The sequence below is a fragment of the Callorhinchus milii genome, unplaced genomic scaffold (genome assembly GCF_018977255.1).
Source record: "Callorhinchus milii isolate IMCB2004 unplaced genomic scaffold, IMCB_Cmil_1.0 Scaffold2, whole genome shotgun sequence".
Lineage (NCBI taxonomy): Eukaryota > Metazoa > Chordata > Chondrichthyes > Chimaeriformes > Callorhinchidae > Callorhinchus > Callorhinchus milii.
The window spans coordinates 96905036-97150603 of record NW_024704743.1 but is presented as its reverse complement, the minus strand read 5'-3'; the positions used below and the strand labels follow the sequence as shown (position 1 = coordinate 97150603).

The window sequence follows — 245568 nt, the reverse complement described above, 5'->3', positions numbered from 1 at the left end:
CCTATACGTAAGCCAGAATCACTGTAGATCTCGACACTGTAGACAGTGTCTAGATTCAGTTAAGGTGTAGAAAATGTAGCTTTATTTTCTGGATTCCTATCAAAAGAGGCTCCAGGTGTTTGGCAAGAGATCAGCATCTTTTTGTGAATATTGCAAAATTGGTCCTAATTATTCAAAAATTAAAAGGAGAATTTGGATTACAACAACAACAACAAAATTACATTTACTGAGCGCCTTTCACGTTGGGAGGACGTCCCAAAGCATTACAGCACTAGTGTGAGGTGACCGTTCAATAGTAAAATTATATCAAAGAATGAACAATATCTCATGTAGTACTAGATTTTTATCTCCCTAAATCATTCTTCGTTTCTGTTGGAAGTTGTGCTCCTACTGATGCACCTCTGACAAGGGGGTCCCATAGCTATTGAATGGAGATTATACAGCTGCAAAAGGAAAACAGCCATTTTTGTTTGGTGCTGACTCTGATCAGAGATGCCACTTAAAGACTCTTACTTTTATTTATATACTGTGTCCCAATTAAGTGGATTTGTTTACTTGCATCAGTAGTTTAGATTTAAGAGGACTCTATGAAAATGAAACACAGGACTATTTGTATAAAATAAGTGGGCAGTTCTGGGCTGCCTAAAGAATAAATATTGGTACCAGTTAGACACCTGCAGATACAATGCAGTACAGATTTGAATTTATATATGCCTTTCACACTATATTACCGAGATGATGTTGAATAGTGAAACTGGTGGTGTGGACGACACAATAATGTATGCCTCACACTATAATCACATACAGCATAGTACAGCTTCCAAAGACCGGGGGCTAGTGAACCAGAAGGACATTGAAAAGAGACTGATTTAGAAGCATTCAGCAGTTGTATCGTTTAGTGAATTTGAACATAATTATGTGTGTCCAAATTTAAAAAAGAGGAACATTTACATTTTGTAAGTAAGTTCTCCCGATTGTTTAAAAAAAAACACATGAAGTGTTCCTTTTTTTTTGCTGAATTTAAAGACTTGGTTTCAAACAACAAGCTAAATATTTTTGCGTTTCACTTTTTTTTATATAAATCTTCAAATCAGGTAGAACTGGCTGTGCCTATTCCAGTGTTTCTCACATACGGCCACCATCTTCACTGCTCTTTGATCTGCATTTTCCCTGCTCCTTTAAACAGAATCCAATACTGCCACTTTGTGTGGGGAGTAAGTAGTAAAGATTGAATAGCAGAAGTTTTTACAATAATTGAAAGATCCCAACCCTATACCTATTGAACCAGATTAAGTTTGAAGTTAAGATGATAATAATTTTTGTTTTTGATACACGGCTTATAGCATTAAACACCTTAAAACACTTAACAGGAAATTGCTGTAAACTCTGCAATTCACAGCATCATAGAATCATAGAATTGTACAGTACAGAAGGAGGCCATTCGGCCAATCATATCTGTGTCAGCTCTTTTAAAAGAGCTATCCAAATCAATCCCACTCCCCCGCTCTATCCCCGTAGCCCTGGAAACTTGTCCTCCGCAAATAATTATTTACTTAAAAGTTGTTATCATATCGGCGTCTACCACTGTTTCAGGCATTTGTACATAATGATTTGCAAATGCTCTGTATTTGCAGGCAAAGGCAGCCAAAGCTAAGGTGAATAGAGCATTGTTAGTTAGGATCCTGGGGGAGATCCTTTTTCTATTTGAATTGTATAATTTTTTTAATGAAGAACAAGCTAATGCGACCTCAGTTTAACATTTAATTTGAAAGATGACACACCCGATAATGCAACACTCCACCAATAGCAGAGTATCAGTTTAGACTTTGAGCTCAGGTCCCAAGATGGGACTTGAACCTACAACCTTCCGACCTAGAGGTGAGAGTGCTACTGACTGAGCCAAACTAGTAGAATAACTGTATGAGAACATAACATATAATGCTGAATCCATAGCATTGTATGCAAGAGATGTCAACTTGGATAAAATAGGTTGTGCCGCACAAATCTACAGGAAATCTACACTGTTTGCAAAGTGAACAAAGCAAATTGCAACATATTGTATCACGTTCATATGAAAGAAATCATTTTATTTTTCAATTACCTTATGTTCTTTCTGGTTATTGATTTTCACACTTTATATTATTGTCTGATTGAAGTTAATTATATCTGTGTATAAATTGGCCACTGATGAGAGCACACCCTGATACAGCATTAATTGCATACATTGTGTTCAGATGTGGCTATTGCCCTTTTGTATAGCAATAGTAGTTTGCACTTATACAGTGTCAATTCATGTAAAATGACATCTTGGAGTGTGTTACAGAAATGGTGCCAGACCAAGCAGAGAGGTGGGGTTGACAGAGGTGAATATAAGCACAGTCAAAGAGATCATTTTTGGCGGCGTTTGAAGAGTGATAGGAGGTGAGTGGAGGAGTTGGGGAAAGGTGTTCCAGAGGGTGGGTTCATGGAGGCTGAAGGCCATCGATGGTGGGGGTGCAAGGAATGTGAAGCCAACTGAGGTTGCCAAGCAAAGCAGATGAACAGTAGAAGGAGACTAGAGACTGGAGAAGATCAAAAATGCTTAAGAATATCCAAACCAGACAGAGAGAACCGCATATATATGCCTCCTACACAAAGACATTTCCCTTCTGTCCATTGGCACCAAAACCCTTTACTTATATGAATGCCTTAATCAGAGGCATACGCAGAAGTAAAGAGTTTTGATGCCAAGAGAGTGTGTGATTGTACATTTTCTTTAAACTGAATGAGTTTGGGATTCTGAATGAGTGTAGGCCAATCCGTAATTTACTTCACAAAACATATCTTAGAATTTACCCAGATTTTGAGGGTAATCTAATGAGGTACTATAAGCGCAAAGTGGTCTAACATTTACTGAGCTCCATATTTTGGCTCAGTAAGTGTCTGGAATGGAATGTCCACACTCTCCCTGGAGGGATGCACCTTGCTTACACCAAAGTGATTATTTCAATGCTTTAAACAGTGTCAATTCATGTAAAATAACAACTTTGAGTGCTTTACAGAAATGGTGCCAGACACTAAGCAGAGAGGTAGGTTTGATAGAGGTGAATATAATGATGTGAAAGGCGCTGTACAAATGTAATTTATTGTAGTTATTCTGGAGAGTACTAGGCACATGTTGGCAAGAACCAAGGCATGGGAACCCCAGAGTCTGCTTTGGGCTACTGATGGAGTTTAACCAGCGAAAACCTGCATAGCGTTCCATTGAAAGAACTATCAGGCAAGCTTTCCCGCTTCTTGTTCAGCTAGGACCACACAAACCATTAGGGTTTTGGCTGTAGGGTAGCCGATGAGCCAGACAGGCTGGTCTGTCTGCAGCAGTGCCCTGGAGTATTGTGGACTGGCGTGGTTGAGAACACAGATTACCAAGACCACCACAGAGGGTTGACTCGATTCCAATGTTCCTTTGCCTAGCAGGTCAGCTTAGTCAGCTCAGCTCCAAGGAGAACCGCTTTCCTCCCCCACAAGATGGAGAGTCATTGTCACAAGATTCAAGACCGTGCAGAATTTTAGAGAGTTCTTAAATTCAGTCTTGGTTTGGAAGTTGGTTTCCACAGCTCTTTGTAGGTTGGATTAATCAGAGGAACACATATAGGTAAATGATTTTGATGCTAAGAGAGTGAGTGATTGTACATTTTCTATCTCCTGAATCAGGTTGGGATTCTGAATGTTATCTTTCAGGGTAATCTAAATGAGGTACTATAAGCACAAAGTGTTTGAACACTTACTAAGCTCTATCTTTTAGCTCAGTAAGTGTTTTCCTCATTCTAGCATTAAAGATGTGTTAAACCAACATTGAAATAATCTCTTTGATTTTAACATTACCTAAACTACCCTAAACATCTGAACTGTTAACTTCTGCATGGTGCTAAGTGATAAGAAAAAAATGTAGGCGGTTGTTAAATAAACCTCTCTATTACTGCAAAACATGATTCATTATAAGCTAGGAAGTCATTTCATACTTAATGCACTTGAAGGGATGTGTAGAAGGAAGCAAAGTGTTCCTGCTGTCTAAATAATGTTAATCAAGATCTTAGCTCTCCTGTCTGTTTATGACTCTGGATACCAATACACAGTTGTTCAAGTGCATGAATGAGTAACCTTGGTCCAAGTCCGAGAAGCAAAATATGTAGGGCTTCCGGTTGAGCCCTTTGCGAGTACATTCATAGCTGCTGCCAAATGAGCAGCTGCCTGTTAAACAAGTACAGGGGAAGTTAATCCGATGGCTCTTCTTACAAGTTAAGGAACTTTTTTTTCTTTCTCTCATAACATCACATTAGAATACATTAGAATATACAGCACAGAAACAGGCCATTCGGTCCAACTGGTCTATGCCGGTGTTTATGCTCCACATGAGCCTCCTCCTGCCCTTCCTCAACTAAGTCTTCAAGCATAACCTTCTATTCCTTTCTTTCTCATGTACCTATCTAACTTTCCCTTAAATATATCTATGCTATCCCATTGTGGGAGTACAAATTCATGCTGTGAGTTCACCTACAAAATTCAGTTACTATACTTTACCATAAATCCTGTAAATTTACTTTGAGATATCCTCTGGAATCAAAAGGTTATTTATCAAATAAATGTAAGGATTATTATTAATTTTTAGTATGATAATACGTTACATTACTTTACACAATACTTTACAGTATTCTCCCCTTTGCCTTTCTGTTCCTTTTAATAATTTCACCCACAAATATACAGTCAATTGACTTTACAGCATATTCTGTGAAGTGCTTTGAGACGTCTAGAAGATGTGAAAAGCTTGATATCAAATGCAAGGATTATTATTATATATTATTATGATAACAAAAACAAATTGCATTTATTTTAGCCTTTCACATTGGGAGGATGCCCCAAGGCGCAAAACAGCTGGGGGTTGTAATCGAGAGGGGTGGGGACCAAGGGGTTAGGGGAAGATGAACAAAAGTGCAGTCAAAGAGAAAGGTCTTGAGACAAACCTTGAAGGAGGCCAGGGAAGGGTGAAATGAAGGAACTCTGGAATGGAGTTCCAGAGAGTAGAGCAGGAAGACTGATGGCTGGACTGCTGCAGGGTGGGGGATGTGAACCACAAATAATGACGTTCCAAAGGCTAATTGTCTGCCTGTGTAAATAGAAAACCTCTTTCAACCACTGAACAATTCCTGCCTCAATAGTCAACCCTTGGAAACTGGTAATTGATAAAGTAATGCAGATTTCTATTATGTTTAACTTTAATTGAGAAAAAGAGCTTTTTGTGCATTGATTAGCATCTGATTTCAGGATCCTATTCCATTCAACATAGATACAATCTACAGCAGGATTTGAATTTTAACATTGCAAGGTTGGCCTCTAGGCTTACCTTTACCATTAAAGATAAGGGTACTTTCTTTGTTGTATATTCTTGTGAAGATCAATTGACAAAATTATTAACTTAGAATTACATGATTGCTGTGAGGGCGCTTTGAATCTCGCCAATTGCCTGCAGATTTGGCTCAGGAGCATTATCTTTATGATTATTAATAAAATTCGTAGCAATTAATATAGGGCCTAGAATGTTGAACAGTCTCAATGTGTTTCGCAGGTAATTGCTGACCATGTATTTGTAGTGCATTAATGTTTTACGGCAATCAGCTCAAGTGATCCTAACAGAGCGAGCTGGATTGTTAGAGGGTAAATGCTGGGGTTTGCTAAAAATGCAGTGGAAAGGTGAAGGGTTCTGGTGGTTGATGCTGCTGGCTTTTACGCTATTCATTTCAGTTCCTGTAAAGCACTGCTTTTGCTGCACATTTCCTCAAGGTGGCACAACTGAGATAGAAAACCAATAGGCCAGAGAATGATGCTGAACTTACATGCTTTTCGTCTGTGGTATTCAACAAGACTGTGCTTATAACCTATTCAGTTCCGAAGTAACTTTTCTTGCCCTGAAGCCAGAAGTGATCCGGTGAGAATGAATTGTGCACAAAAGATCCAGAACTATGTTGATGTCCTGTAGCTCAGTGGTTAGAGCATTGTCCTCTCAAGCGAGAGACCTGGGTTCAATTCCCAGCAGGGCGAAACTTGGGCAAGTTTCCTTACTCCATACGCCTAATAATAATCCATCAAGAAAAAAAAGAATAAATTGGTCACTTCGATCCACGACTGTTTGTGGGATACTGCTGTACTCAATTGGCTGCCGCGTTTCGCCCACAAATATACAGTCAATTCACTTTACAGTATATTCTGTGAAGCGCTTTGAGACACCTAGAAGGCATGAAAAGTGATATATCAAATGAAAGGATTATTATTATAACTAAGGTTACTATTTTATCATGTCTTTTTTAGGTATTATTCTCAAGTTTCAAGCAGTAAAAATAAGTCAATTTTATAGCTTTTTCACAGATCCAATTTATGAGTTGAATTCTCTTCCTGTTACCATGCCTCCCCAGTGGCAAACATGAAACGACTATTACATTAAATGTTTTCAAGCTATATTTACTTTGGAATTCATACAAGTATTTTCTGTTTCATTTTAAGCATATTTATGCTCTAAAAATAAACCAAAGGCACTTACTTTTTGTGCTCTGATTGAATCAGCTCCTCTTTCAAACAGTCCGATGGAGCTTGTGGCTAAGTTTTACAACAACAACAACAAAATTACATTTACTGAGCGCCTTTCATGTCGGGAAGATATCCCAAGGCGCTGGACAGTCAGGGATCAGGATCCGAGCATGGGGGAGGGGTGGGGTAGGAGCGAGGGAAGGCAGAGAAGTTGGAGGGCGACCGAAGGCACAATCGAAGAGGAGGGTCTTGAGACTGGCCTTGAAAGAGGCAAAGGAGGAAGCAAGATAAAGGGACTGTGGGATGGCGTTCCAGAGTGTGGGGGCAAAGAAGCTGAAATATCGGCCACCGTTGATAGGGTAGGTCGGGAGGGAGACATGGAGTAGGCCGGAGCCTGCTGAATGGTGGGAGCAGGCAGGCTGGTAGGGAGTCAGCAGGTCAGAGAGGTAGGAGGGGTGGCCTTGAAAGTGAGGATGAGGATCTTGAATTCGATCTTCTGAGGGATGGGGAGCCATTGGAGTCGGGCGAGGGTGGGAGTGATGGGGTCACGGAGCCTGGTGCGTGAGAGTACACGAGCTGCAGAGTTTTGGATGATCTGCAGCTTGCTAAGGGAAGAGTTGGGAAGGCCGATGAGGTGGGAATTTCCATAATCGAGCCTTGATGTGACGAATGCAAGGGTAAGGGTTTTGGCAGCCTGAGGGGTGAGGCAGTGGCGGAGTCTGGCAATGTTGTGGAGGGGGTAGTAGGCAGTGCCGTTCATGGCTCAGATGTGGGAGAGAAAGGACACTTCAGGGTCAAACAAGATACCCAGATTCCTGACTGGCTTAGTGAGTTTGAGTGTGCAGCCATGGATGCTGATACTGGTAGCCAATCAGGAAGGCCTTAGTCTTGCTGACGTTCAGCTGGAGAAAGTTGTCTCTCATCCAGGACTTGATGTCGGACAGGCAGTCGGTCAGGATACCAATAATCCTGGAGTTGAGGGTGGAGGCAGAGAGATAGAGTTGGGTGTCATCCGCATACATGTGAAAATTTATCCCATGTCTGCGGATGTTGTCACCAAGGGGATATTTCACTTAAACCTGGGCCAGGCGGGAGTGCTTGGCGATTGATTTCACCTTAAAGATACCGTTGTCGATGGCGAGAATGGACATGTCAAAGGAGCCTGGCGATCACAATGGCGATCTTTGGTTGCTATTTTGCCCTGACCTCCCACTTCACTCTCTCCATCGTAAAACTTTTCTGCCACCAAAGTATAATACAATACACATTTAAAATTATATTGCGCTTTTCAGGGACGGAAAACGTCCCAAAGTGCTTGACACAACTGTCTGGGTACCCGAGTTGGGGGTGGAAGTGAAGTGTCAGGGTGGGGAGGGGCGGGGGAAGATGACTGAAGGTGCGGGCAAAGAAGTATGTTTTGGACAGTTCAAAATAAAAGGCTACACCACATTATTTAACAAAAACAACTTGGATTTATATAGCATGCAGATTAGCATCTCAGTTGTTTATTATTCAATTGGTCCCATTGATTCAACATGGAAATTCTGCCACAGAATCAGAAGCTATCAAAATATTCCCATGAAATGAATTCTGATCAACTTCACAGCTGCTGCTGACTGTAAGGGGATAGATAAAAACTGCTCAATACAAACATTCATATTTTCATCAAAACCCAAGTTGAAGATTAGTGCTGAGGTCAGATTTAAACATCGTTGTTTAATAGGGTTTTAAAGTAAAATTCATGAATTTCATGAAAATTTTATTTGCAAACTAAAAATGAGCACAAATAAAGAAGCAAATTTAATCCAATTAGTAAAATATATATTTTAAAAAGGTAAAAAGTGTGAAATAATCCCTTTTTGGCTTGAATACTATTTTCTGGTTTTAATCACAGGATGATGTTAGGCAGTTTTATCTGGTAGAAATTAAATCTCAGAGCTAGACTTAGATACATTCAAATGAAAATGCTACAAATAGAATTACATGGCGTGTGCCATCTTCAGATTTCTTTCCATGTTTTAAAGTGAATAGGCGCCTATCACTATGTACATAGTGGTCATAATTTGAATGAGGATGGCAGATCATCTTAAAGCTGGGAGACTACAGCAATTCTTTTCTTCCAATCAATGGTATTAACAAGCATTCAACTGATCCTTCTATATCTGCGTCAGTGATGCTGAGGCCAGATGCCACATACAGAAGTGCTGATGTTGGATTAGTTGAGCTGTTCTGGTTATGTTCAATGCTTTCAGCTGGGCCAAGTCAAACTAAGCCTTTATTGAGTTTTTTTTTGCTCATGTGCAGACACTTTGTTTATTTGAAAAAAATTTAACATTTGGTTGGGAGCCATTTGGTTGAGGATTCATGCGATGTTCCCGAGGTCTGAAATTCTTCCAAGTCTTAGCCTGGAAAGTCAATTGTCATAACGTTTAAGATTATATAACATTGTGGAAAAATCTTCAGCTCTTTCTTAATTCGGAAGCCAGTTCCTTTTAGGAAGTACAGAAAACTAACTTACTGGTTAGATTAAATTTATGAATTTGTTACAATGCTACACGTTTTTAAATCTTAAAACAAAATGTTCTTATAGGCCAAGACAAGACAAAGTGGAATATTGAGTGTCTGATGAGTACAGGGATGCAGCAATCAGAAGACGGTTTGGTCTGACACGTCATCTATGCTTTAAAAAAAACAGACAGATTTGCACATTTACACAATACCTAAGCATGCAAACTTCCCTGTGTCTGGAATACAATGTACACTCTCTCGCTCTCTCTGAATGGAAGCACCTACTTATTTAATTCCAGCGAACATAGCAGCCAATTTACAACCAGGAAAGCTCCACAAACAACCATGAAGTGAATGACAAATTTACCTGGAGGATTTTTGGGCAGGGTAGCTTGGAATTGAGAGCATTGCCTTGCAAACTTCTCGATAGTCAATTTGCATCTGGCAAATGGTTATTTGATTCGTCACTAGGTGGACGGCAGCTATCAGGAACTCTCTACAAGAAGGGTGGTCGCGAGGGTTAGAATGGGAGCATTTGGGTTTGGAGCTCACCTTCAGCTTATCACACGTTGGAAACAATACAAACATGAATCCATCATTGGAGATAGGCCTGGTCTGCACTAGCTCCAGCACGCTTGTCTCCCAGTAGTCAATGGGTTCAAGTCCTTCGTTGGACTTTGAGCTTCTAGTACAGAATGAGAATGACACTCCAGTGCAGGGCTGGGGGAATGCTGCATTGTCAGAGGTGCCTTCTTTTAGATGAGGCATTAAACCAAGATGCCATCTACCAGTTTAGTGGCAGATAAAAAGCCCTTGACACTATATTCATTACATTCAGAAAGAGAAAGGAGTTTCCTTTTTTGTGGACGTGGCTGTGTTGATGTGTTTGACTCCAAAATATACTTGATATCTGGTTGACATTTTCAAATATCAATTGTAAAATATGTTTAAAATATAACAGATCTGTTGGCAAAGTGGTGATTGAAGACACCGTTTCCCCGACAATGCGAGACACTTCTGGGACTGTGCCAATTGGACATGAACACTGAACTGACATAATTTTTTAAAAAACTATTTGTATTAACGTTCCTATAAGGTGGACAAAAATAATAGGTAATTCCTAGAATCATAGAATGGTAGAATCTGACAGCACAGAAGGAGGCCATTTGGCCCATCGTGCCAGTTCCGGCTCTTTGAAAAAGCTATCCAATTAGTCCTACTCTCCTACTCTTTTTCCGTAACCTGGCAAATTTCTTTCTTTTCAAGTAAATATCCTATTCCCTTTTGTTTCTGTTTCCACCACCCTTTCAGGCAGTGCCATCCAGATCGTAACAACTTACTGCAAAAAAAATTCTCCTCAATTCCCTCTGGTTCTTTTGCCATTTATGTTGAATTATCTTGTGTCCTCTGGTTACCGACCTTCCCGCTAGTGGAAACAGTTTCTCCTTATTTACTCTATCAAAACCCTTCATAATTTTGAACACCTCTATTAAATCTCCCCTTAACTTTCTCTGCTATAAGGAGAACAATCCCAGCTTCTCTAGTCTTTTCACATAACTGAAGTCCCTCATCCTTAGTAATTACCCCCCACCCCCTTGTTCTTTTGCCTTAAATTGCCAGATATGTGCTACTACAAGCTGATCATGAGGAATGTTCCCAGCCGTATTTCTGACTGAGCTGGGGTTACATCTGTGTGTTATTAACATCATCTTGCGGAGGAGATCTCAGCGAATAAGACGGCTTCATGGGTTTAGGCCACCGCCCACTGTCTGCAGCAATCAATCTGTTTGCCTTCCTCTGCAGTTCCTTTATAACACCAGAATGAGATGTGACATAATGTTCTGAGGTATTTGAAGTCTCTGGGGATGTATTTTTCCATTTAGGAGCTCTTACAGTACATTGCCGGCTCTTGGGCAGTTTAGGTAAGAGCTCATGTAGACGTAGAAAACTTCCAGAGGTTTTATAAAAGGCTCTCCCAATGTATCCAGAAAGCTATATTAAAAAACGATACCGATTTAAGATACAATATACCTTATAAATTCTTCTAATTCACCACTAAAAGACAAGCTTATATTACTATAGTACCTGTAGTGTCATATCAACTCCAAGCCATATAGCATTGTCTGCTATATTTCCTTTTCATTTACACCACTCCACCTTCACCTTATTCGACACACTCCCTGCTAATTAATACAACTAAAAGTTGAATCTTTAAAATTCACAAACCAGATTTGATGCTTTAATTGCAACCATTGTTTTTGAGATGTTTGAGAAAAGAAACAAGGAAAAGCACTGGGAAAGGTCTGGCTATTTTGCTGGTCAGCCTTTATTCAGGCTTTGCTGATTTGGAATTTCGCTGTGAACGTCACCATGAATTTCTCGAACTGGATACTCCAAATCGTATTCAATTTAAAGTTAGAGCAAATTAGAGTCCAATATCAGTTTAAGTTTCAATTTACCTCTGTTCACTCTGGTTGTCTTAAGAAGCAAACCTGGCAGTCATTTGTAAACAATTCTGATTAACTTGTCTGGACAAAGCAGCGCAATGTATCCTGCACAGCATTCATTGCAGACAAAGGGAACCATGCACATCTTTATGTTGTGTATTTCTATGAACTTGGCACAGATCATATTTCACTTGTAGAATGTAAATGAATTTGGATGCATTGGCATAATAATAATCCTTGCATTTGCTATAGTGCCTTATTACGACATTGAGACGTCTCAAAAACACCTAAAAAAATGAGTCTTAATCAGTTATATCCACGAAGGCAACATTAAAAGGCAACATTAAAATTGCTATGATGTCAGCTGAACTCAGTTGGTAGCACTCTCGCCTCTAAAGTACAAATATTGAGGGTTCAAATCCATGTTGGGGCTTTGAGCTCAGACAGTCTTGTCTGACACTCCAATATAGGCTGGAGAAGCACTACATTGTCGGAGGTGCCAGCCTTCAGATGAGAAGTTAAACTTAATTCTGCCAAACAATTCCATATTTGAAATGAACAGAAAGTAAGCTTTCTTGAATGAAATGTCCAAACACATCTCCTGAATAACCGAGAGCAGTCGTTAAACAAAGCTCTAATGTCTTCATGTTTCCATTTCAGATTCCTTTAAAGAGAATTATACCTTATGATGCAACATTTTTTATCATTCTTCAGAACAGCCACCCATTTAAATCAAAATGTTTTGGAAATATTTGATTTAATCCTCAATAAATGACATAAACGAGAAGGAAGCTAGTCTAACCATCATTTGCATTGTGGTGAGAAATGCAATATTTCATTACTATTGACCTGTCATCAAAAAAACACAGTCACTACTCTTTACCACATATCCCGTGAAGTGTTTTGAGATGTCATCCTGATGTGAAAGATGCTGTATCAAATGTAAGGATTATTATTATTTTTATTACCAGATTTAATGTGATACATTTGAAACAGAGCTCATCTGGGTTGTACTGTAATCAGAATGGTAAACACGCAGTTTCTTATAGGAAGGATTATGATGTGCAACAAATTCATTTTCTAGGCCAACACGTGTTCCTCACCAAGCTGTGTGTGCTCAGAATCCTCATGACTGTCCAGACCATTTCTTAATTACATTTTCTAAATAATTACTGTACGCACCTGGAAGCCAATTCACTTCTGTTGGTAAAAGCATTAATGCATCAATTCCCTCTTGTCAGTGCATGCAATTTATGCACTCATTACAATGTCAATTATGCATTTACCTGGCTGGTCTGCAGCAATGTGTTCAATGACAAGAGATTTCTCCAAATCTTTGTTTTAGGTTATCAATCACACCATTTTAGCATCCTCTGTTCAACTAATATATGAATAACATCCTTGGTACTTTCATCAAAATAAGTCTACATCAAAATAATTCAATATAATTTGAAGGCACAAAGATTCACCTGGTTTTTGCCTTAAGATCATTATTTTAAATTTACAAAATCAACAACAAATTTGGGATTGGTCAGAATTTTAGAAAATCCATAAATGCAATCTTAGTTTTCAAGTCATTTTCCTCAGGTGCTAAAAAGACCGGCTTTCAAATACAAGCCTGTATTTAAGTATTTTCTAAAAGTCTGCACAATCTGTAGAGTCCTGCAGCATATTGTGTAGAGCATTTGCCTCCCAAGCATGCGGCCCAGGTTCGATTCCAGGGCAGGACGAAACCTTCGGTAAGTTTCCTTACTCTACATGCCTCTGTTTACCAAGCAGTCAGTAGGAACCCGGTTGAACCCAAACTCTCTCACTCAGTCCCTTCGCCTTGCACCCCCTCTCCCCTTTTTCAAGTTCTGCCTGAAAACCTTCCTCTTCGACCGTGCTTATTGTTATGGCCACCTCCCGCCACCACCTCCCCTCCCCCCCCAAACACCACCGAACTCGGAATCAAGCTCCACCACTGTTAAGCAGAGGGTGCTACATAAGTGCAAGTTGTTGTTGTTGATCACTAATCCCTTCACAAAAAACAGAATATTTGATCACTCAATCCACAACTGTTTGTGGGACACTGCTGTGTGAAAATTGGCTACAATGTTTCACCCACAAATTATATACAGTCAACTCACTTTACAGTATATTCTGTGAAGCGTTTTGACACATCTGAACAACGTGATAAGGCACTATATCAAATGCAAGGATTATATAATTATTATTACATGTTAAATTTTAAAACAATCGTTTGCGGGGCATTGCTATGCGCAATTTGCCTAACCCATTTGCCTACAAATTCACAGTCACTCAACTCCACTTCACAGTGAAGTGCTTTGGGACATTTTCCAGATGTGAAAATCGCCATAGCAAATACAAGGATTATTGTAATTATTATTATTTATTTTATTAACAAGGCAAATTCCCAATGGGCTGAGGAAGGGTTTAGGCAGGGCAGTTATCAGCCCCTATTTCTGTACCTCTGACTGTCTGCTTGGCCGGCAAACACATTACTGCTCTATTGCTGGAATTTAAAATATTTATATCCAATGATACTTGGCACTCCCCACACGTTATAACTTTATTTTCTTTGTAATTTAAATGCAGCGCATAATAATATAATTATATTGAGTGGGTGGCAGAAGTGAAGGAATGAAGCAAAACATACACTGTTGTTTGAATCCCTGACAGGATAAGCAGCAGGGCGTTGTTTTCAAAAGGAAATACAGTTATTGGGAAATATTAGAGAGTCCAATTGGGCTAAATGTGGGCAAACTGAATGACCTCATCTGTATTTCATCCATACTGGAGGGTCTTTGCAGTAAGATGTATCACGGGTGGTTTGCACAAAAATGGTATACTGTGAGACATTTCCACACATGACAGTGTATAAAACATCTCAGGGTTGTGAGGTAAACAATGCTCTTACTTCCTAGGCTCCTGGTTTCCACTCTTGTAAGCCCAAATAACAGCTGCATCACACAGAATGGTATTTGTCAGGCTTTTGTTGGATGATTCTTGTGTGGCCTGCATGCACCTGTGAAGCCAACTCTAAAATATTTACTCCCATATACCATTCATTCAGGCACAAAAAGCACTCTTTTGTTGGTGTGTTTCTGCAATGGCTGGTTGAGTGTGCCATCTGGTCTGGTTTGGAGAAAAACAGTCCACACTGCAGCTGTTTGAAAAAATTAAATCAAAGAGAGGTTCACAGTTGCCTTACAGTTAAGTGTGGTTTGGTACAACGATGTCAGGATATTAGTTCAGCATTGAATTCTTCTGCAGGTTTGTGGAACACTTGAAAAAGAATCATTTCATGCTGTGCCTCTTCATTGCTTATGTAAAAATATACTGGAAAAAGTAATAATTTTTTCCCATCTATTATGTTTAAGGTGTGGGTATGATTTCATTCTATATAGTGCGATAGAAATATACCAAGGAAAAAATGCAACCCAAATCTGTATCCGAAAACAATGATGTATTTCACTCCAGTGAAGCCATTTTAGTCCTTTATTTGACTTTCAAATATCTTCCGTTAAGATATTATTTACAGAATTGGCTTTATTGAAGGACAGACAGACTATCAGCTGGAAAGGCAGAATGTGCAACAAAGGAAATAAAAAGAATATCGTATCAGAAACATCTGTCAGGTTCTGTCCTCAGATGGATGGGCTTTTGAAGCCATTACATATTGGTCCCATCTGAAGCTGTGGCCTGAGGCTTTGACCTGTTTCATCCTTTGGATCCAACCTTATGCATCATTGTCAGCCAGCTCGCTCGCAATCTGCCACACAGTTTCCACTCTCAGTTTAACCCCTTCAGCAACACAGATCTAGATTTAGGTGTGAATACAAGGTACACAATGTAACTTTAGTTCCAGTATTCAACATTCTTTAAATGCCAATCTTTAACATGCCTTGGGCATGTTTGAGACATTACCCAGGTAAATCACAGAGGGTCGCCTATCCTTTGAAGGATTTTAATGAAGCCCCATATAACTTCCCACTCAGTGGTCTCAGTCCAAGTTCATCTTCAGGACAAGAAGTGAGGCATACTAAAATTAGTCAGGAGGTTATGGGTTCAAGCACCACTGTAAAAGTGAATAAGAAACTTGTTAGACAACAGTAATTTATTATTTTAAGACAATTGTTTTAAAACAATACATGAAAGTATTGTACATTGAACTGTATTTACCACATCAGAAACATAGCTGGTAAGTAGCGTGTGATGCCAGAAATGTAAGCTCAGGTGCATAGGTAATAGAAGACTAAAATCTTCAGGAGCAGAGAAGCAAAATTCAATTTGTGGAGGTTAATGTAAAGGGGAAAGGAAATCTAAGGGAAATTCCTTCTGCTCAAATAAGCCACTCAGCTGTCTCAGAAAATGGCATGATTAAATCAATCTTTTACCTTTAACAAGAACATTTTGCATTTTAAGAATTCCTGGGTCCTATTTCTTCCTCAAACTGTTAACACTGTCAATGTGCAGTGCATTGATCATAGTATTATTATTGTCAGGGTGATATCATTGTCAAGTCCTGGATGAGAGGTAACTTTCTCCAGTTGAATGTCAATCAGACAGAGGCCCTTCTGGTTGGTTCCTTTCAGCGCTTTCTCATATCATCAGTCCTGTAGCTCAGTGGTTAGAGCACTCGCTTTGCAAGTGAGAGACCTGAGTTCAATTCCAGGCAGGGCGAAACCTTGGGCAAGTTTCCTTACTCCACACAGAGCCTAATAATAATCCCTCCAAAACCAAAAACAATAATAAATTGGTCATTTTCAATCTACGACTGTTTGTGGGACATTGCTGTGCGCAATTGGCTGCCGCGTTCGCCCACAAATATACAGTCAATTCACTTTACAGTGTGTTCTGTGAAGCGCTTTGGGACGTCCTACCGACGTGAAAAGCGCTATATCAAATGCAAGGAATATTATTATTATTACTATTATTATCATCGCTGACAGCATCAATCTACACAGATGTAACCTCCACTTTACAGAGCCAGTACGAAAGCTCAGTGTCTTGTTTGACTCTCAATTGGCCTTAAAACCCACATCCATCCCTTGATCCGCTCAGCTTTCCTTCATCTCCGCAACATTGCCCACCTCTGCCACTACCTCTCTCCGAGGGCCGTCGACTGTCTAGCATCTTGGGACATCCTCCTGACATGAAAGACGCTGTATAAATTCAATTTGTTTTTGTTGTCAATGTTAGAGCATTGTCAGTGTCAGGGTGTTGTCACTGACATTCCAGACACCGGGACATTTCCAGTGTAAGTGCCATACATGCCTGGAACTCAGTCTGATTTGGATATTCATAAGCATAATGATACTTAAGACACACAACTAACTAATACAAAGGAGCAAAGAGCCCAGCAGCGTGAGGAGGGAACTGAGTGAGGTGGAACAGAGTGAGAATTCTGTTAAGGAATTTGGTGAGAGCGTGAATTTGGTGCAGAGAGGGAAAGAGCTGCATAGTTATAAAATATGTTATATTAAAATAATATAAAACATGTCTGGGAATATGGCGGGCAGCTGAGACTGGTTGCATGCACAATGTGTGCAATGTGGGAACTCCAGGATGTTTTGTGTGCCCTGGACAGACGTGTAGAAAGTGCCTCTGGCTGCTCAAGCATACGGGAGGATGAAGAGTTCATGGATTGAACATTTAGGAGGTGGTCACCCCACAGCCACAGAGGTTCAGAAGGAGAATGAGTGGGTGACCACTCAGCAGTGTAGGAAGAGAGGTCGGGCAGTACAGAAATCCCCTGAGAGTGTGGCACTCACAAATCGTTTCTCTGCACTGAGTACTGGTCAGGGTGATGATACCTCTGGGGAGGGGAGTCAAAAGCAAATGGATGCACAGGGGGACACAGGGAAGAGAGTTAATGCAATTGTCATTGGGGACACAATGGTGAAAGGAGTAGACAGACGTTTTTGCAACCAAAGACGTGACTCTCGCATGGTGTGTTGCCTCCCTGGTGCCAGGGTTGAAGACATCATGGAACGGGTGCAAAACGTTCTACAGGGGGAAGGGAAATATCCAGAAGTCGTGGTCCATGTTGGGATCCATGACCTAGGGAAAAAAAGGCTGAGATCCTACAGGGAGAGTATCAGAAGCTAGAGAAAAAGCTAAAGAGTAGGACCTCAAAGGTGATGATCTCTGGATTACTCCCAGTGCCTGTGGAAGTGAGTATCAAAACAGCAGGATGAAACACATGAATGCATGGCCAGAGAAATGATGCAGAAAGGAGGGCTTTAGGTTCCTGGATCATTGGGACCAGTTCTGGGGCAGATGAGACCTGTACAAGGTGGATGGGTTACACCTGAACAGGGCTGAGATCATTGTCCTCGCATGGAGGTTAACTAGTAGGGAGGAAGGGTTTAAACTAATTTTGAGGGGGGAAGGGAATCAGGATGTAGCATTAGAGAGGACAAACAAGTTACAGAGAAGGCTGGGAGAGACAAATAGCAATGTAATAAGGAGTAATCCAGTAAAAGGAGGGATTAGACAGGGGAGAAATGCAAAACAGACTAAGTCGGTCTTGGAGTGCATGTGTATAAATGTACGGAGTGTGACAAATAAGATTGGTGAGCTGCAGGCTCAAGTTGCCACATGGGGTTATGATGTAGTGGCAATAATGGAGATCTGGCTCAAACAAGGGCAGGAATGGGAGCTGAATATTCCTGACTACAATGTATTCAGAAGGGATAGGGAAGGAAAAAAAGGAGTGCGGTGGCAATATTGATTAAAGACACAGTTATGGCCTTGGAAATGGACAATGTGCTTGAGGGTGCAAAAACAGAATCTATTTGGTTAGAGTTAAGGAGTAAAAAAGTTGCTGTTACTATGTTAGGTGTGTACTACAGATTATCAAATAGTGGGAAGGAGATAGACGAGCAAATCTGCAAGCAGATTTCAGAAAGATGCAAAACCAATAGAGTAGTGATAATTATCCTAACATAGACTGGCAAAATAACACTGTAAAGGGAAGGAGGGGGAAGGATTCCTGAAATGTGTGCAGGATAACTTTCTTGATCAGCATGTTTCCAGCCCAACGAGGAAGGAAGCAGGGCTGGATCTAGTTCTAGGGAACGAAGTGGGGGCAAATGGAACAGATTTCAGTAGGAGAGCATCTGGACAACAGTGATCACAACATCATTAGGTTTAGAGTAATTATGGAAAGAGACAAGGAGCAATCAAAGGTGAAGATACTCAACTGGAAGAGGACTAATTTCAGTGAGTTAAAAAGGGACCTAGCTAAGGTGCACTGGAAGTAAAGATTGGCAGGTAAAACAGCTAACGAGCAATAAGAAGTCTTCAAGGAGTTTGGGGACAGAACAATACATTCCCACAAAGGAGAAAGGCATGGTATCCAAACTTCCCTGGTTGAATAAGGAAATTGGGATTAAAATAAAACAGAAGGAGGCTTATGATAAATGTCAGGTCCAAAATACAGAAGATAATCAAATAGAATATAGAAAGTACAGAGGAGAACTGAAAAAGGAAATAAGAGGGGCAAAGAGATTGTATGAGAAAAGATTAGTGGGTAACATAAAAGGGAGCCCTAAGGTATTTTATAAGCATATAAGGAATAAAAGGTTAGTCAAAGGTAGGGTGGGTCCAATTAGGGGACCAAAGAGGAAATCTTCTTGTGGAGGCAGAGGGCATGGCTGACGTACTGAATAAGTACTTTGCATCTGTCTTCACAAAAGAAGAGGATGCAGCCAATGCCTCAGTATCGAAGGAGAGGGTAAAGAAATTGGATAAGATAAGAATAAACTGAGAGGAGGTACTAAGAAGGTTGTTGGTGCTCAAGTTAGATAAGTCACTCGGTCCAGACAGGATGCATCCTAGGTTACTGAGGGAAGTAAGGGTGGATATAACGGAGGCTCTGGCCACAATCTTTCAATCCTCCTTGGACACCAGGATAGTGCCAGAGGACTGGGGGGTTGCAAATGTACTCCCCTGTACAAGAAGGGGCAGAAGGATAAACCCAGGAACTACAAGTCCATCAGCCTCACGTCAGTAGAGGGGAAACTTCTAGAGACTATAATCCAGGACAAAATAAATTTTCACTTAACACGCCAAAATAAATTTTCACCAATACGGATTTATGAAAGGCAAATCATGTCAAATAAACCTGATAGAGCTTTTTGATTAAGTAGCGGAGAGGGTGGATGAAGGTAATGCAGTTGATGTAGTTTATATGGATTTTCAAAAGGCTTTTGATAAAGTGCCACATAAGAGACTTGTAAGCAAAATAGAAGCTCACGGTATTAAAGGGGCAGTGGCAGCATGAATACAGAACTGGCTGGGAGACAGAAAGCAGAGAGTAGTGGTGAACGGTTGTTTTTCTGACTGGAGGCAAGTGTGCAGTGGTGTCCCCCAGGGGTTAGTATTGGGACCACTGCTGTTTTTGGTCCATATAAATGATCTGAACTTGGGTATAGGGGGTACAATTTCCTAGTTTGCAGATGATACTAAGCTAGGAAATGTAGTAAATGGTGAGGAGGATATTAGCAGACTGAAAATGGACATAGACAGTCTGGTAAAATGGGCAGACACATGGCAGATGAAGTTTAATGTGGAGAAATACGAAGTGATGCATTTTTGGAGGAAGAATGAGGAGAGCCAATATAAGCTGATGGTACTGTGGAGTCCTGTAGCTCAGTGGTTAGAGCACTCGCTTTGCAAGTGAGAGACCTGAGTTCAATTCCAGGCAGGGCAAAACCTTGGGCAAGTTTCCTTACTCCACACTCCTAATAATAATCCCTCCAAAAAACAAAAACAATAATTAAATTGGTCATTTTCAATCTACGACTGTTTGTGGGACATTGCTGTGCGCAATTGGCTGCCGCGTTCGCCCACAAATATACAGTCAATTCACTTTACAGTGTGTTCTGTGAAGCGCTTTGGGACGTCTTCCTGACGTGAAAAGCGCTATATCAAATGCAAGGATTATTATATTATTATTACAGTCTTAAAGTGGGTGAAGGAACAGAGAGATCTGGGGGTTCATATAAGTAAATCTTTGAAGGTGGCAGGACAGGTAGATAAAGCTTTTAAAAAAGCATATGGGATACTAGGCTTTATAAATATGGGCATAGAATACAAAGTCAAGTAGCTATGATGAACCTTTGTAAAACACTGGTTAGGCCTCAACAGGAGTACTGTGTTCAGTTCTGGGCACCACACTTTAGGAAGGATGTGAAGGCATTGGAGTGGGTGCAAAGGAGATTTACCAGGATGGTACCAGGAATGAGGGAATTCAGTTATGAGAAGAGGCTAGAGAAGCTAGGATTATTTTCCTTGGAGCAGAGAAGGTTAAGAGGTGAGTTAACAGAAGTTTTCAAAATGATGAGGGAATTGGATAGGGTGAACAAGGAAAAATTACTTCCACTGGTGGGTGTATCGGTAACCCAAGGACACCGATTTAAGATAGTTGTTAAAAGAAACAAAGGGGAGGTGAGGAGAAATGTTTTTACACAGCGAGTTGTTCGGATCTGGAATGCATTGTCTAAAAGGGTGGTGGAAGCCGATTTGATAATAACTTTTAAGAGAGAAGTAGATAATTATTTGGGGAGGACAAATTTGCAGGGCTATGGGGAGAGAGCGGAGGAGTGGAATTGAATTGGATAGCTCTTTACAAACAACTGGCACAAACATGATGGGCCGAATGGCCTCCTTCTGTGCTGTATAATTTTATGATTCTATGAAATCACAGGGCGGGCCAGGATACTACATACTCCTCATGGCAGAGGGTGGGGAAGAGAGAGAGAGAAATGAACAGGACAGCATCGTTCCCAGATTGTTGTCAAGTGCATTCCAGTAACTGGCTCAGAGCAGTGTTCATGGGGGTCTGGGAATAGTTTGCTCAGTGACAGATTGTGCAAAACCAAGGAAGCCACTGACAAAACACAGGAATTTCATACTTGTGCAAAAAATAACCGAGAACAATACTCCATCTCATTAACATTCCCAAATAAGAGTCTTGGGGATGGACCTGTTTGGTTAAGATCCAGGGCAGAAACCAGTATAATTATACTTAAATGTGTACTATTCTCTGAATGTTTGGGGAGAATGTTCTGAAATGCAAAACACAGAGGCCATTGCCCTATCAGAATTGCCTTTTACTTTTGCCAAGACATGTCTCTGCCAAGTTGGCAGCATTGTATGATTTAGTCTACTAACATGGATTACCTTTTGTTCAGTAACATTTTTAATTCTATAAAACACAAAGAGCAGAGTGGATTTTCAAGCAGTCTTTCAAGCACTCGCAGTTTGTGATAGAATCCCAGAATGTTACAGCAGGGAAAGAAACCATTCGGTCCATTCTGAATGTTTGTGATGGGATTCGTTTTGTCCCACTTTCCCCTTTTTTTCCTTATTCCTTTTATATTTTTCCTCTTCAGCTATTTGTCCAGTTCCCTTTTAAAAAATGATTTCGGATTTTGTTTCAACCATCGTCTTTGGTAAGGATTCCGTGTCCTTAGGACTTTTGTGTAAAAAAATCCCTACTCTCTGACTTTATTTTCTTGAAAATTATCTTAAATTTATGTCCTCATATCACTGACACACAGACCAGTGGAAATACTATAGTTTCTTCTCTCAACCTTCTCTGTTGTAGTAAAAACAGCCCCAATTCCTTCATTCATGTGTAGTGGTCACTCTCACATCTGAATGAGATAGTTGTGGTTTCAAGCCCTACATCGGGACATGGACTTGCATTGTCTAAGATGACACTCCAATGCAGTGTTGGGGGTGTGCTGCATTATCGAAGGACCTCGTACTTTGACCTTCTGAGGCGTTGGTGCACTCACAACTGAAATAGGTCGATGCAGACACTTCTTTGACAAAAATATATAGAACTAAGGTGGAGATCATGATTTTTTTTGGTCAACACCTCAAAATTCAACCTCCTTTCCTTGTCTCTTCATGCTCTCTATTGTCTTTGTGAAGTGCTTCATCTTGCTTACATCCTGGAAAATAAAAACCTAATTGGGGTATAGGAGCAAAGGGATCTAGGGGTACACATACGAAATTCACTAAAAGTAGCAACGCAGGTTAATAAGGCCATAAAAAAGGCAAACCAGGCATTGTGGTTCATTTCTAGAGGGATAGAAATGAAAAGCAGGGAAGTTATGGTAAACTTCTATAGAACCTTGGTTAGACCACACTTAGAATACTCTGTGCAGTTCTGGTCCCCGTATTATAGAAGGGATATAGAGGCACTGGAGAGGGTGCAAAGGAGATTCACAAGGATGATCCTAGAACTGAGAGGTTATACCTATCAGGAAAGGCTGAACATGCTTGGACTTTTTTCTCTTGAAAAGAGGAGGGTAAGGGGTGACCTGATAGAGGTCTTTAAAATGATGAAAGGTTTTGATAGCGTAGACATAGGGAAGATGTTTCCACTTGTAGGGGAGACCAAAACCAGGGGCCATCAATATAAAATAGTCACAAATAGATCAAATAGGGAAGTTAGAAGAAATTTCTTCACACAGAGAGTAGTGGGAATGTGGAACATGCTACCACAAGGAGTTGTTGAGGCAAATAACATAGATGTATTTAAGGGAAAGCTAGATAGGTACATGAGGGAGAAAGGAATAGAAGGTTATGCTTGAAGGCTTAGTTGAGGAAGGGCAGGAGGAGGCTCATGTGGAACATAAACACCGGCATAGATCAGTTGGGCCGAATGGCCTGTTTCTGTGCTGTATATTCTAATGTATTCTAATGTAATTGAAAGGTGTGTTCTAAGTGCGTGTTATTATTGTTGTTTTTATTAGCTTCTCAAGACAGTCCATGTTTTACTTGCCTGAAATTGTCTGAAATTGAATTGCTGCAATCTGGCTCATTTTCTTCAGTATTTTTACTGAACGAATGTTGAAGACTTAGGGTTAAGACACTAAGCACATTGCTGCTTTATCAAGCTTAGATTCCACAATGGCTGTAAACCCAGTAAAGCCAGCTCTTTTTCAACTTTTCCTGGAATTGGAAAGTATTTACATAATACATAATACAGCAGCAAGGCCTGACAGGCCTGAGTGTGCCCGTGAAACCCTTACAAATTTCCAAGTCTTTAAGTCTGTCCAAGTCTGAAGTCCAGACATCAGAACCATTTAAAGCTGTTCACCAGAAGCTAATACACAAGTAACTAGAACCTGTTACGTCTTATGCACAGACTGGTTGAAAATGGATGCAGCATTGTTCAGGAAAATACGATACAAATGGAGTCAATTTGATGGGACAGTTCATGTTTGTCACATCAAATGTTCTAGAGACGGGAGACTCTCCCCCCGCCACCGACACCTAACTCCATTCTCGATTGTAGTCTCCATGAAGTCGTGCCCATAACATTGGTCTTACAGTTCAGCAATCGCAGCTCTCCTTTACTGTTTATATAAATAATCCTTGCATTTAGGATAGCGCCTTTCACGTCAGAAAGACGTCTCAAAGCACTTCACAGGATATACTGTAAAGTGTAGTGACTGTGTGTTGGAAGGCGAAAATGGTATAGTGTTTAATGGGATGCTGGCTTTTTATTAAAAAAAAGGATGAGGCCTCAGCTCCGACCTGAGATGGCCTCGGAGCTGACGTGCTGTGATTCTGGTGGTACATAGATATGATCTCCTTTAGTTCAAGCAGTTTACACGACAAGGTGCTGTCCCTGTTCATTAGCACAACCAGTTTTGTAAAGTGCACGTTTTGGCCCAAAATCACTTAAACAGAGTTAACTGTACCTGTTAAAACGGTTATGGATACCTAAATCTTGAGTTACACAATATGTAACGTAGCAGCGTTCAGATAGTCTAAAGTTCTGAGGACTGTAATTACGTTGCTGTCATCACAATTGCAATCCCAGAGGCATGGCAAAGCTAACAGTTTCCAGCTGTGCACTCTTTGGATAAATTTTCCACACCAGCTTCTTACATAACCTGTGATCAGTATAGCTGAAAGTCCCAGATGTGCTATTCATTTAACCATCAGAGACCTCAGCTTGGCCCAGCCCTGTCACTGCAATGTGGCAAACTGGTTAAAAGTCAGACGAGCAGCCTCGTAACAGACTGGAAGTATTGGCAACATCAAGCATCGTTCACAGGCAAACTGTCAAGACTGAGCACATGACATGTTTTCTTACACAATATTTTATATTGTTTCAAGTTTCGCTGGCGGTGTGTCAGGGTTAGATACCAGGGGGATTCTGTGCTTTATAAATAGACCTGGTGAAACATTTAATGCGGACAAACAGATCGGATGTCTGTGTCATTTGCAGCATGTGACCGGGTGAGTGAGGAAGAGCAGGAGAATTTTTCTGGAACTATTCAGAGCAAAGTGGAAAAACTGAGCCAGTTGGTTTGTGGATTGATATTTTTTGTATCAAATTCAATGCGTTTCCTTGTGGAAAACCTATTAAAGTGTGTAAAAAGGAAATTGGGCATTTTTAATGAATATTTTAGATGCTAACAGGGTTGATCATGGACATGGGATCGGTAAATGTATAAAATAGTCTTTCCCGCAGCAGTTTTAGGAAGAGAGCAACTTTATGTGAGCAGACCGACCGTTGGTAATATTCCAGAAGGTGAGCAATTGTTTTTAAATATGGAAATGAAATCATGTTTGTTATGTGAATTAAAAATGCCATATTTAGTGAATTGTAAAACATCTTGTCTGTGCTTAGTCCTTCCCAAATTCTCACAGGAACAGCAACTAGCAGCATGTGTTCATTCTGTGGAGCAAACACCAAAGTATGTGCATGGAGTAATAAAATGAGGCTTTTTTATTAAATAAAAGAAGAAAAACACACACAGAGCGATGTTATTTCTTTTGGGTTTTGAGGACTTTTGTTGAAATGAGAGCATTTCCTTTTGCAGAATTGGATGCTGCGTTTCATCCGCAAAATATACAGTCAACTCACTTGACAGTATAATATTCCTTGCATTTGTTATAGCGCTTTTCATGCCTACTAGACGTCTCAAAGCACTTCACAGAATATATTGTTAAGTGAATTGACTGTATAGTTGTGGACAAAACGCAGCAGCCAATGGTGTACAGCAGTGTCCCACAAATAATCGTGGATTGAAGTGACCAATTTATTATTGTTTCTTTTTCTTGAAGGATTATTATCAGGCGTATGGAGTAAAGAAACTTTCTCAAGGTTTCACCCTGCTGGGAATCGAACCCAGGTCTCTCGCTTGCGAGGCGAGTTCTCTAACTACTGAGCTACAGGACTCCACGGTATTCTGCGAAGCACTTTAAGACATCTCAACAATGTGATGAGACTCTATACCAAATGCAATGATTATTATTATTATTTTTAAAACAAAAGTTGGCCTAGCAAATGGCATTTTTTAAATATCTTTCAGACCTCCTTTTTGAAAGTTTTGAAAAAAGTAAAAAAGTGGTGACTGAAGTCATTCGCCCACAAAACACACAGTCACTGCACTTTACAGTAAATCCTGTGAAGCATTTTCGGATATCCTACCAATGTGAAAGGTGCTATACTATACTAAGCTATACTATTATCATTTTATTTCTGGCAGAGATCTTATTTTGGAAAATGTATGGACGGTGACATTGATCTTCAGAAAAAAGGTCAGAGTCAAAACAAGTTTTAACAACATTTAGGTTTGGGTTGATGCTTATCAGACATGAAAACAAACAGGAATAAAACATTCAAAATTAATACCACCATATTCATTGAGGTGTCAGCCTGGCTCAGTTGGTAGCACTCTCACCCATGTGTCAAAAGATTGGGGGGTCTCAAGCCCTATATCAGGAATTTCAATTCATGGATAAAATAGAAAATACTGCAGATGCTGGAAATCTGAAACAAAAACAGAAGTCACTGGGAACACTCAGCAGGTCAGGCAACATCTATGGAAAAAGGAATGTGAGTCAACGTTTCGGGTCTGTGACCCTTCATCAGAACATCAGTTATAAAGAATAAACAAAGGCACACTGTTCTATCTCTAACTTGATTTATTTAACAAATATCAATCTAATTCCCTCTTGAAATTACTCACACAATTTGTCTATACTGTCTTCCCACACAGTCTATTCTACATTTCACCATTATCTGAGTAAAGTAATTATCTAATCTGTATGTTCACCTTCTCTCTTTGAGTTTAACTTGGTATTCTTGTGCTTGTAATTTTAGTATTAATAATAATCCTTGCATTTGATATAACGACTTTCACGTCAGGAGGATCTCAAAACGCTTCACATGGTCCAATGTAAAGTATAGTGCATTTCGTAGGTGGACTTTCTGATAATATTAAATATACAATAATATTTGATATAGCACTTTATCATGTCATTGTGACGTCTCAAAGCACTTCACAGAATATACTGTAACGTGAATTGACTGTATATCTTGTGGGCAAAACAAAGCAGCCAATTGCACAACAGCACACAAACAGGTGTGGGTTGAGTGATTAAATCATTATTCATTTTTTTTAAAGGGATTGTTACTTCTGGAGAGCGATCTGCCAATTGACTAACAACCAGGTTCCTACTTACTGCTAGGTAAACAGAGGCATGTGGACTAAAGAAACTTGCCCGCGAATTGAACCCGGGTCCTCTTGCTTGCGAGGCGAGTGCTTTAACCAATTCGCTACAGGACTTACCACTGGTCTCTTTACTCTGAATAAGTCCACACTGAATGTCATTCTCCATGTGAGCCAAAGTACAAATCTATCCAGATCCCTTTCTATTTGATTAGTGTGTTTCCTGGTATTTGAACTTTCCACCTGGTTTGGTATCATCAAAAATAGATAGTTTGGCTTCCACCTCCTCTTCCACATAATTTATGTACAGTGTGTATAGTATTAGCTAATGCATGAATCCCTGATGGACCTCAATAGTTACCTTCCTCCATGCTGATGCAGCACCATGAACAACCGCCCACTGCTTCTTATGATCTAGGCAATTTCTGATCCACTTCAGAAGCTCCTTCATGATCAACTCCAGATGCATATGTAGACATTACAAAGAGCAACTGTGATTGTGTCTGGGAGTAATTAATACAAGCAATTTTGCACCTTCAACATGAGTTACAACAAAGCAAAAGCTGTGTATTATACAGTATATATATGAAATGCACTAAAAAAAAACTTTTTTTCATGATGTCATTCATTTTCCAGGCTTGCAGGTCCAGTAATAATATATGAGCAAGCGTTTAAAAGCATTGTATGTTCATTGGAGTTTGATTTGTATTGCACTTTGAGAAAATAATTCAGTCAACCAACTACAAAAGGGAACGTTTACAATATATTAGTGTTTACTGTTAAAACGTAGCTGGCTAAATAAGTTTCTATAGCCAGTTTTTAGGTTTAATTTGCATCTATGTACACCAAAAAGATAAAGAGAAAGCTACATGGGCTGAATGGCTTATATGTGAACCACTTCGAAAGGACTGAAGAGAAAACTGTGATAAAATACATATAATTACATTAGTTAGAAATGTCAGCATGGCTCAGTTAATAATGCTCTTACCTTTGTATCAATAATCTACAGATTTAAGTACAATGTTTGGATGTTGACTTCACAGACTGGGGGAGTACTGTGGGAGTCCTGCAGTGTTGGAGGTGCCGTCACTTAAAATGCGATGCCAAACAGAGTCTTGCCTGCCTGTTCAGGTGAACCGGTAAAGATCCTGTAGCACTATTTGAAGTGAGAAAGGAGTATCTCATTGTTCTGACCAACAATCCTCCAGATTGATAGGTCATTCACTTCATTGATGTTTGTGGAACATTGGCTGCTGTGTATGCCTACAATTTCACAGTCACTACACCTATTTAGCGTTTTTTTACATTATATTCGCTATATCAAATGCAGGTATTATTATTATAAAAATACTTTTTGCTAACAAAATGTGCACATGACACAAATGGTCCAGTAGCAAAACAAATGCAAAGGTTACTGACTCAATCTTTCAAGTAGTTTTAAAAAAGCGTTGAAAAAAATGTCACGTTACGATCAAGGCAATAAGCTTTATTCCATTTAATTTTATTGCACATCCACAGGACTCTACGAACTACGAACTAAAGAGAATCACTCCACAAACAGGTTTTAAAATGACAGTTTTATGAAAATTACATTAGAGAATTATAAACAGGTTACAGACCATTTGAACTTTGCCAGATGTTTTGAATGAAGACAATGGATAGTGAACAAAATCTGCTTTTTCAAACAAAAATCTTTTTTGGCAAAGAAAATGGGTTCATCTGCTAGCCACATGTGGGAATCTTTATATTATCGACAGTGAGAAAGAGAGATCCTGTTGGCTCAGGCCTAGCGTGGCAAGATTTCATCCATGTCAGCGACAACATAAGAGACAACAGTCCAAACTGCTGCACACAGCTTCATCTGAACAGGATCCTGAACTGTCATTGTATCTGCATCCGTGTGGTGAAACCAAAAGTACTTGCTTGTGTCAACAAGCAGAGCAGCCCCTGTGAACAGCAGCAGAATTAGCATTAGGTATGTAAGCATTCCCTGGTCCTACTTAGAAAGAGCGCACTCGCCTCTGTTCTGGCATGTAACATTTCAAGCTGAATCTAATGCCGCTTTTTAGCTGAGTCTAATGCTGCTTCTTCACTTCACCATCTGTGCTGCTCAAAATCTGAACCCTAATCCTAATGAATTTCCAGCATGGACTCAGTCACATTTCACATTCAGCTGAGACATGATTTTGGATCACGTGAGCGTGATAACCCCAGCATTTGATTTAACTCTTTCATTGTATAAATTTGCCTTTTTTTAATATAAAAAAGGACAATTCTTTGCACAGTAGCAGTTCAATATGATAAGGAGAATGTAGGGACAATGTGTTGAAATTATTCTAACCTGATAGTTTCAGTCCAGTCTAAATATACATGAGTTAACTATATCACTTTAGGAGTGACTCAAATCTGGCAAGCCTGCTTTGAATATCCAATACAAAATTACATTTGTAGAGCGCCTTTCACATTGACAAGACATCGCAAGGTGTTGGACAGTCAGGGCTTTGGACTCAAGCTGGGGGTCAGGATTATGGTGATATAGTTAACTATATCACTTTAGGAGTGACTCAAATCTGGCAAGCCTGCTTTGAATATCCAATACAAAATTATATTTGTAGAGCGCCTTTCACATTGACAAGACATCGCAAGGTGTTGGACAGTCAGGGCTTTGGACTCAAGCTGGGGGTCAGGATTATGGAGGGTGGAGGGCAGCCGAAGGCTCGGTCGAAGAGGAGGGTTTTGAGACGCTTCTTGAAGGAGGCAAGGGAGGGAACGAGACAAAGGAAATGTGGGATGGAGTTCCATAGGGTGGAGGCAAAAAGGCTGAAGGTCCAACGTCGGGCGGGGGACGTGGAGCAGGCCACAGCCTGTTGAGCAGAGGGAGTGGACAGGTTGTATATGGGGTCAGCAGGTCACAGAGGCAGGGAGGAGCAAGGCCGTGGAGGGCCTTGAAGGCGAGGACAAGGATTTGAATTCTATCCTCTGAGGGAATATGATGGATAACTCACCATGACACTTTGTCAAGATTTGGAATGTAGCATCTGATTTGGTATTATTGATACAGGGGTACAACCCTACACTTTTATTATCATGCAGCCTACTGCTGTTGAAGAACCATGTAACAGCTGCATCAGCGCAAGAACAATATATTCAAAAACAACAATAAGTGTTCATATAAGAGCTCTTTATAAGGACGGTTGGCATGCCGAGCAGGTGAGAGGGGAAATAGGGAAGGGAGAGGTGACCATAAGCAAGTTTGAAGAGGTATGTTTTAAGGCCAAATTTAAAGGCTGATAGAAAGCAACAAATGCAATGACACATTGCCTTGGGATGCCTTGGGACGTCCTCCCGATGTGAAAGGTGCTCTATAAATGTAATTTTGTTGTTGTTGCATATCATTAGTATTCAGTGAAACATTATCTTCGAAAGACTATTGTCCCACAGAGCCAACCTGCACAGTCGACCTCCACTTCTGTTCTTAAACAAAGATGGACCTTTGATCAGGTGATCAATGATGCCACATACTATACATGCCACAGAAAGTGACACCATCAGTGACCCGACGACCTGGACGTTGGACAATTTTCTGTTAGCCGGAATACAAAATGGGTGACTTCCTGATCATCAGGTTGCTGGTGACATCACTTCCAGTGTGTTGCACATCACAGTGCACGGGAAGCGACAGCGCCAGCAACCTGATGCCATGGAGGGCAGACTTTTTTTTTAGCACAGCAGCTGGTGGGGTTCACACCCAAGCATTATAGTGTTCAAATCCATTTACTCCCTGGCACCTCTCTACCTCTCCGACCTCCTCTCTCCTCAATCTGCTTGACTGGCACTGGTCTCCTGCTCGTACCTCGCACCCACCGCCCCACCATCGGAGGTCGCGCTTTTAGCCACTATGTCCCAAAACTCTGGAATACTTGCCCTCAATCCCTCCGCCTTGCCTCCTCCCTCCCCTTTTTCAAGTCCTGCATAAAAAGATTTCCTCTTCGACTGTGCTTACGGTCTCCTTCCCCCTGGCTTGGAGTCAGGCTCCACCACTGTTAAGCACTCTGAGGCGCTACCCTGTGTGGAGCTCGCTATGTAAGTGGAAGTTGTTGTTATTGTACAAGAAAATCCATTGTAAACAACTTGATTTTACTGTCATATGATCTGCATTGATGTTTGGATCGAAGGAGTTAACATTGTGCACAAACAAAGCAGCAGTATGACATTTGATGGTATCTTTCACTGTGAAAGAGCTGCCAAAAATAATTGATTCCTTGGATAAGCTTTCCCGAGAAGGTTTTATCAAATCGCCTTTTTTTTAATCGGACTGTATTATGCAAAATGTTCCAATCCTTCAGGAACTAATCCCAAAGATTAAAAGCAAACAAATCTCCTCTATCTTGGCATTATATATACATATCAAAGCATTTTTCAATGACATTTTATTCTGCTGGAATAAATGTTTTGATGGTCAAGGAGAATAGCATAGTGCTAGTTTAATACTATCACATCCATTTGAATACACAGCCCACTGGAGACAAAGGCAGAAAACCCAAATAAATGGTTCCAGACACACAGACTGTAACCTGTTCATTAGCTTCACTAGGTAAATTGCTCCTCTCATGATGTGCAGTAGGCATGAAAGTTTATCTGGGAATGAAGATCTGTAGGAGCAAGCTGTTGGGAGCGAGTGTAACTATACTTGTGAATGAGTCCCAGTTTTCTGTTTGTCGCAATGTTTCTTTCTGCATTTCCATTTATCACTTCCCGTCTCCACTCCCCTCTCAATGCCTATCCCATTTCCATGTGGGTTTATTCTGTCTGTGTGTTCCAATCTCCCTTTGTATCTGTCATTTCTGTTTTGTTTTTCTCTTGCCAGTCTTTCTCTATGAGTTTTTGCATGTCTGTTTCCTGGAAGCTGTTTCACATTCGGTTGACCTTTCCCATCTCTTTTTCCCTCACAATCTCATTTTTCCCTCTTTAGCACTCAGTCGCTCACACTACATGTCTTGTGTGTCATATTCTCTCTTTTGTTTTTTTAGCTCTGTTACCTCTCACTATCAAACACATCCACACTTGTTTCCCCCACTTTCTCCCTCTCTTCCCTCACTCACACTTGTTCCTTGTCATACGGCCTCCTGATATAGCAACGGTGGGGGAATGGGGGGATGTGACATCCTTCTGCAGGAGTGGATGTGTCTATCCCCAGCCAGATACTTATTTGATTCTTTTTTGAAGGATTTAATCAGCACAGCATTCGCTATATTTGTTGGGAATCTGTTCCACAAATCCACTACTCTGTAGGGAAATAAAATCTTTTAATCTTCAGTCTCACTACAGGTAGCTAAAGCTATTTTTAAATCTGAAACATCACTGTAATGCTTAACCAAAATATTAATCTTTGCATTTGATATAACACCTTATCATGTCACTGAAAAGTCTCAAAGCGCTTCACAGGATGTACTATTAAGTGGTGTCACTGCATAATGTGGGTGAACACAGCAGCCAATTTGTGTACAGCAATGTCCCACATCAGCCATGGAGTGAATGATCAGTTATATTTGCGGGATTTGGGGCTAGGACAACTGGAGAAATTATTTCATTCCATTTAACTTTCTCCTATCAGGCTCTCCGCACCCTGAACTAGCACTGAGTGAGATTGCAGCCTCTACCTAGACATGGCTAGTGCTACTCTGTAATTCAACAATTTTCATTTATATAGCATCCTTCATGCAGGGAGGCATCTCCAGATTGCTACACAGTGGAGAGGTTGGTCGCTGAGCAAGGGAGAAGCAGATGGGGAATTAATTTTAAGGGGAGGGTGTGAGCAAGAGTTCAATTCTCCCTTGTGATTTTTCTCCCTCCATTAGCGGAAGTGTCTCCAACAGCTCCATCTGGAATCAGGAACTCACTGAATGAGAAATCAAAAGTTAGAATGGCAGATTTGATTCTAAGAAGCATAAGCATACCTTCTTACAACAACAACAACAACAACAAGATTCCATTTATAAAGCGCCTTTCACGTCAGGAGGATGTCCCAAGGCGCTGCACAGTTGGGTCATGACCCGAGCAGGGGGGAAATGGTCAGCGTGAGGGGAGGGAAGGGAGGGAGCGAGGAGGGGGGAAATGGTCAGGGTGAGGGGAGGGAAGGGAGGGAGCGAGGAGGGGGAAGAGAGTCGAGAGGGGAGCTGAAGGCACGGTCGGCGTTTTGTTCGACCCTGAGCTGTCCTTTCTCCCTCACATCCGCACCACAACTGGCACCGCCTTCCATCACCTCCGGAACATCGCCAGACTACGGCATTACCTCACCCCTCACGCTGCTGAAACCCTAGTTCACGCCTTTGTCACCTCAAGGCTGGACTATGGGAACTCTCTTCTCGCCGGCCTTCCCGCCACCTCCCTCCACAAGCTGCAGGTCATTCAGAACTCTGCAGCTCGGGTACTGTCCCGCACCAGGCTTCGGGACCACATCACTCCCACTCTCGCTCGCCTCCACTGGCTCCCCATCCCCCAGAGGATTGATTTCAAGATCCTCATCCTCACCTACAAGGCCATTCACGGCCTTGCTCCTTTCTACCTCTCCAACCTACTATCCCCCTACCTACCTGCCCGTACCCTCCGTTCCTCTGGCTCCGGTCTGCTCCACGTCCCCCACCCCAACCGCCCTACCATCGGTGGTCGGGCCTTCAGCCTCTCAGCCCCCAGGCTCTGGAACTCCATCCCCCAGTGCCTTCGCCTTGCTTCCTCCCTCTCCTCCTTCAAGGCCGGTCTCAAAACCTTTCTCTTTGACCGTGCCTTCAGCTCCCCTCTCGACTCTCTTTCCCCTCCTCGCTCCCTCCCTTCCCTCCCCTCACCCTGACCATTTCCCCCCTCCTCGCTCCCTCCCTTCCCTCCCCTCACCCTGACCATTTCCCCCCTGCTCGGGTCATGACCCAACTGTGCAGCGCCTTGGGACGTCCTCCTGACGTGAAAGGCGCTTTATAAATGGAATCTTGTTGTTGTTGTTGTTGTTGTTGTTGTAAGAAGGTATGCTTTGCGTTCAACAGTATAAGTGCTCTGCCCTGTTCCTCTATCACGCTAGCTTTCTGAATAAGAAAAATACTAAAGATCAAGCAAAGTCCTTTGACAATAAGAGAGGATGAAACAGTGGGAGAGAGACACAAGAAGGTGGAAATGTACAGCCATCTCCACTATAGAAAATAATAACACAGGCTTTGCTCTTTGTTGGTAGTTCGGCCGATACAAGGTGCATCTGATCTCAGAAGAAACTTGTAATGAAATAAAAAATATATTTCTATAGTGGAGGCAGTCAAAAGAACCTGATGGAATGTACTAAACCCTATTCAAGGAAACGAGGGTAGAAGTTGGAGGAGTTGTTTCAGAATCTTTACACAGCTGATTAAACATGTGCTTGTGCCACAAAGACTAGAAAATAACAATTTTTTTTCCAATTTTGAACAAAGATCAAAGACTTGTTAAATTATAGGCTTTCAGGATCTTGCGATGCCCTCCCGACATGAAAGATGCTATACAAATGCAATTTGTTGTTGTTATTTGGTTATTGTGAGTTCAATAAATACGGTTGAAAAGATGCTAGTTCGTGACAAAGGAAAAAAATTAAAATATATTTAACTAGACTATCATGTGAAGCTAAGGCAGGTTTATGAAGGGAAGTTATGCCTAGTATATTTATTGGTATTTACAGATGTAAAACGGATTTGGTGGATGAAGGTATTGTGCTGGATTTCATGCATCATTTCAAGATATTTGATCATCTGCCTCATAAGAGATGGCTGTCAAGTAAAATCTCTCAGGATAAAGAAGCAAATATTACAATGGAAAATAATCAGAAGCAAAGGACAGTGATGAGGTTATTATTTTCTCTTTTCCCTCGATTCCTGAAAGCCCTAACCTGTGGCACGGTACAGTTCCCCAAACATGAATCACTCTCCTCATGTGTGATCATTGGCCATTCAGTTATTGGAATGTTACAGCAAAGCCTCATCTCCAATTTCTAGTAGATATTACTAATGACAATTGGCAGCAGGAAGTTTGCTGATATCTTACCATCCTAACCCAGGAAGAACAACAACTTGCATTTATATAGAGCTCTCCACGCAGTTTAGTGTCTCAGAGCACTTAACAGTGACGGAGGCTGATTCCGAGCCGGGGGGGGGAGAGCTGATCGTAAGCACGGTCGATAAGCACGGCGGGACTTGAAAAAGGGGAGAGCGGGGGCAAGGCGGAGGGATTGAGGGAGAGTGTTCCAGAGTTTCGAGGAGTAGTGGCTGAAAGTGCGACCTCTAATGGTAGAGCGGATGGTGTGAGAGATGAGCAGGGTGCCAGTGCCAGTCGAGTGGAAGCGCTGGGTGGTGAATTAGGGAATGAGGAGGTCAAAGAGATAGGGAAGTGCCAGGGAGTGAATGGATTTGAACACAAGTGTGAGGAGCTTGAAGTGGATCCGTTTGGTGATGGGGAGTCAGTGGAGCCTGGCCAGAACTGGTGAGATGGGAAGATAAGATTGATTATGTTGCTTTCACAGCAATGTGGCTATTTTAGGCAGGGCGAAACCTTGGGCAAGTTTCCTTGCTCCACACGCCTAATAATAATCCCTCCAAAACCAAAATCAATAATAAATTGGTCATTTTCAATCTACGACTGTTTGTGGGACATTGCTGTGCGCAATTGGCTGCCGCGTTCGCCCACAAATATACAGTCAATTCACTTTACAGTATATTCTGTGAAGCGCTTTGGGACGTCCTCCCGACGTGAAAAGCGCTATAACAAATGCAAGGATTATTATTATTATTTATTTGAGGTCTCTATTGCTAAGGTTCGGTGATTCTGAGGGAGAGCCCAGGGAGGTTGAGGAGTTCAGATCTGCAGGAGTGAAGATGTTGATGGGAGCCAAGGACTATGGCTTCCATCTTGTCCACATTTAGCTGCAGGAAGTTTGCACTCATCCAGGCTCTGATGTCTGCCAGACAAGCTGATAGAATATCGGCGGGTCTGGAGTCGATACTGGAGGAGGCAAAGTAGATTTGTGTGTCATCCGCATACATGTGGAAGTTTACACCGTGTCTGCAGATGCCATCGCCTAGAGGGAGCATATAGATGAGGAAAAGAAAAGACCAAGGATGCAGCCCTGGGGTACCCCGCAGGTGACCGGGCGGGAGGAGAATCCATTTGTCGAGATGAAGTGAAGGAGGTTGGTTAAGTAGCACCATGTGAGTGCGATCCCACTAAGGTGGATGACGGAGGAGAGGCAGTGGAGGAAAATGGCATCTTCGACCGTGTTGAACACAGCAGAAGATCCAGGAGGACGTGAAGGCAGGGGGAGAGAATACATTTGTGACTTTGCCAAGCGCTGTCTCTGTGCTGTGGGCAGGGCGGAAAACAGACAGCAGGGGCTCAAGGAGGGAGTGGAGGGAGTGGTGTGACTGAAGTTGACCTGCAACATTGCATTCCAGGACTTTGGCAAGGAAGGGTAGGTTCGAGATGGGATGGTAGTGTAAGAAATTAGAGGGATCGAGGGTGGGTTTTTTGAGGAGGGGTGTGATAACAGCGATTTTAAAGGAGAGTGAAACAGAGCCTGAGGAGAGAGACTGGTTGACTGTGTCAGCCAGCAGGGGGAGAGAAGGGGGAGTTGAGTGACCAGCAGCTGGATGGGGAGAGGATCAAGGTCGTAGGTGGTGAACTTCATCCGGGTAATTGTGGTTGAGAGGGAGGAGGGAGAAATGGGGGCAAATGAATGTAAGGAGTGGGGAGTGGCAGGAACCGTGGCGGAGGGAGTAGGCAGTGTGGATGGTGTGGGTGGAGTGGAAGGGGATAAGGGGGGAGGACGATGCAGCCAAGTGGATGTTTTCAATCTTTGAGGCGAAGAAGTCGAGGATCTCTTCCCACTTGGTGTTTGATGTGAGAATAGAGGGAGCTTGAGGGGTGCACAGAGAAGGTGATGGACAGGGGAAAACAGTGTCTTTGGGTTGCTTTTGGACTCCAGTATGATTTGGGAGTGAAAATCAGTTTTAGGCTTTGAACGGGAGAGGCAGTAGGTGTGTAGATTCTCAAGCCACAGCTGCCAGTGATCATGAGGCCGGATTTCTGTCATTTGCTCTCGAGCGGCCGGGTTTGGGTTTTAAGTGAGTGGAGATGACTGTTGTACCAGGGGGTGTGGGTGGATTTGGAAACAGCCCTGGATTTAAGGGGAGCCAGGGAATTAGAACAGCTAATTCATCTTAGATTTCAAATCCAATCTGGAGCCTAACACATCTGCATGATTGTTTCACACTGGACAGTGGCCATCTAAGTTGATGCACCACAAATTTACATTTCTATAGCAGCTTTTACATCAGGTGGGCCTCCCAAGACACTGGACAGTCTAAGGCTTGCACCCTAGCTTGGGATCAATTATGAAACAGCAACTTCTTCTTCCACCCCCTTATTAATGTAATTTCTTCAGAGCAGTGTCTCTCTTGTTCTGTTTTCTCTCCACCCACCTCTGCCACTACCTCTCAAAGCCAGTCAGGAACCTCGGTGTTCTGTTCGACCCTGAGCTGTCCTTTCTCCCTCATATCCGCGCCACAACTGGCAGCACCTTCCATCACCTCCGGAACATCACCAGACTATGGCACTACCTCACCCCTCACGCTGCTGAAACCCTGGTCCACGCCTTTGTCACCTCAAGGCTGGACTATGGGAACTCTCTCCTCGCCGGCCTTCCCGCCACCTCCCTCCACAAGCTGCAGGTCATTCAGAACTCTGCAGCTCGTGTACTGTCCCGCACCAGGCTTCGTGACCACATCACTCCCACCCTCGCTCTCCTCCACTGGCTCCCCATCCCCCAGAGGATCGATTTCAAGATCCTCAGCCTCACCTACAAGGCCATTCACGGCCTTGCTCCATCCTACCTCTCTGACCTACTGTCCCCCTACCTACCTGCCCGTACCCTCCGTTCCTCTGGCTCCGGTCTACTCCACATCCCCCGCCCCAACCGCCCTACCATCGGTGGCCGGGCCTTCAGCCTCTCAGCCCCTAGGCTTTGGAACTCTATCCCCCAGTGCCTTCGCCGCTTCCACCCTTTTCTCCTTCAAGGCCGGTCTCAAGACCTTTCTCTTTGACTGAGCCTTCGGCTCCCCTCCCCTCCTCGCTCCCTCCCTTCCGTCACCTCACCCTGACCATTTCACCCCTGCTCGGGTCCTGACCCAACTGTACAGCGCCTTGGGACGTCCTCCTGATGTGAAAGACGCTCTATAAATGGAATCTTGTTGTTGTTGTTGTTATCTCTCACTAAGGTTGTTAAGACCTTCATCGCCTATTACAATGATTTCTCGCCAGATTCCCCATATCCTCCATACACAAGCTATTGTCCATCCTGAACTCTGCAGCTCATGTCCTCTCACACCAGGCTCTGTGAACCCATCACAAACATTCTCTCTTGGTTCCCATTTCCCAGCAGATCAAAATTCTAATTCTCACTTTCAAATGCCTCTAAGGCTTCACCCCTTATATCTGCCAACAGAGAGCAATGCCCATGTTATTATTATTTTCTATAGTGACTGGGATGCCTTAGCTGGAGAGCTGATGAGTGGAAGGGGGACATGGCATTTTCACATTGCACATTTCCACCTTGCTGTGTTTCTCTCCCAATGTTTCACCCATCTTATTGTCAAGGGACCTCGCTTGATCTTTAGTTTTTTTTTATTTAGAAAGAAAACCCTACACCTGTGACCTCCTCCAACCCTGCTGCCCCAGCTGCTACCTCCATCTCAGCAAACACAGGCCTGCTTTGTCTCCCATTCAGTGCTGTCAGCCATCCTGCCCGTGCTCTCTCCATCCCGGAGTCCTTGTGCTTTGTCCAATCTCTGCCTTCAAAACCCATGTTTTTAGCCAGTTTTTCCCACCCCTCATTAGCTCCAGCAGCTAAGACATCCCAGTCAGTTACATGAAGACTTTTTAAACATCCCCTGGGACACTGCTGTTCACCATGGGCTCGAGGGGGTACCATAAACTGTTCACTAGATTCACAGAATGTTGCGATATGCACTTATCATGTAGAAACGAGTCCTATTACAGGGGCTGATTAAAACATTCATTGTATTTCCAAGTTTATTGTTGTAGGCGAAATGTTATCCTGCTCCATTTGATGTATGGTGAATCTTTCACTGTGTTTATAAATCCTCAGAATGCAATTTTAAATTACAAATATAATTATGTTATTAATGTTAATTTAAATTGAAATAATAATTGTACATATATCCTCTGTAGTTCCAATCAAGATCTTCTGCGGTATAAAGAGCAAAATAGCTACCATAGTGTAATCACTCCAGGTATTTGATTAGATGGAGTCTGAGCTGATTATGTGCCTTCAATGTTCTGAGGTTGGTGTCCAGTCTGGTTCTATATTTTTTAATCTCAACAAGGGTAGTTTGGATTGACCTCTAATGTTACACCATTCTGTTCTTTCACATGATCTAGCCATATCCATCTTTGTCTGCCTTGTGATCTCTTTTGCCCACAAAATATACAGTCAATCCACTTTACAGTATATTCTGTGAAGTGTTTTGAGATGGCTCAATGACAAGGCGCTATATCAAATATAAGGATTATTATTATTACTATTATTATCAAAGTCTTCAAACTGTAACAACCCCAGCAACTATCCCACTAATTCCTGAATAATGTGTTCACACACTATGTAATTTTGCTCATGAAGATAAGCCTCAGCATTTCTCCCTTGTCCCTTGATAGCTGAAGAACCCTCTCATTAGCCATTCTTTTTGTTCACATATCAATATCAGTTATAGCATCAATGTTTGGGAGTCTTCAATACTCTTATTTCAATGTTCAAGATCCAGTCCTCCCATTAGTGCAATGCTTGAGCACTCTGTTTTCCATTGACTGATTAACTTCATGGATAAATGGAGGTAGAGAGTATAAATAGATATTGAGCTGTGCACAGTTTTTTCAAATTCATACTTGACAAATACAAAAGCACTGAGTACTGGCAACTGCACAATACAGACAGGCATTCTGAGTTTTTGTGCTTTAAACTACTCAGAATTTTGCTGTCAAGAGCCATTAACCTGATTGAGGAATTTGATTTCTGAAGCACAATGGACAACAAAAGTAAAAGACCATTTCACATGATCTAGCCATATCCATCTTTGTCTGCCTTAGGGGAAGAAACTCTGTTCTATTCAATGACATTGCCACGTGATTAATGTACATTAAAAAAAAGTCCTTAGTAATATCCTTCCTAAATCACAAGCTCCTTATATGTTCAAAAATCAAGTCACAGTTTTACACCAGCATGAACACTCTTAAGCATAATGATGTGTTTCTGCATGGTCAAACACCGAGCAGATCAAAACAAAACCCAACAGGAGAAACTTTCTTCCTTGCCTTTAATGTTTTTTTGGTTTCCTGACAGGAGTATTTCAGACAAATAGGTTCAATCATCTGCTGGACATTTCGCTTTGGATCTCTCATGCTGCAATATTGCCAAGGAAGAAATGTTTGAATATTTCTGAACAACTTGCATTTATGTAGCACCCCTTCCTCACGCAGGGTAGTGTATCAGAGCGCTTGTGAACAAGCTTCACTGTGATTGTTCTCAGGACCTCTTTTCTTCACTTCAACACTCAATGGGGCTGAAAAAATGTGGAATATGATATGCAATTATCCCATCAAATATCATGTGTTTCACCCCATTATTTGAACAAGGATAAGTGCTTTCAAACAAAACACTAGAAAATACAAACATTATTTACGCGGTGATCTAGCAAAATGAAATTTATCCTAGGGGGAAAAAAATCACAAATCAGAAACCACTGAAAGTTTACACAGAAAGAACCAGGGAGCTGATTACTAGGTAACCATGTCTAAAGTGTATACCTTAGAGTGAGCCATGGTTAACGTGCGTAATAGATCAAACCGTGACCAATATGCATAACACAGAGCAAGCCACGGCTAATAATATTAATAATAATCCTTGCATTTGATATAGCGCCTTATCACGTCTTCAAGACATCTCAAAGCGCTTGACAGAATATACTGTAAAGTGAATTGACTGTAAATTTTGTGGGCAAAACGCGACAGCCATTTGTGCACAGCAGTGTCCCACAAACAGTTGTGGATTGAGTGACCAATTTATTTATTTATTTTGAAAGAATTATTACCCCTAGAAAAGCGATCCCTCAATCGATTAACAACCAGGTTCCTACTTACTGCTAGGTAAACAGAGGCATGTGGAGTAAGGAAACTTGCCATTGTTTGGAAGATAGCAAATGTAACACCACTATTTAAGAAGGGTGTTCGAGAGATGGGGAACTATAGACCAGTCAGTCTGACATCGGTGGTAGGGAAAATTCTAGAATCCTTAATTAGGGACATCGTAGTGGGGTACTTAGAAGACCATAATATGATTAGGCAGAGTCAACATGGCTTTACAAAAGGGAAGTCATGCTTAACAAATCTTTTAGAGTTTTTTGAGGATGTAACTAGCAGGTTAGATGGAGCATATTTAGATTTTCAGAAGGCATTCGACATTGTGCCACATAAAAGGCTGCTACACAAGATTAGGGCCCATGGAATTAAAGGCAATATATTAGCATGGATTGGAGAGCGGCTAACGGGAAGAAAACAGAGAGTAGGGATAAACGGGCCCTTCTCAGATTGGCAAGATGTGACTAGTGGAATTCCACAAGGATCAGTGCTTGGGCCTCAACTATTTACAATCTATATCAATGAACAAGATGAGGACATAGAACTTAAAAAATCTGAATTCACAGATGATACTAAGCTAGGTGGGAGAGTAAGCTCTGAGGATAACACAAAAAGATTGCAAAGGGCAATAGACAGGCTAGGCGAGTGGGCAAGAACAACAACAACAACAACAACAAGATTCCATTTATAAAGCGCCTTTCACGTCAGGAGGACGTCCCAAGGCGCTGCACAGTTGGGTCATGACCCGAGCAGGGGGGAAATGGTCAGGGTGAGGGGAGGGAAGGGAGGGAGCGAGGAGGGGGGAAATGGTCAGGGTGAGGGAAGGGAGGGAGCAAGGAGGGGGAAATGGTCAGGGTGAGGGGAGGGAAGGGAGGGAGCGAGGAGGGGGAAGAGAGTCGAGAGGGGAGCTGAAGGCACGGTCAAAGAGAAAGGTTTTGAGACCGGCCTTGAAGGAGGAAAGGGAGGAAGCAAGGCGAAGGCACTGGGGGATGGAGTTCCAGAGCTTGGGGGCTGAGAGGTTGAAGGCCCGACCACCGATGGTAGGGCGGTTGGGGCGGGGGACGTGGAGCAGACCAGAGCCAGAGGAACGGAGGGTACGGGCAGGTAGGTAGGGGATAGTAGGTTGGAGAGGTAGGAGGGAGCAAGGCCGTGAATGGCCTTGTAGGTGAGGATGAGGATCTTGAAATCAATCCTCTGGGGGATGGGGAGCCAGTGGAGGCGAGCGAGGGTGGGAGTGATGTGGTCGCGAAGCCTGGTGCGGGACAGTACACGAGCTGCAGAGTTCTGAATGACCTGCAGCTTGTGGAGGGAGGTGGCGGGAAGGCCGGCGAGGAGAGAGTTCCCATAGTCCAGCCTTGAGGTGACAAAGGCGTGGACCAGGGTTTCAGCAGCGTGAGGGGTGAGGTAGTGCCGTAGTCTGGCGATGTTCCGAAGGTGATGGAAGGCGGTGCCAGTTGTAGTGCGGATGTGAGGGAGAAAGGACAGCTCAGGGTCGAACAAAACGCCAAGGTTCCTGACTGGCTTTGAGAGGTGGAGAGTGCAGCCTTGGATGCTGATGATGCTGAAGGTGGTATATGGAATATAATGTGGGGAATTGTGAAGTTATTCACCTAGGCAGTAAAACAGAAAAGCAGATTATTTTCTAGAGGGGCAGAGACTAAGTAGTGTTAGTGTTTAGAGAGATTTGGGTGTCCTTGTACACCAGTCACAAAAAGTTAGTATGCAGGTACAGCAAGCAACTAGGAAGGCTAATGGCATGTTGGCATTTATTGCAAAAGGGTTAGAATACAACAGTAGGGAAGTCTTGCTGCAACTGTATAGGGCCTTGGTGAGACCGCACCTAGAATATTGTGTGCAGTTTTGGTATCCTTATTTAGGAAAGGACATACTCACCTTAGAGGGGCTGCAGCGTAGATTCACTAGGTTAGTTCCTGGCATGACGGAGTTTACCTATGAGGATAGGTTGAGTAAACTAGGCCTATATTCTCTAGAATATAGAAGAATTAGGGGTGATCTTATAGAAATATATAAGATTCTTATGGGGCTTGACAGAGTAGACAGTGTGAGACTGTTTCCCCTGGTAGGAGAATCTATAACTAGGGGTCACAGTCTTCAGATTAAGGGACAGCCCTTTCGAACAGAGTTGAGGAAACACTTCTTCACTCAGAAAGTAGTGAATTTATGGAATTCTCTACCCCAGAAGGCTATAGATGCTCAGTCCTCGGACATATTCAAGACTGAGATTGATAGATTTCTAAAGGATAGAGGGATTAAGGAATATGGGGATAAGGCGGGCAGATGGAGTTAGGTTAGAAGATCAGCCATGATCTTATTCAATGGCGGGGCAGGCTCAAGGGGCCGAATGGTCTAATCCTGCTCCTAATTCCTATGTTTCTATGTTGCCCAATGTTTTGCTCTGCCCAGGAAAGTGCTCTAACCACTGAGCTACAGGACTCCACATGTGTCTGAGATAACACAGAGTGAGCTATGATTGATGTGTATAACACAGAGCAAATATTACAAAAGTTTATTGCACAGTGAGAGAAATCTAATAACTCTCAAAGTGACAGAACATGTGAGAAATGTAATAAGTGAATACAGGTATACAGGAAGACAAGCTTTTTCCACTTGTTGGTGAATCCATAACCAGGGATTATAAAGATAAGATAGCCAGGGGCAGATTTAAAAGGGAATCCAGGAGGAACGTCTTTTTACATAGGATGGTGAGAATGTGGAACTCACAATCAGAAGCTGTAGTTAAAACAGAAAACATCAAAACATTTAAGAAGAAAGAAGGGACTCGGGGGTATGGGAGGGGGTTAGGGAAAGGGTAAAGGAATCATGGAAGTTCATGAGGAACATAAACACTGGCAGTTGGGTCAAGTAACTTATTTTGGTGTTACACACAATTCTATGTAAATATGTTCAATAGCTTCTATTTGTCTACGTAAACTACATTCTTTAAAGTTATCTGGAAACCACCACTATTTCTCTTTTGTTTTATACAATTGCCATTCCATTTCCTCTCCAGTGTTTGTTATTTCCATGTTATACTGGGTATTATTATAGCATCAAAGGTCACTACTATGACTACTGGAACTCAAGTGTGAGACAATGAGAAATACAGTGTTGCAATTCAATCCGGTAAACTTGTTAATACAGCTTCTGTACACCTAATTTAACACCCTGCTTCACAAGCTGTCTGAGATAAACTATCACTGATAAGCACCATGAAATCCTCACTTTAATTCTCCTTTAAAGTTGGGAAGGTGTCTCATGCCTATGAAACTATACCCCAAACAAAGTGAATGCCTTCAAGAGAGGAGGAAGGGAGTGGGAATTAGAGAGTGATACATCTCAATAACCTGTTCTTTCATTGTTAGTATCTATTTCACTGCATTTCTTAATCTCCGCAGATCCACAGGAGCTCTTCTCCAATAGTAGATGCTCTTCTCCAAAAGCAGAGTTGCTACAAGTCATTGTGGCCACATGTTACCAACTCCGAAAAGTTACTACAAGGCAACCCCATTATAACACCTGGTCCAGTATCTCACAGACTGTTACAATGAAGCATGAAAAAATGTCTGATATCGAAGTGCAATATAATTCAAATTTACATTTATACAGCACCTTTCACATCGGGAGGATGTCCCAGAGCGCTGAATACCACTTCATTAAGACATTAAGTACAATTTTATTATCACATTTAGATTCCTTCTGGCTTTTCTTATCTTCTATGAAGCCAACTTGAGCTTGTGATCAACGGTAGCTGTCAATTAATACTTTACGTGTTCTATAATATTACGGCAATTACTCCAGGTCATTGCTGATGACGGAACAGCCAGGCTGCCTCATCAGAAGGACTTGGAGCAGCAGAACAGTCACTGTGAGCAGCGACTCTACCCACTCAGCTCCTGTTAACCCTATAAGCCAGACAGTTCATGGAATATTGCTTCCTTGACAGGGAATCACAGATCATGTAGCTCAATAACCTTGTCCAACCCATCTTCAAAACAATACATAATGGATTGCCAAGTATACTATTGTTCATCCCATGGAAAATAAAAAAGATGGATACATCGAACTATAATTATGGAAAATTGCCATAAAGCTTCTGAATAAGTGAGATTTAAGGTAATAAGTGAAGGCGGCCATAATTCTAGTTTTAAGGTTATCACACAGTAAAGATAAAGAGATGTTATTTAAGACTCCTATTTAATAAGTGATCTTCACTGTGTGACTGGGAAAAGGCTTTTAGTTGATTTACGTTGCTGGAAGATGATTCCAATTACCTGACTACCATGAAGCAGTTATTGTATTGTTTGCTATACACTACTGATTACAGTTTTCTTCTTCACTAAAACACAACATTGAATAAATAATGGGGTTTAAATTACAGCATATTTATAAAATTTCCTTGTTAAGGAAATTGTGCAAGTGGGTACTTTGCCAGGTGCTGGAATAATGTTAATAACAACTTGCATTTATATAGTGCCCTTCACGCAGGGTAGTGTCCCGGAGTGCTTGAATGTCACTCTGAATCGCAGGGACTCAGCACCAACCTGATATACTTTTTAGCGATGCTTCTAAGGGAATTTGAATGAGATTGCTTATAGAAAATTCCACATTAAAATAAAAAACAAATTAGACCTCACCGGATTTTGTGCACTATTTATTGCATTCCTTTCTCGTATCTCACCTGGCACACCAGCATTTATCCAGTAATCGATGTCGGTACCTCCCCCATTTTCGTACAAAGCTGTGGCGTTAATCGGCTGTAGCAGCTTCATAATCTCCTTCATGATGGCCCGGGATTGGTTGGTGCCGGTAAACCTCAGGCCAAATGGGGTAAACGTTCCACTATCCGATTCCATCACCAGATTAAAGTTTGGCAGGTCTGCCTAACGGAGGAAAGAAAAAAACAAATTAGCTCTTATCTTGAGCAATTAACTTTTCTAGTCAAAGATGACAAGCTCATTCTTCATCATCAGAACAAATAAATTACTTGACTCAAAGCACACATATTTTGCTATGCTGGCATTAACTTCGAGTCCTGTAGCTCAGTGGTTAGAGCGCTCGCCTCGCAAGCGAGAGATCTGGGTTTGATTCCCGGCAGGGCAAAACCTTGGGCGAGTTTCCTTACTCCATATGCCTAATTATAATCCTTCAAAAAAAATAATAAAATTGGTACTTCAAACCACGACTGTTGTGGGACACTTCTGTGTGGAATTGGCTTCCACATTTCACCCACAAACATACAGTCAATTCACTTTACAGTATATTCTGTGAAGCGCTTTGAGACATCTAGAAGATGTGATAAAGCGCTATATCAAATGCAAGGATTATTATTATATTGTAATTTTAATATTTCAAATTGATTATTCGCTTTGATTTGTATGGATGAGATTTTACTTTTGTTTTTGGTTACTGTCAGTTCTACAATTATTGAATCTAATGTAATACATGCTATGGAATACACTAAACTCCTAATAACTAGACACGTGTCCCAGATGAAGCCAATGGAGAGCTCAGCATCCGGTAGCCATGGCTGAGAAGCTGTTGTCTCATCAGGAAGGATTCTGCTCCAAGCTGGGTGACTGGACCATTGTACCTCCTCTCCCCCGTTCCCCCCCACCCCCCCATACACATACACAAACACACAGGCCGAGGTTGTTGTCAGACACTTGGTGTGTAATTCTCTCTTTCTGACGCTCTCGATGGAATGCACTGTGATTAAATGGCCTGTCTTACTGTGTTACTTGACAAGTCGATATTATTCTTTCTGAAATTGTCAAGTCGACACTGGTACACACAGGAGTCCGTCTGTGTCGCATTCATGGGTGAAGTAAATAGCTTCAATGTACAGTATTTAGCAGAAAACTTGCTGTGTATGCGAGTGAGGGGGTAGTGGGGGCTTGTGTGGGGTATGAACACCAAAGTGGCCTGGTATCCCTCTCTAAATGTGGAGTCCTGTAGCTCAGTGGTTAGAGCACTCGCTTTGCAAGCGAGAGACCGGAGTTCAATTCCAGGCAGGGCGAAACCTTGGGCAAGTTTCCTTACTCCACACACCTAATAATAATCCCTCCAAAACAAAATAATGATAAATTGGTCACTTCAATCCACAACTGTTTATGGGACACTGCTGTGCGCAATTGGTTGCCGAGTTTCGCTCACAAATATACAGTCAATTCACTTTTCAGTCTATTCGGTGAAGCGCTTTGAGATGTCTAGAAGACATGAAAAGCGCTACATCGAATGCAAGGATTATTATTATTATTACTTGTTTGACTTGTCACTACCACTTAAGTCATCATACTGTCAATATTTCAGCTACATTTATTTATGTATTTATGCATATGCCTAACTTGCCACTCTGGATAACTCATCACTGACCTCTTTTCCTTGGAATGACGAGTTATCAGAAATTTATTCTACATACAATACAATAAAAATTTACATTTATAGAGCGCCTTTCACGTCGGGAGGAGTTTAAAAAGTTTAACGCTGCCTCTGGGCACCTGAGCTGGGATGTGAGCCAAGAAGCGTGGAGAGGAGAAAGATGAACGAAAGCATGGTCAAAGAGGTACATCTTGGATGTAAATATGTAATAGTTGTATTACATAGCACACAGTAAACTCTTGATATATCGTCACTCCAAGTAAAAAGAGCTCAGTGACTATAACCAGAGTGACAATATGGGCATGAATCTTCCGGGGTCACTCGGGTGAGTATGGGACGTACACCAACAACACTGTGTCTGACCAGTGAAGAGTGCAAAATGCATGGACGGAACTTCAGTGCAGGTGTCAGTGAGTGACTGGCCACAGATATGTCTGCACAATTCCTTGATTGCAGATGTGCCACTATGGCATCAAGCCACAGGCCCCAAATTTCTCTGAGTTTTAACCTTAAGATCATTGTCTTAAAATGTAAGATTGCACAGAATTTTTAAATTAAGTCTGGAAGCCATTTTTAAAAGCATATACACAGTCACTGACTTTACAGTAAATCCTGTGAGGCACTTTGAGACACTGACAACATGATAAGGTGTTACAGCAAATACAAGGACCATTGTTATTATGCTCAGTAACATTTACTTGCAAGCATTTTGTTTAATGTGGGCAGTTAAAGAGTGTGGTGGCCACGCCATCACTGAGTGCGATATAAACAGCATTTCCTCCAAAGAATCCCTTGGATGTCATACAGCATTGTGAGACTTTGACTTTAATGAGAGCTCAGGTCCTTGCTGAAAGTCCTGCAACTCCATGTGCGCCACAGGGGAATGCCGTGTAGAATGCCATGTCCAGGCTTCAGCAGTGTTGCCTCCATAGAACTCTTTAGATGCTTTAATCATTTAGCTTTGGAATGAGTTCATTTAAGTCAACCACACACAGTCAATTGCTGTCAGGGGACCTGCCTGAATTGTGTTCTGCTGACCACAAATGACTTTTTTAAAAAAACAGATGATGAAAGGCATTCAGATTCTCACTCCCATGACACTAGTTAAGCATCATTCAATCATCAGACAACATGCTGTGGGAAAACACAGTGCTGCTTAAATCAAGTCTGGTGTCCCCCATGCTTGTGGGCAAATGATGCCAGTGTAAAGCAGCACTTGAATTTAATTATCTTTTGAAGGTGATCAGTTTTGCTTCTGGCGACATTCCATTGCAAATTGCTTCTTCTGCGAGCAAAACCTATCCTGAATCTTGTTTTCCTTATTGCTTGCTTCGTAACATTAATCACTCCACCATGTGAGCAATCACAATGATGCCTTCATGACTGGAATGTGGTTGAAGTGGGGAAAGAAATAATAAGGATAAAAAAAACCATATATTTAATTGCAAAATTGTCTGTGTTGCTATAATTAATTTTATTCCTTTTTTTATATAGGTTTCTGTTATTTTCCCCAAGTGGTGATTGAGTACTGTAATAAGAAGGCATTAATCTTGATCAATGGCCTTGGTTTTGTGGTGGTAGAGTGTTAGGTGCAATGACTAAAATGTAATTCAATGCTCCTTTATTTTACATGTATCAAAGGGCCTGAGTTTGAATCTAACCATGGCACAGGTGTTGAAAGCAATCTCTTAGTGATTATTGTTGTTGTTGTTTACAGCTGAAATTCAGTGTTGGCAACTTTACTGCAGTCCTTTACTAAACTTGTAGGTTATTCCTGAACTCGGAAACGGTTATTTTTCAAGATTTGATTGAAATGAAACCTATTAAGTAGTAAATAGGTGATTCGTCCATCCAGTTATTTTGAAGTAACCAGTTAAAATTTGTAGATCATCTAGATAGAAAAACTCGTGATATCGTACAAATAGTTGGAAAGGGAAGCCAAGCATTGCCTCTGCAAAATTATGGTAAAATTAAGTCTTTTGAAATCCAGACCCTTCAGGGCAATTGCAGAAGATTGCATTTCCCAGCTGCCTCACAGTCCTGATTCTGTAAAATGTTTAATGTCAGACTTATATTAAATAAAATCAATTGCATTTCACTTGTTCCTAAATACTCTACAAGCTCTGGGAAATGTTCCGACCCATTTGCACTTGATGTGAAATACTTCATCCCTGTAAGATTTCTCCTAATGCAACTAAACATATTTCATGCATCTGCAAATCTCTGACACCCCAAAATAGAAATTCTCTTATTAAAATGTAAGTGTAATGACCGTTCTCTGGTCAGGAGGTGGCCTTCAATTACAAATGATGAAACACGAGTCAATTGACAATATTGATATTCTGGTGTCTGTTACCGACCAGTATCCAAGGCAGCCAGATGGTCTACCTTTACAATTATCTTTATTGTTCTTTGAATGCAACCTTGTGAAACTACAACAACTTGCATTTATATAGCACGCCACACACAGGAAAGAGTTCCAGAGTACTTGACAGTGGTGGAGCACGACGACAAGCCAGTGTAAGGGGAGGTGACCTTAGGTATGGTCAATTAGGAAGGTCTTTAGGTACGATCTGAAGATGGGGAAGGAAGGGGCAAAGTGGAGGGATAGACGAAGGGTGTTCCAGAGTTTCGGGGCACAGTGGCTGAAAGTGCGGACACCAATGGTGGAACGGAGGGCATGAGGGACATGCAGGAGGCTGGAGCCAGTCGAACAGAGGCAGTTTTGGGTTGTGGGCTAAGTAGGTCAGAGAGTTAGGGTGATGCCAGGGCATGAAGCGATTTGAAAACAAGTGTGAGGATCTTGAAATCCAATCTGTTGTGCTAGACCCATTGTCCATGAGGCTGAAACCACCGGGTCAGTGGAGTCTTTGAAGTGCCAATCAAACAAAAGCAGTGAAAATATGGAAATTCCAGTATAAGCACACATTTCAAATATTGCTGTTTTTAATGGTCAGCATCTGCATATTGTCAATTATAGATCCCAGTGCATTAAATTTTGAAGTACATTCAATATTTATCGTATTGAACATATCCTGATATATGGAGACGGGCCACTCACTCTGCGTTTCTCAGTAGGAATTAGTTGACAGTCAAGAGAGTCCAATACTGTGGATCTGGTTTCACAAATGTCACCAATGGAGAAGGATATCAGGGTTCACTTCCTACATGTTCTGGTACATTCAGGAGTCCTGTAGCTCAATGGTTAGAGCACTCGACTTTGCAAGCGAGAGACCTGAGTTCAATTCCAGGCAGGGCGAAACCTTGGGCAAGTTTCCTTACTCCACACGCCTAATAATAATCCCTCCAAAACCAAAACCAATAATAAATTGGTCATTTTCAATCTACGACTGTTTGTGGGACATTGCTGTGCGCAATTGACTGCCGCGTTCGCCCACAAATATACAGTCAATTCACTTTAGTGTTCTGTGAAGCGCTTTGGGATGTCCTCCTGACATGAAAAGCGCTATATCAAATGCAAGGATTATTATTATTATTATTATTATTACATTTGATGTCCCATATGATAAATGTATTACTAAATTGACTCCAATAACTGTCCTGGAATTTTACACTGTCTGATGTGTTCTCCATGTCATGTGATCTTCCCCTATTATCATATTACCCCCACCCCCTGCACATACACAAACACAATCATACACACACACTGACAAATACAGTGGAAGTCAGTTAAACCGGACACATCAGAGATGGACGCAAACCCCATATAATAATAGGTAATAATGTTGTTTCACTTGAAGCAATGATAACTAAGCAGTTAAACTTCAAACACTTGCACACAATTCAGTAAAATATATTTATCTTTGTTTGGCTGCAACTGAGAGTGCAGCAGTGTCCGCCCAGCAGAGGAGCAGCGGTGCCGCCTCCCTCCCATTGCCCTTCCATTTGGACGGGAAGGGGACCAATTAGCGGTGGCGCTGAGGTGATTGACAGCCGGCAGTCACTTGTGAATGTTTGGGCTCCAGCCAATGACAAGAGGCTCAGCTGTCAATCAATCGCAATTTCACTTCCTTGTTCTTCCCTGTTCCTCCGCCCCCTCACTGATTGACAGCCCAACTCCAGCTGGTTGTGAATGGCTGGAGTCCACTGTCAATCGCAATTTGACTCCTCCCTTTTACTTGCGGGAGCCCCTCATGGCTGAATGGAGCCACTGGACACACAGAATGCCTGAGTGAGTAAGTGCAGCGCGGCATTTTGACTGGACTAACCAGATTCTTGTCCAAATGAACCGGAATATTTAAAACAGGTAAGAATACAAATCAATCGGGGCCGGGCATTTCGTTTGATTTACATGTTAATCCAATTCATCAAAATTCTTTAATTTCTGACTACTTAGTGTGAAACTGAGCCACACCAGTCTCAGATCTAAACGATGGTTTGTGCTGAGCAAACTATGGTAATAGAGGCACTACAATAGGCCTCAGGACTCCTGTATTAGGGAAGCAAGACATGAGCCAGGGTTCCTGTTTGGATCGCATGTAAATTAGATCTTGACTGCTATCCAATAACCCTTACTGGAAAATGCATGTGTGTGCGACTGGTTAAGGAAAGCAACAAGTTTAGTTCTAATGCCCCCAAAGGTTGAATGGTGTTCTGACACTCACTGCCTGGGTTCACACAGTGAATCATGGCCACAGAGCAAATAATGCTTGTGGAATTGTTCCGCAGTAATGAGTTAGCAGTGGGAGAAAATTGAAGGGGAAAATGAAAGAAGACAATAGTGTTTAGTAAAGGTGTGAGGATTGCTCCAGATGGTCACTTCACAACAAGAGCCTAAAGCAAGTCTTTTGATGTTGCCAATGAAGGGGCTATAAATTCAAAGGGAAGAAGCTTTCACTTTATCTTGTGGATGAACTGTCAGTAAGTACCACAAAGACATTCATTCCCCCATCCACTCAGAAATACATTGCTGGATGACAGGTACCAAAGCTTTTGTCACTGAATGAAACAAATGACTGTCTGGATTCACATATTTTTAGCCAATTGGTGCAGTATTCCAGATCTCTGGAGATATATAATCATCCAAGTCTATCTTTAATCTCTTATGGCCATAGTGGCGGTAAAGAAATCACTTCAATTTCTCAAACAAGATGAAACGTTAAGAGAATTTTAGGTTGAAATCCTGGAGATCCAATCCAGTTAAATATAAGATTGGAGCAGGAGAGTCACAGACACACACGGAAACATTTAAAGACACGCACACGCACTCACACACACAGAGGCAGAAAGGCAAACAGATAGAGCCACAGACCTTTTATCCACAATGGGCCTCTACAAATTCATGTAGATATTGGTCACTCTACTGTACTTCCATAAATCCGGAATCTGGTGACAGAACCTCATCATTAGATTACAATGTTTCTCAGAACAGTTTGCTTGCTTGCTGTCCAGGCTGAAGAATGGTACATAATAGCAGTTGCATTGATATGTCTAATACCATCAAAACATCTCAAACATTCAGGCAAGCGGGTTACTTTGGAGTGCTGTAACTGGATGTAGGCATCATGACAGCTAATCTGAGCAGCAACATCCCACAAACAGCGATATTGGAAATAAGCACATTTTATCTGAGATTTTTTTTGTGAGCTATCATAGAGGAACAACAACAACAACTTGGATTTATATTGCGCCCTCCACGCCGAACGATATCTCAGAACGCTTTACACAGCTAATCTGTCTGAAGCCTAAACAATGGTCAGGACAGCAGGAGAGCTTCCTATACTGGTCTCCAAAATAGTACAATGTGAATTTTACATCCATCACCAGATTAGAGAGATAGAACCTCAAATTAACATCTGATTCAAAGCATAGTACCTCCAACAATCCAACTCATTCTCATTATAACACCAGAGCATCTGCCTAGATTACGATCTTATAAAACCCAAAAACTTCTGACCCAGAAACAAAAACATGATCAAGTGAACCACACCAACAAATAGGGAAAAAAACTCCAGATAAAGGGAGCTTTCTTTATAATCATAATAATAATTACCATCCATTACCTTATGAGACTCATAATACTGGCTTGCTCCAACACCACCTGGTTCCTCGGCAGTCCAGAGGACCAAACGTATAGTGCGTTTGGGACGAAGACCTTGAAAAAACATTCAGAAGTTATGGAATCTGCTACAAAGCAACATAAGATAATTCAAAATATCATGTTACCATAGCTGCTTCACACTTACTAGCTTTCAATTATAAGGTAGAATCTTATTATATTTACATTGGATTAATTGCAAATTCCCACTTAATTTGTTCACAGTCAAAGTCCCATGCCCAAACCAAACTTTGTCATGTTGTATACTGCCTTTAGAGAGTGATTTTCTGGACATCTCTGCTGGCTGGTAAATTTATTGACCTTGACCATAATCATTTATAGTCTGCATCTTGGGACATTTCCTCACTTTGGTTATGTACAATTTGGTTCACGTTCTAGGTTGGCACTCCAGTGCAGTTCTGGGGGAGTGCTGCACAGTTGGATGAAAAGTTAAATTCGGGACCTGTCTTCCAATTCAGATTGATGTTAAAGATCCCACAACACTATTTGAAAGACAAAGGAGTTTCTCCCCGTGTTCTGGCCAACATTCTTCCAGATTAATTGATTATTTGCCTCATGGCTGTTGGTGAGACATTGGTGGTGCAAATAGCTGTTGTGTTTGCTCACAAAAATAGTTACTCCACTCCATAGGATTTACTTATGAAATGTTTTGAGGTGATACAGCCAGCAAATAATATGGGCGTACTACAAAGGTCAGTAAATTTACATGTGTGAAGGTGCAAACATTTGTCGTAACTTTTGGGAGAGCCAGAGTATTACTGTTCCTAAGAGAAAAGGGAGGTAATGAGCAATGCCAGTTCAGCATCTTTAATTTACAAAATTTACACTGGAATTTACCATCCTCTTATTTCTAATTTTCTCCATTTATTCCATCTATCCTCACCGAAGTGGAAATTCTCCATGTTCTGGCCTAGACTATGAGTGTCAGTGGACCATTAAACTGGGCTAGAGAAGGAGATTATTGGAGAGTAACCATTATACTCTTTGATCTGGATTATTAACATCTTTTGTACAGCTCCTTTTTGAACAGCACATAGAGGATATAACAAGAGCCAAGATAGTTGTACTTTTTCTTTTGGTCCAGCGAGTGTCTGACACTGGCAGAAACCCATACGTGTTTAAGAATATCCAAAGCAACCCAAGAATTCCATGCATCCCACCAACGTATGGAAATTCCCATTTTGGAATGCAAAGAACACTCTCTCCCCAAGGGACATAAACTGCTTACCTAATTCCGGAGAATATAAAGCACAGGTTGGCAAGAGCAAAGGCCTGGGGACCCCAGAGTGTGTGTTGGGATACTGCTGGAGTTTAACCAGCTAAAACCGCATAGCTTGCAGTTGGTGAGCGCAAATGAGATGTTTTGCTTTTCCCACAAGTGCTGTGTTTTGTTGACTAGAAAACTACATTCACACAATGTGGAAGTTATTCCAAATTTACTCAACCTGCAATTTTTATAATGGAAAACAGAAGATTGAACCTTACTTTCTGAACAAGTTATAAGTCAGGCCAATGCAGCAAGCTCACTGAGAAATAAATCCACATTTTGCATTTAGTGAAAGGCTGCAGAGATAATTCCACTGTCCATTTAGAGTGAGTTGAAAACACTGCCTCTGGTTAAACTGCAGATAAGCCGATTAGCAAAAGGCATTCAGATGTTCACTTGAATATGTTCTGTAAAGACTGTGAACCAAGGGAATTCCGAAATGGCTTGTTTTAATCCAGTTGCATCATTTTAATCATATGAGCTGTTTCAACTGAGTTTCATTTGCAAATTGTATTTGCCCTTCAGGCTCAAACGCTTTAAAACAATTGAGGAAATAATGATAATCTTGAAAAAGACAGAATTAATCTTTCTTTTAAAAAAAACTCTTCAACCATTCCCCATGCCCATTCAAGCATCTTTGCATGCCTCATGATACTTAGTTAACTGGAAGTGACATGAAGATGACAATCTAAATGTAGACTGACAGTAACAGAGTAACCTCATCCTACCAAAATGAATAAAATTCCATTAAAAAACAATGGGACCCTGTTTCATTCTCATTTTACGTAGGATTAAAAGTACTTTGCACTGGTTACTGCCACAGACAGAGTTTTGTGCAGCCTGCAACTACATGCAGTCTGATATATGGTACAGGGGTTTGTCGACAGAGATGCCGGCAAAATTGCAACAATGGCATTTCAAAGTCTGTATCAAATGTTTTCATCAACAGCATGCTGCAAATGTGATGCATAGATCTGACTTTAAGCCTCAATTTTAAATATAATTTTGTTCTTTAAAGAGCTCATATCCCCGAAGGGGCAAAACTCTTTGACAAAATAGAAGATTGATGCATGAAAGTAAGAAAAAAGCAGATGGAATCTCTCTCTTATTAAGTGTAGTAACAATGAAATTGATGCATTCTGTGTTGGTGAGCATCAAAAAGAGTACTCTGCACTGAGCTATGCTATCGCTAAACAATGGCTTTAAGGGCACTAGAAGAGAGTACAGAGGTGAGCAATGCCGATGATTCCCATGATTAAAGGGATGAGCTATCAGGAATGAATAATAGAGCTATCAGGAATGACTAATTGGAACACTAGAGCAGGGTGACTAATCTTTATGGCAAAAATCAAGAAATATTTAATCAAGAAAAAAATGAAAACACTACATGGATTTACCTAGACTAGTGAGAATTTTGGGGGAAGTCTTGACAGCTCCACAGGCCACTTCAGCCCACAGGCCACAAGTTGTCCACTACTGATTAAAGGATTGCAAAGAAGTGAAATTGCATTACACTGGAGGGAAGCCTTACACAGGAACATTATAAGAATGTACAAGACCAGAAAATGCCATTTGGCCAATCCCAAAGTAAGAACAAATATTATACACTATTCTGCCCTCTGTTTCGTTCCAATAAATTCCCTCTGGAATATGATTGCCCATGTCATTTCTTTGATCAGGAAGAGTTTTAGCAGTTTAGTGCTGTAATCCCACCCAGGCCACCTGCCCCAATCCCACCCAGATGTCGTTGACATCGGTGGCTTCTCATTTCAGCCACTAGAGGGAGTGCCTCACAATGCTGGAGCATCCATCTCAGGGCACTAGTCAAGAGGACCAGCCATCCCCACGTGTAGCCCTGCTGTTTGCTGACACAGAGCAGCATTGACAGCAGCCATTCCAGGGAGAAGGCTGTAAAATGGTTGAATAAGAATTAAAAACTAGTAAAAAGCTGGAAAAATAGAGTTCCAATGTATAGGTATCCAACCGGCCACATTCCTGCAAGGAGACTTCAGAAGGTTTCAGATAACTGCCAATTGAACTGTTTCTCTTTCCACACAGATATCACAATGTGCACTCCAGAGACTGCCTTTTTTGGTTTCACATTACTTTTCTTTTTCGATCTGAATTCCAAGCAGTGCAAATTGTTATTACCTTCTGACCCTTGCGATATAAATGTGTTTTCAATCTCAGTGCTTGCAGCTATCACAGCGGCAGCTGAGCGCTTGTGTATTATACCTGCAATAGTGAAGCGCGATAACCCTATCACACTGTGGGTCATGCGATCAAAGAAACAATCACAGCTAACAATCAATAACAACTCAAATCTGGCTGGATAGTCACAGCAACCAACCCAAGAGCAGAATTCCAATATACCATTTCCTGTCTTGCAGAAATCATGGTTCCAGAGCTTTTCTTCGCAAACAGCTTCACTCATTCAAACGAATTCTGACACCAAAAATGTGAAGGAAAACAAAGCTAAGCCAATGACAACAAATGTTAAGAACAACAGCTTCTTGCTGCCTGTCCTGCCAAATCAGTTGCATTCAGATCCCCACATGTCATAATAAAGTGCTCTGGACAGGCCACACCTAGAGTAATTTATTGATTTGGAATCCGGGCTGTTGGTGGCATTTACTTCGATATATAAGAAGGGCAAATCCCCACAAAGTACAGGGCAACAATACCATTTGAGTTAAATTAAACCTAGACAGATCCCTGATTGTGTATGCAACTGCTTGATCGAATCTTCATTGGCACAGAAGCACCTGAACTAATTGAAGGTGAGCTCAGCACAGGTGCGATTAAACCTGACATTGATGGGAAATCAAAGAGGTTTCAACTCCAGTGCTGCATTGTTTAAATACAGCACAACCCCATTATCACACTACCGCGCTATTGTGCAAGTCCTCCCATAACATGTATGTACCGTGGACATGCAAGAGCAGTTGCCAGCTTTCTTTGCTGCACACACAACACACAGGATGTGTGCTCGCTGGCAGCCATTTTCACAGGAAGTAACATGAATGATGCATTTTTATGGGTTTCTCGGCCCTATGCTTCATTCTTTAGTTGCTCTTCTGGCCTCAAAGGCTGAGTGAGTTTGACTCAGTAAGTTTGACACCTGGAATACAAGAACCTATACTCTTTTTTTGCGGTGATCAAATATAACATAAAACACAATGACTCTTGTCCTGTAATTCAAGGAGGTAATATGTGGGTGGGGTTCAGGGTACAGACTTAGTATCAACATCAAAGAAAGATGGAATGGTTGCATATTGGATAATTACATGATGAGCCTTGTTAATCAGATGTTAATCAGAACATCAGGTTCTGAGGTAGAACCTGCCTTGGGGAAATTGAATGGATGCATGAGCATCCATGAAATGGTATGAATTGTACATATCAATTCCCTTTCTAATGCCATGCTTTCCTAAGTTCTTACCATTCTAAATTCTACGAGGTGCAGTATATTTGAGCATCTGAATTCCCGAAATGATTTACTTTGTTGTGGTTCCCCTGCCCTCAACCACCGCCCCACACCCACCACCACCAGATTTCTAACCGGTGGGACTATACATTGTTACTTCAAAGCCTGAAATTAAAGATAAGGAAACATTCTGAGTTGCCTGCTACCTGTATTGGCTTACTCAGTGTAACAGTTTTCTGTCAGATGTTCAATTATGTTTCAGCACGGCAGGCGACACTGTGATTACTACTGTGCAGTGTGTTCAAACTGGATATATATTTACTTGAAGTGATAATTGGAGTGGATTCTACCCTTGATGGAGTGTGGAGACAGCTCTGTGCTCATTGACCCAGGGTCACTCCGGAACCTGTCTTTGATCTGAAGCAGATATAGCAGTTTCCAGGCAACGGTTGCTGGGCAAAAGGATAAGAAAAAGCGGGTTGTATGTGAAAGGATAAAGCCTACTACTGTACCCCTGCAAATGGAAGTAATGGAAAAGGAAATGGGCAGCATCGCAAAGGGAAGCATAGCACACTTTTACCTATTTTCAATAATACCTTTCACTGCGCTTACATTATTCGTTGTTTAAAACTTTTTTTTGCAAAGACAAAATAATTTACAGATACAGTAAATCTTGCATAAATCTGATCTGAATAAATTGTATAATTGCCCAAGTCGTACACCTATCCAAGTCCCGTTCAAGAGTTTATATTCTATGCAAAAAAAATTGATCACTTCAATCCATAACTGTTTGTGGGACACTGTTGTGCACAATTGGCTGCTGCATTTCACCCACAAATATACAGTCAATTTACTTAACAGTATATTCTATGAAGCGCTTTGAAACGACTAGAAGTTGTGAAAAGTGCTATATCAAATGCAAGGATTATTTATTATTATATTATAAGTTAGACATAACTCATTATTCGCATAAGTCACATTAAATGTATGGTCCCAACTGATAATGGCTTATGTGAGGTTTACTGTATAAAATCAGATATAAACTGGTAAGGATATTATATGTAGTTTTTAAAAGGTTTTTGGTAAAAGCAATATGTCATCTAACAGGCTACAGCTGCATTTGAGATGGACAGAAGGATGGTTTCAGTCCTGCCATTTACATTCATCCTGTGTGTTTGGATCATTGGAGATTCTTCGACCAAAATTTGGGAAAAACTGAAGGTTTGTTTTTAAATAAAGAATTTAACAAAACATGTTTTGTGTTTGCATTCAGACTAAAAACTAAGTTTATGGTTTAAAGTGGATGTTTTAAATGGAAAACCTACTGTGAAGAAATTCTGAATACGTTTCTTCCCCCGGTTGACAAACCTATCCGTGTCTCGGGTCTCATAGTGTGATATTGGTGATCAGGATCAGAGTGAAGGATTTACATTGTGATTTCCACTTAGCGAGTACCAATTTACAAAACGACTAATTGCGAATCATGAGCAAAAGAGACAGTGTTCTCACTTTCTCTAGTGAGACACCTCTCTGTTTCTAGAAGGCGCCAATCTAAAAACGCTCTTCAACTTCTAGGCTGGAAAAGAATCTGTTTCGCCTGGTGCCCTGATCAATAATCCCTGGAGATAAAATTGGGCATTCAATTCATGGCTGTTTGTGGGCCAATATACAATAACAACAACAACAAGATTCCATTTATAAAGCGCCTTTCACGTCAGGAGGACGTCCCAAGGCGCTGCACAGTTGGGTCATGACCCGAGCAGGGGGGAAATGGTCAGGGTGAGGGAAGGGAGGGAGCAAGGAGGGGGGAAATGGTCAGGGTGAGGGGAGGGAAGGGAGGGAGCGAGGAGGGGGAAGAGAGTCGAGAGGGGAGCTGAAGGCACGGTCAAAGAGAAAGGTTTTGAGACCGGCCTTGAAGGAGGAAAGGGAGGAAGCAAGGCGAAGGCACTGGGGGATGGAGTTCCAGAGCCTGGGGGCTGAGAGGCTGAAGGCCCGACCACCGATGGTAGGGCGGTTGGGGCGGGGGACGTGGTTTGCCTGCAAAATATATTTACATATGTAAATATACATACGTAAAGTCACAGAAAAGTCTGATTGATGTGATCAGGTGCTACAGTATACCAAATGCAAGGATTATTATATTCTTATTATATTATCAATATGATCTTTCCAATGAAAAATCTACTGACATCAGCAGGAGTTGGTACTGAACCCTATATAGTATACTGTAGTATGCAGGAGCTAATTAACATCAATTGATGCAATCATTCACTCAGGGTGATTCAGACATTTTTCCTTTTGACTGTGAATGTTAATTCAGCAACTAGCTCAGTTAACCCTCTCAGTGGAGTATTTCTCACTCTTTAAAACGAAAGGTGTGAATATGTGGTTCAGCAACAAAGTTGACGTTAACTCATTTGATAATTAAAATTATCACATCAAGTTGGTTGAAACATCGCATCATAGTTTCCAATAATTAATAGGAATCCATGAAAAAGTTGTTTGACATCATTCTCTGAGTTGAATTTTAAAAAGTACATTACCGATGACAAGTTTCTTTCTTTGTTACTGATAGGCGTAGGGAAATTCTGATTGCTTAAGATCAGTCTGTTTTGCACTTTTTCTGGTTTTGAATTGACGCACTGTGATGGTGAAATAAATACCAATGTTACAGCGATGACAAGAAGGAAATGCAAAGAGCAGGTCCATTGCTTCCATTCAAACCTTATTAAAGCAAAGCAAGCATTTACACACTGTTTTAAATCAAAACATTTTAAAGACTTTATTTTTTACTTTCTCTGTTATCTCTATTTTTAAAGTAAATCCAGGATTCCACAACAACAATTTACGTTTATATAATGCTTTTCATCTTGTGAGGATGTCTCATAGCAATGCTGATGCTGAAACACCGCATTCTGCTGATGGAAAAGTTCAATGGCTTCTGCAAGTAACATCAATCCAAATACATTCACAAACATCAGAGATCAGGCAGGGCGAAACCTTGGGCAAGTTTCCTTACTCTACACATCTAATAATAATCCCTCCAAAAACAAAAACAATAATAAATTGGTCATTTTCAATCTACGACTGTTTGTGGGACATTGCTGTGCACAATTGGCTGTCACATTCCCCCATAAATATACAGTCAATTCACTTTACAGTGTGTTCTGTGAAGCGCTTTGGGACATCCTCCCGACGTGAAAAGCGCTATATCAAATGCAAGGATTATTATTATTAGATGTTTCCACAAAGACAGTCACTGACTGCGACATCATCAGATATGGACATTCTAGCGATATGGTAATTAATACATTTAAGGTTACATGTTCACCCCATTTTGAGGCCTCAATCTAACAAATGAAGTGAACAATATTCTGGAATCCACTACATTTCAGGAACTGCTCCGCATCTAAGGAGAATCATTGGATGAAACAGCCATCAGTAAATCTATAGTATATCTGGCCAGTATGTCAGAGACAATGTTTGCTAGCACACCTCATTTGTGCCAGTAGGGAATAACATGTTCAGGAACAATATCATATGTCAGCAAGTTGCATTGTTCCAATATCATCCGTGCGGATCCAGCACTGGATGGAAAGAGTCAATTATCACAATATAAAAATATCTTGTCGTGATGTGCACTTGGCAGTGAAGGGCTCCTTGAAAGATCTGCTCTTAGTGTAATTCCATGTATGGAAACAGAATCCCAGCTATTCAAATTCGTTCTTTGATCTGAAGAGAATGGAATTCAGGTTTTCTGCTGTTGCGCACTGCACTAGTTTTTAAGCCATGTTATTTATAGCACACCTACACATAAAAGGAAATCTATCATTATCTTTATCCAAGTGAAGCTTGTCTTTTGATGTATGTTTCAACACTTGAGGTGGTCACAAAGTCAGTAACTGGATTACAGTATAAATTAGTAACATTTTAACTTTTAGATTTAGATTTATTCACCTTTTCTAGCTTGGTTTGTAATCTTAGGGCAGAAGTAGCTTTTTTAAATTTTGCCAATTTACAAACCGGCATTGGAAGCAAATATAGGCTATCAAACGAGTTAATATCTGTCACTTGCATTTGTAAAAGGTGTCCAGTGCTTTGACCCTGTATTTAGGAAGGGGGTTGAAACTAATAACACCTTGAAACTAAGAGCATATGTGAGAAAACAGCCTTCATCTAATCTCATTTAAGTTCTCAAACTAATTGCTTAATGCACTAACATTAACATGCTGTTGCATCCACTGTATTTAAATACTCCTCAAAAGTCATGTTGAAAAACCTGTCCTGGGAGTTCAGTGCTCTAGAAATATATATATCACAATTTATAGTAACCTCCTGATAACTTGACCCTAGCTTAACTTGTCACTACCACTTAAATCATCATGCCGTCAATATCCCGACCACATTTATTTATGTATTTATTATACATGTGCCTAACTCGCCACTTGGGATAATTCGTAACTGAGCCCTTTTCCTGGAGTGACGAGTTATCAGGGGTTTACTGTATACCCAAGATTATTTCACATTCAGGACTCAGATGTGAGCATGACTCCTGGAAGAGTGGTTCAGTCCAAAACACTAGACTGATTTAAAAAGCAGCTTGATGCTATGATGGGAAGACAGTAGGGTGTACTGGGGGAATGCGATCAGTCATCGAAACCGAACTTCTGACTCACTGGGTGACTTCATTCTCCCGCTGAGGTGTGTACAGAGTAAGCTTCCTGAACAGACTTAAAAGAACCCCCCCACCCCCAGAAAATTATACTTTGATTCTTTATTTCCACAATTCAGGACAACTGATATCGCACATCTGACAGAGACCCCGCAAATGAATTCAGAAGCTGAAGTCTTTGGGATGGAGTGTAAGCTTCTTAATAATAATAATAATCCTTGCATTTGATATAGTGCTTTTCACGTCTTCTAGACGTCTCAAAGCGCTTCACAGAATATACTGTAAAGTGAATTGACTGTATATTTGTGGGCGAAACCCGGCAGCCAATTGCGCACAGCAGTGTCCCACAAACAGTCATGGATTGAGTGACCAAATTATTATTGTTTTTTTCTTGAGGGATTATTATCAGGCGTATGGAGTAAGGAAACTTGCCCAAGGTTTTGCCCTGCCGGGAATCGAACGTAGGTCTCTCGCTTGCAAGGCGAGAGCTCTACAACCCCTGAGCTACAGGACTCCACAAAGGTCTTTCAAATAATACTCAGTTTTTGATATGATTGTGAAGTGAATTGGCAGTGTTAGACACAGAGTGCTGGAGAATGCTACAAAGAAACTTCCAACACACTATGAAGAAAAATATGTGAAGAAAATATCTCCTATGTCTAGGATTTGAATGGGAGCTTTGTCACCACATAGATGTGGCTGTACGTCAGCTCAATTTCTATCTCTAAGTAAACTAGTTCAAGAGTTCAACAAAACAAGTATGAAAATGCTGATCTTGCATCCTCAGCTTCTCGTCCTTGTGCACATCGACTTGTTAAACCAGGACTCTTCAGCTTTGAGTAAAGATATGACAGAAGAAAATTCCCAGAAGCATACAAGATACTAAATAGGGTAAAGAAAGTAAACCTAGATCATTTTCAGATATGCCAAGGCAGCAGAAGAAGAAGGTTCAGGTTCAGGGAAGTGAAGGGCAATTTTAGGGCAGACTTCAGATAAGTATTTCTTTACACTGAGGTTCCATGACTGGAAAAGGTTACCACGATGGCTGGTAGCGGCCACAACACTGAACTTGTGTAAGAAACAGTTTGTTGTGGGAAGACGGTGGAGTGTCTATTCTGGAATGATTACTGCAAATGGGCCACTGTGGGCAAAATTTCCACATCCATGGTGCCGCATGTTGGAACTCCAATGCACAAACACATACGTATGGATGGATTATTCTACTCCATCCAACACAATACAAAATTACATTTGTATAGTGGCTTTCACATTGGGAGGACGTCCCAAGGTGCTGGACAGCCAGGGACGTGGACCCAAGCATGGGATTAGGATCAGGGAGGGTGGAGAGCAGGGAGGGTACAACGGTGGCTGAAGGTGCGGTCGAAGAGGAGGGTCTTGAGATGCGCCTTGAAGGAGGCAAGGGAGAGAGCAAGGCAAAGGGAATGTGGATGGAGTTCCAAAGGGTGGGGCAGAGAGGCTGAAGGTCCGACCGCCGATAGTGGGCGAGCCACGTGGGGAACATGAAGCAGGCCAGAGCCTGCTGAGCGGAGGGAGCGGACGGGTTGCTATGGATGTGAACTTCTCTGCTCAGACCTTGTACCAGGAGAAAAAATAGCTGGAAGCTGTGCTGCTTTCCATCACTAACTTACGTTTCCTTTTTGTTCTTATCATCCACTGAAGCCCTGGATTTGGCACAGCGTAACAATGCAAAGAGCAACACTGCTGCTGCCTCCTCAGCATCAAATACCTTCCGTATAGCAAGTTCCTTGATGTGACCTGATAAGTTTCACAAATTTGTTCATGTGCTTATGAATAACTCCAATGCAATTTTGAAAGTATTAATATGAACTGAAATTATAATCTTAAAACTGTTTTCGAGCTGCTTAAATGTAAAAAGCTTACCAAAAGGAGAATAGCATTCAGCCCACATCAACAACTGCACTGCACAATAGGATGCATGATTACCCCCTTGCTTTTTAAGGTGAGATACCCTGTTTGAAGCATCTTCATTTCTTTCTTGAGTCTGCCTGAAGCGGATATCACTTCATCACAAAGACAGGCAGGCAGGCATGATTCTCTGAAACTGACTGCTGGCAACTTGAGTGCTTTATGATTGAATTCCGTATTGCTGGTGGAGAGGGGACGTGTTGAATGTTATGTAAGGGGGAAAGCAGGCCAGGATTGAATGCAGGAGATGTAGAATTGATCAATACCTTACAGCTTTCGTTTGATTACTTTTGTGGCTTGGGAATGTCTTTGAGATACATTCTCTCAAGAGACAGAAATGGATAGGTGAGGTTATTGATACGTACTATTATACACTTTGGTTGTTATGGTGGGAATCATCATTGATGCAGGGTGACACTTATACTCTTTGTGGGTAAATAGCAACAACTTGAAACTCCAACCGTTCTGTTCACACGAACGTGGTTATTTGCAGATCAGCAAAGTTTACCAAATAGCTCAGGGTGCTAATTTATGAGACTGCCTCTCATTTAACTTAAAAGCATTTTTTTTAACAAAAACCTTAAACTTAATCATTAACGTTGAAAAAGAACAGAAATACATATAACATCTGCAGAGACAATTGTCCATTACTCCTGTCTTATTGTATATGAGCACAAGCTTTCTGAATTGGAGTCTATAATAAAAAAAACAGACTTAATAATATTACTTAGTATTATAATACTTAGTAATAATAATATCAGAAGCGGATGGGCCTTCTGCACTCTGCCCCACCCTCTGGAACTCCACTCCACAGTCCCTCCGCCTCGCCCCCTCACTTGCCTCCTTCAAGACCCATCTAAAGACCCTCCTCTTCGACCATGCTTTCGATCACCCTGCTTCCGCCCTTGCCCTCCACCCTCCCCAATCCCGATCCCCAGCTCGGGTCCGAAATATTGACTATCAAGCGCCTTGGGAAGTCCTCCTGATGTGAAAGGCACTATAGAAATGTAATTTTGTTGTTGTTGTATTGCTTACAAATACAGTCAGCACATTTTACAGAAAAACTGCCATGTGCTTTGAGACATTTGGATATGATAAGGTGCTATATCAAAATAGATAGTCACTGCACCTTACAGTTAATCCTGTAAAATGCTTTGAGACCTCCTCCCAAAGTGAATGGCCCTGTATCAAATGTAAGGATGATTATTATCATATCAAATGAGAGAATGTCCCTTAGCCTATTGGATCTCACTCTTCTAAACTACCAATTCTATTGCCTTCATTTACAGCATGAAACTGCTTCTTGACTGAATCCGGTGTCTTGGTCTCAACCACACTCATAGGAAGCCCATTACAATCTTACAAAGCAATACACTTTAGGTAGATGTTCATTCGTCTAAAAAACACACAATCACTGCATTGTATAGAAGATTATGTGAAGAGCATTGTTTTATTTTCTATATTATAGAGGTGAAAATTGTGATTTGTGATGTGTTAATTAACACTGATGATGTTAATACAAGCATCACAATTAGTGACCTGATGATAAGTAACACTGGAACTTAATGAGCTGGTTCCCTGGGAATACTGAGATTCATCCCCACCCCTCAACACCCTTCTCATTAGTTGCATCAAAAAAGTTGATCAAGATGCATATTGGACAGTCTTCTGTCACTTTTGTTGAATTTATCTGTTGATATGCTACTAATTACCAGTCAATGCTGTGACCTATGAGTCTCATAAGTGTAATGTGTGGTGCTTTAGGCTTTTTCGTTGGGCTATTAAGAAAGATGTTGGGCAGGGCTCCATTTCCAAAGATATGCTGATTATCAAGATCTTTAAATTCAATGTGTTATAAATTTGAAGGAGAAAGCAATAGAGGGGGTCGGGGGGGGAGGGGGGGGGGGTTGGGGAAGGCTCACGTGGAACATAAACACAAGGGGGGACTATTTGGACTGCATGGCCTGTTTCCATACTGTAATGTTCTATATAATTCCATGCAACATCATGATTTTACATTTCACAACATCGTGATAGTCATAATACACGATGGGGCTGTTAGTCTACGGTAGATATTGTGGGGAAAGTAATATTAAACAACAGTGATCAGCTGTTATTTTAACTTTATTAATGCAGCTGGAATCCTAGATGTGGAGTTAATAGACCAGACCGTATATGGAGGAAGTCTGAAGTGAGGAATGGTGTTTTGATGCCAGACAATCCAAAAATTCCTCTCGTCTCCAATGCTCACTGATATTCTGATTGAAGTCTTTGAGAAATATATTGTAAGGATTTTGGAACCAGAACACATTCCACCATTGTCACAAACACAGAGCAAACAACGTGGTTTCTGTTTGAATAGCAGCAACTATTCCAGTGAAAAATTGGAAAGGAAAATACAACAAACATTATATGATATAAGGATAAAACTTCAGTTTAAGCTCCTTGTGTAGATTAACTCATTGTATCATTACTGATATACATTGACAGTAGGTTACAAATATGAATGCTCTGTTTGTACTTTACCATCACAGAATACTTCATGTGGAAAACAGTTTGTCATTATTTGCATTAATCCGTTGCAGAGTTTGGTTTCATGACAATACAATCACTGGTATGGTGCAAATTTATACAAAGTTATTATTACTATTACACTGTTTTCTAGTGCAGTCCTGTAGATGGGGGTGGGGGTGGGGTGGGGGGGTGGGAAGGTGGGGGTGCTGCATTGTCAGAGGTGTCATCTTTCGAATGAGATGTTAAACCAGGGACCTCCTATCTGTCTGTTTAGGTAAATGTAAGAGATCCAGTGACATTATGTAAAAAGTAAATGGTATTTGTCCTAAGCGACCCGGCTAACAAGCCTCAAGATTACTTGATAATTCAATTTATGGCTGTTTTTTAAGACTTTGCTGGCACAAATAAATGCCTATATAAATAAAGTCTACACTTGACAGGAATTGTGAAGCATTTGACGCTTGTCAAGTTGTGAACCTCGGAAGCATTTCAAGACATATTTATGTGACAAGGCACTATGTTCAGTGCAAGGATTATTTGATTGTAAATGGACTATTCTATCCTCATATGAAGCAAAGCAAGTGTAACTCAAATCCAAACCAGTCCTTATTGTTTCTTAAAAGACTCATAGAATTAAACTCAAGGAAAAAAGTGTAAGAAGGAAAAATAATTAAAGTCTGTAAAATATTGAAAGGCATGGATAATGTGCTATTTATTCAGGCAGCAATCTTGAATCCTCTTTTCTCTTACACTGACAAACCTCCGCTGTAAGAACACAATAAAATAATCTTATCCTGAACAGATGAATGGTACCCCACTGCCCCCACCTACCAGCTATTTTAACAATTTTATGCTAAAAATCACCAAGTTCCAGTTAAATGAAAAACTACCATTCGATATACTGATACCTTTTTACATCAAAATGTCCCATTGAGCTTTACACAAATATGAAATGTATTAATGTTTGTTATGTTATGTGAACTCAGCAGCCAGGGCCCCTATAACAGCAATGAGAAGAATGACAACAACTTGTATATATATAGCGCTCTTCGTGCGAGTATCATCTCGGAGCACTTAAATGACCAATTAATCTGTTATTTCATGAATTCGGACAAAGGAGGAATATTGATTAGAACAACAGGAGGATTCGGACAACCTGCTATTCAAATAGTACCATGGGATCTCTACCATCCACCCCAACAAATCTCCAGCTAATACTGCATTCTGAAAATACACCTCCAACTGTGAGATCAAATATTGCTCTAAGACTTGAACTCACAACTTTCTAAAACACAGTTAATGCTGCCAGCTAAACCAAACTGACACTTAACTGATAAACAGGTACTTAAAGAAAAAGCAGCAATGAGCACGCTTAATGAAAAAATAACACAGATGCTTGTGGTAAAATTAACCTCCTCAATAAGACAAATGTAATTTATGTACTACTTGTTCACAGGATAAATTAAGTTTGCCCAACACAATTGTTAGCATTGGGCTCCAGAACAGTATTTGATTTTACAACAAAAGAAACACTATCACCAAAAATGATCCCATTCTTTCTAATTATCTGGAATTTTCCAAATGATATGAATCACATCGGGTGGGAAATTATTATGTGATTTTAACCCAGAGGTTAGAAAAGGTTGTGGGTAATGCATTGTTGCAGAGTCTGCAATAAACAGTGTGGCTCTTGTAAAGGTTAGAGGCATAATAAGCCATAAAATGATTTGCTCTGTGCCAACTTTTGACAACAATTACAGAAGTGCCCGCAGCAGATTTCAATAATAGTTAGTTTATCATTGCTAATGCTACAAATACAGAAAAATCTTATTTGAAATTGTTAGGTCTTATTATTCACTAGAACAGTTACTGTCACATAGATGGGGATAAAAACCATACAAATCAAGTTTTCTGTTATCTGTACGATCTTTGCAATCCATTGTTATTGAGTTAATCTAGTTATTGACCTTGATGCATTATGGTTTAAGCTCTGCCTCATGTTGGATGTTGAAAAGTCATCAAATACAAGAACTCTATTGCGTACTTTTGCAAACACAGCCACGGGCTCCATGTTCAGCAAGCTACTTTGCCGTGGCTGTAAATAATATACATTTTTTGTTTATAAATGGGTGACTTTAAGTCAGTTGTAAAAGTGGAAAATGCTGGATGTGCACAGCATGTGATCATCATCTGAAGGAGAAAGTTTTCGGTGTGGGAAAGGGCATGAGCTGCAGAGTTCTGGATGATCTGCAGCTTGTGGAGGGAAGAGTGGGAAGACTGATAAGCAGGGAGTTAGCGTAGTCAAGCCTGGATGTGATGAATGCATGGATGAAAGTCTCGGCAGCCTGAGGGGAGAGGCAGTAGCAGACCCAGGCAATTTCTGCTGCTGGGGGAAGGCAGAGCAGGTCATAGCATGATGTGCGTTATAAAGATTTTCCAGTTGTGAAAAATGGGGGTAAAATCTGTAGTATTTCACGAGGAACGTATTGTAAAACACAGTATCTTTCCCTACATGATAATAGTGCAGGTGTTTTCTCACATTGGACAGTTAGAGATTTGGACCAGGGGAGGGGGGCATGGGGGGGGGAAGGGGTGTTGGGAGGGAAGTGGGGGTAGGAGGGTGGCTGAAGGCACGGTTGAAGAGGTGGGTCTTGAGACGTGCCTTGAAGGAGGCAAGAGAGGGAACGAGGAGAAAGGACTCTGGGATGGAGATCCAAACGGTAGGGGCAGAGAGACTGAAGTCCTGACTGGGAAGGGCTGAGCAGGGTACGTGGAGCAGGCCGCAGCCTGCTTCCAGATAAATTGGTCATTCTTCCTGCCAGCACAAAATGGATGCCGTGTTTGCCTGCAGAAAAAGTCACTACACTTGACATACTTATTTGGGAAGCACTTTGAGATGCTTTAGTGTCAGAAGGCTATTATATAAATGCAAGTTTGTTCCTTTCTTCTTTATTGATCCCAACAACCAATGAGAAAAAGTGCCCCAGGGGCTTCTCTTTGAGTGTGGATGATAAATCAGAGATTGCTCATTCGTTTGTCATGGATTTTTGTGTTTGATAAAACTGATAGTGCAGTGAATTGCTTTGAGGCAGCATCACACTGTGTCAGGGCATGATAAAGATATGAACTTATGCCCCAAATCTCCCACACAATCAGGTTATGGCTGGGATATCAAGAAAGCATGTCAAGCCATAGTTTTTCACAGGAAGGAAAAGAAAAAAAGACATAAATTGAATCACCCATTACAACTCTTGTACCCTTCCTACTGGTGAGAACAAGTGTAAATTTGGCATTAATAATAATCCTTGCATTTAATATAGCACTTTTCACGTCTTTGAGACGTGAACAAATTCGAAAGCGCTTCATAGAATATAATAATAATAATAATAATAATAATAATCCTTGCATTTGATATAGCGCTTTTCAGGTCGGGAGGACGTCCCAAAGTGCTTCACAGACGACACTGTAAAGTGAATTGACTGTATATTTGTGGGCGAACGCGGCAGCCAATTGCGCACAGCAATGTCCCACAAACAGTCGTAGATTGAAAATGACCAATTTATTATTGTTTTTGGTTTTGGAGGGATTATTATTAGGCTCTGTGTGGAGTAAGGAAACTTGCCCAAGGTTTCGCCCTCTGCCTGGAATACTGTAAAGTGAATTGACTGTATATTTGTGGGCAAAACGCAGCAGGCAATTGTGCACAGCAGTGTCCCACAAACAGTTGTGGATTGAGTGACCACATTATTATTTATTTATTTGTTTTATTTTTTTCTCTTGAGGGATTATTATTATCAGGTGTGTGGAGTAAGGAAATTTGCCCAAGGTTTCGCCCTGCCGGGAATCGAACCCAGGTCTCTCGTTTGTGAGGTGAGTGCTCTAAACACTGAGCTAATTAAATCCTATCAGCCAGGGAACAACCTCTCCCAAAAATCATGAGAACAGAATGCTGATGCAGATGTGAGATGTACAAGGGAAAATCTTATTGCAAACACTATTTAAAGTAGCTTCGTACAGTGGAAACAGGAATTTCTCATCCAAAACCTTTCAAATTGGAGATTATGTTTATTACTTAAAACTTAAATCTTAAATCCTGTGACTCATAGTGTCAAATCAGACGTTGAGCTCAATTTTATTAGTGCAATTTGTTTCAGGGCTTATACTAGTCAGAAAGGCAATATATGGAGCCATAATGTTAATCCCTGTTGTCCAGCAGCAGTTATTTTCAGCTGTTACAGAATCTGTTACCTTTTCTTCCATCAGTGACTCCAAGAGCCCTTTAATTGGCGGCATCAGCTATTTTACCAATAAAATCAATGTGCTTTTTTTAACCTTTCCCCTTAATTTGCATCACAAAACATTGTTATTAAATATGGCTGGCAAGTATTTGTTTAGTAACAAATAACAGTAAATTGTCAAATATAAAAATATATATATGATAAATCATGGTTCACCCACAAACTACACAGTCAAATCACTTTACAATATATTCCGTGAAGCACTTTAATATGTCTCAATGATGTGATAAGGCTCTATATCAAATGCAAGGATTATTATTATTATAAATCTACCTAAAACAGTCAGGTCCGCCAGGAAGAGTCTCCTCTTTGGATTGTGCTTATGACACTTATTGGGTGATGTACCATCAGCTTAAGTAATAAAGAGAGTTCCACACCTTGACCAAAAATAGAATTAATGTTCACAAAACACTAAACAAAAAAACTATTAGAAACGATAGGCTTGATCCGCAAACAGCTCTAGTGGTCATTTAGCTCTTAGGAATTAATACAAGACCCACAGTGTAATAAAGTATAGCTTATTCAAATCTAATTTCCAAATGTTAAGTCAATAATAAGTGCATTTGAACATCATTAGAATCCTTAGTGCATTGGTTTAGCAGCGTGCCTCACCACTGAAAGTGTAGCTATTTTCAACACATAGACCTTAGAAGAACACCACAGGGTATCGGTAAAGTGATCCTTTGAATCTTTTCCTTCTTCAACTATCTATTCTCCACTGCACTTCTGCAAAGGTGTTTGACTCTTTATTCCTTCTACTGGAATACTGTCTCACAGATGCTGCTTCCATGGATACCTTTTCTATTATTTCTTGTTTGAGGCTTGGCAGTGACTTTTTGGAAAAAATTGCAGTGCTAAGGGGTAAGAGCGGGGGAATGGGACTGATTGGACAGCTCTTTCAAATAGCCGGCACAGGCATGATGGACCAAATGGCCTCCTTCTGTGCTGTAAGATTCTATGATTCTATAGCTGGTGGTAGACTTCTCTCTCCTATTCCCACCCCCCCACCCCACCCGCTTTCCAGTGCCATTCTTACTATTTCTTTGATTTCCAGTTAGCAGGATATCAAGTGAGTGTTTAGCAAACAGAAAGTCATGGAGTCTGTATCCTATTACCAGTGGTACAAGGCTGTGACCCATCAACTGGACATTTAAAGCTATGGACCCAGTTTCTCAAACTTCAACATTGAGAATCATGTTGTTGGAGTTCTGCCTCCAGCACATTCATAAATATCACATGGACCCAATTATGTGCTAATGCAATATGTCTATTTCTAGTATATGCGATCTATTGTGTGTGTATGTATCAAGACTTTCTGTATGTCATTAGCTAGGAGTTTGACACTGTAATGTTGATTTATAAGGTCAACATCAAGTTGTTCCAGAGGAGGCTATTTATCCATCAACAATTTACTGGTTATGTTTCGAATCAACCCATGACCGTGTAGTTCTTAAGTACTTTACTCAACAAAGGATAGAAACTTTCAATCAAAGTTAATTTGTTCTGACTGACTCACTTTCTAAAATAAATCTTTCCTTTGTCATCTCAATCATAAATACAATTCAATAAAGCTGAAATGTAGGGATCATAATGTGAGTGCCTCTCATGCTACATATTTTTCCCTCATCGTAACAATTCCCCAAGCACAATAGTGGACAGAGCTACTCTTAGGCCACTCTCAATATTGTTCTTGAGACAGCCACTGAGGAAACCCCCAAAAGCTGCTTGAGTTACTCTCCTTTGTTATACCCTATGTATAGAGGCCCTGTTCATATCCCATCGTGGAGTCCTGTAGCTCAGTGGTTGAGCACTCGCTTTGCAAGCGAGAGACCTGAGTTCAATTCCAGGCAGGGCGAAACCTTGGGCAAGTTTCCTTACTCCACACGCCTAATAATAATCCCTCCAAAACCCAAAACAATAATAAATTAGTCATTTTCAATCCACGACTGTTTGTGGGACATTGCTGTGCACAATTGGCTGCCGCGTTCGCCCACAAATATACAGTCAATTCACTTTACAGTGTGTTCTGTGAAGCGCTTTGGGACGTCCTCCCGACGTGAAAAGCGCTATATCAAATGCAAGGATTATTATTATTATTATTATTATTATTATTATCATGTGGCTATAATCACAAACTATCCATGGGAAAACTGGGGGAGGTGAACAAGACAGAAACAAACAAGGAAAACAGAATCCAGGGCTGTATTGTCAAATCAGTTGAGTTCAGATCCCAAATGTCTTAGTCAGAGTATTGCATATAATTCTGGTTATTGTGATACTAATAATGATGTAGACTCTTATCATGTCTTCGAGATGTCTCAAAGCGCTTTGCAGAATATACTGTAAAGTGAATTGACTGTATATCTTGTGGGGGAAACGCGACAGACAGTTGCGCACAGCAGTGTCCCACAAACAGTCGCGGATTGAAGTGAACAATTTGTTTTTCATAATAATTGATATAAGGGAGCTGCCCAGACCCAAAAGGCAGTGCAGAGGAGAGCAACAGGGATGATCCTTAATGTTAAAGTAATGATCTATGCTCAACAATTAGGCAACCTAGGGTATTTAATTCTTGCAAGAAGTGGTCTCAGAGAGAACTTTATACAGGTATTCAAGAATTTAAATGGGATTGGGAAAGTGAACCCAGAACAATACTTTTGGTTGCAATGAGACTGCAGAGCAAGAGGACACAGCTTTAGGGTTACAAAGTGCAATTTCAGGACAGACAACAGGAAGTGTTTCTTTACTTGAATAAATTACCAGGATAGGGTGGTTGAGGCCAGGACACTTCTTAAGTCCAAAACAATCCATTCACATCAATAAGAGAATGTTTAGGGAAGAAATTTGAATCTTATAAATTGAAAGGAGGGAAAGCAATGGGGAGACAGAGGAAACACTTTCATTGAAGTAGACATGGATATCCATCAATCAATTAATATGAATAGACCAATAATTGAATATGGAGTCTAGCAAAAGTGTACACCTCCGGCGTTAAGTGACTTGAAATAATTTAACCAAAGTTGGGGTCTTTTACTATGCTACAAAATAAGTAATTCATTAGTGTAAATCCTGCAATTGTCTGCCACATGTAAAAGTCAGAATAGCTTGTGCAGTATTTTCATTCCATTTTGCCAACAAAATATACAGTATACAGTATATTCTGTGAAGCATTTTGAGACATCTCGAAGGTGCTATATCAAATGCAAGGATTATTATTATTATTCATTGCGTTAACACTGTGTGCCCCCATGTCGGGATTTGGAATCACGTAGTCTAAGCTGAACTTCCAATGCGGACGAGTGTTGCATTGTCGGATGAGATGATAAATCAAGGTCTTGTCTGTCTGTACAGGTGGATGTTAAAGATCCCATGGCACTATTCAAAAAGAGAAGACTGTCCTGGCCAACAAATCCCCTCAAATGAAATTGGTCACTCACTCCATAACTATCTGTGGGACATTGCTGTGCGCAAACTGGCTGCTTTGTTTTGCCCACAAAATGTGCTCACTGTAGTTTATGGTATATCCTGTGAAGCTCTTTGAGACATTTTGACAATGTAATAAGGCACTATATCAAATGCAAGGCTTATTATTATAATGCTACCCAGCAATGACAAAGGTAGCGTGTCCTATTGGACAAAATGATGTTTTTTGACACATAACATGGAAAGATAAAGGGTCTGCAAACTGCAATTCACCTGTAATTAACTCCAAAATATCATAGGTCAAACTGGCCACTGTAAATATCTCTTGTTTTACCTGCACCAACGCAGAATCAAGAGCCAGGCTACACTGTGGTATGATTGAAAAGTAAACAGTTTACTGAATGGAGTGNTTTTTTTCAGGTAACTTTCCACACATCTGTAATCCGTTTTCCATTGCAATGTAGCAGTCTGCTGATAGATGAGCAAACCTGAGGCTTTGAAGCCATTTCATCGCATGGAGACATGTGTGTTGCTGAATTAGAAACAACAGCTCAATCATCTGATACCTGACTTTGGAGAAAACCCACGTTTTCTTTGAGCAACCGCATGTTTCCTGAGACTGATACGATTTATGCAGACAAACAGGAAAGACAGTGTGAAGCACTCAATGGGATGCAATGGAAGGTTAATGAAATTATTAAGTGCAAGGAGTTTGAAGGTTTATACAACAGAGAGATGTATTTTGGCCCATTGTGCCTATGCTGGTGATAGCTTCCCCACTGTAGCCATTTAATAATATTAATCTTAAATGTTTACTTTCGGCCACAAAATATGCAGTCAATTAACTTTGCAGTCTATTCTATGAAGTGCTTTGAGACATCTCAAAGACATGATAAAGTGCTATATCAAATACAATGATTAATAATAATAATGCTTTATAGAAACTTACTATGTCAAAATCTCTCAAAGTGCTTCAGAAAGTTTTCTATAAAGTACAGTAACTGTATTTGTAGGCAAACATGGCAGCAAGTTTGCATATAGCAATGAGTCACAAACAGCCAATAAGAAATAAAGGACCAGTTTTGTAGCTGGGTTATTGCTGGCCAGGACATCAGTTGTTTTGGTCAACCAGATATCTGACACTTGCAGAAATCCATTACCATGCTGAAGAATATCCAAACCAGATTGAGAGTTCCACATGTGTATATTATCAACTCATGGAAATGTCCCTGGGTCTGCAATGGAATGTGTACCTTGTTTGCATAATTTATGAGAGAATTTGGTGCAGGTTGGCTAGAGCTAAGGCCTGGGGACCCCAGAGTATATATTGGGATACTACTGGAGTTTAACCAGCTAAAAGCATATAGTTGCAATTGAAAGCACTGTGTACAAGTTTGTTGTTGCTTTTTTAGCTAATACCACCCTACCCATCAAAGCTTTGGTTTGCAGGGTTAACAGGTGCTGAGTGGGAAGAATCCCTGCCATCCAAGTCCTGAAAATGCTGGCTGGTTAGTCATCAGCAGTACTTTGCAATAAGGACCTGTCTGGCTTAGCAACTGTATTACCGGGACTGTCACGAGGATCAACTCAATTCCAACATTCCATTTCCAAGACCTCACTAGATAATTAACAAATACCAGGAGCTCGTTGTGAACATCCTGGTGAGCAATACAGTCCAGCAAGAAATGTATGAGATCATTACCATCCTCGCGTCCACAACTCAAACACACATCTCTACCAATTGAGTGATGGTTCCATCAAACTGGATTCATAAATAGCCACTCCAAGTCACAAATAGTGAGCCCTACAGGATGTCTGTTCTTAAGTATCTGCCAGAAGTCAACCCTGAACAGAGGTCCTCAGAACAGAGATCCTATTGATCATTGTTGCATATGTCGTGTTATTGTCAGGAATCGCTTTTTCAACTTGGAGTTGTTATTTGTGAATCCAGGTTGCGAGTGCCACATTTTCAACCTCATTAAGTGTACTGGTCAAAGGTTCTTCCTCATGATTTGCCACACGGCGAGGCACTGATTGAAACTGAGCAGCTAGAGGTGGAAGCTATTCCCTTCACCACAGGAGATGAGGAAAAATCAAAGATTTTGAATCAACCTGATCTGTAGTTTTTGCAGAGACCTGAGAGCATGTTGTCTATTCAAAGTCTTTATCACCAAATGATACTTGCAAGAGACAGACTCTACAGAAAGCAATAATAATCCTTACATTTGTGCCTTTCATTTTATGAGGATGTCTCAAAACTCTTAACAGGATATATAGTAACGTGTAGTGGCTGTATATTTTGTAGGCAAATGCAGCAGCCAATTTGCACACAACAATGACCTGCCTAACTGACCAATTTTATTTACATAGATACAAAAGTTCTTCTTTTACCCGGTTCTTTCAATACACTTGCTTCTGTTATTCTGATCTTGCTTAATAGCTAAAACAAGCAACACATTAATAGGACACAAGGGCATTCAAGTAAAGCTTAGTGCATCACAGCTTCTTTTGGTAACATCACTGAAGAATCATAAAAAGTAAACATTTCACAAGAGCTCAATGTGGAATACTGTGAAAACCTTCTCTCAATCCTGAGTACTTAATCAAACTGCTTCCTTTTACCGTCTGGTGTATTTTTTGCCAGTGATCACTATCCCTGCTTCTCAATGTGTCATCATGATGACTTTAGGTATCAATATCTCTGCCATTAATGCATAAGATCACTATCAGACTGAGGAACACCAGGTTTGGGGCAGTTCAGGTAGGACTCCCTGCACTTGTACATGGTCATGTGGAAAGAGTCCTCTGCTCGTGGCCCTTTAATTTCCTTGCATCTCTCTTCTCGAATAATACAACAGGAGCTTGGATTGCAGCAAATTTCCTACTAGATCATTAACAATCTCACCAAAGTTTCAGCTTTCTCCAGCCAAATCTCAGAAATTCTGTAGTACCTTCCTGAATAGGCATGGTCAAGCAAGTCTTCAGTAACCACTTTTTATGTTGAAACTGTTAACAACTGGAACCTGATACCAGGAAGGGTGGTTGAAGCCAGGACACTGGATTCATTAAAGAAACAACCTAATGTTGGAGCAACATCATCTTGGAGGCTAAAACAACCCAAAAATTATTTTTTCCACCATCCACTACCTCCTCCGTGCCCCACCTCAGGCCTGCTCAATCTTCATATCAAATGCCAAGTGCGAATAGGTCATGGACTTCTTTTCTTCTAAAATACTTAACATCCGCACCTTATCACCCACCACCACATCCTCTCTGTCCCCCTCACCTTCCGCATCATCTGCTCCTACCACTACCTCCATTCTACATTCCTTCCTCCCCATCTCTCCCTCCTCCCTCTCACCCACCATCACCTCCATGAAACCCACCACCTGCTGCCTCGACCCCCTCCCCACCAACTTACTGGTCACTCAGCTCCCCCTCCTCTGCCCACAACTGGGTGACATCATCAACCAATCCCTCTCCTCCGGATCATTCCCTGCCTCCTTCAAAACTGCTGTCACTAACCCCCTCCTGAAAAAACCCTCCCTAGATCCCTCAAACCCCAGCCACTATCGCCCTATATCTAACCTGCCCTTCCTCTCAAAAGTTCTAGAACGCATCGTTGCCAATCAACTTTGCGCACACCTCTCCTCTCACTCCCTCTTTGAACCCCTCCAGTCCGGTTTCCACCCTGCCCACAGCACAGAGACTGCGCTTGTGGAAGTCACAAACAACATCCTCTCTATCTGTGACCAGGGCTCCCTCTGCCTCTTTGTCCTCCTGGACCTCTCCGCGGCGTTTGACACAGTCGATCACGCCATCTCCTTCACCGCCTTTCCTCCATCATCCACCTCATGGGACCGTACTCGCCTGGTTCGAGTCCTACCTCACAAAACACCATCAGTACATCTGTACAAATGGCTTCTCCTCTCGCTCTCATCCGGTTACCTGCAGGGTACCCCAAAGATCCATCCTTGGCCCCCTCCTCTTTCTGACCTACATGCTCCCTCTTGGGGGTGTCATCCGCAGACATGGGGTACATTTCCACATGTATGCAGATGACACCCAACTCTATTTTGCCACCTCTCTTTGCGACCCCCAGTCCCCTGATGTTCTGTCAGCCTGCCTGTCAGATCTCAGGGGCTGGATGAGCACAAACTTCCTTCAGCTGAACGATGACAAGACGGAACCCATACTCTTTGGCTCTCATCAACGTCTAAAATCTCATGGCTCTCATCTCCTCCACCTACCCGACCTTGCCCTAAAACTCTCCAAACCCGTATGCAACCTAGGTGTCAGGTTTGACCCCCAATTACCCTTCCTCCCCCACATCTGATCCCTCACCAGCACCGCCTTCTTCCACCTCCAACGCATTGCCCATCTCCGCAAATACCTCTCCCCAAAAGCCGCTGAAACCCTGGTCCATGCCTTTGTCACCTCTCAGCTGGACAACTCCGATGCCCTCCCCCGCCGGTCTCCCATCCACTACCATCCATTAAATCAAAATAATTCAAAACTCTGCTGCCCGCATTCTCACCTGCACCAAACTCCACTCCCTGATCACCCCAGTCCTTGCCAGACTGCACTGGCTGCCTATCTCAGAGAGGATCGACTTCAAGATCCTCACCCTTGTATTCCAGTCCCTCCACTCCTCTGCACCCCCCTACCTCTCTGACCTCCTCTCTCCTCAAAACAGTATCCGTTACCTTCATTCCTCCAGGTCTGGCCTCCTCCTCGTCCCCCGAGTCCTCCGCTCCACCTTCAGCCCCTATGCCCCAAAGCTCTGAAACTGCCTTCCTCACTCCCTTCGTCTCGCTCCCTCCCTTCCCATTTTCAGGTCTCTGCTGAAGACCTTTCTTTTCGACCGCGCCTTTGGTCACCTTCCTCCCCCTCCCCCTGGCTCGGTCCCGGGATCCGTTACTGTAAAGCGCTCTGAGACTCCGTCCGATGTGGAGGGCACTATATAAATCCATGTTGTTGTTGTAATGTTGTGATGGGAGGGTGGAGGCCAAGTATCAGATGGGCCGAATGGTCTTTTTCATCTGTTGTGAATTTTTTTTTAAAAACTGTCAAGGAGATTAAAACAAAGTGTGGGACTAAGAACTAAGAAAAGTTACAGCACAAGGCTGTAAAATCCAATATATTGCAGAGCATTCATTGCACAGAATCCACTGGGTGTTGTAATACAAAATAATCTGTGCTAACAAATCAACTGATGTCTAAAACAGAGTATATTGTATTCTGCTTGATGTTATAAATGACTGCAATATTTCAGTTGCCCTGGGTAAACATTGTCCTGTATCATTATTTTGTTGCAGGGGGAAACAGACTATTGAGATGTTTTGGTCACATATTCAATTTTAATTGATTCCATTTTGGAAATAATCTTCTAGACTGATAAACAGGTTATAACAGGTTGGAAAAATAAGCACAGGCTCCACCAGCAAATCCAGGAAAGGACTCAGAAAGAAATCTGTATCCTGATGCTTATTTACTACTTTCATATATAATGCTGCTTTCACCAACAGGCCACAGATATAGTATTGACCCAGTGTCAGAGGAAAGTGCTTTACGTTATTTATTTTTACAAAACTCCACTTTACAGTACATCCAATGAAATGCTTTGAGAAGTTCTCCAGATGTGAGAGGAGCTATTCCAAATGTAACAATTATTATTTTATTATTTTATCATCCAAGTCCTCGTCAAGCTCCACTGGTTCGCTTGCTCTGAACGGAATAATTCAGAGTTCCCATCCTCACGTATAAATCTCTGCACGGCCTACTATTCTCTAACTCTCTGATCTTCTCCTACCACACTAGTCTGCATGTCCCCTCCGCTTGGCTAGCTGAAGCTTGCTGCCCACTCCCTGCTATCAGTAATCAGAGTTCAGAATGTACGCTCCTAACCTCAGGAATTCCCTCCCCCTCATCTTGCTCCCCACTCTCTATTTCACTTTAAATCCTGCATCTTCAACCATGCCAATGGTCCCCTCTGTCTTCCCTTCCCCCCTGTTTTGCATCTGTCTCTGTCAATCATTCTGAGACATTATGCCATGGTGCTAAACAAATGCAAGCTGCTGTTGCAGGTGTTACTTAATCACAATATACATACAAACACCAGTGATCAGTCCTTTGAAATGCAAACCTTACAGAAATATTAGGCCAGGTAATAACAAGAGAAATCAAGTGACACATCTTGGAAAAGCAAGATAACATTGAGGGGAAAAAAATGACAAGCAGTGTAAAACTTTGTGAGTGATGGCCTTATTAAAACCGAGGAGAAAGTATTACATTGCCTCACAATGAAAAGCCACTGCCGAGAAAGACAGCAGCTGTTTCCTGAGAAAACCTTCAAAATGATTACAGCCATGATTTGTGGATGGCAATCAGACCATGACACTGACTTGAAATCCTAATACATACCAAGTCTGGTAACGGGCACTGAGTAGAAATGAAATAGTTTGTTTATAAGGATCCGTCTACAAAGTAAAAAGCATCTGCAGAAAATTTCCACAAGATCACAAGATTGATTTGGATGAAGAAAATCCTTCTGAGCTCACCATTCCAGAATGCCCACCGTACCATCAACCCATTACACCATCAAGCTGTTTCTTGAATGAGTTCAGCATCCTGACCTCAATCACCTACAGCATTTGCCTATAAATATACAGTCACTACACTTTACAGCAATTTCCTGTGATGTGGTTTGAACCATTTCGAAGTCAGAAGTGCCATATCAAATGCAAAGATTATTATTATCAGCTAATTTGCTGTGCAGTTTCAGAATAAAATTTCACTTTAGGTTTCCATTACTTCACAAAACTTGGTGGCAGATGTCTTAAAACCATAGAAACGCCCTAAAACAGAAAAACAAACAGTGCTTCCTTTGAGAATACTCATACATAAAGAAAATGTATCTTTGCCAATCCAAACAATCAAGACAAGAATAATTATTGTTAAACATGAACAAGCAGGAAATGGAGATCTCATCCCACTTTATGTCATTTTCTCGAAGCTAGAAGCAATTTCATTCAGCGCAAAAAATCTGGAAGTCTAGCTTTAGTAAACAATTTCACCAACCAGAGCAACCTAAGAAGAGGTCACTTGATCATGTGTTACATTGCCGTCCTTCATTTCTGAGGTAACGGCTATCTCTTTAGGAGGATGTTAAAGATCCCATGGTACTACTCAAAAAAAGAGGAGAGTTTCTCCCAGTGTCCTATCCAACAATCTCCCAAATAAATTTGGTCACTCACTTCATGGCTGTTTGTGGGACATTGCTGAGTGCAGCTTTGCTGCCAAGTTCGCCTACAAAATACACAGTCACTACAATTAATAATAAATTCTGTGAAGCTCTTAGAAGCTCAATGGCATGATAAGGGACTATACCAAATCCAAGGATTATTATTATTACTTGATGGTTAAACACAATCATCCAGAAATAAGAGAAGTTGGCATGGCATTCAGTAGAGATTTAATGGTATCGAGACTACCAGCAAGTAGAAGAATGTGTGCTATGACCAACATCAAATGGAGTTGAATCCAGAGCAGTGATGCAGTAGAAGCTCATAGAAAGATAGAAACAGAAATGTTCAGTACTTAGGGAGGCCATTCAGCTCATCGAATCTGTGCTGTTATTATCTGTATTACTAAATTATCCCTCCTCTTCGGGTCTTTCCTCATAAACCCTCAGGTTTACTGTCCAGTGTTTATCCAGATGTTTTCTATGGTTTCATTGATCTAACTTCAACAGCCAGTTAAATGCCAAAACCCCAGCAACCCTCTGAGTGAAGAAATTATTTCTAAACTCTCCCCTAATGAACTGATGACCTCCATGTTAGCCATTTGTTATGCCTAGTTTATAAGACAGCTAATGAGGCATTGCATCCAGCTGGTCGTGCTACAGTGGAGTTTTCATAGATTTTATGGGATCACATCACAATACTGCATTTCCCCCCTATAATCTTCATTATGCCATAAATTAGTGAAGGTGTTGAAAGTAAATCTAACAAAACCTGATGCAATTCGTGACCTTTAGGGTGGATTGTATTATTAATATTCAGATCAATGATGCATAGACATTCGAATTTCTCTAGAAATAGGTAATGTTCCAAGATCTAATATCAATTTATCAAGTAAATTGTGCACGGTTGCATGTTAAAGATGACAATCCACATCAATAGGGTAGTTTGGAGGATCATTCAGTGTAATTGACTTAAATAATTGGTCATCAACAGAGAAGACAATAGTGCCCTATTCGGTGAAGTAGTTACAATGAGTCAGGTACTTTGTATATAATACATATGTATGTTGTAATGAATGTACTGAAGCATCAAGTACATCTCAAACAAGCCATAAACCCAGGATGGTGCTACAACTGAGAGCTTTATTAAGCGTGCTCAGTATCACTAATAGTTTTAAATCATGAAACAATATCTTTATTCTTTTGTTTGAACTGTTATTAACTGTACAGCATCTGAGGACATCCGTCCGAGATGAAATAAATAAATGTAATTTGTTGTTTTTGTTTTTGACAAAGAGTAGTACAAATGATTTTGCAGCAATGCACCTTAAATATTGAAAGCAATGGTGGCCAACCTCTATGTGAATGTTCAGGGCTATTGCTGCTTGATGACCCTGTGGGCCACAGGTTGGCTACCACTGGTTTAAAGGAAAGTACATTCTATACAAAATTCAGACATAAATCACGAACAAACCTTTCAGACCTCATTTACCAAGTATTAGTTATTTTTCACAGATTCGGTGCCAATTGGAAAATAGTAGAGTTTGAAATCTGCTTAACTGGTGTTAACACCAAACTGTATTTTCTGGCATATCTTAGCTCAGTGATAAATGCTCACTGCTAATATGCTGCAAAATATCAATGGAATCAATTATTAGATAATAATAATTCTTGCATTTGATATAGCGCTTATCATGTCGTTGAGATGTCTCAAAGCGCTTCACAGAATATACTGTAAAGTGAATTAACTGTGAATTTTGTAGTAGAAACACAGCAGCTAATTGCACACAGCAGTATCCCATAAACTATCGGGGATTGAGTGACCAAATTATTATTATTATTATTTTTTTGAAGGGATTATTACTCTTGGAAAGCTATCCGCCCATTAACTAACAACCGGGCTCCTACTTACTGCTAAGTAAACAGAGGCGAGTGGAGTAAGGAAACTTGCCAAATATTTCAGGAATCGAACCCGGGTCCTCTCGTTTGCGAGACAAGTGCTCTAGCCACTATGCTATTGAATTTTGAATTGAATAGATGAAATAATCAATTAAAAAGAAGTAATAGTATAACAGCTTAACCCACCACATCTTAGTGTTGCATTGGATAAGTTTTAATACACTCTGGATGGGTCTAATGCATTGTATAAAAAGTGCTGCCAATGCCATTCAGTACTCAAGGAGGACAAGGAAACGGGTGGCATTCCAGGCAATTTCCCTCACAGAGGATTTCAATTTCAAATCCGTGTTTAACACAATAATTCTTAGATATAGAATGCTAGAAATGTTCAGTTCATTCTGACACAATATACTGCAGATACCTGCTGCTGTTCACATACATATGCCTTCAGGTCATGTCACCCATCTTACAGCCAAGTGTGTGACAAGACTTGCAGAATCACAACAGGGGAAAATAAACCAATTTTCTTTGACAGGAAGAAGCAACAGGACCTGACTGTTGCATTGGTATAATGTAATATTTGTATTCACTTGATGTTTTGTGTTGCCTTCAGGTTTATAATTAGAGATATTGGGAGATATCAATCTTTGGGAGATTCTTCTTGAATGTTTTTTCTACTGATGCAGAGGAGGTTGAGGGGATACGATAGAGGTGAGTTGAATAGAGAAAAGCTATAATTGGGGAATCAATGACAAGAGGGACTACTCTAAGGATTATTGGAAAAAAAATAGGGGCGGGTTTAGAAGGAATTTATTAAATCCCTTTGCCTAACACTACATAACATTACACAGCCTGTACCAAAACAGGCCATTCAGCCCAACTGCTCTGTGCCCATTATAATCACCTCTCCCTATCCCCCTCTCATATCCCTCTATTTCCTTCTCCCATATCTACTACTTTTTATATCTTTACTTAACTACGTACAAGTAGTTTAGCAGCTTTCACATTGAGAGAAATGTTTCAATTTTTTTCATAGCATTTACTGTAAAGTATAGTAACAGTATTCTGAGGCGAATGTGGCAGACAGCCAATTTGTGAACAGCAATGTTCCACAAACAGCTATGAAGTGAATGATTATTGGCCAGCACACCGAGAAGAATTCCCTTCTCTTTTTGATGTGAGAATGCAAGGATTATTATCATTTATCTTTAACATCCACCTGAACAGGCCCAAAGAACCCCAGTTTAAAATCTCATTTGAAGAATGGCACCTCCAAAAATGGATTGAAAGCCCTGACTATGGTGAACTCTCATCTTCTAACGCAGATGAGAGAGAGCTACCAACTGAGCCAGGCTGACACCTATAAGCTCTATGCCCTGTATTTTAATTTCATGTTCAATGTCCTAGTTTAACCAAGGCTTCATTAATTCAAATTACATCAACAGCAACACAACAACAAAATTACATTTATAGAGCGCCTTTCACATCAGGAGGACGTCCCAAAGCGCTTTCAGTTTTCCTTCAACATATATCTTTCTTGTGCTCCAAGCATTACTTTAAAACACCTGTTTCCACATCTGTTTTATTATTTCTCCTCTCTCGTCTTTTCCTCTTTTGCTTGTTTTCTTTCTATCAACAATTACTTGTAGGTATTTTCTTCTGGGCATCTTTTTCTAACACTGCACTTACTGTTGCACTTAAACTTACTTATGCTTCATCACAGACATTCCCTAACCACAGTGCAATAGATGGCTGTGGAGGAATTGTGTAAGGTTGAGCAGACCTCATGCTCAGAGTTAATATTTTCTGCACCGAGGGCCCTTTCTGCAGAGCCTAGCTCTCACTCTCTGGTTTAATTCCACGTGTGATTTCCTACTGCACTCAGATTAGTTGAAGGCAGAATAAGATTCATAAGCGGGTTGTGTGGTTGGTATGAACACTGAAGAATTGGATTGCCTCTCCAACATGGTCTACTTAAATCATCCCTATGGTGATGAAATTGGGACTAGGTTGGATCAGGCTGTCTGGTTAGAAGCAGCACAATCATAGGATTCTCCTGACCAGGAAGGTAAACCGCACCTGAGAAGTAATACAGGATCTGAGAGAATCGCACAAAAGGAGGGAGAGATGGACTGACATCCCTAAGGAGTGACAGGACTGGTTGAAGGAAGCCACAGAGACCAGAGGATGGGTAACCATTGGAGTGCTCCTGAATAGGGTATGAGGGCAAGATTAACTGAGAGTAGCCAAAGGTAATGAAGGTTATAGGCCGAGCTTATGCACAAGGAGAAAAAAGGAAGAGTGGCTATAAAGCTATAATAAGCAAAGGAACAGAGGTTTATGTAAACAAGAAATGGAAAGCACAGCAGCAGATGAAGGTAGCAGAAGATATACGGTTTGCAGGAGAATCAGGCTGGAGTGAGCAATGGAAAGGGTACGATAAATCAATAAGATTGAGTGATTAAAAGTAATTGCTGGACAAGAGGAAATGTAACCATGGTGTTCAGCTGAACAATCATTAGAATCTTCAATTAAAGATTGTGTGATATGTATTGATTTGCCTTGCTTCTCCCTTACTCTTTTTTATTTCAGCATCACTCTAAACCTTACACTTTGTCCCTCAGCTAGGTTTCTGAATAAAATAATAATAATAATAATAATCCTTGCATTGGCTATAGCGCTTTTCACGTCTTCTCGACATCTCAAAGCGCTTCACAGAACACACTGTAAAGTGAATTGACTGTATATTTGTGGGCGAAACGTGGCAGCCAATTGCACACAGCAGTGTCCCACAAACAGTCGCCAAAATAAACAATCTAACATTTTCTCTCACTGAAAAGATAATCTATCCTTCTCTTCTAGAAGTTGCACATTTGCAGCATCTACTGTTTTCATTCCATAACCTACTATCTCTTGAATTGGGAAAACGTTCAATTCTTGTTTTGAGAACAGTTGAATCTTCTAGTTTAGAAATGCACAATTACATTGTGCTGAGGACCAACTCTTCACAACAATGTCTTAACTGCATCTACGTGGCTTGGCTTAATGAATTGTTTAAATAGCATGAAGAGAATACACAGCTTAGCAATGGAGGAGAAGTTCTAGGCACAATTTTGTACACTTCTAATATACAGTATGACGCCAACAATGCTTTATAAAATCCTCGTATATGAATCAAGTTTGAAGTGCAGGTATTTGTGCTGAAGTCAGGCTTTTGAGTCCATTTGGGAAGGTAATTTTATTTGTGTGTTGACTTGCATCACTGCATTGTAAATGCGGGTGATGCAAATCAATTTCCATATGTGTGGGATGACACCCAATTCTATCTTTCTGCCTCCACCCTCAACTCCAGGACCACTGCTGTCCGACATCAAGTCCTGGGTGAGGGCAAATTTTCTACAGTTGAATGTGAACAAGACTGAGACCCTCCTGATAGGCTCATACCAGCAACTCTGCACCTCAGGCTCTGGCAGCATCAACTTCCATGGTTGCACACTACAACTCACCAAGCCAGTCAGGAACCCAGGTGTCTTGTTCGACTCTCAATTGTCTTTTCTTCCCCACATCCAAGCCTTCCCTCACCTCCATAACATCGCTCGACTCCGCCACTACCTCACCCCTCAGGTCACTGAAACTCTTGTTCATGCCTTCATCACCTCCAGGCTCGACAATGCAAACGCCCTGCTTGTCGGCCTTCCCAACTCCTCCCTCCACAGGCTGCAGATAATCCAGAACTCTGCAGCCCGTGTCCTCTCCCGCACCAAACTCTGTGACTCCATCTCCCCCATTCTCGCCCAAATCCATTGGCTCCCTGTCCTTCAGAGGATCCAGTTCAAGATCCTGGTCCTCACCTACAAAGCCCTCCATGGCCTCGCCCCACTCTACCTCTGCGACCTCCTAACCCCCTACCAACCCGCCCACTCCCTCCGCTCAGCTGGCTCTGGCCTGCTCCACATCCCCCGCCCCACCCCCTCCACCATTGGTGGGAGAGCCTTCAGCCACTCTGACCCCAACCTTTGGAATTCCATCCCCCAATCACTCCGCCTCAACCCCTCCTTAGCCTCCTTCAAGTTCCGCCTCAAAACCCTCTTCTTCGACTATGCCATTGGTCACCTCCCTTCCCCTTCCCTCCCTTCTCCCTACCTGACCCCAGCTCGGGACTGAAATGCTGTACACTCCAGCATTGGGTCTTCCTCCCGACATGAAAGGCGCTATACAAATGTAATCTTGTTGTTGTTGTTCTCCCCTCAAATATTATTGCTCTTAGAGAGGAAGGATCTTTAGACCCCCCTCTGAAAATGTTCTGAGTGACCATTTTAATATTATTAAAAGTTGTTCCAATTCCCAGCTCTTTATCAACGTTAAAGATTCCTGGCAGGGTGAAACCTTGGAAAAGTTTCCTTACTCTCCATGCCTGATAGTAATCACTCAAAAAAGAATTTAAAAAAATAATAAATTGGTAATTTCTATCCATGACTGTTTGTGGGACACTGCTAAGCATAATTGGCTGTGCATTTCGCCCACAAATATACAGTCAGTTCACTTTACAGTCTATTCTGTGAAGCGCTTTGAGATGTCTAGAAGGCGTGAAAAGCGTTAAATCAAATGCAAGGATTAATACTATTATTAAAACTAAACTGGTGTTTGCTGTTCATTACTAGAGAGCTATATATTCACTATTCAGGCGCTCACAGTCTGCACTGGAGCTGTGGCTCCAGTACAGCGTTGGTTGAAATCTTGTTGAAGTCAAGTAAGAAAGAGCTATGTTGTTATTTTATGTTTTGTTGATCATATCCCTGTCCATGTCTACAAATCAAAGATCTGCTACAAACCATCATTTGTCTGCCAAATTTTGTATTGCTACAAAGAGGACAAAAGATATTCTGCCCTCTGAAAGAGACAAGTTCTCAGCTCATACTGTGCCAAAATTCACATGAGGAATTGACACAGGTATGGAGACTTATTAAACATGCAGGACAAGTAGGCTACATCATGTGGAAGTCAGTATAGATCTGCCCAGCAGAGATGAGATTGTAACATCCATTCGCCCACAAAATATAGTCAATTCACTCTACACTATATTCTGTAAAGCGCTTTGAGACGTCTCAAAGACGTAATAAGGCACCATATCAATCAAGAATTATTATTATTAATCATTCACAAGATATTATTAGTTTTAAGAATTTTCTCAAAACATTCCTGATTACACTGAAATTTTCACGTGTGTGATTTCCTTCTCTGCATTCAATAAAAGAAACTCAAGTGTGACAATAGTTGTGGTTCATTTCCCTTGTCTCTCTGAAATCATTTCAAAATGTTTGCTCTGAGAGTGGGAGTGGTGGCCAGTACTAACATGATTCATCACATAGAATCGGGTTGATGCCTCTGATTTTCCACACACTGAATTCCCAATCCACAAGGAGGGAACAAAACCTATGCCAAGGCATTTGGGACCATTTCCATCTACACGGTCTGTGAAAGAACAGCATTTGCAAAGGGGTGGAAGTGGTGGGTGGCCCCAAGAGATCAAGAGAGTGTGGAAAAATGTTTTGTTTGATTGGGAAAACAAACTAAAATTGTTTGGTCCTGAATAAAGATTGGGTTTATGCAATTGCCTGAGGGCCCTGAACTGCTACTTATGTACAAAACCAAAGTAATGGAAGTGTCTCATACAACAAAGAAACATTGGCTGAAATACAAAGGACGAAATGGAATAACTTAGCTATGTGGTACAGTATTGAAAGCTTTCCAGAATAACATTGGCCTCGCTCATTAAAGTGATGGGTGACGATGCATGTATCAATGGAATTTCCTCATTATAAGCATATATTGTCAATGTGTCTTAAAATACTGGATTGTGAAGCATCATCTCCAGATGTTAGCCTGACTCATTCAGTCACATTCACACATCTGGATATGAAGGCCATGAGTTCATGCCCTTGACATTGCCACAGGTGCCATCTTTTAGATTTGTTTAACCAACTTGTCTGTTTAGATGGTTGCTAAAGATTCCATGGCTTTATTTAATAACAAAAGTGAGTTTTCCAAGTGTTGCGGTCAAAATATTTTCTTTCAGGCTATTTGTGACTTCATCTCTCGGTGGTTTGAAATCTTGCCAATGCTAAAAGCTGCCTAGCTTTCCTTTCAATGGCAGAACTGAGACCCACCTCCACACACCCGTGCTCTGCCACCTCATCACAGCCCCATCCTCTCACGCACCTCCACACACTTCCACCCTCCAACCCAGCTCCACACACCGCCACCTTCCTACCCACCTCCACACACCTCTAACCTCCCATCTACACACAGCCCCCACCTTCCCACCGCCACCCCACATACCCTCCCACACACACCTGCCACCCTCCCACCGCCACACTCCCCACTCTCCCACCCACCTACAACCTTTGTGTCGTACCTTAATGAAAAAGTTGAGGAAGTGCACTGAAAAAGTGCACATTAGGACCGAGAGTCAGTCAGTAAGAGAAGTAGAGTAAGCACCCACTCATCAAATATTACAGATGAGTCAGTGAGCTACGTCTGCCGCAGGTCTTTGTAGATCAATGAGTTCCTGTTGCAACCTGCACAGTGGAATGACACATCAATAGGTCTTTTGTGATGTTTCAATCTACATTGCCGTATCTAACCCTTCTGCATCAGTTTCTGATAAAATGATTTTCTAAAACTCTGAAGTAAATTCCAGTCAGGATGATACAAACTGACATCGAGCTGTTTACTTTCCAACCGTGGGATGATCCTGTGATTGCAGTTCCACAGAATACGTCCAGCGTCTAATCTGCTCATCTTGAGAAGTTATAATACTACAATAACAACAAAATTACATTTGTAAAGCACCTTTCACGTCGGGAGGATGTTCCAAAGCGAATAACAGTCTGTGTTTCGGACCCGAGCTGGGTGTAGGGATTGGGGAGGGTGGGAGGGAAGCAGGGTGATCAGAAGCACTGTTGAATTCTTTAGATGGGTCTTGAAGTAGGCAAGGGAGGGTGGCAAAGAGACTGTGGGATGGAGTTCCAGAGGTTGGGGGCAGAGTGGCTGAAGGCCCACCTGCCAATGGTAGGGCAGGCGAGGTGGGGGCATGAAGCAGGCCGGAGCCCACTGAGCGTAGGAAGTCGGCAAGATGTTAGGGCGTTAGGAGATTGCAGAGGTAGGAGGGAGCAAAGCCATGGAGGGCTTTGAAGGTGATCTTGAATTGTATCCTCTGTGTGATGGGAAGCCAATGGCATCGAGGGAGGATGGGGGTGATAGAGTCATGGAACCTGGTGTGGGAGAGGACATGGGCTGCAGTGTTCTGGATGATCTACAGCCTATGGAGGAAGGAGTTGGAGAGACCGACAAGCAAGGAATTTGCGTACTAAATGAAGCCTGGATTTTATGAATGTGTGTATAAGGGTTTTGGCGGCCTGCGGTGTGAAACAATGGCAGAGCCACCCAATGTTGTGGAGGTGGGGAAGGCAGAGCAGGTCACGGCATGTATGTGGGGTAGAAAGGATAGTTGAGGGTCAAACAAGACACCAAGGTTCCTGACTGACTTAGTAATGTGGAGTGTGCATCCATGGATGTTGATGCTGTCAGCGCCTGAGGTGAGGAGGCGCTGACGGGAGCCAATCAGGAGGGCCTCGGTCTTGTTGACATTCAACTATAGAAAGTTAACTCTCATCCAGGACTCGATGTCTGACAGACATTCTGTCAGGACAGCAGTGGTCCTGGAGTCAAGGGTGGAAGCAGAGAGATAGACATGGGTGTCATCCGCATATATGTGGAAGTTGACCCCATGTCTGCGGATGATGTCACCAAGAGGGAGCATATAGATATTGAAGAGGAGGGGACCAAGGACAGAGCCCTAAGGAATGCCGCATGAGATGGTGCGGGGACTAGAGGAGAAGCCGTTTGTGGAGATGAAGTGGAGGAGGTTAAGTTAAATAACAGCAGCCCTGTTGCAAGGCATGTCTATTTGTGTAACGGCATGAGGAGATAACATAGGTTACAGCAATATTTAAACATTAATTCTAACTATTGTGAAACTTTGTTGAACGCTTCCCGGAATTCCACTTTTTTTATGATTCAGTTCCAAACTTTTTTTGGCTAAATTTATGAGCGGAGGGAGTGTTAGGGTCACCCCATCAATCCACACTGTTGCTATTTGCAAAGTTGAACACTGTCAAACAAGCACTGCTCTTTATTTTAATCTAATATCTGAATTAAGTGTGGATCATATGGCAAAATACTGTAACAAACAAGGATTCTTCAACATGAACAAATTTTCTGACTGGATTATTTTAGGATTTATTTTTGCTACTGTACAAGTTATGCAGAATAACACCTTTCCAATTACAGTATGAACCTCTGATATGCATTCTATATGTAGAGGTCATTCAGAACTCTGCAGCTCGTGTACTGTCCCGCACCAGGCTTCGCGACCACATCACTCCCACCCCTCGCTCGCCTCCACTGGCTCCCCATCCCCCAGAGGATCGAATTCAAGATCCTCATCCTCACCTACAAGGCCATTCACGGCCTTGCTTCCTCCTACCTCTTCGACCTACTATCCCCCTACTTACCTTCCCATAACCTCCGTTCCTCTGGCTCCGGTCTGCTCCACATCCCCCGTCCCAACTGCCCTACCATCGGTGGCCGGGCCTTCAGCCGCTCAGTCCCTAGACTCTGGAACTCCATCCCCCGGTGCCTTCGCCTTGCTTCCTCCCTTTCCTCCTTCAAGGCCGGTCTCAAGACCTTTCTCTTCAGCCGTGCCATCAGCTCTCCTCTCGACTCTCTACCCCTCCTCGCTGCCTCCCTTCCCTCCCCTCACCCTGACCATTTCCCCCCTGCTCGGGTCCTGACCCAACTGTCCAGCGTCTTGGGACGTCCTCCCAACGTGAAAGGCACTCTATGAATGAAATCTTGTTGTTGTTGTTCTAAGTCAATTATATCAGCTGTTCAAAGTAAATTAACTGCCCATTTTAAGCAACTGTGCTTCAAAGAATTTTATTGCTGCCTTCGATCACTTTCAGGAAATGCATCAAGAACTCTGTAATATAATGCTAAAAAGTCTTGGGCTGTAGCTTTCTCTACAATAGCTGTAATTGGCTTTACGTGTATATGTGATCTTCAAAAGACTATTCCATTTTATTATTAATAATAAGAATCCTTGCATTAAATACAGTGCCTTTTCAGGTCATCAAAACCTCTCAAAGCACTTCAGAATTTACGGTAAAGTGCAGTGACTTTATTTTGTAGACAAACACAGCATTCAATTTCCACACTGCAATGTTCCACAAAACAGACATGAGGAATTGCCACAAAAGCATCCATAAAGTGAGTGACCAATTTTACCTGTGGGGTTCTTGGCCAAGACACTGTGAGAAACTCCCTTCTCTTTTTGAATTGGGCCATGGGATTTTCAACATACACCTGGACAGGGAGGCAGGAACTGAGTTTAACATCTCATTCGAAGAACAGCACCTCCAACAATACAGAATTTGAGTGTCAACTTATGTCCACTTTCTTCTTGTACATTTCCTCAAAGTCAGCAATATTTGCACTAATAGTTCTAAAAGCATTTGTCTCACACTGAAGTAACACTTCAAGCCATGGCCTGATCTCCAACACCTCACCTAAGTGGCACGTCTTTAAGTCTGAACCTAAAATGAGAATGGGCGATGTAAATCTGGGGGCAATCACTGACCAGCCTGATCCTATCCTTACCTGCCGCATCTCAAAATATAAGATTTAAACTTAGACTATTGGAATCTTCTTATATTCAATCTTAATTTTTCTCACCAGTTTTCAGCAGTTTCTTTTAACGTTCTTTTAAAAGCTTCAACTCTGCATTTAAGACTTTCAGAAATCTAGGACAGTTGTCATAAAGTTAAGACTATGGGGAATTTCCGACCTCAGAGAAGGATAATATTTTGGTTAGCTTCTCATATTTCTCCATAGCTGAACAGCCTGCACAATTTTTGCTCACGTATTAGCAATGGCCACTTGAATAAGGTACTAGAGATTCCAGCCACCCAACTATGCCTTAGGTCAAGTCAGTGCATCAAGGCAGGAAGAGGGAAAAGAAGAAAAAATGTACGCTATTATCGCGGGTCTCTTAATATGTTGCTGGATATTTTAGTCAGAGGCTGTAAATACTATAAAAGCTCTCAGCCAGCTAAAAGAATACACTTCGAGTCTGAACACAACTCATGTAACTCATGTTTATCACTGATTTTAAAATAATAATAATCTTTACATTTGATATAAAGCCTTTCACATCAGAGGATGCCCCAAAGTGCTTCACTGGATATAGTACAAAATATAGTGACTGTGTGTTTTGTGGGTGAATGTGACAGCCAATTTATCCACACCAATGTCCCACAAACAGCCATGAAGTGAATGACCAATTTAATCTGGGGGATTGTTGGCCAGGACACTGGGAGAAACTCCTGTCTCCTTTTGAATAATGCCTTGGGATCTTTATCTTGAACAGGCAGATGCTTGGTTTAACATCTCATGCGAAGCACAGAACTTCAATGCAGCGAAATCCTAGCACTGCACTGGAGTGATGATATTAATTCCAAGTCCTGATGTGGGGTTTGAAGCCACAACCTTCTGATTCAGAGGATTTGTACAGATGTTTTCATTCTATATGGATACTCACGAAGGTCTCTGATAATGGATAGTACCTCCCATGATACAAACGCTCCACCGCCATCATCCATCGCTCCACTCCCAACATCCCAGCTGTCTAAGTGACCACTAACCAACACAACCTGGAGACAAAAGGGTTTTGTTAGCAATGTAATAAACAAACAAAGTGAAGGCAATTTAATAAACAATCCAAAGTGACCACATTTTCTTAAATTAGATATTATTGTGTAACATGCAATGATTTCTAACATGATTCTTAAACAAGGAGTTTGAACCTGGCCTCCAGCCAGTAAGACACCTGCAAGGCCATCAACTACAATTTACGTTTAAATAGCATGTTTTACATTGAGAGAATGTCCGTTTGAGACTTCACACAACTCCACTTCGATAGTAGATTGTGCCAGAGCAGAACTCTCATGGCTCAGTGTGATGTATATCTGGTTTATTTATTATTATTAATAAAGTCGCTACATTGGGACTCGAAACTCTTCATCCAGACTGACACTCCAGTGCAGTGCTGAAAGTGCACTGGATTGTTAAATGTGCTGTCCTTCGAATTAGACGTTAAACTGAAGTTCAAGTGGATTTTAATGATCCCATGGCACTATTCGAAAAGAGAAGAAGTTTCCCTCAGTGTCCTTCAGATAAACATGGTTACTTATTCATGGCTGTTTATGAGGCAATGCTATGCATAAATTGGCTGCCATGTTCACCTACATCTACACAGTCACTACACTTTACAAGTGTTGTCTCTAAAGCTTTTTGATACCCTTCAACTTTCTAAGTGCCATATCAAATGCAAGGACTATTTTTACCAACACCTCTATTCTTTCATATTTCTTTAACAGTATTCTTTAACAGTTTCTTTAACAGTATTCACCTTTCCATCGCTCTCTGTACTACAATCTTGTAATAAGGCCTCTGAGTTCTGAGCTATTTCTGCCTCAACGGTGCTTGAAGCATCTATGCAGCTGACACTATCAGAGCACTGTGAGTGATATGATAATACCAGCTAAGAGATCAGTTTGCTTATATTTATCTAGATGTCACAGCTCTGCTGTCAGCATCTTTGCAGAAGTATAGACATAGCTATCTGTTTTCTACATGCTTGGATACCAGTTTTTCAGACTAACTAACTATTGTGCAGTGGGTCACAAGAATGCAGTAGTGTAGAAGTCCTTTGTTGGCACTTCTCAAAGACAAACTGACCTCAGCTGGAATGATTGGGAGAGATGTTATCTGGCATAAGAGGATTGGCATAGTTCCTAAAAGTACTTACATATGAATAGGAAGAACATAATGAAATGAATAGAATAGATAGGACCAAATGCACTGGGAGAAACTCTCCTCTTTTATAACAATTTCATGGTTTCTTTCATGTCCACTTGAAATGGTGACTGACCCTCGGTTTATCATCGAAAGCAAAGGCCGGCATCTCCAACAGTCAGGCGTCGCCTCTGAGTTTGAAGTTTTGAGCCTCACGTGGAGACTTGAAACTCACAGTTTAGCTTCACACCAGTACAGTTCTAGGGATGCGCTGCCTTGTTAGAAGTGCCATCTTTGAATGACACGTGAAACCAATTGTTCAGTGGATGTCTAAGATCAAATGACACTACTCGAAAAGAGAAGGCAGTTTCCTGTATCCTGGCCAACAATCCTCCAAATTCACTGACGCATTCGGCAAATGTTAGTCACAATAAAATCCTGTGAAGCGTTTTGAGACATCTTGATCACATGATATATCAAATGCAAGGATTATTATAATGCAGTGCTACCTCAGCACTGAACTTGATAGTCTGACACATGTAGAAAACAATCGCCATGATGAAGATTGTCCAAACCAGAACAAATTTTGAAGGGTAATGATTCCTTCAAAAAAAATAAGAAGAATTTGGTGACTCATGAAATCACACTACACACAATAACATGTGTATCTTACGCAGTGCTTTGAGATGTCAATGATGTGATAAGGTGCTATATCAAATTATTAATAATAATTATGTTCCGATATCTTAGCCAATGATCCTCCAAATGGATTGATCATTCATTGATGTCCGTGGGATGTTGTTATTGCAAAGGATTGTTGTTTTTGCCTACAATAAACAGTCACAACGCCTGATATTAAATGCCTATGAAAAGTTATAAGTCAAGTCAATTTGCAATAAAATTCAACCTCTTTCTTATCTGATCCTGTAACTTGAGGGGAAATGGGAGCGTGAGATTGGGTGTGGTAATTATCATCGTTTGAAGCCAGTATATGTAGCAATAATAATCTTTGCATTTGAGATAGCACTTTATCACATCAGGAGCACATCTGCAAGTACTTTAAAATGTAGTGATTGTGCATTTTGTAGGAAGAACAATATCTGGTGAACCAGACAATTAGAACTCGGGAACTCGATAGATATCTAAACAGCAGCAAATTGGAGCAGTTTGGAGAACGGGCAGGTAAATGGAACTAAAGGATTCCCCTTTAAAAAACCAGGACAGACACAATGGGCCAAATAGTCTTCTTCTGTGCTGTAGATTTTCATGGTATTGTGGTGAAGCAGGATTAAAAAGCTATTCCCGTAGCCAGGAATAAGGAAGCCCCCTCTCCCATAATACACACATTCCATGCATCCTAAAAAAAGATGCTGACATTTAATATTTAGCCAAAACCATTCTACCACAGTTGTGTGGGGAGGGGGCTAATCCTGCACCTGTTATTACAGACAGATTAAGTACGCATTTGTACTTTGTTTTTGTCCATGTGATAATTATTCCCCGACCTTCCACAAAACATTTATAAATGTTATGGCCAGTTACGAATGTGACTTTTTGTTTTCTCTCTACCCTGGACACACACTCACAACACAAACCAATACTATTGTCATGTTATAATTTTCTTGCCTCTCAACACCAGCTTTTATTTCCTATCTGATTTCATAAATCTCTGTCTGTCCTTGTGTAACAAAGAGCACAATTCTCACAATGAAGGTCTGGTACACTCAAGGACAGATCACAGAACTATTACAATTGCAATTTACAGTTATATAAAGACTGTTACCTTGAGAGGGCATCTCAAAGTTCTTCACACAGGGAGATAGGCAAAGGCATGGTCAAAGAAAAATGGGTCTTAATAATAATAATAATAAGTTTTGCATTTGATATGGCTCCTTATTATGCCTTCTTATTGTTGTTGATCCATTTCAAACCTCTTCACAGAATATATTGTAAAGGGATTGGCTGTGTATATTGTGGACGAAACCTCGCAGCCAATTGCACACAGCAGCGTCCCACAAACAGTCAGGGATTGAGTGACCACATTTTGTTTTAAGGCATGCTTTGAAGATGCGGATGGAGAAGTCTAGGATGGAGTTCCAGCACGCGCGGTCAGAATGTCTGAAAGCTCATCCACATATAGCAGGCTAGTGTTGTCAGGGAGTAACCAGGGCAGTACGGTTAGCGGAGGTCACAGAGGTAGTGAAGGGTGAGGCCTGGGGGCATAAGAAATCTGAGACACGAGATCTCACTCCAGTTTATTTGGATCAGGTCAGTGTTTACACTGCTCTACTTCAGTCATTTATTCTTCTGGCACATTTCAGCTCCTTCCTGGTGCTCATTGTTGTATAATGCTCAGTTGAAGAAGTATCATTCAGTCTTTGTTAGAATTAATCTAACCCATTAGAAACAATAGGATTGTTTGCAGTTTATAGCAAGCGGAGGCAGCTGCTCTCGGTTTTCAACAAATACATTTATCATCCTGAAACCAGTCAAAGCAAAACTTTGTTTGTTTCAAAAGAACAAATTCTCACAAAGGAGCTAAACGAAAGATCACAGATGCATAGATACCCTCACAGGAAGGAGGGGGAGAGGTCATGCAGTTATCAAATTTCCAGAAGAAACCCTCACTCATATTACAATAAACTCCTGATAATAATAAAAATAATAATAATACTTCTATTTGATATAGCGTCTTATCACGTCTTCGAGACGTCTCAAAGGGCTTTATATTGTAAAGTGATACTGAGCACAGCAGTGTCCACAAACAGTCGTAGATTGAGTGATCAAATTATTACTTAACATTTTTTTAAAGGGATTATTACCCCCGGAAAAGCGATCCGCCAATCGACTAACAACCAGGTTTCTGCTTATTGCTTGGTAAACAGAGGCATGTGGAGTAAGGAAATTTGCCTAACATTTCACCCTACCCGGGAATCAAACCCAGGTCCTCTCTCTTGTGAGGAGAGCGCTCTAACCACTAAGCTACAGGAATCCACAAAAACCCAACCATCATCAATACAAGAGCTTTGCTCAACACCCATTTTTACTGTGCTGCACATTGTCGATTAGACTCCTGGTCTGTCACTGCTGATCCTCTCTTCCTTAATAAATTTGCCTAGATTTCTCTTGAGTGAATAGAATCTATTTGCATGAGCAGTATCTGATAAGTTGACTGCATGTTGACTGACTCGGCTACTTTACCCAGTTCTCTGGAACTGTATTCCAAAATCCTTCCTCTTCGTCTCCTCCTCAGCTTTCAAAAGCAGTCTAAAATAGGATCTCTTCAATTGCACTTTCAGCCACCATCCCTAAACCCTCCCGTCTCCCTTCCAGCTCAAGCAAGCGCAGAGTCTTTGTAAAGTCCTTGATTTGTTCTCCCTATCATAATAATAATCCTTGTATTTGATATAGCGCTGTTCGCATCTTCTAGACGTTTCAAAGTGCTTCACAGAATATACTGTAAAGTGAATTGACTCTATATTTTGTGGGCAAAACCCTATGTAAAAGGTGCTATATTGGGACAAATTGTTGTTGTAACTACTAAAAGTTACATCTGGGTAGAATTTTGTGCTCATCATGATGCTTGAAGGAGCTATAACTTTAAAGTGTCAGCTTGCCTCAGTTAGATGGTAGAATTCTCGCCTCTGAGTCAGAAGGAGTCATGGATTCAAACCCCACATTGGGATTTTGAACTCACATAGTCTAGACTAATGTGGGGCAGTTGTTATTAATGCTGGAAACCGAAATGTTTCTTTATTCAGGAGATACTCTGTATCACAAGTTGGATAACATATTTAGCGTTACAGTTGCCTGGCTCAGTGGTTGCACTCTTGCCTGAGTCAGAAGGTTGTGGGTTTCAAGTCCCACATTGGGACTTGGAATCACATAGTCTAAGCTGACAGTCCAATGCAATAATAGGAGGTGTTGCATTGTCGGAGGTGCTGTCCTTTGGATGAAACGTTAAACTGAGGTCCCACCTAGCTTTAGAGATCCCATGGCACTATTTGAAACAAGGAGGGAGTTTCTCCCAGTGTCCTGGCCAACAACTCCCACAAAATACAATCACTTTATAATAATATAATAATAATTATGGTATATCCATTTTGAGATATCTCGATAATGTGATGAGGTACTATATCAAATGCAAGATTACTTATTTTTATTTATACAATCACAGCATGTTATAATATAGAAAGAGGCCACTTGGCCATCAAATCTGCTCTGTGTTTTTCTCCATATGAACCTTCTGTTTTCCTGCTCTCTCCTGATTCCCTTTAATATTCCTGTTATTCGATTGGAGGAATTCTGTGCTGTGAGCCTACACCCTTGAGGAAATGGGCTGCGTCTCTGATATTCATTTCAAATAAAAACGTTTACAGCAAACAGAGAAACGAGCCTTTCATTCCATCAGTCTGACTGGATTTGAGCCCAGATCACAAAGGTGGTCATAATGTCTAAATAACTGCTGTACGAGGTCCAAGGTTGTTTCATTTTAAATATTAACAAAATGAGCAACAAAATGAATTAAGCTGCATGAGAGATAGAGCAATGAAGAATTTATTTTTACTTTGGTACATACCAGTTGGACCGCACTTTTCTTTCCCAGTCCTTTGCATTCCTATCTTGCTATGTCAATGTTGTAAAATCCTCTGTATAGGTTTTCATAGTATGGAGCAATGGGAGTGCCACATATGCATCAATACAATTGTGAGACTATGAGAGCAACTCTTACACCAATCCGCCCACTGGACTTTACTATTTAAAGTTTTTTTTTAAAGAAAATAAAACCTTCAGGGCAACGTATGCCGCAACCCACTCTCCTACTTTCCTAATCCTGCTCTGTAACCGGCTGCTGAGAGTCACACACAAATCACGGGATGGCTCAGCTTTCAATCTTTTCTTCTTTGTAAGGAAAATAGTTCACCTTTAAATGCATAGTCACAACTTTAAAACGTTTTGAAGTTATATGCACAAGATCACTTGCAAGAATTATTATTTAGATTTCATTCTAGGGTCTTCCTTCCAAACCAATTATTATCACAAGGGAACGTTTTATTGAATGTTATTTTTTTTAACTGGAACCTGAACTCTGAAATGATTGAACATGCTCAGCAACGTATGTATAGTTCGGACAACTGGAACAACAATACCACCTAGCCTTTTTGTCTTAAATGTAAGACCATTTTGTCTTAAAATAAAATTTTGCGCAGAATTTTGGAAAATTCTTTAATACAGTCTTGACTCATAAGGCAGTTTTCCCATAGTTCTTAATCAGAAACGGCTTTCAAATTAATGTTAAATTAAGACTTTGCCACAATTCTGAACAATTTTACATTTTAAGACAAAATAGTTTGCATGCTAATACTGGGTGGAATCTCAGACCTATAGGGAATTGTCTGAAGAATTAAATTACCACAGCATAAAGTAATTGCTGATTTTTTTGGATACAGTAGTATAGTTTTTAAATTGAGACTAGCAATTTGCTTAATCATGGGAAAAGCAGATTTTAAGCTTCACTGTAAGACTTTTTGCCAAGATGAATAGCAATCCCATAAAGTCTTAATTAGAAACATATTATGTGAACATTTTGAAAGGATTGGACATAATCAAAATCTTAGACATAAATTCAGATTTTTAGGTAAATTGGGTATTTTCATTAGAGAGAGAGGGGTTATGATACAATCTGTGACATACATAATATGAAAATATTTGTAAATGTTATAAACTAATTGATGCTCTGAAAATCAAGCCAAAGAAAGTAGGAAGATGGGCAAAACTAACCCAGCAACTCTCTTGCACGTCATTACAGGAGCATGTTTAAATCATGGTGGATTTAATTTGTGAAATGTATCTAAATTAATCTATGATGGAATAAATATAGTGATTTCCTCCTCACCTTTTTTACTTTCAATCATTAAAATATGGTTCAAATCACTTGTGAAATTATTTGCGTTTTGATGGTATTTACTCCCCAGTAATGATACATCACCAGACACGTGGCACTTTGAGGGGTCCCCCTGATATGAAAGGCATTATACCAAATGTAAGGATTATTATTATGACATCAGGAAGTCATTCTTCTGTTCTCCCCTAGCTGCGTAATGCAAAAGCAAATGCAAGGATTATTTATCTTCTGGTGCAACTTGAATAATGGTGCATTCTTCTTTGCAACTGTCAGGAAGAATGTTCACAGTAGCAGCAGCAAATGTGGAAAAAGCCAAACCTATACAATCTGCAAAAGCTCTTCATGCTACTGTTATGGTGACAGCTGGCTCATTTTGTAGCACTCTCACCTCTGAGGCAGAAAGGCATGTGTTCCAGCCCCACCTTGGGTCTTTAAACACATAATCTAAGGCGACACTCCATTACAACGTGTGTGGAGGGTGGGCACTGCAATGTTGGCAGTAAATAAACAAAATAAAGGCAATAGAATAAGAGAACATAGGTTTAGAGTTGTAAAGGGCAATTTCAGGAGAGATACCAACAACATCAACAAATTAAACTTGCATAGCACCCTTCACATTGGAAAGACGTCCCAGAGCACTGGACAATCAGGGGTTTTGGGCCCAAGCTGGGAGTTGGGGTCTGAAGGGGAGGAGGGCAGTGGGGGGTGGGGATGTTAGGGTGGCCAAAGGCACGGTCGAAGAGGAAGGTCTTCAGAAACAACTTGAAGAGAGGGGCTGAGGCGGAGGGATTGTGGGATAGAGTTCCAGAGTGTAGGGGCAGAAATGCTGAATGCCCAACCACCAATGGTGGGGTGGAAGTGCGGGGGAACTTGAAGTAGGCCAGTGTTGACCAAACGGACGTATATGGCTGATATAGGGTTATGAGATTGGAAAGGTAGGGTGGAGCAAGATGATGGAGGGCCTTGAAGGTAAGAACAAGGGTTTTGTACTCGATTCTCTGAGAAATGGGGAGCCAGTGAAGCTGGGCAAGAATGGGGGTGATAGGTTCCCAGAGCCTGGTGGGGGAGAGGACATGAGCTACAGAGTTCTGAATAATCTGCAGCTTGTGGAGGAAGGAGTTGGGAAGTGCAGTGAGGAGGCAGTTGGCATAGTCAAATCGGGACATAATGATAGCATGGATCAGGGTCTCAGCGGCCTGTGGTGAGAGACAGTGGTGGAGGCGGGCAATGTTGCAGAGGTGTGGAAAGGCGGAACGGGTCATGGCACGAATGTGGGGTTTGAAGGATAGCTCAGGGTCGAAAAGGACACTGAGGTTTCGGATTGGTGAGGTGAAGAGTACAGCCATGCATGTGATAGTGTCAGTGGCTGAGGTGAGGAGGCGCTGCCGGGAGCCAAGCAGGAGGGCCTCTGTCTTGCCAACTAGGAAGTGTTTCTTTATTCAGAGGGTAATTAACAACTGGAACAGGTTGTCAGGAAAGGTGCTTGAGGCTAGAACATTGGACATCAAAAAGCAGCTTGATGCTGTAATGGGAGGAGCATGGGAGGATGAGATCAGATGGGATGACGGGCCTTTTTCATCTGAAATAATATTGTAATCATATGATCTTGTGAAGTTATGTTTACAAATAAAGTACAGAAATAGCTCTGGTCAAAGTGACAAATGACATTCTATCCATCTGCAACCAGGACTCCTTCTGCCTCCTTGTCCTCGTTGACCTCTCTGCTGCCCGACAATGTTGACCACTCTATCCTCATCCACTGCAGTTCAAGATCCTGGTCCTCACCTTCAAAGCCCTCCTTGGATTTGCTCCCCCTATCTCTGTGACCTCCTAACACCCTACCATCCTTCCCGCTCCCTCCACTAAGTGGGCTCCGGCCTGCTTCACGTTCCCGCCTCGCTCGCCCACCATTGGCATGCGGGCCTTCTGCCATCCTGCCTCCACTCTCTGGAACTCCATCCCGCAGTCCCTCCGCCTCACCCCCTCCCTTGCCTCCTTCAAGACCCATCTCAAGACCCTCCTCTTCAACTGTGCTTTCGATCACCCTGCTTCACCCCCTGCCCTCCACCCTCCCCAATCTCGACCCCCAGCTCAGGCCTGAAACACTGACTGTCCAGCACCTTGGGACATCCTCCCAACGTGAAAGGTGCTGTACAAATGTAATTTTGTTGTATATAAATGTAAAAGGCTCTATGTTTTAGAATTGTTAACATTCAGGCTTCTCTCTTCAGACTGCTAAAGGCTGCTACTGGCTTCTAAACCCCAAGCATGGATTCCACTAAACATTACTTTTGATTGATCTCATCTTCTCGCCTACTTTTTTAAACCTTTGTGGTCTCCTGCACTAGGAGCCTTACCTCATTTTCTGAATAAACACTATAATGAAGCTTGCTCACTTTTAGGAGTCCAGAATCTGATATGAAGACATTATTTATCAAAATGTTTCATGAATACAATTGAGACATGTTTATCCTTCATATTCGGTAAAGATATATTGATGTGGCATTAACTGATATGACAAATCGACCTTTATGGAAACAGGAATAGTTCACACAAGATCCCTGTTTTTCTTGCTAACCCCAAGTGATAGGCATTTGATGGATGCAATTTGATACCCACAGGCAGTCATACATAATGTGTCTCGACAGCAGAAGAGCCTCTTAAAAGTAAAACTGCTATAAAAAAAATTATGATTATCAAATTTTATCACCGTGGTTTCTCGCTGTGTGTTTTTTTACTGCTTAAAAGCAAGCACTTATCACATCGTTGGGGAATTTGTTTGCATATTTAATGATTCCAATAGAATTAACATGAATTAATGCCTTTGCTCCTGGGTCTTCAGCTTTGCCTTATTCCCGTTTCTTTTTTGATTCAAATAAAATGTACCTTTAATGTTTTCTCCGAGCTATCCTCCGCAAATGCAAGATGCATCTAAAAAGCTTATTTACTCTCTGGTAGTTTGCCATTCTTCGATGATTCAATATTTTAGAGATTTGACAACAAGTTGGATTTATATAGCACCCTCCGTGTTAAATAACATCTCAGAACATTAATTATAACACTTCTTAATGAGACATTTAACAAATGAAAGGCATTTATGAAATCTCACAAATAAAACATTAAAAATGAGTCCCCAATTGGGAAGTTTCAGACTTTATAATTGGGTCTAATTTTGCAGTTGTGTAAACCTTGTGCGCTCTTTCTTTCAAAGGATTTTTTTCTGCTGATCTGACTTCAAACTTACTGAAACCAAGGTCACAATGATTATCCTGAACCTATGGGCAAGCTTACTACTGCTTAATGTTTTTTTTACCTGGAGGCACAGATACCAGTAGCACACAAGTTAGCACAAGGCTCAATGTTGTTTATTTATACAATCCAATAGATGAATGAACCACCAACATAGATCATCTGTCCCTGTTGCTTCCATTTTAGTCCCAAGATTAAAGAATTACTGGCATGTAAAGCAAATATTCTTGAATATAAATAGACTGAGCCATAAAGACCTGGAGGGCTCCAAGGATGCTAAAGTTCTCATGATCTTAAGCCTTCAAATCTTGAAATTTAAGAATCTTAAATGGTACATTTAAGAATGTTAGAACATTTTTAAATTTGGTATTAATTTGGAAGCTATTATTGCAATTCTTAAAAAAAAACTTCTAAATTAAGACAGAATTTTTTTGACAGCGTCATTTTTGACAATGTTATTTTTATTATTCAATCCACAACTGTTTGTGGGACACTGCTGTACGCAATTGTCTGTCACATTTCGCCCACAAATATACAGTCAATTCACTTTTCAGTATATTCTGTAAAGTGCTTTGAGACATCCAGAAGACGTGAAAAGTGTTATATCAAATGCAAAGAGTATTATTATTATTTATTATTATTATTGTTATGATCTGCAATGCACTGCCTGAAAGGGTGGTGGAAGCAAATTCAATAGTAGTTTTCAAAAGGTAATTGGATATGTATTTGTAAAGGAAACATTTGCAGGGCTATGTGGTAAGAGCTGTGGAGTGGGACAAGTTGGATAGAGAGTTGGCATAGGCACGATGGGTCAAATGGCCACTATCTGTCCTGTAAGATTCTATGATTCTATGATAATGATCTTAAGACTATGATGATGAGAATTTCGGACCTCAGATTCCTTATCTGGTCTGTTGTGAGCTCAGCCGGGTTGGAGTGTGGGCATTACAACTGGTGCAATGAATATTAAGAATGATTGTCAGCATCTGTATCTGCTATAATGTTCACGGGCACAATGTGTTTTGGAAATATTTCAAATATGCGGCCCCAGTAGTTCCAGCAGGGAAATTACATCCCAACAACACTTCAAAGGCAAATGGTGAACTCCCATCCATCCAGCTGTATTCAATGCTCCTGAACTCTGCCTCCATCTATTTACATATGGGAACATCTGGCTTGAAGGACAGAAATTCCTCACAACTTGGACTTTATTTTCTATAAATTTCAAACTTCAAGTAGAATCTTCCAAATATTCACGTAAAAAAACACCAGAGAAGTGAGTTCTGTGAAGTGAACATTAAAAGTGACAAGAAACATTAAGTTATCCATATTACTTTATATGAGTTGTCTTAGCTAAGCTGTTTTTGTGGTGATGTTATAAACACCTGCAATCATTGCCCGGGTCAGTGTAGGAATATTTGAAATGCCACAAAACTGCAGGAGGCAAATTGGAGACTATCCCCCACATAACTGCACGATCACTCATGAGACAACCAAAGAAAATAAACACTTTCAGAGATTCTTCCGCCTTTGTATTTAATTCTGCTTCAGTGGTAATAAAATCAAACACATATGGTAAAAATTATTTTTATGATCATAGGCCCACAAAAGGCTATGGTCAAATTTCAAAAGTAGGATCCATGAAGAGAGGGAAAAAACACCCAAAATTAATTTTCACAAAACATACCTATGATAATCCATGTCTTTCAATACACAAATACTTTTGTCCAATTTTAGGTCTCACTTTACTGACTTTCCACCATACCCTTCTCAATGCCAGGAATTTCCTACTGCAATGTAGTGACCAGAATTATATACTTGCTGGGAGAGGGACACAAAACAATGCACTGAATAAGTTGACCATCACTTCCCAGCCAGGGCAAAACAACAACAACAACTTGGATATATATAGCGCCCCCCCCACGCCGGACGGTGTTTCAGAGCGCTTCACAGTAACGGATCCCGGGGCCGAGCCAGGGGGAGGGGGCAGAAGGTGACTAAAGGCGCGGTCGAAAAGAAAGGTCTTCAGCCGAGACCTGAAAATAGAAAGAGAGGGGGTGAGGTGAAGGGAGTGAGGAAGGGAGTTCCAGAGCCTTGGGGCATAGTGGCTGAAGGCACGGCCGCCAAGGGTGGAGCCGAGGACTCGGGGGACGAGGAGGAGGCCAGACCCAGAGGAACGAAGGCAACAGGCGTTGTTTTGAGGAGAGAGGAGGTCAGAGAGGTAGGGGGGTGCAGAGGAGTGGAGGGATTTGAATACAAGGGTGAGGATCTTGAAGGCGATCCTCTCTGGGACAGGCAGCCAGTGCAGTCTGTCGAGGACTGGGGTAATCGGGGAGCGGAGTTTGTTGCGGGTGAGAATGCGAACGGCAGAGTTTTGAATAATCTGGATTTTTTGGATGGTAGTGGATGGGAGGCAGGCGAGGAGGGCATTAGAATAGTCCAGCCGAGAGGTGACAAAGGGCAAGTTTCCTTACTCCATATGCTTGATAATAATCCCTCAAGAAAAAAACAATAACAGTTTGGTCACTCAATCCACAACTGTTTGTGGGACACTCCCATACGCAATTGGTGCCGTGGTTTGCCCACAAGTATACAGTCAATTCACTTTACATTATATTCTGTGAAGGGTTTTGAGATGTCTAGAAGACGTGCAAAGCGCTATATCAAATGCAAGGATTATTATTATTCATCATTTCTCATGTCTTACACTCAATGTCTCTGGATCTTAAGGCTTTTTTTGCTTTCTTTATTGTTTATGCATATTTTTAGCAAGCTATCCATTAACTCCCGAGATCTCTGCCCTGTCAGTCTCATAAATTTGCATTCCTCTACATTAATTAGCATTTGCCACTTGTCAGCTCAATTACAGTACAATGTAGTTTATATTTATATATCACATATAGCACCTTTCATGTTGAGAGGACCTTCGAATGTGCTTAACACTGCTGGCTGGGCACCCAACTTGGGGGTGGAATATGTTCCCAATATATTCAGATCCATTCTTTATAATGACACACACACAATTTGGTCTCACCAGCAAACATTTTTGTTCTGTCTCTAATTTGAAATCATTTATCTACAATGTTAATAACTGGATCCAATTTACAATATTCATAAATTGGGTTGATCGAAAGAATTGGAATATTTGGCTGATGAATTTCGCTATGAATTTCACAATCCGATATCTGGAGAGCAGAAGTCACAATTAAGGCAAATATCACAAATTAGGCACCAATAACATCCCATTGTTATCCTAATGTCTCTTATTATAAATTGCCATTACAGTTGTCCTTGGATATCACTCCCATTTCTAATGATTCCCTATAGGATGTCAATTTAATTAGCCGGGTCCTTACTATGTAATCCATCTGGTCTGAGCATCTCATCTCCTTTTTCTGGCCTCAGCCTGGAGTCACCTCTTTATTTATAATTCCTATCATTCTTTTAACTCTCCCTCAACTTGCCCCGGAAATTCCATCCCTTGTAAACTTTATGTAGACTTTGTATTTTGATCATTAAGTACAAACTGATTTCTATTTATTCACTTAATGTAGGACGGCTAATGAATGATGTATTGTGCATTAAACCACCATCCTGTTGACCACATCTCACATATAACTCCCAGGTGGCCCCTGTACCAGCACTTTGAATACCAATAGCTCGCCCAAGATTTTAAAGAATTTTTTTAATATTGATTCAGCAAACATTCCCATTGCATTCATTTCACACGTTCTACACACTATGTTAGATTCACTGGAGGCATTAGACTTTCAGGAAGCCGACTTGTGTTTATTCAGTTAATGTTATTATCCAGTCTGCACACGGTACATTAATTTCTGAATCCAAAGGGTTCCTGACAATCCTGCGTTCAGATATTGCTTTACATAGCAAGCCAGAGCCCAAAACAGGAACCAGAACCCACTTCATATTTTAGTTAAATATAATTGTCAGGGCAATATCCTTTAACCTATTCTGCACTTATTTTCTAACCCTTTATCTGCTTCACAGCAATGTAAACAGTCTCTGTGAGTAAGAGCTAATTTGCACTAGATATGCACCATTGGTAAACAGCTTCTCCTCCAGCCCCCGCACTGTCTCGTGTGGTGTTCCTCAGGGCTCGGTCCTTTCCTCTTCGATTTGTACATGCTTCCTCTTGGTGACGTAATCCACAGGCATGGGGTTAACTTCCACATGTACACGGATGACACCCAACTCTCTCTCTCTGCCTCCACCCTTGATTCCAGGACTACTAATCTCTTGACAGACTGTCTGGCAGACATCAAGTCCTGAGGAGAGCTAACTTTTTACAGTTGAATGTCAGCAAGACCGAGGCTCTCCTGATTGACTCCAACCAGCGTCTCCGCAACTCAGGCACTGGCAGCATCAGCATCAACGGATTCACACTCCACCTTAGCAAGTCAGTCAGGAACCTAGGCGCCTTGTTCGACCCTCAACTGAACTTTCTCCACCAATTTCGTGCCATGACCCACTCTGCCTTCACCCACCTCCGCAATATTGCTCGACTCTGCCTCTGCCTCACCCATCAGGCCGCAGAAACCCTCATTTATGCCTTCATTACATCGACTACGTAAAGGCTCGACTACGCGAAGTCCCTTCTTGTCGGCTTTCCCAACTGCAGATCATCCAGAACTCTACAGCTCATGTCCTCTCCCACACCAGGCTCCATGACCCCATCACAAACATCCTCACCCGGCTCCACTGGCTCCTCACCCCTCAGAGGATCAAGTTCAAAATCCTTGTCCTCAACTTCAAGGCTGTCCATGGCCTTGCCCCCTCCTACCTCTCAGATCTGCTAACCCTTTATGAACCTGTCCACTCCCTCCGCTCAGCAAGTTCCGGCCTGCTCCATGTCCCCCACCTGGCCCACCCATCATCGGCGGTCGGACCTTCAGCCTTTCTGCCCCACTCTCTGGAACTCCATCCCACATTTCCTTTGCCTCACTCCCTCCCTTGCCTCCTTCAAGGCACGTCTCAAGACACTCCTCTTCAATCATGCCTTCGGCCACCCTCCTACACTCTCTGCCCTCCACCCTCCCTGATCCCAACCCTCCCCGGGTCCTTATGACCCCTACTGTTCAGTGCCTTGGGACATCCTCCCGTCATGAAAGGCGTTTTACAAATGTAATTTTGTATTATATTTTGTATCGTATTATGACCTGTTGAAAAGCAAGAGCAATAATACCTGAAGTGCTCTGTTTAATTGCAGCCTTAGAATGAATGAGGTATACATCACCATATAGTCCCGCCTAGGCTTGGTAATGACAATAGATCACAGGTAGGGAAGAGAGATGGGGAAGGGAGAGGAGGGGACAGGAGATGGGGAAGGGGAGGGAGAAAGGAAGGAGGAGATACAGGAAATGAGAGGAGAGGAGGAGAAAATAGGCATGAGAGGGGAGGATAGAGGATGAGAGGGAGAAAAGAGAGAATTAGGGGATGAGAGGAGTGGGTTTCTGCCTTGATTAGACAATTATTATTTGGATTTGTGGAATTATGTTTGTTGTGTGAATTAATCTCACCCCTCACAGAGGCCACCTCTTAGTTAAACAGACCTGTCATCAGAGTTAGCTGATCTCAGCCAGAGCCGCAATGGGGTGTGCTACAGTTGGCCTCACTGATGCAAAGTGTGTGTGTTTGTGTGTGGAAGTGGATGTTGGGTGAAGACAGGCTCTGGTTCATCATGATGTTCTTTTTAAGAACCGCAGAAAAGCGGCTTCCAAAATTAAGATTTAATTCAAGAATTTTCTCCAATTTAAATTTCAAGACAACGTTGCTAAGTCTAAAAGTGCTGTGATTCGGGTGTTTAAAAAGACAAATGTATGAGAAGCAAAAACTATTCTTGTGCAGAGAGTTGCCCAGTGTGTTGACAGACACTGCCACTCCTGCTTTTCAAAGAAACCTGAGATGATAATGGGAGAAAATCACTTGTCAAGTTTAATGAAAATCCCCAAATCCCCAAATGAATTTTCTGTTCTTCAGGCAATGTGTCACTTCTAAACAGGTATTCAGATATGACATGAGGACCATTTCAAACATGCTCAACACTAAAGGGGGTCTTGTGTCTGTGAAAGGAAACCATCTGTGAAATTTAATTTACGTTTCTGACACATTTGTCATTTCTTAGTTATAGAAGAGCAATACCACTCATGTACATGGATAGGAACTATGGAAAGGGTCAGGTAGTGTAGTGGGTTTGCACATTTATGTTTCCTTTCTGTAGCCTTGACTTGAATCCAGCTCGGACTGATATTTGCTTACAAATACTCAGTTACTACACTTTAAAATAAATGTTGTGATGCACTTTTAGACATTTCAACATTAAATTATTATTATTAAAGGATTATTATTATTAAAATCTCCTCTCTGTCAAGGTTCTACGTGGAATAGTTTTGGTATTTTCAGACTACAGTGGCAGAGACAGTAAGCACAAAGCTACCCACAATTTGACATGATCTTCTCAAAGGAATTCTAATGCTTTTCCAATATCTTTCCAATTCTCCTTTATGAAGAACTTTACCTTTCTGTAAAATAAATCGTCGATCAAAGGTGCACATTGTGAACATTGGAAAGCCTCCCAATTTTCTGAGGGCCAACTGAATATAAATAATAACATGTTGTTAATACCACATGACCCGAAATTCTGAAAGGAATTTAATAATACAAAATAGACTAGTCTTTTAATCCCTTTAAATGGCAACGATTATACAATGCTATATTTTCCAGTGCTGGATATAGAGATGCTCACTGCACAATAGGTTGGACCTCAGATAAAATTAGACCACAGGCAATGGTGAAATGATTACATATTCAACCTTTGCATCATGGGACGGATGATAACACAGTACAACTGAAGACATGTCCTGTAAAGACACACAGTCTTCTGTCAAGTTTTTCCAGCTGTCGATCTATTCATTTATCTCTCCATTTTCCATTTCGTTATAATTGGTCAATGACCAATATCTTTTGGAGCTTAACATAAAAGGAAGCTTGTACCTATGCTTAATAAGACTTGGTTTTCTTTGCAAACAATCAAACTTTGCTCTTCCCTCTAAACTGCAAGATAAAGAAGCAAACATAAAAATGCCCTCTTCAGTCACTTTGATCACTTGGAAATAAGTCACTACTATCAACCAGTTAGGGGGAAAATCACTCACATAGTCAGAGTAGTAATGTTTTACTTGCTGTGCTTGAAAAAATGTTAAACCGGAAAACCTCAGAATAAATGGTTTGGTTGCAAGAAAAAGGCATCTCAGAACATGAAGTGCATCTTGTGCAGGGAACCCCCATGTATGTCACACCAACTTGCAAGAACTCTTCCAACCTAAGATCACCTCGGAGTAGAATTCAATCAGTCAATGTGACGTATATGACGTTCCCTGCACAAGGAGTAGCTTGAGTCCTGAGGTGATTTTCAGGTTTCCTGATTTGAGTGCTCTTCAAACCTGTTGAATAATAATAATAACAATCCTTGCATTTGATATAGCACTTTTCACGTCTTCTAGACGTCTCAAAGCGCTTCACAGAATATACTGTAAAGTGAATTGATTGTATATTTTGTGGGCGAATCGAACCCAGGTCTCTCACTTGCAAGGCGGGTGCTCTAACCACTGAGCTACAGGACTCCACATGTGACCTTGAAACTCTTCTTCCAAAAAAGAAATTGGGTCACAAGCAGATATTTGAATTTTGATTTAAAAAGATTCCCTCGATAGATCAGTGAGACTGTGCAGTGAGTAACCAATTTATGTAAACCACAAATTATTTCAGGTTCGAATTCTGGTCTGTGCAATTCTCAGTCAACTAAGTTGTCCTCAGGGCCCTGAGTTAAGGAAGGGAAAATTACCCAGGCCATACAACGAGCCATTCTGACACCCTTTCCTCACCTGACATTCAAACTTAAGTATGATTTCTTTATTCTCCCTCCTCCTCCACCCCTTAAAGAATCAGATACAGAGTCCTGCTGCCTTGGTAAATCTAAAAGTACTGTTGTGGATTTGTGTTTTGGGATATCCTCCCGAGCTGAAAGGTGCTAAATGAGTATAAATTGTACTGTATATTGTTTACTAGCTCATTTAATATCTTAGGCACTTCCATATCACCCGCAAAATACACAGTTATATCACTTTACAGTATATCCTGTAAAGCGATATACTCACTGATGTGATAAGGCACTACATCAAATGCAAGGATTAGTGTATTACTATATCAGCTTGCTTCTTAACACTTTCACCTCTTGATCAGAAGGCTGTGGGTTCAAGCCCCACATCAGTGACTGTAAGATCACAGTCCACACTAACACTCATTACAGTGCTGGGGAAGGGCTGCATTGTTCGAGGTGCCATCCTTCAGATGAGACACTAAACAAAGGTCCTGTCCATCTTCTCAGTGGCTGTTAACAATCCCTTGATATGATTTAAATAGAGAAGGAATCTCTCCTGGTAACCTGGTCAACAATCCTCCAGATAAATCAGTCATTCACCAACTGGCTATTTGTGGGACATTGTTGTGTACAAACTCATCTACAAATACACAGCCTTTACACTTAATAGTCATTACTGTAAAACACTTTGAGACATTATCGATGCTATATCAAATGATTATGTACCCCTCTGGCTTTTCAAGGTGGAAAAGCACTAAACCCTAAAGATTATTTTCACCTCAAAAAGCTTTTTATTCACTAATATGCCAAGCTCATATGTGTCCATGTTTGTATTTAAAAATGGAGGGAGGGAGGCCATTCCATCACTTGCAAAGTAACTCACAAGCAATGAAAAAGCTTAAAGGAAGCTGGGGATTCTGAGCTGCACCCTGCTTTTCATTCTCAGAGTTCATTGCAAAGGCCATTAGAGTTTGATGAAAATAGTACATTGGAGGCTCTGGGATACTTGCTGGCATCATCAGAAATGCCACTTTTAAACAAGTAATTCTTCAGTTTAATAAGTCCAAATCATGCTGAGAGAGATGCAATGATTGTTGATAAGACAAAGGCCTGACCTACTTACTCAGCTGGGAACAACAATTATGCAGTTTAATGGCAAGCTGTCTAAATTAACAGCTTGTGCATAATTGGTTACTTTGAAGAATGCACCAAAGTTCACAGCATTTAATTGTGTATGTAGATTTAACCAAAATCAAATCTCATTGCTGGTGTTGAGAAGGCCATTTTCTTTGAGGTAAATTTAAATTCTATTTTTGAAGGGGGAGAATGTAGCAACTGAGCAATCAAAATTGCATGTAAAAAATGGACATAAAATGCATTTACTTTCAATTTTACATTATTGCATCCTGGAATCATTGACCTACATCTTGACCTTATTTTTGGTCAGCTGGGTGTCTGACACACTCGGAAACCAATCACCATGCTTAAAAGTATGCAATCCAAAGTACTGAGAATTCCACATATGTACAGAAATTTCTGTTTGTTTGGAATGGAGCATATCTCTCTGTGTAGAGGCAAGAGCCTGCTCACATAATCTCAGAAAGTATTAGGTGCGGTTTGGCAGAAGGTAAGGCTTGAGGACGCCAATGTGTTCATTGGGATACTGATGGAGTCTAACCAGCTAAAGCTGCATAGCTTGTCATTGTCATTGCAAGTTTCCTACTGCTTATCCAGCTAGGAAAATGTTAAATGTATATAAAACCTTAGTTGGACCACTTTTGGAGTATTGTTTGTAGTTCTTCCTCACCATACTTACAGCAAGGATATTGCAGCTTTGGGGAGAGTGCAGCATAGATTTACAAGGAATGTTTACAGGAATAAGTGAGAACAGCTGTCCAGAAAGATTGGATAGGTTGGGGTTCTCTCTGGAGTTGAGACAAGACCTGAGAGAGTTGTTGAAAGTATGAAAGGATTTATTAACATGGATAGTAATAAGCTGTTTCCACTTGTTGGTGAGTCCAAATCGAGGGGTCGTAATTGGAAGTATAACTATATCCAGTCAACGGTTTAAAAAGAAATTTAGAAGGAACTTTACGCAGAGTAGTGAGAATATGGAACTTACTGACGGAAGAGACAGAAATACTAATTTAAATTTGTTGAGACAGAAATACAAATTTAAATACTAAGAAACACTAATACTGCGCCTAATACTCTTTGGAATTAGGTAAGCAGGATGCGTCCCTCCAGAGGATTGGCTTGGAGACCAGGGGAAAAACCCTGTATCTTTTTGAGCCAAAATCCACCTAAAGAACAGACAGATATGACCTTGGTTTATTGCTTTGGGATATCCTCCCGACATGAAAGGTACAATATAAATTTAAATTGCATTGGTCTAGTATCTCAATGGAAAGATTGCTCTTCCAACATGCTTCTAATTCCAATTCATCAACAGCCCCAATTCTTAAATTAATGAACTATAGTTTCAACCACTGATAAAATTAATTGCACTCAATGACAGGATGAATTGATCACCTTGGTGGATTGAGAATCAGACTCCTATGATATATTTGGCAGACCTAGAATCCAATGTACAACATCTTGAGCAGGTGTTGACAGACAAAGTACAGATAATGCTGGGCAATTTCAAAGGTTGAAATCTTCAGGCAGAAAAGCAAATGGTATGGAGTTCTAGAGGGAGCTGGATTGGGTGCGCTCCAGTCTTCTGGAATTTGTCAACATTCTGCTGCCATTCTGTTCACACCTACCATTAGTTATTGAAATCAAATGGCCAATTATTTTTAAATCCCCAAAAAGGACCCAATGAACATTGTGAGTACTATGGAGGGATAATTAGCTGCACATATTGGGTGCACATATTAATGGAGTCAATTTTGTGATATTACAAAATGGCTTTCTTAATTTAGAAATCTGGCATTTGTAACTTCAATTTATTTTTGCAGATGGATTCCTTCGAGTCAGAATAATGTATGTTATATACTTCCAGTTATCGGAAGTATCCACTTGCATTTGTTAATTAAGAAATCCATTAAGCAATACCATAAAATTGACTCCCATTGTGCTCACTTAATTCACAGAAATGTTTGCATAGGAGGCCACTAGATCTACTATCCCTATGCTGTGCTAGTTCTCTATTAAGAACCAAGAAGAGGAATTGAATGTGGTGGGACTGGAGAGACAAGTATTCTAATAAATTGTATCGCTGCTCTTGAACAATACAAATTCATGTTCCTAATTGTATTAGGAATGTCACATGGGTTAATGGTTGGCAAATGAAGTTCAGTACAGATAAATGCAAAGTACTGCATATGGGAGTAAGAATAGGTACTTCCTGGATGGGATAGAATTCACCAAGGAGCAAGAAGCTGAGGAGTGCACCTAGGGGTGAAAGTTGACTCATTTTTCACAAGATGCTGGGCTATATTGCCAAATCAGTTGCCTTCAGATTCCCAGAATTCATGCTCATGCTGCATAGTGCTCTGATGAGGCCACACTTAAGAGTACCTAGAGTACTGCATACAATTCTGGTCACAGTGACATATGGGGATGGCCCAAGCCTAAGGAGCAATGCAGAGGATGAACCCGCTTTGTTAGAGGAATGAATAATAGCAACAATAAGATAAGCCTTGGAAAGAGATGTCTCAGAACGAACTTGATAGCAGTATATAATAATTTAAATGGGATTGAGAAAGTAAACCTGGAACAATGTTTTTCGATATGCAAAGGCAGCAGAATAAGGTTAAGAGTTGCAAAGGTAATTTCAGGAAAGACACTAGGAAGTATTTCTTCATCTAGAGTATAATTAAAGTTTGAAACAAGTTATCAGGAAGAGTGGTCGAAGCCAATGTGTGACCCATGAGTTAGGGCAGGTATCAAATTATGATGCCTCCAGTATTGAATCATTGATTACTTGCTAATTACATAATTGAGGATTCCTGCATATTCTGCTTTATGCATGCATTTACAAATGGCACACAATTCACGTTCATTTACCTAAGATTTACACACGGTGTAAAATAGACACCAGTGAGTTCAAGTGGCTTCAAGAGAGGAGAGGATTTGGAGTTAAAATCTGTTGAAGAAAATTGTTGTAGACTAAAAACTATTAGAAAAATGCCCATAGAATAATTCCCCGACACCTTCTGCAAGTCCATAATCAGGCTAGTAAACCAGCTCACATCCTGAGCCATTTGTGTGGTTTTGATACAAATTAATATTTACTGCCCTGCTTCTTTCATTGAAAGAGGCTCTGAGTTTACAATAAAGTATTTGTTACTTTATGGGGGAGTGATGGGTGGCGGGGAAAAAGACTTGGATCTTATTCCACAGGCTTACTCCTAAATTTAATGCTCATGGGCAGACCAAGGTGAAACCCTAATGCCGGTTGATGTGGAGGAGACTGAATCGTGTCTCTTGGTCACATTCATTCGTAGCCTTTGGCATCAGGCATTTTATCCTCGGATCACACAGCTGTAATATCCATTGGGCATACAATGTTCATAATAATAATATTTGCATTTGATATATTGCCCTTGCATTTGCATTTGATATATTGACGCAACCTAGGCGTCAGATTCGACCCTCAATTATCCCTCCTCCCCCACATCCGGTCCCTCACCAGCACCGCTTTCTTCCACCTCAGACGCATCGCCCGTCTCCGCCAATACCTCACTCCGAAAGCCGCTGAAATCCTGGTCCATGCCTTTGTCACCTCTCAGCTGGACTATTCTAACGTCCTCCTCGCCGGTCTCCCCTCCACTATCATCCATAAAATCCAAGTCATACAAAACTCTGCCGCCCGCATTCTTACCCACACCAAACTCCGCTCCCCGATTACCCCAGTCCTTGCCAGATTACACTGGCTGCCTGTACCGGAGAGGATCGACTTCAAGGTCTTCACCCTTGTCTTACATCCCTCCACTCCTCTGCACCCCCCTACCTCTCTGACCTCCTCTCTCCTCAAAACAGTGCCCGTTGCCTTTGTTCCACCTGGTCTGGCCTCCTCCTTATCCCCCGAGTCCTCCGCTTCACCCTCTGCAGCCGTGCCTTCAGCCACTGTAACCCGAGACTCTGGAACTCCCTTCCTCACTCCCCTCGCCTCGCCCCCTCTCTTCCTATTTTCAAGTCTCGACCGAAAACCTTTCTTTTTGACCGCGCCTTTGGTCACCTTCCACCCCATCCCCCTGGCTTGGCCCCGGGATCCGTTAGTGTGAAGCGCTCTGAGAAGCTGTCCGGGGTGGGGGGCGCTATATAAATCCAAATTGTTGTTATTGTTGTTGTTGTTGCCTTATCACATTGTTGAGGCGTCTCAAAACGCTTCACTGAATATATTGACTGTGTATTTTGTGGGTGAAATGTGGCAGCCAATTGCACACAGCAGTGTGCAAACAGTCATGGATTGAGTGACCAAATTATAATATGTATATACATATTTTTTGGAGAGATTATTACTCCCAGAAAGCAATCTGCCAATTGGTTAACTTACATTTGTTGAGATATAGCTAACAGGTTTCCCATCTCCGCCCCACCCCCCACACTCATACATACACACACATTCACACTCAGATATCTCACACTTCCTCTTGTACACTGGCAGCAAGGATTACACAGCTTTCAATGACTGAAGGCAGGCCAAGTATGGTATTGTGCCTTTTCTGGTAAATCCTCACCATCTCTTTGGAGCTTTGTTGCTAGTGATCGAATGATTTAAGTCTTTCTCTGAATAAAGTATTAAGTGGGATAAAATCTGAGTCAATTCCTTTCTTCCAACTGTCAACCAGAGCTTTAGTCAGATGTCTTGTTTCTGTAGGGCACAGTGAGTTGAATACAAGTCATATATGAGCCCATCGAACTCAACCGTTTCATTAATAAATTGAAACAGACATGCCGCATTGGGTTCATTTCCTGATCTCTTTGTTGAGAAAATTTCAAAGGAATTTGACATTTTGAAATCTTTGTTCCCTAATTTCAAAGGAATATTCTACCTTGAGTCAACTTTGTCAATCACTAAATTAACATGTGAATAACTGTAGGACAGAGTCACCAGCACAATGCTTCTGAATTCTTCATCTTAAACCAATGTTACTCAGCCAGTGTTATTTCTCCAATGATGTCTCACTGCTGATATTTCCCCACTGTTGTTTCACCAGTGTTGTGGTAGTTTAAGATGGTAGATTTAGAGCCATTTTGCTGGATACTCTCTCCTACATATAGGAAGGAACCTGTCAGCTAACCAGGCGATTTGGTATTGATATTGCAATCCTAAAATTAGTATTTAATATGTTGTCTGCTTTGCTCTGCCCAGACTTTGTACTGAGGTGCTGTGTTGGTTCATTTCCTACAGCTAAATTTTCTACACTCACATTGAATATCTATTAGACAACCCTGCCTGTATCTGCAACATACAAGGGCAAAATTTGTCTTTTGCAACTCAGTTTGCTTAACGTTCATAAACAATTCACAGGTCTTTGAAGGACAAAGTGGAGACATGGCTAAATATTTGGCTAAAGGAATTCCTTCAAGCTTTAACATTTGAGCAATTAATTCTCAGGCAATATTCCAGTGAACTGAAGAAACTTCCTCTCGGGTAACCATTTGTCACAGCTATAAGCCGCTCTGTCTGTGCAGGGCTTTAGTGATTAATCCTTTCACCTTTCCTGATTTGGGCCATGGAGGGTACTTTTCAATTCAGTGCTCATTCAATGATGGCAAGTTTATTAACATTTTAGGTAGAGGTGAGGACAATCTACCATTCATCTTTTCTTTTGTTTTCTTCCCCAGATCGAATGTTGCTCCCTTTTACAGCATAATCTCTTCTTTTTAATACATGTGTTTTTTTAAAATGGCGTTGTATTTTATCCTGTTTACATATGATGATTTTCATGGAATTTAAAGACTTAATAGTTTTATAGGCCTGTATGAATTTCGAAATTCTACAAAAAATGTACTCTGATAATAAATCTTACATTTGGTATAGTGCCTTTCACATCGGGAGGATGCCTCAATGCGCTTTGCAGGATATGTTGTAAGGGACACATACATAAAAAAACTGAACTCACCATAATTGCTGATACTGGCAGTACTGGGGAAGCTTGTAGGATTAATGTCTGTATTTCTCTGATGAGTGTATCCGTTTTAGAATTGTATTGTTCTTGCTCCCCCACACTCTGGAACTCCATCCCAAGGTCCCTTTGCCTCGCTTCCTCCCTTGCCTCCTTCAAGGTTGGGCTCAAGACTCTTCGACTGTGCCTTTAGTCGCCCTCCCACCTCTCTGCCTTCCCTCAGCCCTACACCACCCCTCCCCCATGCTCGGGCCCTGACACCTGACTGTTCAGCGTTTTGGGACGTCCTCCCGACGTGAAAGGTGCTCTATAAATGTAATTTTGTTGTTGTTGCTCAGTTTGTTGCTGAATTCAAGACAGGGCAAATTTGCTCAAGGACACAATACCTCATGCAGAGACTGTCCCCGGAAATAGGGGACCTTTGGCCACCCTACTGAAAAATCAAGTGACTCTTCCATTATTGCCAAGACAACAACTTACAACTTGCATTTATATAGTGCCCTTCACGTAGGGTTGCATCCCAGAGCGCGTGTTCCTGGGAAATAATCTTAATTTCTCTGTTCATTTGACATTACCAGGTGTATCATAGAATCTCCCCAAGGCTATTCTCAAGGTCCGTGAAACCAGGCCCGCAACATGCATTTCCACACCGTGATTGATAGCCTTCAATTGTCGGTTCATGGGATACTGGTTTTCTGAGCTTTTTGTTTACTGGAAAGCCTATAACTAGCAACCACAGAGCAGAACTGCAAGGCCAATGCCTGGCCTGCTTTACAGATGTGACCATTACCAACAGCGTCGGGTGGAGGGTATTGGTGGGTAGAGAAGTCTGTGACATGCACACCTGGATACTTCAAAGTGATTGGGACACATATTGAACGTACAACTACAATGACCCAATATATAGAATTAAACGATCCAGTGGCAGTCTGACAAACCATACTATCTGCCAATGATCTTGTATAAAATCACTTAAAATGATAAATTTGTATCAAGATTGGCTCAAATAATATGATTTATTTTAATTAAAAGGGGCAGCATTTGGCCAATAACAGTCAAGTACACACCATTGCAGAGTGAAACTATTTTACAAAATCATACCCTGCCTGTGTGGTAATCTCTAGTTTCAGTATATTTTCCGAAGATTTATTTCTACGTTCAGCAAAGTTAGCTTTTTTAGAGTCCGCTAGATCAACCAGTGTCAATCTGATAACAAACTATTATCTGCCAAGGATACTGAGGTCTGATGTACACTGTGTTCCAGCTCTCTGAATATCAGCAATACAAAGCTCTGGATAAATGCCTCAGTTGGGATAGGTTAGTTGTTCCTGCCTCCCCCTTGTTATCAAAATAGATGTTGGATTTCAGCCTAGGTAAACAACACTTTGAAAAGCTGGCAAAACATTAGATAATTATTTGGGGAGGTCAAGTTTGCAAGGTTATGGGGAGAGTGCGGGGGAGTGGGATTGACTTGGATAGCTCTTTCTAAAGGGCCTGCACAGACATGATTGGCCGAATGGCCTCCTTCTGTGCTGTATAATTCTATGATTGGAAATAAAATACCTGACAACAGTCCAGTCACACGATATTAAAATTGTTGACTGATGAAGTGTTAATTTCAGCTATCGAAAATTAACCTTAAAACTTTGTGTTCAATAAGAAACAAAACTAGAAACGAAAGATGCTCACAAGAGATTAACCTACAATTATTCTCCTCCAATCTAAATTAATGAGAGAGAATAGCATTAATAATGGGAACTTTTACAAACAGGCTGTTCCTACTTCCTGAAACCTGGTCAGAAATAGCAAAAAATATACTATACTAACTGGGATTAAATTTGCCAGGAGAGAAACGTGGTTCTAAATAACTAAAAACGTGTTAGTTAAATCGGCACTCACCATGTCCAAAAAGGCCATTAACCAAGCAAATAAATGACTGGGCCGCAATGCCAAGTCAATACGTTTATTCCCCAGAAGTTATGCTCAAACTGTACAATGCACTGGTCAGGCCTGGAGTACTGTGACCAATGGTGGTCACTGTGACAAAAGGGGGAATGATCAATTTGAGGATTGTTGGCCAGGTCACTGGGAGAAACTCCTTTCTCCTTTTTAAGCGGCATCATGAGATCTTTAAATCCACTTCAACAGATATTTATCCAACGGGATCTCATTATTTCATTTACCAAATCAGAAATTGCAAATGTCACAATTAATGCAACAAATCCAGTGTGCATAATTTATCTATCTGATGATCAAAAGCAATCCGTGGATAAAATATTCTGGGGTGGGGGGGAAGGGGTGCTGGTGAGTGGGAATGTGGTTGAAGAGGGGAAGATAGGTTATGCTGTACCCCTTAAAATTACTAGATGGGAAAGCTTAGGAGTCTAAATTGCAAATCTCAAGTCAGTAAAATCCAATTCAAGGATTTTTAATCCTTGCCGCCTTGCCCCCTTCCTCCCCACTTTCAAATCCTGCCTAAAGACCTTCCTTTTTGATCGTGCTTACGGTCACCTCCTCCCTCACTCTCCCCCTGGCTCATGGTCAGACTCTACTAACTGTCAAGTGCTCTGGGACGCTACCCAGCATGAAGGGTGCTATATAACTGCAAGTTGTTGTTGTTGATAAACAACACACCATCAGGAAATGGCAGGCTGTTTGGTTACTGGCCTTTTCCCCCCCAGACTTCTGCAAAATTAAGATTGGTATTGTACCACTCCGACAATTTAATGGTGTTGTAACTCACTCACTGTACAAAGCCATCCTGCCCATTTCTACAATTCATTTACACTGAGAACATAAACAAATGCAGATTGGAAAACGGTTAACATAGGCAAAGTATTTTTTTTGTTAGTTTCCATCTTTCAATGTGGGTGGCAGACTGGAATTTTTCATAAGTAGTTTCAGGCCTCAGTACTTTCATTTTTTTTCAAAGTGAAGGAATCTGCTGTAAATTACTGGGCCTGGCTCAATCATAGGAACATTCATTCATTGGTGCTCTGTACCAACTATTGTTGCTTTCTATATGCAATAATAGGTTGCATTAAGGCAGTTTAGTAATTCTTGATGGCTGCTTTTGAATTGTCAAATATCAGGGCACCTTACACACTAATGCCCATGGTGAATGTGTGCAATTTTGAACACTGCATATTCAGAGCCACAGAGCTGAATTAACAGGCTCTGTTGCAACAGCACAGTCACTGAAGCACCCAAAGTTAAGGACTGTATTTACTTAATAATATAATAATAATAATCCTTGCATTTGATATCGCGCTTCTCACGTCTTCTAGACGTCTCAAAGCACTTCACAGTAAAGACTGTTCAGTTAGTTAAGCTTCTTGCACTGTCTCTTCAATACTGTCAAGGCTCAAGGATTAAAGCAGAACTGAACTGGTCATTGCAGATAGTGACATTAGTTATAGGAGAGTAATAATCTTTATAATAATCCTTGCATTTGAGAAAGCACCTTATCACGTCATTGAATGGTCTCAAAGCGTTTCATAAGATTTACTGTAAAGTAGTGTTACTGTTTGTTACTGGCAGAAATAATGGCAGAATCAATAATAGTTGAGCAGCATCTCTGTCATAATAGCTACACAGCAAATTCAGTAAGACACCTCTCTCTAGAATTATAGTAATTATTTGTTGCCAATTTCAAAACCAATTAGCAACAGAGTAGAATTATCTATTATTTTACAATTTAGTTTATTTTTTACATTGTGGCCAGCCAGTTGGACTTTGTTTAGTCCTGTATATTCCTGTATCCTCTGTACCAATATAATGCTCAGGCCCAGACGTTGCAACACAAGGAGGTAAATAGCTGCTGCTCAAGCTCCATACCGCTCAGTGGGTAGAGATGTGTTCTGGACTGTTGTAGTAACCAGCTAGCAAATATTCTCCTTGAGGAAGAAATAAACAGTGTGTCTGTCCTTGTTTGAATTTGGAATGTCAGAATCGAGTCCTTTGTGGCGGTGGATTCAGCCAGGAACCAGACTACTGTAATCTAAATGCTCCGGGATGCTACCCTGCATGAAGGACACTATATAAATGCATGCTGTTGTTGTCTGCGCTATTAATTCTGCAAACCAAAGTCCTGAAGGATAGAGTGGTTTGTGCTATGTGGTGTTAGCAGGTTAAACTCCAGCAGTACCCCACCGCACACTCTAGGGTCCCCAAACCTTGGCTCTCACAAACCTGCACTGAATACTCTCCAGAATTAGATAAACAGGGAGCATTCCTCCAGGGAAAGGATGCACATTACATTCTGAACACAAGAAGGATTTCTACGTGTAGGTAGGATACGTATGTGTAATTTTCAAGCTGGTTTGCATACTCTTAAACTTGGTGATGGATTTTTACATAATGTCATAATGTAGCTGACCAAAAGAATGATATAAGTCAAACATGTCTGCTTGATCACTACAGCCTCGTTCAAAGGCAAAACTCTCCACTCCTTCATACAATGGCCTAATGGCATTCCTATGCATATTTTGATTATCATTATACTTTTAAACAGCATCTATTGAGAAAAATGAACATAAGAGTGGGTTGCAAACACTGTAGTCTTTGTAGTCTTTGCAGGTTGTTCTTCAACCATTACATGTGTGATATGCTGATCTTGCATTATGAAAACAGTGACAAGAAGGAAGAATGAGCAAAGTTTTCCATGTTGTCAGTGCTGGTGATTATTTATGATTTGTGTATTCTTTGTGAAAACAGCATTCTGATCCTTTACTCATTTTGGTTATGTGCAGTATATCTATGTGCTTATTTTGTCAGTCAATACATCAATAAGAAGGAACTTTGACTGGGAGAGAAATTCCATCTGGATCTAGATTTACTCCATTTTCTTTGCATTTCAGAGTGTCCACAATTTAGTCTTAAATTTTATGCTTGTTTTCTCTAGATTCTTAAATAACAATAACAAAAAATTGCCAAATTATGGGCACTCTGAAATGCTAAGATTGAGGTGGCATTTCTATCCCTGTTTCCATAGTTTATAACATTAGTGAGATGGTTGAAATCCATTGCAAAAAAACTCAATCTAATAAACACTGCCCTTTTATTGCCATGTTGTGAAAGCCAGAATGATTCCATTGCCAGTGACACGTTCTTTATGCATTTCAAGTTATTACACTGCGGAAATACAACTCTACTCTTAATCATTTTATGTTGCTGTAGAAAGTTGACAGTTTGATAACCAAAGAACAGAGTTGGATTAAAGTAAAACAGTCTCTCTGCAGCATTTTCAGATCACAAACTAGATTTTTTTGGTTTGTCTTAAAGATACATTATCCTTTTATTGGCTTTTATATAACTATTTGACAGTTTCAACACCAAACAGTCCAAGATTCCATTTACTTTAGTCCAACTGAGCACACACAGATTTGTGTAATTCCAGGAAAAAATCGCCAAAGCAATCTCTTATAGTTCTGTAAAAGCTTCTCTCTGACTTATCCACTGTAACACGGATGTTGATATTAGTTGTGGTAATAAACAGAATATGCATAAAGCATACATCAACTTTTTTTAATGAAAACGCAGCCAAATTGACCAACTATTAAAAATCTCAGAGTTTTCTTCTGTTTTGGACGCCTGGGGTGCCGAATGCATTTACTTTTTTTTAATTAAACAATTCTTTTTTTTCTGACGTCCCTACAAAAATGATTTTCAGTAAATATTTTGTGTATGTTTTAGTGAAGTTACTTGCGGATGGCTCAGTGGGTAAAGGCTTAATCTGAAGGGGATTATTGCGCTCAAAGTTAAACACATCAATGTTCCATCAGGAACTGACAACACCCACCCAGGGCAATCCCACCTGAATGATCATTCCCACATCAGGACATGAAACTCACAGTCTCGGCTGACACTCTAATGCAGCGTTGGAGGTAGGCTGCATTGTTGGAAGTACCATCTTTCAGATGAGACATTAAACCAAGATTCCATCTCCCTGTTCACGTGGATGTTAAAGATCTCATGTTACTGTTCAAAATGAGAATGGAGTTTCTCCTAGTCTCCTGGCCAACAATCCCCCAAATAAAATTGCTCATTCACTTCATGACTGTTTGTGGGACATTACTGTGTGCAAATGGGCTACAGCATTCGCCTCCAAATACACAGTTATTAAATTTGACAGAAAATCCTGTGATTCTCTTTGAGTCGTCTTGACGACATTATAAGGTGCTATATCAAATGCAAGAATTATTATTCTTATTACTTTATTTTTGAATTAATATAGTAATATATCCTTTGCAGCAAGCACAAAACACTGATATATCAGTGGACAATATGATGTTGTTAACTACCAAAATCTGTAAATGTAATGGTCCACATCAAATCAGCTCTAAGATGGTTACTGCGCAACCCAACATGTACAGAATACATTGTAGCACCTCTAACCTGCCTGCAGCTTGAGTTCAGGGTTGCTCACAATGATAACATCCCTTGCAATTGATGTAACACCGACAACGTTGAAACATCTCACAATGCTGTACGGTAATTACTCTTAAGTGTGGTGAGTATGTATTTTGTGGCAAACATGGTAACCAATTTGTGCACTGCAATGTCCCACAAACAGTCAATTTATTTGTCAGCCAGGACACTGGGAGAAATTCCATTCCCTTCTCAAGTAGCGTCATGGGTTCTTTAATATCTACTTGAACAGATTCTATGGCACAAATGTCACAGAAATAAAAAAAACAGTAAACTCCTGATTACTTGACCCTGGCTTAACTTGTCACTACCTCTTAAGTCATCATGCTGTCAATATCCCTGCTGCATTTATTTATGTATTTATAGATAATGATAATCCTTGCATTTAATATTGGGCCTTATCATATCTTCGAAACGTCTCAAAGCACTTCACAGAATATACTGTAACGTGAATTGACAGTATATTTTGTGGACAGCCAATTGCGGAGAGCAGTGTCCCACAAACAGTCATGGATTGAGTAACCCAGTGTTTTTTTTTGAAGGGATTATTATCCCCGGAAAAGTGATCTGCCAATCGACTAACAACTAGGTTCCCACTTACAGCTAGGTAATCAAAGCATGTGGAGAAGGAAACCTGCCCAATGTTTTACACAGCCCGAGAATCAAACCCAGGTCCTCTCGCTCCAACCACTAAGCCACCAGATTCCACATGTGCCAGCTCACCACAACAGATAACTCAACAGTGAGCACTTTTCCCTTGCAGTGCTAAATTATCAGTTCACTGTAAATAACAATCCTTGTATTTAATATAGCACCTTTCACATTGGGAGGACATCTCAAATTGTTTCGCAGGATTTACTGTAAAGAGTAGTAACTGTATCTTACACATAGCAATGTTCCCACAAACAGCCATGAAGCGAATTACCAATTTTTTTCAGAGGACTGTTGTCTAGGACATCAATCTGATTCATTTGATTCAGAGCAGAGTGCTTCCAACTGAGCCAGGCTGACACAGAACTGTTATGACATTGCAATAATTTTAAGTGTTTAAATTAAAATGCCCAGTGTTTCACTCCATAATGTAGCCTCATTTATCTCTTTGACTTTGCGGAGTGCTGAAATCTTTACATAAAGCCGATCTAGCTTTCCACAAACAGAATAGAAAGGGCCATCAAAAGATGAGTCAAGGCAAAAATTAGACAATGGAGAGTCTCTCAGGGGTCAGGTGTTTCCAGATGTATGTGTCATTTTCTGTCAGGGTGGCTCTAACAACAGTGCAAAAGGTTATCAGCCAGCCACAGAGATCTGGAGTGAAATTTGAAACAGTCATAGCAATACAGCAAAAATATACCACACAACAGTGAGAACTGTGGGGAACAAACAGAGTCCCCAATAAAAGAGTAATAATTAGAACAAATTTCAACAACTTATGACCAGGCATATCAAATTAGTGTGACATTTCGCTGGCCGATACCATTACCAGCTTTGGTGACTTGCTTATAAAAGGGGAAATTTGATTATAATCACATACTGTCATGGTTGGTAACATCAGAAATTAGAAGAAAATCTCTTCAAGTTGTCTTATTAAGCCTAATATATTGGTGCTCAATTTGGTTTCATATGTGGAAAAAATAATTTCTATCATTTATAGGATATATGTTCATGATGAATTATTTTTCATTCTTGATGAATTTTTTCATTTTCCCTTTATAACAAGTAGCAAATATGGGTTCCGCATAGGATGAAGAGTACAAGATTTCATTTCCAATTTGATGTGATTTCACATTTTTCACCCTAAATTCTCTTTTGGAATGGACAAAGAGAGAAAAAATCTCAGTATTGGTTACAGTGACAAGGGTGATACTGGTTTAATTATTTATTACCTTGATCGTGTTAAGATCATTAAAACTAAATATCCAGTAGAAATATGATTTGTAAATATTTAATGCCTACAACTATCATGGGCAATGTACAGCTTATATTTACTTAGCACATTTCAGCTCAGGAATAATAATAACAATAATAATCTTTGCATTTGATATAACGTTTTATCAAGTTGTTGAGACGTCTCAAAGCACTTCACAGAATATACTGACTGTATATTTTGTGGGTGAATATGTCCCAAAGTGCTTGTCATTGCTGGTGGGGTTGGAGAGGGGAAAAATAATCAAAAGCACGGAAAAAAGGTAAATCTCAAAATGGATTTAACCGAGGTGAGGTAGGGAGGGAATGAGTTGGAGGGACTCCAGGATGGAATTCCAGAGAGCAGGGCCAGAATGGCTGAAAGCTCACTTGCCGAGTCTGGGGTTGATAGGGTGAGGGATATGAAGCAGGCCAGAGCTTGATGAGCAAAGGGAGCGGCTGGATGGGTCTCGAATCCAATAAGCAGTAAGTACCTCGAACAGTAGAGTACGGTCTCTTTCTCAGAGCGTACGCATCTATTGAACCTTATTCCAGGCAAGTCTGAACAGTTCTTAAGTCACCTTTATATTGTTCTTCTTTCACTGATGGTCATGTTGGAACTGATATCACTGCCTCTAGCTCCAGAGATAGTGATGCAGTATCCACAGGATACCGCATCTAGAGACAGGATATTAAATGGAGTTACTCTTCTATCCACAGGCAGGTTGAAAGCTTTCTTTCTATACTCATTGCCTGCACAGATCTTCCATGCAGATTCCTGGCCATAAAATAAAGTCACAATCCTCGAATTGGGAAACAATTATACATGTTGTATGCTGTTTCCACTGGCTGGGGAGTTAATAACCAGGGAACACAAGTATAAGTGTGGAGTCCTGTAGCTCAGTGGTTAGAGCACTCGCTTTGCAAGCGAGAGACCTGAGTTCAATTCCAGGCAGGGCGAAACCTTGGGCAAGTTTCCTTACTCCACACGCCTAATAATAATCCCTTCAAAAAACAAAAACAAAAAAAAAAAGCAATAATAAATTGGTCATTTTCAATCTACGACTGTTTGTGGGACATTGCTGTGCGCAATTGGCTGCCGCGTTCGCCCACAAATATACAGTCAATTCACTTTACAGTGTGTTCTGTGAAGCGCTTTGGGACGTCCTCCCGACGTGAAAAGCGCTATATCAAATGCAAGGATTATTATTATTATTATTATTATTATTATAAGATAATGACGAGGGGATCTAAAAGAGAATTTAGGAGGAACGACTTCAAGCAGAGGGTAGTCAGACTCGCTGACTGAAGCAGTGGTTGAATCAAACGGTATAGATGCGTTGAAGAGGAAGCTGGATCTTCAAATGAGAGAAAGAAAATAGAAGGGTTTGGGAGGGAGTATTCTTTGTAAATCTTTCCAAATGTATCAGTTGTCATGTGTGCAGTGGTTTCCCGTGGTGCTGTGGATTTGGCCCTGGAATGTACCCGGTGCAAATCTGAAGCACCAAGATAAAGCAGAGGGCCTACTATTTAATCAGGCCCCGCAGGAGGCCGCAATATAAAGGCAGTATTATCCAGATCACCAGACTGAGAATGTCACAATAGCACAGTGCTTCACCTCAGAGAGAAAAGCAAATAGGATTTTCACTCTGCAACCTTGCCTACAGTTCTGCAGACTATGTTACAATTATGCCTGAATGAGGGCATGAACCCTAGCAGGGACATGAATGGGGTATAATGAGAGAAAAATATGGTCAAAACTAGTCTTCCTTAATTGTCACTTGGGCTAATTAACAAATGTTTTATCGGGAGAAAACCGTCCGTAATGACCAGTTTGGGAATGAATACTCCCTGACTTTAGGACAACGATGTCTCTCTGACTTCTCACAGTCCATTTGACATTGTCATTGTTTTATAGTTAGTGAGAGGTGATTTGGGGATTCCCTGATGCTAGAAATACTTTTTAAACTTTCAAATGTTTTAGTTCTACTTTCAAATCAATTTTAGACCAGTGGATGGCAAAGAAACATTTGTGTTCTCTAAAATGGGATTAAGCATTCTCCGTATTTTATTTTGTTTTATCTTAAAAGGACACCTTTTTAATCCCAATTTCTATATGATTATTAAGGAGCAGGATGTTTTAAGAACACTAATTTTGAGGTACAAAATAAATCAGATACAGTTTGCCAAGTGACTATTATCTAAAGTAAATACAACTATAAGCTGTATAAAAATAAAGTAAAATCTCTGATTAATTCAGTCTGATATTATTAAGTGGTTTAGCTCATCCCATCAGGAGTGCCTGCACCCAAGCACAGAATGTTCATTTCAATATTAATAATAATAATCCTGCATTTGATACAGTACCCTATCATGGTGTAAAAACATCTCCAAACCTTCACAGGGTTTTACTTTTAAGTGTAGTGATTGCACATTTGAAAACCTTTCTTTTCGACCGCGCCTTTGGTCACCTTCCCATCCCTCCCCCTGGCTCGGCCCCAGGATCCATTACTGTGAAGTGCCCTGAGACCCGTCTGGCAGGGAGGGCGCTATATAAAGCCAAGTTGTTGTTGTTGTTGTGAGCATGGCAAGCAATTTACACACACCAATATCTCACAAACAGTCATCAAATGAAATGATTAGCTTTATCTGGAGGATTAATGACCAGGATACCAGACAAAACTTCTCATTTTGAATAGGATCTTTAAACAAGCAGATAGGACCTCAGTTTAACATATCATTTGAAGGAAGGACACATTCAGAAACAATGCAGCCCCCCAACTTCCAGCATACACTGGAGTGGCAGACTAGACTTTGAGTTCAAAATCCTGATATCTCTTGGCAACATGCACAGTTCTTTCAATATTTGATGTCATGGAAGGAAAAGATTTCCCACCTGCACAAGCCTATTGACATTCAGAGCACGTTATGAGCAGGATGGAACAACCTCAGAGGTCGAGAAGCAAGGACAGTTGTGGTGCCACAAATAGTCAGGTGTGTCACTAATCACAATGTTATAATCATCCCTGACCCTCAAAGGTCAATCTAACTTCCTGCCATCTTGACTAAAATAACTGGGTTAATGCAAAATGCTCCAGAACAGAATTAATTCACATTCAGCTTTGCAACATTGTTCTGCAGTCAATCAATGCATTGATAAAAACTATTAATATTGCACAATACATAAATTAAAATTTAATCCCATTTAATTTGAAACCATTAGTGAGCCTTTCTGTCTCTGCTCTTTTGTTTGACTGATTTTGGTCATTCCCCTCACCTTCAGTTCCTCCCACCCCCAGCTTGAGCTCATGGCCAGCTCTGTGAAGCATTTGGCATGTCCTCCCGATATGAAAGGTGCTTTATAAATACAAAATTGTTGTGAGTGATCCTTAATAAACACAATGTGGTTGGCCAAGGGGCAATAACAGACATCACAGAAACATGCATATTTCAACAATATCCCAAACCTATGGTTGCTTAACAGTTTCTATTCATATTTATAATACAATGGTAATAACTCAACACTGAATAGTCCATTATCTTGCTTCAAAATATAATCTTGCAATCTGCTTCTCACAGTTAATTTACAATCTGCATTTGTTTCCCAATATTTGTCCAATTGGTGATTATTCTTAGTAACACTGACTTTCTCCACATCACAATGGAATAGGATTTCTCCTTATTCTACTCATAGTAAGGTTGGTGTATTGTTGCTGGGTCTTGGCTCTTGGTGACCATCTGATAGGGGACAATACTCTCTCCCCCTGGAGAGATCCTCGACTCTACTCAGCAACAATGATTGATGTTATGTGAGTGAAGCGAGATAGTGCTTCACCTGGCCTCTCTGAGTTCAAAATATATAGTTCTGCGGAATCTTGGTAGTCAAGTTTCAGAGCCAGCCAGGCAGGTACGCAGTGGTCTGAGGCACTGCTGATGACAAGACCAGCTAGCCTGGCTCATCGGGTCTTGGAAGAGTAAATCACTGTTCACAAAGGTAAACTGCACCATTTTTGCTGCTTAAACTTACAATGCCCCAATACGCACACTGCGATCCTCAAATCTTTTCTCTTGCCAACCTGCACTGAAAAGTGTGCACATATTTCAATATAAATGGAAATTTCCATGCACATGTAGAACTTTCAGTCTGGTTCAGATACTCTTGAGCATGAGATAGAAATTACCCTGTGTCAGAAACCTGGCTGACCAAACAAAAAAAAACAGTGTAATTGCTTCTCAATTTTTCATTTGATTTGTACCAAAAAGAAAATCTACCAAACTGTAAATTATTAGAGTCAGAGACAGGTGTTGTTTTAAAAAGCTTCTCTTTTACTGAGTTGGAGAAAAAAAGAATATAAATCAATCACTTTAGTCTCCACTTTAGTTCTCACCTACTCCATACATGGGGACCTTTTAAACTCTGTATCCCTGGGACCATATAGTGTCCCTTTAATTGCCTGATTGTAACTTTATTACATATATATATAATATATCCAAGGAATATAAGACAAACCTGTTCGGGGTGCTTGCTTCCGATTATTTCCGCCACAGTGTTAAATGAATCAACATCTGGATATGTCTTGGCCCCCATTTTGAGATTGATGACCACCTTGGAACCTCGGTCAGACATGCGTCTCAGCATCTCTGCATCTTCTATTGTTATACATGCCGTTGGGATTTGTGTCACATTATCCTGGTAACCTTGCCACCCTGTGTGAGGGCTGAGAGGATAATAATAATAATTTAAAAAATTAAAGTATAGCCACAAAACAGAAACTATTTATTAACTATAACTCTGGTCCTTGAGATAAATCAGATGACTGTACACTTTCATCAATCTGACAAGATACAACAATCATAGTATTAGCCATATTTACTTGAGTATAAGGTGCATTGAGTGTAAGGCGCAGAAAAATTGTAGAGGGTGTTTTTGGTGGGGCAAAGGAATGTGACTGCAATTTTAAGGCACCATAGATTCTACAGCACATTCTGATTTTGGAAGCAATTTTTAATGATTTGAGTAAATAATAATTCTTGCATTTTGGTAGAGCATCTTATTGTGTCACCAATGCATCCCAAAGTGCTTCACAGGAGTTTACTCTTTGTGGCTCCAGTGTTTCCCCAATACTGTATTGGAGTGTCAACTAAATTGTGAGTTCAAAATTCTCAGGTGGTGCTTGAAGCCACAATATTCTGACTGAGAGGCAAGAGTGTTACTAACTGAGCCAGTCTGACACTCGGTACACACTTTACACCTGATATATAATCCAAGATCCAGCTATATTTAGATTGGATACCATCACTGAACGCTCACACCCAAATTAAAAGGAAGTGAGATATTATTTAATTCAGTACAATATTTATTGCTGTCACACACTAAATAAATTAAATTTGTGTGTAAAAATATTTTATCTCCGTTCCTTTTCAACTTTTCTTAAAATGAAAGATCAAGATGATATTGTATACTGTATAGTATGTACAATCTACTCCAGATGATTCATTAGAATAAGTCTACATCAAGGATGCCATTGCAGTGTTAAATTAGTGTGGGAGAATTCACTTAAATTGTTCTCAAACATCCATCTGTCTCTCTCTCTCTCTGCGGCTGCCAGACTCATTAGGACATTATGAAGTGTCAAGGTCGTCTGCTGCTCTGTTTGCTGAGCCAAAAAAAGCAACTCCAAAGCTGTCAGAGGGCATGGATCATTCTCATTGACTTCTCTCTTGAGCACCAAATAACATCCTGGCAGACATCATAGGAAGTCATTGCTCATCAGACTAAACTCATCCAATGCATGAATGGCTTGCAAGCTACGACTTGGACCATTTGCTTATGATATAATGTTAGAATAATAAAACAATAATCCTTTGCATTTGACATAGCACCTTTCACGTCGGGAGGACGTCTCTGTGGGCTTCAACGGATTTACTGTAAAGTGCAGTGACTATCAAATGCAAGGATTATCATTTTATTATTATAATTTTGACCCTGAGGCAGGAGATTTTATTTTATACATTGGGCAAAAGAGATTATTCTATGACTAGAATTCCAACTACCTTTAGCATGTAAGGCCATTTTCTCTTAAAAATTAAGATGGTGTAGAATTGTGAAAAATTGGCAGAATTTGGAAGACTTTCTCTCCAGAACTGTGAAAACTAACTTGCAACTTAAGACTGAACTGAAAAATTTCAGCCAATACTACTACTCCAATCTTAAATGTTAATGGTCTATAATAATATATTACCCAGGATTACACAGGGTCATATCTCGGAACACTTCATAATAATAATACTTGCATTTGATATAGCACTTTTCACGTATTAAAGCGCCTCACAGAATATACTATAAAGTGAATTGACTGTATATTTGTGGATGAAACGCAACAGCCAATTGCACACAGCAGTATCCCACAAACAGTCGTGGATTGAAGTGACCAATTTTTTTTTCTTGAGGGATGGATGTGTGGAGTAAGGAAACTTGCCCAAGGTTTCGACCTGCCGGGAATTGAACTCACGTCTCTCACTTGTGAGGTGAGTGCTCTAACCACTGAGCAACATGACTCTTCCTTATCAGTGACAGGGGAGGTGGCCATTGGCATGGTCGAAGAGGAAGGTCTTTAGGGGTGATGTGAAAATGGGGAAGGAGGGGGAAAGGTGGAGGGATTGAGGGAGAGAGTTCCAAAGTTTCTAATACCTTTGATATTCTTAAAAAATCTTCGCCAACACTTGCACCATTAAAGAGCTAATTATTTTTCAATTATTCAACTGCCAACATGCTCAGTGTTTAAGATTCTCACCTACCTGCTTGGCTTTGGGTTTCAGTCACACTGTTAGACAGCATATCAAGTATATTCACCTACAAATTCACTTTACAATAAAATCCTGTGAAGCACTTAGGCATGTTAGGGATAGACGCTTTGAGTCATCTTTCCAAAATGAAAGCTGCTATACTAAACGCAAGGATTATTATTATTACATTTCATGCTTCTTTTGGCAAATAATAATCCTTGCAATCGGTAGAGCCCTTTTAAATCAAGAGCATGTCTCAAAGGATATACTGCAAAGTGGACTGTCTTTTGTGGGCAAAGGCGTCAGCCAGTTTGTAAACAGCAAATAGTCATGGAGTGAGTGAATGATTTGATTTGGGGGATTGTTGGTCATAACACATAATCTCACAACTAGGATAGCATTAAATTGGGTGAAAATTCCAATATCCTTAATGCCTTTTGCTTCTTAAATATTGCCAGGAAAAATTAAGGAACAGCACAGAAATTGCGATCAAAACATGTCCTGAAAATCTATCTTTGTTAGCATGTATGGGACTGAAATCACACATACAACTTTCATTTATATAGCACCCTTCACACAGGGTAGCATCATCAGAGCGCTTACATACACACACACCTCCCCAACTTCTGGCGAGTGCTTCCTCCTTCGGGCTTTTCAACTTCCAAACTTCCAAACAACAGCCATCATTTTACACTTAGTGAGGGGCCTGGAAAATAAATTCCTGACAGCAAGAGCATCCTTTTAGGTTACCAGGTAACAAATCTCAGTTCTGACCTGAGATCATCTCCAAGCTAAGGTCTTGTGCATTGGGGAGGTGAAAAGAGTGGGGAAGGCACTGTATTCTTTCTAACAGTGACACCACCACTTTCCCAAAGAGAACTTTCAACCACCACTTTATAATTGGCACTAACTTGGCCAGTAGCCCATTTGATATATAGCAGGCATCCTCACCACTTTAACTGCACTGACACCATACAAGTCTTTCCCAAACAGAGGTTAGTTTTTAAAAGGGAGAGCATGACCTAGACTGAGGTGTAGAATTATTAACCAGTGAAACACTATTCAATATTCTGAGAGCAGAGGAGCCTAAGGAAGAAGCAGATTGTTCCTTTACTTGCAGAAGTCCCAGGGGCAGAAATAATTGGTCACCTCTTCCAATTATTGAAGCAAAACAGCCACCAAAAGTTTTTAAAGGACAAAACTTAACTTTGTTGGACTCCTCCCAGCTGCAGAATTAGTTTAATTTTGCCTTCAATTTGGAGTAGTTTATCGGTATCACATGCAGCACTGCCGTAGAATTATTCCAATTCTCAAAGGATTTCTTGCACACCATTCGAAACAAACACCCAATCTGCATGCACATATTGAAAGCAGATAGTTTTCCCATTTAACCAACCGACCTCATTTGTTGGTGCAGAAAATCGCATTTTGCATCTACTTAGATTAATATAGACATCGCACACCTGTCCATAATGATTTTCCAGTGTGACATTTCCATTGGAGTTTAAATGATAAAGACTCAGCCTTTCCACTCACTCCACATCTGGCATGCTCCACTGACAGCATTAACAAACAAGGCTGATAGAATTTGAGAACAGGTGCTATTTTTGGTCATAGTGGATTTTTTTCCATTCTAACCAATGGCTACAGATGTGAGTCTAATTTATTTTTCAGGATTCATTATAATGGGGTTTGCCTACAAAGTACACAGTCAGCCAGACTTTAATAATTCTTCAGCTTTTATAACCTTCTCACATCATCGAATAAATCCTGTGAATTGCTTTGAGACATCCTCCCAGCATGAAAGGTGCAAAACCAACTGTAAGGATTATTATTTTATTAAAAATAACTGAAAAAGAATAACCTGCGGTGTAACAATGGGACAAAGTATCTGCAACACAAAAGTGTCTGTAAAGAGTGTTTGCGTGCATTGGCTCTTAGCCAACCTCAAGTCAGAACTGAGATCTCACAAGTCAGAGTGGGGAGAGGTGACTGAGAGGCAGACTTGTTAAGGTTTACAAGATACTGTGAAATGATTCAAGACTTCCTCCCGACGTGAAAAGCTCTCCATAAATGTAAATTATATTACACACTTCACAGGGTTAACAAAATGTCAGGTGACAAAGTCTTCATTGTTGAAGGCAGGCTCCAGATCTAGAGAGAAAACACTTCAGGCTGGACATGAAGACATGAGGAACCAGTTCTTCAACCAGAAGTTGGTAGATAGTTAGTGTAGTGTAGGCTCCCTTGTGATTCTGTTTGTGCAAACAGCATCTACTCATTCAAAAGGATTCTAGATAGATTTCTTAAGGAAGAGAGGATCAAAAGTGACAAACTGGGAATTTATTTTACCATGTGATGTCCCCTACAATGTAACAGAGAGACAGAGCAATGCTCTTCTGTAGGTGGTAGATCGATCCTCTCCTCGAGCTTGTCTGACTGCCCTCAGGAGTCGGGGGGAATTTTACTGGTAAACTTTTTTCCCCCAAAATTGGTCTTGTTTTGATTTTTCTGTTTTACCGTCTCTCCAAGTTGGAGACTGAGAGGCCAATACCAGGAAAGATGTGTAAGTGTATATTTTGAGGGAGGTGGAGTTTTCTCCCAGGAGCGAATATAATGGGCCTACGTCTCCATGTACATTGACATGACATAGAGGAGGTACCCTGCAAACAACACTTCACATCAGTAGGTATGATTTTCATCCTGCAGTTCATAAATATAAAACCTTTCGCTCACAGTACACACAATCACTGCACTTTACAGTGAAGCACTTTGGGATGTCCTCCAGATGTGAAAGGATTATTAAGAGTATTTTGACAGGAAATCGCAATTGAATGAAGGGAAATAACAGGTTGCAGTTAAACACTACACACCATTTAATAGGAGCTAACAAGAAAAATGTAATTACATTTTTAATTAATATTTTAGTTTTATGGATTATAAAAGGTTTGATTTAATACATGCTGCAGCTCCTACTAACCTTGCAGACCAAAGTCCAATGGACCCTACGGTGGTCTGAGCTAGACAAGTAGTGGGAAGTTTGCCAGACAGTTCTTCCTCTCCTGCGATGTGTTTTCACTGGTTGCACTGCATCTCTCACCAATGTGGGCCTAGTACTCTATTTAGGTAACTAGGGTGATTCCAGTAGGGAGAGAGTACGTATTCCATTCAGGGAAATGTCCATGTATGAGTCGTTACATATGAAGAACTTTGCCTGATTTTGATAAGCACAGTGATGGGTTTCTATGGGCTTCAGAGCCTACCTGACCATAATAAATAAATTATAAACTGAGTGTCAAAATTTAACTTTATTCAGAATGGAGTGAAATAATAGAACATTACAGTCAACTTCAATACTGAAAATGTCAAGCTTTAGCTCACCTGTAAAGAGAGAAGGGAGTTATCGATCTGATAAGTGAAGCTTTAGCTCCCACTTTAGCAGCTTCTGAAGCCCCATCAAATCTGTAGCTCACAGTTTCTCCATAACTGATAAACGGTTGGTTGTAGACCACAATCTTCCCCTCAGCTTCATTAGCTCGTGACCGCAACTCTTCAAATGAATTCACCACCAGAACTTCTGCTGTAATGCCTAAATCAATGGAAGCAATAAAAATCATCATTAATAAGTTTAAAGTCAGACATCAGTAAAACCATCAACATGTTGTATTAACATCTTGTTGTAGTATTCAGTGATACTGGCGCCATTGCACTTCCATTCAACTGCTAACTGCTGTTAGCGTGAGGTTCCCTCAATTCAGAGTGAATGATTTTTTTTATATCAGCTGGGCACCTGACATACATGGAAGCCCATCACCACACTTAAAATCTCCATAGAGAGATCCATGTGTATGACGTCTGCTTGTCTGGTAATGGAGTGCATATTCTCCTCCTAGAGGAATAACTCCTACTCATTCCAGAGAGCTTACAATACAACTTTACATTTATATAGCTCCTTTCATGTGAGAAAGACACCCCAAGGTGCTTAGGCACAGATTGGCAAAACATAAGTCTTGGTTCCAATCCTATTTGATTCAATGGCTTCCACTTTGTTTCCTCCAATAGCTTATTCTCTTATCCCACGTACAAACCTGCAGTGTACATCAGGGGTCTATTCTCAGTCCCTTCCTTTTCTTCATCTATATGCTTCCCTAGTGAAACAGATGTCTGCCTGCCTGCTCAGGTGGACTTTAAAGATCCCATGGCACTATTCAAAAAGAGAAGGGAGTTTTTCCCGGTGTCCTGGCCAACAATGCCCCAGAAAAAAATGGTCACTCACTTCATGGCTGTTTGTGGGACATTACTGTAGACAAATTGGCTGCCATGTTCACCTATACAATTCAGTCACTATACTTAACAGTATATCCTGTGAAACGCTTTGAAACATCCCACTGATGTGAATGGCGCTATAATCAAATGTAAGGATTATTATTATTGTGTATTTGAATTTTAAACTACATATTTTAAAAAATTCTCAAACTACATTAAATATGATTAATACGTATCCCAAGTTTACTTGGCACTTGCCCTGAGCAAACTAAAATTTTTTAGATTTCTTTCAAATGTACCTGTTTTTCTATAGCGTCAAATATATTATAGAATAATAAATTCTCTCTTTTCTAATATAGCAAAACTATCATGGTAGGTACTGTGCTTTACCCTCTCCTCTGTCAGGAATTAAAGTGAACTGCAATGTTCTGCCACTTTCAATCAGATACAAAATGCAACAAAGTGATATTTCACTATTATAACCTTTCATTTTCAGAATGAATATTCAGCCTCACACTTTAGAATGGGGACCCGCTGCATAGATTTTGTACTGTCAAAATTGTGCTCAGACTAATACTGTATATGATTCACTCCAACCATTATTTATTGTAAGCTCATCTATATCTACTGAGTACATGTTTGACATCCAATCAAAGTAGTCACTGAAATCTGCATATGAAAGGTTGGAAATTTACCAAGTGAGGAACTGATATTTCAAAGGCATCTCTGGTACTTTGCAGGTCAGAAAATTAAAGCCTCAGTGAACATATTAGTTATTTCCCTGTGTGGCTGCTCTGTAGATGGCATGGTAATTGAAAACAATGAAGAGTTGTCACTGACGCAGGAAAAAGACGGGTGAAATGGACTTTGACTGATCCGATGATTGATGCATTCAGTCAAGCAAAGGGAGATGCTCAATGGGCCAAATGGCCCACTCATGTTTCTGTGACTGACTGAATGAGTGCAACCTTGTCCAGTACACAACACCTAGTGCTGCTCGATTCAATGCTTGTTTTAAACACAGAGTGTGATGACTTCACTCGTGGTGAACTACACCACTCCCAAATTGTGAAAGCCCAAACAAAAGAATATTGCACATTCCAGAAGACATAGAACCTAGATGCTTTGGAAGAAGGTTCTGAGGGAATCGGAGACACTGTATTGTAACGTTATAGTCCATCAGTGACTATTGCTTGTATTTTACTCACTCAAACCAGCAGGTTGCCAGCCTTTGGAAAGAAATTCTTATCTCACATGTTACACATCATCAGAACAGGACTGTATCTTGTCTTCGTAAGAAAGGAGTTCTGAAAAGTGAATCCGACAAGGTCATCAGGGCTATCAACACTAATGCCAAGGGATGGTAGAGGATTTGTGCTATTACTGGCTGGCTGAGGAAGTTCATTTGAAGATACAAGATCAGCCCAATAGTTGACCATGAAGCACTAAAAATAGTGATGGGTTTAGCAAATGAAGAAAAACAGACTTAAAACTTCACACGTCAGACGATTGATAATGATCAGAATCTATAGGAGTGACAGGGACAAACCTGGATGGGAACATGGAGTTACCCAAATGTCAAGAGGTTAGACTCAGAGGCCTAGAGTGTAAAACGTCTCCACAATGTAGATGTGGCTTTGTGCAGGGTGAATAAACTGGTGTACAAGTTTAGATAACCATGACGGCTCAGATATCAAAGGTAACTGAGATAATTTGATAAATCATCATTTCCAAACTGGAAGTTTTAGCCGAATTTCTTCAATACTAGTGAATTGCTCTCTTGCAATGTACAGGATCTGAATATTTCTGCAGCAGCAGTGTTTATTATTTTACAGAATAATGAACGTATAGGAGGAATCCCAAGGGAAGGTTTTTTTTTAGATGGTATCATAGACTATGATTACAAAGTTTGAGTGGTTTCTAACTCTGATCTAAACCTAACAATGAGATTTAAAATGATTGCCATATGTTGCTTTTTTATATTCTGCAGTTTATGAGTTGGTTTTGTTGCATTTTGTTCCTTTTATTGATCACGGTTAGTGTTGTATTGAACATTGACGCCTGTCCTTCCAAGGACCTGGTTCATGAATACGTCTACTGGTTAATGATTCATGTGTAATCATTTCAAATTCATTGAGTATGAATCCATAACTTATTACTGACTAATAAAACAGCTGATGCATATGATTAAAATGTAGCTCACTGAAGCAAGTTCACACCAGAGATACTGAGGTTTTTATGCATGTCATATCCGCGGAAGAAACGTGTGAAGAGAATATTACTCTTGGAACAGTTGGAAAATAGGAGTGTATTGTGTAAAAGTTCATAAGACACCATCCAGGTAATATTGGAAAGACACAAGTTTGAATTTGAATGTGAGATTTCTTATAGGGTAATGTACCAAATGAAGGCTGGTGTTTACTCACAAATGAAAAAAGAATGAATTGACGAATAATAACTATGCTTATATAGTACATTGTTATATGCTTCACAAAGACAATAGGGATAACAACACAGAGAGTAACGTTATGTGAGAGTGCTGAGAAAACCCAAGAAGTTAGGCATGGTCAAAGATGTAGGATTTTAAGGGGATTTTGAAGTTAAGGAGAAGAGAGATTTTGGAAAATAGTTCCAGAGAATCGGAGATAGTGGCTGCTGATTTGGCCACTGATGGTGGAACGGTCTGAATGAGGAATGATCATAGCTTATAGGGTGGAAGAAGGGAGAATAGGGCTGGAGGAGATTGCCAACGTAGGGACAGATAAAATTGGGAAGGGATTTGAAGGTTGAGACCTCAAAGCAGTTCAGACTCCTCTTTCCATTAATCCGTACAAACCTGGGAGATGGTCATCTGGCATTTTTGGCACATGACCAAATCCGAAGAGATTAGAAAAGTAACAATATGAAAATAAACATTAGGGGAAGATATTTAAATAATTATTTTTTTTAATGACAAAAAGAAGCAAATTTAATGACAAATTGGTTACTCAGAAAGAACATACTGCATCTGTTCTGCAGCAATTGATAGGAATAGTTTTTGGATGCAGTGTAAAAAATAATTAGCGCTCAAAGTGATTGGTTTGTCTTTTTTATTCCTTTACAAGTTCTACATTTAAACCTACGGTGAAATCTTGCTTGCTAATCACTTCACTTGCAAGACAGCCTCAGTACATAGAAAACATTGCTTGGTTGACTTGCAATTTATGATGCTGACAGGCAAATCCCCCTAAAGGTTGTGTCTGCTTTAAGAACATTCGGTTCTATTTAAAGAAGCGAATGTGTTACTTTGATCCCAAGAAAATTACTTTCACCGGAGATTTTCTTCCTCTCTCTTTTACAATATGGAGGGGGGTGGGTGGGGAGAAGAAGGAAATGTCATTCCGAAACTGTAATGATAAAGGGTTAGTTGAAAGATGCTGAATGCCTGGACCAAACCATGTGTGTGCAGTTTCTCTTCCTAATGTTTTATACACAATACTAGTTACCTTGACTGCACCGATACACAAATTATTTTGCACATGTATTGCCAGCCAACAATTGTTGTTAATTGTTGTTCTTGCACATATCTGTATCCCTTCATTCAATGTCTTTTTAACAAGTAAGTTGCTTATACTGTAAATGCAATTTGTTGTTATTAGTGCGTTATGTTTGTGCTTACAGAACTGCACAGATCATATATTTATCCACGCATATATTCCTCTTCTCAGCCTAAACTCAGAATAATCCTACAATGTGCAAATGTGTATTGAGTCCTAAATCAGGCAATGATCTTTACCTATGAATAATGACAAGACTGCAATTGAATAATTAAAGGTTGTGCTGAGGATAAAGAAATGAGAATTCTCAGTGTCGAACAATAACTTGATTGCATTCATCCCACCTGGGTGAGCAAGCGAGGGAGTAAGTGTATGATAGGATGCCTAGTATTTATGTATTTTAGTAATTGCAAGGCATTCCCATCCAATCAAGAGTGACCTTTGCTGGTATGAGCCACAAGTTGAAAACATCAGAGCCCTGGATTGGAAACACATTCTCTACGAAAGGAATGTGCATGCTTCACATCAATAACATCTATCCATTCTGCTATAGAGTGAGGCTGGCAGGGAAGAGAGAGTTATAATAAAGTAAGTTTGTAAGGGATCAAAAGGGGGTTTGAAAAACAGTGAGGGAAAGGTTGTGGCTTTTCATTAGTGATTTCCTTGTGCTAATTAACACAAGGAACACATTATGAAACACTACAAATTTTACCCCAGTGTAATTCCTCATGATGAGTCTCTTATGGCCAGTAGACTTGTAAAGGTGTGTAAATAGGGGTTCCTGATTACTTGGGTACCTATTGGCTTGAGTGTGTTTTACTTTACTTATATCAATGTTGCATTCTGTAAAAATGTGTAAGGTGCTATACAAATGTAATTTGTTGTTGTTGTGCAGTGCATTGCATCGATATACAATGCAAAATGTTCAGTTTTATGGGAAACAGATGTCGAGAAGCACAAATTTAGTTCTGCAAAAGCTAATATACAAGCATTGTAATAATCCTCAAAAAGGGATACATTTACCAACACTGACAGTGTGCTCACACAATGTAAACATTCTATTATAACCTCAAGATGAACACATATCATCACATTGTGTTCATCACATCTAGGCTGGACCACGCCAACTCCCTGCTTGTCAACCTTCCCAACTCTTCTCTCTACAAGCTGCAAATCATCTAGAATTCTGCAGCTCGTGTCCTCTCCCGCACCAGGCTCCCCCATTACACCCACCCAGCTCCACTTGCTCAGAGGATAGAGTCCAAAATCCTCGTACTCACCTTCAAGACCCTCCAATGCCTTGCCCCTTCCTAACTCTGTGACCTGCTAACCCCTTATCAACCTGTCCGCTCCCTCTGCTCAGCAGGCTCTGGCGTGCTCCATATTCCTCGCCCGGTCCAACCCACCCCAATCAGCGGTTGGGCCTCCAGCCTATTTGCCCCCACCCTTTGGAACTCCATCCCACATTCTCTTCACCTCGCTCCCTTCCTTGCCTCCTTTGTCCACCCTACCACCCTCCCTGCCCTCCAGCTTCTCTTATACCCCACCCCCCACCCCACTCGGGTTCACATCCCTGACTGTCCAACGCCTTGGGATGCCCTCCTGACGTGAAAGGCACTATAGAAATGTAATTTTGTATCGTATTGTGCATATCCCAATAATCCTCTATCAGCCCTCAAACTTGTAGTCTTTCCCAACTAATCCAGGAAAATGATCCATAACAAATATGTGTTCTCTATGATGCATAGTAAAATGGATGCTGCTTACAACCCAAGTATCTATCTAAATTCCTTTTAAACATTCCAATTAATTCTACATCTATGGCATTCTTGGGCAGTGCATTTCCATATTCTCCCAACCTTTGTGGAAAGGAATGCTTTCTGATCCAATTTTTAACCGGTTTAATTCTATGTTGAAGATTATGCCCTCTTGCTTTGGATCCCTCTGTCAGAGGGAAATATTGTCACTCCAGCTTGTTAGTTTCCATCACTTTTTAAGCTTTCTTATATAACAAGATAACCAGAGACCCAGTTGTCACACTGTATATATCTTCAATGTGCCAAATGATCCTTCAGTCAACTCTCAAAACAAAGCTACAAAAGAAACTAGAACTAAACTAAACACAAAACTTAATTAAGGACAGATAATTTGATCGAAGCATCAGACTGTCTTTTTTATGGGGTTCAGTCGATTACATTGCCTATGTATCCATTACTAGCATTTGAATAGGTTTTTCTGTTCAAACAATATGCCTTTTCGGTGGGGGTTAGTTATTATGCTTCATCCAGCTAATAGTGAAGAACCTTTATTTTGCATTAATAACGAGAATTCCCTTTGGAAGCAAAAATCTAAAGATTTGTTACACTTAGTGAACAAAGCAGAAAATCTCTTTGTTTTGTCTGTAACAAAGGCCTGGCTCTTTAGCTTTGTCAATGCTGCTGAAATATAAAAGCTTTAGGATAGCATCAGCAAGTTCCTGATTTCAGTTGAGCCATCGGGCAGACAAGAGGTATGTACTTCCATTAAAGGGCTGAAAAATGGGAAATGTGATGTGACAATTATCACATGTGATAACAACCCTTCCCCGACATTGTTCGAATACAGCCCACCCATAATTTGGTTCACTGAGGTGGGTGGTGGAGCCATTTAGTCCTGGCACCATGTAGATCCCAGTATTTCAGTGTGAATTCAGGGAATAATGGCTTGACTTAACTTCTATAGAAAATAAGGAACAGTGTAGCGTGGGTGGTGGTGGTATAGAGAAAAGGATGAAATAAGTTTCCTTTCTCCACACGCCTGATAATAATTCCAAAAAAAAATAGTAAATTGGTCACTTCAATCCACAACCGTTTGTAGGACATGTTTCGCCCACAAAATATACAGTTAATTCACTTTATAGTATATTCCGTGAAGCGCTTTGAGACAGCTAGAAGACGTGTAAAGCGCTATATCAAATTATTATGACTCTCAGAAGAATGCAGATAGAGAGGAAAAAATACTCAATTAAGTTTATTCAGAGTGCATGCAATTTTAAGCGACAATATCTACCTTGTGCGAATGAACAGTTCAGGCAGTCATATCTTTGTGACAGGTCCTGTTTGTATTTAGTCATGTGTAATAACACAAGCGCTGTGCAAATTTCACATTTCATTAGCAAATCTGGTCCCTGCAGGTTTGGCGCTGCAGTTTGTTTTTGCAGATCCTATTTGGCACGCTAGGAAAGTCTGGAACGCCTGCTCAGATCACTGCTGAAGGCAGACACCATACCAAGAAAATTAATGACATGTAGCATACTGGCAACGGCCCATCAAGGGGAGCAAATAACAGATCCCATTGCAACTACAGTGCGCATCTGAGTGAATACTTACATACACCACTCCAAATCAGAGCTAGGTTATCATTGCGATGCACAAGCTTTGATGCTAAAAATATACAATATTACCATACGTCCATTGCAAAGGCTGAACGTACAGTAACAACGCCTGTGTCTCCCTTCCTCGTTGTTACACTGAAATCGAAAGTTAAAACATTGAGACAAAAGCGATGATAGTGGATAGTTCCTGCTATAGTGGAGGAGGAAATTCAAATCCTCTTCAACACACCTTGCAGCTGCAAGCACAAGTCATAACCTCCAGTTACTTTGTCACATTAAATATTAAACTGAACAAGCTTTCATTGAAATGATGGTGCATTGTGCTCTAGTGCACTGTAGCCTGGATGGGTTGGTATTGGGGGGAAGGGGAGGTCATATAGTTTCTAGGATGCCTACAGTCCCCGTCCTGGGAAGCTGTTTGTCTTCAAATGGAGAGGGACAAGGGGTGGCTCAACTCTGGGAATTAATAATGGTGGAGACCAGGAAGCAGGTGGCCTCCGGTTTTCACCTTGTGATTTTTGTCTGGTGCATATTGGATATCACTTACTATAAAAATACAATTCAACTTACATTTATATAGCACTTTTCATATTGGGAGGACACCCCAAAGTGCATTCGCAGTGCTGCATGGGCACCCTAGCTGGGGGTGGGAGCTGAGAGGGGTGGGGAGGGGAAAGATGACCAAAAGAGTGGTCAAAGAGGTACATTTTTGAAATGTATCTTGAAGGAGGGAAGGGAGGGAGTCTGTCGAAGGGACTACAGTATGGCGTTCTAGAGAGAAAGGCCAGAATTTCCTTCACGTCAGAAAAATGATTCGCACTTCTGGCAATCACAATGGAACAGCCAAAAGATTGCAGCTTAATTTGGAAGCTGGCTCTTAAAAACAACTCTCGAGAGTCATTAATAAATTAATATTGAAAATTAATATTGAATCAACAATATTCCAAAATTGTGCATGGTCTTACACTTTAGAACAATGCTTTTAAAGCTAAGACTATGATACATTTCAGGCCTGTGTTGCTTAAGACTGCACTGGGGTTGGGCGGTGGGGGGGATTTTTTAAAATGAAAATAACTCATCCATGTTTGGAAGAGCTTGGGTGACACACACCCATCCGTCCAGTGTTTCCAATCAGACAGAAAATTGATCTGGCTCCCGCATCAATGGAACAGTTTACGGGAAACAGAGATAAATATATAGATTTTAAAAAATGAAGGGGTGATTTTGGTCCTTTTGGTTTGCATGTGGATAGAGGCAGGGAGAAAAATGAAGCTTCAAATAGCAGTTGCAATTTTCCTCCTTGCAGCACAAGAGGCCTGGCTGTGGTTTGCAGCAACATTCTTGATAACAGCAATTAAGGCACCTAATTGATGCTGGAAGTCAATTATGCTGGAAAATGTATGATTTTCCACGGCCTCTGAGACACACCAAACATAGGGGTATTTAATCATGGTCTGTCAGCACTGAGTGAAGTGTATGTGCCTTGGCAGCCTGTGTTTGGACATCTGAGTTCGGAAAGAGAAATAAATAGAATACTGCAGGTGCTGGAAAACTGAAACAAAAACAGGATGGAAGGAAGTCCACAGTATCTGACAGAGAAGCCAGTTTATCGTTACAGCCATTCATCTTTCCGAGATGTTAAACTGTCACTTCCCAGTCTAGGTTGACACTTAATGCATCGCTTCCTCAGCACTGATCTCATTGGAGGTGCCTTTGTGAAAAGACATGTCTCAGAGGGGATTTTTGTAGAGGTTTATGATTCTAAATGAGATTGAAAAACTAATCCCAGAACATTACATTCAGATTAATCAAGACAAGAGGACACAGGTCAAGACAGTGAAGCAAATATTAGAACAGTCAAGGGCTTAGTTAAAAAAGAATCAATGTGCGTTCTTTCATATGTCTTAACATTAAATGTAAGCAAATTGTGAAAATAATAATCCTTGCATTTGATATCGTGCCTTTCACGTCAAGAGGATGTCTCAAACTGCTTCACAGGATTTACTGTAAAGTCACTGTGTTTATTGTAGGTGAAGACAGTAGCCAATTAGTGCACAGCAGTGTCCCACATAAAGCTATAAAGTGAATGACCAATTTTATTTTGGGGATTGTTGGCCAGCACCTGAGAGAAACTCCCTTCTCTTTTCAACAACAACTTGGATTTATATAGCGCCCTCCATGCCGGATGGCGTCTCGGAGTGCTTCAAATGGTGCCATGGGGTGTTTTGCATGAACATGAACATGCAGGGGGACCTCGGTTTAATATTTCATCTGAAAGGTGGCACCTTCAACAATGCAGCGTACCCCCAGACCTAATCTGGAGTGTCAGCCTAGATTTGTGGGTTTAATGTCCCAATGGGACATTAACCAATAAGCTATGAGTCAGAGGTAGGAGTGCTACAAACTGAGCCAGGGTGACACCAATTTTTCAATTCAGTCTTAATTTAAAAGCATTTTAATAACAACAGTAGAAAAGCATTTTCCACATTAAGAATGAATTGAAGAACTTTCCACAATTCTGCAATTATATAGAATTACATAGAGCGTACTGCACTAAAACAGGCTATTTGGTCCAACTAGTCCATGCATTTTTGCTTCACATGAGCCTCCACCCTTCTAATTCCCTCTCCCTATTCTCCTCCTTTATTCCCTTCTCACTCATGCATCATTGAGTTTTCTCTTAAATGCATTGATGCTTTCTGTCCAACCACAATGTTTAGTAGTGAGTTTGCATTCTTACCCCCTCTGTGTAAAAAGGTTCCTTGTAAACCATGTTTTAAATCTGCTAGTGGTTTTCTTATATGTATGCCCCCTTGTAATGGACTAACGAACAATTGGAAACATCCTATTTATGTTCATCTTATCGATACCCTTTTATAATTTTAAATACCTCTACTGAGCCCCCACTCAAATGCCTCCTCTCGAGAATAAAACATTCTAACCTGTCCAGTCTTTCTTTATGATTGTATCCTATTATCCCTGATAATATCCAGTACATCTACATTGCATTCTCTCCAATGCTGTAACATCTTTCCTGAAGTATGGAAACCAGAACTAAACATTGTACTCCAAATGTAGTTTAACCAATCTTAACTCGTGTGACTTGAAGACAAAATGCTCTTACAGGCTAACATTAGGTGGAATTTCTGTCCTCTGAAGAACTTCTCTCTCGCCTTCGAACATCTGTTTTCCTACATAACCCAGTGTCCCTGCCTCTCTGACGTCAATATTTTACTCACATTATCCTCAAATCATACACCAATCTTCATGAAGTCTATAAATCACAATTACCCAGTTAGAAATCTTGACAGATTCCCACTTCTGTTACTGAAGCATTCTCTAATTTACGACTTCCTGGTTGTTCCCATGAGATTCCACTTAAATCACAAGTCTCTTGTGACCTAAGCTAATATGTTATGAAAGCCAAAATATATCACAACCATCACGTTATTAGCATCTACCAACTTGGTTACAAATTGAAAAGAATTCCAATCCATTTGTTGGGCATGAGTAGTCTTTTCATGAACCCACATTGCCTCGGTTTTCATTAGATTTGCTTGAATTACTTTCTTAATAATGTACTCCAATATATTTTCCACTGGAGCTTTCAGTCTTATAATTTCTAAGGTTCAAAAAAGACTATTGTATGTTTTCATATAGATAAAAGCACAGAATTAGGTCATTCGGCCCATTGTCCCTGTGCTTACTTTCTGAAAGGGCTATTCATTTATAGTCCCATTTCCCTGCTATTTTCCCATACCTTTTTATATTTCTTCTCTGAAACATTGTTCAATGCAGCAACAGAGGCACAAATTTCTACCTAGTTTTCGCCTGTAAGGTTATTTGGTCTTAAAATTTAAGATCATGCGGAAATGTGGAAAATTCTCAAATTCAGTCAAAATATGGAAACCGTCCAGTTTTTTAAGAACTGCGGAAAAACATTTTCCAAATAAAGACTGAATTAAAGACCATTCTGCATAATCTTAAATTATAATACCAAATGGTCTTACAGGCTAAGACTAGGTAGAATTTTGGGAGGACAGACCGATGGACATACCCCACCAATTAATAATAATCCTCAAGAAAAACAATTGGTCATAAATTGGTCACTTCAATCCATGAATGTTTGTGGGACACTGCTGTGCACAATTGGCTGCCGCGTTTCACCCACAAAATATACAGTCAGTTCACTTTACAGTATACTCTGTGAAGCGTTTTGAGATGTCTAGAAGACGTGATAAGGCGCGATATCAAATTCAAGGATTATTATTATTATTAAAGAATTGATATCAAGCGAGAAGATATCTTACAAATTACAAATTCAAAATGCTCCAAAAATAGAGACAACATATTCAAAGGAACTTGGCCTTTTTGAGATGGACTATATGTTATCCTGACTGAATCAGAGAAACTAACACACCTCTACTTGTATCATAATGGTCTTAAGAATTTTTGCTTGCATTCCTTCTGATGCAATCATCAGCAATATTCAAAGTCTCATGAATCAGAAGATGTACATACACTTCCTGGCAGAAAACCAGAGTTTACATCACAACATGCCGTTCCTGTTACCAGGCACGAGTAAAGTTATCACTTACGCGAGAGGCTGAGAATTCCTTCCTAGCTTCTAAGAGGAAATTGTGGTTTAAGCAAAAACCATTAATATGTTTAGGAGAAAATGTGACACAGAGATGAGAGAGATGGGAATACAGGGATATAGGTGGGGGGGAATAAGAGGGGTGAGAGTTTGTGTGGAGTTTAGACACCAGCACAGACTAGTTGGGCCGAATGGTCTGTTTCCTTGCTACATCACTGTTTAACTCTATGTAACTACATAATGCAATCACTAGGTGTAATCTCAAACCTGAGGAGCATTTTTTTTCAAATTCAGATCCATTTTTCTTTCTCTTGTTAATGGGTTAGAAATACCAGACATTTTCTGTATTGAAATTTCCTGAAATGCTTTTAAACCAGACATGTAGGTTTTATTTAATCCTGTTTCCAGAATTTATATTGACACATAACAAGGATATATTGTGAGTTCTTCTCCCCTCTTGCCCCCCCACCCCCCTTCCCCCTCGCCACACACCTAACTCCTCACCTCTTAGTCTTAATATGTTGCACGTTAAAAAACCTTCTATTTCCCAAATCTCCATTATGCTTATTGCTGCAATTATCCTTGTTAGGACAACAAACTTACAGTGTTGTCTAATTTGAGAGGTTTGTTAAGAGACTTCTTAATAAGAACCAAATAAGAAATTATTGAATTTCTAAAACGTCAAATGCGTTCTACAAAAATCTGATAATTGCACATTAGTTATTAATGAATCAATTCATCATGTTTCTGCTCTTTCAAACATTGCAATACCAGAACAGAAGCCTGAAAGTCCTTCCACCTAGGCTTTAATCCTTAGAACTATTTTGTTTTATACTTAGTATCGAGCTAATTGTGGAAAATTCTTAAATCCCATCTTAATTTGGATTCTGCTTCTTATTGAGAATTGCTGAAAATCAACTTCCAAATTAAAGCTAAATTTAAGAATTTCCCACAATTTTGTGTATTCTTCCTCTTCGACTGCGCCTACAGTCACCTCTCCCTCCCCTTGGCTCAGCATCGTGCACAGTCACTATCAAACGTTCTAGGACGCTACCCTGTGTGAGGAGTGCTATATAAATAAGTTGTTGTATCAAGATAAAATGGTCTTTAAGGTTAGGTGTAATTTTAGGCTTAGAGTTTCATAACAGTGCTTTGCAGCAATAGAAGTAAAGTTGTCATTGGTATGTTGCTCAGCTGCTTTTGTTAACCAGGCATGTAGGTTTTATTTAATCCAGTTTGCAGAATTTACATTGAAAATTACAAGGACATCAATCAGAAAGCACTGAGATACTGTGTTCTTATGCCACACCAGATGCTAGGCTGCTGCACCCTTTTTTTCATTCAGCTCCAATTGCCTTTGTGCTTCTTCACCTCTGTTTCCACTTCACTTTTTGTGTGAATGTAACAACATGATTGCTTCATGGTAACATTTTCTGGCTCTATACACCTCCCTGAATTTCTCTACAATTCCTACCTTCTCATCACCTACTGCTCGAAATGAATAGATAAATTTTGAAGCAACTATTTGGACCAACAACCATGAATCTAGCCTCTAACTACCCAAACAGAATATGCAAGAACTCAATAAGAACTTGATAAAATGGAAAGACAAAGGCTTTCACCCTTATAGGATGATATATCAAATACAAAGATTATTATTATTAAAGGGTGGAATGCACTTGTTTGTAAGAAATAGATTGGCATTAACATGAACATGTCTTCAGATCTACTTCTGTGTTGTAAATTTCTATGGTTCTAACTAATAAAGTGAAAGGCTTACCTTCTGGAGATGTCCCAATGCTGCTTCCCAAACCGAGAATGGCAATCTTGTAATTCTTTGGTTCCAGCATCATTGCTGACTCTTCTCCCCTCACCCAGTGTGGTATTTTGGCCGGTTCCAGGTGGACATTTTCCTGCTTATCTTCGGACAAAGCCTTCAACATATATTGTATGGCCTTCTCAAGGTTCTTTGATCCACTGAATCTATTTCCAATAGTATCGACAAAAAGTGCAAGTCTATCATACGATCGATTCTGCTGGATTCCATAGACAGTGTAGTTAATAATCTGCTGGGCGATTTCTGAATAGCCAGCAATTTCCTCTTTGATCTCTTCAAAGGTTTTCCTCGGAGCTGACTCAGCATTCAAGCTTGTGATTTTATAGCTACAGATCGCAAACATGAGAGCAAAGTAAATCAGGATCCTTGAAAGCACAAATTGGGATTTCATTCTGTTCCACTGATTTTGCTTCGAGACGATTTCCTAGAAAATGAAATAAATTATTTGACACATTAGAAATCCTCAGAATAACATTCAATACTGAATACAATTCGTTCTACATCCATGATATCCCTTGGCTCTATCTAGATTGTAAAGATCAGGTGAGACTGAGAACATCCAATGGAATTCAAATTTTCTTCCAGCCTGCAATTTATTCTGAAAAACGTTTTCGGACAGATTGCTTATTGCATATAATAGTGCTGAACTGCATGAAAGGAGTTACTTACTCTACACAAGCTGTGGAGGGAATAGGTTTGATGGGCTGATTGACCATTTCTTGAAAGTTTAGTCCTGTAGCTCAGTGGTTAGAGCACTCGCTTTGCAAGTGAGAGACCTGAGTTCAATTCCAGGCAGGGCGAAACCTTGGGCAAGTTTCCTTACTCCACACACCTAATAATAATCCCTCCAAAGCCAAAAACAATAACAAATTGGTCATTTTCAATCTACGACTGTTTGTGGGACATTGCTGTGCGCAATTGGCTGCCGTGTTCGCCCACAAATATATAGTCAATTCACTTTACAGTGTGTTCTGTGAAGCGCTTTGGGACGTCCTCCCGACGTGAAAAGCGCTATATCAAATGCAAGGATTATTATTATTATTATTATTTATGCCTTATGTTACTCTGTGACCCCATCTCCCCCATTCTCACCTGACTCCATTGGCTCCCTATCCTTCAGAGGATCCAGTTCAAGATCCTGGCCCTCACCTATAAAGCCTTCCATGGCCTCGCCCCACCCTACTTCTATGACCTCCTAATCCCCTACCAACCCGCCTGCTCCCTCCGCTCAGCTCTGGCCTGCTCCACATCCCCCGACCCACCCGCCCCACCATTGGCGGGAGAGCCTTCAGCTACTCTGCCCCTAACCTCTGGAATTCCATCCCTCAATCACTCCACCTCGCTCCCTCCTTAGCCTCCTTCAAGTCCCGCCTCCAGACCCTCCTCTTCGACCATGGCATCGGCCACCCCCCTTCCCCTCCCCTCCCTTCTCCCCCCCTGACCCCAGCTCGGATCTGAACTGCTGTACACTGTCCAGGGTGTTGGGACATCCTCCCGACGTGAAAGGCACTATACAAATGTAATTTTGTTGGTGTTGTTATGTTGGCTTAATACAATAATCCTTCTATTATCAAATGCAATTATTATGTTCACTGAAATTATCAATTAGGTATCAGAGGAAACAGAGGCAAAAATCACCCTTCAATGTTGATGATAACTTTGCGCTTTTGTGACAAACATGCGTGCAATATTGGAATCAATATTGACAGGTGCTGCTTAATCCTTCAGAAATGTAACAGCACAGAGCACTTGCTGAGTTGCCAGCAGTACAGCCATGAGCAGTTAAATAACCCACACGATGATGACCTGTCACCTTCCGGAGTTAAAGTGCAGAAGGTTTTGATGCAGCAGAAAAACAAGAAAGATCTGTGATATTTCCTTCTGCCTTTAGTACAGCAACAAGGAAATTCTCTAAAACATATAACTAATTATGAATAAGATAGGCTGCTGGACTACCATCCTAAGAATTCAAAGTAAACTACAAAATGAGATCTCAGTTGTCTCATGTGTTTAAGTTACTTCTCCATTTTATCCCAGAATCATAGAAATGGCAACACAAAATAAGCTAGTCAGCTCATAATAAAAATAATAATAATCCTTGCATTTGATATAGTGCTTTTCACATCTTCTAGATGTCTTAAAGCGCTTCATAGAATATACTGTAAAGTGAATTGACTATATTTGTGGGCGAAACGCGGCATCCAATTGCGCACAGCAGTGTTCCACAAACAGTCGTGGATTGAAGTGACCAATTTTCTAATTTTTTTTGAGGGATTATTATCAGGCGTGCGGAGTAAAGAAACTTGCCCAAGGTTTCGCCCTGCCAGGAATTGAACCCAGGTCCATAGAACCATAGAATTATACAGCACAGAAGGAGGCCATTCAGCCCATCGTGAAATCTTTGAAAAGAGCTATCCAAATCAATCCCACCCACCCCCCACTCCGCTCTCCCCACTTGGTGTCTCTCGCTTGTGAGGCGAGTGCTCTAATCACTGAGCTACAGAACTCTTGTATTATTATTTTATTATTATTATCCCAGCATCATAGGAATGACAACACAAAATAAGCTAGTCAGCTAATCAAGCCTATGTTGGTGCCGACTACGTTTGAGCCAACTGTTCCAATGTCAAATTCCCTGCTTCTTCCAATACCTTTTGGCTGTTCAAACCTTTTGGCTGCTGAGAACCGGATGTGCAATTTGAGAAACATCCGTAGGCCCCATAAGCAATACTTTTGTGCTTCCCTTCCAGAAACATAGCACGTACAGGTTATGGGAGGAGTGGGTGGACCGAAACCAGCCTGTGGGCTGCCATTTGGACCACCCTGGTCTAACTTAATAGATTAAACTGGCCAAAATGAGATTCTTTATCACACAGCCAACACCCCAATAAAAGTTGATACAACAACAACAACAACTTGGATTTATATAGCGCCCTCCACGCCGGACGGCGTCTCAGAGCGCTTTGCTGTAACGGATCCCGGGGCCGAGCAAGGGGGAGGGAGAGAAAGGTGACCAAAGGTACGGTCGAAAAGAAAGGTCTTCAGCAGAGACCTGAAAATAGGAAGAGAGGGGGCGATGTGAAAGGAGTGAGGAAGGGAGTTCCAGAGCCTCGGGCATAGTGGCTGAAGGCACAGCACCCGAGGGTGGAGCGGAGGACTCGGGGGACGAGGAGGAGGCCAGACCCGGAGGAACGAAGGCAACGGGTACTGTTTTGAGGAGAGAGGTCAGAGAAGTAGGGGGCTGCAGAGGAGTGCAGGGACTTGAATACAAGGGTGAGGTTCTTGAAATCGATCCTCTCTGGGACAGACAGCCAGTGCAGTCTGGCAAAGATTGGGGTGATTGGGGAGCGGAGTTTTGTGCGGGTGAGAATGCGGGCAGCAGAGTTTTGAATGATCTGAATTTTATGGATGATAGTGGATGTAGATTAGAAAGAGGAGGGGGCCAAGAATGGATCCTTGGGGTACCCCGCAGGTAACCGGGTGAGAACGGGAGGAGAAGCCGTTTGTGCAGATGTACTGATGGCGGTTTGTGAGGTAGGATTCGAACCAGGCAAGTGCGCTCCCACTGCGGTGGATGACGGAGGAAAGGCGGTAGAGGAGGATGGCGTGATCGACTGTGTTGAGCACTGCGGAGAGGTCCAGGAAGACAAGGAGGCAGAGGGAGCCCTGGTCACAGATAGAGAGGATGTCATTTGTGACTTTCACAAGCGCAGTCTCTGTACTGTGGGCAGGGTGGAAACTGGACTGGAGGGGTTCGAAGAGGGAGCGGGAGGAGAGGTGTGCACGAAGCTGATTGGCAACAACGCATTCTAGGACTTTTGCGAGGAAGAGCAGGTTAGAAATAGGGCGGTAGTGGCTGGGGTTTGAGGGATCTAGGGAAGGCTTTTTGAGGAGGGGAGTGATGACATCAGTTTTGAGGGGAGCAGAGACTGATCCAGAGGTGAGGGACTGGTTGATGACGTCAGCCAGTAGTGGGCAGAGGAGGGGGAGCTGGGTGACCAGCAAGTTGGTGGGGTGGGGGTCGAGGCAGCAGGTGGTGGGTTTCATGGAGGTTATGGTTGGTGAGAGGGAGGAGGGAGAGATGGGGAGGAAGGAATGTAGGATGGGGGTGGTGGTAGGAGCTGATGATGGGGAGGATGAGGGGGACAGAGAGGGCATAGTGGTGGGTAATAAGAGGCAGGTGGATGAGGCTTCCTGGCGGATGTTGTGAATTTTAGATGAAAAGAGGTCCATGACCTCCTTGCACTTGGCATTTGATATGAAGATTGAGGAAGCCTGAGGGGGGGGCACAGAGGAGGTAGTGAGTGGTGGAAAAAAAGATTTTAGGGTTGTGTTTAGCCTCCAAGATGATGTTGAAGTAGAAGACCATTTTTGAACAGCGGTAGCTGTGGAGATGCTCGAGCCACAGTTGGCGATGGACTGTCAGGCCAGTTTTCTGCCATCTGCGCTTGAGCAGCTGGGTTTGGGTTTTTAGTCGGCGGAGATGGTTGTTGTACCAGGGGGATCCGGTGGATTTGGAGATGGTCTTGGATTTCAGGGTGACAAAGGAGTTGAAGGTGGAGGAGAAGCGATCATGGAGCATCCAGTTCTCCTGACTCTGCTCCCTTGATACATTTGGGATGGTAGAGTAAGAATGAGTTTGCGAGCTTTGGCAGAATCTCACTAATTATGGTCTGTATTTCTTGCCAATATGCCACTATACTTAGTGCCAACCAAAATTTAAGACCATGCAGTTGACTCATTCGGTAGGTCTCTCATTTCTAGGTCAGATAGTTGTGGTTTACATGTGGATGAACTCCATCCCCCAGTGCCTTTGCCTTGCTTCCTCCCTTTCCTCCTTCAAGGCCGGTCTCAAGACCTTTCTCTTCGACCGTGCCTTCAGCTCCCCTCTCGACTCTCTACCCCCTCCTTGCTCACTCCCTTCCCTCCCCTCACCCTGACCATTTCCCCCCTGCTCGGGTTCTGACCCAACTATCCAGCACCTTGGGACGTCCTCCCGACGTGAAAGGTGCTCTATAAATGAAATCTTGTTGTTGTTGTTTAAACCCCAATTTGGACACATTGTTCAGGATAATGCTACAGACCAGTGCTCGGGAGAACCAAAGGTGCTATTCTTTGGATGTTAAACCAAGGGCCTGTTTGCCTTCAATCTATCTACTTCAATCTATTACTCTTTAAGTGGGATTAAAAATACCATGAGACTGTTTGAAATGAGAAGGAAGTTTCTCCTGGTGTCTTGGCAAAAACAATCCTCCTGATCAATTAATCATTCACCACAGCTGTTTGTGCAACCTTGCTGTATCTCCAAACAGCAGTAATTACTACATTTGATAGTAATTAATGTAATGTCCTTGAGATGTTTCAATATTCTAGGCACAATAAAAATAAAAGGCTCCTTTTTTCTTGGTCCCTCTGCATACGCAAACCCAACTCAAAAATCTGTCTTTATTGCAATGGCACAACTATTCAAGCAAAAATTCCCTTGCATTTGACCCAGTGTTGAGAGGTGTCCTCGGGTGAGCTCAGGGAGAACAGAAACATCCTGTGGAGCAGAATGGCTGAAGCTCACTTGATCTTGATTTTCTGAATGAAGATATACCATGAAAGCAGAGACTAACAATCTTTCTGGATTTTTTGCTTTTAAGCAGGAAAACTCAGAAAAGTTATTACAGGGATAACTGGCTTGTGATAGCCACGGGTTTATAGGTACATGTTTTCTGTTATTCTTCAACAACAGAACTTCCTATCATTGTGAAGCAGAGTTCACTAAACATTCATCCATTAATAGGAAATGTGATCTGGGGTTCAAACATCATGAGACATGTTATTTTTATCCTAGTGATGATTGGTTGTAGTATTAATTCTGCTCAGTAATAATAATAATAAACAAGTATGAGAGGACCTGCAGATATTTGGTAGATGTGCTTGATTGAGAAGCCAATGGTGTGAAGCTATCATCTGTGAGAATATGACTGAACTATAACAACAACTTACATTTATATAACGCCCAATCAGAACCTAAACTAAATTAGAATCATCCAACAACAACTTGGATTTATATAGCGCCCTCCACACTGGACAGCGTCTCATCCCTCTAAACATGAATCATTTATTAAACAGTTTAATGCTGTGGAAAGGGAGGAGGTGGCGAAGGCACTGGGGGATGGAGTTCCAGAGCCTAGGGGCTGAGAGCCCAGCCACTGATGGTAGGGCGGTTGGGGCGGGGGATGTGGAGCAGACCGGAGTCAGAGGAACGGAAGGTATGGGCAGGTAAGTAGGGGGATAGTAGGTCAGAGAGGTAGGAGGGTGCAAGGCCGTGAATGGCCTTGTAGGTGAGGATGAGGATCTTGAATTTGATCCTCTGGGGGATGGGGAGCCAGTGGAGGCGAGCGAGGGTGGGAGTGATGTGGTCGCGAAGCCTGGTGCGGGACAGTACACGAGCTGCAGAGTTCTGAATGACCTGCAGCTTGTGGAGGGAGGTGCCGGGAAGGCCGACGAGGAGAGAGTTCCTGTAGTCCAGCATTGAGGTGATAAAGGCGTGGACCAGTGTTTCAGCAGCGTGAGGGGTGAGGTAGTGCCATAGTCTGGCGATGTTCCGGAGGTGGTGGAAGGTGGTGCCAGTTGTGGCGCGGATGTGGGGAAGAAAGGTCAAGATATATCATTAATGCATCTGACCCCAAATGGTGAATTGTTAAAGGCTACCATTATCAAGCAGAGACTCTCTGTGATACAGCGCAGATTGACATTGACACTCTCGGACTCGGTTGGCAGCTAATCATACGACAGCACATGCTATAGCTACCCGTTTCCAGCCTACCTTGCAGAGTAGGAGTAAGATTAGAGTTGGGGCATTTAAGCAGTGAGTCAGTACATTGAGATTTTCTTTGTATTTGATATAGCACCTTATTGCATTGAAATATCTCAAAGCACTTCAGAGGTTTCTGTCAAGCATAGTGATTCTATATTTATAATAATAATAATCCTGCATTTGATATAGCGCCTTATCACGTCATTGAGACGTCTCAGAGGATTTCACAGAATATGCTGCAAAGTGAATTGACTGTATATTTTGTGGTCGAAATGTGACAACCAATTGCTCAAGTAGGTGAATGGAGCAACCTATTTGCCCACAGCAATCTCTCACGAACGATCACATAAAAACGTCTGCTTGTAACTTATTGTTTTTATTGTCACTTTTAATCTAAAATTATCTCCCGGTTCATTTTAGTTATATATTGTTAGTTATTTTCAGACACACTATCAGATTCATTATCATCTTGTTGTCACTCCCCCAGATACAACAATTTGCACTTTTGTAGCACATTAGGGAAAATGTCTCACAGTGCTTTACAAAGGCAGAGTGGGTGCCTGAACTAGGAGGGACGGAAAGGGTAGAGTGGATGGGTGCAGTCAAAGAAATACAATGAAAAGATCAATATATTCAGAAGTTTCAGATTCTAAATCAGTCTTTAGAGGTTTCAAGCTCCGGATCTGATTGTATTTTCACCTGGGGTCAGACTGAAGCAACATTACTGTTGGCAAAAGGTAGGTCCTTCATGTAACTTTATAAAGTAGTCCAAAAAAATGTATGCCCTTTTTATTTAACAATAAATATAACCATGGAAAGTCAGCAGTGTGCATTTTTATAATGCTCACATAAGCCAGCCAACACTAAGCAAATAAAGGCTTGCAGCGGAAATGATAAATAGCCCACACGACTTAAAAACTATTAACTTAAAAATACTCACCAATTTTCAGGAAACACACAATCACAAGTACCGGTGCTTACAGTTTGTTCAAAAGCCCTCAAAGCGAGTGACATGCATGGATTCTGAAACCACTCAAAGTACTGAACAGGCCAATATCTACCTGCTCCCCCAGTTACTAAAAGTTAATGGTTCCAAACTAAACTTATCCATGGTGCAGTGCTTGATCAGATTAAATTTTGATGACACAGATTTAAATAGCAAATTCATTGAAATCCATAGGATGAAGAACAATGATACAGGCTGTGGCAACACATAAGCATGTTGTAACATGTATTTTATTTTTAAAAGCCTATACTGGATATTCTTTTCAGTGTGAAAAAATGCTAAAAGAACAGATTATTCCACAGATAGATATTGCAAATGGAAATCACGTATTACACAAATAACCACATTTTTAAAATTTAAAATAAACTTACTTTTAACAGCATTGACACAGGTCTTTGCAGAAAAGCCTTAATAATAATAATAATTTGGTCACTCAATCCAAGACTGTTTGTGGGACACTACTGAGATGCCGTCCGTCGTTGAGGGTGCTATATAAATCCAAGTTGTTGTTGTTGCTGTGCGCAATTGGCTGCTGCATTTCACCCGCAAAATATACAGTTAATTCACTTTACAATATATTCAGTGAAGTGCTTGGAGACATCCTGAAGACGTGATAAGGCGCTATACCAAATGCAAGGATTATTATTATTATAAGCCATTCATACATTTACTTAAAAAAAACAAAGGTGAATGGACTGGGCTTGCACAACCTTGCCATGTTTGCTCTTTATCTTTGGTGTCAGAGCGACTGATCTGACCATGGGCTGCATTTTCAGATTCCACCCAATGCTGTATTTACTAAAATAAACACTCACTCCACTTTTATTACTCCACTTTTAAGATAAAAGAATTATGACATGTGGAGTCCTTTCTTTTACTAGGATTGAGATGATTCTATCACCCTTATATGTACACCCATCATATGGGTTGCTCCCCCTCGCAGAGTGTACTGGGTGGTCTCTGTGTTCAATCCTCACTAATGAATGCAAGTCCCTATAACTAGATGTAAATTGACTAATGAGTTCTTCCACGACAACAGATACAATCAATTGCTATTTAAAATAAAGCCTAGGTGACAGATTGGCTGAAGCTTCCCAATTTAAAATTTTTTAAATTGGGAAGCTTCAGCCAATCTATCACCTAGGCTGAACCTGTTTGTGTATTCACTCCTTTTATTAAAAGCCCAAAGCTCGAGAAACACAGTTACGTTAGCTTGACAGAATTTTATTGTAGCTTCAATGAAATCCACAACCCTGAGCGTTAAACCTTAAACGAAATATCAACAAATACAACTATGAGATAATAAACATTAATTACACTTAAACTACACACGCTAGCAGCCACTTGTAATGAAGTTAATGTAAAAGTGCACGAAGAACCAACCTCTGACAACTACTTGTCAATAGTCAGAGCACGTACCTTTATTGTCATCAGGTAGAAAAATAGTGACCAGAAGCACATGGGGCTCAAACTTTTATGAGCATTGAGCCCCTCCCCGAATTAGGGCTCCCAATGGAAATTGTATAGCACCTATTACTTGATTTAATTGGTGCCTTTTTATCGCCCATTCAGATTCTCCCCTCAGTTACTCAATATAAACTTCCAATCCTTCATTTGTAAAATTTGTATATTGGAATGCCAAATTATTGTTATCAACGCTAAAGTCAGATTTAATGGCACCATAACTAACAAAAACATTGAATACATTTAAATATTTAAACAACAGACAGGCATAGAAAACAAAAGCGGTGACCGTGACAGCATTGTTTTTTGAAAAGTAAGTGTTTTTACCTAAATAAAGAGGTACGATCACCCACAAAACACACAGTCAACACCCGTTACAGTATATCCAGCAAAGTGCTTTGTAGCGAGTTCTCCCAACATGAAAGGAACAATACCAAATGTAAAGATAATTAAGTAAGCAAGTAAATAAAGAAAAAAACAAGCTATACTAGCCTTGGGCAGTATAGATAGGATAATACTGCCATGGGTAGGGTTTGGCAGCAATTCAGTAGGTAGCTGTGTGAGGGCTTTGTGGTGAGGGTATTTAGTCCTCAACCTGTTGTTCACCAGAGGTAAGGTATTTGAACAGAGACAAAATACTGTAAACTAGATATAATTTATTGCTAACAAAAATGGCGGTTACATCACTTAAAGGTTTAATACATAAAACTGCAGAAGATGATTCAGGGCTCAGTTTAATCAATATCCTTACCCTGGAAGACCTGGAATGACTACTCGTTGATGTTGCTTGTAGTTCTTAGCTTTTTTTGTTGAAAATCCATATTTATTTAATAAAATATTCTATATTTCGTCCAACAAAAAACACAACAAACACAAAACACATTCCATTATGTGTATCTAGATACAAACATCACATTCCTTGCAGGGAGCTCTTCTACATCAGCGTAGCCTGATGTCGGCTTCCGCAGCGTTTTAGTTTACTTGTAGTTCTTATCTTAGGCAGGTAGCTAATCTGACACAGCCACGATCTCTCCCCTGCCACATCTTATTGAAGCTTTTGTAGCCCATTTTTACCATCTTTTTACCCACAAAAATATACAGTTAATTCCCTTTACAGCATACTCTGTGAAGCACTTTGAGACGTCCAAAGACGTGATAAGGCGATATATCAAATGCAATCGATATACTTATGCAATTATTATTATTATTCATGTTGTCACAGTGACCTTTAAGCATCATGCTTAAAGGTGGTGTGGTGTGCTGTAAACATTCTATGATTCTATAGTTCTATAAGAGGTGTGCTTAGTTACCATTTTTAGCACTTTTAGCCCACCAAGCTGTGTTCTCCTTTCAAGTGAATGGCAAACCTTTTAACTGAGATTATGCTTTCACCCTGTGTAGACTTGGCTTCCACAGAAGTTTATTACTGAGAGGATGGATCCGCATTAACCCTCCACATTCCATGCTCTAACAATTGGTTTATATCATTACCCAAAGATTAACTCTGATTCTGAATGCAGCTTATTTTTAAATATTCCTCAAAATAGGAGAGAATGTGTATATGATCCATGATACTTTGGAGTTCATTTTATCTGAAGAACTTATACAATGACCACTGCGTAGCTAAAAGACTGAAAGACAGCAACTCACAAATATAACAATCAAAATATTTTTTTATATAACCAAGCTTATAGAGAGAGGAGCATATACAGAAAAAAAAATGTTTGCACACAACAAGATGGAACCAAACTGTTGGCTTTGTACATGGAAAGAACCATTAGGACTTCAAGATTACAATAGAGGTTTGGATGAAAAGGGTTCTTTGGCCTATTTAATTATCCTCTGTATAAAGGAATATTTCCTGGTGTCCATTGTGAAATTGCCCTCTTGCATCCCTGAACTTGGGTCCCCTTGTGTTGCTGTCTTTGTGTATCTAAAAGTATTATTTGGGGTTCACTTTCTCAAATTCATTTAGCATCTTATACACCTTCAGAAGGTCTCTTCTGAGACATCTCTTTTCTTTCAATTGCCAAAGTTTATTTTTTGTGGGGGAAGAAGGGAGCGATATTCTCTTCTTATAGATGTTGCCTCTGGTTGTTTTACTTGGGTTAGAAATTTCATTGATTTGGGAAGTCTATGAGCGTGCAAAATTATAGTTTTCTTTGTCAAATATTTATCCAATTACCTTTTAAAAACTAGTATGAAGTGTACTTCAAATTCAACTATATTCCATGTCCTATTAGACTCTCATCATGTCTAACCTCTCCCCGTTTCCATTCTTAGTTCGGCCTCAAAAGAAACTACAATATTGCAAAACACTGATCAAACAGAAACAATTTCCACATGATTCTCCACACACTGCACCAAACAACTGATCTCAGACGGACAGTCTAGGGAAGTCACTTTGTACCAGGCATCTTCCAAAGAGGAGGGATAGAAATTGTATGCCACTATCCTGCTCCATGCATTGCTAGAAGCATGGTGACAGGTCACCTATTGCCTGCTCTCCTGAATGTGGATTGTCTCAGGGAAGAAGCCACCGTAACATAAAATTGGACACAGTGAAGAAAAACGACTTTCATTGGTGACGAAGTTGTGGCAGCTCTTTCATCAGTTTGAATGTCAACTATTTAAGTACTGACATTCATGACCAGCAGATAAAAGAAGGATGACATGCCGAGCAGAAAACGGCTATATTTGTTACAGTTCATAGAAAAACAAATCTACAGAAGTCCTGCTACACCACGTGACTGGAGGGTGACTGGGAAATCAGATCCCGTTCAAGAATCAGTCACTGAGGTTAGTCACTGCTAAATGATGCAGAAAGTTTTGTGAAACAGCTTTCAAAGTAAACGCCAATGAGCTCTGTGATAAATCAACAAACCAGCCTTCCTTGAATATCTGTATTAATTGCCTTATTTTCAGCCACAGCATCAAACTGTAATCCAAGATAATCCCCCAATGGAATTTTCCTGTTGATTTCATTTTTAGATGTAGTGTTAATATTGAATAAGGTTTTAGCAAGTTGTCTAAAAGGTTTTAGCAAGTTGCCAGAGATATTGCTGCGATAGCAATGACATCTGTTTCCTCGTGAAATGATTACNAAAAACAGATTAATGCACAATCTCACAAAAGGCATTCTTTTAGTCCTTATTCATCCTAAAATAGAACCATTGAGACCGCTCTTCAAGTGAGTGGAGTGGACTGGGCTATGGTGAAGACTGCTCTGCCTGGAAAATTCCTGCACTATGTATCATCTAATAAAATACGGTTCAATGGCACAAGTCCATGGGATTTATTATGGTGTCTCTTTGATAAAGTTTACCTTTGTGTTGTCACAGTTACCTTTATGCATCATGCCAAATTTGTTGGTGTGGGGTAAGGAGGCAGGCAAAAGACCTGAGAGACCACATTGAGTTACATGGACATCAACTGATATATATGGGAATTATTACCCAACTTGTAACTCAGGTTTTAGACATAGGGTGCGTGCATCTGATAGACTGAGGCTCTGGATTTCTACTTGTCCCTCGTCCCTCTGCTCCATCGTCAGTGGCCGTGCTTTCAGCCACTATGCCCCGAAGCTATGGAACTCTCACCCCCCATTCCTCCGTCTTGCCCCTCCCCGCCTCCTTCCCCTCTTTTAAATTACAACTGAAGACCTTCCTCTTCGACCGTTTTTCTAGTCACCTCTTCCCTCCCCCGGCTAGGCGTCAGGCTCTTGCACTTTTAAGCATTCCGAGATGCTGCCCCGGGTGAAGAGTGCAATATAAATGCAAGTTGTTGTCGTTGTTAAGGCTCTTCTCCAGATTTGGACTGGATGTGCCTACAAATACTCACTTTCAGCATGTCTCCTAAAGAGCAAGTGCTGGCAACTTACATGCAAATCAAATGGCAATTTGCTTTTTACTTGAACTCATTGATAATTTCTAAGAATAAATCAGCTAACACTTGCCCTTCTTTGAACATTTCAAATCCCCTGAAGTAGGTTGCTTCAGAAGGATCCAAACACTTTGCATTTATATAGTCCCCTTCATGTAAAATAATGTTGCGAACACTTCACTGAGATGAGGTCAGACGATAAGCAAAGGAGACGGTACAGGGGCAGGTGACCATAGGAGTGATTAAAGAGATAGGTTTCAAGGTGATAGGATATGGGTTCAAGGCCTACATCAGGAATTAGAAATTTGCAGACACTTCAGTGCACTGCTTGGATTATGCTGCATTGTTAGGGGTGCCATCTTTTAGCTGAGACGTTAAACCAAGTTAACGTCTGCTTGTTCAAGTGGACATTAAAGATGTCATGGCATTATTTGAAAAGAGAAGGGAATTTCTGCCAGTGTCCTCTCCCAACAGCTCTCTAAATAAAATTGGTCATTCACTGCAAGGCTGTTTATGGAATATTGTTGTGAGCAAATTGGCTGCCGCATTAACCTAAAAAATACAGTCATTACAATTTATAGCATATTCCTGTGAAGCACTTGAAGACATTCTCCTGATGTGAAAGATCCTACGTCAAATGTAATTGAGAAGCAATTGTTGGAAGGGACTAATCACACATTGCCCACCTCCGGCCATACCTTACTCCAAATGCAGCCAAAAGAACTTTTCCATGTATTTGTCATCTCCTAAAGCACTTAAGGGACATTCTTCCAAACTTACAAGTGTTATTTGTTCTTGTGTGATTATACAAATCTTACTCCCGCTGGCTATTGAGGAGTCCTGAACCTGTATCTGAATTCAATCCATTAGGTTAAAATGGTTTCATAGGTAGTGAATAACAATCTAAATAGCCTGCTGTTCCCCACCTTTCAATACCAAATTGCATAGCAAACCACAACTCAATCTGTGTGGATTGATATAATTTATAACATGCAACTCTGCAATGAAATCTGCTGTTCATTCTGGGAATTCTACTAGTGTTACAAGCTTATACTTGGAAGTCTGTGATTAGACGTCTCAAAGTATACCTAGTAAGGCACATCTAATCCAGAGAGGAGCTTCAACTAAATACGGTATTGGTGCCAAAAAACAGTAAACCAATGAATGTACTTTCCTTAGAAAATACATTATAAGTTTACATTTCAATAGCATATTTCACATGGGTAGGACGTCGAAGAGAAGTGTCTTGAGACACGCCTTGAAGGAGGCAAGGGAGGGAGTGAGGTGAAGGGAATCTGGAATGGAGTTCCAAAAGGTGGGGGCACAGAGCCTGGAGGCCCAACTGCCAATGGTGGGGTGGGGTGGGCCAGGCGAGGAATGGGAGGAGGCCTGAGTCTGCTGAGCGGAGGGAGTGGACAGGTTGATAAGGGGTTAGCAGGTCACAGAGATAGGAAGGGGCAAAGCAATGGAGGGGCTTGAATATGAGTATGAAGATCTTGAACTGTGTGATGGGAAGCCAGTGGAGTCGGTCGAGGATGGGGGTGATAGGGTCGTGAAGCATGATAATAATAATAATAATCCTTGCATTTGATATAGCACTTTTCACGTCTTCTAGACGTCCCAAAGCGCTTCACAGAATATACTGTAAAGTGAATTGACTGCATATTTGTGGGCGAACGCGGCAGCCAATTGCGCACAGCAATGTCCCACAAACAGTCGTAGATTGAAAATGACCAATTTATTATTGTTTTGTTTTTTGGAGGGATTATTATTAGGCGTGTGGAGTAAGGAAACTTGCCCAAGGTTTTGCCCTGCCTGGAATTGAATATGATATGGGGAGAGAACATGGCCTGCAGAGTTCTGGATAATCTGCAGCCTATAAAGGGAGGAGTTGGGGAGGCTGATAAGGAGGGAGGTTGCACAGTCGAGAGCGGATGTTATGAATGCGTGTATGAGGGTTTCGGCGGCTTGCGGTGTGAAACAGTGGCGGAGCCGCGCGATGTTGCGGAGGTGGGGAAAGGCGGAGCGGGTCATGGCACAGATGTGGTGTATGAAGGACAGTTGAGGGTCAAACAGAATGCTGAGGAACTGCAGGAAATTGCCTCTCATCCATGACTTGATGTCCGACAGGTAGTCTGTGAGGACAACAATAATCCTGGAGTCAAGGGTGGAGGCAGAGAGGTACAGTTGGATGTCATCCACATACATGGGGAAGTTGACCCCATGTCTGCGGATGATATCACCAAGGGGGGCATATAGATGTTAAAAAGGAGTTCTTCGCTCGTCAATGGCTGTCAGAAGAACATAGAGAAGCTTTATTGCTGAGAATTAAAACAATTGGAAGGTAAAGTTAATTAAAAGAAGAGACTTTTGCAACCTTGTGTGAATAAATTTAGTCAAAATGCAAAGCTCATTTTAACTATAGCTCCTAACGCTGTGTGTCACTCATGCCAAACTACAACAACTCTTTGAAGGACCCACAACAAATAATGTCTAAATTTCCTGGAAATTTGTGAAAGAAACTTGCAAAATAATGACTGGAAATGAGCCCAGTCATGTAGAAATAAATGCTTCTAGTCTTGTAGCCTCAAGCATAAAGCTCACTTAAGCTTCATCTCTTTCAAGGAAGTGAACAGTTCAGTGGAAGTTAAATAGCTTTTGTGTCAAAATACGATTAGCAACAGGCTAACTAATCCTCTCCCGCTAACAGAGATTTGCATAGCTAATGATCTTGCAGTTTTGGGAGTGGCAACATGCAAACACATTGCTTACATCACGGCATTTGGGACATGAAGAAAAACTACTCAGATGTAATTAAGTTTTAAGAGGTAGCTCATGGCCAAATTGTAAATACCTTACTTATGTAGTAAGCTCAGCACAGGATTGAGGTTTAAATGCTAATGAATCCTTTTTGTAGTGCAGTGGTAAAGCAGGAAAACCATGGCAATAAAACATGTTGACTGTGAATCAAATAGATTATAGCAACTGTGTTAAAATCTGTGTCCATCATCAAAAGCAAATATAAACAATATAAATATCAGTGGTTTAAAGATCACCGTCTACATCTGGCATATGTGAGGGAGAAGGGAATAGAAGGGTATGAGATGTGGAGAGGAAGATGGCATTAGGATGACTGGAGGCTCATGTGGAGCATAAAAACCGGCAGGGACTAGTTGGGCCAAATGGCCTGTTTTGGTGCCTGTAATTTTTATGGAATCTAGAGATAATTTTCCCAAAACAATTATGAATTAATTCTGGTGCTGAATTTTGGCATTTCAACAGAAAAAAGACTCCCGTTTAAGATTGATTACACTCTGACTTGACCTTGTGCACCATTAATTTTCCCCTCTCATATGCATTAACATTATTTTCAGAAGAAACGTTTTGCTGATAATCGCAGGACATTGAAACGTTGGGGTATTTTTCAGTACAAGTATTTACAGGATGTTATAATAAATCACTTATTTTTTTAAAAAAAACTATAATAAATAAGATAAAAATGGATTAGCACTCATCATTTTACACACATTTTTAACAAGAACATGCATTTATATTGCACCCTTCAAGCAAGGCGGAGTTCTAAGGGAGGGGAAGGGCAGGGGGGAAAATTTGTTTTAAAAGTTTTTTTAAAATTTAAATGTTTCATCCACATACGGAAGCCATTCAAGCATTACCAGTAAATTGTATTCAAATATTTATCTGGGGTTTTTTTCAAATAAAAGGCGATTAATGCACAGGTGGTTTATTCCCATCAGCTGTTAAAAAGAAATTAAAAGCTGAAGCACTACACCAGTCAAGTCTGGAGCACGCCACAGAAATGGATATTCACCTTTTACTTATACAATGAATGCTAAATACCAACAAAGCAACAATGGTCCAATCTTTCTAAACATTGTTGCAGGCACCTTAAACGTTTGTCAGAAATCCAGGAAATGATGTGACAATCCCCAGAAGACAACCGATTAAGCAATTCTCTGATTCATTTAATGTCACAATGCCTGGAATCTCATACAAAAGATGAAAAGTAAATGGGATTGAATTTCATTAACTTTGGAAGTGTTAAATGAGATGAAGAAACAGTTATTGGTTATCAAAAGGCAAATGGGAGATATTGTTTAGGGCAGAGATAAGGATAATACAATAGAAGGTTCAAATAGGAATAAGTAGGTTTTCTTTTAATGTGTAATCATAAATACTTTTACTATTGCAAGGAGCAAGAAGATAATCTATTGCAGTTTTAATAGACTACTGGCACACAACCACAACTTGGATTTATATAGCGCCCTCCACGCCGAAGGGCATCAGAGCGCTTTACAGTAATGGATCCCGGGGCTGAGCCAGGGAGAGGGGGAGGAAGGTGACCAAAGGCGCGGTCGAAAAGAAAGGTCTTCAGCAGAGACCTGAAAATAGGAAGCGAGGGGGCGAGGCGAAGGGAGTTCCAGAGCCTTAGGGCATATTGGCTGAAGGCACAGCTGCCAAGGGTGGAGTGGAGGACACGGGGGACAAGGAGGAGGCCAGACCCGTAGGAATGAAGTCAGGAGGAGGCCAGACCCGGAGGAACGAAGGAACAAAGGCACACAGACGCAGTTAAGCAGAAGACAGCTATTGTTCAGATAGAGACTTTCTCTGAAAGTGGGTAAATTTACAGCCTGGTAATGTGAGCTTAAAGCATTAACATCTTAATGGGGTCTCAGTGTTATCTGCCAATATCACAGTATAATAAATACTACTCAAAGGAGTATCCAATATCAGCTGGATATTGCCCACCTTTACGATGCATTAGACATGGTACACCAGCTTAGTAAATTTGGAATTACAAAGAGACGATGTACTTATGAAGCTTTTGAATCGGTCTTTTCTGGGTTTTCACCATAAATAGATTTTTACCATGAGTAAAATTTTTGGCTGAAAGTCAATCTGTACAAAAAATACTTTGAAAAACCTGAACTATCCTTTTTTGGCCCACAACTGTGGAGTACTGTAGCTCAGTGGTTAGAGCACTCGCCTGGCAAGCGAGAGCTAGGTTCTATTATCGGCAGGGCGAAATGTTGGGCAAGTTTCCTTACTCCACACGCTTCTGTTTACCTAGCAGTACGTAGGATCCAGGGTGTCAGTCGATTGGCGGATCAGTTTTCCGGGGATACTAATCCCTAAAAAAAACAATAATAATTTGGTCACTTCAATCCACGACTGTTTGTGAGACACTGCTGTGCGCAATTGGCTGCCGTATTTCGTCCACAAATATACAGTCAATTCACTTTACAGTATATTCTGTGAAGCGTTTTGAAATGTTTAGAAGACGTGAAAAGCGCTATATCAAATGCAAGGGTTATTATATTATGTGTCCTTAGGTGACCTCTGAACCCTGGTATTGGGCAAGATGACCTCAGCTGGACGTATGAAACATTCAAGACATTTTCTTGGTGTTCCACTGAGGTACTTGTCAGAATTCCTCACATTTAGTGTTAACATTCTGAGAATGAAGAAAGAGTTTAAAGTTGTGCTGTCAAACAATGTTGTACTGTTACCCAACTACACGAGCAACACGTGTATGGGGAAGGCCTCTTCCCAATGTTCCAAATGAAATCTATTTTTACTGAATTAAACTTTTTTCGGAGTCCAACTTTTCCCTTCTCAATTTATCATGAATTATCATGTCGACCAGCAGCGGAGTGGGAGTTGAGCGACCTGCAGCTGAGTGGGGAGGTCGTGGAAGCAGCAGGTGGTGGGTTTCATCTGGGTGATGGAAGATGAGAGAGAAAGGAAGGGCAAAGGAGTGTAGGTTGGGGCCCATGGTAGGAGGAATGAGTGATGCGGAAGGAATGGGGGGGGAAGAGGGTGAGGATGACATGGGGCCGGAGGAAGAGGAGGTGGCCAGGCGGATGTTATCTCTCCTGGAAATAAAGAAATCCAAGAAATCTTCGCACTTGACATCAGGTTGAGGGTGCTTGACGGGGCATGCGGAGGAGGCGGTGGGTGGTGAAGAATAGGATTTTGGAGTTGTTTTTGGTCTCCAGACGAGTATCACGCAAAACTACTGCGTCACATACAACTGCTGTATCAACAATTTCCATCCTGCATTTTCTTTTAAAAATTAAGAAATAACAAGAGCCGAATGCTGCCTTTGGCGACTCTCAAATCCTTGTCCTTGCTTTGGTTCTACAGTATTCTATTACAGAATATCAACAATACTCATCTATTGTCCAAAAAGGCAGATATTCTGCAGTTCTTGTAGATTCCACCACACCATAATGACAGATTTCAACAAATACTGCGTAACCCTTACACTAGAATTATGAGACTTGAATATTTCAAAGAGCAAGCTTTGCCTTGCAGGTCACAAACAAACTGTGCAGTTTAATGCTTTCATGTCAAGGACCGTTATGAATTGATTCTCAGGTGGCACTTAAAACCACAAAACCAAGTCACGCCCGCAAGATGAAATCTTAAAAAAAAATTTATGTTGAAAACTGCTGGTTATTGTAAAAATAATAATCCTTGTATTTGATTTGGTGCTTTATCAATAACAACTTGCATTTATATAGAGCCCTTCATGTGGGGGAGTGTCCAGGAGTGCTTCACAGTGGCAGAATCTGACAAGGAGCCAGGGGGAGCGGAGGTGATTGTAAGCATGATCAAAAAGGAAGGTCTTTAGGCAGGATTTGAAGGTGGGGATGGAGGGGGCAAGGTGGAGGGATTGAGGGAGAATTTCAGGGAGTAGTAATAATAATAATAATAATAATCCTTGCATTCGATATAGCGCTTTTCACGTCGGGAGGACGTCCCAAAGTGCTTCACAGAACACACTGTAAAGTGAATTGACTGTATATTTGTGGGCGAACGCGGCAGCCAATTGCGCACAGCAATGTCCCACAAACAGTCGTAGATTGAAAATGACCAATTTATTATTGTTTTTGATTTTGGAGGGATTATTATTAGGCGTGTGGAGTAAGGAAACTAGCCCAAGGTTTTTCCCTGCCTGGAATTGAACTCAGGTCTCTCGCTTGCAAAGCGAGTGCTCTAACCACTGAGCTACAGGACTCCAGTCGACTCCAGTCGACTCAGTGGCTGAAGGCTGGAGGCAGCAAATAGAAGGCTGGAGGCAGCAAGTGGTGGAGTGAGGGGTAAGCAGGTCAGATAGGTAGGGAGGTAGGGTATTAAGTGATTTGAAAACGAGTGACAGGATCTTGAAATCGATTCGTTCGGTGATTGGAAGCCATTGGAGCCTGGTAAGGACTGGTGTGATGGGGATATGTAGTTTTGTGCAAGTATCTCGCAGAGTTTTGAATTAATTGAATTTTGTGTATGGTGGAGCTGGGGAGACCAGCGAGGAAGTGACGAAGGTGTGGACAAGTGTTTCAGCTGCGTCGAATGTGTGGTATGGACAGAGGCAGGCAATGTGGCAGAGGTGGAAAGAAGCGGTCCTGGTCAGGGAACGGATGTGCGGTAGAAAGGAAAGCTGGTAGAAACACATACGTTGCGCACGGGTTTGGAGAGTCTGAGGGAGAGCCCGGGGAGATTGAGCAGTTCAGACCCGCAGGAGAGAAGACGTTGACAGGAGCCAACAAGTATGGCTTCCATCTTGCTGAGATTCAGCTGCAGGAAATGTACGCTCATCCAGGCCCTGATGTCCATCAAACAAACTGACAGGCCATCAGCAGACTGGGAGTCGCAGCTGAAGTAGATTTGTGTGCTATCTGCATACATGTGGAAGTTGACCCCATGTCTGTGGATGACACCCCCGAGAGGGAGCATGTAGATGAGGAAACGAAGGGGGCCAAGGATGGAGCCCTGGGTTAACCCGCAGGTGACTGGTCATTTGCGAAAGGTAATGTTGGCAGTTGGTTAAGTAGGACTCGAACCATGCAATTGTGGTCTCACCAAGCTGGAGAGGCGGTGGAGGAGGATGGTGCGATCGACTGAGTCAAATGCAGTGGAGGTCCATGACAAGGAGGTAGAGGGGGCCTTGGTCAGAGAGGATGTCATTTGTTACTTCAACAAGTGCTGTCTCTGCGATGTTGGCTGGCCAAAAACCAGACTGGACTAGGGATTGGAGAGCAAGGTATGAGGGAAATTGGTTCCCAACAACCAAGGCTTTGGCAAGGAAGGGCAGGTTTGATATGGGACAGTAGTGTGCAAGGTTGAAGGGATTGAGAGGAGGTTTTTGAGGAGGGGAGTGATGACAGCTGTTTTGAATGGGAGTGGGACTGAACCTGAGGAGAGGGACTGATTTATCATGTGTACCAGAAGTGGTAGTTGGGGATGGTAAGGGACATGGGGCAGGAGGCGGAGGCCAGGCAGATGTTATCATGTACTCCAAATGTCTCAAAAGCACTTCATAGGACTTTCACTGTATTTTGTAGGTGAAAATGATGAGGACAGGTTGCATAAATTTGGTCTGAATTCCCTTCAGTTTAAAAGATTGAGATTTTTAAAATAATAAAAGGATTTGATAGGGTAGATACAGATAAAACTATTTCCTCTGGTAGGGGAATCCAGAACAAGGGTAACCCTAATCCCTTCACATCTTCAAGACTGAGGTGGATAGTTATTTGTTAGGTCAGGGTGTTAAGAGATACGAGGCAAGGGCGGCTAATTGGACTTGAGGTACAGATCAGCTAGGATCTTATTGAACAGACTCGAGGGGCCGAATGGCCTACTCCTATTTCTATGTAAAATCACTCCCTGAAACACATTTAATTTGATGAAATTATTCACAGGAATACTCGTTGAATTACCCTGAAACAACTAAGGAAAATAGTTGGCTGTGTCAGTGCTTTCTTGATACACCAAAGTATAACACGGAACTAAGAAAATCATTTTCAGCCTCTGACTAATTCTGATATTATGTTCATTATGTTCAACTTACTTGTTATACTGTATTTTCAAAAATCCATCAGGTCCAGATGTTCTTTATAAACTACTATTAGATACATTACGGTCCATGTATAGCAGGAACAGCAGCTGAACAAACTATTGTGGTAAGAGGACAAGAGTGAAGTCTCAAACTGGGAGCAAAATGTACTAAACTAGATATTTTATGCATTCTTTCTATGCTGATTAAATGTTCAAAATCAACTGAAATGAACAGCAAAACCGAAAATCAAAACTTATATTTTTGTGAATACATTTCATTCCCTTCTTATCTATCCAAGTTTCTCACCCCCACCCAGGCTTCTCTGTTTAACTTTACTCTTCCAAGTCTCCCCATGTCAAACCATACTCCTAGATTTGGGGAAAAGTTGCCCATTCAACTTTCCCAATAATGCTCTTGAAATAACTATGACATGAAAGAGAATTGATGGGTTATTATGACAAGCAACACTTGCTCCATTATTATTACAAACATTTCCCCCGCCCAGAATGGTATGGCAGATCCATTAACTCCTGTGTATGGAGCCTTGGACACTCATTTCACTATTCTGTGAAGACAACAATCAACACCAATGGTGTCCCTCATTTTCACTGTGTAGGCAAGGTGCAGTTGCTCATTTAGGAACTCAAATAATTACCTTGCTCTGGGAGCAATATGATGAGTCTCCAAGTATTTTAATTGTGTAAATCTCTTAAATCCATTATAAATACGCATTGGCACATAATGTAGTCAATTTACCGAGCAATCCTGGAAAGGGAAAAAGTTGCAACCCACAAATTCTGAACAGTTAACTGATGACTACTCTCAGGTTGAGGAAAATCAAACAGGAATGGGTCGGGAAAGTGATTTAATAAAAACATTAACGCTTGGATTGAGGTATCCTGTTAAAAATCAGAAATATACATATTTCAAGATTTTATTTGAAGGCTCCTGGGCATGTGAATTACTGATATTCTCGCTGCAAGAAAGTTGCAGATCAGCAACATTTTCATCAGTATTTTTGGAGATAGAGAAGAAAAAAAATATACCTATAAAAATACAATTGTAGGCATTGTCATTATGCGTGCTTTTAAAAAAAAGAAACACATCCATGTATGTATTCTTACAATTATCTGCTTGCCCACATATTACCTAAAAAGATTTGCTAGAATTCTTGAGAAAATTACAAGTTATCTTTCTTTTCTATTTCAATATTAACTGCTGTTCCCTTAGTGCTCAAATTTCATTTATTTACAAAAAGGAAACATCACTTGAGATGTTCGGTGGTTTGAGACAGTCCTTAACCATTAACTAAAATGGAAACAAATTAGCATTTTCTCATTTCAATTGAACGTAAAAATGCAGTGATGAGCCTCATTAACGTTTTATTTGGTCCCCGACAAGTCTATAGGGGAATAACCTGAGGTTAATGAATCATGCATTCACACCAATAAAGGCCGGCAACGTATATGGTTTCCTAAAAGACAAATGAACCAAAGCAATGTTAATTCATTAGTGGGCCACGTAATTTATTCAGTAGTTTATATTCCCCATATTCCAAATTAAAATGAGTCTATTAAACTGTAAAAACCATAGCAATTAAATTAATTGAGCTTACAAAATACCATACATTTGCTGACGTCAACCTCAAAAATGTCTGCAAGACAGTATTAAAAAGAACCAGAAAATCAATGTAGGCACTTAATAAGTTTGTAAAAACCTGTACCTGTACATTTTAGAATTTCTGGTCTCAAAAAAATCTTCATTTTCCTACCAAATTAAGAAAAAAATAAAAGAAATAAAATTAACATACATCTGTAGCTACATAAACTGACTTGAGTTTAACATACATCTGTGGCTATATAAACCTACTGCAGCTTAAGCCACTAAGTCTTTGGGTCTGCTCTGGTCAATTATTCTTTATATCAGATCTTATGTACAGGAGATCTGGGAATACACATGGGTAGTAAACTAAATAATGTAACCAAAAATAAATTTGGTACTTCTTTTGCAGGAACTCACTCATCTGAGAGATGCTTAAAGAAATCAAGCACAGTGTAAAATAAACATTGTGACACTACTGTTTTATACAAAGTAGAGGTCAATGTTTACATAGCTCCCATAGCAGAAATTACATTTACACATATCTGAATTATTTGAAGACAAATTGCACCATGAAAACTATAGAAAGGCATTTTAACATATCTGAAAAGATAAATTAATGAACATTTTTAACTTGTAAGATCAATTTTCATGTGTGTTATGACTAAATTATAGAACTCTCATAGAAAATTGAAGGATGCAGAACAAGTATCTCTCATACTTCCATTCGCTCTGCAGATGTAGTTAAAATGTATTTTTTTCTTCCGCAAATTTCAGTGAACGATAGATACTAAGCCATTGCTGTTCACAGTCACAATCTTAAAGCATTAAGACTAAGTCAAATGGCATTTTTTCTTTAAAAAGAATACAGGAAAATGTTTTAAATACAACAGGGTTCGTTACAAGAGAGCCTTTGTGGCTTTTCATTAAGAAAAGGTCTTCATTATCTCTATGCAAAAGCTTTAATTAATATAGTTCAGTGATCTCGCAAATCGAGATACTCTTAAGGTTTATGCATAAAACTCCTTGGTGGGTGCCTTTTGATAGGCCGCGGTGGATGGTTTACGTTCACCGAGGTCATAGCTGCCTTCGTCCTTCTTCCTCATGCGGTACACCAAGAGCAAGATGAGGAAAATGGCAAATAAGAAGCCAATGACTCCTCCAGCAATAACAGCTGCAAGACAGATATTAAACCAGTGAGAAAATAGCTTGCAGAAACAAGCAATTGTATACTATCAAATTATACACACACACACACACACAGTACCTTGAGGAAGAAGCAACAACTTGCATTATACAGCACTTGGTTACCACCAGATGGTCTTCAAGATCATCACTCTTAACAATAAACCCCTGCACATCTTTGCTGTCTCTACCTTCGCTAATCTTCTCCAGCCTTACTCTCCTGTTTGCCCCTTCTACTTGGTAAACTCAGGCCAACTGTGCGTGACTTGCCCTTCCATCCCACCATAGCTACTGAGTCTGCAGCGATTATAACCTCCTCTCTGGAACTCCCTGCCTAAATCTTTCCATCTCACCCCCTGCTCAGTCTTTAAAAGCATCCTAAAAGAAAACAACTCTTTCGACCATGCCTACAATTACCACCCTCTCCTGTTTGCTCGGTTTCTGGCCTCATCTCTGTAAAATGTGCTTCCCAACATGTAAGGTACTATTTAAACACACCAGCACTTGCTAAGTGGACGTGCACCTTTCTCCTGTTGAACTCTAGGTATAATGTACAAGCTAAACAAATGCACGATAGTATTCTAATCCTTATGACCAGTTTCCAATCAGAAATTCTTAGCTAGTGTCCAAACCAAGGTTGTCTTCGTAACAGCAGCTTAGTTCTCTGAGGAACAAAAAGAGACTACACAAAACTGACAATACCAAAACCTTGAATGGAAACATTACGAGCACTTCTGTTTGTTAAAATGAAGTATTAAGTGAAATTTGAAGCAGTCTTGGAAATATTTTTATTTAAGCTTGTATTGATGACTTCTCAGCATTTAAACAAACACAATCAAATTCAAAGATTACACTTGAAATCAAAATTGGAATGGACCCATTCATATGCTAATGCCAGTGATTATTTTCTTTGTGCACTGCTCAGCAACATAAATGCACATAACCACTACATAATACAATATCATTATACTTGAAATTCTTAAGAGCATTCATCGCAACACTATGGAGGATATGCCAACATAAAAATGCTAAAGGACTTTGAAACAGAAGCTAATGGATGATCATGACCCATTTTAAATTTTGCTATACTTATAGCATGTTCATAAAGGTCAACATACCAGAAGCCTGGATAGTCCATCAGAGTCCATAATGAGCTGCTTGCATTTTCACAACCCTCCCTAAAAGTTCTCTTGCAATGCGTGAACACACTAAGTTAGGTGCGCTCAAACTGCTTTTCAGGATTGATCAACTAAACTGTAATAAAATGTGGTCTAAACGTACGATTGATTCTTCACTCATTTAGTAATCACCTTTAATAGCCGTATTTTTGTAGTTTTAATATTCAATCGTGAAAGGATGACACAAGGTAGAAATCTAATTTACCTGCAAGAACTTCTGTTCTCTGGAAAAGGCTTTCTGAATGTTTTTCTGCCGAGACCTCAGTATCATCATCAGTATTGATAGTTGGTTTTTCAATAACAAAATCATCCGTTTTCTTTGGCTTATCTTGAATAGGGGTGTCCACAGTCATCTGTCCCGAAAATGGCAATGGTGAACAAATTAACAAATTAGATTATAAAGCTACCCTTAACATCTTAGTGAAGGGCATGCAGCTGTCATGGCACAACCACTGAGCTACAGGATTCCACGGAATAGCATGTTGGAGGTTACAAGATACAAGAGTCCTGTAGCTCAGTGGTTAGAGCACTCGCTTTGCAAGTGAGAGACCTGAGTTCAATTCCAGGCAGGGCGAAACCTTGGGCAAGTTTCCGTACTCCACACGCCTAATAATAATCCCTCCAAAAAAACAAAACAATAATACATTGGTCAGTTTCAATCCATGACTGTTTGTGGGACATTGCTGTGCGCAATTGGCTGCTGCGTTCGCCCACAAATATACAGTCAATTCACTTTACAGTATATTCTGTGAAGCGCTTTGGGACGTCTAGAAGACGTGAAAAGCGCTATATCAAATGCAAGGATTATTATTTTTATTAAACGTATGCTCTCTCTTGATTAATCCTTTACCAACTCAGTGTGCACTAACATAAACGTGAACATATTTGTGTGTGTGTTGGGGGGTCGCGGGAAGGGGAGGTAGAGAAGGGAGAAGAAAAGAATAAAGAATAGTACAGCACAGGAGGCCATTCGGCTTATCGTGTCTGTGCCAGCTCTTTGAAAAAGCTATCCTAATTATCCCATTCCCCCGCGCTCTCCCATAGCCCTACAAACCTGTCCTCTCCAAATATCTATCAACTTTTCTCTTGAAAGTTGTTATCGAATCAGCTTCCACTACCCTTTCAGGCAATGCATTCCAGATCCGAACAACTCGTTGTGTGAAAAGAAATTCTCTTCACCTCCCCTCTGGTTCTTTTGGCAGCTATTTTAAATCTGTACCTGCAACTCGGACTTTGTGTAAATGATATTAAATGGTATGGTCCCAATGGATAAGTAAAATAACCTTAAACTGGGGAGGCAGTAGATAAAGTGCCGGATGTTTGTAAAGCCATATAGACCACAAAATATAGAAAATGCTCACAAAAAGCCATTTTATTGCAGATCTGAAAGTACAGTAAAACTCACAAGTCGTATCCATTTGGCCCATAACATTTAATATGACTTACACAAAATCCGAGTTGCAGGCAAACTGTATAAATCGTATAAAATCTGATGTAATCAATCTATATTGTGGATGCAGTACTTTGTCACTGGAGGTGAGAAGATTCAACCTATTGCCGCATGCACACTTGCTGGCCAGCGTTGGAATCGCAATGAATAACGGAAATTAAGTTCTTCTGTGCATGCATAGACGGATCAAGCCTACGTTTCCCACGATTCAAAGCAGATGACCAGTAAGTGTGCATGCGTCGACTGGTCAAGAATTCATTTCCCGCAATTCAAAGCAGCCGGTAAGTGCGGGAGTAATGGAGGATAGGGGAGCAACGTTACAAGTTAGGAGGTGCTTAATTTCACTGGTGCAAAGAAATCTAAGTGGTTTTGATAGGAAACTGAATGGGTCTTGGGTCGATGTACAACTTTGGCGATTATACAATTTGTAAAATTAAGACTTATGCGAGTTTTACTGTACATCTATAAACTTAAATATTCACTTGCCTCGGTTTGAACAGGTTTTCTGACCATTTTTTTCTGCGTGGTTGGCTCCACTCTTGCGATAACCAATTTTGTTGTGGCGGTAGTCGTTTGGATGTCTGGAATCATTTGTGGAGGATTAAAGGTTGCCATTTGTACAATTGCAGAATTCCCTGGTTGAAAGGGAAAAAAAGATTCATCTCAATGCATATGGGGATTACAAGTATGTAACAAATAATACACATAAAAAAGTATTTCAATGTGATGAAAATGCATTACTTTTATGAAGGCTTACATCTGACTGACATTTTCACTGGTCACCAAAGTAACCAACCTGGAGATGCAGCGCGCTCTTATAATGCGATCTTTCCATTATAGGCACATGTCAGCAAGGTTGACAACTGTTCTATTTACAGAAGTGTTTTGGTTGTTGAATTTATATTTTGTGGCAGTCAAATGCACAACAAAAGTCACATTCTTTTCTATGGGTGTCAAAAATCTGAATCCTAGGTGATGGCTGAGATTTCACCTTCTCCTCTCACTAACTCCACTATTACAAAACAGTCACTACCCCCTGCAAAGCATTTTGGAACAACCTCAATGTGAAAGTCACCATACCAAATTTAAGTTATTTAAAATTATTTTATTCATTGCAAAATAGAGCTCAGATTATGGCTATAAACTCATCAATCTCTCCTCTTGCAACTTACAATAAATATCATCTGAATCCTTCAATAAGGTTATGGCTTTGTAACTCAGGTAGCCATTATTTTCTTTGTATGATTCACAGAAAGTACCTGTACATTTTGACTGTTATCCCCGTCTTCTCCTGATTACCCTTCAGAATGAACTTTACAAACTACCAGCTGAAAACCTGAGACCTACTTTTTTCTCTAAAGGGGCTGTGCTCCACTGCCATACGGCTCTCCCTTGCCTAGCTCACCTGATAATAATAATCGTTGCATTTAAGCGCTCTGAAACACCGTCCGGTGTGGAGGGCGCTATATAAATCCAAGTTGTTGTTGATATAGGATCTGATCACGTGATTGAGACATTTCAAAGTGCTTCACAGAATGTAGTTGTGTTGGTCAGCCAGGCGTCTGATACGTGCGGAAACTCATCACCACGCTTAAGAGAATGTACTGTACAGTAAATTGACTTACAGAATGTACTGTAATGTGAATTGATTGTATAGTTTGTGGGCGGAACTAGGGACGCAGCTTCTATTGGAAAAAGACCCATTAGGTGAAGGGGCTGTGTGTTCACTGCAGCCACTTTTAAAGCTGGATACATGTGCAGTGTAACAGCATCGTGCCCCTCTGCCACAAGCTCATCTTCATTGAGCATCATATTTCCTTTCTAACTGATAGTTTACTCCTGAATGAAAGGCTTTACACAGCAGTTATTTTTGTCACGAGAATTTTCCCTGTACAGTAGAACCCAATTATAATGTAGATCTTCTAACACCTCGTTAGAACATGAATGGAGTTTAGACTCTGACATTTACTTACAAAAAAAAAATCCAAAGTGCAGGCAGAAGGCCAGCCGGCTAACTTTGAAACACTGGCCGGTGCACTGAACACTAAAAATATGACTAGTCTCTGGGTTATCAGGTCGTCAACTGGACTTTGTGTACACTGCGCATGCCATTGCAGGCAGACTCATTTGGAAAGTTTAAAGGGCAGACTGATCGATACCATAAACTAAGTGTATCAATGGGCTAGGAGACGAGGAAAAAAATAGGATTCAATCTCTGCCCTGGTTTAATAACCTGCTGGACCAGGTTCAATGACCTCACCCTCTTGTTTCCATCTTGGATTGTTTAATATCTGAATTACTTAAAAGTCAAACCTGGCACAAATGTGTCTGCTGACTCCTGGATTTCTACAGGGCTCAAGTTTCCACATAAGGTCACAGTTTCTTTGCAGAAAGCTGCCTCTGTAAAACTGGATGCATGTGCAAAACTGCTGAAACAAAGTTGAAAATCTTTGTAGGCCCAGTGCATAACAATGCACACTGGATTTCTGTAACGTGTCCCCGGTCATAGATTCATAGAATGTTACGGCACAGAAGGAGGCCATTCGGCCCATCGAGTCTGTGCCGGCTCTTTGACAGAGCAAGTCACTTTCACTAACCCCAATCACCAGCTTTCTCCCCATAACCCTGCAAACCCGTCTTCCCCAGATACCTCCCCTCTGCTTCTTTTGGTAGATATCTTAAGACTGTGACCACAGGTCACAGACACATCTACCAGCGGAAACAGCTTTTCCCTATCTGACCTGTCGAAACCCTTCATGATCTTGAAGACCTCTATCAGGTCCCCGCGTAACCTTCTCTGCTCTAATGGGGAAAGTCCTAACTTCTCCAGCCTGTCCTCATAGCTAAGGTTCCCCATTCCTGGTATCATTCTCGTGAACCTCCTCTGCACCCTTTCCAGTGCCTTAATGTCCTTCCTGAAGTAAGGTGCCCAGAACTGGACGCAGTGCTCCAGCTGAGGCCTAACCAGTGTTTTGTATACATTAACCATAACCTCCCTACTCTTATACTCTATGCCCCTACTAAAAAAGCTCAGTACACCAAATGCCTTTTTTACTGCCTTATCTACCCGCTCCGCTACCTTTAGTGATTCGCTTACTTGAACAACCAGATCTCTCTGTACGTTCACCCCCCCTTAAGATTGAGCTACCAAGTCTATATTGCCTCCTATCATTTTTCCTACCTAAGTGTATCACCTCACACTTATCCACATTGAAATCCATCTGCCACATGTCAGCCCATTCCACCATTCTGTGTATGTCTGCTTGCAGTTGGTTACAGTCCTCCTCACTATTTACTACCCTACCTAACTTTGCACATACTCAGTTTATAAAGCCAAAAACACACCAGCCATATCCTTAAAAAAAATGTCAATTGCTGAATGCCGAGAATGGAGTCAACCCATTTAATTTTCTGGAATTACCTTAGAAAATTCAGTGAAGAGGGTGATAGAAACAGGCAGTGAAGTGGTGTCAGCAGCTTACCTGAGCCAGATCCAGAACTATCATAATCATCATCGTCAACCGGCCAATTTCCAGATTCAATAGCATCATCAACGTACAAGTCTTCAGACCATGGCAATTTTGTTGCCGAGACAGACTGCCTCTATAAGACAAAAACAAGGGATTCCACTGTCAAAATTCCAATGTTTCTCAGTCCCCTTAAGAACGCTTTCACTTTACGGAAGATTAAGAATCTTCGCGATCTTATATCTGCAAGAACTTTCTGCAATAGTTTACTGCTCAATAGTTATTAGGAAAGTTGAACAGAGACAACTTTACAAAATTTACGAAATAGGAATATTTTAAGTAGGGATTAAGGGATATGGGGACAAGGCAGGGTCAGGTTATTAGCTGGAGTTAGATTAGAAGATCAGCCATGATTGAATGGCGGGGCAGGCTCGAAGGGCCGAATGGCCTACTCCTGCTCCTACATATTATGAATAAGTCTTGTTAACATTGTCCATTGATACCTATGGAATCAACTGACCAAGGCCATTCAGCTAATATTTCAGTGCCATGGGGCATCTTCCTGATACGAAAGGCATATGAATACAATTTGTTGTTGTTGCAGATTGCAGCAGATCTTTTAAGCCTATTTCTTCATTCTTTCTCTAGCTTTCTCAAGATCCACTTCTCAAGACCATTCACCATGTAATCAACTACTGGGATGTCACGACTGGCAGAAAATAAAATAATTTTTGCATTTGATCCTGCATTTTATACAATCACCTAACATTTCAAAGCACTTCACAAGGTTTGTACCATGTGTAGCGATTGTATTTATTGAATAACACAGCAGCCAATTTGCACACAACACAGTCCCACAAACAACCAAGTGTATGGCAATTTTATCTGGAGGACCACTGGTCGGGACACAAGGAGAAACTCTTTTGACAGGAGCCTGGTTTAGCTTATCATCTGAAGTATAGAATTTTTGATATGGTAGAACTCCCTGAGCACTGCATTGGAGGTCAACCTAGAATGAGCTCAAAGTCCCAAAATGGGGCTTAAATACACAGGTTTCTGACTCGGAGACGAGAATGCTACTAACTAAGCCAGGCTGACACAAATATCAAAAAAGAATGAAGTCTGAGTTACTGGAAGTCACAAGCCAGCATTTGTTGGCAAATAAAAACAGGGCACATAAAAACAGTGAACGGTGTCAAAAAACAAAAGATTGAGTGATCAGAAAATGCCATTAAGTTACAGAATATTACACACATTATCAGTCGTACTACACAGAACTTCAGCATTTTGGAACTCATGCTCAAAGAAAATTGGAAGCAATTTCCCCAAATAAAGTTCAAGGCAGATTTCTTATAGATTTGGAAGGTTCAGAGGACAATTTTCACGAGGATAAACGTCTCGAAATGCTTCACACAGATTATAGGGTCCAGTAACAATAATCCTTGCATTTGATATAGTGCTTATGTCGTTGAGATGTCTCAAAGCGCTTCACAGGATACACTGCAAAATGGATTGCGTATTTTGTGGGCGAAACTTGGCAGCTAGTTTGCTTATAGCAATGTCCCAAGGGAGTGAGTGACCAAGTTTTATTTGGGGAATATGTTCGCTCGGACACCAGGAGAAATTCCCTTCTCTATTCGAACAGTGCCATGGGATCTTTAACATCCACCTGAACAGGCAGACAGGACCTCCGACAATGCAACACACCCCAGCACTACATTAGAGTGTCTGTTTAGACTATGTAATTCCAAGTGACAACGTGAGGCTTGAACACAGCCTTCTGACACAGAGGCAAGACACAGACTGATACACTTTGGGCTGAGTATGCAGTCTCTGAGTGTTGATCAAAAATATAAATCAAAGAGATGAATTAAGAGATTTTGAAAGCAAGGAGAGGCGGAGCAAGGCAAAGGGATTTTGGGAGCATTCCAGAAAGCAAGGACCGAGTGGGCTGAAGTCTCAGCCACAATTAGATCTGACAATACATTTTTGTTAAAATTTAAATTCTCGGATGTTATGAAGCGTGAAGAAATTTATGTGAACTTGCATATGGGTCTGATCCAAAACCAGGTTATAGCAAATTTAATATGCATTGAATGCTATTTCTGCAGTTAATGCATACAGTAATTAATTCATTTTACTGTGTATTAACTTTACTGTACAAATTCTATTCCTGATTAAAGACACAAACCAGAACTGTCAAATCACTCAAATAACTGTCATCAAGCATTACTGATGCTGGTCCTCACTATATCAGTATAAGGTGGTTAGAAAAAACAACATACCCTCTTTAGCTTGCAACTAAATAATAAACTTAGCATTTGATTTATCACATTGTCAAGACATCTCATAGCACTTCATAGGAATTATTGTAAAGCAAAGTGACTGTGTATTGCAGGCGAACGCAGACACCCGGAGAAACTATAGTCTCTTTTTGAATACTGCCATGAGATCTTTAACATTCACCCAAACAGAAAGATGTTTAACATCCCCTGTTCCTGTGTTTTACAGCTTGAAAATGTTACTTTACGTGAATGGTGCTTTACACATACAAATGCAAGGATTATAAGCAGATTTTGATACTGGCCATTAGCTACATTCAGAACCAAATTATAAAATAATTACAAAACAGAGTTATTAATATTGCACTAATTACTGTATGGTTATCAATAGGGAAGATCAACGGATTATTTAATGCATATAATAAAATGATTCTTCTGAATAGTATCCAGGCCACTCTACACAGCGCTTAGTAATGAATGTTTTCAAAATAATTACTTTGAATATAAGAAGCAAGTGAACAACGTACTGTACTGCCCTGGTTTCAATACGGTCGGAACTGCAAGTCACCGACCTCGCTCTCAAAACATTCACAGGGCTGAAATCAACTAAAGGATAAATATATCTAACATCTTCAACAAATGTTGCCTGATCATTTGATCATTCGGCCAGAAACAACACAATTAGTGGCAGGCAGGCTCATGGCGCACTCCTTTAGCTACATTATACATGTGGCAGGTACACCCTATAGTTCTTTCATGCTGTTCAGAGTAATTGAATGGATAAAGTTGTAATCGTTTTAAAATTGCATCACAATCTCTCCAAAGACACAAATAGTCATTCAAGACTGAGGTTGATAGATTTCTAAAGGATAGAGGGATTAAGGGATATGGGGATAGGGCAGGTAAATGGAATTAGGTTAGAAGATCAGCCATGATCTTATTAAATGGCAGGGCAGGCTCGAGGGGCCGAATGGTCTACTCCTGCTCCTACGTCTTATGGTCATTTGCAGAGTATATATGCACTTAGATTTTTTTTAAAATTGTTTGATTCAAGATCTGACATGTCTTTGGCTATACGATTGATTACAATTCACACATCTACCACATTGCACTGACTTTTTTGAAAAAAAAATCAAAAAAGGAAACATGCTGCACAAATTTTCTACCCTCCGCCTCTCCTGGAGACAATGAGCTTTGCTGGGGCGTCGTTCCCTAAAATCGGAATGTGGGAGAGGGAGTGAGTAGAGTTTGGGTTGGAGAGAAGTACTTTCAGTGCTTCACTTTTTCTCTTCCCTCGAGCTGGGCAAAATGGAAAATCCATGTATATTACCTAATGCGTACAATTACCTAAGAGGAGAATGTTTCCATCTTCCGATTTGAAACTAGTCACCAAGTGAGAAGCTATTGCATGAGGATATCAGCCAACCAGCACCTATTCCAAAAATTCCACAGACCTCCACCCCGGCCTGGTCCCAAATGTAGATCAGGAGAACTTGTTAGCCAAAAAAATGAATTGGCCCAGTACAAGAACCAAACCTTTATCACAGTCGGTCATATAATAAAAAGGTCCCATCAAACACATCTGCTTCCTATAAGTGCGGTAATTACCTGGGAAACCAAGAGCTTTGAACAATCGTAATTATATATAGGTTTGGTTTCTTCTTTGAAAACAGTCCTCGTTTAAAAGATTATAAAACAGCAATTTAACAAAGAGAAACAATTCTGTTTGGAAGAAGCTGAATAAGTGATTAAAGTTGCCTAGACTACATCCTCAGCATGTGAGGCAATAACTTTTCAGCTAATAGCCTTTTCCTCTGCCTCAGTGCTCCCCTTTGCCATTTATCGCTGTCGCTTCATGTGGTCACATTTCATGGCAAAACCCCTGGAAACCCATTGAGGGCTGCTGAAGCTTACCCATACAGAAGATGTGCCCAAAACTGATAGCGTTCTTCATTCTGAACAAAAGCAACTGTAATCAATCGTGCAAGACCTGCCACAGACCGTGATCAACACAGATTTGATTACATGCTTCCCCCCTCCCTTACCACTCTGCTTACTCAATTTTCTGGTCTTAATTAACATCTTGAAAAAAGTGTCCACATTAAGGCACCTGAGACCTGAAATTCCACCTAGCAAAAAAGGCATTTTGCCTTAAAATTTAAGATAATATATAATAATCCTTGCACTTGGTAAAGTACTTTTCCTGTCAGGAGAAGTCAAAAGGCGCTTCACAGGATTCACTGTGGAGTCTATCGCAAATTGTGGCAAATTCTTCAATTCAGTCAATTTTGAAGTCAGTTTTAGGTTCCAGTTAGGACTGAATCTTAGTATTTCCCACAATTCTGTATGATCTTAAATTTAAAGACTAAACGGTCTTCTTTCAGGTTAAGACTGGTGTAATTCCTGGCCTCTTATTTTGTTTAGGTACAGCGTACCATTGTAATACAGTAAGCATACAGTACTCCACAAGAACAGATAAATTGAGCAAGAAGCACTATTTTACTATTCTCACCCACAATAATTTTTTATAAGGACAAAAAATATGCCAGCAAATACTGCAAAACTAACTCTCAGTTTGCTGTGCACATCCTTGCCAGTCTGTATTCAAAAGATTCCTATCAAAACCAGGTTGATGCTTAGGAACAGCTCAATCCAATGAATCTTTCTGTGCCGTACATGATTTACTTCATGAAAAGCTTTGAAAAGGCCTTCAACAAGCTTTCCATGGATATTTCAGAGAGCCCGAGCAGCTATGTTTGCATAGTAGTGATGTTTTAGTGGTTGCCCAGACGTCCAAGTAAAGGATTTCTCTCTCCCCCTGGTTTGGCATTCTGCATGACCTCCTCCACCAAAAACATCACTGGCTGGATGGAGCTTACCAAAATGCAGCCAGTTTTGTGAAGTAAGTGAATATTGGCACCATACACCTTGTTACCAATCATCTTATTTGGAAGAATCTGCCTAACATTATACTTGCCCAAAGTCAGAGCGAGCGAGAGAGAGAAAGAGAGAGAGAGAGGGAGAGAGGAGGTGGTTTAGAGACACATTAGGTAATGAGGCAACCACAAACTGAACAGCTTTAGGCATAGGGCCCACTGCAAATTCTGCTTAGTCAAGACAGTATTTCCAGGACAGTAATCCAAAAGCCCAAAGCAAAAACCCTTCCTCAGGAATTTAGATAATTGTTCAGTTCAAAATGGAACTACACTACACTATACAACTCAGAAGGTATCCAAGCGACACTGCTATCACAGTGGTCCAAAGCCAGTCTGCAAAACTGAAGCATCCAGTTTGATTGATGATAATGATGAGAGAACACAACAACAATATGCACTTTTATAGCGTCCTCAGGCAGCGTCTCAGAGCGCTTAACAACGGTGGAGCCCGAGGCCGAGCCAGGGGGAGGGGGAAGGTGACTGTAGGCGCAGTCAACAAGGAAGGTCTTCAGGTGGGATCTGAAGATGGGGAACGAGGCAGCGAGGCGAAGGGGTTGAGGGAGGGAGTTCCAAGGTTTTGGGACGTAATAGCTGAAGGCACGGCCGCCGAAGGTGGAGCAGAGGATTCAGGACACAGAAGCCACCAAAACTGTAGTACAGGCTGAGTGCAACTTGTGAACCAAGTTGGGAAAAAAAATCCAAATAACAGACTCTTTGCCAGATTTGAGCTGCAGTGCAATAAATCTACCAGATTTGTTGTATCACACTTTTAGCAAAAGGACAAAAGGTTGATTATACCATGCAGTGACCTCTTTACATGGCGACCACACTTTTATACCGATCTATAATCAGTGTTTCCCGTGGAATTCAAGGGGAAAATGAGTAAGGAATTTCAGAGGATCAGGTGATATGTCTCGTGCTTGTCATACGAGGATGAACTCGAGAAAAGATATCAGAAAAAATGCTCCAAATTGCCAGTATCTGTATTTGAGAGTAGATACTTGGAAAATGGCAGATACACTGCACAATGTAAAGGAATACAAGGCAGCAACAAAAGATCCATATACTGATACCCTTTCACCCGTGAAATCACTAACAACTTGCATTTGTATAGCGCCCTCCACGCCTTGCGGCGTCCCAGAGCACTTAACAATGGCGGAGCCCGATGCCGAGCCAGAGCATTAATATTAATAGTTAAATCATTAATAGTGTTGATTATATCCTGATAAAGGAAGACTGCAGCAATTTTTTTTCTGAAAACATCCGAATGAAGGTGGAGTGCAACCTTTCAAAATGCAAATTGTTCAGTGTATTAATTGTGGAGTATATAAATCGTGGCTTAAGCAGATCAGGGTATAACTTTAAAACTGTAAACGTCAAAGATAAATTGAGGAGGTCCTCATACCCGGCAGCTTGGAATTGAAAATCGGATTTGGAGTCTGGTATGCATACACTTTATTGACCACCCATCCTGTACTGAATAATTTTAGTTAGCAGCACTCTCACTTCTGTGTCAGAGGTTGTCAGTTGATGTCTTGCACCAGACCTTGGGATACTCTACTGTACAAAGTTCGCTGGTGGTCCTGGAAAGATGTCATGCCTTTATTAGAAGGTAGAGTATCCCAAACTTAATAGTAATCCTTACATTTGAAAAAGCGCCTTATCACATCATCGAGATGTCTCAAAGTGCTTCACAGGATATACTGTAAAATGGATTCACTGTGTACTTTGTAGGCAACAACAACAAAATTACGTCTGTAAAGTGCCTTTCACGTCAGGAGGATGTCCCAAAATGTCCAGGCAAAATGCGGCAGCCAGTTTGCGCACAACAATGTCCCACAATCAGCCATGGAATAGTGACCTTATTTTTAAATGGTTGGGGGATGGGGGGGGGAGGGAATTTGTTGGCCAAGACATTGAAAATCTCATTTTACTGGTAAGTGTAATGACTGTTTCAGCAGGCAGTGATGCAGGGACTAGGGCTGGAGTTACTTTACAAAGTAGTTCAGGAATCACACACCTCTGAATTAAACAGACTAAAAATGGCAAGCTTCAAAATGCACTTAACAAAATATCTGGGATTAGAGATTTTGATCTGAACTATCTATATTTGGCATCAATGGAGAAAGTACAGCTCACTGGACACTAAGTGTAGGAAAATAATGCCCTTGGACAGGCTTTGGGTGAGAGACTACATTTGTTTGTGCAAGCACGCACAGTGTTGTTCCCATAAAATTCAGAACTTAATTCCTCGGAGGTACTGCAGTTTGAGTGCCCAAAGAAGGAATAGTTTCCATAGCTAATGGAGTAGAAAATGTACAGCGATCTGGACAAACTATTAAAAAGGTGCAAAATAAGTTTCAAACAGTTTCAGTGAAGAAAACGCTCAATTTGCTGTCACAGTAATGGCCAAGCAGTAAAGTTGTTCCACTCACCCAGCTTGGCACCCAAGAAGTTCAGAGGAAAACTGGAATACTCAATTAAATGTGTTCTAGCCCAAGGAGGGGTAATAAGTGGTTTGCAATGGGAGTACTGGATAACAAGCCTAATACATTAAAGACTAAACTCCTTTAAGACATAATTGTAAGCAAGGGAAAATAAACTGTTCTTGAAATAGGTTTCAGGGAAAACAGACTTTCAACGGCCCATTAGTAATGGAACAGTAAACCATAGAAAGACGGGCAGACAGAGAGGCATGTAAATGTTATTCCAAATTAATGCATTCTAAAAAGCTTATTTCCGATCTAAAAATACTGAACTAAAAAACATTTTCTTGCTCTCCTACACCCGTAGGTTATTAACTGGTATGGTAACGCAGAACATGAAGGGGAAGAGGGAGTGAAAGAGAGAAAAAAAATCATCAATAGGTTTCAAAACAAACTGCAGACCAACATTTTCTAGGCAGGCGCCACATTCCAGAGCCCTGCAGCTTAACAACAGATCCCCTGTACTCATGTTTCGCAGAGCCCATTCAGAACGGGGCAGGATTAAATTGACAGGAAATGTCTCCTCTGTTTCTTCTTGCTTTAGATCCCAAACATCAAAATAAAACTGGCTTCAAAATTGACCAAACTACGCATTCATTACACTGAAGAACACCAAACTTACTGCTCAAATTTACACTCATGAGAAAAAAAATTCAAAGTAAGTCTACACTTTGAAGACTTTGTAACCGTAGATCTATCTCCTCTCCCAAAATACTGCATTTCACTTCAGTCTCTTGACCTAGGTACGTCGTAGAACAAAAAGCAATGTTATTGGTGCAGCACAAAGATTGAATTTCCCAATTTTAGGCGGTGGGCAAATTAAATAGATCCAAGGTTTTAAATAGAACATGTAAATCAGAGAAATACTCTGACATGCCAAGCATTAAAGATAATTTTTCAAGGACTAATTTTTTACAAGGATTCTTGTGGAATAAGTAAGCAGAGGTTCAGGGTTATGAAGGACAATTTTAGACACACACACACATACGCGCACGAGAACACTAATTTAAGAAACAGTTTAATGCTGTAATGAGACGACATGGGGTAAGCATTCAGGAAGGATGGGATTAAATGGGCTATGGGGCCCTTTCCTTACCTTCTGTGTAAATAAATACATCCATTAATCCCCCTTTTGAGATCTTGTAATTTATACATGCAGAGTACAATTTAACAAAATAGTTTCATCCAAACCATAAGATGGACGAATTATATCTGGCAATATTCCTCAAACCAACCTAAATTATACCCTGGTCCCCCAACCTTCTTTTTCTCCCACCCCAATAATCTGAGTTGAACATTGTATGGGGTTCCATCAATCATAATCCCTACCAAGTAAACTGGAGGTTTTCTTAATAAAATGAATTTACCTCAGTATCCCAAGGGAATGATAGGAGATCCTTAAATACTTTGGGACAAATCTCTGTATGTATTGTGCTGAGGAGATGGAATGCTCAAGCCCGATGAGATTCTTCAACAGGTGAAACTTGCCAAATACCAAACTCAGCAACATCAGTGAACCCAAAACCTGAACGAGCTGAGTGGCCAAAAAGACCAGCTCAGTGAAGTTAATTTGAAAAAAAGCCTCAAGAGTTCAATGTGATTAGATTTCTCTCAACAAGCAGGACATGAGGGACTCTCTAAATTAGATGGATAGCTATTCTTTTTAATGCCCAAACTTTGAATACCTGCTTAAGGAGCAGAATGCATCAAGTCTTTGTGATTTTAGTCAGCAGACCCCAGACTATCTGGCTGCAACATCGAGTCTACAATTAATCCTTTTCACCACTCACAAATACTTCATGCAAAAGTCATTGAGCATAAGTCTCACCCCGGGAAAAAAAATCCAGTTAGCTCTTCCCACGACTTGCTATTTGCAAAGAATTAATTGCCTTATTTAATGTCCCTCCATCCTCAAATCTTCGTCACATCTGATATGACCAAATCTCACAGCTGTATACATTCCTCAGCCACAAGATCATCCTTTCCTATCCTTTGCACATATGTGTGAGTGCTTAGGTAAAGCCATTTCAGACAATTTATAAACACAGGAAGATTTTGCCATCATCTAAACTGAAGACTATTTTGCTCTAAGTCAGCATCTGCCAAACACACAAAAAAAACAGCAGACTGTTACAAATTCACAGCCAGTACTGCATGGCTCATTAACTTTGCTCTGTGACACTCGGTTAAATGGTAACTTCCGATTTACACCACAAACGACTTCCTCACAAAGGAAATTTCAGGAAGACATCAGAAAGGTATTCCAAAAATAAGTGTTAAAAAAAACCTTCAGATACCATGTTCAGATCTGTCATAATAACCAATAATTTACAAATTTCATCAAAATTCTAGATCCCATTATTATGTCTCCTTTTTGATATTCTACTGCTGTTTTTCACACTTCACAGCTTTGGCAAACATATCTGAAACTCTGACAGTTATTTTTTTAAAAATAAACAGATGCTAAGTCTGACCCGTTGAAATACAGAACAAAAGTCTGACCTTTCACAGGCTGGCATCAATCAGTGCTGTAGACACACTCACTACTGAAGTGCAGGCCTTCACGTAACAGCACAATTTGAATGTTATGCAAATTTACAGAGGGAGAAGAAACAGCCCTGGTTTCAAAAGCTGCAAATACAGTAAATCAAAAAGGAGCCAAAATGCTACGCATAAATTGTGTGAGAAAAGAAAACAGCGGTCTTTTACAGAAAAAAATATTTTGGAAAGCAGAAATGAATCCCTGTTTCGGGCCAATATTAATTTTAATAAGGGGAAACAGAATACAAGAGGCTTAAGAAAAGTTAAAACACTGTATTTTAAAACAATTCAGTGGCAAATAGTTAAAAATATTAATAATCCTTGCATTTAACTCCATCAGAAAAGGCACATCCCAGCTGTTGAGCTGACAAGTTATAGTTGAGAATTGATTTACAGACAAGTCAGAATTCAAAGATGATTTCTATTTTCTGTACTGCAACAGCATTGGTGGTTCTGCTCAATTTTACCTCATCAGAATATTTCTTTTTTTATTACCTTAGTCTTTCATGCTCAGAAAAACTTTCTGGAGCACAGCAAGTCCCACTCCCTAGCACTATCTTATTTTTTTTCCAAAGTACATTTCAGTACATTTACTGATCAAAAGTACATTTCATCAATTAAATGTTTTCAACAAATCAAGATCATATGAAAAGGGATTTCCGTTTACTTTACAAGGGGCTAATGCAGGCCAACTAAAACAAACACTGAAGCCTTTATTTTGTGCCAAGTCTCTGCATCAGCAGCATCCCCCTGCCAACTGCAACCCCATCTCTGCAGCCAAGGGATGAATGATCTCTAAGTTAGCCTGTTCTTTCAAAGCATTTTCCAGCACAGGATTGAAATGGAATAAACCCCTATTACAGATGTCCTGAAACTAGAGTCTTGAATGGGTGTGCACTGCTGAAAATAATTCACTTCATCGGTTTCATTTCTCATTGGGACAATGCCCAGTGCAAATTAATGCAGCTAGTTTTTGCGAAGACTCGCTATATTGAGCGGAGATTTCTTTTCCTGCCTTTGCTGTTTAATTATTATGCACCATTTCTGAGTCATGGATTATACTTTTTTAGAACAATATCTTACAGAGCAATAATTTATTGTACCAATAAATTCGCACATGCACAATATTGCATTAAGGTACAGTTTTACTTTCAGGCGAGTCTTTATATTTTAGGCTCAGTACCATTGAAAGTGGTCATGTGGTACCCTTAGGCAAAACTTGTACAGCAGCAGCAAAGTGGAAATGTGTGACAAAGTTGCTTCCAAGCCACAAATAATGACTTTTGCCTGAGACCTTCCCTACAGTTTGGGGAAAAGTCCACACAGGTCAAAAAGGAAAAAAAGCAGGGCAACTGGGGCTACTGGAGTCAGTGGGAGAGGCTATTATCACTCTCTCAAATGCTGCTGTTTGCAAAACGGGATGAAAATCCATTTAAGAAAGTGACTGAAACGAGTGCTTCCAGAGACAATGCAACCTCATTTACACTGCCGCAAGGTTGCTGAAGTAAGGGTCGCAGTTAACAACACTGCTGCAAATCAAATGTAGCACAAGTTTTCTTTCCTCAATTCTGCAGCTAAGCAACAATCCTCAAATGGGGAGAAGTCTAGTTTAACGTCTTAGCTCTCCATCATGTCTTCACATAAGCCAGCCCAGCAATGGCAAAATCTCTCCATGGGGTGTAACCTCAATGCAAATAACCAGTCAATGAGATTCAAAGTGCTTGTACCCTCTCATTCAGGAATCCAACACTCTTGCAATGTAGCTGTGAAGCTACATTGGGGAAAGGGATGGCAGTCCACGTGCTATAGATTACATTAATGTGTGAACGGTTTCACACAGGCTCATAATACGTCATCCTGGTTAGGTCTGGTGCAACTTTTATAGGACAGACAAAAAAACACATCAATTGCTGATTAAATCTGCTTCTTAACATAAATTTGGTGAAATCGATGGGAGATTTTCATTTGTACTGTATATGTGAAAATGAGAACTAGCTCCTGCATAAATTGTAGTAAATGTTTTTCTGCTAGATACAAGTCATTTCCTAGTTCCAGTGCTAGATTCACACACAAATAGTACTTGACAGCCCTTTTACTGCAAACCCATAATACAGTACTCCATGGCAACTTTGAACACATCACTAAGATTTTAGCTGCAGAGCAACAAAAGTTGAACTGTAGATGTACATTATTTAAATTGCTTATCATAAGCTGTGTAAGGGTAATTGGTAAATATGGCTGTGAACTGTGCCTTTACAACAAACCTACATCCATAATTACTCTGTGAATCGCTGGGATTAGGATTGGTAGAATAGAGTACAGCAGTTAACAAACTTAAGAAAAGCAGTTGATACTACGTAATGAATTCCGAACACCTAATCTGAATAAATATCCGGTTGAAAATATATTATATGAATGGTTTCACAGTGAGACTGAGATGAAGCAATCTTCAAAGGTGCAAGATTCTGACTGGTGCTGCTGGGGCCATGCTTGAATGATTGAAAATGTTGTATGTAACAAAACCCTCAGAGACTTTTTGCACATTTGCCTGAAAGATGGGATTGACATGAACTGTGAAAATGCCGCAATGATTTCATACTGTAATAGATCATCAGATCTATTTATTCAGATTAGATTACTTAAAATGGGACAGGAAATTATAAGAAATCCAATATAAACATACAGGCATGGCCTCATTTTTACAAACCTTGTCTTCTCCTTCCATCCATCCTCACAAAACAGTGACAGTCAAGTTTTCATTTGACTACATGTTTTTTGCTCCATTTATTTTTCTGCATTTACTGTTTTACATGTAGTTACACATGACCTTTAGCTATTAACTTGCTGAAGTCAAACTCTTGGCAGAAAAGCTCAGAGCAAACATTGGTTAAACTTTTTTTAAATTATTTTGATTAGGATAAAGACACCTAGATTTATACTTAGAATTTATGTTTTATATTGCAATCGGATATCAAATACTTGCTCCAACAGCACAGGTTAATCCTACAACAACACGTTCATGAAATCACTGCAGAACATAATTAACTCACCACAGTGCCATCAACAGAAATGTTGCCAAGTCATAATCAAGTCTCTAAATCAGAACGTAATCCACATTAAGCCATTAATACCAACAGTCCATCCCAAGAAGATTAAAATGCAACTATTGTGCAATCACTCCACAGATTTCTCCACCAGTGCCTATTAAAATCAACTTCAGAACACTAACATGGGATGGTATATAAAACCACGTAGCCAGTTAAATTCGCTACTTTGGAAGAGGACATCTAACCTTAGCCTCTTTCTCTCCTCCCACCCTCCACCCACTTCATGGTCCATGTTGAATTTCCCCAAACAGATTGAATTGGCAATTGTTTAGGAGGGTTTTGATACAGAATAGCCTGGGAGAGGTAGAGTATTTTGGGAGAGCATTCCTGAGAGTGAGACATAACGGCTGAAAGCTTGGCCACTGATGGTGGGCCCGAGGGTGAGCAGGGCCTGACATTTAACAAAGGGGGTGGGCAGGAGAGTAGGGTCGATATGTTGGTGAACAGAGCCAGTGAAGCATGGGGCTCACATCAATCCCCATTAAACTGTACAACCTTGTTCAATCATAGACTCCATCCTACACACAATCCAACCTTATCACAGACCCATGGACAAAATAATTTAAAAAATGGAAGTGCCCAAGATTGGATGAAGATCTTCCAAAGGATGAGATTCCGAGCAACATGGCAGGGTCAAGAGAACAGTCTTCTCAGCACAAAATCCTGTCAGATACATGGTGAGGTATCCTGTCAACAATAATCACATCACAAGTGAACCAACAATATGCTGACACCAGCTGTGTGATATTTGGGTTATGTGTCAAAAACAAAAATAAATATTTCTCATAAAATATTTCATAATGATTGTGCCTCAGTCATGTTTATTACACCCAGTGTCTACGCATAGTATATATTGCTAATTTTCATTTATCCCCCCACACACAAAAAAAATTTACCAGAAATTAAGCAGGAAAGGAAACTTATGCCATGGCTTAATAGCAGAGGATTTTAATATCATTGCAAGCTAATAAATCTGGTGTTATCTTTGAATAAATCAATACCAAGAAACTGTTGTAAATCATGGAATGTAGGATACATTCACTGACTTCAACTGAAGAACTGGTTTGCTGCAAAGCTGGAAAAGGAACGAATTGGAAACAAAGACCAAGAATGCAAAACTCCTCAAAGTCCCAAACAGTACCTGTGAGCTTTCATGGATTGCAAAATTATATATAATCTCCTGTAAAACAGAAGATGCCATGCTTACATTTGCAACAAATACACAGTAAACTCTTGGTAACCTGACCCTGACTTAACTTCGTCACTGCCACTTAAGTCATCATGCTGTCAATATCTTGGCTCCATTTATTCATACATGTGACTAACTTGCCACTCCAGATAACTCGTCACTGAGCTCTTTACCTTGGAGTGATAAGCTATCAGGAGTTGATTTTAAGGTTAAATACGCTATACTAAGTTTTAATCTTTCATTACCTAAAAGTAGACCCTTCAACATTTCACCCTGCCAGAATTTCTAAGATGCCCACAGTCCAAATGTGATCCAAACCCCAGTTGAAATAAATTATAAACTTTTGTACTTCTCAAAGGAAACTCAAAGGATACTACACTAAATAACCTTTATTACATCAGTCTTCTTGAAAGGCATGGAACATTTCATGATTGCACACACTACCATGAGTACATAAGAATTCGGGAACAAGAGAAAGCCATTTGTTGCATCAAGTCTGCAACATCCAGACTTATCTTGATGAATAAAATTCCTCATCGATGATCTAGCACAATTCTAGGACCTTAATAAATTATCACTTGGATCATCGGACCAGAGTACCAAAGAGTGTGATCTAGCTGACCTTTATAACTTAATATCTTTCTTAAGCAGGTATTAATCCAGTTCACTCAATACAAATTTATAATTATATAGCGCCATTCACAGCAGGATCCTGTGCCAAGGCCCTGGAGGTGGAGAAGATGGCCAAAAGCGCAGATCTTGAATATGACCTTGAAAGAGGCAACGGGAGCAGTGAGTCAAAGGAACTCCAGGATGGAATTCCAGAGGGCAGATACACTGAAAACCCAATCCCCGAGGCGGATGAACATGAAGCGTGCAAAGTCAGAGGACGAATAAGTGTGCTAAATCAGTCTGATTTTCTTTACCCTTTCACTTTTGTTTCTTTAGTCTAATATAGGTTAAAAGCACCCAACACTTTTACTACCGCTCACACAGTCACAAGAGTCATAATGCTTATATATATATATATAAAAATCTATAACATTTATATCAATCCACTTATCTCTTCTAAAAACTGAACACCAGTTCATTCTTTTGTCATCTGGCTCTGCTGTTAATATTAAGAGTTGTCCATTGGATCTTCCTTAAGCCTTAATTTTCAAATAAATCTGGCTTGCTGTAAGACTGGAGGTACTCTTCTGAAGGATTTCTAAACTACTTTCTCAAGGAACCTGCATCAAATTAACATAGAACACACAGGAGAACAGCAGCACACAAGCTACCACTGAGCGATCATGTCTTAGGTCCAATGTAAGAGAGCCCCCCACCCCACCCCCAAGTGCAGATGGTATTTATGCAACACCTTTAGTGAGAGGTTATAGGTTCTTTGGAATCTTCCTTTCTCAGCTCAATGGCCTTCTCCTGTCTCCAGTTTCAGGAGCGTGAACCTTCCAGTATCTGGATCCACAGCTGCCATAGCGGAGGCCTGTGAGTAGATAAGTATCCTAAAAACAAGATTTTCCAAACTACACAAAGTATTCTCCACAATCTGTTAGTACATCTTTGCTGATGTAAGTGCATACATCCTTTCTGAAAATCTTGTTAATACTAGACAATTTACAATCTCACTCATCAGATGACTTACACTGTATCTGATCCATAAATCTAACAAGGGGCAATACTCATAGCCCTCTTATTTCAGACAATTTCCCGTTTCTTATGAGAATAAATGTTACTTGATCAGATGTCCTGAGGCCCCAGGCTCTTAATTAAATCATTAATCTTATTCCAAGCTCAAAACTATTGGCAACATTTCTTTACAGGTGTTAACCTTTCCAGGTCTCCATAAATCATATTCATCAACTGTAGTTATATAAATATTCAAGTAACCCCAATAGCATTTGTTTCATTTTGGTTTACAAATTCCTATTATATCACCTCTGTTGTAAATTTAGTCCAATATAAAAATATTTAGATTCATTATTTTTATAGTTACTAGCATTGAACACAGCACATTTTCAATGGTACAATATAAGTTTACATTTTCATGTCAAGAGGAGTCGCAAAGTGCTCAATAGTACTGGCTGGGTGTCCAAGGTGGGAGTGAAAGCTGAGGGGAGGGAGGGGAAAGATGACAAAGTACGGTCAAAGAGGTCGGTCTTGAGCGAAGTGAGCGAATGTTGACAAATAATTATTTTTCAAAATAACTCTTGCACCTTTGTACATCAAGAGATGCTGGAAACAGGAGAAAAGCATTTGGCCATCTGAGTCTTTCTGCTTTTATTAGATCATGGCAGATGATTCTCTGAATGACATTTCGGTTTTTCGTTTCAATGTCCCTTCACATCCTTACTTTCATTAAGAGCAGTGCACTGCCTCTTCTTACAACTCATCATGTCGAGAAAGATTTTCTGACAACAACTGGCATTTATATAGTGCTCCTTGCACAGGGTAGTGTCTCAGGGCGCTAGACAGTGGTGGAACCTGATGCCAAGCTCGGGCGGGGGTTAACTGTAAGCACGGTCAAAGAGGAAGGTTTTCCTGACAGAGATTCTCAACTATGTTCAGACCTAACGCCAGAATGAAAGTTATACTGCATAAACTTAGAAAAATCTTCCAAAGATAAACAAGAACATACATGAGGTGTTGATATGCTGTTGGTCATTCTAATTAACTTCCTAGTCCAAACCAAACATTAAGGTTGGCCTGGAAAGCCTGTATGCCCTCTCATATGATGCAATACATTACACAAGATTTACTCTAAAGTACAGTACTATGTTCTAGGCAAATGCTGCATCCAATTTAACTCTCAGCAATGTCCGCCCCAAAAACTATGAAGTGAATGACCATGAACTGAAAGTTCCCACTTCAGCACGTGATCCCTGCTGGACACACAAGTGTAGTTTATGGGCAACAAAAGCAGCTCAGAGGAGAAGCCCAGCTGGAGCAATAACCGGGCTCACACTTTGGTGAGATAATAGAGAATGACTGGTGTTTGTAAAACGCAACTCAGCAGAAGTGAAAAGGAGGCACTCTACTCAGGGAAGAGGGAAAAGGAAAACTAGTGCTGAAAATCAAACACTACCGCACAAAATGCTAATTCCCAATAGGTTGTGGACAGTAGTAAGACTACACTAGTGAATACATTTCACAGAATTGCATTTCAAAATGGTTCAGCGTGACTTAATTTCAAATCAATTTTCTCGAGTTACATTGATCAGGGGTGAAACTGGTGCAGCTTCCTCCAGCTGCAGATAGTAACTTTTTTTAAAAAAAACAAATCATACAGTAAGGGTGCACTCAGCCCAATAATTAAACCTACACAATCAGGTATTGGCCAATTTAATGCTTGCACATGTTAGTACAAATAGAAACCCTTGCTGTGAAGCAGACTGTGTATTTGAAGTAAAGTACATATAAAACAACAATGTAAAATAATGCTGCAATATAATAAAGCACAGCAACTACATGAGTAATGCAAGCCAGAACATAAATATGGCTAACAGATGTCTCTCTTAAAATACATTCTGCCAAATTAAATTGAAGTAAAGCAGTAAAGCAGAGCTGGAAAACCCAGACTGAACATACTGAATCTATAGAGTATACCAGGATAGAAAAACAGTTCTCTAATCTCTAAGCATTCATTTCAAAAACAATTATAATACAATTGAAAGGGATTCTGCAATTGTTTTTATTTGATTAAATTCCACTTGAAAAAGTAATGAGACCATTTAAGAAAATTAATATTTGGATGCGTACATAATTAGTGGCATTCAAGTCACATCCTCTGGTACACAAATCAGTACATCTGGCAAAGTAATGGCAAACCTATGGCAAAGGAGCCCAAGTAGCATGCAAGGCCAATTGTAGGGACATGCTGATGTGCTAATTATGCTGGGGGAACACGCTGGGAAGCATTTGTTTTGTGTATGTCGTTGAAAGGTAATTATTAAAACTCACACACAAAACACAAGCCAGCCAGCATCAATTGAGGGAGTAGACAGGCAAGACGGGAGCAAAGATTAATCTTTATGTGTTAAAAGGCAATGTTAAGATCTCCAGAAAACAAAGGCAGTTCAACTATAACCTCCACAAGCGCAACACCAAACATGTTGATTTATTAAAAAATCCACAGAAACAGGAAGTCCAACCTGGTAATTTGCCGTCACCTTATGATATAAGCTCAAAAATGATTCTCCCCCCATCCATCACATTTCTATCAGATTTGCGGCACTACACACTCTCTCGAGCATCAGTGAGTGAAGCTCAGTAGCTGCAGTCAATTGTGCACAATTAACTTCCTCCCGCCCTTGACTTATGATCCGAGCTGCAGATACATTGCTGGTCTCTGTGTTCAGATTCTAGTAGATGAACCCATTCCAACTGCGTTCACTATGATGTCTGACCACATTCTGAGGAGAAAGCACCCATGTCAGATGAAACGTTAAACCATGTACCTGTCCAGGGGAACGTTAAAACGTCATTTGCACAAGTTGAAAAGAGAGGAGAGTTTCTCCTAGTCTATTGGCCAATAATCTTCCAAAGCAAAATTAGTCATTCTCTTCATGACTGATTGTAGGACATCGCAGTACACAAATTGGCCTATTAATACAGCCGCAACACCTCATAGAAAAAAAATTTGGATGTTAAGATATGATAAAGCTATATATCCAATGCAACGATTATTAAGCAATGAAAATGAACCAAAGGAAGTAAACATTCAATTCCTGGAATTCTAACTAGATACAACAGGAACTAGGTTGTCCAGTTTTGGTAAGGTTTGCGGGCCACGCACTCAATATAGATACAAATGCTTAATAATAGCTCAAAATCAAGTCTTACATTTGTACATGCAGAAAATAAAGTCTATATAATTGACATTCATTAAAATTAGGTTAAACAAAAACAACTCATTGAGCAGACATTTATTCAATATTTATTAATTATTCACATATTGATGAGAATATGAGAAGCTCACTCAATGGGAAGAATGAAAGCGCTGATGTGCGTTAAACAGACAAATGAAGTCAGGCATCGTCTCCGTTGTTGCAATGCGGAGTACTGCTGCAAGGTGGTCATCAGTCATCGCAGATCTATGTTTTGATTTATTGAATTTCATCACCGAAAATGTCTCCTCGTATATGTATGTTGATCCAAACAGCACAAGCATCCTCCGTGCATGAGCCTTTATTTTTGGAAAGGTATATTCATTAAGAGCGGCGTAAAAACTGGGAAGCGGCACTGATTTGAATTGCTCCGCAAGCAATGGATCACATTGCAGGTCAATAAGCTTGAGTTGGAGGTCAAATGGGGCTTTGTCAACATCAAATGAGAAAGATGAAGAGACCAAAGTCAGGTCATTTTCGATCAAATTGAAATCCTGGAACTGGCGAGAAAATTTGGCATGTAAGTCAAGTAGTGACGAAGTATACTTTTTAAGGCTTTGATTGCAAACAGTAATCTGCTGCAAAGTTGGAAAGTGGGCGAACAGCCCGTTTCCTGTCTGACACGATAAAAGAAATAATTTTGTCATAAATGACGAACCATATCTTGCACAAAGGTCCCCTTCCGTTGTAGTTTTGAATTCAGTTCATTCATGTGGCCCATGTTATCAACGGCAAATGCGAAGTCAGAGAGCCAATTTGGATAATTCAGCTGTGGGAAATCTGAATCTTTTTGTTTCATGCCCAAAAATAAATCAATCTCTGTTCTCAGTTCCCACATTCTTTTCAAGATCTTTCCTAAACTAAGCCATTTTACATTCGTATGATACAGAACATCCGTGTGCTCAGATTCCAATTCCTCAAGCAGAGTGACATTGCCTGTGGTTTAATCCTCTTGCTCGAATGTAGTTGACCACTTTCATAACTGTGTCCACAACACTACTTACTTTTAAAACACTCTTACAAAGGACCTCTTGGTGGATAATGCAGTGTCGAAAAATAATATTCTGTTCTGGGTTTGTTTCTTTGACTTGATCTTGAATTCTTTTCAGTAACCCAACATTTTTGCCTGTCAGATTTGGGCTTATATCAGTGGTCACATTCACTAATTTTTTCCACTCCACTCCTAATTTTAAGATACACCTCCAAAAGGTCTTCTCCAGTTGTCGTATCTTTCATTGACTGCATTGATGCCAATTCTTCTCTGAGCAGAAGAATCAGAAGAATTGTTTGGTATCATCAAACAAAAAAAATGTTTGGTGATACCTCGAATAAAAATTATCAACTGGGCTGTGTCTTTGACATCACAACTCTCATCGAGTGCCAGTGAAAAACATGCAAAATGCTTACTTTATTTTGTAACAGCAGATACAGGTTTTCAGAGATATCCTCAACACGTCTCACAATAGTTCGCCTTGACAAACTAATGTTCGCAAACTGGTTTTTCTTGTCTGGGCATAAAATTGAGGCAGTCAACCATGCATTCCTTTATAAATTCTCCTTCAGAGAATGGTTTGCTGTTCTTGGCGATTTTGTGTGCAATCACGTAACTCATTCTTGTAATCTCATCCTGGGACACAAATTGTTTTGTGAAAATGCTTTGCTGTTTTTGCATTCAAATAACCATCTGATCAGCTTTCTTTCCTTTTTCTTCGGCAGAAACATTCTGATATTTGCAAGCATGTTTGCTCTCAAAATTGCGATTCAAGTTGTAGTCTTTGAGCACTGCCGCACTTTCTTTGCAAATTAAGCACACAGCTTTTCCACCCACACTGGTAAAAAAATATTTAGATGTCCATTCTTTATTGAATATTCGGCTTTCAGCATTCACTTTGCGCTTCTTTGATAAATTAATTTCAAATTAACGTCCTCTTCAGTGAGAAGTATTGCCGCGGTTGCCTCGTGCGTTTGAAAATTTGCTGATCCGTACATTTCTGACGTCAGCCAGATTCAACACTTAAGGGAGCGTGCGCACAACTAAGCAGTATGACTGGCTGATGTTCCCTGTCTGATTCCAAAGGGGAAATTTGTGTGAATTTCTGGGACTGAAGGAACTATAATTTTTTAAATTTAGACACAATGACAGGCCGGATAGAATCATTTGGCGGGCCGGATATGGTCCGCGGACCGCCTTTTGCCTACCCCTGGTCTATATGCAACAACCACAACATCAAAATTAGCAGCTGATACAAAATGCAATTTTTTTTCACACCAATAACTTGTTCTGCAGTTTGCCGCAGTGCATCAATGAAAGTTAGATTTATACCCCCAAATTTCTGTCTCAATGAAAACTATTAATAATGGCAGTAAGTTTGATAAATTGGGATGAATATCCAACTCCTTTTCTCATTCAACCCGAAACTTATTTTTCTCAGTTACTGAAAATGTAATAGTCCTTTGCTAATAACTGCACAGCTCAAAAGGTTGCTTTCTCTGGAACAGGTCCTGCAGCCTGACCTGGAAAAAAATGTAAAGGTCTGCCAACGCTTAAAAAACAAACATTTTTTTTGGACAGGCGAGTGTCATGATGACACATGGAAACTCTCTACAAACCAAACTGATGAGAGTTCCACAAATCTACGGTTCAAACATCAAACCTGGCAATTCTTGCACACTTCCTGTTAAGTGCAATCCCTTAGTTGTACTACAGAAAAAAAATTACTGCTGCACTACATTCAATTCTGCTGATGTCTGTCGGCTGAAAAGTGGTGAAAGCGAGGAAGCATACCCAGAATGGAAACCGCATGGTAACAGGCCATTCAGCTGAATTAGTCCATGATGGGGTTTATACTCCACATGAGCCTCGATCCCCCCGAATCCCTTCTCCCATACCCCTCTATTCCCATCTCCCTCGTGCATGTTTCAAGATTTCTCTTAAAATATATTGATACATCAATTCCAGACAAAAACAGCAGCTCAGGTCCATTAGATCTAAATAAACCAAATTATAATCCGAGATCCGATAATCTGAGATTTGTTCATTAATTTACACAAACAATTACTTTTAAAATTTTTAAACTGTTCCTATTTTGCTGTGATTATAGATTACTTGAAATGGGATTGCATTGAAATTCATCTTGCTTAGTTTACTTGTGAAAGAAATACCAGGGTCTACAATCGTGGTGATACGGAGATGGATAAATTAGTGAACATTTCTTCCATTTTTGCTCCATTACTCTTGAGCTCCTGGAATGTTTACAATATAAAATTGGGGCTATGTTTAGCAGGATAGTCAGGAAATAAAGTGCAGTAAGGCAGACTTTGCACATTTTTTAGAGAGTGGTCCCGATGGGCTGAATGGCCTTTTCAGGTTCTGCGATTCATGTTTATTTTCCAGTTGAATATAAACTGAGACCTGACAGAACAAACCCTACAAATTCTTACACACAAATAATTTTTCCCTGTAGTATTTTTGTCAGGAGGCTCATTTTAAAATTTAAATGCCGTAAAGAAAAAGAAAAATGCCCAATGTAGATCTAGAACAATTGGAACTAGAAGCAACCAATGGATTGACAAACGACAATATTTGACCTAGTCGGACAGTTTCAGGATGACGAATAAAAGTGCACAAAAACGGGTGACCAATTTATTCACCAGTTGCAATATTTGAATTTAGCTCTAACACAACTACGGGTTCTGACTTCTTCCAATGCAATATACTCCCTTTCCTTAGAAAAAAAGTACAAGCAAGATGTGGAAAAGTGTTTTCCTCACTTGGGCTCAAAATCTTGCATGTTCTTCCAGACTCAGTGATGGAACATTTGGACACCAAACCTTGGCTTCAAGAATCTTCCTGCTGACATCCTTTCTTTTCCCCAAGTTACCCACTAAAAGGAACCTTTCCTTCGATGTCCTCCTCTGCACCACTGTCACGGATAAGGAACCTTCACTCACTAAGGAACTAAGGCTTTGATGATGGAATGCCAGGTGTCTGCACTCGATACTCAAGATACACAGCTACGATATCAGCCACAATCTGACAGATGCACATATTTCATGGTAAAGTTGTTTTGGGTGGGGAGAAATATTCACATGTTAAAAGAAAGGCACTCATGGGATATATTCAAACAGGAAAATATTCTTAGGTTAAATCTTAACGGTCAAATTAATTGTACAGAGTGCATGGGATTAAATCAAGACAGGTACAAAAATCTAGAAGTCTTAGAACAGAATGTTTAAGCACAGTGACTGCACTGCACCCAACTCTTTGGTGATGAAACTTGCTTTGAGAATTGAATATTCAGCAAGATTTTCTTTCATTATCAAAGGGTACTTCAGCAACTATTGCAGAACAGCATATGGTCTGTTGGTGCTCAGTGTATGGGCTTTTGGGTACAGTCTGAACTTGGCAGCAGATTTTATGTACATGCTTAAATTGCACTAAGACTCCCGAGTGTCCTGCGAGATAACTTGAATGCAAGAAGAGATGTTCTCCAGTAACCAACCGTTTTAAACCGTGACGAGGTGTATGAACCAAGTCACAGTGAGTACTTTTAACTCTGCCAAGAAGTGAAGAGAGGAAGCTCTGTGTGTGCCTCTGGACACATTTCTGGATTTACATTAGGCACCATCTATTACAGGAATGCTTTTCTTTTTCTTATTGAGGAATGAAGTAAGAAAGTAAGAAAGAGACTGTTTAAACGCAAAGAAATCCCTGCATCTTTCATTTCAGTTAAAACTACATCCAGGTACTACGTCACAAACTGATTTCCCCACAACACATCTGCATTCTACAAAAGATACGTTTTTTTTAAAAAAGGAGGTGTTTAAACTATACGTAAACTACTAAAGTTGCAATATTTGACAGAATTATGATAAACGCATGCAAACATGAACTATTTGCACAAATACAACTTTTTTTAAAAACTGGTGTGGCAAGATGGAGGTTTACTAAGTGCAATGTCATGGCACTCTGGAGCAAGTGGCTACCAAAGGAGGGGAGGGGGTAGAAAGAAGCCCAGAAACATACTAGCAATAATATGCACACTGAGATGTTACCCTATTACCCTGCATGAAAAACACTTTATAAATACAAGTTGTTGCTATTACTGATGTTATATTAGCACTAGTGATAATATACCATGGATGGCTACACTCTTCACCTCACCTCTTCACCGAAACCTCGGTGTCCTTTTTGACTCTCAGCTATCCTTCAAACCCCACATTCGTGCCATAACCAGTCCACCTTTCCACACCTCCGCAACATTGTCCACCTCTGCCACTGCCTCTCATCGCAGGCTGCTGAGATCCTGTTCCATGACTATGCCAACTGCCTGCCCACTGGACTTCCCAACTCTGCCCTTCACAAGTTGCATTCAGTACTCTGTAGCTCGTGTCTTCTCCCACACCAAGCTCCAGAAACCTTTCGCCCCATCCTTGCCGGCTTCACTGGCTCCCCATTCCTCAGAGAATCGAGTACAAAACCCTCGTTCTTACCCTCCACGGTCCTACTCCCTACTACTTATCTGACCTCATAACCCCCATATCAGCCTGGCAGCTCCCTCCGCTCAACGGACACCGCACTTGCCGCCCCATCATTGACAGTTGGGCATTCAGCATCTCTGCCCCCTCACTCTGGAACTCTGTCCCACAATCCCTCCTCCTCACCCCACCTCTTGCTTCCTTTAAATCCCGACTGAAGATCTTCCTCTTCTGCCACGCTTTCGGCCACACTGCCACCCTTGCCCGCCTCCCCTTCTGACCCCAACTCCCAGCTCGGGTCCAAAACCCCCGATTGTCCAGCGCCCTGGGACATCTTTCCAACATGAAGGGAGCTATACAACTGTTATTGTTGTTGTTGTATACTCATACTCTACAAGTCAGGGTAGTAGACAGGTGCTTCGGTAACCAAACCAGATTGTGGTTTTGCCCTTCAGGTGGACAGCTAAAGGATTTAACTGAGCAGATGTAGAAGACTGTGAAGAGGGAAGGTGAATAGCAAGAAGTCATGGTTCATATCGGAACCAAGGAAATAGGAAAGGTCAGTTTTCAGGTCCTGCAAAGGCATTTTCAAAATTTAGGATTGAATTGATGATTGAAGAGTAGGATCTCAAGGGTAGTAATCTCCCAATGTCACAGGTTAGGAAGATTTGGGAGGTAAATTTTGTGCGGCTGGAGAGATGGTGCAGGAGGGAACAAAGGCTTTTCTGTTCAGGGTGGGGGCTTCACCTGAATAGGGTTGGCAATCAAATCCCTTGCTGTGGTGGTTGCAAGTTTAAACCAATATTCTATGTGTGTGTGTGTGGGCACAAGATGAAGTGGAAAGGAAACAGCATTGGGGGTGGCGGGGGTGTTATAGGAAAGATAAAAGGAAACGGAGATTAGATCAAGAGTGGGGGGGGATTTATAAGGAAACCTAAGAGGACAGAGGCAGATCTGAGGTGAATGTACATTATTGCCGAAAGTATAAAGAGCAAAACTGGTAGCTAGTAGGCACAAGCTGCAATCGATGGGTATGATACGTAGCATTATCAGAGATCTTGCTTAATCTAGGACAAGGTTACCTATTTTTTAAAGAAGACAGGGTTGGGAAAATAGGAAAGGGATTAATCAAATATTCCATTGCAGCACTGGAACTAAAGGACAATGGAAAGTTTCGTGAAAAGCCTGAATCTATCTGGATAGACTTAAGAAATAAGAAAGGAATTATTTCTCTGTTGAGAATATATTATAGAACACAGAATAGTGGAATTGAGAAAGGAAGAGATCCATAGACAAATTCGAGACATAAACAGAAATGACAGGCTTATGGATTAGTTGGGCCAATTGGCATGTTTCTGTGTTGTTAACGTTTTATACAATAATTGGTCACTTCAACTCTCCAGGAACTGGGACAAAGATAAAGCGAGTGACCAAAAAGATGTGTTTTCTACAATGCAAGCAGGATTGTTTCCTCAATTATTTAAGTCAAATTTAATTGAAGCAGGGAAATCTCATTCTTATTCTAGGAAATGAAATAAAGGTGGGTTGGGTGCATCTAACAAACAGTGCCTGCAATATTATTATATTTATTGTTTAAAAAAAACAGAGGGGGGAAACAGTGGAGGGCAGAGGTATCTGACAGGAAGAGTTGGGGTGCAAATTTTAAGGGAATGAGAAAGGAGTTAGCACAGATCAACTTGGTAGAAAGGATTGTTGATGAGCTATGGGATCTTTCAAATGTGAATAAAGAACAGATCATCCATAAGTAAGAAGAAAAGGGATTCAGCTATGGAACTATGGTTCATTAGATGAGTAGTGAAATGAAAATAAGTCTTGTGAGGCATACAATGAATCTAAAAATAAATACAAAAGAAAAATTTAATACAGAATAGAGAAGCGAAGAAATGGAGATTAGAAAGGCAAAGATTAGAAATGAGGAGAGACTGGCAGATAACGGGTGCACACTATAGCATTTTATCAACTAAAAACGCACAATTCAAGAAAAGGTATGACCAATTAAGAGTTGGAAATAGAAATCTAGTCATGGATAACAAAGGCATAGCAGCTACTAGAAGCATTTTGCTTCAGTTTTTTACCCAAACAAATGCACAAGAAGGATATGCAGATATTCAAAGAGGTAACTATAGAAAAGGAAGTGGTGCTAAAAACATTGTTGGAACTCAAAGTGGACAAGTCAACATGGCCTGATGGCAGCATCCATGAATGATGAGAGAAGTCAGGAAGGAAATAGTAGATGCTCTGAAACAATATACAGAATCTGACTATTTCCAAATACAAGATCACTGCCAGGGCTTGTGATGCTCTAAGGGGAGTCTGGGACTGTGGACTCACTTCTATCTATACAGGATCAGTCTCCTGCCTGTGTCCTTTACCTCCCATTCCTTGGATAATGCAATTGCAGCATATGGCATTTTGACATTCTTCTCCACAGCTGTTGCACTTTACAACTGATCTCAGACTATGATTAAATATTTCCATGTTTGCAAAGGCTCAGAGACAGAGAAAGCTTGTCCATTTCCTGGCTTAACTGGCTTTTGACATCAATGCAGTTTCCAATCACATCTCTCTATCTTTCACTTTGTCGCTTGCAGCATCTTATGTTTAAACCACAACTGTAGTGCCCTTGCAATGCTATCCCCGCTGCTGGCAATCTGCCTCAGCTTCCAAAAATCAACTCTGGATATCAGTTAGCTCTCATCAGGTTTATAAATTCACATGTACCATTATTTTATAGTTGGCAAAATACAAACTGTTCCTTGAAAATGTTAATCAAGAAGCAATCAGGAAATTAAAGCTTCCGCGCTGTTGGAAACCCAACTCCGAGAGAGTCAAGTCTCAGAAGCCTTCTTGTGCTTAAAATAATCTGTCCCCACGATCTTTTACCGTGGTCAGATTTACTAGCTTACATCCCAGGCTGGTCAGAAAGTTTAAAGAAAATGCAGTAGACATGAACATCAATAAACCAGCCAAACACCAACAAAAACAGTGTCCCTGAGAAAGAGGAAAAAGTGACATTAAATCATATGGATAGTATATTTGGTAACCTTGGGAGTAACAATTTTGTAAAAAAAGTCATCCACATAAAAAGTAAGAGCCACAAATAAATAAACCCAGATATACTTCTCAATCAGTAAAGCCTTACTTATGTTTGCTGTTCAGTCAAAATTATTTTACACAGTACCAAAACAAATATCCACATCCTCTTAGGGGAGAATACTAACTATTATTTTCCAAATAAAGTGCCATCAATTAAGCAACATTTTTCAGTCTGTGCTCAGCACTCAAGAGAAAGATTTAAAAACAAACTACAGAAGAAATTTTTCCCAAGAAAAAAAATGTTTAAAACAGATGGCCAACTGAAAGGAAATGGAAATTAAATTTCAATGCAGCGAAAAGCGAAAAGAAATGTATCAGAATTTCATGACTACAAAAATGATTAGTATTACATTTAGCATTATGGACCATAACAGCATTAATCATGGATTCCTCCAAGGCAACTGAACTGGAGAGGCCATTTATCAAGGAAACAGAAGCACTTACCATGTGTGTAAAAAAGACTTCCTGTAGATATCAGATGTGAGAATTCAATTTTAGATCATTTTAGTGAAAAAGGCCCAGAAGTGGAGCCAAAGGTCACGATCCAATTCACTGCCACTTTCCACTCGCACCTCCTCATCAAGGTGTGAACGGAATAAAAGTGAAGATGGGATGCTAATGATGAATCTTCCCTTGTGACCAAAATAACCTAAATGAAGTTAATAACTTTCACTTCCAGAACACCTTTCCAAGTAGGAAAATGTCTCAAAGCAATTGTCCTTCAGAGGAGATGGTAAACTGAAGTCCCACCTGTCTGTGCAGGTGGACGTTAAAGCTTCCATGGTACTGCTGGAAAAGAAAAGGGATTTTCTCCCTTTGTCCCAGCCAACAATCCCCCAAATAAAACTTGTTATTCACTGTATGATTATTTGTGGGATATTGCTGTGAGCAAATTGTCTATCAGGTTAGTCAAAAAAGTACATATTGAGTAATAATAATAATTTGATGAGAATAATTTGGTGTTTGTGGGACACTGCTGTGCGCAATTGGCTGCTGCTTTTCGCCCACAAAACATACAGTCGATCCACTTTACAGTATATTCTGTGAAGTGTTTTGAAAAGTCAAGAAGGCGTGATAAGGCGCTACATCAAATGCAAGGATTATTATTATACAGATACACTGCAGCAACATTCATGCGATTACATTTGGAAAATGTTGTTGAAATTCCATCCAACTGATGTTCTAACCAACCACTGAACCTTAACATCCCTTAGAAGAGTACTCCAGGCTAAAATGAACTATAGTATTTGTTATCAATTCAGATAAGCTCATTTCCAAACAATTGACCTTCATTCAATTGTTAAGAAACCATCTATATGTCATACACCCTAAAGTCCATACTGCATTTATCAGTATCTAAATGACTACTTAGTGGTGCACCAACACTGCATTGATTACCACAAACAATACCAAGGCGAGGGAAGGTCACACAGCTATTGTGGTTACAATAACCAAGGCAAGAAATCCAATGAATATAGCACATCTACAGAGAACCGTAGTGGTTAGTGGTTAGAGAGACAGGTTTGGAAACTTGGAAACATTCATTTGGATGAACTGGAAACTGAATATGTTTTTTTTAAAAAACCATGGACTTGGAATGTACTTTTGTATATCGTGTTCATAAAGAATTACAGCACAACTGCACTCAATCCGTAACAGTGACACCCACATTCCCAGTAATGTTTTGAACATAAATGCACAATGCAATTTTGAACAAATATTCAAAATGTTTGGCAAATGAAATCTTCTCTGTTAAAAACCTCGAAATGTAATTCTGTTGGGTTTGTTAAACTGATAAAATAAAAATATATGAGCTATTTTGCCCTCATCAATAAGCTTGGAAGCTTGGATACAGGTCAGGAAAGTTGGATTGAAAGTACAACTTGCTCTGAGAGCTGGTTCAGACTCAATGGGCCTGGAGATTTCTGCAATCTTATGATTCTAGGCTTGTGGCTCATATATTAAGTCTCCAATATATGGTGACAAACGAGTATTATTATATTCATTGCTCCCACCCATATCTCCCTACAGATGGGAGCAATGGTACATGCTCTACATTTTACTTTCAAACACATTTTGGTGAGGTAGAGCATGGAAAGAGCCACTTTCCCCTGCAGCAAGAGCAAAGCCCTGTTGCGGCATGACGAATGGTGCACTACAACAACAACAATGTGCATTTATACCACAGCTTAGATATCTCCAGTCTATCCATCACGGAAAAGGCCATCTCAGACCATTTCTTCGTGTCCCTCTCCAGTTGCATCCTTCTCCCCTCCATCAAGCCCTCCACCATCCTTTTCCGTCCATGGATAAGGCTTCCCCCCCGCCCCCAACCCCCCCATCATGCAGGGTACCATCCCAGAGTGTTTATGTAGCACCCCTCGTGCAAGGTAGCATCCCACTAGTCAAGTTACTACAACAGAAATTCCACAGCATTTTCCTGATCTCATTCAAACAAATGTTTGTTTTCAAAGCAATTAAACACGAGTAAGTGATTAACAGTAAGTGATTAGCAGCTAATTTACTTTAAGTACCTGGGGATTTCAATTACTAACGATCTGTATTGTAAGTGAAGAGTTTTCTGAAAAAAACCTGTGGAAGTATTCTGGAGAATATACACAGAAATAACCACTTTTACACAAGGAATGATCCTGTAATGCAACTGTTGGAAAGAACAGCTTTTTTAAAATTAACTTTGGATTGCAATGGTCCTTTCTGGTTCCTACGACTTCAGGTTTCCCACAGATCCAATAAATGTTTGGAAGAAGGTGCATCTGTATGACTATTTTAAAAGCAAAAAGGATACTCTGGAATATTATAGGGCAAAATATTTGTGACATGAAGCCACACTGCAATTAATGTCTAACATGCCTCAGCTAATTCAAAGCATTGGCCGTTTTAAAGTTTTATCTACAAAAGCAGCTTGTGATTTATATAATGTCCTTCGCATAGAGGAACATCTGGGAGTGCATTATGAAGACAGTGCCGGATACTGAGTCTGGGTAAAAAAAGAGGCGACATTAGGCACAGTAGAATATGCAGGTTTTTAAAATGGATTTTAGAGACAGAGGGGGCAGGGACAAAACCGATGGGATAAGAGAGGGGGTTTCAGGGACTGAAGGCTCAGCCACCAACGGTGGGACGAGTAGGAAAGCTAAACCTGCAAAAGGTCAGAGGTAGCAAGGAGCGAGACCATGAAGGGATTTCATCGAAGGCAGACGAGAACAAGGATTTTGAAATCAATCTGCTGGGAGCCAGTGGAGTCTGGCGAGGACAAAGGTTTGTGCAGGTAACAAGGACAGCCATGGTTTGGATAAACTAGAGCTTGAATGGTGGAGCTGAGGAAGCTGCAAGAAAAGCATTTAAAAAGTCAAGTACGTGTGAAGGCGTGAACAGGGGTTTTGGCCTCATTAGGTCTGAGATAGGGACAGAGGCAGATGATATGTTGAAGATGAAGAATGGTTATCCATTGATTTAGTGGGTATAGAGACAGAGGGGAAAATAAGAGACCAGGAAAGTTGAAGAAATTGGAGTCAGAAGCAAAGAGGCATTGCCAGATCTAATCAGTGAAAGAATGACTATGGCTCTTTTTCTTGGTGTTGAAAGTTAATACCATTCGCCAGATGGTGTAAACAAACAGGAAGATTCAGCGTCAAAGACCAATCAGAGTGTTTCACACCAAGGAAAGAATAAGCCCACTTCCTCCCCACAAATATGGTCTTTTGTGTAAGAACATGCATATAAATTATTCGCGCAGGTCATCAATTAAACAGGTGTTTGTACTTATTGCTAATTAAAAATACAAAATGACCTAATATAATAATAATATATATTATAATATAATATACCTAATATATATTCCAGATTTGCAAAGAATTGAAGTATATGAAAGATGAGAAGCCAGCTGCCGATTCTACCTACACTAACTTAGAATGTGTTGCAACGTGGATTGAAATAATTTGGCATAGTCAAGTGCATGATGGATTACTGGAAAGACTCCCCTTTTATTGTTGCATTTGGCAACGACTCAAAAACACAATTGTGAATTACACAGGTGTGAATAAGATGTATAGAAACTTTGGATCATGCTCTCAACTGATTCTCCATTTCAATATCCATTTCAATGACATACAAAACGGCATGAAAGCATTCCTTGAGAGCAATCATTTACTCACAGTAATTCTATTGCAAGGCAAGTAAGGTTGATTGCATTCAATTCTCATCTATTTATGTTGGTGAAAGCAAATTTTCCCAACCCCCAGGCTCCCTCAACACCATTCTTACACATATAAGAATTTTGTTACCAGTTTAGCCTCCTGTGCATCTGAGTAGAATGAAAAAGTATTTGGACAAGAAATGCATCTTTGCTACACAACTCTCTGTATTTCTGATTATAACACCTTTAAACACAATAAAAGGGTGTCGTATCTGCACTGTTTAAAAGGAGTTTAAGAACCAACAATTCAGTCCTTGTGTACCACTTGGCAGATTTCAACACTTGCTTCTCACATCACCTGACAACTAGTCATGCAACAAAACATAAGGCAAAATACTACAGATACTGGAAATCTGAAATAAAAACAGAAGTAACTGGAAACACTCAGCAGGTCAGGCAGCATCTATGGAGAAAGGAAAGTGAGTTAACATTTCAGGTCAATAATCTTTGGTCAGAAGTCAACTAACAAAACATCTTCGACTGGACTGCCACTACAGGGCAGGAAAGGAAATAAATGGAAATATTTTGCAGCATGTCCCCGTCAATTGACATTAGTCTTTGCCAAGGGCATTGCATTTATTTTCAGGCAGTGACCTTTCTGTACATGCCTATCCTGCTTGGCAAGTTGACTGCATTAGTATTGCAGTTTTCTGTACAGAGCCTGCAATCGTACCAAGCATGATCCATAATTCAGTATGAAAGAGCTTGGATTTTCTTGTACGTATTTAACATATTGGTCATTCAAAGTCAACATACTTCTTTAATGATACTCTTAATTTATCACCTCAAATGCCCACTTAAGTAGCTCTCTTGCTTCAGAGTCAGCAGTTTATGGGTTCAAGCCCCAGCAACTTTGGATCTTCAGCCATAGTCTAGTTGGTACTCCAGTGAAGCACTAATAGACTGCTGTATTTTTGGAGCTGCTGTGCTTTCCTTTGGATGACATTAAACCAAGGTTCCAACTGTCAAAGAATCCACTTCAAGGGAGTTTCTCCTGATGTCCTCCAGTTTAATTGATCACTCCATTGCTATTTGTGAGATTTTGTTAAGTTCAAAATAGCTTTAAAGGAAGTCTCTACACCCAACAGTAATAGATGTGAAGTGTTTTGAGATGTTTTAATGTCATAGACACAATAAAATGCAAATTCTTCTTCTATGCTGATCAAGAACAAAATCTTTAACTTTGCTGATCAACAACAAAAATCTTTAACTTTGCTGAACAACAACAAAATCTTTAACTTCATCGAGGGTACAAAGCTTAAAACTTAGCCAAATCAGGAAGTGGATCGATTTCAAGATCCTCACACTCACATACAAACCATATCCTGGCACCTCCCTACCTCTTTGACCTGCTTATAACCAACCCACTTCACTACCCACCACCATCACTCAGCTGGCCCACATTCTTTTTAACCAAATACACATCAGGAACTTAGAAACTCATCTTACATACATCCCACCAGGTGTTAACACATACATCCATCAAAACCAGTGCTCAACATCCTGAATTCCTTCCACCTCCTCCTCCACCTCTCTCTTTCCCATCTAGAGACTTTGCTTTTGTTGTCACTTTGAAAGTGTGATGGTAGAAAGACAAGATCTGAAAGGGTTTGCGTTCTTGTAATTTTTAAAAAATATTTCCAAAAGGGCCAGATGTATTCATTCAGTGAGCCGAACATAAACAGACTATACTGTATTAATAACTGAAGTTATTGAAAGTTATCAAACTGTAAATGTTTTTCCCCCATGGTACAATATTTTAAAACAGGAAATCTTAGGAATCACTATATTAAGCATCTAGTAAATAACCCAAGCATACTTGGGAATACATTTTGAGAATAAAATGATTCAGATGAAAAGCGCATTTGGACCATTTGATCCATCCTCCCAGTACAGCAAACTCCACTGGCTTCCATTACAGAATCAAGCAGGTCATTATATGGGCCCAGTGTCTGGGCTCAACTTTAGCAACCAGTTCCAGCCATCATTTATTTCCTCCACGTACAGAAGCATGTTTTAGTGTTGGTCTTAACATCCTCTTCCAGACAGCCGATCAGGTAAGTAGGGCACAATCTGCCCCATAGTGGAGTCCTGTAGCTCAGTGGTTAGAGCACTCGCTTTGCAAGTGAGAGACCTGAGTTCAATTCCAGGCAGGTCAGGGCGAAACCTTGGGCAAGTTTCCTTACTCCACACGCCTAATAATAATCCCTTCAAAAAACAATAATAAATTGGTCATTTTCAATCTACGACTGTTTGTGGGACATTGCTGTGCGCAATTGGCTGCCGCGTTCGCCCACAAATATACAGTCAATTCACTTTACAGTGTGTTCTGTGAAGCGCTTTGGGACGTCCTCCCGACGTGAAAAGCGCTATATCAAATGCAAGGATTATTATTATTATTATTATTCCGAAGCTGTAGTTATACAGTTATACTAATTTAGAAATGGTCATTTCTCCAGACACTCCTGGGGGAAGGAGGGCCTTTGCTCCTTTGCTCTACTGCTGGCCATTCAGCGCTTTTAGCAAAAAGTTTTCTTTAAAAAAATGAATAGAATTGAAGGTTTTCCCAACAGAAATTCTTCCCACATGGGCAACATACAAAACAAAATGCTCCCCAAACGACACAGCCAATATTTTATAAGTGCAGCCAAGGCAATCTGCTCCTTTGATTCTAAAGCCAATAACAGCAATTTGCGAACTTGGCATTATCTTTGCAATGTTGGACAAACATTGCCGTATTACATTGCAAGCTGTTAGGCATCATAATTAGCATGCTCACAATTACTGTGGCCATTTATTGGAGGTCACAGGATAAGTCAAGAACCCTATAGGCTTTCTTTTCCTTTATGGAGAGTAATTGACCCTGCAGCCTAGAGATTCATCTCAACATCTTGCCCCACGCGCTCCCTAGCCACTTACAGATGTAAAGCTCCCTGGATTCTGCTCCAATTTACTGCACCTTAAAGTACATCTCAGCAACACCACCAATGCCTGAGTGAAACTGACATTTTAATAGCAAACAGTGCTGTATTGTTAAATTAATGGCAGCTTTGTGCTGCAGACTTGCACCCACGAGGAACAGACTCAAAAACCGGAATGGCTCATTGATGCGGAGTGGCTCAGATCCAGAGGACCCAAATTTTAACTAACAATGTCATTCTGATAGGTCCCAGGAGTGAGGGGGGGCAGGGAGGATAAGATAAGAGGGGAGAAAAATACCAGTATTTCCAAGTAACACACACTTTATTCCTCCTCCACCCCTTTCCTTGACAACCTTCAATTATTCAATCACATCTGCACAAAAACCACATGAATTTCTTTCAACATTAAACCACAGTATACGAAAAAAAGCAGACAAACTTTGGGATTCTGATATGCATTGAGACTGCCAACTCCAAACTTCAGAAAACATTGACTGGAATGATGTATTGCAAGATTTCACTCACTTATTTGATGGCTCCCAAATTGACTCATTTGTTCAAAGGTTCTTCATTCATATATCCAATTTTTTTTAAAGCTTGCAAGATAATTCAGAAATTTTGTGTGTCCCCCCCTAAATTTAGTTGACAATTTTGAACATTCTGGGGTCTGCCTATTCCCAAATAAAAGCTAATTACAGATTTTTCTGTAGCCTGTTGCTAATCTGGAAGTTATTTTTTCTTTAAACGAGCAAAGACACGATGGGCCAAATGGGCTCCTCCTGTGCTGCATAATTCTATGATAGGTGCCAGGAAATGCAGCTTAGGTTTGTGTTGGGTTTGGAGTGTGACTCTAACTTCCCAGCAAAAACTTCCCAGCCATTGATTCATTATTTTACAATTCAAAGCTTCCACCAGTTTATGGTTATTTTGATATCATGCGATTTAGGATTAGGACAGGGTGGAAGAGAAAGGTGGTTGGTAACCTAGGTCGGGAATACTGTTTGGAAAATAGTACTGAAAACTTCAGACAAAATTTACATGTACACCTTATGATGAACCTTTATAAAACACTGGTTAGGCGTCAGCTAGAGTACTCTGTTCAATTCCGGGCACCATACTTTAGGAAGGATGCCAAGGTATTGGAGAGGGAGCAAAGCAGATTTACCAGGATGCTAGCAGGAATGAGGGATTTCAGTTATCAGGATAGGGTAGAGAAGCTAGGATTATTCTCCTTGGAGCAGAGTAGACTGACTAGAAGTTTTCACAATTATGAGGGGATTCGGTAGGGTGAACAAGGAGAAACTATTTCCATGACAGGTGGGTCGGTAACCCAAGGACTCCAATTTAAAATAGTTGTTAAAAGAAACAGAGGGGAGGTGAGGAGAAATTTTTTCACTCAGAGAATTGCTCGGATCTGGAATGCATTGTCTGAAAGGATGGTGGAAGCCAATTTGAGAACAATTTTTAAAGAGAGAAGTAGATAATTGTTTGGGGAGGACAAGTTTGGGGAGAGGGAGTGGGATTGATTTGGATAGCTATTTTCAAAGAGCCGGCACAGACATGATGGGCTGAATGGCCTCCTTCTGTGCTGTATAATTCTATGATTCTATGATAATGCTTCCTTCTTGTTCCACGTGGGACATAATGTTCCATTCATTCTCAACACATGGCTTCCCAAAAGTGCCGTACAACTTTGAACAAATTACTGAGTGGCATCCTGGGAATACAACTTCATCCTCCAGACTATAGTTTCTGAAGCTTATTATACAAATGCTCTCTCAGTAGGAGATTCTAACTGGTCTCAATTCATGAGGAGGGAAAGGGAATAAAAGAGAGAAACAGAAAAGAACAAAGCAGCTGATAAAAATTTCAGAACAGTATAAAACCTTTTTGAGCAATTCCTTATCCTCGGTCACCAATTATATGTTTGTACAATAATAACCCTTGCATTTGATATAGCGCCTCATCACATCTTTGCAAAGTCTCAAGGTGCTTCACAAAATACTGTCAAGTAATTGACTGTATATTTTGTGGGCAAATCTCAAAGATCAAATCACGATCTATTAGTTATCAGGAGAGCCACGTCAATTACCAACTATTCTGAAAGCAAAGCAAATGACTTCAGTGATTCAATAGCTTAATTTTTCAGAATAAGGCAACTGAATTCCAAGCTCTTGGGAGGTCTGTCTTGAGAAATCGCAGTCAAATCTCAGACCAAAAATAAACTTTTAGAGTGACAAAACAGAATTCCTCCTTCAGGAGCAGCAGCAAGTTGGATTGGGGAGGGATGAAGGAGTAAAAAAGGGGACACTATAGAATTACTTGTGTGTAGAAGAATTTCACGTAATGGCCTCAAGCTTGAGCAATGTGGATTCTAGAAACAGGACTTTGTTGGTCAAAGTCAAACAAAAATAATTCCCTGTGGCATTTTGTCCACCGAATATTAATTTCAAAGGAAATAAACACCTACTGCTAACAACCCCCACTTACCCTTCCCATCTGCTAGCTATTCAACAGAGTCACTCCCAAACATTTTACCTCTAACCTTCCAGTCCCCAGTTCAATCTGGCTAACATATGTATGCACATGTTCAACACCCTCAGCAGTGAAAGAATTAAATCAGAATGATGTCAATGACACCATGCATATTATTTATTACTATTTGATAAAAAAGCCTTGCAGCTAAAAAAAACAATATTTGTGGTCCATTTTAAGTTGAGCATAAAAATGTCATCCTGATATGAGTTCCATAAGCTTCCATCTATTATAAATTGCATCAATGTCCTCAAAGGAAGATTTATTGCAAATACAGAGTCTAAAATGTTTTTGATCTGGCATAGAATAATCCATCATCAACCTTAAAAGAAACTGCTTGCAGGAAGCAATTTGCATTCTTACACAAAAAGAGTTACTGCTTTGCTATTAATATTAAAAAAAGCTAAAACCTGGTAAGCTTGATAGATTTTAAAAAATAAACAATGTACAACAGTCAATACAAAGCAATCCAGCAGCTGCTCGAGTAGGTTTCAGTGTTTCAAACGAGAAGTTTCACTAACCTCTACGGAAAACTTACACGAGGAAAAGACAGTTTTATTTTTGATCATTTCAACATTATATAAATAGGGAGCTTTTTTCTTTCAGAGTTTATTTTATAAGTAGTTCTCGGATCGACCTTCAGCTCTTTCCGCCCCCACATCCAGTCCCTGCCCAAGACCACATTTCTGCCTCTTCACCTCAACGCTGCTGAAACCATTATTCACATCTTCATCACTTCCAGATTTCATTCTTCAAATTCTTTCCTTTCCTGTCTCCACCATCCACAAGTTCTAACTCATCCAAAACTCTGCTGCCCGCATTTATTCACACAAAACCGCCCATCCCCATCAACACCACCGTCCTTGCCAAGCTCCATGTCTCCCAGCGGATCAACTTCAAGATTCTCACCTAAAAGTCCCTTTACACCTCCATAACCTCTGTGATTGTCTCAGCTTCGCACTCTTCTGTTCGACTCTTAATTGGGAAGCTCAGGCCGGCTGTACGGCCCACACAACACCGGCTGCCGTGCCTTTGGTCAGTGGTCCTACCCTCTGGAAAAAACTTCCTCTCACCCAGTCTTTAAAAGCTACCTAACCACTGCCTTCAACTGTGCCTACCTGCCTCCTCAGGGTCTGTGCCATGTCTATAAAGCGCTCAGTTACACTTCATGTGAATGACACAATAAAAATACAAGTTGCTAAATAAACACAATTCAAAAGTAAAATTCAACTTTTAACAGATTTATATGGTTGTATTGTAGAACAGAAGACAGGACCAGAATCTACTGCACACTATACCGGCTTCTTTATCAAAGCACTGTGCAAATAGGATGCTGATAACTGAATTAATCATCTTAAATGGCTCAAACTCAAAACATTGACAAAGTAATTGCCAATAATGGCACCTGCATGTTACATTTTAGATCTGATTTATAGCTCAGAGAAAGTTGGTGCTGAATGCCAGCCAGTACTTTTTCCAGAGGTGGGGTGAAAGAGCGTGATTTAAGTGAGGCAGCTCTAAAGTGAACTGCCTCATTTATCACTCAGGTTGCCATACAAAGTAGGAAGGTGAAACTGTAAGGCATCTACCTTACCTAACCAGTAGTGTGACTGTTATATTCCCACTGGCTCTACCTCAATTGCTGCAAGACATTTATGTTTGGGGGAGGAGGATTTTACAAATAGGCAGATGCGACCTTCCCCCCCTCCCTTACCCCCGAACAAAAAGCCATGAAGCCTACCTTGCATTTATTTGAAATTAAATTGCAAACTGATCCAATCAATCTGCTTTAAGCCATAGGTGAACATAGCGCACACTGTGCTCATCCGCCTGACAGGTTTCTAAATCACACCAAATGAAATTTTACAGTAGTAGTTGATCGCAAAGTTTAGGGACCTGCTTTCGACATATAAAAAGTCTATTGAAGCTTTAAAATCTGGTCTGCATAGCTACAAAGCAATTATACAGTTAAGTGGGTTAACAAATGATTGTGGTATGGTGAAGAAGGGCAGGGAGACTGATCTGAACTACTGACGGCTAAAATTAGATCTTCAAAGAAATTGCTTGTGGAAATAAATGTTAACTGACCACAAATCTCATTTCCAGCAGCCCTCTTTTTTTAATAAAGTTGCATAGAATTACACAGACGGCAACAGCAATGAGGCAGGCCATTTGGCCCCACTAGTCCGCAATGGTGGTTAGATCCACATTGTCTCTGACCCTTTTAATACCCTTCTCCCTCATGTATGCATCGTTTCTCCTTAAATGCATTGATGCTTTCTGTTTCAACCACAGTGAGCTCTACATCTCACCACCCTCTGTGTAAATAAGTTCCTGCAAACTCTTTAAGATTGGCCAACGATTATCTTATATTAATGGCCCTACACAAATTGTTTAACCTGGCAACCGGTGTCTCACGTAAATTAAATATCGAAGCTCTATTCATTTCAATGGGTTGTAATGTTGAAAAGTTAGGAGAGAAAAGGGAAGAGAGAATTAAGCAATCGAATCCAACCATTGGATAGGAATAAAGCTGAATGAGACTGTTTGGCTAATTCCAGTATATATAAAAAAATCATAGATAGAGCAGTTCTAATATCAACTTTAATGCAAGAAGTCACAGCACCAGAAACCCTGCAATACATGGAGTGGACTTGGATACAAAAACAAACCAATCCTACAAATCAGTGGAAACTGTTCCGACTCTGGGAAGTTTGCCACCTTCAGTAAGCCAATGTGCACTCGAGTGGCTTTTCTGCTTAAAAGAAAAATGAAGACCTCAGCAACCAGAGCGGGGGTGGAGATTTTAATACAACAATCCTTGCTTTCAATATAGTACTTCATCGCGTCATTAAAACTTAACAACAGAACTTCACAGGATGTTTACCATGAAGTGTAGCGACTGAACATTTATAGGCAAAGGCAGCAACCAATTTGCACACAGCAATGTCCGACAAACAGCTATGAAGTGAATGACCGATTTATCAGGAGAGTTGTTGGCCAGGAGACAGGGGTAACTCCCTTCTCTTTTCGAATACTGCCATGGTATTTTGAATATCCACCCGAACCGGCAGATAAAACCTCAGTTCAACATCACATTCGAAACAGAATATTTGTGACAATGTGACAATTTAGGTGTCATCCTAGTTTAGCTGATAGCGTGGTCAGAAGGTTGTGGGTTCAAGTGTCGCGTTGGGACTTTGAACTCAGTCTGGGATCACACACTAATACAGTGCTGGTGAAGTGCTACAGTGTTGTCAGCACCTTGGGACGTCCTCCCGACGTGAAAGGCGCTCAATAAATGGAATCTTGTTGTTGTTGTTGTCATTCCCTCACTTCATGACTGTTATGGAACAACGCTGTGCACAAATCGACTGGCATATTCACCTACAAATACAGTCACCATACTCCACAGTGAATCCTGTGATGTCCTCCCAACAGGAAAAGTGCTATATCCAATGCTCGATTATTATTATAATGCAGAGCTCCTCCGACACTGCGCTGGAGCGTCCACTGACTTTGAGCTCAGTCTTAGTGTTATAACCAGAACGCCATTAATTTTTAAATAAGGATTTTTTTTACTAGTTTCTCCTTCAGAATTACACAATTACACAAAAGCAAAATAAATGAGTGCAATACTATATTATCAAGTCAAGATTTTTCTAAAACCACTCTGCAATGTCTTCTATCAGTCCTCTTTGAATTAATATTCTCTTACATTTCTTAATCCCTTGTCCAATTTTCTACTAAGAGGGAATGAACCTTACACAACATGATGAAAACTATACACTACATTAAAATCTTATGAAAAATTCACTTTGCTACACGATACACCGCCACTTAGAAACGATGAGATGAGAAAGGGTGAGGCAAAAAAGCCAGAAAAAGCTCAGAAAAAAATTACAGGCACAACTACAAATGGCCAAATTTAAACAAGGGAATGCGTAACAAACATAACCCAGAACAACACACAAGACAAAGGAAATTACAACAACTGGAATTTAATTAGCGCCCTTCATGTAGGGCAACATATGAGCACTTTACACGGACATCGAACAAGAGGTGGGGAAGAAAGGAGGCAGCCTTACGCAAATTCAGAGAGGTAGGGTTTGACGCAGGATTTAAAAACAGAGAGAGTGGTGAGAACGCTTGGTGGGGAGTTCCAGAGGTTAGGAGCGTAGGAACTGAAGGCTCAGCCACTGATGGAGACAAAGAGTGGGTGGGGATGTGCAGATAACCCACGTTAGCTGAGAGGAGGGTTTAGGCATGAGAAGGGAGTGCCAAGAACTGGATGAAATGTAGGTAAAACTGTATTAAAGTATATAAACACATTTTACAATACACACCCTCCAGTAATTTATTTTGCTTTGCAGAAGTCAGCCAGCGTTAAAAGTGCCACGAAAGTGGTGCATTGATTTTAACTAATCACACTCATCTTAGGAGCAGCTAAATATTTATTTCTTTATTACGCTTATTAGTTTTATTTGCAAAGTTAAAAGCTGGCTACAACCCAATTTCGAACTGCTTGAAATGCAACTTGATACAATGATCTCCAATTTCATTCCAGCACTGTTCGCCTTTCAGGTTAGTCATTTTACAATGCTAATTAAGACAAATCCATAATTAATAAGGTACTTTATAATATCCCTCTTACTAAAACACACACACAAACGTTTAGTGAATTATTGCATATAACTTGAGTGCCATAAAATTTTACCAAACTTTACAAAGCTACTAACAGATGTACTAACATAGCATAAAATAGTCCCTACCTATCAAATGCAAGGATTATTATTACCTAATGGACACACATTAATCCCCATTCTATTGGCACACAGTCTTTAAATACATAAACATATGGAGATATTTCTCCACAAGTGCTACATATCCCAGAGTTATGCACTGTTACAGAACACTCACAAACAATGCCAAAGGTATATCACCAAAGTCTGCTTTACCCAGGAGCTTTTAACATTGTGCCAAGAATGCAAATTAAATGTAGCTTTGTCATTGGTGACAGGCAAGAAATTCAAAGTTATCCAAGTTTAAATCTTTCATAGCTCAAATGGGAGGTGCCAGACATCCTTAAATGTGAAATGTGAGCAGGCGAGATCCTATCAAACCACAGTATTTACAACAAAATGAAGATCAGGAACAGAAATACCTTTAAAAAGAATAATTACAACAACTAAAGCAGCTACAAAAGAAATTTTCCACATTCCTATAAAAAAAAGTGCACAGTTTCTAGGTGAAATTCCATATCTTGAAAGTGAAGGTGATGAAGCAAACTATTAAATGGTTTACCATAGTGAGCAAAATTGGTTCCAATAAATGTTTTGCATCACTATCTCAATCGAGTCTTTTCTTTTAGTGGACGGTGAAGTGTCCATTGAAGGGGAAAGACCTGACCCAAGTCCAGAACTAAATCCGGGATTGGTAACCAAAAGTTATGATATGTGCAAGTTCTCATGTTCTGATTGTGTGAGGTATGTCTAGGAAAGGGGAAAATATTTGACGTTTCTCTTCCTTAAAAGTGGAATCTAAAAAAACACATCTCAGACCGCAATGCATCCCATAACTGCTTAGTGCTACACGTTTTAACTGAGCTGACTTTTTTTTAAAAAAAAGTTTTACAAAACATACCTTGGTTCACTCATCAACTCTTCCCAAACCATTGTTGGGAGTTGAAGAGCAGACTAATCAATTCACAAAGTGCTGTCATCACAAGATAGCCTCAACAGCGCAGCATTCAGTCACAAGGGACAACTGGGGGGGAATCCATTTGTCCTTCCTGCAACTGGGCCTCTCTTCGGACTCGGCACTGGGGCTGCCTGACAAAGCACCTTCTGACCCTTCCAGATAAATGAGGTCATTTGCAAGGAGCAGTCAACGACCAGAAGGAGGAAATTTATCACAAAACAATGTTAATACCACCAGGAGAGGAAAAATAAAAGTCCCCTGTGCTTCAAAAAGCACTGAAATACTTTGGAAAATGGCTCCCTGATGTTTCATCAATATTAGGTCACCCACACATCTGTAAGCTATTTTCTGCACCCATTGATCAACATTGACAAGGAATTCATTGACAGTCATGTCGGCACAACTTTCCCACAATTATTCTAGAACCACAAACTATCACTTCTTAAGGATTTTTTCTATTCCCAGAAAAAAAGGCTTTAATTGGGCATGGCTGAGAAACTGGCAAAATATTTAAGGATTTTCAAACATTTCCTTCAGAGAGTCGGGGAAAAACTCAAGATTATTCTTAGCAGCAAAAACAAGACCATGGTCAACAAGGTATATAGGTCAACATGCAAAGAATGTTCAGAGCGAGAGTCATATTGCGAACTGCGTACAAACAAAAACATCAGCAGCAATCCTGAGTAAAATCAAACCAAGTAAATGTGTTTAGAACAACTGATGTTATGTTGGCACAAGTGGTAATAAGATGTGTAATTGTGCAAATTAGAATTTAAAGACTATTGACGAGGGTCAGTCATATTGAAACATTTCTTCTGTACCACTTACATAAGCTTTTGTGACAAATTACATAAGATTCTACTTGTAATTTGGCAGAACAAATTAATCTAATATAGGAAACACGTTTTGTGACTATTGACTAGTCGTAATTTTAACCTAGATTTTAACAAATGTTAATCCATTATAATTACTCCAGAGAATATTATTTTTCAAAAAAAATGTGCAGCATTCTCAATGTGCCCTTTCTGGTCCTACTCTCGATACAAGCAAAAAGGCGTTTACAGTAGAATAAGGGTTTCCACAAGGTGTAATGAAGAGAATTAGTTTCAAAAATCACCTAGAAGGTTGGTCATCCTCCTATACTCCGATCCACAACAGCAGTGATCACCAAAGCCATCTGTCTCCCCCCCGATTCTCTCTTTCCAGAGGACATGCTCTCCTATACATTTTCAAATGTGCCCATGTATATGACCTTGCCAGATGGAAACTGGGTCATTCTCAAATCCCTCTATCGTGTATCTGACTACTTTGTCACTTCTCGATTCCAGGTCCCCTCATATTCTGTTCACTTACCTGTAAGATATCAAGACCTGGAAGAGCCATAAATTATTGCAGCTCAATTTGAACAAGGTTAATTTATCCTCCTTGGCTCCTGCCAACTTCTCCTCAATATCCCCAGCCCAGTCTTTCTCCAAGCTAGTGTGCAACCTTGGTGTCTGATCTGATCCTCAGCTCTCATTCAGTCCCTGACCAACACAGCTTTTCTTCACCTCCATTACATTGCCAACTCTGCTCCTTTCTCTCACTAAATGCTGCTGATACCCTTTTTCACACCTTTGTTACAACCCACCTAGACATTTCAAATGCATCCCTCAATTATTTTCTTAGTTCCACCATCCACAATAATATATCAATGTAAGGATTATTATTATTATCATCATTATAATCCTTCCATTTGATACAGTGCCTTTAAAGTCATGACGATGTCTCAAAGCATACAAGATGTACAGTAAAGTGGAGCAACACTGTATTTTATGGGCAAACATGGAAGCCAATTTGTGCACAGTTAACTGCCAGGAAGTTAAGCTCCCCCTGCACAGTATCCAATCCAGTCATTGTATAGTTCTCTAATATCCCACATGAAGCATGTTATATAAATGCAAGTTGTGAGTGAGGTCACTGTCTGATGTACTATTTAGGCTGAGAAACCAGGTTTGACTTCCCAAAGGGAATCGGGAAATTCAGTGCAGGACTTGGGCACTTCAATTGGCCTTAGGGATAACTTGTCCAAAGGTAGTGACTTCTCAGAGTGGGTGCGCACTCCAAGATGCTGCTCTGTGTTAAGGGCAATACACAAACGTTGTTGTTATGTTTTCAAGTACACTCCTTTCCACCTGAAACTAAGTGTCCACTAAGACTGGAGGATATTGGCTTCCACTGAGAGAAATTGTGTCTTGCACTATTTCATTTCAACCTCACAGCCACCAGCATCTTTGGGAAGCAGATCTGGACACTGTCATTTCAGACTAGTATTAGGAGCCCACCTGCATTTGTCCAAGCAAATGATCCTGGGAATACTGCACTAATGTTACCACATTTCTTCATATCTGTACCATTGGAACCAATGAGTATCTATTAGAACACCTCCTCCAAGCACATGCTGGAGGGTTTGTGTGGGGAACGTTCTCTATTCCTGGATTAGGGTTCAATCATACTGGCAAATGATAGCAAGAAGAAGCAAGTCCATCATAGGAACTTCAACAACTTCATTCCCTACTTTCCTCAAAGAAATTGGCTGATCTTAAGTGTAGACTCTCTGCTTAATCTCCTGATATTCCTCTCATAGCAAAATACTTAAGAAACTCGAGAGGGCAATAGGTGCAGGTTATTTGATACAGAACACCGCAACTGTGAATTCTTACCATCATACCTATCTGAGAGAGATGGAGAAACATTCGGCGAGAGAGAGAGAAACACTCGGAAAGAGAGAGCGAGAGAAACACTCGGAAAGAGAGACAGAGAGAGAGAGAGAGAGAGAAACATTCGGAAAGAGAGAAACACTCGGAAAGGGAGAGAGAGAAAGAGAGAGAGAGAAACACTCGGAAAGAGAGAGAGAGAGAGAGAGAGAGAAACACTCAGAAGGAGAGAGATGCATGGTATCTGTATGGTTTTAAAAGTTGTTCGATTTTTTATGTTGCCTATTTAAAATTTGCATTGTAACTAAAATAGTGAAATTAAATGATGCACTTACACAATTTAAATGATAGTATTTCTGTACGATCCTTACAGGTTATGTTTCTGGAAGGGAAATATTGCTTAAGCAGCCCACGTTTCTCAAATCCGGCCCTCAAGAGCCAAAAGGTTGGACCGCACTGCTCTAGGCTAACACTCCAATGCAGTGTTACACTGCTGGAGGTGCCATCCTTCGGATAAGATACTAAACCAAGGTCCTGTCTGCCTATTCCGGTGAAAGGCACTATACAAGTGTCATTTGTTGTTGTTGGACATTAAAGATCCAATGGCACTGTTTGAAAGGAGAAGGGAGTTTGGTCATACACTTCATGGCTGCTTGTGGGACATTGCTGCCATTTTACCCACAAAAATTATAGTCAATTCACTTCACAGTTTATTCTATGCAGCACTTTGTGACGTCTCGAAGATGTGATAAGGCGCTATATCAAATGCAAGAATTATTATTATTCAGCACCTTTGGACATCCTCCCAACAAAAATGGCACTACATAATTACAATTTGTTGTAATCATTTAACAACAACAAGATTCCATTTATAGAGCGCCTTTCACGTCCGGAGGACGTCCCAAGGCGCTGTACAGTTGGGTCAGGACCCGAGCAGGGGGGAAATGGTCAGGGTGAGGGGAGGGAAGGGAGGGGCGAGGAGGGGGGAAATGGTCAGGGTGAGGGGGGAAGGGAGGGAGCGAGGAGGGGGAAGAGAGTCGAGAGGGGAGCTGAAGGCTCGGTCAAAGAGAAAGGTCTTGAGACCGGCCTTGAAGGAGGAAAGGGAGGAGGCGGCGAAGGCACTGGGGGATGGAGTTCCAGACCCTCGGGGCTGAGAGGCTGAAGGCCCGGCCACCGATGGTAGGGCGGTTGGGGCGGGGGATGTGGAGCAGACCGGAGCCAGAGGAACGGACGGTACGAGCAGGTAAGTAGGGGGATTGTAGGTCAGAGAGGTAGGAGGGAGCGAGGCCGTGAATGGCCTTGTAGGTGAGGATGAGGATCTTGAATTCGATCCTCTGGGGGATGGGGAGCCAGTGGAGGCGAGCGAGGGTGGGAGTGAGTAAGATTCAGAAATGCAAGCCATAGTTAATAGGTTGCATAAAGCCACTTACACAATAGAGAATAATCCCTTAGCAATAGAATATACTCATCAGGTGCTCTCTAGCAGATGTACAAACATACTGTTATAGAACCTCAAACTTATTTCATCTGAATAATGTAAATTTTTGTAGATCCAAATAATTCTATGTAATCATCTTCACTAAGGTAGGGTGAAGATTTTCTTATTATCTCTTGGCAGCTTTTTTTACTCTGTACAATAGTCTATAAAATGTGCTAGAAATCAAAATGCTTCAACTCAATTATGAAAGACTCCCACAGTAATTAATTGGCCAAGTTAGTATAATCATTGGGACTTGTATGTCAAATGCGATCAGTATGTTGAATCAATACAAACTGTAGTACTTCAATTTCAAGAGCCCTGGTACCAGATTCATACAAGTGCAGGACTACCTCAAGGAGATAGTCAAATACCACTTGACCTTTGCACATGATGTGGTACAAAAGCAGTCCATCTGCAGCTGGTGCAAAACAAACTTTTAAGGTTAAAAATGTCAAATTCCAGTTATTAAAAGCCAGCAGTATTCCCATCTTATATTGTTCTGAGCCTGGAACCCTCCAAGTCTATATTGTCCAGTCTCCATGCGTCCCTTATCCCTCAACTAAATGTTATGACAATCTCATTTTTAATGTCCCAGCAAAATATTTTTTATAAAACATTATTTTGAGCAATCAGTTATGTTTGGCAACTAAGTCAGAGATCACAAATGGCCACTATTAGAAAGCCACTCGGAAGGTTGTAAAATACAGTATTTAAAAGTCAAATGAAAAATACTTTTTTGCACCATTTCATCAGTGGAGTCCTGTAGCTCAGTGGTTAGAGCACTCACTTTGCAAGCGAGAGACCTGAGCTCAATTCCAGGCAGAGGGCGAAACCTTGGGCAAGTTTCCTTACTCCACACAGAGCCTAATAATAATCCCTCCAAAACCAAAAACAATAATAAATTGGTCATTTTCAATCTACGACTGTTTGTGGGACATTGCTGTGCGCAATTGGCTGCCGCGTTCACCCACAAATATACAGTCAATTCACTTTACAGTGTGTTCTGTGAAGCGCTCTGGGACATCCTCCCGACGTGAAAAGCGCTATATCAAATGCAAGGATTATTATTATTATTATTATAAATGTACCAAATAGAAGCAAATAACATTTAATAAGGTTTTACATTTTAAAATTTCCTAGAAAAACATCTGCTTCAAATTACTCTTTGTCAGGCCAGCCAAGTAAATTTCCTGTTAAGGAAAAGGTAAATAAAAATATTTTTGCAAGTTCGACAAGGAAGTTACTCTCACAAGCAACGCCATGCATTCAAAGACACCCCCACCCCTTCCCCCAAACCAAACATATTTTATTTATACACTGCGCTCTTCTTCCTTGGTAAATTCAATAAATTTGTATTGAGTTTGCAGCAAGTGGTGTAAAACCTGTCCCACCTAGTTCTCAAATTAAAGAAATGACTGGGTGAGGACAGTTATAGAGAGCAACTTCCAGACAAGAGCACAATACTGTGTGTTCACATCAGTTGTAAAACTGAATCAATAAGGAAACGATAACAGAACATATTGTGCTTATTCAAAAGTGCTCCTCAACCATTTTCTGTTTACTGATTTGAAAACAACAACTTGGATTTATACAGTGCCCTCCACGCCGAACCGCGTCTCAGAGCGCTTCAAAAACAACGTAAAGTTTATATAGCACAAATAATTCCACTTAAGTAAGCACATTTCTGTTAAAGCTGCATTGATGCTACTTTGGGGGAAAAGGTGAGCTCATTTCCTGGAACAACCTACGCAGCAAACTACATTTTGGAGTTCCAACACTGAAGTTTTTTTTAAAAAAAATTATTTCAAAAAAGGCTGGAAGAGACCAAACAACTTTATGCTGTTTGCACAAGCAACGAAAGCGATTGCAAGACCAATTATCTTTGGGACACTGACCCTTCAAGAACAAAAACACTTTTGCAAACAAATATTCCATGTATTTATTCCAGTCAGCTGAATCATTTCAGCAGTTAATTCATGCAAGAAAAAAAAACCGTTCGTGTGTTTTTCCTTCCTCCGGATCACTTTTTAATTACTGTAATAAAAAACCCCCAACACGTAAACAGCAAAGACTGTTTGATCTCCTGCACAATGCAGAGAACCAGTGATGAAAGAAGCGACGACTCAACGGTGAACATATTGGCAGCACATTACAAACAGGAAGAAAAGAAAAGCAGAGCTATATTTCAAATATAAAGCACGATTCCCACGATTTGATTCTGAAAGTCTCACAGACGCCATCTAAAGGAGGGACGTGGTTTAAAACAAATGCAAAGCCACTCGCACACGCAAATTTCCGCAGAACCAGTCTTTTTTTCCCCTTAAATCTCTGCTGAGTCCGGAGATTAACATATGGCTCCTCGGACAAACATGTTTCAGTGTCTCGATCCTTTCAAAGGGAGACAGGGACAAGAGGATCGGATTTACTGCAATGTCGTTTCCACAGCCGCGGGCGAACCCACCCCCACCTCTCCCTCCCTCCCTCCCTCCCTCCTTCCCCCTCTCTCGGTTTTGTGGAGGGATTATAGCGGAGGCAGCATTCCCGCATATGTAAACCGCATTTCTCAGGGCTGCGCTTTGATGTATCCGATCAGCGCTCAGTTTATGTGCGTTTGGTTCCAGTTCAGTGGGACCTTCCCACAATCGCAAATGCCACACAATAAAAAAAAACTTCCTCATAACTTCCCTCACGGTGTCTGGAGAAGGTGTGTGTGTGTGTGTGTGTGAGGGGGGAGGGGGGAGGGAACAAACCAGGGAGCAGAGCAGAGCAGAGAGAAATACAATACAATACACTGTATGAAGACATTGCCCTGAGCCACTTGGGCTTGAGTTCAGAGTTTGCTTTATATAAACCCACCTTTATAGATATATATAAATAAATACAACACACACCTACACACTATATCTGACGCCTGACTTGATATGATACGCGTCGGCACTTTTGTTCTCTTTAAACCCGCAGCGTTCACTTGACAGCCTTCGCTGAGCTCTATCTACACAGAGCGCAAACTCAATCCTCCGACGCTAACGTTTGCTCCCACTGGGGCTCCCTCCCTCCCAGCGTTACCCTCACCCCACCCCCGGCAGGTGAGGACAGTGGGGGGGGGGATATGACCCCCTCCCCAGAGCAGTTAGACCTTGCCCGGGTCACGGACACTCACCAGCTCCCCGCTGACCAGCGAGCACAGCCCGAGAGTCAAGACGATCCAGAGGCTCCTCATCGCGCCGCCGCCGCCGCCGCCGCCGCGTGCAGCCCCGGGAGCTGTGTCTCTGCTGCAGGTGTGGAGCGCGCGGTGCGAGCGAGTGAGCGAGTGGAACGTTGCCCGGCGCCGACCCCGCGTTCTTCTCTCTCTCTCTCTCTCTCTCTCCCTCGCGCCAAGATCCCGCTGCAACTCAGGATTCCTCCGCGCACTCTTTGCTCCTTTCACGCCACTTTTTTTTATATATATATATATCTCTATCACGAAGAGTTTGAAAGGAAACCAACTCCGCCGGGTTTTGCTGCCCGGTGTATCGTGCTGTGCTGTGTTGGGTTGTATTGTTTTGCAGGGACTCCGCACGCTCTCTCTCTCTCTCGCTCTCTCTCTCGCTCCCTCTCTCTATCGCTGCGGTGCACTGGAGAGGCGCCCCCTGGACTGCGGCAAGTCCCGCCACAGCGCTCAGCTCAGCCCGGCCCGGCCCGGCCGGCAAGCGCCCGCCTCCTCCTGATTGACGACGGCCCTGACCAATCGCGACCGGCCCTCTTTGATTGGCGACGGCGCGGGCCAATCAGACGTGGCCCGCACCGTGACTGACGGCTCCCTCTGCCAATCGGGAGCAGGGAACCTGGTCCAGCGTGTCAGCAGCAGCGGCTTCAACTGCACTGCACGTGTGGATGTAATGAATGGGGATGGGGAGTGGGACATGTCCTGAGCTTCTTCCTCCCCCTCCCCACAATAACAAAAATAACCCTGGCATTGATAATAATAACAATAATAATAATCCTGTCATTTCACATGCAGGATTATTGTTATCTCAGAAGCACTTTACAGTAATTCCCTTTTGAGGTCAGTCTGGTGTCTGACACACACACACTGATGATTTTGTGTAACTTTTAAGCAAACATCACAATTTGCACACAATTCGTAATGTCCTACAAACAGCCAGGAGGTGAATGGCTAATTTTATACGGAGGAATGTTAACCAGTACACTGGGAGAAACTCTTAGGGTCAGTGGGATTTTTTTTTGGTCAGCTGTGTGGCTGACACATGCAGAAACCCATCACCATACTTCAGAGTATCCAAACCAAACTGAGAATTCCATGCATCCCACCTATCCATGGAAATCCCAGAGATAGATTGTTGGAAAGGTATGCGCACTCTCTCCCAGGAGGGACACATCCTACTTACCTTAATTCCAGAAAGTATTTGGCAAGAGCCAAGACTCGGGGACACCAGAGTGTCCAATCTGGTACTGCTGGAGGTTAACAGCTAAAACCACTATTGAGAGCAATGTCTGGTAAGCTTTCCCGTTGCTTGTCCGGCTTGGACCATTCTACCCATTAGGGCTTTGGTTTGCAAAGTTAACAGGAGCTGAGCGGGATGACTTCCTTCTCCCAGTGATTCACCTGTCCTTCCGAGTCCTGCAGAAGAGCCAGGCTGCTGGTTTGTCATCAGCAGTGCCCTGGAATACTGTGGAACCAGAATACCGAAACCGCCACAGAGGGTTAGCTCGATTCCAACATTCTGTTGCCAAGCATATTACCTTGAGCCAGTTCAGCTCCAAGGAGACTCCACTTATCTCCAACCCAAGGAGGGTAGTCAGTAGTGATATAGGATAATGGAGACTATAATATTTTACACTTACAATGGTCATTTGACATCTGACACGCACCGGTTTAAGTCCTCACTAAGTGGATGGTAGGTACCAGTAACTTCCTGGTGGGCAACACAGCTCAGCATGAAATGCATGACTGCATTGTCACCATCTTCCTGTCTGTAGGAACATAAGTCCCTTCCCAATGAGTGATGGTTCCACCAATTGGAGGTGCGGAGCTTAAGCAGCAGCTGCTTGCCTCATTGCAAGCCAATCTCGACAAATTTCAGTCACTGGATAAACAAACATGTGTTCACATACTCAGATTCAATGCAAAGCCTTACAGCAGTTGTCACCCCAAGCCTCAGAGTTCCCTCATCAACTATCTGGTGGACTCCAACAGTGCAGCACTACCCCAATATGATACTGGAGTATCAACCCAGACCATGAGTTCAAAGTTCCCGACAAGGTACTTTGAAAATACAGACCTCTGGCACAGAGGCAAGAGTTGGCATGGTCTGCTCAGTGCAGCAGTTTGAGAAATTTTCCTATCAGTTTCCCTTGCAGATTTTTATTCTTAAATGACACCAGATTTTGGGTTGTTTTCTAAAAACTTTTAGTATCCAATATTTCTACATCAGTATAAAAAAAATAAGTCATGCCCATAAGGCGAAGGCCCAATGAGTTAACATTTGTTTTACACCAATGAAACAATACCTCTTTGCATTTAGCTAAAGATTCTCTTTAATTCTAAATGCAAAAGATTCCAGAAGTTAACATGAGAAAGTGTGGAAGAGAAAAGGGCCAAACAATGCAGCAAACCTAGGTTGTTGGGGAAGTGTCATTGTTTGAGGCAATGCCAAAGCAGTAGTTGGGGAAAGAGAAATGGAACATTAACCAGGGGTCTAACAGTGAGATGAGGAGTGCAACATCAGAAGAAGTGGAGTTGGTTCCACCAGGAAAGTAGACGTTTGCAGAATCAACATGTTAATCAGCCAAGAGATGCTGGGGCCATTCAAAGTACTTCCAAACACAACCACTAGGATCACAATGTGACCATTAGCATGAAAGTCGTTCGCTCCCAAACATTTGAAGGAAAGTCTCCACCTGCCCGTGAGTGCCAAATATTCTTCATATGGTCTGGCAAAAAGGCCATCGCATTCAGCAATGTATTTTTTGGGCTTTGTTTCTCAGATATTTTGAACGAAAGCGAACATATGAAAAGGGAATTCTCATTTGATTTTTTCTGGAAGGATTCATGGAGGTATAAACACTGTGTTAAGGTTGGCAAGCTACTTTGTAAATATACTACACAAGTGTCCCCCCATTTCCCCTTCCCTCCCATCCACCCACTCTCGTTTCATCTACCATAGACAATTGAGTCCTCAGCTACTATGCCTCCACCCACCACCTTACCATCTCACCCCTTCTCTAAAAGTCTTCAAAATGGTCCAAAAGCTATTCTCTTTAACTGTGCCTATCATCACCCCATCCCCTCGGTTTGGTGTCCAGCACTATCTCCAAAGAGTACTGCAAGAGATTACTCAATGTGAAAGGCGCTAGTTAAATGCAAGTTGTATTATTTAGTTTGAAAATAACGAACGTTAAACACTCTTGATTCAATAAAGGTACACAATTATTTACGTTAACAAGAAGGAATGCCACATGATTTAGGATAGCAGCCTTTAATGAAGGGCTGGATTGTTGAACGAACTAGAGAGCTTGTAATGTGGGTTGGTTCCCTGATATACTTTCTATTAAAGAAGCAGCGCAGTGCGAAATTGTTCTTTTGGCGTAGAGTTGTTCAATATCTCTATTTCTCGACCAAAGAAATAACACTAGAAAGTAAACACTTGATTTAAAAACTACAAAATGCTATTTTAAAAAAAGGTTCTAGATATTTGCATACTTGTTAAATGTGCCAAGTTAGTCCGGTTTAGTAGGTAGCACTCAAACCTCTGAGTCTGTCGACTGTGTGTTCAAGCCCCATATCAGGACTTTGAGCTCATAGTCTAGGCTGACATTCTAATGGAGTGCCAGGGTATATGTATTGATAGAGGTGCAGTCCTTTGGATGAGATGTTAAACAACAACAACTTGCATTTATAGCGGCCTCCACACCGGGCGGTATCCCAGAGTGCTTAACAATGGTGGAGCCCAATGCCGAGCCAGGGAGAGGGAAAGGTAACCGTAGGCACTGTCAAAGAGGAAGGTCTTCAGGCACACCATGAAAATGAGGAAGGAGGAACAAGGCGAAGGGATTGAGGAAGGGAGTTCCATAGCTTTGGGACATAGTGGCTGAAGGCACGGCCGCTGATGGCGGAGTGGAGGATTCGAGGGATAAAGAGGAGGCAGGAGTCAGTAGAGCGGATGCAGTAGGTAGTGCTGTGAGGGAAGAGGAGGTTGGAGAGATGGGGGGGTGCCAAGGCATGGAAGGATTTAAACACTAGAGTGAGGATCTTGAAATCAATCCGCTCTGACAGGGAGCCAATGGAGTTTGGTAAGAACTGGGGTAATCAGAGTTCAGAGGGGATGAGAATGTGGTTGACGGAGTTTTGGATGAGTTGAATTTTTTGAATAGTGAAGGAGGGGAGACCGGTTCCAGCCAAGAGGTGATGAAGGTGTGGACAAGGGTTTCGGCAGCTTGTGGAGTGAGGTATTGTCGGAGACGGGAAATGTGAAGGAGGTGGAGGAAAGTGGTCCTGGTCAGGGACCGGATGTGGGGGAGGAAGGATAACTGGGATAGATAACTCTATCTGTAGAGGAAGGATTAACTCAGGTCTGCCTGTTCAGATGAATGGTAAATATCGCATAGCATTATTTAAAAAAGAGAAAATTTCTCCTGGTGTCCTGACCAACAATTCCTATACAAAATTGATGAATCATTTCATGACTGGTGATGGGACATTGTTGTGTTCAAATTAGCTGCTGCATTCATCTACAAATACACAGTCTCAACTTTACAATACATCTAGTGAGGTACTTTGAGTTGTGACATAAAGTGGTCTATCAAATTAAAAGATTATAACTAAGTTATGTTAACTGAAGACATTGGTTCTTTTGCTGACTACGCACTTAATATCCAAGCACATGGAAAGACGCAGTGGAGATGCAAGTTAGGGCCTGGAATAAGCATTTAGCCCATCAGAGTTGAGCATGCATGACCCTAACCCTATTAAAATAATACAGTATATTTAATAATTTTAAAAATATGATATCCTCATGTGGAATGAGGTTAGGCAATAGTTTAATATTATGAAGTTGAAAGGAAATTGGTTGAATAATGGATCCAGTTATTGATTTGGGCACACAGCCCACAAAATTAGTTTGCTGTGCCAAGCATTCAAGCGTCTTCTGGATTGCTAGTGGAAAGATTACCTATATTTTGAAAGGAGTAAGCCCAACTACTACCCAGAGTCAAGTTTTTTAAACAGAATACTCCATTTGATATAGGGGTTGAAATAGGGTTTTTTTTCTCCCTCAAGAAATGGGATTTATTAGTTATCTTTAATAATATGTGGAGTCCTGTAGTGTAGTGGTTCGAGCACTCACCTCGCAAATGAGGCAGGACTAAATGTTGGGCAAGTTTCCTTACTCCTCACGCCTCTGTTTACCTAGAAGTATGTAGGAACCGATTGTTAGTCAATTCGCAGATCGCTTTTCCGGGGGTAATAATCTCTTCAAAAAAAATAATGATAATTTAGTCACTCAACCCACAACTGTTTGTGGGACACTGCTGTGCAGAATTAGCTGCTGCGTTTTGCCCACAAAGTATATAGTCTTTACAGTATATTCTGAGAAGCGCTTTGAGACATCTCAAAGACGTGATAAGGCGCTGTATCAAATGCAAGGATTATTATTTTTATTATTTATTGCATGTTTCCACTTCTCTTTGTATGTCTCCACTTCTCTTCTGTGTGGGACTCTTTAGGTGGAGTTTGTGTGAATTATTCTAATGTTTATTTTGTTTTACCAGTTTTGGCTTCAGTCCTGTTTCCCTGACTGGAATCAGCTAACATAGTTTAGTCATCAATGCTGGACCCTTCTCAGGCTTCATCATATTGCGTTATTTCTTTAAAGTGAATAAACTTTGTATTTAAAAAAATTCATTTAAAATTACATTCACGTGTTGAAGTACCATTCCCCTATATGAAACAAATACTGTTTAACATTTGGTAGTGGTACAGACACTGAGAACCAAAGTTAAATGACTGACAAAAGCAATTAAATAGAGTAAAAGTGTTTCATTCTTTAATATATGAAAGTTAACTTTATAAGGATTTGTCCTTGCCAACTTTGTGCCTTTTTCCTACTTTCAAGAGGTGTTTGGGCCAGTTTCCACCCTTACACCAGTTATACAGTTCCATGGACACCATCCTCCCTTGAGTACCATAAGCAAATGAGTGCTATTCACGTGTGAGGCTTTATACTGATTGTCGGCTTTGTGACTGCTGAGGACATTGCAGTCAAACCTAATCCTGTCCTCATTCGACATCGACCTTCTTGCAGGGCCATTGAATTGCAATCAGAAACAGCTACTCTGAATGGTTTTCTCCTTCCTAACCCAGGAGACTAATACCGGTTTTGGCTTCAGTCCTGTTTCCCTGACTGGAATCAGCTAACATAGTTTAGTCATCAATGCTGGACCCTTCTCAGGCTTCATCATCGAATCATAGAAATTACAGCATAGGATGAAGTCACTCAGTCCATTGAGGCTAAGCTTTATGGCTCAGCTAATCAAAGGATAAGCTCACTGAGCAATCAGGAGAACTCAAACATGACTCATTTAACTTGGCATTTTTTAAAAGTTGCTGAAGCAATGAAAACAAATTGAAATTAAATTCTCTGCTATAAATGCTTTGCTGTCCCTGTACAAGCAAGCACCATGCAGAGACCAAATAAGTGCTAGCCTGAAACCCTTGGAAAATTAACGAAAATAAATTGAAAGTAAACCCTTCACCAGCCTTTCTTGACCCACCAACCTCAGAGAACAGATTTGCATATATTTCTGTAACCTGTTTCAATATACAGTTAATATGCCCTCAATTCCCATTTGTTTTACTTTTTAAAAAAATAATTAATGCAAAATTTACTTATACATTTTATAAATAAAACATAAATCAGTGCAGATGGGGTGGGGAGGCTCGAGGGGCCAACAATCAACAAACTCCTGACTAGTCCCACTCACTGAGTAAAGTTGGTGTCACACTGGGTACCGTGTGGTACTCTAGGTCTTTAAAGACACTTATAAATGCAATTTGGTGTTGTTGTTCTAATAGTTTAATCCATCCATAAGATATCACTTTGCATTTTAATGTGAAGTTCAATTATAACATAGAAAAAGAGGACTGGTGATGAGAGACACCGGCAGACATAAAAATAGACAACTTTGTGCCGACATTCAAGTTCACTACATTTCAAAGCAAAAAACAAGTGAGAACTTGTTTAAGCTTTAATAAATCTCTAATAATCTTCCCTATTCTCTTTAATTTCTACATGTTCCATGTCATTTGAAAAATGGGATTAACTTCCACATGTATGTGGATGACACTTAGTCCATCTCTTTGTCTCCACCCTTGACTCCAGGACCCCTGCTGTTTTGACTCATTGCCTATCGAACGTCAAGTCCTGGATGAGAGCTAACTTTTTCCTCCAGTTGAATGTTGACAAGAGGAGGCTCTCCTGCTTGGCCCCATCAAGGGCTTCTCACCTCAGACACTAACAGCATCAATTTACATGGATGCACACTCCACCTCACACAGCAAGTGTGTAATCTCAGGTCTTGTTCAACTCTCAATTGTCTTTTCAATCCCACATCGGTGCCTTGACCTGTTCAGTTTTCCCCCACCTCCGGAACATTGTCTGCCTCTGCACTTTCTCTCCCCTTGGACCACTGAGACCCTTATCCATGCTTTTATCATGTTCAGGCTTGATTATTCCAACTCTCTACTCACTAGACATCCCAAATCTTCCCTCCACACGCTGTAGAGCTTGTGTCTTCGCTTGCACCAGGCTCAGTGAGCCTATCACCCCCATCCTTGCATGGCTACACTGGCTCCCCATCCTGAGAGGATTAAGTTGAAGATCCTTGTCTTCATTTTGAAATCATTCCTGGTTTATACCACAAATGAGTCTGCACCCAAAACATGAGTAAATGGTACTTTGGGTAACCATGTGAAGATGCCATTACTCGTGGCCATAAACAAACCAACTGAAGTCACTTTTGGAAGTAAAATAGGCATTTTATTCCACATCAGTGAACATCATCTAATGACCAAATGAATAGTAGCAAAGCAAAACCAGCCACACATTGCCTTTCCTTGCACATCAGGTATGGTGCATTGCATTCCCCACAAGTTCTTAACAGAATTTGTTTCTTCCGCCAGTTAGATCAAGCTCTATCACATAACAACTTATATTTATATAGTGCCCTTCACATGCCTTGGAGCGCTTAACATTGGTGGAGTTTGACATCAAGCCGTGGTGAAAGGGAATGTGACTGTAGGCATAGTGAAAGAGGAATGTTTTTAGATGCTATCTGAACTTAACTTAAACTTAACTTAAAAGGAGATGTGAAGAAATAGTGGATAGGGTCATAAAAAGCCAAATGATTTTTAGAGATATGAGCAAAAAGGGTAGACATTTTAACTTTGAATGCAATTATGTTTTGCACAAAAAATATTGATGGGTGAAGGAATGATTTGAGTGATATATCAAGCAAAAATAATCGTTCTCCAGTTCTTGCTTCCTGAATAGAACTAACATTCTAATCTTCCTGTATATCTCTAGTGACATCCATTGCTCATGATTCACATTCATATCCTTAATGCACTGTGCGAAAAGTTGCATCTGTTTCAAGAATAATGGAACTGGTAAGTGAGATGCAAGTCAATAATTCCATTCAGAGAATGTTGTAAAATGTATAAACGGTTCTTGAGCACAAGAACAATCACTTCACTTTACAAATAATTACTCGGGAGCTTTTTCAGATTTTTCAATGTGACAAGTTGCTACAGTATCACAAATAATTCTTTCTTTTCGAGGATTTATGAAACCCTATGCTGAATTATTGCCTTTAGCACACTCCCTAGTAGTTTTTGCAAAATGCATCCATTCTTCTTTCTGCTGCCTTGGAATCCCAAATGATTTATAATTTGTCTCTTTGATGTGGTAAATTAACTGGTAGCATTGGGGAAATAAACAGAATATAGACACTATGTATGCACAAAAGCATAACAGCAGTTTATGTTCAATTAACTGAATAGTGAGTAAGAAGAGTTGTACTGTCCTTGGAATGAAATGTTAAACCAAGGACCCAGCTGTCTGTTTAGGTGGATTTTTGTTTGGAAAATGTATATTTATTTTAAATATAGTATTTGGTACAACAGAAATCCAAAACCAACACAATGTACAACATCTTCTGTTACAATTTTATTCCCTTTCTCCCGACACAAAAAATATTCTGTTGTTTACGGTACATTCCTTCACCGCACACAGGTTGTGCTCACGTTTTTTGGGACGCTCCCTTTAAAACAGTCTGGAGTCGCCCCTGTGTACATCACACCCATGTGCATGCCCGCACACACCCTCATAAGGAGCATTTGCCACTTTCAGAAGGCGCCTCAATGTGCACCGTACACGCACACGTTTACTGTACACACATTTTTGGGACACTCTTTGGTTACATCTCGAACATCCTTCTGTGCCCTCGTGTTTATTTCAGTCAGTTTTGGTGCGCTCGTGGGCTACCCGGTGGGTGCGCCCTGAATGGTTTGTGCCGGAGCAGCTCCTGCTGGGGTCAGGCCCCATTTGGCCTTTGCCGCGGTTGAGCCGAGCTTCAGGTTGTCCCTCAGTATATAGTCCCTGATCCTAGCGTGCGTGAGCCTGACCCTCACCGTCCCCTCGTTCTGCCAGGAGAACACCCGGTTTCGGGAGTGCCAAAGTGGCTCCTTTACCGAGTTTATGATCCTCCAGGCACACTCAATGTGGGTTTCGCTGTGAGTGCTCGGGAACAGACCGTACAGCACTGAGTGCCGTGACATCGGGTCCCCAGGGACCAACTGTGAGATTGTGGATGTTAAAGATTCATGGCCTTTTGGCTAAGATCAAGTGAAATATCAGTTCTTATCAGTTATTCCTTGGGCTGTTGTCACGGTCACCCGTTTTGTTTTCTTTGTTTGTCCTTTGTTTAAATATATTCAGTAGCACTTTAAACACTTTTTTTAAAAAATTAGAAAAGTATAGATAGAAGATAGGAGAAAAGAAACAAAGGAGGGGATGCAAGAAACACCGCTGCTAGATTATATTTGGTGAGATACAACATTCGCTTGGGATAACGCGACTTGTTGATAAAATAAATTTGATCCTAATAAGTAATATTGAGCAACTTGCTGTTATGTGCCAATAAAAGCTTTGTGGAATGTAGAGTTTGATGGGAAACAAATCAGTGGTCAGATGATGTTGATCTCAGATTAGAATTGTATGTTTTTTTTCTGATTAACTTTATCCACTGATAAAGAAGACAATTTCATACTTGAAGATTACAGTGTTTCAGAGCCAGGAGATGATTAGAGTTAGGGTATTATAATAATAATTTGGTAACTCAATCCACGACTGTTTGTGGGACACTGCTGTGTGTAATTGGCTGCCGTGTTTCGCCCACAAAATATACAGTCAATTCACTTTACAGCATATTCTGTGAAGGGCTTTGAGACATATCAAAGACATGATAAGGGGCTATATCAAATACAAGGATTATTATTATACGCTACTGCCACAGTTGTAGCTACAATCCACAATACCTCCCTATGCTTTGGGATGGCTCACAAATCATTGTCAGGACTACAGCATCCTCTGCAGGTAGGTATAGGAATATCACAATAAGGCATTCGACAAGATTTTAAAAATGAACCCACATCAAAATATTTTTTGTTCCGTAGTCCGCATCAAGAAGTCTCATTAACTTAGTACAATTTTGTACTGAGTCTGTAAATTGGAGTAGTGCGCCCTGCTTATCTAATTACAAGTTTACATTTATATAGCACCATTCATGTCAACAGGCTGCCGCATTTCATCCACAAAAACCCACACTTTACACACAGTATACTGTGAAGAGCTTTGAGACGTCTCAATGACGTGATAAGGG

At 40.7% G+C, this 245568-nt stretch overlaps 2 protein-coding genes across 6 annotated transcripts; both read right to left on the bottom strand.

Moving 5' to 3' along the window:
• Nucleotides 1-28478: 28478 nt before the first annotated feature.
• cpq (carboxypeptidase Q) lies at nucleotides 28479-162434 on the bottom strand. 5 transcript variants are annotated; one of them, XM_007887892.2, is made up of 8 exons: nucleotides 162398-162434; nucleotides 153108-153588; nucleotides 138937-139144; nucleotides 133280-133487; nucleotides 95053-95164; nucleotides 53647-53738; nucleotides 45924-46125; nucleotides 28479-28960 (listed from the first exon to the last, which is right to left on the bottom strand). In XM_007887892.2, the coding sequence occupies exons 1-8, from the start codon at nucleotides 162407-162409 to the stop codon at nucleotides 28800-28802; spliced, it is 1476 nt and encodes a 491-aa protein (XP_007886083.2). In that variant the 5' UTR covers nucleotides 162410-162434; the 3' UTR covers nucleotides 28479-28799.
• A 14833-nt stretch (nucleotides 162435-177267) lies between these two features.
• On the bottom strand, nucleotides 177268-235130 carry sdc2 (syndecan 2). The gene is given in 5 exon segments (NM_001292885.1): nucleotides 177268-177954; nucleotides 179349-179496; nucleotides 181080-181228; nucleotides 184076-184196; nucleotides 234791-235130. Coding segments are annotated over 5 exon segments (642 nt in total). The 5' UTR covers nucleotides 234851-235130; the 3' UTR covers nucleotides 177268-177790.
• Between the last annotated feature and the right edge of the window lie 10438 nt (nucleotides 235131-245568).

Coding starts and splice junctions, on each gene's coding strand:
- cpq (XM_007887892.2), bottom strand. Junction 53,739..95,052: donor ATCCATTATCAGAGACCTTC/GTGAGTATCCAT, acceptor TGTTTTTTCAAG/GTCTTCGTCCCAAACGCACT. Junction 28,961..45,923: donor GATAAATGCTGGTGTGCCAG/GTGAGATACGAG, acceptor TGCTGTTCACAG/GGGCTGCTCTGCTTGTTGAC.